Genomic DNA, 288,358 nt, shown 5'->3' with positions numbered 1-288,358 from the left:
GAGAAACAATCTGGCCTCAGATTTGTCTGTCAGGCTGAGAAACCCACAAAAGCAAAGAAAGCAACTTACATGGAAACTGGGACCATATTCCAGCCCCTATAGCTCCTTTGGATGCTTTTCCTTTTATGAGCACAAAGGTCAGGAAATCAGCCTGGATTCCTGCTGCTACTCAAAATGTCCATGCTCCTGTGGCTTCAGCTAAGATAATTAGTGCTCCTTAAATCTCTCTGTCTGAGGATGGAATTGGTTTCTTGTCTGGGTTAGAAATCGGACATGAGCTGTATGACTCAGCTCCATCAAAGCCATTCTTGTCTCCATTGCCCTTATGTGCAGTGCCTATAGAATTATCCATCAGCTTCTAATAGAAAAATAGTCATGCGGTCTGGCCTGCTCCATGCACGGTGCTCCCCTAGCACACCCCGTCACACCCGCCTTTTGTTTAAACATTTGTAGACTGAAACGTCCTGTCGAGCCCTGTTCTGTGGGAGAACATATTTGTGAGACAAAGCAATGCTGTGGTCTACCAGGAGGTCTATGACTTTCTCAGTGAATTATTCACTACTTTGCTGTGGTCTACATGCCAGGTCACCCGTGTTCACAGTAGAGAATGAAGCATTATTCATTATCAAACCTTTGGTTTTCTCTTCTAGGAGGTTCTTCCCCCCACCCTCATTGCCCTTTCAGGTTTTAACAAGACATTGCATTCTTTCAGACTTCCCCTGGGCAGCAGGTTTTTGCGCTTGCAGAGGTACGACAATAATAGGTAGAAAGCCAGAGCAGTTGTAAATTGTAGCAGTTAATGTCAAATTGATGGGGCAGTGATCAAATGAAGTTCATAACCACAGAACGCAACCTGGGGGTGGAATGCTGTTTCAAAGATTCGTAATGACAGGGTTATAAAATCATAAAATAGAAGGCTTTTTCCACTGCAAAAGTCTGAAAAAATTTATTTGGCTGACCGAAGGTATAAGCAGTGTTTGGTTCAGACTTGTGTAAGACTTTTAGCACAATTGCTAATCAATGAGGGGACTGACCAGTCCATTTTGAAAAGGCACTGCAGGAACAACACCTGCATTATGTTTCTATTCTTGGACACCCCGAGTGCACCTCTAATAATCCTTAGGTCTTCTAATGTGGTGCTGCTTAATTACAAACTGCCGATACAGAAGTAGAGCAATGCTTGACTAAAAAGAGCAGTTTTGGGGATTTCAGATCTGCCTTTTAGCCACCAGCATTCAAGAAACCAAAGCAGTGGGCAATATCACAACGTTAGCACAAAAGAAGACATTTATAGTTCATCAAAGCTGGACAGTACACAGCTGTATCCCAGCTGGGCTCTCCAGGCACAGTGCTTGAAATGTCTCAGAGAGGAAAAAAGAGGTTAGATCTGTGAAAATATTGCATGGAAAATTTACTTATGGATGTAAGAAATGAACAGGGCAAATGTGGCTTGTGCTTTTATAAATGGAAACTTCTGTATCCTCAGATTTATTTATTTATATAGTTGTTTGTTTGTTTATTTTTGTGGGTTCTGCTGCAGTTATTGAGAATAATCTGTCATGTGATTTATCATGCTCTCCTTACTCATTGGTGCTTATCTTAGTCAAGGAAGAGCAAAGCCAGAAAAAATGCTTAGCTCAGAACTTTCCCCTCATGGCAGAACATGGAAAAGGGTAGAAATCCACATGTGAAAGCTACATGACCAGGGTTTGGTATGAGAGGGGTTTACATCCTCAGATTGACACAAAGCCTCTAAACTAGACAGACTTTGGCTTCCCTACCACAGATGCCAGCCTTAGTTGTTCAGATATATTTATGCCCCACTCACCAGAGTCCCTATAAGTCCACATCCCACAGAAAAATGGCTGGTCTTTTTGCACAGTCGTTGTGCTTGGAAAAGACGCAGGTTCAAAGCAATTTCTGGCATTGTTCACCACAATCAGCTGTTTGATTTCTGACTATGCCAAACAGTAATTTTCCTTTAACTTCCAGTCTTCCTGGTCCTGCCATATTTTCTACTTGGAGGCTCTTCACAATGAGACTTCTGAAGCTGGAAGACACTTATAAACTGGTTAGATGCTGTTTTACCCTGCAGCCCTCTGATAGCTTCCTTCCCTGCTTCCAAAGATTTGGGAGTACTGGATTTCATCTTTTGCACTTTATGGTCCTTTGAATTTGATGACAATCATCTCACAAAATTCACCCTTCAGTGTTGAGATTCAGGTCTTTGAATGTTTTCAGGTCTTTAAATGTTTTCAAGTCCTTAAAGGTATTTAGGCAACTTCAGAAGCTGCAGACATATCCCTGTGGGCTTTGCATTGCCTATGTGATACCCGTGATAACCTGTCAGCTCCACGAGGCTCTTTTGCAGATTCCACCAGATGCTTCTTGTTTTAAGTTAGGTCTTTATATAAGTGAAAAAAAACCCCACAAAAATCAACCAATCCCACTTTTCTCTATTAGCATATAGTATTAGACATCTGGGTCCTGTGTTGAGAACATAATACAGACGTTCTACTGTGTAGGTCTACTTGACAGATACATTGCTAGCAACCATTTACATATTACATATTAAGTAATAGATCATTGTGAGCCAGCGAATAACCCAGGGCCAGGCAACATTTGCTGGATGGGAATGAACTATGTATCATCACTCTGAACAATGTAATCAGTGCTGCATTAGTTGTTGGTCAGCTGGTCAATCTCATTTCACTTAATTTTGCACTGCAGATGACTTCGGAAATGACCTTGGGAGAACCAGTATGTTGAGAGACAGTGAGGTATGTGACCTAGTCATGATTTTTGGGAACAAAAGGCAGCTGATTCCTCCAGTGCAAAACCTGGAGAACATTCTCCTTCGGATAAGTAATTTATACTTTGGCAAAGAATGCTAAAGATCCACAGCACCAGTGACAACAACAAGCTGCCTGTTGCATCTTTCCATAACATCTGCTACTGCATCCTAGTGATGTTTTCACAGAAGTGACCTGTGAAATAGATTAGAATGTTGACATGAGAAGTAGAATTATGCTTGTAATTAATATTCCATCATTAACATTGCATTGAGATGAATGACTGTGGGTCGCATATCAAAGCTATTGTTTTTGCGCCGTTTGCAACATCAGATAACTTATATTGCCTACCTGACATTTTCCTTTACTGTTAATTATGCTAATGATTTTAATATGCTTAAAATGAAAGCTTAGATTTTTGCAGCAAGAATATGTGGCTGATTTAGAAAGACGAACGGTTATGTTGAAACATATGAAGTGATGGTATGGTATTACAAGCAACCCTGCTAGAAATCCTAAGAAGCAAAACTGCAAATGGAACATGCAGCCCCTGATTTATTGCAAAGTAAGATACTGGATATAGCATCTCCAATTTTTGTACATTTGTTTTTCAAACAAGGTCTTCAAGTTACAGTGTCTGGACCTGACCTGTTGTTTCTTAATTGCTGGGCTTTGTGAGTAACCTGATGAGAATTTTATCAAGTAATCCATCTCATGCTTTGTGAACAGAGAAATCTGGAGTCTTGCAATCAGTGAAAACTATTTCCTAGAGAAGATCTCATTCCTGCTGACAGGACCAGAGGCAAGAGGCACAAAATGAAACTCAGGAAATGCCCTCTGAACATGAGAAAACACTTTTTTTTTTGCTGGCACAGGTTGCTCAGGGAGGCTGTCAAGTCCCTGTCCTTGGAGATATTCAAAAGCCGTCTGGACACAGTCCTGGGCAACTGGCTCTAGGTGGCCCTGCCTGAGCAAGGGGGGTTGGACCAGATGATCTCCAGAGGTGCCTTCCAACTCCAACCATTCCATGATTGCGGGGTTCTGTCTTTTCCTTCAGGTCGGTTTTCAAGATCCCTTACTACTGCAATGTCCATGAGAAACTGCCAGCTGATGGGAGGTTCCCACTGATATTATTAGAATCTCCTGCTTCTTTTCTTAAAAAAGCGTGCCCAAGTCTCACTAAGCCAAGCTGTCCTGCCATTCGACCTCTGTTTTCCCTGCTTCTGCCTTTCAAGCCCTCTTTCTTTGCTTGCACCAACTTGTCAATTTTATTTTGAGATCCTAAAGTATTCTGGGAAGGACCTATTTCTCAGATTGTGTTTGAACAGCAGGTAGAACTGGGCGGCCCTAGTCTGACAAGCTACTGCCAGGAGAGACGGCGCTGTTACTAAACGCCACCCTGCTGGGCGTATACTCAAAACCAAACATCTTCTCTAATTAAGTGTAGAACCTCAACATTTTCTCTTTCCCTTAAAAAAAAAAAAAATTAGCCCCATCTTTTTGTGAAGGCATATGACTAGTGCACTAAATTAGGGTCAGGTTTGTGCCTCCCTGCCTATTAGTTCTGTTACATCAGGTATCACGGGGACAAACGCTGTTTTTTTTTTCGGGGCTTAGAGGCTATAGGAGAAGTCATGGAGTTTAGAATGAGTAATGAAAGTGAAACTGTGTTAAAAAGTTCCGTCATGTTATTACTTGGCAGTTCATTAAGATGTACCTTGTTTACCTGCTGCAGCCTGCACACCAGCTTTAGCTCTCTGCAGGAATCTGGAGGCATTTAATATGCAGAAGCTGTGAAATGCAATGGAAAACAAAACACTTCTGCTTCATGCTTTTATCAAAAGTAAGGTACTTAAACAGTGACCGAGAGCCTGCTCATCCCTTCCAGGTTTTAATCTGTGGCAGATGCAACTGTGGAACAGAGGAGTAGATCTGATGATATTTTCTTACTGACAAGCTGGGAAACACAGTACGTTTCCTATTCAGCTCTTTGAGCTTTTTGTGAGACGACATAATCTCCTTTGGCTTGTTAACTGCTGCTGAAGCAGGCCAGAATTCATTTGCATTCTTGTGCTGCTCAGTGACTCTTGAGTGATGTCAGGTAAGAACACTGATTTTCAATTAAAATCTCAATTTTCAAGTACATTTCAGTTAATACATGGTGAGAAATTCTGATCAGCTACATTATTTGCTAAGTAGTATGGGTTCAGCTGTCTTCTTAATCACCTTTGAAGCAAAAAGTCACAGCCTCAATCCTTCACTCCAGAAAAATGTGACTTCACGAACAATGGATATGTGAACTGCTGATCTGCTGTATGCACCAGGAGTTCCCCATTTGGAGGAAACATGAAGTGTGTGAGAACTGGAAAACCTCCTGTGTCTAAAGATTTTAAAAGCCCATGGTGGCAGCGTGATATATTATACAATAAATTGTTATGTAGTATACAATAAATTGCTGTTTAAGGTGTCTCATGTTATTTGTTTTACTCATTCTGGTTTTTTAGGTCTTTATAAGCCCATCACAATAGGCACCCATTAGTGACTTCATCATTAGTCCAAGGTCCTCAAGATCTAGGGAAGCATTACCCACCCTGTTATACTGAGGGGCATGAGGTGTGAGGGCCCATATCTCCAGCTGGTACAACCAGTCCACAAAAGCAGAGAAACCTCTTACAGAGCTACAACAACTTGCATCTGCATATCCAGGGAGTAAACAACTCACCTCAGATTTCACAGAAAGCCTGTGGCCCAGCTGGGAACTGAATTCACGTCTCTGAACTGCAGGCTCAAGTTCAGCCTCCTTACCTGTCTGCAGTCCTGTAAATAATGTAGAATATTTATTTTGCTCATTCAGAAGCCATCACACTCTTGGTAAGGACAGTTGGCTGCACATGCCAGATCCAGCTGGCCCTTCAGGAGTAGGCACCGTGAACGAGGATGTATCCTGCTCAACCATCATTCTTCCATTTTTTTTGACTGTGTTGTGGTTCACTGCTCCTTCAGCCAAAGCTTTTCAACATTTTCAATGAATCAGAAAAAAAGCATTTCTGGACTGCTTGCAACGTCTAATTCACCTTGAATCATTTGGTTTCACTTTGGAACTTTGTAAAAAGAAAAACCAAACGGCCTAGTTCACAAAAGGAATGAGGTAATCTTAAGAAGTTGGTATTAAAGCTGTTCATCCCTCCTCTGCCCTAGGTCCCAGTGCTGGACATTCACATCATATGTGGGAAACCTTGGGTCCAATTCCCTATTTGATTGGTCCACTGCAGGAATTTTAACCCACTGAGAAAGTATGTGTGCTGAGGCAGGGTTCTCATGGCCTCTTCTATTGTGGCAGAATGACTTAATGATGAAAATGTAAATATTTATTGGATAAAAAATAATATACATCACTCTGTGGTAGTGTTATGTCATTCAACAAGGGGAACTTCAAATTTTCAGTTGCTGCTTCAGTGAATGTTTATTTATGGACATGAGTTGAAGCATGTTAACAAGAGAGAATAAATGAGCTACATTACCCAGTGCCCAGACCCTAGCACCAAGGAGCTCTTGTGGAAAGTGATGCACTTAGTTATGTTTCCAACCTGATGCTTGTCCTACATACCGGGCAATGTAGCACTGGAGTGAGAGTGGGGAAACGGACTATTTATATTCTAAGAATTCAAGCATCCAAAACACAATTTTGGGTTAGACTATTTGACAACAGAAGTTGTCATCCACCTCTAGTAAAACCATTGCTTTTAAAATAGAAGGCTGACAGAAAGCAGTAATGTCCACCAGAATGTAACACCATGAGCTATCTCTGGCCATGTGCTCAGTTAGGAAAAAAAAAAAGAAGAAAAAATAAGAAGAAAAAAAGAGAAAACATCACCCAAATTTGCAAGATAGGGGTGACTGGGAAGGTAATTGTCAAATGTTGAAGGCTACATTTTCCATTTCTTCCCCCTCACCTGCCCTTCCCTGCCAAGGGACTCAGAAAAATGAGGTTTCTAGATCATAATCTGCAGAGAATTCCTTATAAACCCCTTGGATAGGTTTCAGTTTTTAACATTGTACTCAAACAACTGTTATTCTTCTGAACAAAGAAGCAAAAAAAAATCAAAAGCTTTCAACTAGGTCATGCTAGTATTATCATGAGTGAGCATGAGTGGTATCATTTCACACATACTGCATCTCTCAATTAAGGCAAATGCCAGACTTCTGTTAGCAAGACAGCTGGTGGTACTCAGTGACTAAATATAGTACTGTCATCACCTAGGAGCACAGCCAGGACATTTTAATGGTTCGGACAACTGATATTTTGGTTTAGCCAAAACAATTTTTAATCATATGCTATAATTTTAAATAACCAGTGTAAGGAATCAGTGAATGAATGAATTTTAATCGTATTTTACCAATTTTATTTATTAAGTCAATTTTCAACTAATGTGCAACTGATTTTTAAAGAAATTACGCATACTGTGTACATTTGAGACAGAAAAAACAGCTAAGTAAATACAGCTGGCATTCAGCTGATTCTCTGATTGTCTGTGCTTTAGATAGACTGAACTCCTTCAGACAGTCTTTTTATTGTGTGTACAGTCCTTCGATTGGTGAAGCTTGTGTTCTCTGGGGAGTGATTATGAGAGATTACTCCATTGCTCAGGAGAAGTAAAGCCACAAGTAAATATATGTAGCTCATCTTAAGTGAAGGCTGATCCAGTTCACCCTGTACTTGATGAAAATGCTTTAATCTGTAGTTGATTAGGTCCTAAATTCTGGCAGTTCCCAGAGAACTTGCCTTCCTGAAAAAGTCTTTCAGGCAGATGGAAAAAGACTTCCAGGTTCTCACCTCTCCTTTAATGTCCCAAGCATTTTGCATTTTTGATTAATATTCTTTGTATCTACTGTGGACCAGCCAACAACAAAAACAACAACAAAAAAGATATGCAATTAGGTATTTCTAAGGGTGAATGGAAACAGCTTTCTGCACACAGTGCTGTTGCAACTTTAATGTTCATGTGTCTGAGCCTGCCAGGTTTACAAACAAGAGCTGTGCTCATGTGTAGCTGAGGCACAGAAATGAAGTGTCTGTTTCTTCCCTCTTTCCAAAAAAGATTTGGTTTAGGTCTGGTCTAGCAATGACTGAGTAGGTATTTCAAAATGTTTATTAACAGTTTTATTGCTTTATTTCTGCTGCCAGTTCTAAACAATAGGGGCCAGAACACCAGATTTGTTTGCACTTATATTAATCCATGGTTGTCTGCAGACAGAGGTATCCTCTGCAGCCAGTGGGTTGGGGGATGATTCATTAGTCCTGCTACATGTTGAATGTGAGCTGAAAAATGATAATCCTACAGAACTTTTCCAAAATGAACTACCAGTGTGAAAACCTGACTGTACACCCCTGTGCTAACGTTAGCAACAGTTTTCTTCAGCATCTATCCTCTTCCATTACCTTCCCTAAAACAGTGAAGAGAGATTTGACATTAAGAATGAGTGTAAACCTTTTTTTTTTTTTTGTTTGCTTATTTTGTTTTTTGTGATTCGAAAAATGGGATAGAAGTTAGAAGGAGAGGGAGAGAAAGGCTTTAATCCATTGCAGAGTACTTGTAAAGGTAAGCTTTTTATCCATGCAGTCAAGATAATGTGGGCAGCACCCGTGAAAATTTCCTTCTTGGTCCCTTGGCCAATTTCCCCCCCAGCCTCCATGCAGCCTTGGCCCTTGCAGGACTGTTTTGCCTTGGACCTGCACCCAGGTGAAGACTAACTCCAGCAGGGCCACCAGCACACATCCCAAAGCTGATCACTTGTTTCAGTCACTCCTGACTTCAAATGCTAACTCAGAGCTGGTGAACATCGAGCACAGGCCACAATAAACAGAGAGGTGTGCCTGCGCTTTGTTCTGCTGCTGCCGCTCACCATATTGTTTGCATCCAGCTGGGAGGGCTCAGCTGAACAGAGAATAAGCTCATATGTTCCTGAAGGCAACAAGAGTGTTTTGCATTGTGCTTCTACTGGTAGCTATCTGCACAGCTTCCCTTCCTTAGGCCCTGAGGGAAACCAAAACCCTACTGGGCTTTGTAAGGGAAACAGAACCAAAGTTCTTCTCTTTGTTGCTCTCTACCAAGGGTTTTTCTCTGGTCTGACTCATTACTGGAAAAATAATAATCTGGAAGAAATTGTTTGGGTTTTTTTTTTCTGCTACCCCAGTACCGTTGGAAATGCTGAGCTGTATGTCCAGCTCCTGACATCTGGGATGCGCCCCTGCCCGCTCACTGGATTGAGCCAAAGACCTTGGCTGCTTCTGCTGTTTTCCTCTCTTGCCATTGCAGCTGAAGAAGATTCTAGAAGATTTAGTATCGATGGTAGAAAAGTTTTCTTTTGGGTTATTCTCTTGCTTGAATAGTTTTCAGACAAACATCTATAGCAAGGACAAATAACATATCCTTCTACAGAAAAGCATTATTTTTTACTACTCATTTATTCCTTGTTTACTGGACAGCTTTTGATTATGATTGCTTTAATAACTTCATGTTTGTCACAAAAACACAGTACTGTCTGCAAATGTTATAATAATCACAATCATAACCAATAGATCTATCCTTTGAGTGATGCTACTAGGCTTATCACTGTTTTTAACCTTACTGGAACCGATAACTTTAAATCTTTAGTCAGTAAATTCTGATAAACTTTCTCTTTAAATATAGTTTTTTTCATTACTTCCATGCTAAATTTGTTATTTTAAATAACTTTTTTTTTTTGAACACAACAGGAAGATATAACTAGGAAGCATTAATTTGTGCTTGAAAGCTGTATTTAAATTTTTTTTCTTTAAAATGAAGGTACACTGTGACCTAGTTTTTATAAACAGAGAAAGCAATAAATGCCAGATCTGAAAAAGTGGATTTAGCTAGATAGTATTCTGACTTTATAATTATTTCTTAAATGGAAGAGATGATTTCACCTATTTACATATTTCTGGAGGCTAAGGGGAAAAAAGCATTCATCCTGAGTTGAGTTCAGAGAGTCTGTTTTGCCAAAAATAAAGCCACGCTTGTTAATATACAGACCTTCTCAAAGTCTCTGCAGCATCAGGAATACATTTAAAAGAAGAGGAGATGGACTGGTTTGTCAGTCTGGCAAGTACCAGTGGAAAAGTCCATCATCTACCAAGGAAGATGTAACTGCACAGTTGGTCCTACAGCCATGAAGGGTCTGCACAGCACTTCCACTCCTGGGGGCTGAGCCCCTGCTAGTGCCTGAGCCCACGTTGGCTATGCTGGGGAGAAAGGCAGACACAGGAATGCAGAGGTGAACTATACAGCCAAGATGATTTTTCTACATAATATTAAATTTGCCCAGCATAAAATTTTACAAGCATATCCTGGACCACCCACAAGCTGTAGTGATTAATCCAGAGGTCTCCCCTGTCCTTTACATGATTACTTTTAAATGTTCATTCATTGTGATATACTTTGTATTGTTAAACATAGCCACATGGAGCATGTTTGTAAAAGATGTGTGTAGGCTAAAGTATACATGCAATCTAAAGGCTTGATTCTCCAACCATAAATTCATTTTTTCAATACTTCAGTGGTTAGATGAAGAAAACAAAATTAAGCTGAAAACAAAGACTGATTAATTAAAAACCCCGAGACTTAAATGTGGACTTCTTTTTAATTTACTAGACCGAGAAACACTAAACTTAGTGGGTACACACACAAGCATATCTTTAGAGCTGATTTTTTGGCAGATAACTGGTTAACTCTTGTAGCAATGGCCTTTTTGAATACCACGGAAAGCACCCCATCAAATAGATGTAATTTATTTTATGGAAACGGGGAAAGCTTTGGTGCATTTTCCAAGAAAAATTCCAGGGCTTAAGTGAATATGTATGCCTAGCAGTTACACCGACATGAATCGATATATAAACCTGTATGTGCAAGACAGCTATGAGTAGTAAAAGTAACAAGTCTGAGCTATTAAGACATCTAAGTGTGTCTTTACATAAAAGCCTTAAAGAGCTGCACAGGGAGTCATTATAGTGTATTATGTCAGGATCTTGTTTACTCAATATGTAGAAGTCGACACTAACACCATCAGCTGTGATGTAAAATGTTTGGAGCCCAGTTTCACAGGGCAGGCCTTTCCACAGAGTTCAGCACCCACCACTTACCACGTAGGCAACTAAATTAAGGGACGAAATTTTAAATGCTCTCAGCTTTTGTGGGAGCTGGTCGATGCTGGGTAGATTTAAGAACCTGGCCCCACTCGTAGGCACTGGAGTCTTTTGAAAAACCCAGTGTACCCCAGGGTGGCTGTGCTGTCTACTCCGAGCTCCCGGAGGGGTGGTGAGGGGGACCAAGTCAGGCAGTGCTGACCTGTGGCAGTGGTTGCCGAGGAGGGGCTCTTCTCAGTGAGGGTGACAGAGCACTGGAACAGGCTTTCCAGGGAGGTTGTGGAGTCTCCTTCTCTGGAGCCATTCAAAACCCACCTGGACGCTTTCCTGTGTAGCCTCATCTAGGTGTTTCTGCTCCGGCGGGGGGATTGGACTGGATGATCTTTCGAGGTCCCTTCCAATTCCTAACATTCTGTGATTCTGTGATTCTGAGGAACATCTAAAGCAGGCTGAAGGAACATCCCTGATGTATCTATGACATCCACGCTATAGCACAGATTTAAGGAACTTAATTGAAAAAAAAAAGAAGCTAAGGATTACCCGCTCTGGAGATGTCCTTTTTTTAGATCATAGGAGAATGATGTATTTACTGTGTGAACACAATATCTGCCACAGCAGACTCTTGTTCTGAATGACTTCAAACATGCTGTTCCAGTACACATGAAAGCCAGCATAATTCACAGAATGCATTTTATACCCTAGTAATTTCATTTAAAAAAGATGCAAAGAAAACAATGTGTTAGATTACATTCTGGAACTGTTGTTCAGATGTTTTATGCTATTGCTTCAGCAATAAAGGAACATTAAACTCCTGAGGCCAGAGTCAGTCTAGCTATTTTCAGCACCTCTGTCAGGCTGGAGTGGAGCCGAGGCACCTGGCTGCTGGGGAGACGTTCAGAAACCCCCACTGCTGCCGACCGGCCCCTCACTCTGGACCAGCGGTTCCCTGTGGGGGCACAAATATCCCTGTCACTACAGGAGACTGGCTTTGTTCACAGCATTAGAGCGGGAGTTCGCAGAAGGAAAAACCATCAAGGGCTATCGGACACAAAGACACCAGCAATTACGCTGCAAGCTGAGGCAGGTATCAGGGGAGCATCGCTGTATGGTTTGCCCCTTTCCCTCCTCAGGCATCAGCTGACGGCTACTGCCCTACTGCTGGAGCCAGGACAGCAAGTTGGAGAGACCAACTGTCTGGATATGAGTGATCTGTCTGGTTTCTCAAACCACAATCCAGATAGGTGAGTAGAGAGGTCCATAAATGCCACCCAACTTCCAGCCTGCCAGGCCTGCCCAAAGCACTTGAAACCTTCAGCCCTTCTTGCTGCTTGTATTTTTGGCAGCATGGTACTTCCATGCTCAGCATTGCAGGGGGCTTTTCCAAAGACGAGCTTATGGCTTTGCCCCTCCACCCCCAGGTGACCCTCTCAGCATTCAGCAAAGTTGGCTGGTCAGCATTCAGTTCAAATGCTGTTTTGGTTGTTCTCTCATCATGTCATGGTGACAAAACTCCTCCTCTGCCATGCAAAAGTAGGCACCAACTGTCTGGATTAAACTCTGAATTTTAGATCCCAAGTGGGCAAAAGTATCTATGTACAGTCTTGGCTTAATTGCATAAGCTGTAGAGGAAACATTGCTATGCCTGGTATTTCTGTTGGCTACATCTAGGTAGTTCAGTGCACAGCATGGCAACGCTATAATGCTCTTTTGTACTGATATATAATGAAGCCTCAGTGACATTGCACTTAAAACATCCTTAATTTAGGGACTTTCTAACATCTCTATGCTGTACTTTTCAACTTCCATGGTCTTTTTCTACAATTTCAGAGGCATATATAATAGAATGATTCTGTGTCTGACTGATTTGAGTAATAGGTGTGTGATTTCATGACAGTCCATCGCAGAGATTATTCTACATTCTTTGCAAGAAGCCATGGAAAGGTTTGACCCCGTGCAAATTAACTGTAAGTTACATGGAGAGAAGCGGATCTTCTGTAGGTAAAATAAAAAGAAACACAGGAATGATGACTTGAAAGAAAAATAAAGGAGATAAAATATTTTATTCCTTCTCAGGCTCTTTCATCTTAACTGACATTCTAAGAGATGGGCAATCTGAAATCTACGATTTATTACCTTAAAAGTTTTAGGACTTGTCTTTTTTTTTTTTTTTTTTTTTTTTTACCTTAAGCTTTGTCAGATTTTAAACTTCCACAATATACTGTCTTAAGTCCTTTGAGAATTAAAAAGTGAAAGGTTCCAGTTGCAGGCAGAGACATATTTTTCACGCTTCCCTCCCTCCTGGTGACTTGTTTTCAGTGTTCAGCCTCTTCAGAATGAAAGGGGAAAAAATTGCAGCCAGTAATGTCAGTTCACATTATTATTCTAGATACAGAAATGCCTTAGCCAGCATTTATACAAAACTCGGTAGAGTGTAATAAAAAAATACTGAATCTCTTATGACTTCCTTATTTCATTTGGTTGTTTTCCCAAGTTCAGACAAAAGGGTGAGATTAATTTGACTTATATTGAACTACATAAAACTTAAGTTTCTCACTAAGCTATTTGCCTAAGTTGTCCCCACAGTCTCATCTCTCCATGAATGGAGATAAACATCTCCAGATGATGATTTGTCCCCTTCTGGGACTACTGAGGTGACTTGCACCGTGAAGGGCCATCTCTGCACTGGGTGCAAAGAACCCAGCCTACCTGACCACTACTGGTGCCTATATTTTGGATGGCTAAAGTTTGGTCTAATTTGTTCTCCTCTAAGCTCAGCTTCCATTTAGGAAAGTTCAGAGTACCTGAAAAGACTGCAACCTTCACCACAAAATATCCCTTCCCTTATCAGACTTCCAGAGACGGCCATGATGGTGTTTCCTGCCCCCCACATGTTTTTTCCTGACCATGGTGGCCACCATGTTATTTCCTGTATTTATATATATAAATACATATGAATATATATTTTAGATCTTGTCAAATACAGAAAACAAACAAGGAAAAAATCCAGGAACAAATGTTGAATGAAAAAAATCATGAAACAATTGAGCTGGTCACTGGTCTACGATTCACTAAGGCAGTGTCTATACAAATGAGTTGAAATTAATTTCCTGGTATGAATAAATCCCTGAAGTCTCATGAATTTTAGTATGAATGATCCTGAATGCCTTAAAGTTCAGATGGGAAGTGAATTAATCATTCTTCCTTATTTTCTTGTTGACAAAGTCTTCCCTCTTATCCAATCAAGGCAAGCACTACACAGTGGGTTACTAGTTGTGCTCAGTGAATGTTGAGTAGCACCCCTCAGCTGAAAGTTTGTCACAGAAAATATTTGGTGGATCCTTGAGTACGCAGAATGCATTAGAATTAAATCAGAATTTATTTGCAAGTGATTCACTCACTGCAGAAATCTCTGCATTTATAATGAGTAGTTTAACAGTCTCCACACACATTCATGGTTTATATGGGATGCATCTGTTATCTAATTAAAAAAAAAGGAAATACGAATTTGATTCTATGATTCCACATAGGTTTGACCAAGATATATGTATTTCAGCAAGGTATTAGTACAGATTACAGCCCCCTGTACATTGTTTTACTATGTAACTTACCTGAGGAATGTGGACAAACATTGACATTGTTACTGCTTCTAATATGACCAGATTCTGCAGTCCTCACAAACGCACAGTGTATCTGAAAGCTCAAGTAAACTTCACGTATGTTATGGTTGGTGTGAGAAGGGGTAAGAACAGATCCATCTATGTGCATTTGTGTTCATGTATATTAATGAAGACATATGCATATTTATCTTTATTGTATTATGTAGTATATCCCAGTCCAGTGTAACATGATCATTATTCTATTATAAGATATTCTCCCTCACTGCACAGCATTTTTCTTCTCTGCTAGAGACTGCATTGAATGACACACATTTGCTTGAAGAGAAATCTGGAGTTTGCATAGTTTGAATGCATCTTGAGATTTTGTCCTACTTACTTGGTAATCTGAAAATAAATGCGGGCAAACACCTTTATCAAAGAAAGCTGGGTAAGAAAGAGAAGAGGAAACAGCTTCATTCTCTTCCTCTCTTTTATAATACTTACCTTCTGGAAGTTATAAAGTGTTGTGACTATGCATTTTTTCACATGCTATGTTCAGTTCTTTTCCTACAGTTACTATAATGATTTTATTGGTACTGATGTTATTGATACATTTTTATAAATCAAGTCTTGCTCTGATAATGCAGGGTTCTCCTACCTGGTGATCTACTTCCTACTGGCCACCCCTTGTCCGTTGCACCTACATATGTGCAAACGCCTTCCGTACTTGGGCTGGCATTTACAGGCCAGGGCCAACCTTTGGATAGTCTGGGGAGGCACCTGGTATCTGATGGCACGATCAGGACCCAGAGCTGCTGTGAGATGAGCATTAGTTCTGTGGTTAGTCTGTAATTACATGGCTGGTTTGTGACGGAAATTACCGGCTACACTGAAGAGTTCTGCAGCCACTTGGGACCAAGTTCATGGGGTTAACGTTCAGTTCATATTCTTTGTTTCTGTGTATTAAACCAGCCTCCCAAAGTTGCTTTGCTGGGGTGGATTATTCAAAGGACGTTACATGTCCACAGCATGTGCATGTTCCGTATAATCAAACAATGAACATCCTGGAGAGGGGGTTATAAATGGGCCAAAATCCCCATTGGCACAGCTCCATAGAGTCATTAGTGTTACTCCAGCAGGAGAGCTGACCACAGCCCTTGCTCAGCGATTTGGCAGGCCACCCCGCCATGAGGACGTTCCAGCGCTTCCAGGGACATGAATTTGGAACAAAGAGTTATTTCAGCAGGATGAGGTTGACAATTGTTTGGTTTTTAAAAAGTTACCACATAATGTTAAAATAGTATCTTGCCTTAATGCAAAATCTTGTTGCAGTCGTATCTTACGATCTATTCATCTGGGAAAAAATGTAAACCAAAAGATAATAAATGTAAACAATGCTTAAACCGCAAGCAATCCTCGGAGTAAAGGACAATATAATTAAGTTCGAACTCCACAATGTAGATTCTTTCAGTGCATAATTGAAATTGTGTAAAATGCTTTGGCAATATGTTTTAACTTAAACCAAGTAATTTTAGGCACCAGGGTCTGATCTTTCTCTTATTGACATCAGTTGTGCAGCTCCCGCAGGCTGTCTATACCATGGCTTCTTTGTGACATGCCTCATGGATCCACTCCTAGAGAGTCCTCCTCTGTGTCTTGGCTCCATGCTGGAAGGAGATGGGGCTGCACGAAATACCTCTCCAAAGCTGGGGTCCTTCCAAACTAAACATGAATGTGCAAGAGGCACAGTATAAGTTGGGGAATGACCTATTAGAGAGCAGTGTAGGGGAAAGAGACTTGGCAGTCCTGGTGGATAGCAGGATGACCATGAGCCAGCACCGTGCCCTTGTGACCAGGAAGGCCAATGGCATCCTGGGATGTATTAGAAGGGAGGTGGTTAATATGTCGAGGGAGGTTCTCCTTCCCCTTTACTCTGCCCTGGTGAGACCACACCTGGAATATTGTGTTCAGTTCTGGGCATAATAGTATTGCTCTCAGTTCAAGAAGGACAGGGAACTGCTGGAGAGAGTCCAGCACAGAGCCACAAAGATAATTAAGGCCATGGAGCATCTCCCTTATGAGGAAATCCTGAGGGAGCTTGGTCTCTTTAGTTTGGAGAAGAGGAGACTGAGGGGTGACCTTATTAATGTTTACAAATATCCAAAGGGTGTGTGTCACGAGGATGGATCCAGGCTCTTCTCGGTGACAACCAGTGGTAAGGGGCAATGGGTTCAAACTGGACCACAAGAGGTTCCACTTAAATTTCAGAAGAAACTTCTCAGTGAGGGTGACAGAACACTGGAACAGGCTGCCCAGGGGGGTTGTGGAGTCTCCTTCTCCAGAGACATTGAAAACCCACCTGGACACATTCCTGTGTAACCTCATCTAGGTGTTCCTGCTCCAGCAGGGGGATTGGACTAGGTGATCTTTTGAGGTCTCTTCCAATCCCTAACATTCTGTGATTCTGTGAGCTGCAGGGTGACCTGCTGGGAAAGCCAGGGACAAGGAGCACCAGGGGGCCCTCCAGCGCAAGTTCTCTCAGTCAGCATGTCCTCTTGGGGACACATGAGTGGCTGTGCCATGTTGGACCAAAAGTCCATATAGCCATCTCATATGTGTCTCTCTGATATTGGCTGAAAGTGTACGCTTGTAAAGAGTATAAAAAAAGGGTAACCATGTAGCATTGCTCCCCCTAGAATATCCTCCTATATGTCTGCAGCCTTCAGTTTTGGGGCTTTGGATCTTCTACTTTCAACTGATATATCAGCATCCCTTCCTGCTGGTCAGCATGTATGCCTAGGAACCAGGACTCTGGCTATTTTTGCTGGAAAGACCTCAAGCTTTTGCTCGAGATCTTCAGCTAATGAACAGAAACTCCCAAATTTAAGGAGACTGGATGACAGTTTAAAGCTTCCTTCACCTTGCTCCCTGCAGATAGCTTTCTAGACATCTTGGCCAACAGAAGTACTTTTAAAGACCACACTTCATATGGTCATGTTGCCAACGTGATTGCACCCGCATTGCAGGAGCCGCGGTCCCATGCCATTCTTAGGGCAGTGGAGATCAGGCAGGAGGCTCATCCATGGGCACAGCCACCTGAAACCGCTTAGGAAGAGACCTCTGGTCAGTTCTTCTGCCTGGTCCCTGCCCTGAATGATGGCTTGAACCCCTATGAGGTACATGGGGTAGTCACAGGACAAGCGTGGGCACTCCTGGAAAACCTGTACCTGCTGTGACTACACTGCAGGTAGGCACATGCTCGGCTCCATATTTAAGAGTAAAATAAATGCTCATAGCTCCCTGCTGTGCTCTGAAATGAGACTTGTTGGGAAAGTTATGAATTTGGTATTTAGTGGGCGTTACAGAGTTGCCAGACTCTGGTTCCCAGAGTATTTGACAATAGTCTGTGGAGAACTGGCTGGTCATATGCTAATGGGTCGTCTTGATTGTTTCCAGCCACTAAATTACAGCCACAAGAACCATGAGTTATATTGAGTGCATTCTTCTTATAGTGGTTCCTCAGACTCTTCCCATAGTGCAGAGAGATAATTTCTACAAGGACTTTGTAACTGAGAGTAACACCCATGATAGCTCAGCCCATAAGGCAAGCTGTGGACCAAACTCCAGAAAATTCTAGAAACTTGCTTAATGCAAGTTAAGTAATAGTAGTTCTGGTGTCTGACGCTCACTGCCTTAGGCAACAGTGTTTTCCCAGAAGGAGGAACTGCTGCATTTGTGAAGATGGTTCTTTCTGAAACCATCTGAAAAAAACAAACATTCTTCTGAGATAAACACAGGATATACAAACATTTTTATTGAGATTCTCCTCCTTTCTATGCAAACCAAATTTAAGCTACTACTAGACTCATTAGAGCACATGCACAGGAACAGATCATATGTTAAAATAAACAAGGAAGCAAAGATGAAAATATCTACTTTTTCCTACCATCTCTTTCCTCAAGGATGACTTTATGTCTGTTCAAATTCACACAGTTGCCTTTGGGAGGACATTTAAGCAAGAGTTGAAAATCCTGGATTTGTCCACAAATGGTTTAAACCTTTCGATACTCGATACTCAATTTGACCGTTCGGCATGCATAGCAAACAGTTGGCAGTGGTTGCCAGCTAGCTGAATTTGTTTCACTTCCAGACTATAGTCACTGGTTTGAAAAATACCTTATTTTTGGAAGTTATTTTACTTTTTAATAGCAGAACAATTAACAGCCGGGGGACAAGAACAAACCGCCATTTTCCGCTTGTGTTTTCCAAAATTGAAGTGAAAGTCAAATAAAAACTCCAGTTAATCTGTTTCTCTGATTAAATTAAAAAAAATCAAATTATATATCTTCATGGCACAGATTTAAATCAAGTTACCTATGCCATTAATCACAGACGTATGGTTTTGGAGTTCAAACTAAACACAACGTAAAAAACTTGTGAAAATTCCTTGAGCAATTTATGCAGTCCTGATTTTCAGCCCCAGTTAACTAGTGATCCTTACACCTCTGACTCCCCTGTGATGTGGTCCAGCACCCAAATGGTTAAAATTAGGCCAGTAGAATTCAGAGAGATGGGCAGTGAATTGTCAGCAAAACTTTTTATTTTGGAAAATATTCATTTATCAGATACCTTTCCCAATGCAAGCAGAGACTTCTTTCTGGAGTATTCTGTGTGAACCCAGAATCACTGTCAGTGCACTCAGAGCCTGGAAATAGCTGGTTTGGAGGCTTGTCCCAGTGTCCCACACACCACAGAGGGTTGTCTTTTCCTCTCTTCTGGGGACAGACTGAATTCTTGCTTTCTGCTGGCCTGCTTAGCTGTTTTCTATCTGACCTATGTGTACAAAGGACAGGATCCTGTTGAGAAAATGGATCTCGAGGAAACTTTAAAGATTTATTTTCTTGAAGAGATGCACAGCAGTGAGCTCGGACACGGCGGGTGACCAAGGAGCTCCTGCTCATGCAGCTTTGCTGCCCTTAGCACTGCAAAATGGCTGGTTCTATATTTAGCTTAGAAAGGAGATGACAGGGAATGTGGCTGCTGTGTATGAAATACTGACTGTGCCAGGCAAGGTAATTAGGGCACCTTAGGAGGAAGCAGCGAGAAGCTGAGAAGCTGAGAAGAGGCCATGCCTTTTCACATGAGAGGGAAAGAATTCGTGGACAGAGCTGCATCACACTGTTAGCGCTCAGGTGCTAAAAGGATGGAACCGGGACTAGAAGAGTTAAATAGTGGGGAAATTTGTAGAGAGACTTAAAATGCTAGTCTTTCAGAGAAAATAGGTCTTGATGAAACAGAAAATGTTGTTGTACTTTTCTCCCGCAGTTGCTTGCAATCTGCCCCCTTCAGAGACCAGATCCCAGATCAGCAGGGTTGCCCATCAGTGCCAGGGTGGCCTGTCATGGTGATGTCTGCAAAATTCAGAGTAAGTTTATGCTATTTAACCAAAACAAATACATGGGGAAAAGGTAAAAAATGGTGCATCAGTTTGATTGAATACTTACTACAAGACTGAAAACCCACATACCAACCACATCGCTCTAGCTGCAGTTTCAGCCATGAATGGTTTTATCTTTCCATTTATAGCAAAGGTCAAGAAAAGTTTGAGTCACCTTTTCACATGCCTCGGAGACAGCTTTTCTTCTCATACTTCCCAGCCACAACATTTGTCTGGTTGTCCCAGCAGAGGGGCTGCTGAAGGAAATTCTCCCTGTCAGCCCATCACGTCTGGGCTGCGCTTTGCCCTGGAGCCCACATTTGTAACCCAGGCAGGCTGCAAAGCTTTTCCTTAGGCTTTGGCAGCGGGGGCGGAAAGGAGGATGCAGGAGGATGGGATGCTTGTAACCCAGGTTTGGGGACAGACTGGTTTCCCCACATGGGCACAGATGACAGACAGAAACGGGTGGTACATGATGCTTTTTTATTTTTGGCATTTAGTAAAGAACTATCCAGAGCTTGGGATAAACTCCTCTGTTAACTGGTTTCAAAATGCAACTAGGTTAGTAAATATTTCTATCTTGCCATGTCAGTACCAGAACACTGCAACTCCTGCTGGACATTCCTGGGCTTTGTAAGTGCATTTGCTCCCTTTGGAGCAGTGTTTCTTTGTGCTTCTGCTTTATAAAAGAAGCATAAAGATGGGAAACATCCCACCCCGATCAAGTCAATGCAATGGGGGGAATTCTGGCAGTGATTGTTCAAAAGAAAAGGACTAAACAGTTCAGCTGATCTCTTCCATTTGTATTAGTTTTAGGTACCAGTTGCTATGGCAGTAGAAGAAACAATTTCAAATTGTGTCCTTTTTAACTCTGCAGAATTCTTTATTTCAGTAACACAGAACATGTTTATAGTTGGTGCCAGGCATATACCGGACATATTTTGTTTTGTAGCTGAGCAGTGTCCAGCTTAAGCTTTGTCTTAGATTGGCTGGAGATTTCACTGTATATTTAATTTCTAAGTTATTTCTGCCTTTGAAAATGCCAAATTTTAAAATATAAAGATTTTTAAAATATAAAACAGTTTAACCATTTCCATTTTTACTCCTTAAAAATACACATAGAATAAAAACTGTCAAAAACCTGATTTTTTTTCAGTGGCTGTTTTAGCTGCTAAAAGAAATTAAGAAATTAATTCAGCCATCTGCGTTTTTAAACACAGTTTACTTCTTCAGTCCTTGCTAAAATGCTGTTCCCACAAAGTTCATTTTAAGTTGTTGTAAAGATATTCTCACCTTTGGGGATTTGCAGGAATCAGTCCAACATGTATGTTTTTAATGATGTTTTAATTATTAATATCTTATAGTCATTCACCCTTTGCTGCCTCCCACTTTACATAATTGTTATCAGGCTCTCACTGAGAAATGGTCTCTTAGAAACAACACACAGAAAATAAGGAAGGAGGGCCAGCAACAGAACACTTCAAAGATAACAATGATGAGGATGCTGAAAAAGAAGTCGGCAAGATAGGAAACAAGGGGATTTGGAGGTCACTGGAGTGGCAAAGAGCAGGAAATGGTGGGAGGAACTGAGTGTCAGAAGCAGCTGATAGATTCATTGACCTGTATTTTCTTAGGGTAATATTTCCTCCATTGATATCAAGGGCCGAGGCTGTTGCCTCGTGTCTTACACCTTCAGTCAGTGTTCCTGGGAAGCGCTGCTTGGTGAGTCCGCACTTACAGCCCTTCTGCACATCTTAAACAGGTGAAAATCCTGGCTACTATATAATAGCCATGTAAAAATGTCCAGGGACAAGAGAAAAAGAAACATTTGCTTCACCAAGTGTCTTCTAGAAAATTGAAGTATTTGCCGAAATTGGACCTGTTTGCAACAAGCACTGGCCACCTGAGGTTTAATTTTCCTTCTCTTGCATGTCATTATTTCATAAGGATTATGAATCTTTCTGACAAAAGGGAAATGGTGAAGGCATATCCATGGTCTACTTCACTGCAAATCTTAAAGGCTTTTCGTATTTCATAGAAATTAGGTTCATTTTAAAACCAGATTTGAAAGACTGTGTTTTATTAGAGAACTAGAAATGAACAAAGGATTAAATAAATAAAGCGAAAGAATGTTTTAGAACATATTAAGCCATTAATTTGCTGAAAGTGGTCATTTGGCAGTGGGTAGAAAATGAAAAGTAAGTTTTCAATTTTGCAACATAAACACAGTTTATGCACATTTCATGTGCACAGTGCACACAGTGCATGAAATAGGTGCTAATTAACATTTGTTTGGGAGTGTAACTGCCAAATTAATTTTTCAGAAGCTACTTGGACTGGATCTCATTAAACAGTCTCCTCCCTGTTCACTGTGGGGTACACAAACTGTAGCATATTCTCACAGCTGGACGAAAGGAGAATTTATAGGTTTAAGCAGTATTTGTTAACCACATGCAAACATCATCTGTAAAAAACTGTGTTTGACTACATTAAAAAAAGAGTGTAACCTTGATCAAACTACATTATCATATGTTTATCACCCAAAGTGCATATAGAATCCATTAAAAAAGGACTAATGAATAAATCTTAGAGCAACAGATACCATATTTGTAAATGTAATTTTTATATTTGTTTCCCTCAACGCTCTCCACAAATCTGTATTTAATATTTAAGCCCATGGCCAGCCTGGGAGGGGCACATTGGGACCTGATACTGTGAGATGGACTTTTCTTCTGTCTCAAACTCCAATACCCTGATAGCGGCATTTTGCTTAATTAACTGCCTTTAAATGGCCTTTGTAAGTGCAAAACCTCCACATCCATTCATTCTGCCAAAACAGGGTTTGAAGAGCCTCTTGTCCCTCTGCATGCTGTGCTTGGTCCTCACTCCCCCAAAGTCTTCCCCCTGCACCCACTGTCTTCCCTCGGAGTAGACATCCTCATGCTGTCTCTGCCTCCAGCTTTGATATTAAGTACATATACAAATGTATGAAGAATAAGCAAAGCTTATCCTGTGAAAATGATACCAAGTTAGAATGGCAAAATGTGTTTTGCATAAATGCATGTTGATCGTCATTTAAATTTTGTTATTAATAGAAACCAATAGTAGCTGTCCCACTGCCTCTGATGGCAGGCTGCTGGGAGAGCCATTGCTCAAGATGTCTGCTTACTCTTTTAATGTATTGGCACAAAGCTAGCTTTCTTTTAATCTGCAGTTACTAGGTGTTCCAAAACTTGCTAGAAATGATAACAAACATTCAGGAAATCCTTGTCTGGCTCTTTTAAAATTAATACATGGGAATTATCTGATTTTCTTGGTATGAAATCTTTAATTGGAATCTGCCGTTTAGCATCCTCTTTAAAAATGGTTATAATTGGTATGTAAAATATTTAATCATGTATATAAATCTGTCTTTTTCCCAACCACAAGGCCAGAAATCTTTATTAAGTACTTCTGCCCTCTTGTAGTAAAACAGTTGTTAGGATGCCTTTTATTTCAGTTATACTTAAATTTTGTTTTGTCCTTGATCTTTTTTTTTTCCACAGATTTTATCTACTGTCTTGTTTCCTGCCTTATTCGCTTCCCACTCTACCATGATATTTGATGGTGTCAACTTTCTTGCTTTTCCATTTGTTTTAATAATTTCGTGACTTAGTTTATTACATTTTCCTTCTAGGCTATTATTATGTTTTTAAAACAAAGCAGAACATTGTCTCTGTTTCTCTCAACTGTGGATTGTTGGCACCCAAGAGAGTGTTCTTCAATTCCCAATTAGCATGAGTACTTTTTATCTCTGAAAGAAAATGTGGGCTTGATGACAGAAGTACTTTTTTTAAGATTCACAGCCATGTGGCTGGACTAGAGAACCAGCAAGGCACTCTCTGGCCTTGTAAGCAGTAGGAAAATTCAGGAGTACTGCACTTGGATCATTAATATAAAGATGCATATTTGCTTCCCAACTTACATTGATAACATTGATCTGCAGCTGTTCTAATAAAAGAGGCTGAGCCTTGTCCAGAAACTTGCACGCCTGCACTGCTTTGAACAGTAGATTGTTGGTAAAGGCTTTCAGACATAAAATCTCTTCTGCAAGCCTCTGCAAAATGCATGAGTGCTTTTTGTCCTTTGTTTTATTACTTTTTATTTTGCAAATAAGTACTTATAATATTCTGACACTGAAACCAGCATTTGTTACCTTTCAAAAAGGAACACCGTTGATCCTGGGAGACAGGATGACTACAGCAGAGTTTTTCCCAGCTACATCCCAGTAACACACAGCTAAAGAGAAAGTCATGGTGTCAAAGAAAACTGACAGTGGCCAAGTCCAGAACAAAGGGAAGGACTCACCTCTCAGTGTCCTGAAAGGTTAATTCATAGGTCTTCATGTCACAGAATGCTGTGCATGATAACATTATAGACATCTTCAAGAAAGGGTTTGATGGATCCCTGGCATAGATGTCCATTGAGGGATATTAGATAGAAAGACACCATTCTGATTCACTGAGTTGCTGAGCACTGGAACTTGGGGATGTCTCAATAAATGACCATTTTCTGCGTGCCCTGTGCATTTATTGCTCCCAGGGCATCCACTGCTGGGCATTTTTGGAGACTCCTGCTGTGGGAGATGGACTTTTGGCCTGGTCTGTGTGGCTGCCCTCTGCAATTAATCCTATTTGAGTCAATGGAAATAGAAAACCAATTTGGGCTGGCAGCATGGCTTGACCTGCATGGGTTTTTGCTGAAGTATTTATAATTCTGATAAACGAAGACTGAAATTAAAGAATAAAGGAAACATAATAACTCTTCCCCTGGTTCTTCTTATTGTGGTTTCATTCCTTTGTTACTTGATGTGGATTCCAGAAAATTAATTGAGCATTAAGACCTAAAGAGCAGTACTTTTGGGGCTGATTATTGCACGCCTCAGCTGCTGTAATAAGGTATGAGTTAATGACTTTAACCACCTGAAAAGTGCAACAATTTCCCTGTAAATTCAGTGCCTGGAGTTACTCATTGCCTGATCACTTAGTTTGTAGCTCAGGAAAAAAAGCAGGAATTGAAAAAGCAGAAACTTACTGGTATTGCATTTAAGAAGTATTAAATAAAAATAAGTTTAAAAATAAATCCAGATTCTTACACTTCCTGGACATTATTGTCCTGTGCATGACATACCTGGCAGTGAGTCAGCACATTGCGCTCACGTCTGAAGTCTGGGAGTTGTTTCATAACTAAATAGAAAGCTGTGACCACTCTATAAAGGCAGCCAGGACTGAATCTGGCAGCAAGGCACCTTGTAATATTGGTGTTAGATCAGGCTTGGCTGATACAGGGATTGCTATTGAGTTGAATTTTGAGTACGGTCCTGCTGAGCTCTGTGTGTACTTCTTGTAGGTCAGTCAGTGCTATCAGTAACTTTCCCTCTCAGCTCCATTCACAGGAAATGAGCAAAAATCCTGTCTGCTTTGAGTGCTTTTCAGTACAAGACAGAAAAAAGGGTAAGGTGAAATTCAGTGCCCCTCACATTCCTGGCACCCTGCCTCTGTTACATAGGAGGCCTATGCGGTTTTTCTCTTATAGACAGCTGCATTTCTAAAATGTTGAGTTGACGGGCCAGTGAAAATGTCAAGGCTGGACAAGATCATCCCAGTCACATGAAAAATTTATTTTTGGATTTCATCTTCTTCAGGATAAACACCATCCTTTAATCTCTATTTCTACAGTGCTTGGAGCAATGGTCTCTGCTCCTCATTGGGAACTATGCCTGCTGTAATACTGTCTGTGTTTATTAATAGCAATAACAACAAAAGGCGGAAGCTAATGGAGACAAAGGATAGTGAGTTGCAGTAATTTATGTTATTTTCCCAGCTTTGTCACACACTTGCTATGTGACCTCGAAGAACTTATTTAATCTCCTTCTGTTTTAAAATTCCTTCGGAGATGTAGGATAACAGTGCTTAGCAAGGGTGTCGGGAGGCTTAATTTGGAAGCACTTGTGAAGCCCGCCAGTTTCTGCAGAGGGGATGTGTTCTGTATACAGCACGGCTGATTGTCCTGGCACCAAAGATCTGCAGAGAATGCAAGCAAAAACAAGAAATCACCAAAACAAGAAATCTCATGTCGAAAAATGTCAGATCGACCCTTCTGCCACCTCCGTATAGTTTGGAAACAGATAAGGCAAAATGAGGGAATTCCTGTCTGAAGCAACACTGCAACAGGAAACATTCCCCTTAAGTAAGCAAAGGGAAAACAGCCACAAAACTTGCAGCAGAGTGGAAGAAAGAGGCTGCCCTGAGTCCACAAGCTATTGCAACTGCCGAGAAGCAAAATCTCCTGTCCTTTACACCTGAGGGCTCTCTCTGCCATCAGCGCAGCTCTCTGAGCGTTCAGCAAGGGCTGAAACGAGCACTGCAGTTGGCCTTGGCTCAGGCGTTCCCAGCCGTGCCTGGCCCTTCCCCGGCTAATTGCCGCTAAAACAGCCATTGAGCGACCGCAGGGCCGGGGTGGGCGGCTGGCAAGCTCCTGGAAGCCTGCGCGGCTGCCAGGCCCCGTTATCTCCCAAGGCACGCACGCGGGATGCCTGGGGATGTGATTTACAGCGTGAGGCTGAATCCCATCCCTTGTTCTGCGAGCAGCGTGGCGGTGGTGAGAAATACCACCTCCTCCAGGAAGGGGTGGCTGGAGCCGGGGTCCTGACAGTGAGGGATTAGACCACGAACTGACTTGGATGGGATACAATCAAAACCTCCCTCTTCCCGTAACAAATCTGCAGCTCCAAGGATCTTATTTTAAAGTACCTCCGGGAGATACCGCCCTTCCTCTCTCCTGGCTTGTCCTTGCTGCAGAGCCGCGCTGTGCTGTGCCATGCAGACCTGGGCTGTGCTTCCTGGCATGCAGAGCTACACCCTTCCCCACCAACCCCTAAATCATGTCACTGCTGTAAATTTTCTTTTATTGCTTTTTAAAAATTTTATTACAGAAGTCTGATCCTTTTAGTCGGAGGCTTCTGCTCGAAGATATCGCACTACAGACCCTCAGGGAGTCACGGTTCTTCTTCTGAAGTGCACACTCTAAAGTCCATGTTTCATTTGTGGACAGCCCCTTCTGAGCACATGAGGGAAGAGCTGCCAAAAATGCATGAACATGACTCAGATAAGTGAAAAAAGATGTCCCTTGATCAAGGGAGCAGATTTTCTGAGTGCATTTTACACCATTCAGATGGTTCATTCGCTTCCTCAGATTTGTGTTAACAAGGAGCTGTTTAGATGGACACCATTGAAACCCAGTGCCGACTAGCTCGTGTCTAAATGCAAACTCTCATGCTTGGGACCATTTTGTGGTTTTGTGACCTGCCCTGTAAAATTTTAGCTTTTCAGATCAATGTCTGGATAATTACTATTTAGAGATGCAGGGCAGCGCCAATATATTTAACATGTGAAATAAGTCAGGAAAGACACAAAAGAAAGACAAGTGGCAATAGTTAGCCACTTGCATACAGCAAAGAACTTTCTGCATTTCATTTAGCTTTTTCCTAGTGTCCTGTGTCAAAACCACTGCTGAATAGGAATGGCGTGGCTTCATGTGACAAAACAGTTTCAGCATTTTATAACATTTGGCATGGCTTTCAGAGAAGTAAAAAGCATGTCACAGAAGGCGTTTTCAGCTGGGGCATATCACTGCTGGATGCACTGGCATTTCATTTCACTGACATGCATACTATGTGCTGTTGAAATGCTACAAATTTCAGTGGGTTGTGGGTTTTTTTTTTGAACCTAATCCCCTGGTGACAGTAAACACGGCATATGAGAGAATCCAGCTCAGAAGTTATTTGTGCATCGCTTTACATCACTCCAAACTTGCTGGATATACTTTGCAAAATGCAGGAAAAGTCACTATTTTTAAAGTCTACTTCTAATTGCTGCGTTTTTCAGTAATGACAAACAAGGATGCAATTTCAGTTTCGTGATTCTGGGCAATGAATGTATTTAATCACTATAGTTGCAGGAACAAGTAATAGACTAAGAATGTGATCAACCAGACAAGAGAATCAAGAGAAATGCACTGATTTATTTTCTGCTGGAGTAAGTAACATTTTGACTATTTGAGGAAAAGATGGTCCAAATGAAATGAACAAAAAAAGCCTGCAACTTTTATATGAACAAAATGGATATTTCAAGAAACCGATGTGCTACCCTGGATCAGTTCTGCTATATTTTCTTGCTTTTACATTTTTCACATTTCTCTCAGAATTTGTTTAATAAAGTTGCATTAATGAGTTCTGGTTATCATCATTAAAAAACAAATAAAATAAAATACAAATTTAAGAGAGAATGCAAGCTGTGTATGCATTGAAAGATGCCTAAGTGACTGGATCATACAGCTAGGAGGTTTTCCTGCAGAAGACTACCTGACCTGAAACTGAATAACGCAGAAAAGTTTGAGCATTATTGAACTTTCTCAAGGAAGATTACTTAAACCCTAAAAACTTTCTACTTGCGGTATGCAAACATCCTTACTGCCTGAAGAATGAGGAGAGCATGAAAATGAGAACTGAGTAAAAATTCATAGAAGTAGTTTTTTAAAAATGAAAGGAAATAATTCCTCATTCAGTCTTATGCAAAACAGAATTTCAAAATTACTGTGTGAACTTTGAAATGACTGCCCATTCCTTTTCCAAAAGCCTTGTTTGTACTCCTCTAGTGATGGTGTTAAACAGATGTTTTCCCTGATCAGTGAGTAGTTTTCTTGTATCTTCGGAAAAGAATGAAACTCCTTTGCTTGGGGACCAGGGGTTTCCAGCCTATTTCAAGGTTTGAAATGTCTTCAAATTCTTGTCCGTTTTGTCAAATTTAAGTACATTCTCCTGGATCTTCTTTTGGCAGGTTTAATCGTTACCTGGCTGAGTTCCAGGATTAGATGTGTGGGGTTATAGAAATCATTTGATACCTTGAACCTGGGGAGTTTCATTACCCGACTATCACTACGGTAGAAAACACTGCACAAGTTCTAAAATTTAATTTCATGCTCCATTTGTTTTTGTGTCACTGCCTGTTCTGTGACACCCAGACCTGCAAGCCTGTCCTTCACCTAAAAATGTGGAAAGACAGCAATGTTTGGATAGGCGTTTTAATCCCAACTTTCTGGCATCTGCTGAGAAACTCAGTGTTAATTGCAGAGTGCGAGTGCTTGCCCATCTCAATTACTGAGCACTTAGTAGGTAGCAGAGGATGGCAGAGCACTCTCCCAGGGAGTGAAATATGTCCAAATAAACAATAAGAAAGCTTTCCCACTCCCATACAAATGTAGCCATGGTTATACTAATCAATACACATTTAATTATTGAACCTTCCCGCCTGATGTTGGCCAATCAGATTAGAGACTTACAAAAAAGTTCGTTGTCAAAAGCTAGATGGATAAGTTACCCTCTGGATAGAGAGATTGTCCCTAAAAAAGCAGTAATTCAGAGAAAGGGAGATACATCATTTTTAATTGACAAACGCTGGTCCCTGAACACAAGTAATCAAAGCTTAGTGCCAACTAATGAATCTGCAGTGCAACACCATTGTAGCACTTGGGTTTGAAGTTAGTGCTTCTAAACTGCCACTTAATTGTTTCAGTTAATATAATTTGGATTTATGAATACATGTGTATTTTCCTTGGGGTTTTTATAACCTTTTCATGCTGTGCCAAACAAAGTAAAATTTCTTTTAAATTTTGGCACTTCCACAGTGGTTTGATTGACGCAGAACTGGTTTTCTAAATTCTAATAAGAATTTCACAGGGTAACATCACTGTAACCACAAGGGTTCTGTCTGCTGAAATCTGTGATTAGAAGTGCAAATGGAAAATATGATTAAATGTGTTGTTTCTTTTTAAACTTCCTGCTGCTTCTGCAGGTTCATAATTTAAATCCTGTTAGCTTTATTTGAAAACATTTCTGTCCAGAAATATAGTATACAACAGCATATAACATTCTTTGGGAGTGAAATGTCTTTATCACAATATTAAATGAACTTTAATTAATTAACATTAATATTTTGAAGGGAAATACAAATTACTTAGTAGTTGTCTGTTTATACTTCTGCCACTTTTCTATGACTTTTTTCTAGCCCTGTTTGCAAATTCAGCATCTGAAAAATAAATTATAAATTCAAAATGGTAAGATTAATTTTAAAGATAAAAGCTGTCATGGACTGAGTGTGCAAATGTCCTCGTTTTGCCCTAAAGTGCATGTTGATAGGAGAAGGTATGCACTAAGCACCTAAGCTTGCAAGTCTCAACTTGAGCATTTTAGTTTTTTTCTTGATTCCGTAGATTTTGCAAAAAAAAAAAAAAAAGAAGCATTGATTTAAAAAATCTTATTGTGCAGGCTGGTGATGATTTGGGTCGTGATACTTCCAATAACATCCAAATTATGCACTGGTGTTTTATAAACATCAATAGAGCCATCTGCAGCCTTTGGTCCAGCCTGAGAACTCAAAAGTCAAAGCGAGTCTCCTCATAAGCAGCAGGTGAGAAACTGAGCTTCCATAAACCAGGCTTTTAAGTCAATCACTTAACATTATGAATAGAGTCTGGAAAAAAAAAATAAAAGAGGTGTGTAAATTTTTTGTACATATACTGCTGAACAAACTTAAATAATGTTTGGCACATATCTCCTTAGTTTGAATGCTGAAACTTGGCTTGTGTATTAGAAAAGCACAAAAAATATGGGTGAGTTAATCAACCCTTTTTTCATATGAGAGATGTTGGAGATAACCTGTATCTATTAATCATATTCCTTTATTGAAATGGTATGGATTTGGAATAAAAATATTTGGCAATAAGTAGAGGCACATGAATCAAAAACCTATGAGTTGTTTAAGGTATTTTTGAGCAAGACTGTGGATTTGAAACCAGTGATTTTGCTGGGAAGATACAATAAAAAGCGAAGTACAAGCACAGGAAAAGGTGGTTTTACGTAGACCATTTTGGAGGTCATTAAAGCAGATGTTCAGTCCTGACAGGGTAGGATATCCTAAAAGTAAAATGACTGGTTTCAATTACAAATGCATACTGTGATTCAGTTAAAATTAGACCACGAGAAATTGCAGCTGCTTGAAGCAAGACAGCCAACTACACTCTAGCCCATCTGCCAACCTCTACTGTTTTCTTTTGGGGCTAAAGCAAAATACATGTGAGATAAGAGAAGTTATTCAAGATAAGGAATGATACAGTTCCTTTCCTAATCAGTCACGGCCAACACCGCTTCACCATGGCTGTCACGGTGTGTAATACATTCCTCTTTCCATCACGTCCCCAAGTCATAGGTGTGGGGCCTCTCTTGCCAGGTGGTCCCATGGGGGACTGCAGTGTATTTATTCAGTGTTCTGAATCCAGCTGGTGAGATGACTGCAGCTGTTATATAATTGTGTTAACTAATATCCGTAAAAAGGAGCATCCTTTGGACACTTAGCCATCCCAAGGAGTCTTTTCTTTTGAGTTTATCTTTTGTTTGGGGCTTTTTTGATTGCTTGTTTTCTTTTTCTTCTTTCTTTTTTCTTTTTTTTTTTTTTTTTGAGTGTGTGGAAGATATCCTAGTCCCTTTATTTATAATAATTATCTTGTCAAATGGTTTGTCCTCCAAAGACTCCTTAGTCTTACTCTGAGGCGTGGATGACTATATATTTCAGGAATTACACTGAAAAAATGTGTTGTATGCCAAAGAAAAACTGTTTTTGTGTTTAATGTTGCAAGGCAGCGTTTGCACAGGAGACATCCATGTGATTTACCAAGGGTGTGCAAACCCTTTGCAATGCATATTCGGTTTTCAAGCTCAGAGTGCAGGGAAAGGCACTTCTTCTACTGCTTGGGACGACCCCACCCCAAAGAGCTTCAGAGATTTTCACAATTGTTACCGAGGAAGCTGAGAGAGTCCTCAGGCTTCTTAATGACCATGTTAAAACCAAACCAAACCCCAAACCTACCCACAACACAAAGTGCTCTGCAAAGGTTTGGTGAGAGGAGGGATTGTGTTACAGCTGGATACCAGAGAAGAGTGCTGAAAGGGAAATAGAAAACAGGAGTGACATCAGCATGGGAAGGGCTCAAATTAAAAAGTAGAGAAACATGTCAGAAACATATATATATATATATATATATAGGCACAACTTAAAAGTGAGAAAGTGGAGGAGTCAGTAACATATGGAAAATTGTATTTTCCATATACTAATGTGTCTTGATGCTACTTATTCCAATAATATTATTAAATACTATGCATTAAAGCACACTTTCATGTGTACACAGGTATAAGCATGGAGTATAAAAAAGAAAGCAGCAGGGTGTTGCTAGAAATGTCATTTGAACATTTGGACAAGCTGTTCTGCATCTGTGTGCCCCAGTTAGGCTTGTGAAAGAGTCCTAGGTGATCCTGCAAGTTTTCTGACATGCCTGTAGCCATGGCTACAGGGGGATGGCAGAGTAGCAGGGAGCTGCGTGCTGCCCATCAGGCAAGTGTGTCGGCAGGAGCGTGCAACTAGCATCCTTCCACACTTCCCAATGAAGACTCACCCCTCATCAGCAAGAAGCACCCGACCCCCAAAACACTGGAGAGCAAACCTCAAGCAGCTGTACAAACAAGGAGCTGACAACCAACTTCTATAATGGGTGCTGAACTTGGTCGACCTGACCACACAAGCAGGACTACTGAGTTCAATGCTGACAGTAAGGATAGAAGGAGCTATTACTGTTACCCTGGTAAATCTGTCTGGAAATGCCAACTAGTTAGATGTATAGATACAATTCAAATGTGCTTTTTAGACTCCTTCTTGGTGAACCCCAAATACAAGGAATCCAAGAAAAATTTTCAACTACCCTTTTGAGGACAATTTAACACAAAGCATCAAAGGCATGCCCAGTCTTTGAGAAAAGTGAAGATGTTTTCAAACACAGCTTTGTGTGGGGTAGATACATTACAGTACATTAGAAACCAATATTTAAACTGCTGGTTGTCAATAGGCTAGTGAAAAGCCACCTGCAAAGTTGGTGCAGGCACAAGGTTCTGTGCTGCTGAGGGACCTCAGGATGCAGCCTTCAGTCTTGATTCAGACGAATACCTGATTACCAGGTGATGCCGTTTACTGTAAACAGTCATGCGGTTTTCTGGGGGAGCCACTGTCTGCAAAACTGTCTACAAGACCTAAGGTATTCTTTATATGTATTGTCTCCAGGTTGTGCAATGCTTTTTGTGAAACTCATAAAAATGTCGGGACCATACCTGGTTTATCATAAAGGTAGCCACCTTGGGATGGGGAATGGCAGATAGACTGTGGGAGCAGGTTTGAGCACTCTGCGTGCCTGCCAAGATTTCAAAGGAAAAACAACCAGCAGGCTTTTCAAACTTCTGCCAGCTCCAGCTCTATCAGGTCATTCTATTTATTTTTCCTTTATAATATCTTCAGCAACTTTAATAAACCTCTTCTTATGACTAACAACTTGAAGGGATCAGGATATTAGAGGAAATACACAGAGAAAGACAACACTAAGTAGACCCCTCCCTTGTCTCAGTGCTGTGTCTCAAATAAATGTATGCAATCTGTGATCTTTTAAATAATTACCTGGTGTTCCATTACCTACTCCCTCTTTGCAAACCTGTTTTTGTGCTCCTGCAAAGCCAGATCCCACCTGAACACTGCCAAGCTCGTTACAGTGTGTAGCAACAGCTGAAATGCTGAAACAGACTGATGATAAACTTCCATTGATTGCTGTAAGGTGATATATTAAGAATTATTGATATTAATACAAATCAGAACTAAGCATAGAAGAAAGTCCTGATGACAGAAGAGGAAGGAGAGGAAGGTGAATTTGTGGCTGTATGCATCCATGTGCACAAAGTGGTGTGGTACATTAATATATTCATTTCAAAGGAACTAAACTGGTATTGGTGCTGTACTTCTCTGCTGTTTTGAACGAAGATGTCATAAACCAGAACTAGAATAGCTTTTTGTGCTGTATCTCCATGGATACTAATGTTACACAGGAGGTATAGATTTTTCTAGTTAAAGAAAACTACATCTTTTTTCTAAGTTTAATCATATATGTGCAAGTACAAGAGATCCAGTTCATCAAAGGTACCTTTGTGGTTATGGCACATATAGCTCCTTGTAGCTCCTCTGCTCAGGGCTCCTGCTGTACTATGAAAGTACAGTTCCCAAAAACAAATACTCCTGTGTTGCAAATGTGTGTGTCCTCAGAATGCAGATGGGAATTTAGGAATAGCTGCAGATAACTACAGAAATTTGAGACAATGAAATCTGTGTGCAGAACCCCATAATTGTTTATTCTGTCTTACCTTTAGCTTGGCATAATGTGCAGGGCAGCACTAACGGGGAATAATTGGCAATAAACGACCTCCTTCTTCTAGCATACGTTCTAACATGCTATTCATCCCAGAGTTGAGTTTCCAGTGGGAACAGGGCACATCTCCTTGGCTGATGACCCAAATGAACCCATTCTCCCACTCCTGACCACACACAGTCCAGCTCCCAGCACTGCGTCACATTGCTCAAGTTAGTTCAGAGACAAAAAATCATCTTCAACCACCTACATATTTGTCCGGAAATGGGGCGTGTGGCTGCCACAGGGCTCCTCATGGCACTGTTTCCAGCCTACTGATGGAGTGACAGAAGCCCTGCATCTCCTGTAGCCTGCTAGCAGTGGTGAAGCCAGGCATGATGTCCCCTCTGGTCTACAGATGCTCAACCCAGGTGACTCCGAGTACAGAAAAGAGAGCTGGGGTTTGGTTTCATGAGGGCCAAAGCTGGTGCTCCGAGGAAACGTGGGTTGGCACGAGGTGAGCTTTGCCCACAAGGAAGTGCCTTGATGTCCCCTAAGGGGTGAGTGCGTGGGGCTTGCTCTGCACGATGTCTTCCGCCCCATTTGGCTGAAGGTCAGCAGGAGACATGGCCCCTCAATAGGGAAGAGTGCCACCAATCAGCCAGTGGGAATTTTAGTCAGCAGCACCCATGTGAGGCTGGTGGTACAGGAGGCAGGAGTGGGACTGGCCTTGGCAGCCCTGGCCTGGCTAGGATGCTGCAAGCGCACCCATGTGCACCTGTACTGGGTGCTTGAGCTCTGTTTCTCCCCTCACTTGCAAACAAGCTGTTACCAACCAGCACAGGGGATGTATTTCTAGTGTGTTGGAGGCAGTCTCCTAGCTACAGCTTGAAGAGCTCAGCTGGGCAGGGGCTGGCAGTCCTCAGCCTGCACAAGAGCAAGTAACATTGAAGAAGCCTGGTGTTCAGGCCAAATCCTGCCCCAGGCTTGCTGCTGTGTCCCCCCTGCACCTGCCCACTAGCTTGGCTTTTAGGGTTTGGTAGAAACGTTGCCCACATATTCCTGAGGGTTCTTGGAGCGTGGCTGGTGATCAGAGCCATTTTACATTCTCTGCTGAGCTAGAAATGGTCTTTTGTTCAAGTACAGAGATGTATGCTTAGCCCTGCTTGGATAAAAGACGAAATATTGTTTATGTTGTATGTAGTAATCTATCTCACATCTGCCAGAGTCTGGCTTTATGTAAAGATGTGAAAGAGCATTCATTAATTCCTCTTTAAGGGCAAGGCCATTAAAAAGTTATTTTAATTTTGGGCACGAATTCAGAATTTCCACCCTTTCTGAAGTTGCTTGTCTTCCTTAAATTGCTATCTGTCTCAGAACTGTTTATGGATAATAAAATGTCTTTAAAGATTCTCTTTTGTTTTGGAAAAACCTTGGGGATAATTTGTCTGGCATCTCCTGGATGTTTCGCAGACACTGCATGGTTGCTGTTGGGCTGTTACTAGGATGACTGGAAGTCAGGCAGGGTTACCCAAGCCTCCAACTTTCTTTGTACTACTAAAACAAGCAATGTAACCACCGCAAAGTGCAGAGCACTCGTGTAACTCAATAAAAGCCAAGCATTAGAGAAGACCAGGCTTTTAGATTGATCAGTTCTTGTTTGTGAGCAAAATGTCTAACTGTGCCCTGTATTAATCAAGTTAATTTCTTTTTTTTTCCCCCCATATTGCCTTCATTTTGCTCTTTGGAAAGTCTGCACTTGCCCTCAGAGAACTAAATGACTCTTTCCTAGACTTTATTCTGATATGGGCAGCATAGGAACAATGAAACCTCTTGTTAAACTTTCAGGAAAATTCCCCTGAGGCCTGGATTTCTTTTGCTGTTGCCATTGTTTCAGTTTGCCATTTACAATTTCATTTGGTGTATGTATAGATCTCATCAATGTTTATTAAAGAGTGGGACAAACTCTGAGTTTGCACTATTGCAAAAACATGGCATGAACAGAACATAATCTCTGTCTGGGGGGTGATGTATATGCACTTGTACCATGCAAGGGTTTTTTATGGAACAGGCACCAATATTGTAGTCTGAGAAGGTTATTTAAAAAATCAGTTCCTTCTATGGTTTCACCAAGCGACCTTTCGTCTACAGTTGCAAGGAGTTCTACATCTCTAAGATGAAAAGTGTACAGGAGTGGTTTAATCAATTCCTATATTATTAAAAAACAAGCAATAGAAGCCTTTCACAACAATAATTGGACACAGTTAAGCACCTTAAATAGGGGCTATTCATAAGCTGATGGACAAATGTGTTTTGAGGCTTCTATTTTATATAGTCTAGAAAGAAACAGAGAGTCTTTTCTTGTCTTTTATAAGTTCAGAAGTTATTATTAACAGGAAAAAAAAAAAAAGAAGAAAGAAAATTCCTTCCGGAAAGCTTATGTACATGATTGCAGTGAAGCTCTCTTACAGGATAAATATGGTTATGTCTTCTTCTCTGAGCTGTTTCTTTCTGTTTTGGTGGAAATTAACTGTTCTAATTCTTACATTAAAAAAAAAAAAAAAGTAGTTTTTCATATGCACTGGAGCAATTCCCAAATTTGCTGGGAACTACTCTGAAGAACACAGTAAGGTCATGGTGCTATGGTCTATCTAATACTGTATCTAATGCTTTAGTCTCATATTCACCCTTTCCTTCAGTAAGCCTCACCCTAAGGTGTCTTTCAAGGAGTCAGCTGATGTAGAAAGTAATTTCCCTTATGACTACAGAGAATTTGAAATCAAGCTTTTTGAGATGAACAGAAGTTTTCTGCGACATTCAAATGTCTCTATCTTTCCCTAGGCAGAAATTATGGATGAATGTGCTGTAGCTGCCACAAACTAATTTTCAGCCAGGCTGGGTCTTCCCAAATTGCAGTATGTGCAGTAGAGTGAAGCAGCACATTGCTGGAGTCTCCTGTCCAGTTGGGAGCTGTTGTCATTGTCAGCGGCGGCATATAACCATGATACATTTGGGAACTCTTGAAGCAAGCAATAAATCACAAGCTATTGTGCATAATTATATATCACTGGGTAACATAATGTTGGTGTTGGAGTGCATGTGGACCAGTAAACCCTGGCTGGAATGGATGGCTTGTAACAAGACTATAAAGGCTGAGAGACCAGCTTCGTCCCCTGTTGAAGTTTTCAGACAGGAGGTGCCCCTGGGGAGCACATTGCTCTTGCCAGCACACACATCATTACCAAATGGAAGGAAGAGCATGAGTTTTTATGGCCTGTGCTGTGAAGGAAGTAAAACTAGAAGATCTAGTAGCCCTTGCTGTTTTCAAATCCATGAAAACATATGTGGTGTCAGAAGACCCTCCCTGCTAAGAGCAAAGCCTTTGGTTCAAATGCCGGCAATCAGTTGCTACTTGCTGGCTGTGATGCATTGTTTACCTGTCTCTAGAGATATGCAACTGACGTATTATTGCGCTTTGGTAATTTTCTTTTCTTTTCATACTGTCACATAGTTTCTTCCTGAATTGTTTCTTTTATAACTTTACTAAATGCTACCTCTTTTGGGAAATAACTCTGTGTTTGAGGCTCAGCCATTCAAGGTGTTGAGAGCTCTGGACCTTCTCCAAGAAAGCTCTTAAGACAATGGTCAGTTTTAGGTGTATGAGCAGTCTGGGCTAAGGAGCACCTTGTTTTTAGATGAAGCTTCCAGAGCACAGCGGCCTCTTTGCCAGAAATCAGATTTAAACATATATAATAATATTACTTTAACATTTATCTATTGAAGATTCCCTTAGAGCATACCCTAAGAACTAAGACAGTCATGGAACACTCGTTATTAACACACTGTTGATTAGCTATGACTCTCAAGTTGTCCAGGGGAAAAAAAAAAGTCCTGTTAGATAATTCTGAATTTAGATTTTTTCAGAAGAAAAAATTAAAAGCTCAGACTTCGAGTGTTTATTTCCTTTTAGACATCTACAGAAATCCACGATTCAGCTAAGAGATAAAAAGATACAACAAAAACAAGAAGAAGGGTATAAAGAATGTTTGAAAAGAAACAGCAGAGTCTGGATTGATGTATTTGAGCAAGAGCTGATGTTAGGAATTTCCATGTAGAATAAGCAAAATAAAATGTCATCTCATGGTTTAAATACTGCCAGATGATCCAATATACTTTTCACAGCATTCTTTTACCATGGGATACTCTCCTCTGTTTGTTGAAGTCAGGAAATGAGAAACTGCTTGAAAGGGAAAGGTTAGGCCTCGTGTCATTGTATAATATATGCCCACAAGCCTATTATATTAACAGAGCTGCTTAAGATAATTCAGAATGGAAGATGGAGTTCATTTCTACCGTAGTATATTCTCACTGTGATCTGCTGACAGAAATCAGTGTATCATGCACTTGTTCAATTAAGGTTCATGAGGAATAGAGCTGATGAGGAAATGGTATTTTTTTTTTCCTTGGGAAAGTTGACATTTGAACAAAAGTTTTTGAATCAGGATGAAAAATCAAACTCTTACACATGTTCATTCCAGCAATCTATTGAATGAGACGTAAAATGTTAAAGTAAATGAAAACATGGTATGTCAATATTTGTAGACTTTTCATTTAGATTCTCACTCTCATTTACAGTTTTTTACTAGAATTAATTTGAAGTTCTGAAATATTATTTGTACGAAACATTAATTTTTATGCTAAGAATATTGAAATTGGGCATTCTTAGAATTTTTTAAATAGACTTTGGAGATTATTTGTGAAAAATTACTATTTGCAACAGGCATTTTTCTTTACAAAGCACAGGCATTTCCTAAAGAAAATATATTTTGTGAAAAAACTCTCAGCCACCCATCATGGTGAAATAAGTAATGCATGTTTTAATTACCTTGCTGTTTACTTTCTCTGTATTTTCCCAGACTTTAAGGAAACTATTAGAGCAAGAGTAGAGAGAATTGTCTGTTCTGCTCACACTCATAAAACTCAAATACTGTGATCTGGTCTGATGTCAGCCTAGTTCAGATGTTCTCCTGCCTGTTCATGACCAGAGGCACATACAAGGCATTAACATATCAGTATCACACACAGTCTGCACCGTGTGGGGAAGGGGCTCAGCGGGGTAGAAAGGATCATTCACTAGCTGCATTTCTTCGATTCACATGCTTGACTGTCACTTTAGATGAGAAAAAACAGCGAAATTTGGTCAGTTCTGATTCTGGCTGGTATTAAAAATTGCATCCTTTTTCATAAATCTTGAAATGCTTTCAGTTATCTCTGGATCTAGCAAAAATTCTGACGCCCATCTCTTAATTAAAGGGTTTGAAAAGTACTGCCTCTTTTGTACTCCTTTGGCTTTAACATGTAATTAAATAATCAAATGTTTAACATGAAGTTTACAGGAAGATCTTTAAATGCCCATGAATGGTCTCTACCATGAGTGAACACGAGGTGGAAAATACCAATGAATTATAAGCAAAGGGCTTAAGGGGATTTTAAAATCCGCAGAGAGGCTGGCCTAACACACACAAACATTTTGATGCAATCCATTTTTTAACAAATCCTGCCAGCATGATCGTTCACTCACGTGGCTATCGCTGCCAAGGGTTGTGGCTGCTCGTCTGGCACCTGGCAGCCCAGCAGCCCTTGCTTTCCCATGCACCCCATGCAGGCAGCACCCCTGGCCTCTCCTGTCACCCTGCCTGCGGACAGGCTTGGGTCTTCCCCATGGTGGGATCACAAGTCCTCCTGCTCTCCTGGGAAGCTCTTTGTGCCATCTCCAGATTCTGCAGGGGAGCTGGGCAGGGGGAGCTGCGCTGGTCTCGCCCCTGGGGATTTCATGGCTCTCAGTGTGCCACGGGATGGTCTGTTGAATCCTGCTGATTACGTAAATAACCCTGAGAAAGACCTATACCTTGGTGTGTGCTTTACCTAGCAACGTGTGTCTCCTTTTCCTGAGTATAACCTCTAAGTATTGGTACATGGCAAATAAGGACATCAGAGTTAGAAATGGGGATTTTACCAGTCTGGGTTCATCCATGTTTATTTTTCCACTTCTCCTCTATTGCATTATTCACATCTATGCAAATGTTCTACTCTATATTACTGCATTTATCACATATTTTCTGTGATTTTCTGTGGGATGTGCTTACACTTTCCATACTGATAAGAATAACTCTTTCTGTGTGCTAACAGGACAAACTAGCTCAGCCGCTTTCAATGTGAAAGCCCATGCACAACTAAAGACCAACCAGAGGTGTTTTAGTTCAGTAGACTCCATTTTTTGTCTCAAAGGGACCTGGAAATGTGCAGTTACAGTCCCGCAACTCTTCCTTTACAGGATCATTTCTGCTAGATGGGGTAGGACACACTGCTTTCTTGTCTTTGGCTCTCCTACAGGACTGGGACTTCTTCAGGCTCTACATAGCCTTCATACATTTAAATCTTTCAAAGGGATGAAAGGAGAGGAGAAACCACTGTAGACTCTAGTCACCTTTGTAACCTTCATTCCAAATACCAGAGAAGACAGCAAAGTCCACAGTTTTTTTATGCTGAGGATTGTAAATAATTCACTAAGAATCTTGGAAATAATCATAACCCATTGCATTTTCCATAGATGACAGAAAAAGGAAGGGACTTTCAAAGGCATGAAGTATGAGATCATTTCTATGATCTTTTGACCATAAAAGAAGAATGCATCTGTCAAACTGTTGCATCCAATCTGTCCTCTGTTGGCTGCCCACTGATTTATGCGAGCACATAATAATATACAGAGGACTGTATATTGTATTGCCTCAAGTCTGCAAGACAAACAAGTACATGCTTAATTTTAAGCAGATGAGTTGTTCCAAGAGAAAGGGGTTTCGTGAAAAATTAGAATTAAGCATTTTCTACAAAGAACTGAAACATATACATTGCTTCCAGATGAGCCTCCTTACATAATCCAAACATCCTGACATCTGAATACACTGACATACCATACTCCCTCCCAACCAGACCCAATGCAGTCGGCTTTTCAACAGAAATACGGAATACCCAAAGTATGGCAGAACCAGTGTCAGGATGGAAGACACTGGATTTGCTCACAGGCTTCTGAAGTTTCTATTCTGGAGGGCAGCAAAGCAGCTCTGGGCACAGAATTTATTCAGTTTTCCAAAGTGGTTGGCTTCTTCAGCCTGTGCTTCAAAACAACGCCTTTTGAGTATTCCTGTCAAAGTCTTGTATTAAAATTTTATTTCTCCTGTCAAAGTCAATAATTCATACGGTAACAGGCCACAAACATTGCCTTATACATGGCACTGAGAAAATATGCAGACAACATCCTGCTTTCCTCAAATCAGGCATGCTAAGGACAACAACTGCTCCCTCTCTAGCTTGGAGAGCAGGTGTTTGACCACCTACAAGCAGGATGTTTTCTCGTTGTATGAAAATCATGCAGGTTTACTCAGTGATGACAAAGAATCAAGGCAATGCATCAGTCCAAAAATTAAAATGCTGACAGTCTTCCTCTTCTTGCATAACTTGGTCCAGTGCCATGGAAAAATACATCAAATTAATAAAAATGGAACAAAGAGTTTTGTCCCTGTATGTACTGCTGAGGTGATGAAGCCACCTTTCTTGTTCTGCTGTTTGTTTATTTTATGGCACCGTGGAAAACTCTATGTTGTGAATAAGCAGCTTGGCAAATGTTGGGAGCCTGGCATCTCTGAAGAAATGCAAATGACTCTGAGCTTCCTCACAGTTTAAAGAATTCTAAGGAAATTGTTGGAGTTGGTCTGCTGACTGAATAGCACTGGTCCAAATTCTTAATGTCGAGTAGAATAAAGATACTACTTGACAAAAAAAAAAAAAAAAGTGGTTTTTAATGAAAGTGGTTAAAAACTTACATCAATTAAATGATAAATTAAATCTCCAACCTTGGTAAGATGGTAGGAACTGATAGAAAGAAATGCAGGAGAGCAGCAGGAGTGGAGAGAGGCAGAGTCCAACATCTGGAGCAAGAAAACATGAAGCATTTTGTAGGTTAGGCTCAGGTGGGAACTGGAACTTTTTCCTCTGAAGCACAGGTTGGGGCTTAGGAAGAGCAGTGGTAGAGCTCCTTTCACAAGTTTTCTGGCTAGGGAGGAAAGATATTCATGAAAGACCCTTAGCGTTTTATTTTGGGAACTGAAAGAAGATCAAAATAGACCGTATGCTCAGCGTAGACAGTACCAGTGTTTGATGAAATGGGTGTAAACCTTTCAGAATTTGCTGAGGAAATTAGCAGGAAATGAAGAAAACCTCCTCCAGTTCTATTTTTACCATTCAAGACATTGTATTATATTATCCAGTTTTAGTACAAAGAAATAATGGCTGAAGTATTGAAAAAGGCGGTTCTTGAAATATCAGGGAAAAAGCTTTCTCAAGAACAGAAAACCTGAAAGAACATTTCATACTGGTGCAGGTGCTCAGAGGGACTTTTTTGTTTCACATAATTAAATCTGTAAAGATCTCAGATATTTTGTGTTTAAAATAACTTTTAACATCCAGCACTGAAAGACAATGTTCTGGTTTAATGTAAGGTTGATCCAACGGTTCTTCAAATAAAGGAGTTTCCCTTTATCATTGTTAGAAATATCTATCTGATATATTTTTGTCTGGATTTTTATTAGTCCTTTGAAAGGACACTGCTCTAGCAATCATGCAGCTGATAATAAGAGCAAACCAAGACTTTGCATGTACTAAGCAAAAAAGTTCAGTTGCCTAAAATGCTCTCCTCATCCCAGTCACAAATGGGACCCAGTGAACTGGTCTTACACATGGCATCTGTGACTCAACATTGGCTCCGATTGAAATAAACACCGCTCTTCTAGAAGATGAGTCAGAGGAAAATGGCAGCTGGGATGACTTCTCAAGGATAAGACTTGAAACTGCTCGGTGTGACACTTTTCTTCTGACTGCTATTTTGAATGGCCATCTGGTGCGAGTCTGTTCCAGCCACGTACACATTCTGAACAGTTTCTCATCTACCTCCAGTACTTTGGAGGCAGAGGCTCTACAGGCCAGTGTAGATACAATCTGGGAAGCAAGCCTAACCATATTGCAGCTGAACATCACTGCATCTCCAAAGCAGCCAAGAGAACTGGCTGAAGAAATGGTTTCCAAGACACCAGATGCTGTTTCAAACCAGTCATGCAGAGCTTGTTGTTTTCTTTTCAAGAGCTTGCTTGCGATGGGCAGGGACAGAGAGAGGTATGGCCAAAGTAAATTGCAACTCTGCTGCATGAGAAGTGCACACACTGCGTTCTGCTCCTCAAAAACAAGGTGCCTCTTGTTTGTGACAAACATTAAAGCTCTCTCTGCATTTTGATGTTTGGTGTCCCCTCCTCTTCTGGAGTCACTGCAGGAAAGAGGTGCCAGAAGTTGTTAATTCTTCGTAATGTGACTTCCTAGCAATATGTTTGTAGCCTCAGAGCAGGAGACTCTCAGTTTCAAAGCTGCCCTTGTATCATGCTTCCCTTCTAGTCTCCTGGTCTCTGCTCTCCCTCTTTAGTTCACCATTTCTTTCATCACTCTCCCATCTCTACCCTACAACCTCCCGTTTGTCGTATTTCCTTTACACAGTAACTTGGAGCACTACAACACAATATTTGTTGCGCCACTATTCTTAAGGATCTTTGTGGATGTTTAACAGGTCTGTATATCTTCCCAGCTATTTTTTAAATCCATCCTCATCAAACTAGGGAGTAGCCGCTACTGATGTATAATCTGTTCTTCATCTTCTACCTAATACTGCACCCGAATTCTTTGGCAGCTTGCAAACACTTAGTGCTTGTTTTGGAATGTCTTTGATCACTGAGTTGGGGCCAGGACATGACATTCACAGCTAAGCTGTACCTTCTGCGCTTGCCTTTTCTGCATCTACAGTGATGATTTTTATCAGTCTTTAGGTTTGGTTTGGTTGTGTTGCCCTGAAGCAGTTGATCAGGAAGTCTCAATTCTCTAATACCCAGCAGTGCCCATAGATAGTAATCAATTGTGATGGTGGACAAGAAGAGGAATAGTCTATTTTTTATTAAGTGAAAGTCTCCAGGTGCCTCTTGGTATTGCACAACAGATTGCAAGCCATGATTTCAGAGCTTATAGGTACAAAACCTTCTTGGAGCAATAGCTTCAGCCGTGCATTCCTACTTGGTCAGTTTATGTGGGATCAGAAACACAGCAGCTCAAGCTGAATGGAGAATGGGTAGTTAAATACCTGTTTCGCCACTACTGATTCTCTGTCAGCTTCATTGAACAGGTTTAATTCTGTATTACTCAGAAGAATTACATGTGCATAAAATGAGTTTCTGTGGTTTGGGAATCAAGTCCCTGGTTTTTCAGAAATCTTCTTAATAAGATACACATTTCTCACATCATTCAAAATTTCTTTAACCCCATTAAAATGAGGTTAAAGCTGACTTAAAATTTTATTAACATCTAAGAAAAAAATCTGTCTTACAATTTTTACAATCAAGAACAGCTTAATACCAAACTAGGTGAAACAGTTAATTATGCATAAGCTATTTTTAAGTGTGTTATGCTCCAGCTTTCTTTAAATAGTTTTTTCGCTGTAAAATAAATACGTAAGTTCCCTATGACTTTATGATAATCGTTCTTATTTTCCCACTAAACTAAGGGAAATTATACTTTTGTACTGTACCATGATTTTTTCCTTCTCATGTGTAGCATTTCCAAATAAATACAGCAATCAGTAGATCTCTGGGAAAGACATAAAGGATGAAAACAAACAGATCAATGAACCGTAGGCCTGTTGGTCTATTTCCTGCTCCACACGGTATTTTTAGCACTCATCAACCTTTCAGAAGTTAATTGGAAGTCCTAAGTATTTCCTAATTTTGGATTTCATTCTCCTGATGCAATGAGAAACTAACAACACCGAGAAACAGAAACTCCACTTGGCTTAGCACAGTGGGTTATGTGTGTATTTAAGTAGGTGAACCCTCAGCATCAATGAATTTAAAATCACTTTTCCTTTAGTGTAATTGCAAACTAGAAACCAACACACAGAGTACAAAATGAGGCAGTTCTGTGAGTGGAAGGCTGTTGACACCGTGTTTGGCTGTTGGTGGCATTCAGACCTGGAAATGATTGTATCATATCCTTAAGCTATTAAAGGTAACTGATAGCAGCAGTATGGCCCTCTAAGGGCCGGGCATCAAAAGAGGTGTATTAGATCCCATTAGCCAGGTACACAGCCTGCAGAAGCTCAAGGGTCTTAAGCCTGGTTTGAAGTTCGGGGGTGCTGCTCCTCCACCCCAGTCGGACTCCCATTCTCCAGTTTCTGCCCCCTCCCTTGTTCCTTTTGCCTCTTCCTCCTTTGTTCCAGCACTTCCCACAAGCCTTTCTGATATGAGGCAGCTTCTTCCTTCTCTTTCAGGGAGCTCGAAGCCAACAGGAAAAGTATCAGGATCATACAGGAGAGTTTCTTTGCATATGTTTTTTGTTGCTAGGTCACACATCCACGAGTGCCAGCAAAAGTAATTGCAGGGGAACAAAGCCTTGTGCCTTTCTACCCCATGATGAAACACTCTAAACAGAGGGAGTTCTTGGGGAAATGCAAGTGTCAAAATCTCACATGTGATTTATTTTCAGGGGCAAACTGAGAATTTTCATAGCTCAATATTTTAACAAAATTCAGGGAAATTTCCCAAGTAATGACTAAAGGCAAATTCTTAATGCCAGGATCTTATACACTCATCCCTGACATATTTCAGATTGCAGACCCAAATCAGTAAGACATTAGAACTTCTTAGCTACATAACATTATTTTTACCATGTATAAAACAACATGTCCTTCATGTAATTCTGAAAAGTGGTTGAACCTCTTCAATTGAAACTTTCAAATAAAATTTAGCCTGTGGCAAATCATTTTAAGCTCTCTTCTAAGAATTTAAGCTAAGCAAAATGATAAGCATTTAAAACCCAGAGTCTAAAATTTTAAGAGTTGGACATTTTCAGTTATAGGTGTTTTAACCTGAGTTGCTTGTAGCTACAACTTCTGCCCTTGGTTTTAGAATAATAATCATCCTTCCAAAACTTCTTTGTGTAAGATAGGAAAAAGTTTGCTCATACAATAAAAACAATAGATATTTACTGAATAAGTGGCATAATGACTAATCTTACAGTGTTTTCATCTTTTCTCACAGTCAGTCTTCCCCTGGAAGATTAATTCAGAGTACCTGCTCCAAGTAGCCTTCAACTACTGAGTTACAACTAATTCGCATGCTTTTGCTTGATGCTCTGTAGCTGTGGGTTAACCCATCCCAGCCAGACACAGTACAGCTGTAAACAGGAAATGCTTGAAGAAAATTTTAAATAATAGTTTTTTCAGGTTGCTGGGAATTTAAAACTACATAATATTACAGAAATATATGACTGCATTCTCCACTTTATTCTTGGAAGGCAGCACAGGAAGGAGAGTAGTAGAATTAGCTGTCATCTGAAGATTAAAAATTAAACTGATCTGAAATATTTGCCGTGTAACAAAGGTGACCTTAGCTGTTGGCTAGCAAGACACCAGCAAGGTTGAAAACTAGAAGCAGGAACCAGCTGTAAGCAGCATGTGAATTTACAAGAATGCTACCCAGCATGAATGTCTCCCAGTCAGACAGCTGAGCACCTATTACAGAGCACCAGGGGAGAGAAGAATACTAAAAGCAGCTCAGCTTTACTAGAAAACCTTGTCAGAAATGCTTGACTCATACTGAGTTTGTACTAAGGTACTTGTGAGGTAGATACCTGCAGTTTCTAGTTACAAATGGTGCTTAGTTCCACCTTTTTGCACAATTTTACTTAACAGACTTCAGGAACAGCAAAGTGTGCTTTCTTTTGCTATGAATTCCTGCATTGATTGTATTTTCACACTTTGTCATTTTGAACAAGTAGTGCACAGCAGCTACCATTTGCCTTAAATTTTGTCAGCTGTCAGAGAGGCTTTGACAACATGAACAGAGAGACTATATGACACATACTGGAAATTTATAGATTACTGTGCAAAGCTGTCTGGCTTTGAAGGATTTTTGTTAAGAAGGAAAAATGTGCTCTCTTCTATCTTTCTATTCTCTCTCTTTCTTCCCCACTGTCCTTATCTCTCCATCTCTACTCTTGCTAGTCAGAACAGACCCTCTTATCCTGAGTGTGTCATGGTACAGTGATTTTGCTACAGACAGTCACTGCCTGGGAGCTGCAAAAGGCGCTTGGAGAGAAACAGTGAGAACAATCAGGTCACACAACCTGCAAGCCCAAACCAAGAACTGTAGAGGTCCATACACAAGTTTGTGTGATCTAGATAATGCCAGATAATGCCAGGTAACCTAGTATTCTTCCCAAATCTTGTCATTTTATCTGTGAGACAGTGAACTGATTGAATGATAAAAATACTGGTTTTCAGATGCTCCTGTGCCTTCCAAGTCCAACATCACTCTCATCAGCAAGAAGTTTGATATCTTTCATGGCAATGTGCTAATCAGTGCGTTTTTAGCTACAGGAAAGCAACACATTTATCCAATGTTTGACAGATAAGTTTTTGGCATGAATGTGTGCTCCAGATAATAAGAATGAAATGTCCCAAAAACTTGAAATCCTGAAGATGTATCTGCCATTGCATGGAATGCATGCAGGCAAAGGGGTTTACTCTGTCCAGCTGGTGTTTTGATGACTCTGAAATCTGTAGAAAGAGAAAACAGTTTAGTAACACCTATCATGTCATGGTTTTACTGAAACAGCAACTTCACAAGTCAGTAACTCCAAGGAGCTCACTTAATGCTCTTGATAATGTCTGATGTGGGTTACATTGGCCACCAGCAGGAACGAAGATGGCCATTACAGCTTTACAGATTGAAATTATGAAACCTTCCCAAATTGTGCCAGCTCTTGTATTGCATTTTGTTTAGAGCCCACAAGAACATATATGCTGTCATGTCAGGGTCAAGCTTAGTAATTCTCAGTAATATATCGATCCTGATACTTACTCAACATGGTAACAAGTCTAACCATCAATACACACTCCTTTGGAAAGTAAACCTCAAAAGAGAAAAAATGTGATTATTTGTGAAAATATCCCACCAAATTAAGGAAAGAAAACAAGAAGGGAAACCTACCAGCTCTTGCTAATGAAAATGGAGCATCTAGAAATGATATCATGAAGTTAACAAAGTCTGTGCCCATCAGGTATTCAATAATCTAGGGGTCAAAACAAAATTTCTCCATGCGAAACGAACCATTAAACAGTTTTCTGAACGTGGAGTAGCATTTTCTAAATGTGCATGCATTTTTTCTGACCTCTAGCCTTTGGAGGAAGAGTACAGCAAATTTTTGTTTTACATGATCACATGTTGGAAACTTGATCTTCAGAGGTGAGACTGAGAATAGAGCAACTGCAGTGTGATATACAGCACAAGTAACCAGTTTGTTTTGAAAACACAGTGTTCTTCGCATTTTGAAAATAAAGATTTTCCATGTGGTTGTTTCTCAAAGATAAAAAATACCTGCACTGTTTTTAGAATATCAAGAAACAGTGATAATGATGCATATTCATTCTACTTTGCAAGCTTATCTGTATCTTCTCCAGTGTAATTGCTGAGTCTGTTGTCATGCCAAACTATCAGAGTATACTCAATACCTCATGGCAACAAGTGGAACATGTTATATCTTATTCTTCAATTTTACATGTAAACAAATGTAGTACTTTGATTTGGCATCAAAATCCCTCATCAACAGTTTCCTCTTTTTTAATTTGCTAGTGGGGATGACGATTTCCATAAACTTCCATTGTGTTTGAAGATGAGAATTACACTGTTTGACTTGTATACTATATTTTTTACAGTACACTGTGAGGCTGATGCATTGAAAGAAATACTGTTGCTAGATAATTGTCAATGTATCATTTTATTAGTGAATATTAGCTGCTTTTTACTGTAAATATGTGGTTAGAAAAATGTAAACCTTGTGCCAAGAACAGATATGTGAACCATATTAAGTACTAAGCCAAGGGTTTAAGAACTAGCATGAAAGTTTAAACTGACTTGTAAGCAGTTCTTACACATATAATAAAAATTAAATTCTTCAGTTGTTTAGACAAGAACATATCTCAGTCTTTTATATAAAAAATAGAAAAACTCCCTATGGCATTTAAGCAAACGTATAGCATGCAACAACTGTTAAAGTAAGTAGCCTGAAAGCAAGTAGCAGCAAAAAGCAGAAGCCCCATGTAACACAGCACATAGAGTATTAAACATGAGTGATATGCAAGGGTAAAACATTTTTCTTCTGACCGCAAAGGAGGCAAAATAGTACAATACATTCTTAACAAGAACAAGTGAATGAGATCAAAGTGCCTTTTGTTAACATTTCTGGCAGATTCAGTTTTTGGCAGCCATTGTGTCAGTGTTAAAAGTAATCTGTAAGAACAAGGAGGGATCACATTCGTTTGGAGAGACCTCCCATCCTGAGAGCTGTTCAGGCTCCACCTCGCACCAACAGGACTCTGCTTTGGTGGGCCTGGCGCAGTTCCAGTTTGCTACATGAATCTCAGTCAGTTCAAACTGGGGCTGCCTATAAAGTTAATACAGTTATTTACACTGAATGAGCAAGTATAAGCAGTGCCGCAAAGTAAGGCGCTATCTTCTAAACATACCCTCAGAGAGCGGCGGAGAGCCATGGTGGGAAATATAGCAGCAGAACAGCTCAGGAGAACTCCACCTGTGGTCTTCTCCGAAGGGGAGGCTGAAGCAGATTTTCCTGCACATGGCATCTCTCAGCTTCTTCCGAAAGCATTGCTGAGATCAGAGTTCATCTTTTCTATAGATAACAGGCATACCAGCAGAAGTGCGTCTGCTCCCAGGTCTGTAAAATCAGGGTGAAGATGCCTGTGAACTTTGCTGCTTCCATGTCTGCTTTCTGCTGTTGTCACTGTGCCTGCTCCCCAACAAAAGCATCGTGGGAGGTTTGGTTTTACGGCACTGAGTGATGGATTTAAAAATACCCCCGATGTGTAAACACATTTCCAGCACAGCTATCTGCATGGTTCTTGCACTGTGCCTGCCTTGGCCCTTCCCCAGTTTTTTTCCCACCAGACCCCTTGGACTCTCTTCACCTCCCAGTGCCCCAGGTTCAGGGTCAGCAGATGTTTCCCCCTCTAACCCATGCACTTTCTCTTCCACCTGAAGGGTCACAGGGCTTAGATCTTTTCTTGATGTGCCAGATCACTCTGGCCTCAAATCTTACATCTGAAATACAACAACTGATGGTGAGCCAAGAGCTTTGAGGTGGCCCCACTATATGGCGAATAACACCTGGTGGAGGTGGAGGTCCCACATGTGGGCTTTGCCTTGCTCTTATTCCTGGCCTGCAGTGCCTCACTGGCTCTGGCTTTTCCAGCATCCAAGCCCACTTGGCTGAACTTCCCTTTGCTTAGGTGAAGAAACACCTTTGCTGAGCTGGAACAGGATCATCACATCCAGTACAAGAAAGCCAGAGCAATCAGCCACTGCTCTTGTGCAGCACAGCTCCCAGCCTCAGCTGGCATAATCCCCTGAACAGAAGTCCTTCTTTCAGATTTTCTCCTGTGTCCTCCTTGCCCTCCATATTCAACCCAGGTCCTACAGAAACAGCTTCTACCATCATAAGCACATAATCTTCTCCTTCCCCACTATGTGTCCTTCTCTTGGATGCCAATTAAAGTTGAAATTTCCTTTCCCCTGTTAAGTCAGAGAGATCCTTACACCATGAGCGGGAAGGTCCTAGGAGAGAGAGGCTGAGAAATTCCCTTAAAATTCAGGAAGAGAAGCTCCTGCCACTCTGCAAGTGAAGGGAACAGAGTTTGTTTTCATTTCTCTGTGCTCGGAGTCTCATCACCTGTGGGTGAATCCAAACTGTCTGTGACAAGACTGCACATCAGAGCCAAGAGGATGGTGAATGTGATCCAGTGTAAACAGGGAAGCAGGAAAGGAGGCTGGCAGGTTTCAAAGAGGTGCTGCAAACTGCCAGTGTGCGGGAGCAGGAAGAGCGAGGCAGCCAAATGTGGCAGGCAGCCGAGTTCCGCTGGGTCCCTAAAGCCAGCCAGCTCTGTGGCCAGGCTGGGAGACATGAGAGGTGAGTGCTGGAGAATAGGTATAAGCAGCTCGAAGCAGCCAGAGGCTATTTGCAGCTCTTCAGATCATATGCTACACGGATGTCTCTTTGTCCACTTTCCATGTGCCAGCCAGGTGCCCTCCAGCCAGTCCCCTCATGATCTGATGGCAGGAGACAAAGAGCACTTTATGGCCAAGCACAGATCTGCTGAGCCTAGAGACCTGACAGCAATCCTGGCTACCTCCCCTTATTCCCATGGCTGAAATCTCTGTAAATAGCTGTACATGTTTGCTCCCAGCACCAAGATGAAATCTGAGCTTGCTTTCTCTTTCCCTGCCCCCGCCTTTTTTTTTTTTTCCCCCTTGCAGCTTTCTTTCATTCACCAGGTGAAGTTTCCACCAGTGTTTCTGAGGGAAACACTACATTCACTTCCTTAAGCCTGGGAAGCCAGAGGCTGCAAGAGGAAAGGAGTCCTTGTGCTGCAGTGGGCAAATGAAGGAAATACTGGTCTTCCGGCAGAGCTGTCAAGGACTGTATAACTTGGCTGTCTGCAGTGTGAACAAGTTGCTGAAAGCAGGACTGGAACCAAGACATGATACAGCAGCAGTTTGTTACTTTCATGGAAAGCAGCAACTTCACTGCACATCAAGACACGAGAAAAGACTTTGTGGAGAATATTCTGCCAGTTGTCCCTCTTGGTTTGCTCCTTCCAAGTCTCTCAGGGAAGTGAGAGAGCCATGTAGGGGACGGTGGCTGTTGCAGTTTCACCAAGGCTTCATTTCCTGTTCTTCCTCCATCTGCTCTCCCTTTCTGTTGAAAATGTTGTGTAGTACATGTGCCAGATGAGAAAGTTCTGGTGTGGAAGTCAAACTGTAGCATGTTTCCCTTATTGCTGTCTGCAACTATCTGAAAGGAGGTTGTAGTATGTAGGATGTTGGTCTCTTCTCCCAAGTAGCAAGTGATAGGACAATAGGAGATGGCCTCAAGTTGCACCAGGGGAGGTTTAGATTGGATATTAGGAAAAAATCCTTCATGGAGAGGTTTGTCAGGCATTGGAACAGGCTGCCCAGGAAAGTGGTGGAATTGCCATCCCTGGAGGTGTTTAAAAGCCTTTTAGACAAGGTTTTTAGGGACATGGTTCAGTGCTAGAGTTAGGTTATGGTTGGACTCGATGATCCTGAGCGTCTCTTCCAACAGAAGTGATTCTATGATTCTATGTTGGTCCAGTGTCTCACCAACTGTGGCTGAGTGACCGCTCCTCTGCTATCCAGCAACTGCTCAGGTGACAGTGGGAGACATCCTGGCCATGACTGAGGTAACCATTGAGTGTTCCTCCTCTGCAGGACACCAGGGGGATAAACAGCCCTGAAGAGAAATAGAAGAAGAAGAAGAAATAGAAGAAGAATTCATCTTGTCTACACAATTTTCCTGCTGGACTATTTCCATTACTATTGCCAGGCTAGAGCTGTGGAAAGCAGAGACAGATCAGCCAGAAATGTCAGCAGTAAAGCATTCATGGTGAACCGCAGAGGCCTGCAGAATAATAGAAATAAGAAAATATGCCCTTTCTTGTTGATGAAAAGTAAGCTGAGTTTACAGACATTGATCCATAGATGACTAAAAGAAATAGCAAGGAAAATACTCCGGCATCTTCTGTGTCTGTTGCAAATGAAAATATCACGGGGCAAAGACCTTCCAAGTAGCAAATCTCAACTCTTTCTGCGAGTAATAACACTGTCATATCAGCCTTGGCAACCAAAAAATACACAGCAGGAATATTGCCTTTCGTTTCCTGCTGTTAGCCTTCATGGCTGTCACTCCCAAATCTAGAGCACCTGTTATGTTCTTTTTATAGTTGTAGCAATGAAAAGGAACCAGTCCCTTTGAGGGGATGACTCATACTTATCACCAGTAAAAAACAAAACAAAGCAAAACCAAAAAAACTAAACCAAATCAACAAAACAAACCAAAAAACAAAAATGGGGAAAATGTGTCTCTGTTGCTAAGTATCACATAAACCTTCGGGGAGCACCCCTGTGTGCATGTAGTCTGAAATGGTCAACTGAAATATTTTCACCAGGGTTGGTTAAGTTATGTATGAAGAGGGTGAATAATTTGCTCTGAAAATGTCAGAGTCCCTGGTGATTAACAGATGTGATCTGTTGTAGTGCTTTGGCACCAGAGTAGTTTGAGACTGTTAGAGCTTAAATTTAGTGATGGTTCAGAGGCATGGAAATGTGAAACATCATGGAGATTATTCGATGTTTTCAACGATGTGCTGGTGTCAGTGATGGCGTTCCCTTTTTCTGCTCCGCAGAGAAGATGGCATATGATATGGAGGGATAGCTAAGGGGAAAATCACTAAGTTGGTCCCCTTAACACATCAAAGAACTAAGGACCTGACTCTTGGTTAGTTTGGGACCTCTGCTGAGGTATAGAGAATGGAACACTTGCTTAGGCCACAGCCAGTTAAAGGAGCCTTACCACAGAGTACGAAGATACGGGGTCTTCAGAGATAAGATTTATGTCCTTCAGGTTGATTTCCAGGTGTGTAAACACCTGGTTCAGAAGACACCGAGTCGTCATAAGCTGGTCTCCTACTGGGTTACATAGGATCTGAATTAGCCTACCAGCATAGCTTATTGCCCAGCTGGTGAGCTGTGGCTGTAGGCTGCCTGTGGCTTTGCTGAGACCTCTAGAACATGGTTCATCATCAGGGCTCATCAAAGAGGATAACACTGGGGTTTCACTCATCAGACAAATGCATTCAGCCCTCAAGAAGGGCTCATCCATGACAAAATGAAAGCAAAGAACTTAGGTGCAGGGTGATGCTGGATAAAATCAGACATAGCCCAAACTCATTCCCAGCAGGACTAGGGAAGTGATCGTGTCCCTGTATGTAGCGCTAGTGAAGCCACACCTCGAGTCCTGTGTTCAGTTTTGGGTCCATCACTACAAGAAAGACATTGAGGTGTTGGACCAAGTTCAGAGAAGGGCAACGAAGCTGGTGCACAAGTCTTATGAGGAGCGTCTGAGGGAACTGGGACTGTTTAGCCTGGAAAAAAGGAGGCTGAGGGGAGACTTTATCTGTATACCTGAAAGGAGGCTGTAGCATGGAGGGTGTTGGTCTCTTCTCCCCAGTTGTAAGCGGTAGGATGGGAGGAAATGGCCTCAAGTTGCACCAGGGGAAGTTTAGATTGGATATTAGTAAAAATTTATTCACAGAAAGTGTTGTGAAGCAGTGGAACATGCTGCCCAGGGAAGTGGTGGAGTCACCATCCATGTAAGTGTTTAGAAGACGTATAGATTAAGTTCTTAGGGACATGGTTTAGTGCTAGAGTTAGGTTAATGGTTGGACTCACCGATATTGAGGGTTTCTTTCAACGAAAATTTTTCTATGATTCTATGATTCTGATTATACCCAGAATCAGAGTCTGTGAGTCTGGACCAAAGCGTCTTTGATCCGAAAAACAACAGCCTTGAAAGTTTTTAAGCAACATGCAGAACATTGTTGTGATTCTTTGTGCTTCTTCCTTTTGATGTGCTTTGTGGGCTAAAATATTACGTGGAATTCTGATAGTCTTGACAGTGGCCTTTTGATGTGACTGGAAATGCTGAAATGCACCAGAGGTGGTTATGACTAATATGATACAAGCCTCCACGCTTGTATCTCCTTTGCCAAATCGACTGCTGGAACCTCTGCTCAAATTCACGGTTTCCTACTGAAACTAATCTTTTCACAGATGCTCTGTTCATCTGTCTCTGCTCTTGGACCCCTTTATACCTTTTCTTTTTTTCCACACACAGAAATAATTTCTGGCTGTTTCAGCGAGATGACTTGTTGCTGAAAATTGCCTCAGCTGATATAAGAAACAATTGACCAACTAAGCTATGTAGTAGATGTTCTGTCTCATTCAATACTCTTACAAAAAGCAAGTCCCCATGAACAGGAACATAAATGTTTTTTGCCTGGTTCGCATCAGACTACTCATTTTCGTTGCTAATTGATGGATGGAAAGGTGAGTCACAGGAATCTGCCTCTGATGGGCAACAGGTCATTTCTCAGAGTAAGCTGAGGCAGTGGAATCCACTGGTTTGCTAGGTTATGTAAATGGTCCTGCTGTGAAGTATGAGGTGAAAACTGGGCTGGTTAGCAACTTGAGAGAAGCAGAGAGAAAGTAATTTTGTTTCAGAAAGACTGAAATGTGATGGGGTAAAAGGCTTTAAAATTGACTTTGTACCCTGTAATTCCAAGCATCTCATGAAGTAATCAATGATGCCACAGATGAGTTGAACAAAGCAGACAGAAACTGTTCAGGAGAGAATAACAAAAACAAAATGTTCCAACTTGTGAATTCAAGCACAGATTATTTTATTTATCTGTGGTCAGAACTCAGAATTTTTCTGGAGACATCAGGATATATTTGACAAATCGTAATAGGGACAGAAAGCACTATTTGAAATGAAAAAAGGTTTTGGAACTGATTGAGGTGCTAATAATCAACATCGAGTACAGTGCAAACAAAAAACATAGAAAAGAGAGAGAATTCACATAGCTTGTATTCACCTCATTTGTAGTCCTGCCGTAAAAGAGAGATTACTCCCAGCACTTCTACCTTCCTAACAGGCCTTCCTACGAGGGTGATGGTGCCAAGCTTACCTACATAAAATAGATTTATTTTTAGATGCATTGGATAACTGTTGTCAAGGAGAGCTTTTGATGCTCACTACTTCTAAAAATAAAGAAAAATTCAATTGGTGCATTATGATTTTCAAGCCTGCAGTAACGGTCACAACTCAGAAAGGCAAATAAGCCAACTTCCATGATTTTAAATGTGACTCTCAGAATCTTTTCTCTTGCTTATTAAGCATCACTTTCTGGTACTTCTTTCAATCAGCAGAGTGTCTTAGCTCTGTTTTTATGTGCTTTTAGAGAAAATTCCTGGTGTGGTTGGAAAGAAAAATCTGAAAAATGTGACCCTTAATGTTTCAGAAACCAGACTACACATAAGAAGACTTAAAATGTTTATTTTTCTAACCATTTATTTCAAGGTCAGTATCATGATATGGTGATCATGAAACAAATTTAGGAAGTCTAGGGCTGACACTAATTAAAACATTAACTATAGTTACATCAAAAAATTGTTATTCAAAACATTACAATAAATTGTATTACTAAAATGTAAGTTCATTCTTTCTTTCAAGAATATATAACCTAAATCAGGCTTTATTTACACTAAATAAATAAACAGTCAAGCCACAGAAAATTCCATTACTTGCTCTGGTTTTTTGTGTGTGTAAAGAGAGGAGAGTAACCAAGAATTAGATAAATAGCACTAGATAATACATGAAGAGAGCATTTGTTTAGAATCTCTTGTATTTTCAGACTTCCTTACTTGTTTATGATTTTAAAGTAAATTTGTTGTTGTAAAGTGCCCATATCAATTGATAAAATAGATGCGATCTTCACTGAAATAAAAAAGTAGACCAAAAATAATGGAAATTGATTTGAGTAACTGCAGCTGAAAAGGCAGCGTGTGGAGGAGACTTTTCTTATTTTAAATGCAAATTAATTGTATTCTAGAGATGGAAACTGAAAGATGGAAATCTGCAGCAGAAAAAAGTAGGAAATGGATTTTGTCTTTGAAGTACGGATGAATTAATTCTAGACTTGTATCTTTACAAATGTGGATAGCATAAAAGGTGGAAAGCAGAAAAGATGAGGAGTCCTGTCATTTTAAACATGTTACTCCAAATTAGGCTCAGATATCTGAGAATTAGTGAAGGCAACTCCTCCTGGAAGGAGCAACATTTTTGATGAATAAAGTGAGAATTTATTTAAAAGTCTCTTAAAAAGCAACATGCTCTCTCATTTGATGCTGAAGGAGTTGGAACTCTTGAAGCAATCTTGGATCTTTACCTACACATGGAATTAGCACATTAGATGTCAGAAATTACATCAATGCTGGTAAATTGAACATGCCCAGCAGTGATCTCACACATATAGACCAGCTGGCCAAGGGCGGTCGTGTTTGTGCTACAAGATGCCTCAGCCACCAAACTGGGGCAACCGCACATGAGCTTCCTCCTGGGAATGAGCCTCAAAAATTTTGTTGCCAAAACTGTGCCTGGGAATCGTGAGACAGCCGAAAATGTGACGGGGAGGAGAATTAGCAGTTCAGCAGTGTGACAGTCGTGCTACAGCTCCCAGACACAGCTAAATTTCCTTGTACAGACATATGCAAGTTGCCCAAAGGCTACATTCAGAAGCCCAGTCCAAGCACTAAAAGGGTTTCAGGCATCCAAAAGATAGCAATTCAGACTGCCTTCTTTCCAGGGCAGTATGTCTTCTGGCCCCATGTTCAGCTAAAGGAAGGAAACATGCACTATATGCACTGCCTATTTCAGTGCTCCAGAAAGCAGCCTCTGAGAACAGGCTGCCTAAATCTCTCATCGCCCTCTTAATGGGAGACGTCACACTGGGTGCCTAACTCCATGCACAGCAGGCTGCCTGGTGACAACCCCGAAATAACCGCGGTGCCTCCAGCACTGATGTGACATGGAAACCTCTTTAGTTAGCCCCAATATGCCTCGGGTAGAAGTCTTCCTTCAGTACTTCAGTAACTTTTTGTATTTCCTTCAGAAATAGAGAGATTGCCCCCTTTCTCTTTCAGATTTTTCACATGTTGGCTGTTGAAGTGAAAAAAGGACTGCATGAGGCTATTCTGTAGTTAAATAAGTGCTTAGATATGTATCCCGTTTATTTCCAACATACAAAAATGCAGACTGAAGGATGCTATGCTTAGCAGAAGGTTATTTTCTTCCAATGACTACTGGCTACTTTGGAGGCAAGGGGTCAGGCACTTGATTAGATGAATTACAACTTAAAGTCCCCTAGTATAAACTATGTCATGCCCCAGGCTTCTCAAAACAAGGCACTCTATTTTAACTCATAATGGGTAGCTGGATTCAGTAAATGGCCTAATCACAGCAACATAAATATTTATGGGAGAATTTTTCTAATTAAGGTATGAGCTTATTTAGATGTTATCAGTTAGAAAGGGCTTTCCCAACAAGAAAATGGCTGTTAGGAGACATTAGGAAATGGTTAAACTCCCAGGGATTAAAAGGTCATTGAAGTGGCAACATGCAGAGACTATTAGAGTAGAAATTTAGCTTGCATTCATGTCTTATACGTCTCCTACATCTGGAATTACAAGACCATCTTCCTTGCAGAAAAACAACATGGTAATTTTGTTTATTCTCCAAAAAATAAAGTAACATTACAGAAGATTGTCTGAGCTATGTATTTATGATCATTTTAGAAATTAAATGCTCTCAAAAGAAACATGTTTTTTAATTCTTACTCCATCAAAACTTGTATTTATCTCAGAAGTGATGTTTGCAAAGAAAAGATATAATAATGGCTGAAGATCTCAGAATTTGTCCACAGTATCTCAGTTACACAGTGACTTCAGATTTAGAAAAATTATGTCTAACATAGTTGTCCTTTAATGATATTGTTCTTTGCTGATGTTGTGAGTGCTGGTGGTGTAAACATGGATAATAAATTCTGGGTGACATGTTGGTAACCATGTTTTCAAGTCTCCTAATGCAAGCACCAACTAACAAGATCACAGTCAGAGCCTTGTTACCACAGCATAAATCTTAAGTTACTTCAGTGTCTTCAAGAAAATTGCTCCAGGTTTACTCCAACGTAAGTATCAGTAGAATTCATTCCTTAAAGTAAAATTTGTCAGTCGTCTTACAGGGAAAGAGCTGTATAAAGTTGCAGGTAGAACTGTTCCTTAGAGGAAAAAGTATGTAATCTCTGTGGGATTTTTTTACTGTGGTAAGAAGTGTGTGTGTGTCTCCCATATGGTATTTCACTCCGAAGGTATAACTCAAAAGGAAAATTCAGAAAAATAAAAGAGAATGTTCTACAAAGCTTCTGCCTTTGAGCAAAATCTATTTATCTTAAAATATTTCCATGAGAAAGTATAAAGTATAGAAATTCAAATGGTATCAATAAGGTTATTATGTCTGTCTACCTTTTTGAAGTCAGCATCTGCAAGAAGTTTCAAGACCAGGCACAAAGAGTTAAATGTTACTGCTTTCCTGAAATAATGAAGGCTGCACTGTTTGATAGTTGATGTCAGCTGCAACCAAACTGGACATAAAACTATAGTTTCATGTGAAGGCAGTTTTGTTCATTTAAAATGCCATCCTAGCTCAAAATATGAAAAATACCTCCTAAATATCACAGCTGTAACCTTGCTAAATGCATCTACACAGCTGAGACCACAGGAGCTACTGCTGCAAACCATAAAAAGGCATGTTTGGAGAGTGATGGCATTCAAATGTTGAATAAATCAGATTCCTGGCTTTATCCTTCTCCTTTAATTAACCCGTTACTGATGAACACTCCCCTCCTACACACAGTGCAGTGACTTAGAAGACCAGGGATGGGGGTGGCAGTTCAAATGGCACAAAGCATTGCAGATGCTCCATGGCAAAGAAGAATACTTAGAGGAAAGCAGCGCAGTATGGGATAGTGTTGATCTCCTGTTTGATTGAGATGGGTCTGAACATGGCAGCAAAAAAAAAAGTAAGGAAGCCAAAAGTGGCTGGTTTGAGAACCTGGGAGTTTGGGGAGCTTGTTGGATGCTGTCCAAGCCCTGGTGGCCTCGGTCACAGGAACCCGTGTGATGCTCGTGCTCATGCTGCGGTTCCACAGCCATTAGTTGGAGGCCTATATGCTGACTGATCTCCCAGAAGTGCAAATTTGATCTGGCTCAAGAACGGACACATGATCACATTTCTGTCAAATTAGCCAGAACACACCATACGGAGCTTACATGGAGTTTATCTTGGCTTTATACCAGCTGGGGGAGGATGGATGACATTTAGTACAGCTTAAGCTAGAGTGTTGTGGACTGACAATACCTGGTCTTTCGATGCAGATAATCCATTAACATTTCTGAATGGATTTGAATTGGTGATACTATGTCCGAATAATGCATTTTGTCTTACGGTTGCAGCATTTCTGATGCAGTTGTAGGAGTTTCAAAGAGTAGATTTACTTCTCTCCTGAACTGCAGTTTCAGTTTTACAGCTGCTTTCCTAAATAAAAGAAATTATTTAGTGATAATTTGCTTTCCTCTTCCTGAAGGATAGTCTTTCTCTGGCTACAGTGATACCCAATCATGTATGCTGAAAAATACTACCGAGATACCAAAGGTGGATTGAGCCTGGGGCTCCTGTTGCCCTGACACCTCCAGTGGTCCCTGATCACAAATGGTTCTAATGGGCAACTATTACCCACAGTGCTGGAAGTCTATAGATAGGCTTACTGAGTGTCTCCTGGGTATATGTTTAAGGTGAGCAGTGTTTTTCTCTTCACAGAAAATAAAGGTGTTTGAGTTTTTGAAACGGTTCTGCAGGCAAGAGTCAGTGTGTTAAAATGATAATGCCTTATTGTCCCAGTGCAGCATGAGAAAATGCAAGAGAAATAGTACTTGAGGGACAACTACCACAGCATGGGAGTAAAATGTGGCATGATAGGTGTGCATTTTGTCATATGGCTGTAAGGTCTGTATGGACAGGGTCATGTAACTGCAGCTCTCACCTTTTGACTGGATGTGCAGTCAAGGAGTTACGTCTTTCCTTAGGTCTAACTTCCACCCTGACCAGCAGTTTCTCGGTATAATTCATAGAAGTATTGCTGTGCTTCAGGCATTTTGAAACAAAACCAAACTCTGGCTAGAGAACATCTCATTTTGCAAGCCCACTTCATTTTCTAGACATATGGTTCCCATAATGTTTTAGTGTTATGCAGCGTTCCTGTGAGGGGATGTGACTGGGCACATGGATGGTGGGAGGAGGAGGCGGCTGGATTGGGAGCCAGTCCAACAGGAGTGAGATAGCTTTTACTGCACTGTGCCCACCATGTAAAGAGAGACAGCCCAACAGTAAACAGTTTGCCACAGGAAGATTATTGTTGGTATCGGGCACCCCCAAAGCCTCAGACTTTCCCTCGGTACCATGGGAGTCATCAGTCATATTTAGTTTGCTCTTAAACTTTAAGAAAGTGATTTTCTGGGAGTTAGAAATTATATTCCATTGCAATAATTTATTGCACTTTTAAAAGCACCCAGAGAAGCAGCCTTTCCTCAAGACACAAACACATGGAGCTGTGCCTTCAGGAAAAGGGTGTGTGTGTGTCCACAGGCTCAGTGTCAGGCAGATTCCTGGATGTCTTGCTTGTACAGTGGGTGAAACCTGATTCCATGTTTATTCTGACATCTCCTTGAGACATACCAACTCCTGCCTAAGTCATTCCAGAAGAATATAAAATGCTAGACTTAAGTTTTCAAAGGAACTATATGATTTTGAGTGTTTCAAGTTTTTCCCAACTTTTACTCATTTTGAGACAATTATAAAATGTCTGGCTTTCCAATCTATATTGCTTCCAAACAACTAGAGGAGCCCAACAGATAGAGTTGCCCAGACTTCTCAGTCGCATTCAAATACCTTGGACTCAGTACTTGGACTTTGTCTGAGATATGACTTCAAAAGCTTGAAAGGTTTTATGAAGAGACAGCAGTAGGAACAGCTAGATGATGGGGGTCTAAAGTCCTTCCAGGGCTAATGCATCCTTATAGGGTTGGTTTCAATACCTGTTTCATCTTCAGGAATGGATAACGTCTCTGACAGTGATGTTCCAAGTGGAGATTTAGGTATGCCTTGAGTAAGAAAGTTTTGGAAAGCAGCAGCTTTCTCTGCTAAAATGCATTTTAAATGAAACCTGGACAAGCAAAACAGCAATAGTGCACAAGGCACATCTTCCTACATCACATAGGAGCAGCAAATTAGTAAAACCGGGAAAAGCAGACTCAGCAAAGAGCACAACATATGTCCGAGTATTAAATTAAATACAACATTTCTATTAGGACAACAAAAAGAGAAATTTGGGATAGTGACCTTTTCAAAAGTTGACAGAGTAACAGCCCCTTGAAGACAGTGTGTTTGGGTATGTGGTATGGTTTACCTTCATAGAGGCTGTATCAAGAGCCAAGTCTTCTCCTGCACCAGTGGAGTATGGATGTGGAAGGAAAGGTGGCAACTCCATCTCTGTTAGGGTAGAGGGTGGACTTCTCTGATGCATGGACCTTAGAATGCCTTAGAAAGCCCAGAAATCTACAGTTGTGATAGAAGAGGTTTAAGTGAATTATGCTGCAGACCTACAGTTATCAAAGCAGCCATTTAGAGCAGTAGCTGCTGAAGGGAAGCCCCGATAAAGAGGTAGCCTGTGCTGCTGCATGTTCTTTGTTTTACCACATAGAAACTGGCAGTCATGAATTTTCAATATTTAAAACGAAGCCCATTTCAAAAAAAATATTCTCAAAATGTGACATTTTGATTCTCTTATTTAAACTACAACCAGTTAATTTTAGCAATATGCTTTTTCCCAGGAACCCTTCCCAGGATTTCTATAGGTGCTTAATCCAAGTATAAAATGTAACTGTAACAGCGTGAACTGCTTGCTGTAATTCATTACATCACACTTGGGTGCGAAAGAATTCACACTACTAACCTTTCCCCCCAGAATGCAATGTGTATTATACTGATAAAAGCAGTGAAGAGATTTGCACCGCACTGCAGTTTCCCAATGACTTGCTAAACTCCTGAAGATAACTAGACACCTGGGGGTCCCCCTCCTATGCTGTGAAGGCAAAAACCCTTCACCAGTTTGTACCCACAGAGGCAGTTTCTTCACTCTCAGCAGTTTTTCCATTACATTGTGGAAATGCTGAGAGTTTTCTGGGGAGTATGAAGAAACTGGCTGCCCTAGAAATTATTTACTTTTACATGGCAGATAAACCAGGTTGTCATTTACACTTCCCTAACCTGTGGGGAATAAAGCAGAGGCAGAGGTAGTTGAATTCATCAATGTTTTCAGTGTTTTGAGATCTTCGTTTTGAAGGAAGTGCTACACAAATGGAAAAAAACAAGATCATTTGTGTGATATTACAGGCACATTCAAAATAAGATTTGTTTTGATGGTAACAGCGATGATGACACAATTCTCTGCCTTGTGTGCTAATTGATCCATCAGCAGACTGCACCACACCTCTGCTTTTCCTCCATATGGTGTATTAGTAATTAGGCCATTTGAGTCTATTTTATGGAGGTGGCTTGGTACCTCTAAGCCAATTAAAGTGTTTTAATTATTCAAAGACTTCTAATGGATTCACTTTTATGTGACTCTTTAAAGAAAAATATCAACCATATGGAAAATAATTTTGAGGATGATAATGCAATTGTTTATGCTCGAATTAACCTGTCAGTTGTTAAAAAGCAAAACAGCACAAGAGGATCAGAGGAAGAGTGCAAGTCTTATGCAGATGCTTTTGTTAGAGAAACTCCCAATCTTCTTAATGCATCAGCCAACTCAGAAATTGGAATGAAAAGTCTTAGCTTCTTTTTTCCTTTCTATTTCTCTCCTGACTTCTTAGAACTGACAATTTGAGGATTGAAATATATCTGAGCTCTAGAAAAAAAAAAAAGGGGGGGGGGCAGGAGGGGGTAAAAAGGACTACAAATTGTCCTACAATTAATATGTAAATTGGTTTGATAATGTCTGGCTAAGACAACACCCACAGTGCACAGGCGAGCTATCACAAGCCTGGCTGCTGTGAGCAGTGTGCCACTGCGGTGTCGCTGCCATGCTGGCCTTCAGCAGCTTCCAATCAAAGACGTGAGACTAAAGCCTCAGCAGGGCCCAGGACACATGGCTGGGCTTGTGTCTCTTCTGACAATGACAGCTTTGCCTTTGGATAAAGGCCTTTTTGAGGACCTGGCTGTGGTCCTGGGGTGAGCCCCGCTGCAGGAGTTGCTGTGTGACACTGATAAGCTGCAAGGAGCCCAGGACCCAGCCCCCAAGCCTGGCTGCCAGCATCTTGCAGCCACATCCAGCCACGCTGCAGGTGCTGGCTAATTAGCCTTATTAAAGCAACTTCATTTGCCCCTCCAGCAGTTGATATCTCAATTTCAAACCTTCATTACTAGGGGTTAATAGCTCAGGCAAATAAATGCACTTGAGACTTCAATTTGATATAACATGGAGGCTGTTTTTTCTTCCCAGTTGAAATAAATATTGCTAATATGAAATTCTACCAGACATGGCCTGAAGTCATTCCAATCCACTCCTGGGTACTCAACTCCCTTCTGGGTGCTGTGATGAGAAGATACCTGAATGTCATTTGGGGGCTCAGGCTCTTGTGCAGGGTACATATTTTCCTGTGACTTGAAAGGCCATGTTGTTAGCCCTAGAGAAAGCACATTTAAATGAGGAAGCTCATTTCCCTTAGGGGTCACAGGCAGTTAGCACAACAACATTTGGATCACATTTCTGACATTTAGAATAGCGTATAAAAGTTGCAGAAACTTCATTTCTCTGTACAACTCATTTGGGTTAGGGAAGTATTTCAAAATGGAAAAATGTTCACTGAAGGAGATCCTCCTGCCGTGCCAGCCATGGCAAGCAGGGCCCGGTTGCTCCTTGCTCCTGCCATCCCCACCAGCTGTTTGCAGCAAGGACTAGTTTTCTTGGGAAGGCCCCCTAACATCTGGTCCACATCTCTCAGGGCTGGGTACCCGCGGGGCTTTCACAACAAATAATTTCAATCCCTTCACAACAAGGAGTAAACCACTATTGAAACTCTGCGTTCATTAGCTGTTTTCCTTCCACTGGCTCCATTGCTGGAATCCACTCCAAAACAACAGAAATCAAAGATTTATTATTTTTAATTTCTGGCACAATTCTCACCAGCAGTTTAGGCAGGGAACATGTTGTGGAAATTGTCTGCTCCCTGGATCCCACTTTCCTTTTGTTCACTCCCACTGAGCTGGCACGACTCGCCGGCCGTGGGCTCTGGGGGCTGCAGGGGAACGCTGCGCTGCTGACACTCCCCACACTCCCTCTTGGAGCATCTGAAGACATTTCTGGCCTTTTCAACCCTGGCTTGTTTCTGTCGGTCCAGTCAAGCTGAGGGCAGTGCTCTGATTGCAAATTTTGTTTTCTGAGTGAGTTGGTCTTTGGGAATGCTTAGGGCTTGCAATGTACATCACTTCTGAAAAAAAATGGGGTGTGTGGCAGATTATCCACATAATTACTCTTTGAAATATGTTGGAAAACAGCAGCTAATAAATATCATGAATGTCTGAAGAATGATTACAATTAGACTGTACTTTTGGAAATGAGCTATGAACTTTGGTTTGGTTGTCTCTTCTTTTAATTGCATTTTGAACAAATCTCTTAGCAGTATTGTGGCTTATTGTCCCCATGCACATGAGGAATATTTGTAACATGGAACAGCAAAATATGTCTCCAGCTGAAATGTCAAGAACATCCAGAATTGGAGAGACTGCTCACAGAGCTCTGCTGATTTATTCATCCCATTTTCTCTTGACAACCACAGACAAAACCAGACCACAAATAACACCAAAATCAATACAGTTCCCAAAAGAGGAAGAACCCCCTTTCTTCCCTTACCTTACTTGTGCTCCCACACAAATGACATTTCTAAGCTGGGAAACAATCCTTCCTTCCATCTTTTCCCAATTCCAGAAAGCAAATTAACAACACATCACATTGCTACCAGGTCCCAGGTTCTGGGTGGGTAACTGTCTCCTCTCTGCCACAATATCCCATCACTGCCTGTAATTAGCTCTGACCTTGAACTGCTGCATGCTCTGGTGATCTGGTGCAATGGAGTAACAGACGGGGATCATTTCATCACTCTGTGGTTAATATCTAGCACTGTATGTTGCTTTTCCTGGTGATCAGACCTGACTTCTTTCATGGTGCTTATCTGTGCTGCAGAGGCTCTGCCAGTAGAAGGAAGGCCCACGGTGAAGGTTTGAGCCTCGCCAGCAGCCTGCACTGAGATAGGTGCACCACCACATTTCTAACCATGGAAACCATTTGACAAAACCAGCCTGTTCTTATCAGACATGTCTGGTGCAGGGACTTGCTGATACTATGTTGCTGGATAAGATGTTTGATCTTAAGGTATCTAGTGCAGCTATGCCAATTGACTTTGTACCATGAGAAGAGTAGTTTTCCACCTGTTGCCAGGAGATTCCCCAGGGGTTCTCTGTTTCCCAGGCATCCACAAAAGGAGAGGATACAAAACAGTTCTGCAATGCCTGCATATAGCACTGGTGCAAATTTATAAGGAAGCTTGTGTGTCCCTTGGAGACCTGCAAATGTAGAGATGTTGAAAGCCATGGTTACTGACTAAATCTGATATTCTTTGGATTGAGGGCCCATTCCCCTTGAAGGCAGTGGGAGCTCAGTGATTTCAAGGGAAGAAGATCCCTCACTCAGGAAGTATTTCTCATGCTTCAGGGTTGGTAAAGTCCTGCAAATCCTCAAGCATCAAGGCCCTCTGCCTGGTAAGTAGGCATTGGGAAGGGGGCGAGGTGAGGTGACCCCAGCTCTCCCACACACCACGACAATGAGACTGGAGCCCTTCTCCCCTTTGCGTTTTTGTTTTTCACCAGTCTGTTTTCTTAGTGCAGATTATAGACAGTTTGAAGCCAAGGTCTTACTCTGACAGCTAACATATCTGGTACAGAAAGAGGGGTGGCTTCTAAATCCGCTGCAGTAGACTATAAAGCAGATGAATACATAACCTGGGAGGCAAAAGAGCCACCAGCATATTTACTTTGTCAAGCATTAGAAAGGAACAGTAGAGACAGTTGAATAGTAGAGAGAGTCAAATAGAACAAAGAGTCTTTAAAAAAAGGTGAGCGGAAAAAATGCTTCTAGGCATATGTGCGTGGTTCTTGTGCTCATACCAATCAAAGAAAATCCATATATATATGTATTTTCCGAAGAAGGTCTCTTGTGGTTAATAAAGGTGAGAACATATTGCACTGCCTGGTACACGTATGATAATCCATTCCATTCTGCTGGAAGAGGTAGGTGATTTTTTTTTCTTTTACTGATTTATTTTTAATCAGACTAATTAAAGTATAAATTCTTTTCTGAAAATCTCACCCTCCTCTGTGCATAGCAAAATTATATCATGGTTCATTCTTGCTTTCTATTACTGCCTTCTCCATTTGTTTTTGAAGATGTAAAGGTATTTCTCAAACTCACAGGCTTTTACATGAAGAAGGCATGCTGCTCTCTCCAAGATCAACAGCAAGATATTTAACATTCCTTTGAATTTCCCGCCATACAAAGGAGTTTTCAGATATGACAAAGAGAAGATTGAGGTGGGTCAAAATGCAACACGAAAACCAGATTCTGATTCAGAATCTTTATAGGTTTTACTTGATTTTGGGAAATAAGACAATAGTGTTTTATGTCAATGTTTCTAGATGAATCTTTTAATACCTGATGTAATTTGCAACCTTTCCATCGTGGGATTCAGCTACGGAAATGGTATGTGGGAGTGTGCTCACTGGACAACAAAAAGAACATGATGGATAATCTCCATCAAGCATATCATTGTGTCCAGGTGTTGGCTCATTTTTATTAGTTACTCCTGGGCTTACCTACCTTCTCAGAATGTTTTCCTTCTCAAAATGGCAACTCCCAAAAAATGAGCTGCCATTCAAAGCAGAGCTAGATCTGCTAAGGTTCTTGTCACACTTTGCTTGATTCTGCTTTCCAGGAATAGTCTAGATCTGACTTACAGGAAATTCTTTAGAAAAGACAACACAAAATTAGTTTTTGACCTGTAGGTCTCTTTGCAAAACTGTATTCCTTCTTATCCATATTTTCTTTTAATACATAAATTAGAAGATTGGTATTATTTTGTATTTTGATGATATGCCACTTTTTGTGAAACACTGAAGGCCATTGACTCTGAAAATTTATTTCCTGTCTGGAAAAAAAAAACTAGTGATTTTAGTTAAAAGTTGTATCTGAAATTACCATAATTGAAAATACTGAGGAGACTTTTTTTTTCCTAGTTACTCACCATCTATGGATTGACAAGAGTTTGTGAACAACCTGTGCCTTGATTTTGCAAGTTATTCAGTGATGGATAGATAGCAAAGAAAAATAATCCACTTATGAGCATTTTAAATATTTTCTTTAAAAATATATCTTTCTAAAGAACACCGTGTTACAAGCCAGAGCTCAAACAAAGCTAGTGCCGAACAATTCGAAATGATGAGGGGGAAACTGAGAGTAGAGTTTCTGCTTAAGTGTTTCAAACATTTTGACACTGACAAAGCCATTCCAAGAATCAACTACAAAATGTTCATCAGGTAGAAAGAAAGCTGATGATATCCATGCACCATGTGTCCTCAGACATATTATTCTTTCCATACTCACAGAAAATATATTCTAGATGGTGATCTTTAAGTCCAAAGATGAACATTTGGTTCTGCCTTAAAAAATGGTAGAAAAATGCCTTTAATTAAAAACATCCAAATTAAAGAAGTTGCAGATAAGTGTTTCAGACACCAGAGATGGTTTTATAAACTCCCTGAGAGCTATATTTTGGCTGAAATATTATATTTTATTTACACTTTGTCACGGAGGCACCCCGAGGCTGATTTAAGGGACAACAGGGTCCAAAACAACTTTTATTAAACCAGTGAGAAACAGGGTTTTAAGACTCCAAAAGTGACTTAAATATAGGTTCGGGTATCAGTTGAGGAAAATTATTAAGGGGTAACAACTAGTACAACAGGCGGTCCACAGAGTACATACACGTGGCTTCACCCAAAACTATGCTGGAACCACCCTCGAGTCCCAGAGGAGTACACACTTGCCTGAATCCGGTTTCTGGATTATTCTTAGAGAGATAAAGGTAAAGCGTACACTCGCGATTGTGCGAGTGTAAATTTATAATACACTCGCAATTGTGCGAGTGTTTTACTTACGCACGTGGCGGCAAGGCAAGCGGGGTCTCCATCCCGGGGAGGAGGGGTCTCAGCAGCAGAATCTTGCTCGTAGCTCCGAGAGACCGGCAACAACTGGCTCAGTCTCGACGAGAGTCCCGTTTTTATTGGCTGATCAGACCTGACTGTAGGCATTCTAGAAGCTTCTCTGCACCCCCACACCGTGTGTGGGGCGCCCCTGAAGCCTCCAAACACCCCCCACACTGGTATTGAAGGAGGTGGGGGGGAGAGAGGGGGGTTTGCATTCTGCCACAATCCACCCCGTGACTACAGTCATGGTCTGATACTTTGGAGTGGTGGTGCAGTCACCTCTTGCCTCCAAAGTAAAAAGGGGACACTTCTGCCGGTGAGCCTTAATGTCCACTGTGGATCACCGTATCTCATGGGTTGACTTACCCCTGCAACGCAGTTATTAATGAAAGAGCACGCAGTTCTCCTACTTGAGCACTACCTTCCCCCTCCTCTGTTTCTTTAATAGGAGAAGGTTTATAAGGCAGGCTCAACAGGACCGGATCAGCGTTCACAGGTTGTTGAAGTTTTGAAACTTTTACAGAACCCTCCTTTAGTAGTAACAATTGGCTAACTCCCTCTAAATAGGTTTCGTACTGTTGCTTTCTGTGCCACCCCCTCAGGGGGCGGTAACCCTTTAAGGATTGAATTCAACAGAGGGAAAGGGCCTTGTACAATAACTTCCTGTGACGTACACAGTTTCTCTGCCTCCTTAACTGCTCGGGTAAGTGAGAGAAGCCCCTTCTCCCACTCCGAATATCGTTGTTCAGCTCCCTTAAATGCGGTGGAAGAGAACAACAAAGGTCTAGCTGGCCCTGTTGGACCCCTTTGGAATATGGCACAATAGGAGGCATGTTCTGCAAACCCCCATTCCACTCTCAATGGGTCTTGTGGATGTAGTGGGCCCAATTTCTGATAGGTTTTAAGTTCATCTTTTAGAACATTAAGGGCCTCTGTATGTTGTAGAGTCCAATTCCATTTCTTGTTTTTTCGGAGTAGGTCATATAGGGGACGGGCAATCACTGAGAATCCTGGGATATGTTTTCTCCAGTACCCTAATGTACCCAACAGGCATTGTAGGTCCGCTTTGCTGTTTGGGGTGTGTCCCTTGTCTATAGTAGCCAGAACATCATCAGGCACTGCTATGGCTCCTCCTATCCACCAAGCCCCTAGGAATTTAACTTCCTGGCTGGGACCCTGGCACTTGGACGGTGGAATATCTAATCCGTTCTGTGTTAATAAATTCCTGCTACTTGCCCCACCTGTTCCTTATTGTTTCCACCCACTAAGATGTCATCTATATATTGATATATGCAAATGCCTGAGGGTACCTGTACAGTGTCAATGAGTGCAGCAAGGGCATTGTGGGCAATAGTAGGAGAGTGTTTGTACCCCTGAGGAAGCCGATTAAAAGTGTATTGCTTCCCTTCCCAGGTAAAAGCAAATTGTGGCTTGTCTTCTTCCCTTAGGGGAATCATGAAGAACATATCTTTAACATCTAAAGCAGCCATCCATGGGTGGGCTGCTGCTTGTATTACAGTCACCACTGAGGCTATGTTTGGGACGGCAGCTGTTAGTGGTGCAATCCTTTAATAAGCAGCCGAAGGTGGACCGGATCCACCGGCGCCGCCATAGGGGGGGACTGCCGGCCCTTTTCATACATTGCTTGTATACAAGCCGCCTTTTGAACTCCCTCAGCAAGATCTGATAAGCCTTTTACAACAATTGCAACTGGCTCCCCACGTTCCCTGGGATCTATACCGCCAGCCCAGTAAGCTACACGAGATGTGATGGAGTGATTACCATCCGGACCATCACTTAAAAATACCCCTGGGCCCCAGAAGCCTGTGGCCTCGTCCTTACTCAATAATATCCTATCACCCCCGGTAAGTGAAACGCGCCAAAGATATTCAGTCTCTGTCTCGCCCGGCTTGCGTGAGAATCTAGTTTGTAAATCTCCTAGCTCCAGTCCTGAATATGGCGTGCTATGGGTAGCCGTGCGTGGATTTTTGCCTCGTCCATCCGTATGTGTTTCAGTTCTAATAAGAGGACGCACGTCCTTTGTTTCTACCCCCCCTTCATCAACACTGTTTTCAGAATCAGTATCTTTGTCGAGAACCGGGGGGGCCGAGGGGCACACCTGAACTGGGGAGACGCTAGAGGAAGTTCTCATATTAATTAACAAAAACTCAAGTTTTTGTTCCGAAAAAACAACTTTCTGTTCTAACAAGCCAAATCTCTGTTCTAACAAATCCGACCGTATGCTTTGCCGCGAAAAGTCCTGCATAAACTTTTCACTTTGTCGCGAAAGGTCCTGCCTAAAAAAGTCAGACTGCTCACTTGGCCGCGAAAGGTCCTGCTTTAAAGAGTCAAACTTTTCGCTTTGCCGCGAAAGGTTTTGTTTTAAAGAATCAAGCTGTTCACTTTGCCGCGAAAGGTTTTGTTTTAAAGAATCAAGCTGTTCACTTTGCCGCGAAAGGTCCTGCTCTAAAGAGTCAAATTGTTCACTTTCCCGCGAAAGGTTTTCCTCCATTCGTTGCTTAATTTTACACAAATCCTGTGCTACCTTTAAGCAAACACCCAAACTGAAACACACCGCGATCCACATTACGGCAAGACCCCAGGTTACTGCAGAGACATTAAACAACCCTCTAAATAATTCCTCCATATCTGATACCCTGCTCGCTGCGCCAAAATTGTCACGGAGGCACCCCGAGGCTGATTTAAGGGACAACAGGGTCCAAAACAACTTTTATTAAACCAGTGAGAAACAGGGTTTTAAGACTCCAAAAGTGACTTAAATATAGGTTCGGGTATCAGTTGAGGAAAATTATTAAGGGGTAACAACTAGTACAACAGGCGGTCCACAGAGTACATACACGTGGCTTCACCCAAAACTATGCTGGAACCACCCTCGAGTCCCAGAGGAGTACACACTTGCCTGAATCCGGTTTCTGGATTATTCTTAGAGAGATAAAGGTAAAGCGTACACTCGCGATTGTGCGAGTGTAAATTTATAATACACTCGCAATTGTGCGAGTGTTTTACTTACGCACGTGGCGGCAAGGCAAGCGGGGTCTCCATCCCGGGGAGGAGGGGTCTCAGCAGCAGAATCTTGCTCGTAGCTCCGAGAGACCGGCAACAACTGGCTCAGTCTCGACGAGAGTCCCGTTTTTATTGGCTGATCAGACCTGACTGTAGGCATTCTAGAAGCTTCTCTGCACCCCCACACCGTGTGTGGGGCGCCCCTGAAGCCTCCAAACACCCCCCACACTGGTATTGAAGGAGGTGGGGGGGAGAGAGGGGGGTTTGCATTCTGCCACACACTTCCATGTAGAAATATGCTTTGTGCCCATGTCAGGTTATAAAGGCTGCAGATGGAGACACTGGGAGCTTTTACTGTTATATTCAACACTTGCTTATATTCTGGCAGGTTTTTATTAAGATTCCTGGGCACCCAGAGCATCTTGGCTGAGTACCAGAAGGGAGAGGGACCCTCTGGGTTTGCTCTTGGGTCATCAATGTCATGTTATTTTTCTTCCTTGTCTTTGCAGTTGTGTCTGTTGTGGATGTTGTGAATTCATGCTGTTACTAGTTTTTGTCTCCCTCTGGTCTGAGTCAGAGATAACGGGCCACTGCCTGGTCAACAATCTCGTTTCTCTGGATCCTGACCGCTGCGATCTGGGAGTACTTGTGAACTCCCAGAATCACAGGGATGTTTCTCAAACCAAGTCTCTGTGACTGGGCTGGTAATTCAGCAGCCCATGAAGGACAGCAGTCTTGTGAAGGACATGTCTCCCATGGACTGGCCAGTGAGCCAAGAATCCTTGGGACAAACTAGGACAGAGGATGTCCCAATGCAAAGGGAGCTCCACAGCTTTCATTTCTTCATCTTTCAAACCAGGAGTGACTGGATCCAAGGCCATCAATTTAATGTAGCTGAGAGGAGTTAGATGTCCTTTACTGTCAGGTAATTAAAGCAATTATTTTGTCTTTCTCCTCATCTCCTGGAACCACAGACCCTGCATGTGCGTCATAACATCATATCAATCATTCAGGCAGTACCGTTTCCTGGACAAATGGGAGCAGTAGTTGTACATGCCCCTCTGTGCTGTGCACCGAGGTTAGTTCCTGCAGCAGTCTGTAGCTCACAGTTTTTGTTCCTCCCCTCCTCTTCTTACTGAAACCCTCAATGCCAGTGTGACATGGACGGGATTTGCAGAGACAACAGGATAGAGAGTTGCTGGGAACCAGATCATTTTCATCCCATGCTCAGGGTGAGGTGGGCCGAAGTTGGGCTGGGTTTTTTTCTGAGGGTGAGGAGAGAGGAATGATTTTGAGATGCTAAAGCTCACTGACAGCCCATTAGGCAAAGGTAGCCCTTGCCAGGTACAGTGATTTTCTTTAAAACTATACCAGAGCTCAAAGCAAATTCCCAGACACTTTCTGGCACTGTAAGACGCAAACTTTTCTTTAAGTTTGCTTTGAATCTACTAAAGCTATGCCAGTTGCAAAAGCTGCTGCTAGAGCTGAAGAGAAGGCTTGGCTTTGACATTTTTCACATCCGTAACTGCTTGAGAACAGTGTGACATTCTGTCTTTGGCAAGTGGGAAGAATTTTGGCAGAAGGGGGGAGGTTGACCTCGGCACCCCGGGCAGCCTTTCCCCTTCTGTGTACATCTCAGCAGACCGGGAGGCAGGCAGCTGCAGTTCAGGTGAAATTCAGGTGTGGGACCCAGAAGGGCTGGTGAGAGACCATGTCTTTCACTGTGGCAAGAGATGGGGTTCCCAAAAAGCTACACTTCATCACCCATGGGCTCTGCTTATTTTAGAAACCAGAATTAATTAACAACAGCATCAGCTGATGGTTAATGTCAGAAAAAGAGTTCTTATTCCATTGATTATGGATAAATACATTTATTCTTTTGTCAGAATGACCCTAATGGTACAAACTGGATTAAGAAATTCACCCTGTCATGCATGTCAAGAAGTTTTGCCCAAATAAAAGTCGCAAGACCAGACGAGTTCTTTCAAAAATAAAACATCTGGTTTGTGTATTTCTTGTAGGGATGCCCTGATTTATTCAGAAGCAACTTAAAACACATTTTAATACAAAGATTCACCAGTTAAATATGCAAGCCCTGAACAAGGCTTAACTGCTAGAATTCAAGAGCCTTTCTATCCCAGTGAACTCCCCAAATGAATCATAGCCCTAGGATATATTTTAGTGCATGCATATGTTTAGAATGTAAAAAAAAATTAACCCTTGAGCTGCTATTGCCTTGGCAAGCAAAAGAGGTGTGCTATGTGTGAAGTGAGAGTGAGAACATTTTATAGTTGTTTATTATGGTAGTCACAGTGTTAAAATGAAAACTTCTAACTAAGAGCAGAACAGTTAAAATATTATTTCATTTTCTAAAGAATGCATTACGTGACACAGAAAGTTCATATTATAGTGTATAGGATGTAGAAAGCCAGAGACGAGATCTATACAATTAGGATTAGATGAAAACTTAATGGGGTTCTCAAGCCACAATTAACAGAACTACCTCTATTATAGACTCTTTTCCAAACCCTCAGGTGAACCAGTGCTTTTTCTTTCCGCTTGGTTCTGTATTTTCCTAAAAATGCACCAGTCAGATCTGCTGTGCCTGTGTACTGGTGCTTGTGGCCACCAGCTCAGCACAGTACAGTTACCCCTTCTGCTTACTGTGCCCAAACTCCCTGTCACTGCTGGCCCAGAGGTCACAGGTCTGCAGTTCTTACATCGACCCTAGGCAAGGCACAGGGCATCGTTCCTAATGGAAAATAATAAACAACAACATCAAATATTACATAGCAATTGTTTTCTCTTTATCAAAGTTGGTTTTGATGCAAAGAATGACTATGGGATAGCTGCCAGCATATCAGGAAGGATGAACTGAGACACGTATGTACCCAAACTTCTGACATTGGCTTGAACATTTTCCTTCAAAGTCTGAAATTCCATCTTTATTTTCCATGAATTGCTCCTTTATATTTCCAAGGTGTCTAACAATATGTGAACACCTTCCAGCTCCTGGATACTCTATGTACACTGTCATGAGAGCATGGTTTTGTGCTGTTGTCCTAGTGCCTCTGTATGTGGAAAGATAGTACAGCCAGATCACAGACTCTACAAGCTCCAAGTACCCAGATCACATCAGATATGGACGTGAGGAGTCCCAAGAGGCCACACTACATGCCCAGCCACAGCCGTGTACTATGAAAGCAGGTTTCTGGAAATCAAGGTAGCTGATAGGAGCCCTCTTGCTCACATGAACTGCCAGTTAGCCAGGGTGGGGAGATAAAAGGTGATGCCATGAGATATCAAGGATATGGGGGCCTTGGTCAACCTCTACAAGGACCATGGTCTTATTATTAACAGATTCTCCAGCAGCAATATTGGAAAGGAGCCACAAAGCTGGCTTGAGGCCATCTTCACCAACTGGCAAGTACTTCTGCTTTGGATTACAGGAAGTGAAATTAGCCTGTCTCCAGAGGACAGACAAGAACCTGCTTTTAAGCGTAGCTGCCATGAAATGGGTGTTGGAGGGAAGTTCAAGGGCCTCCATGGAGAGCACCGCTCAGGGTGAAGGCTTTATATCAGACTGCTAGTCCTCAAGATCTGGGTCTCCGTTTTGGTGTCTGAGGTCACCAGTCAGAATCTGCTCCGTTCCTAATCCAAACTTCATTGCAGTGTGCCCTGGAGACCAGCTCTGGGGGATACCTGCAAGCAAGTTTCTGATGAGCTGTGGAAAGCTGCTCTGACTCTGGTTTGAGAGAGAACCAACAGGTGGTGGTGCTACCAGAAGGCAGATGAGGAGCTGGACAGCCCTTATCAGTGCTCACAGCAATGACAGCCTGCTGGGAGCTCTGGCAGTGGTGGGAACAGTGAAATCGTGCAATGTTTCTGACCTCTCTAACCACAGCACCACTGTCCTCAGCCACTGCCGTGGTGTGATCCCAGCAGGTAACCATCTGCTAGTGATGATGGCTTTGAAAAATCTTTCAGTGCTGCCCCACAGTCTGTCTTTCTCCATCTGTATTATACAGTATTATACATCTATTGAGCGCAATGGTAGTGTGGAATATAGGCAACTGTAGCCCATTTTCCCTCCTGAGGAGAAAAATCTGCTTACTGTAGGGTATTGTCTGGAGTTATTTGCATATTCACAGAGCAGTGGGTTTGCAAATATATGTTTGGATATACATACATATGCCCCCTTCTTGTATATATATACGTGTGTGTGTGCTTCATTCTCAAATGCAGACAAAAAAATGTATCATGATATGGATTTGTTAGGCATGAAATACAGGTTTATATATCAAGTACATATATGAGTAGTTTACATTCTCGATCTTTTCTTTAAAAAAGAAATTTAGCTGACTTTTTATGAGTGCTGGGAGCTATAGAGAGCTAGCCCAATTCACTGAGAGCATCAGGAGCATACCTCAGAAATGCTCAAAGCTGCAGAACATTAACAAAATAGTCTGATTTGTGAAGCTGTCAGGTTTCCTGAGTTTTGAGACTGTTGCTCACAGACATCTGCAGCCATGTCTCTCATAGAGCAGGAAACACTCTTGTCTGACAATAGCTCTGTTTTCAATTTGGTACCTCCTTCAGGGTTTATAACTCCAAGAAAAAAAGCCCATTGTACTGGAAACAACAAGATTTTTACAATAGCTTGTGCTTTGTCCCATCTTGTATTTGTAGGTGCCAGATTATAGATGTAGAAAGGATGTTCCTTTTGAGACTCTGCTTTGAAGAACTGAGTTATGTTGAATTTTTCTCCTCAAAGTTTCAGCTCTTTTTTCTGTCACTTAATGGTCTCTGAATGTTACAATGATGTTCAGATCTTTTTGTCCTCAGCCATTAGCCCTTTGAAACACACTGTAAGGTAAGGAGTAGGCAAAATAAAGCCGAAGTTCCTGTATTTTCCTCCAACCTCCATATTTTCATTACTTTCATACTTTTCAGTCAAGGAGATAATCCTTCTCATTTTCACTATCTGGTCTTTCTTTCTCAGACATAGCTCCAGGAGAAAAAAAAAAAAAAAAAAGAAAAGCAGCTTGGTCAAGTTCTGCTTAAACCTATGTAGTTGGATTAGCTAGTGGTCTAAATCTGAGACACATTAAATCCCCAGAAGATAAAAGTTCTATTATATACTGCCATGTTGTTTTTTTTCTAGAAGATCTAAGGTAAAACCCAGCTCACATCAATTTATGTCCCACTTAGAGGAGCTAAATATTTTCAGTATCACCTTTCTTGGTGACCTCTGCCAAATGGGCTCCAGCAGAACCAACAGCACCTTGCAGTGGCTGCTGTCTGTGCCACACTCCCATAGACAGGAGCTCATCTAAGTCAGATCCCGATGTCTAAAAGATTTATATATCACAATTAATGATCAGCAGAGAGAAAAAGACACCTTTGCAGAGAAATACATCTGACTTGCGTGCATATTTTGGAGTGAGATTAGTGGCAGGTTTGCTTTTCAGGTGTTTATGTGTTTCTCCACTGGTGTGCAGCAGGGGCTGGTATAGGTTGGCCTCCCTTCCCTTTGCTTTAAGACTAAATCAGTGCTTAAATAAAGATGCACAAGGACTCTATATAAGATGGAAGCTTGGTGGGGTGAATTTGATTAAGCATGATTATAACACTGTCCAACCTTAAGCAGGCTTTTAAGAAACTTTTAAAATAATTTGTTTGTTCTTTTTTTTTTTTTTATGCCATCGTTGTTAAACATCACCGCTACAAGGGAAAACATGGTATTACATGCAAATTATTGATATGTAACTATCCAGGGAACAGAAAAACTCTTCTTAAATGTACGTTGTTCTTTCCAAAAGTGTTTAAGATAGATCATTAGTATAATAACTTTTTTTTTTTTTTTTTTGGTTGATATTTGTAGTTATCTAAATGTTATGTAAATGTGTTTGCGAAATATTATGGGCAGATATGAGTAGGCAGAGGTCCACTGGCTTCAGCATTGCTTTGAGAAGCCAACATTTATCCATTTTTATTTACCTGACTTAGCAACAAACTCCACAGATTTTTAGAAAGAAAACAGAACTGTAGTATAAGAATAGGTCAAAATGAAATGTTAACAGTCTGTTGCAAAGGCAAATGGGACCACTTTGCTGTTTAACCACATTCCTCATTACAAAACATATCTCTACAGACTTTGTGCTAGTAATTAAAAACGTCTGTTTTAGCATTTGATGTGTATTAGGCAAAGTTTCAAGTCATGCAGTCTTCAGCAGAAGCGAATGTCCCCCACGATTAAAAAACTCTTTGGATTCTGAGAGAGGAAAAGTGGAGAACATTTAATTAGACATGCTTTCATATCATCTTGTGAATAAAATAAATTTTAAAAAATCTCTTATACAGGAAGATGTTGTTTTACAATTTGATATGATTGATGTTGCTCATACATATTTGTGTTAGACAGCTATGTGGAAACTACTAAGCACTGAATGCCAGGAAAAGACCACGGGCACAGATTTGTCATAACAGTGCATGGATATGCTTCTGAGACAAATGTGTTAGTAATTTACAGTTCCTAGCCAGCTGGAGTTCAGATCCTGAGGTCTTTCTCGAGGATTGAATCCCATCTCTAGGAGATGTTTGTGTTATCTCAAGTTGCCTCTTCTCTCCCTATTTATATGTTTTGATTTTTTTTTTCCCTATTCTTTTCTCTTTGATTTCCAAGCAGCTCTATTTTGCATCAACAACCACTGACATTTCCATTTTTCAAGGTCTATTTTAAGAACACGGTTGGACCTGCCACATTTCAGGGTAAGCAGACTGATAAGCTTTTAGCAATAGATGAAAATACTCAGGTTGGAAACAAGGCAGCATTTCCCAAACTATGGTCAATAGACCACAAAAAGAAAAGGATGAAATGCAGGAGACAATGGCAGGTGATCCTATGAGACCGTGTGATTTAAAGATTTTCTGTATGGTTTGAAACGAAGCATGATAAAGATAGAGGTGCCTAATGATTGGGAAGAAATCTCAGGGCTGACAAAGTTCAAAGGAAAGGAAAAGAGAATTAGTAATGAACTGAAGTATTCATTTGCTGTGTACCACTAATATCTTCCTCGAAATGAATTCTGTGTACTCTGTGGTACTTCCTAAGTAAACGTCATTTTAAGCAGTGTATATGCACTAAACCACTGTTTACATGAGCTTATATCTAAGTTGACTTGTATAAAATGAATACAACTGCAAAATCATTTGAAAGAAATACTGTCTACATGCACATTCAACTGTGCAATTAAGGATTTGATAACTTACATATGCATCTTTGAACTTTTATCTTGATTTGTGGGCCTCTTACCACCAGACTCTTTCTTCAGATTAAAGTATTTCAAAGTTAGATGAAACTATGTTCCTCATGTTACCTTGCTTCTAGTATAATGACATCTTTTTGTTTAAGCCACAGACAATTAGACAGTTCTTTGCTCAGATGTGAAGTATGTTTCTCCCTAACTGTGCACTTTAAACACGTTAATATTCCTTGCATGTTTGATCCTGTTTGGAGTTAAATAAAAAGTTTAAACTGCATCGCACATGTTCTCTGGGAAAAGTCAAAGCAAGTTCAGTTTATATCTAAAAGTTTAAATTTAAGATTGTACATTAACATACTTAGCTGAGATCAAAATTATAACTGCCACATTACTGTAGGTCTGGGTTGTGCCAGGTTATTTTCTAATATTTAGTAATTGTGTGTATCTGAGCTTTACAGATCACTATACAAAACATATTTCATCAGATTATCCATTACTGCACTGAAGTATTTTTTTTTCCAGAGCATATTCCTATCCCTAGCCTAATTTGTGCTTCCTAAATCTGATTAGCACCAGTGAATGGACCCATTTTAATTTGAAGCTATTCATAAGCAGGAACATGGTATTTTGGAAGTTCTTCTGAAAACCATATTCTCTCTGAGAAGTCCTTTCCCTTTCAGAAGCTGAGTCAAATGATATTTCAAAAAACATTTTTGAACCTTTTGTACCTCTGGCTGGGACATGCTGCTTAGGTACTCCACATATCTCCAGCATCTGGCTTATGGCCAGCTGCAAACAGTGACATTGCATCTTTTGCTTCACCAGGTGTGAAACAGCAAGTACCAACTCAGAGAAGCAGGATGAGGTTAAACTTTGGACTGAAGGTCCAAGATGTCTTCTCTGAGAGCAAAGGCACAATCCTGAGAGAGAAGCCAATGCCTTTTTGCTCTGGAGGAGCCCCGTTTTGAGGCCAATTTTTACCTAGACAACAAACCATCAATAGCCAAAGAAGCCATCAATAGCCTGCCTCCCTACTTTTTCACTTCTTGTTCCCTGCTTGAGGTACAAAGGACTATTAATCCTTCCAACATCCTTTGAATTAGACTCAAGTTTAGCTTCTGCCTGTGCAGCTTGGTGAGTCGTAGGCAACCCCATGGATGTTGTCTGTGGCTGCAAGCCAGTCTCAAACCCTTTGGCAGTTGCAATGATCCACAGCGAAGTTATTGCTTCACTGATGATTCTGCCCCATTGTCATGGGGAAGCAATGCTGGAATTTCCCTTGTTAGAACTACATCCACTGAAATGTCTCTATTTGCCTCCTGAAGTAACAAGAGTAATACAAAAAATAGCACAACACAAGAGTTTTGTAGTAGATAATGAGTATTTTAATAGCAACAGGAGGGAGAATTAAAGAGCTTAATTATAGTATGTGCAGGAAATGCAGATTTTAAAGTGCTGTAGAAAGATGTGTGAACAGGGAGCTATTTCAGCTGAGCCCTTGCAGTGTGATGTTTCCCCAGTCAGAGGTCTCATGTTTGCTACTGAACACCCAATCTCAAATAAGGAAATACTCATTCCAAGAAATTCTGGATATTTAAAAGCAGAAAACAATATCTTGGCTATAGCTTGGTTTCTGAACTGATTTGATGCATCTGAGACAAACGTGTTTTGAACACAGTCAAGTCTAGCAGTTATATTTGCTAGGATTTCATAGCTGAGACTGAATAAAGAAGAAAGTGACAGCCGTGGACCCTTTAGGCTGAATTTTGCCTTTATGTATCTTCTTCATAATACTCAATATTTTAAAGATATTCGCCATTCCTCTTTAAAAAATAAGTCAACAAGCAAACCATAGCACTGCAGGAACCATACAGAGCCATTTTACATTTTCAGAGAAGTTATGGGAAAGGATAGAGGCAAGAACTAACCAAACACAAGAATTATGTGCATGGGAAACACCTTCTGGATTCCTGAAAAAGCAACTGATGTGTCCAGGCAGACCTCACTGGCATAAACATGGGGAGATCTGTACAGATGTCAGTGCCCTTGGCAGCACCTCAGGAATCTATCTTCCACAGTGAAAGTGCTTTTGGCTGCTTCTTCACAAGAACCTTGTAAAGCCAGTGCCACACACCTTCAGCACAGAGATCAGCAAGAGAGGAAAAATATATGCATGGCCATTAAAAAAATGTTTGCAAATGACTTCCCACCCAGAATCTTGCTTCAGTCATTCTGTGTGAACGCATCTCAAGAAAAGGAGGAGAACTGGATTTGTCATGGTAGCAGGTGACACAGAGCATCCCATCAGATACATAGAGAAATGGCATCTCTCTCATTTTAATATACTCCTGGAGAAAAGATGAAATGTTGATGCTGTGAAACTGTTTCGCAGCTCTTAGCTTTCTGCCTTTACAGTTATAAAACTTCATAATATACCTAAATTCCTGAGGAGGTCATGATGCAGAAATAAAAGCCCCTTAAACTGAAGTAGACAAGAACTAAGGCAAGACAGCCATTGAAACAGAATCTTGCTTCTTAAAGTATTTGGCATTCAAAAAAAAAAAAAAATCTGGAGCTGACTTTGATTTATGCTTTGCTATTTTATGTATGTATGACTCCTTTGTTACATATTCGGCTTTTTTTCCCCTAGAAATATCATCATCAAAGTCATGCCTAGAGGACATGTATAAGATTTAAAACCAAGGCAGACAAGAATAAACAAAATCCATGTGTATCTGTGTCAGTCACTGGCAGGATGCTCAGGAGATACTGTCTGTAAATATTCTCTCAGAAACTGAGAGCGATTTATCCAAAAAGTGGCTAATGAGTATCACCCTTTATAGGTGGGTGTCCTCTGGTCCTTCCTGGTGCGAGGCTGGATGTTCACAGGAACCTCAGCCCTTACCTCTGAGCTGTTCCTCTGAAAATGCTCCTGGAGGAGAGGGAACTTTGAGTCCACTTGTGACTGGAGCCAGTGTGTGGATCCATTCTGGCACTTGTGGAGGCAGGGCAGGCTTTGGAAGCCCTTGCTGCGATGGGGCCCTACCACTGGCAAGGAGGAGCTCAAGCTCTGGCACCCCAACCTGAGTTATTCAGAGTCCATGCTGTTACTTTTCTCCAGGTAGTGTTTTCACATGAGACAGGAGGCAGGGGGACAATTTCATGCATCTGTCTTTGCATCAGAATAATGCCTTGATGTAGATCTGCCTAGAACCATTCCTCACCAAAATCCCGAGAGTGCAGTAGTCCAATAAGGTTATTTGTGCAGATTGAAGTCTCTGCGGTGAACATGGATCAGACCTGTAGAATTTATGGATGACTGTATGAAAAGTTTACTGACAAAAAGTTTTTTGTATCTGTACATAATGATTTTCAGCCTAAATTTAATTTGTTTTTTAGTTTTGAAACATTTAACTGTCTTTGGGGTATGTATTCTTAAGTAAGTAATAAATAATCTGCAACTCATTGACCAAGAAATGAGTGCTGTTTTGTAGGGAAGTTTTTAAAGAACTCCTGCAGTTACAAAGAAGAAGTTGTATTGCCCTACAAGAGGGGTACCATGCAAATGAACAGGTATTGACTGTAAATTTGCCATGTGAAAGCATGCTAAGCCACTCTTCAAATACAGCTCAGAAAACTACTGTTCTGCCATTGTCAGGTTTAACTCTGCAGTTCACTGGTTCAGCTTTATGAGACTGTAAACGCACTGAATTAATAGCAGTACAGTGGTGGTACCTCAACATGACATCAGAGTAAAGGAGGGGAGAGTCGCCAGATTAGACCAAAGACCCGTCCATAACAGTGTACCATCTGTGATAGCTTCCAGCAGCAGATGGTTAGAGAAAATGTAGACAAACCCAGAAGTCTATAGTGATATTTTTTTCCTAGGACATTGCCATTTTCCGGTAGTCAGCAAGGTGGTACTTTCTCAGGAAGATATGGTAGCTTTGTATAAACAGCTCTTGGGAGTTTTGACATGTGTGGATGTATTTCATCACTTTATGCACCGATATAGCTTCAAGCATCCAAAATCCAGACTATGAAGTCTTACGCCGTCCACTTTAAAGCTTCACTGTTAATGGGAGAATGACGATTTCTGTCTTGCGAAAATAACATAAGGACTCAAAGGGTTCTAGTAAATGTCAGGCTGGCAACGTCACTAGCAGGGTTCTGCAGGGATTCATCTTAGGGCCAGTGCTCTTCAATGTCTTCATAAATGACTTGGACTCAGGATTTGAGGGATTACTTAGTAAGTTTGCCAATGACACAAAATTTGGAGGAGCTATTGACAGTTTTGAGAGTAGAGAGGCCCTGCAGAGGGATCTGGACAAACTGGAGAACTGGGTAATCATCAACTGCATGAAATTCAACAAACGCGAGTGCCAGACTTTGCACCTGGGACAGAGCAACCCTGGCTGTACGTACAGATTGGGGGATGAAATGCTGGTAAACAGCTCTGCAGAGAGGGATCTGGGGGTTCTGGTCAACAGCAAGTCGAACATGAGCCAACAGTGTGCCCTGGCAGCCAAGAGACAAAAACTATACATCAGTTGTTTTCTTTTGTTGACGTGAGGTTCTGCACAAGTGGTGGGGGAATGTTTTGTTCCTGGTCACTCTCTAAAGGAGATGGTTATTAAACTCCACGTCCTCTTCCAGCCCCATCAGGAAGATGCTGTGTTGTTTTCCCAAGCACTAACAAGCCCTGCCTCCCACTGCTAACACTGATTTGTCTGGGAGAGGAGAGAGGGCGCTCCCTGTGATAAGCCAGTGTTAGGTCCTCTGTTCAACAGCTGTGCTAAATGAACCTGTACTTGATTATGTATTAAACCCCATCAATCTTGCACAGGGTTTCCAAACCCTCCACAACCTCCTCAGCAGGCATAATGGCAATCACCGTGTTTAAAGGTCATGGTTAGGAGCTTAATTTAAAGCTCTTATAATAATGCAATTTAGTTCTGGAAAATGCTCTCTGAGGACTCATGTCAGACAGAAGACACTTACTGCTTGTGCACAGCTTTGATTTATTTATTGCTTTGAATAACATCTGTGTTGTTATCTTTTTAACTTACTAATGTTTCCACTTACTTCAAGGTAGGCAGACTTTCATAATGGCAGTGACTTTCAAATTAAAAATATCAGTTGCATTTTAATTTCTACTATGGAAAAATGTTGGGGTCTTTTTAAGCAAAAGTGGATAATGCACATGCTGTGGGGCTAAAAAAGCAATTTGACTATCACAAGGTTTTGTCTTGCTTTAAAAAAGACTTCCATGAAAAAATGAATCTTAAACTCTGTGTTCAGTTTACATGGCAAGGTTTTTGTAGTGAGGGTGCTACAGGGGTGGTTTCTGTGAGAACCTGTGAGAAGTTTCCCATGTGTCCAACAGAGCCAATGCCAGCCGGCTCCAAGACGGACCTGCCACTGGCCAAGGCCAAGCCCATCAGTGGCAGTGGTAGTGCCTCTCTAAAAACTAATTTAGGAAGCAGGGGGTGGGGAAGAAACCTGCAAAACAGAAACTGCAACCAGAGAGAGGAGTGAGAATACGTGAGAGAAACAGCTCTGCAGACACCAAGGTCAGTGAAGAAGGAGGGGCAGGAGGTGCTCCAGGTGCTGGAGCAGAGATTCCCCTGCAGCCCATGGTGCATATCATGGTGAGGCTGGTTGTCCTCCTGCAGCCCACAGAGGTCCATGATGGAGCAGAGATCCACCTGCAGCCTGAGGAGGACCCAGCACTAGAGCAGATGAATGACTGAAGGAGGTTGTGACTGTGTGGAAAGCCTGCGCTGGAGCAAGGTCCTGGCAGGACCCGTGAGTCTGTGGAGAGAGAGGAGCCCATGCTGGAGCAGGATTGCTGGCAGGACTTGTGACCCTGTGGGGGACCCAAGCTGGAGCAGTCTGTTCCTGAAGGACTTCAGCCCATGGAAGGGACCCACTCTGGAGCCGTTCCTGAAGAACTGCAGCCCGTGGGAAGGAGTCACATTGGAGAAGTTCATGGAGGACTGTCTCCTGTGGGAAGGACCCCAAGCTGGAGCAGAGGAAAAGCGTGAGGAGTCCTCCCCATGAGAAGGAAGGAGCGGCAGAGACGACATGCCATGAACTGACCACAAGCCCCATTCCCCGCCCCCTGTGCTGCCGAGTGGGAGGAAGCAAAGAAAATCAGGAGTGAATTTGAGCCCTGGAAGAAGGGAGGGGTGAGGGGAAAGTGTTTTAAAATTTAGCTTTTGTTTTCTTATTGTCCTATTCTGATTTGATTGGTAATAAATTAAATTAATTTTCCCCAAGTCACATCTGTTTTGCCTGTGATGGTAACTGGTAAGTGATCTCTCTGCCCATGAGCCCTTTGTTATATTTTCTTTCCCCTGTCCATAGAATCATACAATCATTTCGCCTGGAAAAGACCCTCAGGATCATTGAGTCCAACCATAACCTAATTCTAGCTCTAAACCACGCCCTTAAGAACCTTGTCTAAACACCTTTTAAACACCTTCAGGGATGGTGACTCCAACGCCTCCTTGGACAGCCTGTTCCAACTCCTGACAACCCTTTCCGTGAAGAAGTTTTTCCTAATATCCAATCTAAACCTCTCTTCGTGCAACTTGAGGCAATTTCCTCTTGTCCTATCACTTGCTACTTAGGAGAAGAGACCAACACCCTCCATGCTACAACCTTCTGAGGAGGGGAGTGATAGAGTGGCTTTGGTGCGCACCTGGTATTCAACCAGGGTCAACCCACCACAAACCCATGATAAATACGTTTGGAACATGTGGTTTATTTTGGTAGCAGTAGCAGCAGCTGAATAAAGCTGAAAAGGTAATTTAGTGGTGTAAGCACCATGTTTCAAACACCTAGACCCTCTGGAACTGCTGGCTCAAATCTCAGCAGGGCTGGCCCAGCCCTTCAGCTCCTTTAGACAGACATGGAATTTCATGTGTCTGCCATGCAGAGAGGTGAGACTTTAGGAACAAAGGCCCTGGCTCCTATGCACAAAACTTACATTATTTGTGCTGTTCTTAGTGCCTCTGGTGTTAATCACTTTTCTCCTTATGGGTACAAAGCTTTCTCGGTGCTGATGGGTGATGGGCTCTGCTCTACATCAGTCTGCAGGCTGACAGGGAGGTAAGCAGTCATTTTCAATGGTCCTGAGATACCTGCAAGACAGGAAACTCTGGACAACAAAAAAAGAAACTGATCCTTGACCCAAACCTACCCCTCATGAGACCAATTTGCTAACTAGGACACAGTGCTGTGCATCCTTGATGGGGTGGTGAGGCATTCCCAGGGGCAGGGGAGTGTGGGGCTAACATCACAGAGCCATCTCAATGCTCCTACATGTTCTCCTCCCACAATAGTCAGAGACCTGAGCTGGCTACGTGGATCTGAACAGAGCTGAAAGTAGGGTAAGAAACTACTGGGAAATACTGGATGCAGCAAAGCCCAGTGCAGAGGGTTAATTGGAGCTTAGGCTTGTATGTGAGATGCTAGTGGATATCTCTGGCCCACGTGATCATTTATTTTAAACCAGAACAGCTGTCCATGGGTGATGGAAAGCTCACTGTACAGCACTTAGGCACAAACTTCTTAAAATGTTTAGGGAAAACTAGAAGAGTTTGGCACATGCCAAGGACATATGCCATTTTATCATGTGTAGGGCTTGAATTTTTCCATAAAGAACTTACCTTTCCTACCTCTCTAATGTATAACATGGAAAAGGGAAGAAAAACATCTATAAATACATTCACAGCTAATTAATCACAGTGAGGAACACAGGGTATAAAAATGCTAAATTTCCAAAAGATCATTCTAACTCTGATGTGACATGCCATTAAATCTATTTTTGTTGCATTAGTATACTCTGGAGCAAGAGCCAGGTGGCTTTTCATGGGCCTTCAGAAACCTGCCCAGTGCAACAGAGCAAAGTGGCAAGTTACAGCACAGCATGGGGGAGAAACAAAATAAGCAGCTCTGGTGTAGAACTGCCAGGCCACCCCCACAGATTCAGCAGACAGCTTTATTTCAAAGTAGATCATTGCATAAAATTAAGAGTAACTGAATTGCTCTGGAGGGCCCTGAGGATTCTGATGGGCCTGATTCAGTGCCCTGCCATGGCTCTTTGTTGTCGTATTGGATTAAAACTAGTGTAATTGTGCAAAGAGACAGATCCCATCTTATGCTCATCAAAAAGTAAATACGGTTAAAAATACCCTTATTTTACTGTAATAGGATCTGCAGGGACAATTCAACTATTTCCTTTTCCTTCATACAGTACTTAGAGCCTGACCCAAAGCCCAGTGAAATCTGCATGTCTTGCCCTTGACTCTGTGGACTTTGGATCACACCCGTAAAGTGTAGAGAAGTACATGAATAATAACAGAGAACCAAGCACATCAAAAACTATCTTTCAAGTAAGTATTTGTTCCCATTTAAATCCCCAAACTTAAATTACAGGGTTTTAAAAGAGCAGTGTTCTTAAAAGCCAGGAACAATGTACTTATATTACCTACACTGAAATGAAAAAGGAAACTAACAGAAGAAAGCTACACGATTCATCTGCTATTTAGAATCAAAATGACTGTTATTTTAAAAGCTAATATCTGCCTTAAGCATTTCATCTGATTTAAGTAAAAATACTACATAATTCAGCATTAAAAACCTATCTTTAAATAAAAGATGTAATAACATAACACAAAAAATAAGAAGGAAATAGAGATCTCTAGCTGTACTCTGCTGAGAAGGTGTGGTACAGAGAATAGGAAATCATCTGGCTCTCACTGATTATAGCTCTTTGTATCAAAATACTCGAGGCTGAAATTAGTGTGATCCACAAGAGCAGGTGTTTTGAATTTTAATCTAAGATATAATTAGAGTCTGTAAAAAACACTGTGTGATGCAGTAATTGAAAGGGCTAATCATGGGATGCTTTATTTCTAAAAATATTTTTTAAAAGATCTACAGGCCATAAAAAAAATCATATTCCACAATTCTGTATTTTGACTACATATTAAGCTGCAATCCATTACAACTTTGATTTGAAAGATTTAAACAATTCAGTTGTATCTTTAAAACTGATATGTAATTAACAAGTTCTTTATCTTGCATTTCATGTTGTTTATATAAACATTGTTAAAATCTCTAATGCTTGCACAATCACTCTGTGGGAATAATTGTCAGGGCCAAATATTGGTTTAAATGCTACCTGGATCAAAGGATTACATATAGAGTGAGCTAGAAGGTTTTCTTTTACTCTTGCTTATTGTTTGTAAATGATATTTCTTTGGACTTCAGGTACCTGATCTCTTATTCTAGTGGATGCCAAGTTCAGCAGCCCTTCCTGTTCATAAAGAAGAGCAGCATACAATCCCAAGGCTTTGCCTGTCATTGTTTGATAGTCAAAGTTGACAACCAAAGGAACTGATGCTGGTTAAAAGTCATTTGATGGCTCTCATCTTCTTAGCTGTTGTGGCTGATTTTGAGCTAAAATGGCAACGCAATCAAGCAAGACAGGAATGCATCAATTAGATAGTGATCACAGTGAAATGAGTGAGTGCTTAACTTTTTAGTGCACAAACTGAGACAGCCTTAAAGAATTTGTACAGAATTGATCATCCCAGTTCTCCAAATTTTGGTGAGCTGGTACAGTGTGATTCAAATTAAGTCAGCTGAAATAAGGCATCTGAAAGGACTACTTGCTAAAAAATGCCTGCTGATATGACTGTGATGCACTGTTCTCTCTCTACCCTTGAAGCCAGGGCAATTAATGTGGAGCACAACTCTCTATGGACCCAACACTGTTTTGGACTGTACGCCATAACACTCTTATATTGGTGATACTTTCTCCTACTGAAGGAGTGTAAATAAGAATGAGACCATTGTCAACTAATAAGGAGCAAAATCCATACATGATAATATATCTCTATTATTAAAATAGTATTGTGAATATTTGCAAACCAAAGTACTTTGGAAAGTCTGTCTGTTCTGTAAGCATGTTTGTTAAAGTCAGGTATTAGCAATGAAGTTTCTAATACATTAAACAGTTACCTCCCAGACAGTCTGAATGCCAGAGAAACGTGTATTTCATTAGTGCAGTGAAATGTTTCACTTTACCTGTAGTTCAGGTGACAACTTGCCTTCAGGTCTTCAGGACTGGGATAATGCCAGCGTTCCTCAGATCCATTGCCAGTACGTCTTGTGGTGGAGCGGGGTCGGAGGGCCCATGAGCCTGGTAATTAATGCACCGTCAATTCTGCTGCAGGGTCTCTGCCAGCAACCTTACAATGGAACCAGACAGCTCAATCTCTGCAAGAGTTTCCCTCCGCTGGAGCATGCTGGAAGGGTTTCTTCCCTGTTCAAAGAGAAAAACCTTTCATTCTGAAGGTGTTTTGAACTCATTCAAGTGCAGATGTCGTTTAAATGCTGTGTTACAGGGGAAAATATTTCTTTTTTTCATGTTTTCTAAACATATTATTGAGGAGGAAAAAAAAAAAAAAGCTGGGCAAGGTCCAAGTTTGCTGAGTGCCAAATTCTTCAAACTTTGTAATTTAAATCATCATCCCACGTACATATTGGAAAGCCAGACGCTTTATATCCTTTTTATCTCCTGTTCTATCTGTCAGGCACAAAGATTTCTGTGTGTCGGAGAAAGTAAGTGCTGCTTCTCAGCATGGTATTGCAGAGAGAGAGGCAAAGAGAGATGTTTTCATTAGGTTCCCATTCCCTTGTTCTCACAGCATTTTCTTTTCTGAGCTTCAAGCGAAACTTGTAATAGGAATGCTTTCTATTTTTAGTCTTGAAGGTTTGTTTCTGCTATCACAGTAGTTACCCATGAGAAATGTGTTAAATGAAATCTCTGTTACTTCAAGGGACTTCTTAATCTCATTAATTGATGAGTGAAGTAGATTTCACCCAGATACTCCATAGCATTTTCTTCTGTTTTCATAGCATCCTGTCAATATTAGTCACTGACTCTGACTCAGGCTCAAGGCATCTGCTGTAGCTGTAGGCTTCCAGACCTCCATTTTCATAATCTTAAAGCTTAGCTTTGGCCAAACAGGGCAATATAAAAAAAAATACTGTTTCAATATAGATATGAAATTATATCTAGGTGATTGGAATGGCCTGCTGAACCTTAATTTTCAAAGATAAATGCTAATCAGTGCAAAATAAAAAATTAAAGCTTGCTACAGTTTTTAATTACTCAAAGACATACTACCTTCTCCACAGAAGTCATGAATTAAAGGAGCAACACAGGACAGTGCTTAATGAATGAGTTTTCAGTCTTGTGTTTAAGCATCATGACTCCATGAAGTGCTCTGTTCCTTTTTATTATCCAAGCCCTGGTCTGAGTAGTAAATTGCTGATTTCCTCAGTCTTACCAATACTTATTAAATAATACCTGAGTGATTCACAAGTAATTTTTAACCCCTACCTGTGAATTGTGTTGGCATTATTTGTTCCCTTTTATAGATGCACTGTTTAAATGTAATATTTTCAGAAGTTCCAAATAATTTTGGGTGCCGAGCATAAAATGTCTGATTTTTGGAGCACATATCTGTTCAAGGCAGGGCTCTTACTGACTCCAGTGGCAGCTGCAGTCTGAGAATAATTCTGGTTAGAAGGCACCATCTGACCCACCCCCCTGCTCAAAGCAGGGCCAGTTTTGAAGTTATACTGAAGTTTGAAATCAGAACAAGTCTTTCAGGGTCATATCTACTCATATCAGAGTATCTCTAAGGATGGAGATTTCAAAACCATAGGAGTACTTAATACCTCTTCAAATCAAGACCTGGGAACCCAAAATAACAGCACCCAGAAGAAGGGATTCTGCGAGTTGCTGCCGCAGAGGAAGCGTGGACAACACTAAAAAAAACAATCTTCTGTGCTGAAAATCACATTGGTCTTGTGCTGCTGACACTTAAGGGCTCTTAGCAAGTCCCTGTTGTCTTTGAACACTTGCAGGTTGTACAGCCTTGTATTTATCCCCCTTAATGGAGAGTTTGAGCTGTCTGTGGGTGACCAAGGACAAACGAGCTGCTGCCATCTATCAGCAGGCTGCTGTCCTGAACTCTTTTGCGAGCCCTCCTTCCTGCAAGAGCAATACCATCCACACCTGAGGGACACTGTTGCAGAATATTTTAAGAGCTACCGTAGCCTTGAAATAAGTCATAACCTTGAACAGAAAGGTTCTCTACATTTCTTTTTGTGTTCGTTGGTTCTGGCTGGCACTGGGAAAGGAGAGAGGACAGCTGGGGAAGAAGGGGAAGGGCAGCGCATTTGTAACAAGCTAATTCACATGCGTCCCTGTGTTTTCAAAGTGTGTTTGGTTGCAATGTATGAATGAGCAGGCAATATTTTAAGTAATATGTCCCTTTCTTTTTCTGCAGTCTATACATGGAAAAGATGTGTCAGCCCTGGTTGCATGGAATGGCTGGGGAGACACCTGATGGATGTGAAACATGCCCTTGAACTGGTTTCTCAGGAATCATCTTCTCTGTGAGAGGACCTGGCTGTATCCCTCCATGGAGTGCTTGGGCATGACGCTGGAAGTTGGAGACAAATGCTCCAGTGAGGGGGCTTTGAGTGTACAGCCTCTCCTGGCAACACTTCTCCAGCCACAGTACAGTTCTGTGGCTCCTCTCTCCATCTGTGATGCCCTAGGCTGGGTGATGCAGGGCTCTCCAGGGCAGGCAGGAGACCAGGTGCGGTGCTTGAGGTCCCAGCGGGAGGGAGCTCATCAGGATCACTGCATTCAGGGAGGGAAATCTGGCAGGTTTGATACACCAGTGGAAAGTTGACAGGGCCACCTGTGTACCCTCCCCTGGCAAAAGACTCCAGCTCTGGAGACCTCCTAGAGTGGCTTGCAAAAAGGAGGGTGTAGGAGCGCTGGCTGTGCTGGCCTGTGCTGTGGCAGCTCCTCAGGTGCCAGGTGCCTCCAGGGCCTTATGAGAGTGGGTGCCAGCCAGGGCGAAACTGCACAGGCAGCCATCGCACTTCATGGCAGCCCCATGTCTGTCTCCGTGAGGATAATCCAAGCAAATAATGGCAAAGAGTGTCAAAGAATGGTAAAGAACGGCAAAGAATGAAGAAGTCAGGTGCTGTTGGTTCATAGAAGACAGTCAAGAGTGATATGTATAAAGTGACTGCTTAGCAAAAATTTGGGTTTTGTCTTATTTTTAATGTAGAATTTAAAAAACATCCCAAACCTTGAGCTTTCTGTTGGAGAAAAGCAGACCAAATACAGAAGGGTGTGCTATAGGCATCAGTCCAAGAGCACGCAAGAGATTTGTAAAAGTAATGCTTGAAGAAGCTTGGTCCAAAAACATGTTCCAGCAAATGATTGCACTGAAATTAATCACAAAGGAAAGCTACAGGAGCCAGCCAGTGCTTGAACTCTAGCATAAACTGGCATTGCTTTATTGGAATGATTGAAGCAGTGCTGATTTATACCAGCTGATGATCTGGTCCACAAACGTTTTCTTATTCCAACTTTAATTATTTCCCAGAGTGTAAGGGTGTCTATGTCTATCTCTGCTCATTTAAGATTTCCAGATGCTAGTCTGGAAGGATGCTTACAACAAACATTAAATTGGTCAGTTTGGATGGAGTACAGGCTTCCTGACCTCCTCATTGGATAATTTTATTTTAACATGCGGATGTGCTGCTTGATTACGAGAATCTCTTTCATTTTTTTTTTTCCTTTCTTGATATTGAAATTCTCAGTGAACAGAAATGAAGAAGGCCTGTTCTTACAATCCACAAGGCCAGACTATGTTAATGGCAGTTACATGGGTACATTGAATGTATTTGTACGAGGGTGGCTCCTTATATTTAGATTTGCAGTCCTAGGGAAAAAATAGCTCCCTGTTTATGAGCTACCAAAACCTTTGATTTCAAACAATTTAAAGTGGCATTTCTCAAGTCCTGTCTTTATGAATACGCCCTCTGAGTCTTTTTCATTGCACCTGTACAAACAGCAATAAAGAGAAAACATGTGAGTGTGAAAAGGGCCTTCAGCTTCTCCCACCTACTTAATGAAACTTCCTTGCTTTTTTGCAAGCAAATGAAAGACAATAAATTACGTGAGGTGCTTTTTCAATGGCAGCAGAAGTGATAGGAGTGTCCTCATTTGGTGCTCTAGGGGAAAAGACTTATAAAATGATGCCATAAAAAGTCGTTCTGGGATGTGAAAGCTTGCAGAGAATGAGGCAGTTCAGCAAGCTCTGTAGTTTAAACCGAAGTGTGCTGTGCTTGTCATGTGTCTGATCTGGTTTGTCATGGCAAAGAGTCTGCTTAAATTTGTGTAACTCAACTGGTTTCAGCAGAGCAACACAGATTTATACCAACTCAGATTTCGGATAGATATCTCTGCATTTCCAGTAGAGCCAGAAATATTAACAAGAATTGTGCTACTGTCAGAGTCTTTTAATATCCCAAATAGCTGACAGCTTTTTTACCAAATAAACTTTAAACCAGATACAGATCATTCAATTAGATGCAGTTTGGATTACTACTTTGGACACTAGAGAACTGGTTGTACCAGATCAAGGGATCTTGATTAATTTTAAATTAAATGTAAGGATAAAACCAGGTAGTTCTTGTTGAAAGTGAAGCTACCATTTTCAGTTTCAAAAATGCAATTCATTGAACTGGGAAATTCACGGACTTGAGTGTAAAAGAGAGCTGGGGTTTCTGAATGACTAAGGTACAACATTTCTCTAGGGCCTCTTCTGAAGTCAAGGGAAATGATCTAGACCCAGCTAGATTATTACCCAGCTCAAAAATAACCTATTCAGAATGAGCAGACATCCTATGAAGAATGGCAAAAGAGATCAATGTTCAAGTAACACGATTAAGTCTTAGAGGTCAGGAAGTGTATGGATAAAATGAGAATTGTCAAAAGAGAAACTAAGTTTTATTTTTCAAATACGGTTAAATCAAATAGAAATTATTTAGGCACACAAACAAAAAGATGATTTATAGCCACTGCACAGCAAAGATGGTGAAGTTAAGCATAGTACAGATATGGCCCCAAGATGAATACTTTGGCTCAGTGTTCAACAGGGGTGATGATGTTAGACAAGGCTGTGTTGCTAATGGGAATACAAGAATGGAAATAGAATTAACCACATCTAAGGTGGACGCCAAACTCTAAAGAGATTAATGTGACTGAGTCAGCTTGCAGTGGAGGCACATCCTCAAAGAACTATGAAAGAACTGGTTTAAGAAACTGCAAGTCTGCTAACAAAGATTTTAAACACGTTTATCAAAGATGATAGCTCTTCCTTGAAAAAACAAGCATTGGGTCTAACTTAAGTAAAAAAAGAGGAAAAGCTGGGCAACCATAGGTCTGGCTTCGAAAATAAGTGAAATTTCAGAATACACATTTGAGAAAAAAGTAGACAAGAACATGAAGAAGGAAATGAAATGAAATGAAATGAAATGAAATGAAATGAAATGAAATGAAATGAAATGAAATGTCACTCACTTTAGCAAGAGTAGATCATGTCTGAATAACCTGACAAGTCATTTTTATTAGTAATAGAATTAGATGCAACTGAGTTACCAGGAAAGATTTTGACACTGCTGCATCGGAAATTACTTGTTAAGCTGGAGAAAATTTGGATTAGCAGAAGAATTGTGAGGTGGAAAAAAATGAAAGATCATGTTGAAAGAAGAAATACCAAACTGAAAGGAAGTTACTAGTGGAGTTCTTCCAAGATGTGTCTGGGGACCGATCCTATTTAACATTTTTAATAACTTTGGCAGAAAAAGCAGTACTGTGCTCATGAAATTTTCTGATAATGCAATATGTAGTGTGAATGTGGAGGAGGACAGCATACAGGAAGAACTGGATAATCCTCAGGACTGGAATAATAGAAATTGGATGAATTTGAACAACCCAAAAGGTAAGGTCAGGCACTTCAGGACTCATAATTTTTGCCCAGGAAGGAAGCTTTGAAAAAGGATCTGGGAATGCACTATTTGATCGCCAGATGACACAATATGTGGTGTGTGTGTGGAGAACATAAAAGTCATCCTAGAGTGCACCAAGTGGGGAAGCTCCAGCAAGGATAAGTACCAGTGCCATTTTGTGACAAAGGTTACTTCAACTGGAAATTAAGAGGTTTCTAACCAGAAAAGTCACGCACTTCTGGAGCAACCATCCATCAACTCAAATATGCTGTCAAGACAGAACCTAATGATGAGTTTATGGAAACTGGTACAGCGAGGCAGCTAGGGGAGACTGAAGACAGGAGTCCAGGAGAGCTCTTCTGGATCTGACTTCTTTTAGAGCTCACACAGAGCTCAGAACCTCAGCCTGGTATAATTACCCAAAGCCCAGCTTGAACTTGAATTCCGCTTTTGATGAAAAAGTAAGCCCAAATTTGTAAGAAATATCAGTAGCTGTTATCCACTTGACTAGCTCAAACCCGAAATACGTATTTGTCTCTGCAGAGGTAAACAATCCCCGTTAATAATGTATCCCATAAAATCACCTGTAACAAATCCCATTAGCTTGTGAATCTCGATTTTCAGGCAACTTCAATAGCGCATCCGGTTACAGTTAGTACATTTTATTATTAAATCACATTTTTCCTTTTTTTTTTAGGTAATCTTCCCCACAACATGCTTTATAGGTTCTATGAAATCTTAATCCCTACAATTTTCACGTAATATTATCAAAATATGAGGTATATTTTCAGTAGCTAGGCTTTCAGCTGTTTACCACCACTTTTGCTCTGCATAGGGACCTCTGCAGCTCCAGTCCACAGATGGGTGAAGGCCAACAGGGAAGGTCTGTGCCCTGACTCCTACCCCAGGCACTTGGGAGAGTCTTGTTGGCCAGAATTTTGATTTCTGCTAAGCTGATTTCTCTGCAGTTCATAATGAAGACAAAAGAGCCCTCGTCTGATGGACACTCACTGTTTAGCTGTGATGAAGTGCTCAAATGAAGGTTTCTGCTGTGCTCCGCTTAGTATATGTAGGATGCTCTGTGAGCCTATTAACTTATTATTTAGACACTGGATGGGCACACTTCCAGTAGATGACTGGATGTTCACATTTTTTATTTGCTAAAGATTTCTTTGACCTTGGTGAAAATTGAAAGAGAGGAAATAGCATTCAAGGAGGCAGAACTTAAAATGAAAAACATATGAAACAGGAACTCCCTGAGGAACGGAGGAATGGAGTGTTGGCCGAACTTGGGAGTGTTTGCTGTACAGCAGCCTTGCCAGGACATATGCAGAGCAATATTTGAACTTTAAATTATCCATATGCAAAGGAAAAAAATCTACCCAAACAAATTAAGAAGTTAAACAATGGAGGTTGCATCCCTGAGATGTAAACTTTTTCTTCTTTTAATAACAATTTTAAAAAATGTGGTTTATTTGGTGAATTCCCTAATGGAAACTGGGTCCACATATGTCTTTCATTTTAAGATAGCAAATTAAATTGCAACTGATTTCTATGGTCACCTTATTTTTTATGAGAGTGAGAGGTTGCTTAGTGAAAGGCATGTATTTATGACTAACTTAAAGTATAGAAGATTTGTTACAGTGGCCCGCACCTGTCATAGCCATTGATTTATACATGTACTGACTTGCCATGTTTGCCTATGGGTAGCTTAAAATTACAGACCTGGTACACATAGACTACACAATTACAATACAACAAAATATTATCAGAAAAAATTAGCATTTTCTACATACCACAGTCCAAAGCATTTTGCAGTGCAGGAGCTTTCAGCTTGAGCTCGCATTGCAATTTTGTACAGGCATGCACTTGAGATGCACCTTGTCTGGAATATAAGGCTTATTTAATAAGAGAGAAAAAAGGAAAAAAATTGCTGACTGGAATAGTGAATGAATATGGTTCTGGTTTGCTGTTAACATAGACTCATCCTTTTGATGCTCCAAACAATTTCAAATCAGGAAAGAAAGGTGAAGGAAAACCCATTCTAAACTCTCTGACAGAGCACCTAGGACATGGCTCATCACATTGCAGCAGTATGATGATGACAGGACACTGTGAACCAGTTGTCTGCCACTTACTGATGCCCCACAAAGGACTGTTGGCAGAAGACAGTTTGGGAACTGCTGATCTCAATCATAAATATTGTCTCACTATGGTCTTGAAACAAAGCTTTGCCCTTTTGGTGAGTACTTTTAGAAGTTTTAATTATTTGAATAATTTCCTGTAAATAATTTTAAATTAAACTTTTTTTCCTGCTAAAGTAGTTAAGTTTTTGCCTCCAGTGGTCCTGGCAGTCTCTGAAAGTGTTCATCCTTGGCTGTTTTCTATCCTGTGGGGAGGCAGACCTGTGGATCTCATGCTGAAGATAACATGTGAGGCAGAGGGCAGGGATGGGACAGATCCAGGACTGGAGAGTGGACATGGGGTGTGCAGCCTGACACTGCTGACAACATCCAGTGTAACATCAGGCCCTGCTAACTGGAGAGATGTAGCACCATTAATGCTCACAATAAATCCTTATATGATGCAACAGAAACCAATCTCACCTCGTTTCTTCAGGGTAGTGGAGTAGAATGCAGAAGTCCCATCCCTACCTCCTGCCCAGCCTCCCTGCTCCCTCCAGACGGTGGATCCCATGGGCATCCTGGAGCAAAATGCCCCATTCAGTGGGCAGCTGGTTGCCTGCATGGAGACCCACGGCCACTCAGCAAAGACAGAAAGCCACTGCTAACACCGTTTCCCTGAACTAATAGTATTGGAGGAGTTTACTACTGCACACTGGTCATCCTGGAGAAGAAGGGTATAAAACGAAACATTGTATGCAAGTAATAAACCAAAACAAAATAGAAAAAGCAATCTCTTTCCCCTAAAAATAAAAAAAGATACTTCCTGTTGTAAACGTTGCCATTTTTTCCTTATGGCTATCAAATAAATGGTATTTTTACCAAGTTTTATGAGACTAAACAGACTTACAGAACATCTCTGATTGACTTGGGGTGCAGTTCTGGCACATATAACTCCCATGACCTGTCCTTTCTGCTTTTCCCATTCTCCTCTCCATTGCCTTCACTCCCACTTTATGGACATATAAGGCTCTGGAAAATGGGTTTTTCTTTCCTATTTTCTGCAGTAGCAAACTCTTATTTTCTTATTCTTCCATCATCTTCCTACATGCAGGGTCACAGGGGAAGAATGCTCAAGGTCTGTGGCAGTTTATTTAGCTCACTCTTAATGGGAAAAATATCTGGGAATAATTTTTCTGAGTTTAGACAATTACCTGTATATAATTTGCAGTTCTCTTGTTGATGTGACATGTGTATAACATTTAGTTTTTTTAGACAGTTACATCATGTTATTTGATATATACATAACATCTGTAATGCAATTCATAAAACAAGCTGCAACATCTCACATACCTCTATATTTACTGAATTTCAAAATACAAAGACTTGTCTTTAAAGCCTTGTTTACTTTCGTCTGCATAAAACTTAAGAAAAACCTCACATTAATACAAAACTTATATGTGAGTAAACATAAAGCAACACCTCTAAGTCTATATCCACAGTAAAATCTGACATGTAGCTAAATAAATGAAAAGCAAAACATGTTTTACCATAACTAAAAGTTCCATATTAAGGAATATCGGATATCTTGTTTGACTTAGTGAAGCTGGAAACCAGCTAGAACTTTCATTTGGATTTTTTCTTTTGTGTCTCTTCAAAATGTTCTTATTATTGAATATCATATGTCTTGCTGTGTTTCTAAATTCATGCACATTTCCTGCTAAGAACATATGGAAAAAAGTAGATGGTTCAGAGTAAAATCTGGATGACATAATAAACCGTGAGAGAGAAACTTGAGGGATTAATTCTGATCCAAAGACTGAAACTACGTCTGCTGTTAAGAACATACCACCATTTTTTATAGTACAGGCTTTTATGAGGCAGAAATAGGAAAATGAAACAATCAGACTGTTACAGAATGTTAGGATTTTGTATATGGATATTCTGTATGTGATGGAAATTTAGAAATGACAATTTTTTAAACATGTCCTCATTTTAGTCTGTTTTAAGAATGGGCAGAGACTGTGTAAATTTCCAGTGTAAGCTTGACCCATTTTCTTCTCTTTGTCTAGAGTTTGATTTCTTCTCAGCAACGGATAATTACCAGTGACCCCACTCATTAAGACAGGTGAGAAATGCAAGGTGCACTGTTTCGCTGCTGACAGCAATGCCAGGTAGGCTAGTGAATGCTGCAGCCATAAACATGGAATACTGATAGATTAATAAGAGAAGGGGTACCTAGAAATGCATTTCTGGCCAGACCCTGAACTTGTAGAAAATTTTGTGTTTAGATGTCTGATTTCCATGGAGATGTAGAGATTGACTCTAATGGAAAGGGCCACATCTTGTCTCACTGTGTGTCTGTGCAGAGTTGGGCTCTGCAGAGGGCTGGCACGGGCTCACCACTCAGCCTTCCTCAGCTATCTGCAGTCACTAAGGATGCCACCCTGTCACCTGCGGTCACTGCCAGGCTCGTTTCCAGCAATGCACAGCATGCAAGTCCACCCTGGTACACCTGCACTCACACCTACCCTTAACCTGAGACACTGGTCACTCCCACATCTGTTTTCTGTGAGAAAGTAGGAAAACTGCAAAGAATTCCTCTCAGCAAACTAAGGATACTTCCAAGCTATTCTGCAAGATCTGTACCTGTCACCTTTGGCTCCTTAGATGGTCTACAGAGAGAAGGCGTTTTGTGAGACCAGTTTTAGTCTCCTCTCTTCACATGCAGTGGTTCACCATAAGGAGGTACCTGTTTCTCCCTCTATCAAGGAAGCATCGGGCTAGAAGCCTTGTGCTGATACAAACCATTCATCTAACTTTCAAAATCCTCAAGTAGAAGAGACGAATCTCACCAAAAGTTTTTCTGTAAGTGTAATATGTATTGAACTGAATTAAAATGTGCACTAAAAAAAGCTTTTGAATAGACTACTTCTAAATTTCCTTATGGAGATGGATCTCATGGTTGTAAAGGCATCTTGTGGCTCTGCTGTCCTGGCAGAGGACAATGGTAGCAATGGCACTCACTAAGGAGCCAGCAGCTGGTGGTTCCCAAAAAGCAACTGAGGGAGTGCAAGCCCTGCTAACAAAAGCAATGAGAATTTTCTAAGACTATATCTCCTTCCTCATCTGGAGACAGAGCAGGGTTTGGAGAAGACACAATGTGATTTCTTTCCAAGCAGAACCAAGGAAGCTGTCTGGGAGGGTGCTGTGGGAAAGGCTCAAGGGAGATCTGGTAGAAGTAAGCACTTATCTGGATCATAGTCTGCCAGGAGTTTGAGGATTAAAGAATTAAAGTCTGGATGTGTACAGTAAGCAGGAGAAGGAAAAGGCAATGAGGCAATTTGGCAATCTCAGTCATTCTGTGTAAGGGCTAGGAGAGTATGGCAGCACCCCATCCTTTCCTTAGCCCAGCTGACGAAAAGCATAGGGCTATATGAGCAAAGGTGTACTTAGTTTAGAGAGTTGGAAGAGCTATGGATATGTAAAAGAAGGCTTTTTCTCTTTGTTAGGAAGGCTAGACCATCTTGTGCCACCATTGCAGGTGAAATGGAGATGTAATCTACTGCACGAGGAGAGAAGAGCATGGGTAAGGAGGAAAGCTGAGGTCTTATGTTGAAACTGAGCTTATACCAGACAAAAATAACTGTACATGCAAATTCAAATCTGTTCTCAAATGATGAGTGGATGTCCACTCAATTTTCTCTATGTTATGTGCTTTAATGCATATAGTCATGTCACTAGGTGAAAAAAAGGCTGATGTTGCGATTTCATACTGTTGGTCATGGATAAGTGGTGTTTAATAGCTCCTCACTGTAGGAATAGCAGTTCAACATCTGCTGTAAACCTGAGAGATGGAGACTTTTAAAGTATTTAACTGTTCACTTTTTAAAATGAAAACCAACCAGATATCTTCTTGTAATAAAGGCCTTTTTTCTGTGCACATCCTGGGCTAAGTATAATAAAGCTCCTTACAAGTGAAGGTACTAACAGGCAGAACTTGAAGCTGTTACAAATAATATAGTGGAAAATTTCCCCAGGCTGCTGATTTAATTTTGATTGTCAAAAAAGCTGTGTTCAGCATGAAACCGCCTGTAATTGTAGCCCTAGTGATCTTTTACATGAGTTATTACAATGAATTTTTAGTCACATCACAGTAAAGTTGGCAATAAAGACACTGGAAAGGAGGGAAAAAAATATAATTCTTATTTGTCCATGTTCTTAGAGTGCTTCAGTCAATTTTTAACAAAGCAGCAATAAAAATATTCTATTATTTCCTGCTGGTCAGCAAAGGAAAGCTGTCCTGCAGAATCTGTCTCCTGGCCATCAGAAAACACTGGTATGGAAATACCTCTAAGTTTGGACAAGAAAGGATTGATTAGTACTAATCTTTTTGCAGCTCGCAAGTATTGCCCAAATCCATTACTGAATGTTGGAGGGTAGTTAATGAAATATAGAAATAAAATATTAAAATGTTGGATGTCTTTAATTACCAGTCTATTTTCCTGAATACGATTATCCATTATTTTAGGTGCTACTCCTTGTGCCAAACCTATGTCAGCATGGATATAGTCCTCACTGCATCAAAATGTGTGTTTTCTTAAGTGGTCCTTTTGCCTGAGGAGGGTCTAGAGGATTATAACCTAGAAAATATTTATCTGTGCTGATTACAATAGAGAAACAAAAAATATCCATAAAAACAGAAATAAGCAATAATGAGTCACTAAACATGGAAAGGCAGCTGTTTAACAGAAGCTATTCCAAGTCAATTTCTGTATATACTTCACTGAAGCATAGCCAGGGCATTTAATTTAGGTACAAGTACAAATTAAATATTTAATTGGCTTTTCATTTTCCACTATGTTGTCTTAACTTTGGGTATACATTGCTTTAAGTACTGCTACAGATACTATCAAACTGAATGTGAAGCCCAGACAGTGCTGGTTTCTGTGGGAAAAGAGTATAATTTCAATGTGATTCTTCCTGCTGTAATAACACATAATATTTATTAAAAAAAGAAAAAAAAGTTTCTTACAGTAAATTTCCACATTGAGAACTTACAGGATTTGTTTCTTTTCTACATCCAAGGGTGGCAAGTCATACAATATTTGGTTAAATGTCATTGTGGTAAAAATGGTTTTGGGAACATTATTTTCTATCGGGCAATAGACTTTTAAATCTGTTCTAACATTTTATTCTTGGATGTATAAACAAATTCTGAGAAGCAGGCCTACTAAACCTTTCACTCCTCTGTCATCCTGCTAATGCATCACAGAGAAGTTATTCTCAGCTTTCACTGAAGCCATTGTACTTCTAATCCACTTCAGTCTGGGAAAATAACACCCTGCTTTAATTAAGAGAGAAACGAATTTAAACTGACTTCAGAGAAGAGCTAAACTCTTTCACCCCCCACTAAAAACTCAAATGCTGAGTGATATGCAGCAGAAATCCCTTATATTTGTCCTGGACAACATGTTAGCACTGACTTGCTATGAGAAGATGAGTACGATGTTATGGGTACAATTCCATTGAAGTTTGTTGTGATTTACACCCACAGCCCTGAGAGCTGAATCTGGTCCCTGGTTTCTCCACTGCTTCTCAGCTGTTATCAAAGAGAATACATTTTGCTGATCTGACATCTCAGTAGCACGAAAAAGGAGATTTTTCTGAAAAGTGTGTCCACAGGGTTCACCCTGTTTCTGCAATTTCTGTTTGCTTTCCCTGAAGATCTCACAGTATTACAAATAAAACTCTGTTCTTGCAGTATCTTTGGGGGACAGGAAAGGGTATGCACATTTATTAATTCTCTGACTCTATTTGCATTGAAGTAGCTGCACATTCTGTAAGGCAAGAAGATGAAGAAAAACGATGCCTAGTAAGGAAACTTTAAGCAGACTTTAGACAGGCAGAATGCAAGCAGAACACAGCTAGGCCTCTGAAATTTTTTTCCTTAATCTTAAAAAATAAACATGCAGAAGTAGTCATGATAGCTGTTTCATATTTCTCCTGCAAGATGCTTCCAGGAGAACATGGTTTCTTTTAGCCCTGTCAGTTTGGTCTAGAAGCATTCCAGGCAGCAAGAGCTGTAAACTGAAGCTGGCACAGACCATGGCAGGTCACTTATTAGAGATCAGAGTGCAACAAGAGGCACTCTGTGGAAGGGGAGTGGGTGTTCCTCTGTGTATTTACAGATACCACTCTCAGGTGTGGCCTCTTCCATCAGAGATGGACACTGTCTGAGGAGGTAATTCAGGAAGGAAGCATGGAAGCATGTGGGTGTGATTCTTGCCCCGGGGAAAAGGGGGAATTGTTTATTCCAGCAGCAGGAAAATACCTGGCTCTTGGTTAGGCCATTTATTTCCAACAAATAGATTATTCACTGAAAAATGCAATTTTTTTTTTTGGCCTGAAAATGCCCTTGACTTCAATTCATGTCTGCAGAGATGTTTGTTGTTTTTTCTTTCCTCGGGGGTAGATGTGTATAAATTTATTTCCTCAGGGCTAGGTGTGACTTCGTGGAGAGGATGGCCTCACTAATCACCTAGTGATCTGAATGTTCCTTGAGTCTGTGCAAAACTCAGCTTCAGCTCTATCTTCTGTCTGAGGAGATCTGCACATGTCAGTCTCACCAACCCAGTAATCGGCTCCATCACAATGTTTCTAGGGTAGGGATCTCTGCAGTGACTACCACCTACACAGGCTGCTTCAAAGTGAGGCATTCAAATCTAGTCCAACAACACATGCACAAAGAAAGAGTTTTTGGGATATGTACACAAGTACACAAGAAAAATGGCCAAGAACAGAGAGGAAGGGGCTCCCAGCAAATCTCTGTTCTTGCTACGGGCTTGTGCTCTAGCAAGTGGTCATGAGAGCTGTTTCATATTTCTCTTGCAAGATGCTTCCAGGAGATCACGGTTTCTTTTAGCCCTGTGAGTTTGGTCCACAAGCATTATAAACAGCAAGTACTGGTCACAAGAAAAGGGCTCCAGAGCCTGTGGCTTTTGGGTATTCACTGAACAGGCAAAGCGTTTTTAGCCCAGTCTTGTGCCAGTGGCTTTTAAAGTTGTTTCATGCAAAATGAAATGGTGTCCTCAGGACCAGTATGAGCGTTCCCCTCTGATTTGGGAGTCAGGAGCACTACTTGGATGGTGGTTCCCATCCTCCGCACATGGGGAGGGTGCAGTGAGCTGGATGGCGAGGAGGAGAGAGGCCGCTATCTTGCCTCCTCCATCACAGCTCTGTAGTCTCCCCCATCTCATCCACAGCTTTCTTTTGCATAGAGATTCCTCAAATGAAGCTGAAATGCTTTTTAATTGGCATGAAACAACTTTATACTGAAATGAAGCCTTATAAAATTTTCTAATTTTTGGTTGTTGCATTTCAAACTGAAAACCAAACAGTTTTGTTTTAGTTCCGAAGTCTGAACCGTCCAATCTGAGAGGCTGTGTTTGCTTTTATTTACTTCAGTGGCCAAAGTGGAGAAAACAAAACAAAACATATCCCCCCAGTCACTGTATTAATTTATTTCCACTAAACGATTCTTACCCAAACTCCATCAGTTTTGTGCTCAGTTGCACCAAGCCAGCAATCAACTGACTCAGCTTGTGTAACAGTATTTTTCTGTAAGCACGTAAGATCTGTGTCCTGTGATTTTTGGCTGCTGTTTGGTTTTTTGGCTGAATGTTGAGGTATGGTTCAGTTCTGTGATACTGCTTCTTTCAGTTTTTGCTGACATAACCAATCCTGGTGTCACCAGAGGGATGCAAGCGTGAGTCCCTTCAGTTTAAAAGAGGGGAAAAGTTTCAAACACAATCTTTTGACCTTTAAAGTGTACTACAAAGACTGTCTATTTCCTAAGGCTTTTCTGGAAGAATTGAGGGAATGAATGGGACAGGCTTTATTTTACTGCTTTGAATTACTAGCTGGCTAAGTTAATTTAATTTTGTTTTGCGTGAGCTCTGTTGTGTTGGACTTGTATTTTAAATAATTGGTAATGTGCCGAAAGCTATGGATAGACACTGTCCTTTGTATTTTAATTGTACTAAATAAAATGAGAACAATGGGAGCAAAAAAAACTTAGAGGTGAGTCATAAATAAGCGTTATTTTGTTTCTAACAGGCATGTTTTAGTTTCCCAGTCATAATGGGAGACATAAGCAAGGCATTTAAACACGAGAACAACTGAGAAACAAATAGCCCTGGGTTTGTTACTGTCTGAAATAAAGACTATTTTTTTTTCCGCAGGCACTAATAAAAATTGAACTTTACTATTTGAGTGATGTTTATTTTGTTAACAGAATAAACAAAAGAAATAATGGCAAATTAACAGGGCCTCCAATGGAAACTATTGATATGCGACAGCTGGTCAGTTGAACACAGTTATACTTTGAGCCAGCTCACAGAAGCAAGATCATACTGTATTTGACACTAGTAGAAAAATAGAGAAAAATATCAGTGAATCTTCAAAGGTGAACTTGGTTTTGAAATTTTACATCGAGCCAAAGAGCCTCCTGTGATTGGCACAGTGCAATGATTTCAGTAAAAAAAGCACCATTAATTTCCTTTAAGCTTTGCATCTAATAACAAATAGGTTGTGGGGGTGGGTCTTAAGTGTTTTCTGAAGGAGAAAATACTGACACTTCAATCTGTCGATACTACCACTTTGTGGGCAAATTTCATCAGTTCCCATCTGTCATATTCCTATCTCGAAGCATCCTAGATGCATTACAGGATGCTCTGTCTCACTCTGATGTAGTTAACCACAGCCAGCTTGCCCTGACCTCTGTAAAAACCGTGTCAAGTCTGACAACAGCCTGCAGTACTGGCATCTTCTCCTATGTTTTCTGTACTTCTTTTTCTCAGTATATTTTTTTCCCCCAAATCATCTACTTTGCTGAATCCCACCCAAGCTGGTATGATTTCATAGAGGTCAGTTTTGCTGCATTGGCATGGAGGGTCCGTACACATGGTTATCAGTTGCTTGGTCACCTACACATAAATTTGTGTCTAGCACCTCTGAGAGACTACTTTGCACTTCTCTTGTGATTTATGTAGCAAACTCACATTATTTGTGGTCTCAAATTATTTGTGAATAAAATATGAGGACAAACAACTTATTGTGTGGCAGGAAGTATGCAGTCTGCATAAATGCCCTCAAGTTTTCTGTTGGTTCTTTTCATCCGGAGCACCTGCATATTGCTAAACAGCATATAAATCTTAGGCTATTTGCATTTTACCCCCAAAGTCTTCTAATGAGTCTATGTTTTATTTTTATAAACATTTTATAAGCTGCCTAGAGGCTTATATGTGCTGGCAGACATAATTTTTGGTTGAAATCATCTCACATTTCATTAAAAAATGTAAAAAAAAAAAAGAAAAAGAAGTTCCCCATTGATATTCTAAGAATGGCTTTTCGTATTTGTTACATGGCTCATCAAACAAGTGGTTTCAATTCTTCAGATTTAATCCTAGACAGATGTCGCGTTAGACAGATATTACCACACTTCTTGGAATTCTGCATGTTAGAGGATATATTTTTGCAGGCTGTGCTGCACATCAGACAAAAACCTTGTCCAAAAAGATGTAAAATTACACTTGTGGAAGCTTTAGTCTTCCAAAACCAGAGATGCTATTGCACGCTCTTGGCCAAAGTCAAATGAGAAGGCAAGCACCACACTGGAGCAGTTGGGATTTAAGTTCCTCGGGACTGCAAGTTGATTAGTACTCTGGCCCCAATCCAGAAAAGCACTTAGACTGAGAAAGTCTGGAGGAGTTGGGTGTTGAATTCCTTCAAACCTATTTTGAAAATCTTAGCCTTAAGCACTTACTCCCGTAGGTGTATTCACATGTCTAAATTAAGCAGGTTGCTGGCAGGGAGCTCGAAGGTTCATCATCACATAGATTCAAATCCATTCACCAGGCTCCTCTTGCTGTGGGGAGTGCCCGTGATGCTGGGTGGTACTGACGTTTTCCTCGAAGGCAGAAGGTCTCTCATGCTCAGCAAGGTGGCAGAGCCTGGCGACAAGCACTGAGCACTAAGTGACTTTGTGAGAGAAGCAGAGAAGCTAGAAATCCAGGCAAGTGAAAGAGGGAAAGAGAACTGCCCAGAGCCAGGACTCACCCTCAGAGCTTCACACAATCCCCTGTCTGTCCTGCCGCGGTTTTGAGACCAGAGCTTCAGCTTCTAAAGCTCACTCACATTCTGCAGGACAAGGCTCTCTCCCTAACTCCCATTTGTTTTTTTGTCTTCAGTCATCCCTTACTCTATTTCTGTTTCCTCATACAGACAGAGCTCATGACCTCTGACGCCTTCTAAACTACAACCTTTTTCCCCCACGTGCCACGTGGTGGCCAGCCCTCAGGAAAATAGGACTTTTACAGCTCCCATGTTTCCCCACATTGGTTTGATAGGTAGAGATAAAGTCAGGATTGTTGGTTTATTAATATAAAATTTTGAGGACGTCTGTTCATGGGCTAGAGTTCTGCACATGGAAGTAATTCTTCTCCTACCCGTGAGTGTAGATGCACCCTGAAGGCAAAGGCGAGCACATCTCTTTGGTGTGGTGCATCACACACAGTGCTGTGGGTCCTTTTAATGGTTTCCTACTTCTCAGCTGGAAATATATCCCTAGAGGATATGTCTAGAGAAGGTAGCTCAGGTATCACTACGTTAAATTGCGCTCCACTACAGCTAATATATTCCTCTTCTCCCCAGGACTAATTAACTCAGATATAATTCTGAGCTAGCAGAGATACTTAGCTTCCAACACTTGAGCTAGCTCTTTCACAGGTTACTCGGTTGTCTCTACATGGTACTGAATTACACCAGTGAGACATATTCTGAAATCTTAAGCAATCCTTTTTAAAGAAATTCAAAGTGAGGAAACTACAGAATGTAAATGGCAGAAGGTGCGTATAGCTCCTGAATTTTGTCTAGATTATTTCTCTGTATCCAGTTCAATTTTAATAAACTAACATCTATTTTTGAATTGGTCTCTTCGTGGCTTCAAAATCTGTTCTAAGCAGCAAGATCTGTCTTTGTGAAACTGAAAATTAAATAAGTAATACCCACAGGAAACTTGCAGGTTTTTGCTAACATCTTAATTAAATCCCACAAGTTGAGGAAAATTAATTGAAGATTTTTACCACTTTCCCCACTAACTTTTCCTACTCCAGGGATTCGAATAAATGGAGTTTACAAATTCACCTACTGTTCTGCTTTAAAACTTCATGAAAGTTTGCTTTTTAGTAGGAAATTAATTAGGAATAGTTCTTTTTATACCTTTAATGTGGGTAAGACCCCTGAGGCACTGTAAACATTAATTAAGCCTCATAGCACCCTCTGAAGTAGATAGTACTTACCCCCAGTTATACTGAAAATAAAGCCGCCCCTCCTCACTTGAACTGATGATACACTCTATCTCAATATCAACAAACTTACTTTAAATCCTAAGAAAGAAATATACTGAAATAAAAAGGGAAAACAGCACCACGAAATATTTTTCTGTGCTTTCATTTTGTCTGGAAAACATTTTTGAAGGCCATGGATTTAGTATATTTGGTGCTATGTTATTTGCAACCCACTGTCATTCAACAGTTTGTTACCTGTTACATGACATTCTACGTGTCTATGTGAAATATAGCCATCCTTCTAAAAAGGAGTTTGGTTCTTTTTCAGTTCACCTGCCAAAAATTATTTTGGATGGTCTAGACATTCTCAGTCAACAGTTTACAAGCCAAATGTTTCTGGGAATTAAAGTGTTCAGACCATTCAGGGATTCTTTGAAGACCTGAGCACAACTGTATCCACATGTCTTTTCTGATAATACATTTTAGTAGAAACAGGGATGCAATAGCTTAATACATCTGCATCACATTAATACTGTACTGGAATACTGGTACAGCAATGCTGCCGTAACATGATACAACAGACAAATCACAGTGGCTGTTAGACTTTCATATGGTTCTGGTGAATGAAATCCATTAGCATCAGCCGCAACTTGTAGGGCAGTTGTTTGTGAGCTTTAGGGAACAGCGAATAGTGCAGTTGGTGCCTTTGAGTGTTGGAAACTGCTGCATTATCAGCTCCAGTGCTGCATTCCCCTGATAAGGAAAGCTGATCCAGAAATGAGTAATCACTTTAAACTCCTACTTCTTTTTCATCCCAAAAGAAGATTCCCTTATATTTCATTGATTTTTGGCATCTCTGAGACGGTAGCCCACAAATCATTTGCTAAAATGCCATGTATACCTATATGCTTCAGCTAAGTCACATTTGCTCCTCACAGAACTGATAGACTTTTGTGTTCCTTTAGGATTTCTGTAGCTCCAACCACCAGCCTGACTGGACAGGCGTCATCCAAACCCCATCAAAATAAAAGGAACTGTAGTGTGAGGTGTGAATGTAGACCCAATGAGCACAACATCTGCCAAGTACTAAAATCTATGTGTGAGTGAGGAGGAGCATGGTAAGGTCACCTACTGGACCATTGGCAGAGTTGGGTACCTGGTTCCAGATCTCAGGAGCCTCAGACACTGCCATTGCTGTGAAGCACATAGGTTTATTATTTAGTATTTTATCTGACAGACTGGGGTTTTAGGAACACTTACATACACACTGCAAATAATTTCACCAAAAACAAGTCAGCCAATGAAGGTATTAAAATTCAGATTAGGATGATTGTTTTTTTTTTTTCCTTCCGTAAGGGGTAGGAATCAAACTGCAAATTATTTGGGCCCAAACCTCCCACCCCCTGTCTGTGTTCCACCACTTATTTCACAGATCTGCTTCATACTACAATGCAGCAATAAGAAAGCTAAGCATGTGGGCAGGTTAGTAAAAGAAATTAAATGTACCCAAGTGAAAAATGGGAAACAGCTTGTATAAGATTATTTCAGTTACTTTAAACATATCAATAATCAAAAAATATGTGCCTGTCTTCAATTATGTATTTATTGCAGTAGATCACACTCAGTTTTACAAATTATAAATTTTACTAAAACATCATAGATTTGGTCAAGGTTCTCTGAAAATTATAGGACTACGATAATAACCATAAACTAGATCAGATCAAAGGTCCAGGAGCCTGTATCCAAGAGTGTCAAATAGAAGATACTTAGGAAAAAGCATAAAACCAGGACAAGCATATAATGAAACTACTCTGGCCCAGACTCACAGCTTCAGTGATTTGTGGTGCAGCTGCTCCCTGAGCCAGCAGTAGTTTCTTTCTATTTAAAAGTGCAAGATGGATTTTTCATCCATGAATTCATCCAATTTCTTTGTGAACTTGTGTAAGCTGCTGTCATCTGCAATGGCCTGTGGTCGTATGTGAATGAGGACTATTGCTTTTTGTTAAATTTGAATTTACTGCCTAGCTTCACCCAGTCATTTAGTTTTGTTTGACACCCTGTAGATCTTGCACTGGAAAAGACAGTGATTTTTTTTCTTCCCTGTTAGCCTCCTGCATTTTGCCTCTGCTTTTGGAGAGCTCTTGAGAAGAAGGTATAGACATTGTCCTGCTCTAATTGCCATTCTCTGCTGCTTCATTGGAGAGGGTCAGACCCCAGGGAAGGCAAGAGCTGACATTGCCAGTCACAGGACGCTCTCCCTGACCCACCACCTGGCATGCGGGGACAGAGATGTCCATCCTCCAGTGCTGCACTGTATCTACCAGTGGCTGTGGCCAGTGGGGCCTGCCTCCTGGACCAGGAGCTACCTCTGCTGCTGGTGCTTCAGGTCAGGAACCCAAAGTCCCCATAGATACTCCAGCTGTGCTTTTTCCAAAGGGAGAAGCTCTTCATCATCATTGTTGGACAAAATCTGGCATAACTGTTCAGGCTTAGCAGAAGCTCTAATGAAATGCTTTTTTTTCCAGAAGCTCTGAAGGTGATGAGGCTCCATCAGCAAGGGATAAGTAGTGCTCAGCACAGTGTCCTTGCCATGATCTCTGATGCAGCTGCAGGAGTGGTTTGTACCCTGTGAAAAGGTAACCACTATACTTTTTTTCACCCACATCAGCATTCTCCCCTTTCTGCATGTGTACTGCTTAGCCACAGAAAAAGACAAAAAATCTCTAGTGTGAGAGCATTTAGTGAAAGTAACACTGCTAACGGTCTTTTATCTATGCTGACTGAAAGTTAATCCATATATGCAAGAATCTGATGCTTCAGCTTACTGGGACAGACAGACACATAATAGACTCTCTTCACCGTTATTGCTTCACAATAACAGAGCTTTGTGATCTTTCGTCTGACTCTGGCCTGTACAAGCCTTTTGATGAGATTAAAGTTCCTCGCACAAACTACAGGAATCTACCTCAAAGCTGTCGTACAAAAATGGATTAGATGCAGATAAAAAAAAAAATCTAAAGAGACTTCGAGGTCTCAGGGAATCATGTTCATTTATTATTTGAAAGTGATGTTGTGCACAGGCTGAAAAATCAACAATCTAGGTAAGGGTGGAATTTTGCACTAAAAAGAGTATACTTATGTAGATTTGTTGGCTTTTTCTCTTCTTTCATTGTGATTTTTTTTTAATGATACTTGCTAGCTGTAGTTCGCCCCAAATTTCTGATCCCTGCTTTTTGTTTTGAACCTTGGAGGCTATCAAATCCATATATACAAAGTGAAACCTGGCAAAATTTCAAATAATCCATAGTTTCAGAAGGACACAATGCAGAAGGCCATGACTCACTGAAGATACTCTGTAGGCAAAAGGAAAGCACTTTGCTGAGCTTGGGGGCAGAGAGGCACCCAGTGAAACTTCCTATTCTAGTTATTGCTGCACCTTTACAAGACGTACTGTGAAAAGACATCAACTTTGCTGTGTGGTCTGAAAACCCAGAAAAGACAAATTCCTGTCATTTTCTGAAATTTCTGTAAAGAGAGGGGATCAATTAGCCCCTTTTGGAAGACAAGAGACTGGAGGGGGAACAATGGCCAGAAGCTTTCCCTTTTCTCATCCCCAGTTCAGCAACATCTATAAAATGTGACTTAAACATTCTTTAGAACGGGTCTTCTGATATGCTTAGATACAAGTCTCAGATACACTCCCTTCTTGAGAAAGTTTAAACTGAGCAGATTAGAAGGAGGTTTGTAACTCATCAGTGTTGGAGATTTCTGTCATGAACCACACTCTACCAGTTTCTTTTTGATTATTTCTACCAAGAAAAAAAAAAAATATATTTATATATATGCATATATATATATATGTATATATATATATTTGAAACCTTAACCAGCGGATTTTGTGTCAAAGAAGATGAACCTACAGATTTTTAAAATCTAGATGAGCAACTACGGTTAGTTTGAAAGCAGCTCTGTGCTGGTTCAAAAACGTGATTTCTTCTGTTCATCTGACCTGAGTTTCAAGGTGGCAGTGAGATCATCTGTCGAAGAACAACAGTGGTTCTGGGTGTTGCCTTTAGCCTTGCAGCAGCCGTGCAGACCTTGGATATATACCCAATTGTGGAGCAAATGAAAAGGATCTGAAGACCCGAAGGTGTGGTGCTGATGGTCTGGTATGACTTTTTCCATGACACATGACACTTGCTAGAAAAACATACTCACTAACTTCTGCACTCTGCTCAGAACTCCTCTTTGAAGCTCTGTCATTTAGGAAAATGGATGGTCTTTGTCTGCAGGAATTTACTCATCCCTGTGCACTTTATTCTAGTAGTTAATCACTCTGGCAGCTAAAGTTCAGAGTCTTATTTCTAAGCTGAATTTTGTCAACATTCAGTTTCTAAGCACTGGATCTTATTATAGCTTTCTTTTCTGCTAGGTTGAAGACCCATCACCCACTAGATTTTGCTGGATATATTACTAACATTAAGCCTGCTTCAGTATTTAGCTCATATCTAATTTTGTCTCCAAGCTGGACCATGAAGACTGCAGGACTCTAGCAGTACCAGGTTGCTCCTGTCTCCCCTGCTCTTTGCAGAGCCTCACTGGGAAGGCCTGCCTCCTGTACTGAGAAGTACAACCTTCAAGGACAGGCTTTTCCTTAATACTTTTATGCAAACTTAGTTTTTCTAGAGCTCTTCTGTAATTCATATGTTTGTGTGGTTACCTCTGTGCTGTCCCCCACAAATCTTTTATCACTTAATGGTTCAAGACATTCTGATTGCAGGTTACTGGATATACCATAAAGTACAGGAGCTTCCTAAGTTACCTGAATCAAACAGTCCCCCAGTATGCATTTTATATTAACTCAGACAAAACTAATTGGCTTTTCTGCACATCTGCACTCTCACACTCATATCAGCTGTGCCCACGGCACGCTTCGTGGGAGGCAGATTCTAAAGCAGCATGTATCAAGCTATCTTCAGTGCCACACTGGCTGCAGTGCTGTTTAATGACTATTAAATCATTTATCTCAGTGTCTAAAGAATGGCAATAAAAAATCAGGTACTCAAAGTGGACACCAGGAAATAGCTGGAGAAAATTTGATGTGAAAATTGATAAGAGACACCGCAGAGAAGAATCACTGAGGAGAGAGGTAACAAAGACACTGAGCAGTTATAAAACTTCTTTAGATAGCACTCTTTAAGGCAAATATTCTCTGGGAACCAGACTTGTGTCTGGAATATCTGGCTGATGTCCAGCTCTATGTGTACAGAAGATATGGCCATTGATCCCCAGCCATATATTATGCATCATGCTCTGTCTTTGTAAAGGGGAACAGAATTTATTTAGCATCACAGGTAGGGGAAATTCTAATGATCTGTTATGAAACCCCATAAAGCTTTTTAATAACACTTGTAAGAGAGACACAAAATAAAATAAATATTAATGCTAAAGTTAGCAATATGGAGTGAGATCAGTAGTACAAAACTGGATCACTCAGTTCTTGCTTGCATTCCTTTGATTGCTACCACAGCACATTCTACCTGGGCCAGGTACAGTCCCTGTCCTTACCTACTTCAGATCTCAGCTATACCAGCTTCTTAGCCTCTCACTCACCTTTCAGCACTGATCACTGATCCTATTTTACTCCAGACCTGCAGCACAGTGCATTATAATGCTCCAGCCATCATCTGACATAGGATTAATGGAAAGCAAAGGGTCTTTTGAGTCCCTAATACTTGTTGGAGGCCTGCCCTCTTTTAGGAAAGGTTTTTCCTGCTTTAAAAAAGACATAGATCACCTTTGTCATGTTATTTTTCTTTCTTCCTAAGTGTTAATGATCGAGAAACAGTCTATTCTTACAAAAAAAATAAAGGCACCAAACCTGATCTTAAATGCTTGTGCAACTGTGTCATGAATTTGATCTTGGACAGAGTTTGTAATGTTTCAAAATAAGGTAACTGCCGATACATATTTTGATTTAACATTTTTAAAAGGAACTGAAGCATCCGTCTTGAAAGGATCTTTTGGCAAGTCCAATTAATTTTTCAAATATTAACTATGAGTGCAGCTGGCACTTCTCCAAAGTGAATAAAATGTCTCAAAAACCTTCATTGCCACTCATCTTGAACATTTTTCAAAAAGCCTTGGCCTTACTTTCTAACCCTGCTCTTTAGATATATATCTTTAAGTGCTAAGTGAAGACACAGGACACATTTCTGGGGATATAGAAGGGAAGATTTATTTTCTGATGATTTACTGAATGACATTCATAGGTTTGTTAATTCTTACTTCAGTAGTTCCTATGCACAGTATACAGAACTAAACACAATCCAAGATATTAGAGGCCACCAAGTATTTTCAGTCTTACAGATTTGCTATATTCTCTTTGCCTGTCTCAGCTCTCTTACAGTGCTTCTTGTTGAAGTTATTTCTGTGTCTATAAACCTCAGTGATTCAGTCAATAATGCAGCGGTCAACATTAACAAGGGGGTGGTGGTTGACACCTGACTGAATATGAGCCAGTAGTGTGCCCAGGTGGTCAAGAAGGGCCAACAGCATCCTGGTGATATTTGGCCTGGAGAAAAGGAGGCTGAGGGGAGACCTTATCACTGTCTACAACTACTTGAAAGGAGGTTATAGCAAGAAGGGTGTTGGTCTCTTCTCCCAAGTAGCAAGTGGTAAGAGGAGAGGAAATGGCCTCAAGTTGTGCCAGTGAAGGTTTAGATTGGATATTGGGCAAAAATTATTAAAGAAAGGGTTGTCAGGCATTGGAACAGGCTGCCCAGGGAAGTGGTGGAGTCACCATCCCTGGAGGTGTTTAAAATATGTGTAGATGTAGCACTGAAAGACATTGTTTAGTGATGGAATTGGCAGGGTTAGGTTTACAGGTGGGCTCGACAATCTTAAAGGCCTTTTTCAATCTGAATGATTCTATGATTCTATATAATTACAATTTGCAAGTATTTAAAGTTGCCATGGTACCTTACCATAGATGATACCATAGTAACTCTAATCAGGAAGAAGGTAGATTTTTATCTACCTTAATGGTGACCACCATAATTAGCATTTTTATTACACTTTTTATTTTTGGATGTTTACAGACATGAACTGGTTAATCTCTACAATGGCTTTTTGAGATCAGTATCAGAGTCTCACATGGCTCATTATATATTTGGGGACTAGGGATAGTGGGAAGAAAAATACCATAAAATTGAAGATGCTTCTAAAGGTGATTTACTAGGACATTAATAAGGAATACTGCAAACTGTAAGCTAAAAATCTTCAGTCTGCTTCAAAATTCCTGCAACGGGCATTAGAATCATGACATTAATGAAAGTAATCGTGCATGTTTTATTTTCCTCTAGGCTCATTAGATATTAAGGTACACTTGTGTCTTGTTCCTTGCTTCTAGTTTAAATCTATAAGTAGAAGCTGAAAGTCTCGCTCATGCATGTCTCAAGGAACTGAAGCTAGAAGAAAACCAGCTAATATTAGAGGTCTCACATAAAGCCACAAGAGCTGGCAGGAGTGAGCAAAGTGAGGAAACTGCCCTCTGCATATCAGCTCCATTTCACAGGAGGACAAAGTTGCAGACATGCCCTCGTATTAGCCAAAACCACTCCACTCCTCCTTTCTCATGCCCGCCCCTTCCTGGAGGTGAAAGCTTGAAGATGACAGAAGAAAACACTGCTGTTGACTGGCTTTCCATGTCTTCCTCAGCTCTTAAGGTCTCATACCATTTTGGGTGGGACCACCACCATTGCAGCATACCTGTTTTTAAAGAAAAAATTATTTCAAGCAAGACAGAGGGCAGACAATGTGCTTACAGTTGTCTTCCCCACAGACCATGCTTAAACAGACTGGCATACTCCTAGAAACTTTTGCTGATTCAGCCATAAATTTATTTCTGTGACAACTGAAAATGCGAGGTCTAGATGAAGAGAAACAAAGCATTTAAACTGACAGAAACAATAGCTGTGATACAAATACAAATGCAGTGAAAGCCATATACTTAGGAAGGGCTGAAACTTATTCAGATGAGAGTAATTATAGCATTGATGAAATTAAATATTCAGCAATATTCAAAACAAAGTTTCTGTAGTAAGAGAGAGATGAGAAAATAACCTAACCAGATACTGTTGAAATTCTCTGCTCTTTATGGTGGGAATAAGAAGTAGCATGACTGATTTTTTATAGTTGCGTGCCATGAGAAGTCAAAATGCCTGTTCATTGATTTTAACACTTCTAGGAAAATAAATAGTCTAGAAAAAAAAATCAGACTTTTCCTGAGTATGGACCTTAAAGATGCCTCTTCAAAGAGGAATTTATTAATGCTGTGAATGCTACAGAATGAAACCACCGCCAAGAGGAAATCCTCTGCTCAGATGCTCAGCAGAGTTGTTAACTACAGCCTGTGCTCTCCCTCACTGTGCAGCGCTCCCCTGGTGTCACCAGGGCTGGCCTCCTGCGGAGGAGGAGAAGCAGAATACCAGAGGAGATTGCATTTTAGTTACAAAAGTCAGGATATATGTGAGGGTGTTCAGCACTCCAAACTAAGTTCTGGGATGTTTTTCCATTTTACATGAGACTATCACTGCATAACCCTTACTCTAGTCAGCTTTGACATAGGTCTGCCTCTTCTACCCACTCTAGCTCCTGAGCGAGTGCTTGACCTGCCAACTTTCATCCTCAGGCTCAGACCCTTTCTAGCTATGAGCTGTAACATTTTACCAGGGAGTCAGTCATGATTAATGCAGCATGTTCTTCAGATCTTCCCAGCTCATGTACTACTGCTCAGTGTATCTGTGGTAGAAAGGCATGGCTCAAAATGGCCATCTTTCTGGTGGTGGTGGGCTTCCATGGGCTTTTCACCAGGCACTGTGCCTGCCCACTGGACACCCCTGGACAGTGTGAGTTCTAGGTGGTCCCCTGGGGCACCCTGTGCTCTGATATTTGGAGCATTTGCCAGGAGGGTGGGAATGTGTGGTTACCCTCCCCAAGGAGATCCCAAGGCTTGTTTCCTGGCTCCAGTCCCCAGCCTGCATGAGGGATCATGCTGTAGCATCTCACCATGGCATGCTCATCAAGGTCCTTTGAAGAAGATCATGAAGATTGGCTTTTGGAAGCCAGAAACACTGCACTGGTTTTGACTGAGATAGGATTAATTTTCTTCATAGTAGACAGTATGGGGCTACATTTTGGATTTGTGCTGGAAAAAGTGTTGATAACACAGGGATGTTTTAGTTACTGCTGAGCAGTGCTTACACAGAGTCAAGGCCTTTTCTGGTCCTCACACCACCCCACCAGTGAATAGGGGGGGTGCACAAGAAGTTGGAAGGAGACACAGATGGTACAGCTCACCTCAACTGGTCGAAGAGATATTCCACACCATATGATGTCATGGGGGAAGAAGAAGGAAGGAAGAGACGTTTAGAGCCATGGCATTTTGTCTTCCCAAGTAACTGTTACGCATGATGGGTATCTGCTGTCCTGAAGATGTCTGAACACCTGACTGCCCATGGGAAGCAGAGAATTAATTCCTTGTTTTGCTTTGCTTGTGTGCATGGGGTTTTTTTGTGTTAGTCGTTAAAGTGCCTTTATCTCAACCCATGAGTTTTCTCACTTTCACTCTTCTGGTTCTGTCCCCATGCCACAAGGTGGGGTGGGTGGGGAATGAGCCGATGACTGTATGGGGCTTAGTTGCTGACTGGAGTTAAACCACAACAGATACATGGAAGTTGTCGCTAGTTCCCATACCCTCAGGTGAAGATAAAAGTTTGGAAGAAATGGAATACCCTTGAAGAATTAATGAGCTCTTGATGGGAGAAATGGAAGAAGCTAACACGGTGGAATAAGTTTTCTGAAGTGGTCTCCCTGCATTAATCAAATTTAGATGCAATAAATCAGCCTTTTCCTTGTCTCCAATAACCCTGACACAACATGCCTGAAGTATTGGTGAGGTAGACTGGTTTCCACCCTCTGCTATACTCTGTAAACACTTCAGCTTGGCTGTTCGAGACCTGTTACTCATAGCCACTGCTCACATGAGAAAGAAAACCAAAGTCTACAAGTGTTCTCAGGATGGCATCATTAGAGTGGGAGGGAACACGACTTACATGAATTTACCTTCTTCCTGAGAAAACTACATGGATAGCTTAAGTGTTGCAATTTACTGTAGATCTGCCACGTTAGTTTAGTGTGTATCTTCAGCATGTCTCAAGCTGTCACGTTTTTATTGATCCAGATTATGTTTTCTTCATTAACTTGAGGATTAAAAAGAAAAGGTTTGAATTACATAGTTATTAATCACAGGTGAGATGTTTGCAGTTAGAATGCATAGATAGGATTAAAAATGCTGTGCAGTATTTCAATTTGAATAGTTAGGGTGGAAACCTCAGGAGTTTTTTTAAAGCCGATAATGCTGTTGTAATTACAATATGCCAGCCCTATGTACATTTGGTTATAACATACCTCGGTATATCCTTCTTTAGTTGGAAGATAGAAAGTACATGGAGGGTTTTCTGGACTCAGAAAGAAGGTATCCAAAATCATTTCACTAAATGAAAGAAACTGGAGAAAATAGGTTATTTAACATCTTCCTTTATTGAAATCCTCTTGTTACTGCTGTGTTTTTAATTTCATGGGGAGCCTAGCTGTTACATGACTTCTGATGATCCCTGCTTTGATTTGGTTGAGTTTGTCCTTGGGAAACGTAATTACATATCTGATACAGATCTGTTCAAATGAGGTAGTTCATAGTCTACTTTAGATCCTGCAAGGCTGCCAAATACAGAGATGTCTAAAATTACCCTTTCCTTTTTCTGATCAAGAACATAATAATGTGCAGGTTATTTTGTATACAGACCATTGTCTTCTTCCTTCTGAAGAACCGGATGATGTATTATAAGAAAATCTTACTTGACAATCACAGTGGCTTATGGATCAGGTTTTAGAAAAATGTAAAGCTTTCTTCCTTAACAGTGAAAACACTGGAAAGATTAAGTCTCATGATAGTTTTGTTTTGGATACAAATAAATGTTAAAAGTACTCTAAGATTGCTTTCAAAAAAATCTTTAATCTCATTTGCTGATAAGAACTTCTGATTCTCATTTGATTATTGGCCAAATTGTGTTTTTCTTCTCACACAGTAACAAATGTTTTTTCCACCATTGGGCCAACTAATATCTACAGGATTACTCACAGTATAAAGCTTTATTCAGTGTATAGGTATCTCAGTCCTTCCTTATCTGGTTTTACACCTTGAGGTCTTTCTTCTATCTGCTCATCTTTGTCTTTTCTCTTTTTTTTTTCTCTCTCCCTGTACTGTCGATATACACACATCTAGCTGGGGACGCTTCAGTCGATGGATAGCCTGAAACCCAGATGATTAGTGTGGCATTTGTCAGATTTTTCTTTGATCCCTTTGTTATTTAAAACTCTCAAATGCTCTCATATTCCTTAAGAGGGGAGTTAGAATCATTTGAATTTGGTCTTAATGGGACAAACTCCAGCTCCAATTAGAGTATTAAAAAAAAAGGTTGAATAGTAACTATGAGTCTGTTATGACAGGTGGGTAAAACTGTAAAACAAATATGTGCCCCATGTGTTGGATTTACATGGCTGATTGACATGGTGCAGTGTCTGCTCCGAAGTCAGAGACTGAACTGAGATTTCTGCCCACAGGGACCCCATAGTATCTGCCAGAGATGAGTCCCTGCTGTTGGGCTGCTCTCATCAGTCTCTGCTCACCCTTAATCTACAGCATGGTTTTGCATCAGGTCACTCACAGAAGGACCCTGACATTTTCTTTTGCTGCACTACAAAATCCCATTAGAATAATTTCAGCTGGCCATTTTAGACTTCATGGGCAAAAGGTTTAGATTTTCTTCCTACTCCACTTCCTTTCTCCAGCATGAGCTTCACCTTAGCTCCCTGTTTCGCTATCCAGTGTTCCAGTAACTACATCTCTGGCTGATGGCAGTATTGCAGGATTCATGTATAGCTTCCAAGTTTGCTGTCATGGTTTAGCAGGCTGCTACCAGGGCTATTTTGACATCCAAGTCATGTTTTGATGTCTCATATGTTCTCCATCTCCTGGCTCCAGCAGCTATATAAACCTGACCTTCAGGCATGGCAGGGCCTGTTTCGCAGTGCCACTGAAGTTTGCACAGTGAGCTGTGGTGGTGGTGGTAGTCTTCCTTGTGTGTAGGCATGAGTCCTGGCCTCCAGTTCACAGATGCCTTGGATATTTTCCCTCCTTTTTCTTTCCACCTCTACCCCTTTATTCTCTATTGACTGACAAGCAGGTGAGGGAGGGCAGAGGATGGGTCTTGTGTTCCTAAAGAGTCCAGTGCTTGTGTTGGTTTCTGGTGTATAACGGTATTTCACATTGGCCACAGACAATTTGAAGTTCCATGCAAGATTTAAGAGCTCTGACTTATGTATTTATACGTCTTTAATGTACTGGCTTTTAAAGTCAGCAGAGAGAGAAAGAGGGAACCCTGAAAATAAGAGCCGAGACTGCCAAAGTCAAGTCTTGATGTGAAATTACCAAAAGAAAAGCAAACAAACGAACAAAAACCAAACAAAAAACCAACCTAGGAATACTTAGTGTAAGTTAGCTAAGGTGGGCAATTAGATTTGAGGGGCAGGAATACCATCCTCCTTGCCCTGCTTCAATATGCACAAAGAGGCTTTCCGGTCTGTTTGGGAACAAAAGGGTACACTTTGGGTACCATACACGCTGGGCACAGTCCGTTTTGGGGCAGTTTTGAGTTCTACCCAGGTGTTATACAGGGAAATTCCCAGGTGCCGTATGGGGACTATATCTGCCAGAGAGGTGTGAGCACACCATGCCTACAGCGAGGACCTGGGAATTAGGCATTCCTGGTCTCTGCATAGCTCTTCCATCACCATGGCAGCTGCATCTTCTAAATGTAGATAAATATTGACTTGGTCTCAGAAGAATGGTAGTTTCGCATGATTTTCCAACACTGTATTAATAAGCAACTTGCAACCCAGTTAGACAAACTGTCAGTAGTGCCAGCCAAATAATTTACATGGCAACAGTATGTAACAGATTCTAACACAACAAAATTCTTTACCCAAGATCAACAACATAATTTATACACAGATCTGATGCTTGTATAGAAGCCTATGAGGTGTATCCAGCCATCCAGATTATTTTAAGATTTTCAGGTACTATTGATTCAGGATTTGTTGTTGTTGTTTTTTTATGAAGGAAATATAAAGATTATTCTGTTGACATTTTGCCTCTTCTCTCATTAAAAAAAAAAAAAACCCTGCCAATCGACAAGAAGTGGTAAAGCTCTTTCAAGTCTGAAATGAAGACGCAGAACAAAATAAATTCCAGGATGAAACATATAATTATAAAATTATATGAAAAGAGAATGTATGGTGTTCATTACTTTTTTTACCTTTTTTTTTTCCTCCCCCCGCAGTCCATGGAGGAATTATTTGTTCTAAATACATCTCCTACTGTATTAACTGCCTCTGTTGGTTGAGAACAATGTCTTGAAACCTTTCTCAAGCTAAATTCCAACAGAGTTTGAAAGCATCTGGTTGAAATTTGTCTCATTACCTTTGGTTGTATGCTCATCAGAAGATATGTGCAAACCACTTAAACAAGATAGGCTCCTTATTTTCCTAAGCCCTATTCAATGAGGAGAGACTTAGCTCCTATAGACTGTGGAAGCCTAACTTACCAATTCTGAATTGCCCTTGACCTGATCCTCCCTGTTGGTAAAAGGAGAATTCTAGGAGACAACTAAATTATGTGCTTAAAATTCAGTACACTTAATAGCCTTGCAATGTGTTCACCTCTTGTAAAACACCTTGGACAGCCAAAGGCCAAATTCTGCAGCTTCCACGTTGCTGGAAGCATTTAACAGCCTTTAGTTGAAACGCTTCCAGCAACGTGGAAGCTGCAGAATTTCAGCTTGTACTTCAGTGGCCATGCTCAGTGACTCAGGGTGGACTTCAGAGCCAGCAACAGCTCCTGGCTCTGCAGGGGATGAAAATCCTGCTGAGGAGTATCCGTACTGCATGACCCAGAACGTGTATACTGCACGTAACATGGTAGTAAGTCCACTGAGCCCCTCCAATAAGGCTCTATTTATTTGAATTAACATGTCTTTCAAATATTTTTCCTCCTGAAGTCAACTTTGAGAGAGTTCACAGTTCATGATCACAACGTGCTGGTCTCTGGTCTCTAAGCAAATATCTCTGTGTTGGTCTGTTGTGAGATATGCTGAGAGATGAATATGAAATATTACATCCCAGTAAGACTGACTGAAGAAGCATGATCAAGGTCATAGAAATCACTCCAGGAGGTCTGAGTTGAACATACACCAAAGCATTACAAAAAGTGTTTTCTTTTCCAGGAAACACAACAGAAGAATTTAGGTCAGATTACTGAACTGGAAATCAAAAGTCCCAATGATTCCTCAGACTTGGAGAGTCTTGTTGAGATATGATACAAACAAGAACAAATGCAGTAACCTTCAAACCAGGATACTCTACTGATGAACACAACACCGGTTTAAGAGGGGTTACAGCATGGACATCTGAATGTGCAGCAGGGTGGCTAGCACTTATGGGAGGTAGCTGAAAAAGCCCCACAGTAAATCAGCACTCAGCATTCCCACATCTGCAGGTAGAAGAAAAAATTACTCACACCACTTCTGATGCTATGTGGAGGGACATGGTTTTGGCTTGGACTCACCTGAACTCTGTGGGTTCCAAGTGAACAAATGCAAGCAAACCTAATGAAAGCCTCCATTATTGGTGTGTGGCTTTGACATTTTCTGGAGCCTTGAAACTCCAACTTGGAATGGTTAATTGACGTGTTAGTTGCCAAAAAATTTCAAAGCAACATGCTGACTGGATCAGAAATCACCCACTAAAAGGACATTGGTGTCAAAGAAGGAACAGCAATTATAACTTTGATAGAAAGTGGCAAATTAATAGAAGATACCCTGGTGGCAGAAAAAAAGAAAATGTCCTAAAAGGTGTTAGAAGAAACCTTGTTCATAGGAATAGAGAGGACAGCAAGAAAAACATCAGACAACTTGGAAGAGAAGGGATCCTTAAAGTCACTGAGAAAAAAATATGCCTTTTTCCCCTTTTGCTCAAAATTGTGGGCAGCAGCTGACAAAATCAAATCTGCCTGGGAACTCAAGCCAGGAAACTGGGAGACAGCCAAGAAATACTAAAATGCCATCTCTTAATAAAGTTGAAGATGTTTAAGTCAGGAGAGCTTTAATTTTACTTGTGGAAAATTTATAAACAGCAGAGGCTCAGCTGTCTTATTCAATGAAAATTGTTACTCGGCTCAGCCTGGAATCCTGCAGTGAGCTGCAGCTATGGCAGAAAGAAATAAAATACCTGGTATCCAACTATATTTAGCCCAGCGCATTCTGTGCTGCTTAAAAAATCCTTGTGCACTATGAAGCTCAGGTCGCTGGTGTCAACAGGAGCTTCTCAAGGGACTGTGGGCAGAAGGGGTCTGGACATCCACTGAGGACACTAACTCAAAGAGATTTGCTAAGCAATGACCAACTGAACAAATTTCCACTGCTAGACATCGGTGCAACTCCACCCACTGTTGTTTCACCATCCCTTGGTTGTGGATGCACATCACACAGAGATGTATCAGGTGTCCACAGGGAGATAAAAATGAAATAACACGACACAACACCAGAAAGAGCTTTTACTAGTATGGCAGTGCTTACTAAGGAAGGCTTGAGGGTTTGTGTTTGGTAAATAGGACTTTATTGCTTCTCAAAACTAGTAAAAACCTAAAGGCAGATGCTGTCATGTTGGCAAATACACATCAAACAGTGGTAGGATAGCTTGGTTTGTGAGGCTGATAAATGTAGCACAGACATAAACAATTTAACCCGACAAGCTGCACTTGTACTGAGAGGGATTCTAAAGAAGTGTTTTCTGCTTTGTGCATTGACAGAAAGGTGCCTTCCAGGATGGTGGGCTTGTTAAATGCTAGAAAAAGTGGCTGTATCACTCAGGATTTTTGCCTCTTAGAAGCAGGGATGGTCTCCTATCACAGGTTTGTTCCCTGCCTGGATATACTGTGACCATAGTCGTTTTTATGTGCTTTCTAGATATGTGGTATATTTACCATTTCTAGATATCACCTGTAAAGACACACCACCCCCAGGGTTTTCTGTGCTGTCCCATGGAGGGGCAGCTCTGGCTCCAAAGGCCCAGGCGATGCTGGGAGGAGCGGGAGTCTCGTTGGGATGTGGGGACAGCGGCCTCCCTTGGACCCTGCGGCCCATTCCTGGCAGGACTTCTCCCCATTTGCCCACCTTTGCCTTCAGCACCTGGGTTGTCTATTTTAAACGGTCTTTCCCTCTGGGAAGTTTCTTGATGATACTGCAAAGTGGTAATGAAAATTTTATGAAGAGCATTGGTCAAATCTGGCAATAAGCGAGGTTTGCTTTCGCACAGCATTAGATTTTCCCATTGGTTTTAACAGTTCTATTTTCCGTTTTTGTATTAAAAGAATTTTTCAGAGAATTAGATTATTAATGCAGTTGAATTAAAAGGACTATGATCTGACTTTCAGTTCATCGCTTAGTCTTGAAGACGTTTTACTGTCTGCTGGAAAAATATTCTCTTTCAAACAGTACTGATTTTCAGACTCTCTCACTGAAAGAGTGCCCACGGTTAATCTTCTTATAATTCCTAAGATGTTTTCTCCATATCTTTTGTACTAATAATAAAAATAAAAATTAAAAGCTCACTCTTGTACAAAGCTGAGTCCTGTTACCTTAAGTCGAGTGCATTTTTTTAAGATAGCTTGTAATACCTATTAATAAAATTATCTAAATTAAAACCCTTGAATTCGTCAGGATCTGGAGAGCTGGCTAAGCAATGATTGCTGGCTAGGGAACTAAAAGACTTAAATTTACTTTAGATTTTAGATAGGAGCACATTTATAAGCTTGCATAAAATTGGCTTTGGTAAGGGAAGAAAGGGAAGTAGATTCTTGTGGGTTTTGATCCTGTAGCATGCAATATTTTGTGATCAGGATCAGTCACTTAATGAGACAGAGCATTCCAGGACAAAGCAAGAGTAATTGAAAAAAATGCCTTGGGCAGAGCACATCCATGTTTGTTTTTAGTAGTAAGAAGCTTTGGTGGCCAACATGAATCAGCAGTTATTGAAAATCTACTTTCACTTTGCACTGGAGTCCATCATTTCATCCTTAACAGTTTATATTTCTGATTTAACGGTTCTTTACAACTAATCCCTTGACTCTGCAAATTTTTTTGGACTTTCTTGCCCAGTATAACATAAAATTGTCCTTGAGCTTTGGACACCTGTGAGAGAGAGCTGAACACTGACAATTTGAAGATGTTCAGAGTTGGAATTCCCATTTCTTTTCACATAGAGCTAAACTCCAGCTCTTGGATCATCACGACACAAACCAACTGATAGGTCAGAATGCACATGCCTGTATTTGTGCATCAGTGTGTAAACACCTCCTTGTAAAAAAAAGCAACAACAAACTGGGGGATAGGGAACTTCCAAAACTGACTACAGACATAGAAAAGTAGTCTCGTATAAAAGGCACAGTGAATTCTGACAGTACACCAAACAGCTAGCTAAAAACAAGAAAACAAAATCCCAAACACCCCGCATTTCATCATCCTATATCAACAAAGGTAATCTACAAATCCATACAAAAGTGAATCCAGAAAATATACTGAAAAAAAAAAACAAACACCAATCAGTCCATCTCCGGTTCCTAATATTGCTCATAGAGCAAAGGATCTAGCACAAGACTTGCAGAAGAAATACAAGGTTATTCAATAGCCAAATTCTTATAAGTATTAATAAAATTTCCAAGTTGAGTTTACTTCATGAGATTCAAAACAGACCCTTAGTATTAGATGAAATTCAGGAATGGTAATGTAAAATTACTGAATCTTTTTTTGTTATTAGTTTTCTGATAAAATATTTTTCATAAACATGAATGTTTATTGAGGGATTTGGATGGAAAACATAAAAATACGACATGTTTAGAAAAACAATTATTTTATTTTTTTTTTAAAAGTGAATACTAAGGAATTTCCTTTTTATTTGAAAAATTTCATGCAACACTATGATATATGTTGTGGCAACACAGGGAAGAAAATGAGAATTAATACTTGTCAGGAGCAAATGGTGTGAGAGCTGAAAATAAAACTTACCTTCTGTCTTGTTAAACTGTGGTTCAAGGTTTCATCACTTCTTCCATTATGCGATTGCTATCACCTGGTGCTTTGGAACAGCCTTTACTCATTAGTCAGCAAATAATTATTAGCTACACAGAACTTTAATGGTATCCTGTAAAGCTGCACCATATTCAGAGGGTCAGTTTCAAAAAATCAAAGCTTAAAAAATATCATAATCAGCTTTAAAAGACATTATGTTCTGCTAAAATACTCACTGGGATCCAAATAATTCTTGGTTGTTTGCAGGTAAACACTGAAGTGCCATAGATGTAGTAGAATACTTTTTAGCATAAACTACCATTGCTATAGGCTTTTTTTTTTTTCATGTAGTTATTCATGCTTTCTAAATTTTCAGGTTCAGAAATTGCCACCTGAATGAAGTGAGCTTGAAACTTTGGCATGTAAGGAGCGGAACAAAATTTTGGATAGAATCTTGCTTGATTTGGCAGCTCACTGGCCTCTCATAGATCCAACATTAGATTTCCTGAAATACTATTTCATCTTTGTGAAAGTCACATTTTAGGCATGTACTGGTGCAGTCTGCAATGCATGCACTTATGTTATCTATAACATATTAACTACTATGTATAAAGAAACAGAAACCATTAGCAATTCCCTCTGCAAACATTACAGCAAGAAATATACTGTTTTTTTTTTTCAGAAGTCTGGGTGTGCAGACAGAAGCCAGGGTTTTTTCCAAACTTGGGCTCTGCGATGCTCATACCCTGGCCTGAGCTCTGCAACAGGCCCCTAAAGGATAAGGAGGGAAGAGAATAAAATCCATGTGCTTCATCACATCCTAATTTAAGGAAAATAGACAGAAAGTAACAACAATTAGGAAAAGTAAACTGGACCTACAGTATATGGCAGTGGCCACCATCTTTGGTTTATATCCCCAGGGTGTGCACTGGCCGATCCAATAAATAATCACGCCCAGTTTCTTTCCAGACTGTTTTTTTACTTTCTTTTGTGTGTTTCGGCTGCAAGTTTCTCTGTCACTCTGTATTTGCCTCTGCCAAAGGACGGCACCACGTTACAAAGGCAGATATTGTGCCTCCCTACTTCTCGTTACTACCTGCTGGGTTTTGCAAACTCTGTTTATTTCAAACAACGTTCTTCACGTTCTTGCGCGAGTCATACAGACCTTGCAAAGAGGAAGATGCTTCTATTATTGTTTCCTTGTAGTTATGTTGAAATTAAAGGGTCTCATCTCAGTAGTTTAAAGGATTTGTTATATCTGAGGTTATTCAACCAAATAGAAATTTAAGACCAAACTTCTCTGAATCTTCCCATGATCTACAAAAATTGAATCCTGAAGCTTTTGCATTCTCAGAAGAATTCACTGTGTAAATAAGTCTAAGATCAGAAAGGGAATTGTTTCCTTCAGACCCATGCAACTGTGTTTTGTCATTCAGGTAAATTTCATTCAAAAATAATCCAGTTAACAGATTATCAAGAGCCGGTTTTGGGAACAACTTTACACCCTTATTGACTGACTACTATTTTTGTTGTCACTAGTAAATATTTACATGCATTTTCTCACAATAACACTCCAAGACTGCTTTGAGAGGTGACTGTTTTCTCACCTATGCCCACTGACACAAGATACTAAAATTCCTGGGTACTAAAGCAAAAGTTTAAGTTTAACTCACCTTAAGTTAAGAGTGACTCTACTGAAGCTAGGTATATGCTTCACTACCTTACCAAACTGTAGTCTAGTAAGTACAGTAATTAGTGGTAACATTATACAACTATTTTAGATCAGCAACTTTATGCACAAAAGGTGTAAAGAAGCACCTTGAAACAAGATCTATATTTGTTGCTTATGTGCTGGTGATTTAATTTCCTCAGCCAGTTATCTTGCTCTGTAAGGATAAATATACTTTTAACATACAGTCAGATTTTTAAATCGAGCAGCACGGTAATGCATGCGAGGCCCAATGCTGTCCCTTTTATAGGAAGCAATTTTCGTGTTGTAAGCAGCTAAGATGAAAGCAACGCATAACTCATTTAGGTAGAACCGCAGACAGACTCAGGTTAACTACAAAGGGCAGCTCGGCATGTCACCCGCGGTCTCCCGAATTCCTTCAGCTGCCTGTCTGCAGCTGGAGAGGCTTTGTAAACTACGGATAAAAATAGAGACAGACAGTATTCCCAGAACACTCTGAAAAGCTTGAAAGGCACTTTAATAATGCTGGGGGGTGGGGGGAAAAAAAGAAGGAAAAAAAAAAATATTTTGACCAAAACTGTCTCTAGACAGTCTCTTAAACAGTTTACTGATTGTGTGTCACTTAAGCTATCTCTGCTCGCCCACATTTCAAACGATCTCTTCTGGTACAATAGAAGTAGTAACATTTATTTCACAAAACCAGTATGAAATACAAATCCAAGTAATTACAGTTTCAATCTCATTCAAGATAGTGTTACGTACTAAATTCACTTAACACAAGAAATACGATGCCAGCTTTAGCATAGTTTAGCTATATTCCCATCCAATACAGCATATGCTAACCATACATCAAACTTTCTATGGGGCTTTGTGGTAAATACTTACAAATGTACAATTCTTTAGCTATGCATATTTACTGCTACTATTTCAGCAAGAAATGAATTGAAATTTCCTAAAGAAAAAGTAGTGATTGTCAAGTATCTGATAAAGAAACTTTCCAGTTGCTCCTGCAAGATATGTCTCTCCTGCTGTTGTCACTGTTAATTTAGAGTGAAGTTGAGTGGGTTGAGCTCCAACTGGATGTTCAGTCAGGCGTATTACACCGCAGAGCAGCGAGTCATGACTGGGGCTGATAAAGGCAGATGCTTACTTTCCTTCGGGTACTGAGATTAGTTTACATTTTAATTACGTTTTGACAGCATAGGTGGCCTTTCATTAGCATTACAGGGCTGCAACACCACTCAAAGGTGGAACCAGTGCACCATTTCCATCACACGTGGGTTTCCTTTGACATTGCTCTGGCAGTGCTGGGAAGGAACCACATTCCCAATTCAGGTCATAAAGAAGCAACCCTGTTGGGCTCCACGGGGCTTCGCTTCTGATGCCCAACCGGTGCTTCCTCCTTCCCATTAAGGCACAAAAAGGGATGAAAAATTCAATCTAAGCATCTGTGCAGGTTATTCATATGCAGACCATGCTGTGGTAGTCACCTGCCTTGGATGCTGAGTGGTACTGGATCATTAGGTGCAAGAACTGGTAGAAACTTGCTGATATATCGCCAGTAAAACAAGCAGCACAGCAAAACTGGTGTGGTGGGGAGAACCATTTGCTGTTACAGACAAGTAACTACTTCTTCCTACAGATGCACAGTGAAAGGAGGCGTGGTGCTCAGAAAGCTTTCCCCGCCTTGACGACTTCTACGGCAAGGCGCCTTCATGGTATTTATTTGGGGAGTTTCTTTAACCCTAAATGATTGCAGAAGTCCAGCTCCAGCTGATTATCCTCACAGGCTGCAGCGAACAGCTCTAAAAGCATCTTAGGATTGTTTCCAGAGAGAGGAATGTTTGGCAATATATAGATCCCAGCTTTACAAATACCAACTAGTTTAATTAATAAAACCCACTCAAAAATATTGTTCTGTTTGCCCCATGTTCAAGTCAATATCTGCGCCCTTATACTCATATGGGATTTTCCTGCTGAATGATGCTATTTTTCATCTTCCAATAAACCTGTTATATACATAAAATACAGACATTTTTGTAAGGCTCAGGGATTCAGATGGAGACACAACATGAGGCACAAAATTATTTTCCTTTATGCTGCAGTCTAAACTACATTTGATTAAGTGTATTTAGATCTAAATAATGTAAGTTAAACATCCATTTTGTAAAAATAGCATTCAGAGCATCATTCATTCAGGTAAATTTTGCTATTCTGAAATAATCTGCCACCTGTTGGACGCATTATTAACAACAACAATGGATTTGGAGTTTAATTTTTAACAATTGGTTGCAGTGAATAAAATCACAGCAGAAATTCCCTGAAAAAATGTAAACTACAAGCTAGACAATGGAAATCCGCATCTAACATCTGTCAAGTTGGACACGGGCCTTCTATTGTCTGACTGTCTGCACAAAGTTTGTGCTAGGCATGATTCAAAATCTGCTTGTTACCAACAGCACTATCTGCAAAGCAGATTCTTTTTTAAAGTATGCCTTAAAATTTAAGTAAAAATGTGACTGAATTGCAAACACTATGTCTGCATGAAAGGTTTGTAACAATGCAAATTACAGACCTTTTTAAAATGCAGTAGTTGCCAATTAAAAAATTCTGTATGTTCAAGAACACCAAATGGTTTTCATTCTGAGAATGAGCTGATACATTACATTCCACTAACAACCTCTGCTCTCTGGAATCCTGTAAACTAACTAATGCAGAAGAGCTGAAACAGTCTAACATGAAAAATGCAGCAGGTCAGTGCACTGAAGGCTACACCATGGACCCTTAGCTTCTCCCATCTTGCTCAGTATTTCTTGTAGGACATTAAAAGGCTGAGGGAGAGGGAGCAGTATGTATGAGAAAAATACTTGAAATACCTCTAAGGAGAATAGGAGTTGCATGCTTTTCTTCAGTTGTCAAAAAATTGAACAGTAGCCCCCTAAAAATGGGGAAAGATTAATTACTGCAGAGGGAGTAATAATGCTGAAGGGGGAAAGTGTCTGCAGTAAAAATCTGTACAATCACAGAAATAAAACCCGACATAATTAGCATGTGCCTTTACTCGGACTTCACACTTGACACAACATCAAACTCAAAATTAACATAAGAAATCAAAGGCAATCTGGTTGCCTAGCTAGAAAAAAATGTGCAAATGAATGACCAGTCAGGTATCAGGAAAAATACGGAAGATCTTAATCTGTTATATATGCAAGCGTAATGAACCAATGACAGATGAAAGCTTTTATTCTTTATTATTTCTTTTATTCTCTAAAAAAGCTTGTACACTCTTTTCTATACCCACTGTCCCCACGCAGAAAATGCGACTGACCCTATTGACAAAATGGGAAGAGAGCCTGTTTCAAAATAACCTGTTGACATATGGAGAACGATGGAAACAAATGCTGCCATGGAGCAAGCTGGAGAAACATCTGAAATGAATCATTTGAAAGCTGAGCATACGTAGGTGGATCTGGCCAAATTAGACTTTGCTAAAGGAGAAAAAAACCCTTCGGGAAAATAAAGGAGAAAGTAGAATGAGATAATTGTTAGGAAAGATAGTACTGTAATACTTACAGGGAATCAGAATATCTCAGCTTACAAAGCAAAAGACAGAATTTATGTAGGCAGAGTAAGACCTTTATCTGGGCAAATATCTACTCTTTCTCTAGACTTAATTGCAGTTCTATTAAATACTTTTAAAAGTATATCCTAGTTAAGCTCAAGCAGCCTGTTTACAATATGTGCAGACTTACGAAAGGATTTACAAATACACATCATTTGCCAAAAATGTAAATTCAAAACATATTGAGTTCTACATAGGAATCATTTAGTCACCTGTGCTATTGGCTTGACTAGATGATTTCTCATGCAAAGCAACAGCAGCTCCTGTCTGCGCACCACAAGCAACCACCAGAATGGCTGAGACCCCAATGCCTTAAGCACCAGTACAGCAGTACTGTCTTTGACTACATGTAAAAAATTTTCCCTTCTGCAGTAACAAACAAATTCCAAGAAAACTGATCTAACTTTAGTTTCTAAAAATTATTATTGAGTTATTCTGGGAAGGAACATATTGGCAGAGTATATATAGATATTGATCTGTAGATTTTATTTGTTCGTGCAGAATTTACTTGCAAGGTATCAGCCAATATGAAAATTATTAGAAGGCAAGACACAGGTTTTTGTAATGTTTCTGTTCAGTGTAACTAAACTCTATCACTATTTCATGAAGTTTTACATAGAGATTGGGACAATGTCAAATGAGCTGTGCTCAATAATTTACCAAGTTGAAGCAGCAAATCAATGCAAATGACACAAATACAGAATCTCTTAAGAATCCAGTTTGAATCACTATACCTGGTTTCCAGAATAATATACTCTGAAAAGCAATAAGATTCTCCTTATACTGTCATTTCTTATAGGTTCTCTGAAAAGTGTTTAGTAAATTCCTTTCATATTCAGCCTAAATATTTATGATGTCTGTAATATCTCCAGGAAAGCCATGATCATATTAATCAGTGTAATTTCAAATAAGTTCCTCTTATATCAGGTATATGAAAACTTTCCAAAAAGTTGACTACCAAGTCGAAGATGAATACACATATTATTTTATTTATCTGTTTCAACATTGGTTGGAAAGTGGCTGCCTTCTAACTTGTTAATGAAAGTCCTCTGGAAGACACAAAAAGATGTGCCTTTTAGAAGAGAAATCCAGAAACATAATCATTTTTTACCCTTGCAAATTAAGATATAAATGCAGCACATGACACCAAACAAAGCCCCCTGAAACTAATGGAATTAACTTCATTTTCCAAATGTGAAGAATCTGCTGCAGCCCTGATCTTTTCTGACAGTTTGAAACGTAGATTTTTTATCTAGTGTACTCTTGAACTCTGCTATATGCCAAGACTTGTTCCTTCGGGTTTTCTTTCATTGTAGAATGGAATCTCTAGATGTTATGTAGCTAGAATCATAGCCATACCCACCCTTTAGAAATCTGGATAACAGATTTCAGGGAGGTGTCTGGTGCCAATTTTGTTATTACAATGTGAATTATAACCATCTGAATCATCTGCACCAGTTGTAAATCCTAAATATCAGATATTGGTTTTCTTTGAGATTTTTCTTCCACCTGCATCATCTCACAAGCTTAGAGTGCATAAACTTTGCTGAGCTCTTCTGTGAAATGAGGAAGTTTTTCCACACATGATTTAACTCTCACTTCAAAACACCCAGGACCTGTCACAATTACTACTATTTGGTAATGCATGAATTGCACTTTTGCAGTGCGTGATAGTTGAAAGACTTCCCATTTGGCCAAGATTTTCCAGGTCTGATGTAGTCTTTGACCCAACAAAACGTATTGTTCCTCTTGGCGGTCTGCAGTGAGATTTTCAGAGACCTCCAACTCATAGCAGGAGTAAGCTTCTACAAAGCTGCAATAAGAGCTTGCCCAGCATTCTTCAAAACAATCGATTCAGCACATTTCAGAGCCAGGTTGGCTCCAGTAGGAATGGATATGCACTCTTCACAAAGTGTGTACAAATTCAGGTTGTTTTCCACAGAGGATCATTCAGGATATCATAGCTCATTGTCTTGAATAGGTATTACAGTCATTAACTTGTTTCTAAACATCTGCATCACAGCTTTGGCAGATCACAGGAGGCAGTGACTACCTAAGTTTGCTGGAATGAACATAGTTTCAGATGCACGTGATACCAAGGCTTAGATATTTATTTCCGTCTGAAAAAATCAGTCACATCTGCAAAACTCCATGCAAAATCACCAGCACTGCATAGTCATGTAGAAGCATTTTTTAAATGAAAGGAGTATGTTAGGGAATTAACGAGCAGCAAGCAGCAGTCACACTCAAGTCAGTTCCATGGTGCAATACTTTGTTCAGAAACAGATATGAAAAATAATTTAAAGGTCTATATGGTTAAGTCAGTTCATGATGTAGTTTTCAAAACTCCAAACTTACTTTTTATTTCTTGAACAGACAACTCTGCTCTTCTCTGTCCCAGATGGAGCATTAAGACATGCAACGTGGTGTTGGACTTCTTTGAAAAGTACATTTTAAATTGAACAGTGTGTCTAAAATCTTTAAGCTCCCCTGAAAATGAGTGAAGAATATAAGTCACATCTGTCCAAGGAAATCTTAGCTTGCAAGCAGACTTTGCTTCCAAAATTTTTGTGGGATCTTACCCAATGTGCTCACACTGCAATAGAGTTTAGACCAGTGCTGCTCCAAAATACATCAGGGAGTTGAATTCTACATGACTTGTTTGTCAGTTGTATCTGCTGCATTATTTCTGACAAACACGGTTTTCCGGCAATATTTGCTCTTTTATGAATGTGTTAGCTGAGCATCTCATTTTAAGTCTTCAGAGTAAATTTCTATACCTAAGAAATCCTTTCCTCTTACCTTTCTCCACACCTCACCAACAGGCATTGTGTTTTCCTCATTCAGTATTGTTATTTCTCTTATATATACATTTTCTTTTGCTATTTTATTATGGCAGTACCTCTATATATCGCATGTGGCAGCATCACCCTGTTTTGATGGCTACGGTAAAGATACACTGCCACAATTGCCAATCCAAAGTGGTTTTGATTTTAAAAAGGCAAAGACAGAGAAGATGAAAAGTTATTTAAGCAGTAAACTTCATGCATTGTACAAATTTGCATCTGTGGATTGCTGAAGTTTGGATGGTTCTTGCAGTAAAAATATGAAGGGACAGAGAAGGGAATTAGGAGCTGGAGAATGGGAAGCAGAATGGACAGAGTGAATGAGACTGAGCAGCTGAAAGCTGAGGAGAAGCAACATCCAAGAATCAAGGTTAGTGGTAAAATTCTTGAAAAATTACAGGGGTTATTCATGCCCAGAGGCACTAAACCATGGAGCAGTAATACAATGCTACATTTGCAATGCAAATGGAAGGATCTTTCAGGTAACATGAACTGACAAAATGTGCTATGAGTGACTGGTAAGCAGAAACGTGTCTGTATATTTTCCACGTTGTAGTAATCTCCACATTGATGTCATCCTTTAGCTGTCTCAGTGGAAGTGCAATCATGCAGCTGATGCTGTGTCCTGCATTCTTTTGGTTTGTCTATAGAACGCTCACCTAAACTTCTTGTACGTCTTTCAGTTCTGCTTTTGAGACATTGTGCTGTTAATGTTTCATCCTGGAAATTTTTTTATAAACCTCTCATGTACTTTCAGCAAATGCTTGTGTACATTGGCTGGCTTCCTGGAATAGTTTTAAATATGTTCCTTCTGGAGGACACCCCCTTAAAATGTGTCTTGTAACAATAAAACTGCAATCTCAAGTCTTAACTTTCTAAACTATCAAATGTTTATCTCACTTTATTGATATTTAAATCCCAAAAGGGTAGTTCCAGAAGGCCCAACTAGCTCTAGAATTAAGACATTGTTAATGTAGCATTGGACATTAAGAACCGCCACCTTACTTCCCAGTTAAAATTTATGTTTCAAATTTGTTCTTCCTGGTTAGACGTAACTGAACTACAGTTACTGCATGAAAACAACCTGGAAAACTTCCAGCTTTCACTCATCCATGAGAAGACTAATTACATTGTATTAAAAGACATATTTAATTAATGTAAAATGGGCTCCTATAAAGTCTGTCATGATTATCAGAGTCTGTATTTCATATTAAGTGCTTAACCCCATTCCATTGTTCATCAAGATCAAACACATTAACAAAATGGCCCACTGTCCTGTGATTCATTCCCTCCCAAATGAACCCACTGAAATAGCGGCATGGAGGTTAGTTCAGCAAACATCCCTTTTGGCGACAGTCGGCCTTCCCGATATCTCTGCTTTTACTCATTAAATGCTGTGTTCACTCACAGATTTTTGGACGCAGTTATTTAAATCACACCAAGTCAGTTGCCAGTGGGTTGGCAGCTCATCCACCTTCTCACAGGGGTCTGCCAGGCTCGCTCTGGGGGAGCCTGGAGAGCAGCTCTTGCCAGAGGTTCTGTGGTATGAAACGCTGGAGGCTTCTGGGGCCAAGGCCTGGAGCAAGAGAAATCTCTTGCAGGCAAACAGTGGGTTGTCCATGAGGTATCCTGTAGGTGGAAGGCAGCTGAATCATGGCCTGTACTGTGGCTGTGACCACTTTCACAGCTGCCTGCAATAGGACTGGACATATAACGTAAAAATCCCTAGCAGAGATGATCTCCGATGCAGATGCACACAAGTAGGCAACCAGAATAACATTACACCTCACTGCAGCCAGGACTTTGGAGCCTTCTCAAGATGATCAGACTTACTGCTATGTCCACCTCATGTTCCCATTTCCTGCTTTATTGAGGAGCATCTGGGAAAGTGGCCAGGAACAAGCTGGTTTCTCCAAAAGAGACATTCAGGGAGCTCACTCTGGCTGCCAGCTTCCTCAAGAGCTCTAGAGACATGGGCAGGAAGAGGGCTGAAGGTTACATACCTTGTTACAGCCCTCTCCCACATAACACCTTTTCTGAAGGCTCCTCAACCCCCTCTCAGCGTCTGTCCAAATGTGCACTCATCACGTTCCTGGGTCGGGTGTAGTTCCCCCAGGAAAGATCTGTAGGCATCCTGAAACTAAACCATTCAGCAGAGGCTTTTTAAATCCAAACTACATGAAAATAAAAGGGCTGAACCTCAGAAGTCCCAAGCCCAAGTAGAAAGAACAAAGCTGTTGAGGTTTCAGCCTCTGCTCCAAGTCCATTCCATGGTAGCCCAGTTCATGAGGAGCTGTGTTTCAGAAGACCCCCACATTGCTCTTGCTCCATTTGCTGGGTGGCAGTCAGCATGGGGGCATACGCACAGCCCAGTCATAGTCAGGAGGAGCCTCCCAGACATAGCTCCCCTTGCCAAATCACATGCAGGACATCCCCTTTCAAAGAAACTCAGCTAAAAGTTAAATCTGAACGAAGCTGGCAGCTACTACTCAATGCCCCACTGCAGGTGCTCCATTTGTACTCTGTAGGCAAACATTTCAGGTCTATTGCAGCTACCAGGCTGAAACTTACTGGCAGCAGAACAGGGTAGAAGTCACAGCAGTGGCTGCACCACTGCTCATTGATTCATAGTGGCTTCTTCAGAGACAAGTTAATACATTATGTTAACTCTAGAAATCTAGGGTTACTCACAGCAAGGTCTAGCAATGCAGCCTGGGAAGGATGCACATGTGGATCTCACTAGCAGGAGAGGGTGAGTTTCCTGCAAGCCTAATCAAAGGAAGAGAATCACATGATGTGATACTTATTACACTTGTGTTCTGTGAAACAAGAAAACAAATACACTTTGTACTAGGCTTGGAGAATGATGTGTGAGAGCAGAAACAACTGTGCTGCAGCTCCTCGCTCTCTGCTCACCAGGACTCTGTTCAACACGAGATGATAACAAGCCAATACGTATTTCCTGCTGAACAATTACATGAATAAAAAGCAGAGCAGCACATGGCAGACATCAACAAAACGTGGCCAGCTACTAGCCAGGGAAATACGCCCTAGCAACAGATCATAAGCCAAACACAGGACCAGCAGCACTGAGAAACAGACAGAACCAAAAGCTCGTGTGAGTAGCTGAGACACTTTACATGTGACAGTCAGCCATCAAGATGGCAAGTACCTCCTCTGCAGCTATCAAACCAACTGACTGAAAACTAAACACAAGAAAACACTCAGAATTTGTCTTTTTTTTATTATTTTTTTTTTTTCCCCAGGAAGAGAGATTATTATGAGATACTCCAAGTCCAAATGACTACATATGGGAGAAAACAGCTGTACCAAGAAAAACAAATATATTCCTTTCAGCCCCAAACCAACTGGGCCAGCACATGCTGTAATAACCTCCCAAATCTACCATCATTATTTATTTATTGTATTTTCACTACATCAAAGAAGCGATGTAGGAGGTAACACTTGCTGCAGTGATTGCTGCCAGAGAATGTACTGAGTCCTCTCCCTTGGACTAACAGTAACTGAAGCTGCAACAGAACGTAAACCAATATTTTTGAGAGGTATGAGTCACCTCCCCTACGGCTGTCCAGTGAAAGGGTTTGAGATGTTAAATGTCATTAACTTTTCACTGCTCAAATTCTGCACAATGGCGGGTGGGGAAGGAGCAACAATCACTGCCCCGATGCTGCCATATAGGTAGAAGAGAAATCTGCTTTCCAGGTTTGTGAATAGCTTCAGTTGAAAAAGTTTGACCATTTTATTGCAAGAAACTGAAACTAAGTATTTTGATATTTCATTCTGAAAAGGCATCTTTCCTTTTGAAATAAACATATGTCTTACAGAGAAGAAAAACATGAGGAGCACATCAGTAGGAAAGCCAAGCAGTATTACAAAGTGTTGCACTTTCCATCTGAAAAAACCAATTACTATGCATCTTTGTATTGACATGCCTGAAATGATACTAATATTTTTTCTTGGGAAGAAAAGAAAAATTCCAGAATCTTTTTCAAGTTAAGCTCAATTGGAAAGATTCTTTCAACCATTTCCTTCCAGTTTAACTACAAGTTTGCTTGTTTTTAATGGAGACCTGAATAACTGAGTGTAGTGACATGTAATCCAAGGTGTGCAGGTTTGGAGAAGAAGAAAAGGTGCTTTTCCCCCTTTTTTAATTGTTTTTGCACCTGATCTTTGCCCAGGAATAAAAAAAAAAAAAAAAAGAAAATAAAAACAGTAGACCTCATGGCCTCCCCAATGCAAGGAGGAACATGGGAGCTCCACAGCCAAGCCCAGCAACACAATTGAAGTCTGGGGACCTAAACACAGTCAGCGGGGATCGTGCAAGGACACTGCTGAAGTTACCAAAACAGGACTTTGGAGACCAGAACCCGCCATTGGCTCACTCATAAGCTTAAGAGTGGCTGCAGGTAATTTCCCAGGTCTCATTTCATTAGAGTGATTCCCCAGGAGCTGAACTTAATTACTTCAGTGGGATTCACGTATGTTCTTAAGTATTTTTGTGAATCAGGACCTTAATTGCTCTGTGCCTTTGCTCCCCATCTGCAAGATATGTTTAATGTTTGCTTTCCCTCACTCTCTGAGTATTTAGATTTACGTTATTCCCGTCAAAGCCTGCCTCACCATCCTCATCTGCTCAGCATTTTGTCCGATAAGGCTGAGGTTTAACTTGAGCTATTTTTGGACCTTTCCACATTTCACACTTATGGAAGCCATTCTCCAAAACGTGGTGCCCTTTGTGCAGCTTTTGTGTCTCTAAAAGTAGCAAAATGACTTGCTTGTTGATTTGGGAGCAAAGCAGCAAACAGTATTTTTTATTTAACTCCATCACAAATAGAATAATTACATGGCACTTTGAGACAATTTGCTAAACATGCTCACACATTTCAAGAGGGTAAAATTACTTTATCCAAAGCAATTACAAAATAGCTAATTAGTGGAACTGTGAGCTCGTACAAATGTGTTATGTGGAGATGTTGCTTCTAATGTCAGACAAGAAGCCTCCAGTTTATGAGTTATTTTCAGGTAATGAAGAAACTCGTCCAATGCAATAAACATGTTGTTTTGAACTGAGACTTTCTTAGTCAAGATGTGCATAGATTCCCAAATTAATAAGTTGATGTTCCTGCCACGTGCCTTCCTCATCACACCGTAAGTTTGTCTTTGTCAGGTGAGCAGTAAGATAATTACTGGAGCAGCTGGGCAGCAGCTTCACGTGAGGAAGAGCAGCCAGGACATTAACACACTTGTCATAATTCAGACTTTGGGGACCTCCCAGGTGAATGCACTCACTGCTGCACTGTCCCCAGGGGAACTTCCCTGTTCACTCCAGGACCAGTGACCACAGAAAGCAGCTTTGAAAGAGCTTTCTAATTCTGATGTAAGGATTAATAGCCAATTAATTCTTTGTGTCATCTCCCTGGAAGCTGACAAAAGACCTGTGGGGAGAAATGCAGTTATCTTGGCCGAGGTGGTTGTTAGGTGGTTTGCCGTGTGAGACAACGGGAGCTGTGAAAACAGATGAGACTGCATTTCAGTCATTCATTTTTAGATTCCCCTAGCTGATAAAAAATGAACAGATTATGGACAAAATGTCTTTTACAAAAACACTTCTTTAAAATTCTATGGGGAAAATGAGCATGTGTGAAGAAAAATGCAGTTTCTGGGTTGCTGGAGTTTTCCTTTTATTTTCAGACAAAAGATATAGATTATGTATGAAGTAATTGTTGCAGCCTGTGAAATAAGTCTTAAACATAAGTGATGGACAGAAGTGACATATCTTTACAGAGTTAATAAAATACAATCCGGAGATAAAGTGAGTCCCTGTTTTTTTTTTTTTTTTATTGGAGAGCTGTTAAAGCAATTGCTGGCAGAACATTACACCTCTGCTTAAACCTAAGAATGTTTTGAAACAAATAACATTTATAAAAAAATCCAGACTGTGAATTTAGCATTGAATTTTAAACCATCTGTGCATTGTCACTCTAACACTGAGATCTCACTTATTTGTGTATTTTACCCATATGATCTGATGTAAGTGGGAATAGGAAGGAAACTCTAAAGGCTCCATTAAAATCAGAGATGGCACAGATAAGCATTTCATTCTTTGTAGGTATAAAATTTCTTTCATTTCATTTTAAAACCACATCCACATTTAGGCTCTTTTTCATCTGCGCCATAAAAGTTAGAATTTATGTTTATAAAGACACAATAGCTTAGATATATTGTACATTAAAGTTCACAATGTGGAAAAATGAACAATTCTATTCCTTCTGCCCATATAACTAGGGAAGAAACTATGCAATACACAGGTGTGTTCTTTTAGGTATAACTTATGTTTTACAAGCTGGCTTTCTTTTTTTTTTTTTTTTTGATTGATCTTTCATTTCCAAATGGATGAAACCAGCAAAGCTGTTTTTAAACCAAATCCCTTCATTTGGCCATCTCTGTGAAGCTTCTCAATAGCACTGTGTTAATGCCATAACTGAAATGCAAAAGTATTAAGCAAATCTGATATACAGATACATAACAAACTCATGTTCTTAATAATCGAGCACTCCAAATGTGACCTGTTCGTTTCTGAGTATCCAAATTAAAAGAAGGTGATAGATCAGAGGTGAATTCAGTATATGAAAATAGAACAAGATGAACTAAACCCACAGATTGCTAGGTGTTACATGTTAGCTCTTACCACTGATACCTGTCTTTGCTGGTTCAGCCATCGCTCCAAGCAGGAATATAATAATGTTGCCTCCATTAAAGCACTTGGTTACCTTGGATAGACTCTGCACTTGCTTATGGTTTGCACGTCTTAGACCAGAAGGGAATGATTTTTGTAACCTGCCTCCTGTTTTCATAAAAAAGACCTCACTCCTTATTTTTAAGTGCATCAAAGAGCCTTTTTTTAGTATTTGGCTAATCAATTTACTTAAGATTCCTCAGTCACGATACATAAATAGCTATGTATTTCCAGATACACTACTAAACTCTTTCAAAATCTTTTGCAAGGATCTGACTTGCACACCTGTCACAGTCACAGATGCATTAAGTAGCATAGCTCATCCCTATTGACAGCCATGGCATGATTTCCAAAGAAGACAGGTTGACTGGTGGGCATCAACAGCAAACTGTGGTCTGGAGGATTTTCCTGACTGTTTTCTTACTGTCTTGGCAGGTTTTTTTAACTAGCTGTTGATAAGAAGCAATAAATCTACTGAAGTGCTGACAGGGATAATCCAGACAATTGTTGCTCTCTGACTGAGGTGGAAAAGGTTTTCTTTGGTTTGTTTATTTGTTGAACATAATCTAACACTTATCCTCTTCTGCATGTGAGAAATTTACTGTGTGTTCCCCTCTGGCAGATGTTTGAGACAATGTCATCCTACATAAAAGCTGTATATTTGGAGATGCAGCAGAGTCCAGACTTGGCAATCACCATTAATCTCTGTGTCAGCCTGTGTTTTATGTGCCTGCTCCAGCATAATGGATGCTCTCTCACCCAGATGGGAGGCCCAGGAGGCATTGTGTGAGTCCTCTTAACCCTAGAACATCACTAAATCAACGAGATGCTATACCTGCTAGGTCTGTCCTGTCAGTCCTGGAAAAGATATAGCATATGCTGGTCTCACTAGGCCAGCATTCCTGATGTCCTCTCCACAGCTGAGGCTATCTCTTTCCAAACCCTTCTCAGGTGGCCCCTATCATGAGAAGGGTAGTTGGTATCTGGAGGGCCATGAGCAGCAGATGCACACCTTGCATATTCCCCTCTCAACACCTGTATAAAAGTTTGGATCAACAAAACTCTCAGACTGAATTGTTCATGTTCAACAGATACGTCATTGCAATGGTATATGGTCATGTAAGTACAACAGAGTGTATATAATGAGTAAACATAAAAGTTAGTTCAAGATTCCAGACATTTTGCATACACCACAGTTAAGTAAAGTTGTTCTCTACCATTTGTAAAGGTGTATATCCATTCTATAGTCTCTGATTTGTTGGAACTAAATTTGTTACATTGTGACCCTATAGGAATTCATTGCCAAACTTGACCACCTTTGTGTCCTTCTGCTGCTCCATCCTCTTTCTGTTTCCCACCACTCACCAAAATGTGCTACTATAGGATGCAAATGGCTGAAAATACTTAAGCAATAGTCCCCAAACTACAGATGCCTCTGACAAGATAATTAACTACAACGACAGCTGAACACTGAGGAGAGACACCAAAATAAAGATGGCAGTCTTCAACTTGTACAGGAAACAAGAAACATTTGCTGCTTTCATATCTAAGGATTAGAAAACATTCTCAAATATTTTGGAAAGAAAGCCTGTTATTTCTTGGAGGGTGATATTGCCTCTTCATTCTAGGAGACTGTGCTGGGGGAAATCTCATGGAAAGAGAGACTGTCTGATGGTAAGAAGCCATCCAGCCAGTAACACTTCACTGCCGCTTATTTAGGCACTTGAAAATCTAAAAATGGTATTTCCCCAAGTACTCTGTTGGTTACTAACCTCTTCTTTGATGCTGTCAAAGTGTGTAAGAGTCTTGAGTTTTACCAGCAAAGCCCAGAGAGTGTGAATTTCCTGTTGCTGCAGACAACGAAATTGCCTGGAGGTGCGACAGCAGTGTGAAGCCAGGTGGGTGGCCACCGCAGCCTGATGCCGGTTTGAGGCACATCCTGCACATCCTCACTGAACTAGGCAACTGAGCACCCCCAAACCTGTTTCCCAGGATTACTCCCTTTCTCTGCTACGTAACACCCTGGTTTTGAAGGATTATAGGATGCACCCAAAGCATAAGAGACACAAAGATTTATTACCTTGTAACAAAGGCATAAGTACTAATTGGGGGAATAATTAGTATCCAGGTCTCTCACATCTCTGATAAGAACCATCCTCCCAGCTACATATTGCTGTGGCCTCTGTCTCAAAATAGTTACAGTGAATATACAATCAATCCATGCAAAATGAAAGAGAAACCACAACCTGCACAGCTACAGCCCAGCAGTCAGGAGGTGACAAAGAAGAGTAGTGGAGAAGACTAAAGTGAAGGGAGGTCTGGACTTGAGTTCTGATACGGAAAGGATAGAAATTTCAATTTTTGAAACAGGAGATAGAGAAAAGATCTTTTCTGGTTGTTTTTTTATAAGAAGGACTTGGTAAGATGTCTAACCCTGAGGAGAGGCTGCATGTGTGAAAACCACACTCCGGTGGAAGGATGCGCTTCCTCACAGTCTGTACTCCGGGATATGACTCTCCTGAGCCACCCTGTCCTCCACAGCCCTTCTCACTGGAGTGACCTCCTGCTCAGCCTGCAAGCATTCGTGTATTCTGCCTTTGGTGCTAAATCCTCCAGTACACTGTAAGGAGCCTGTGGGTCTAACTTAATCTGTAGATTCCACCGCAAACAGCACATCTAACATCAATGTGCTGCTATAATTCAAAGTGCAATGCTGAAGTTTTTTTGAGGACCTAGCTCAAAATGTAATTTTGCTCATTTTTCTGCTCATTTTCCAATACCAAAGATTTTTAGTTTAACTTATATTTTGAACTAGTGATGCTGACATTTAATTTTCCCAATTAGCTCAAGGTGATGTCTAAGTATGAATTCTTCCCTTTCTGTAAACATCCAAAGTACCACTGATCCAGTCCTACAAAACCTCACAATCAGCACAAAGGTTTAACCTATACGCAAAGGAGTAGCAAGATGTTCATGCTGCTGTAATATTTGTCACAGACTGAGTATCTCTTCCTAAGCTAACTTCTTTTCTCTGTTTTCTTCTGCTTTTTTTTTTTTTCCACCTCTCTTTGAGATGTGACAAAAAAATGAAGAGTTAGAGGAACTGTTCTTTCTAAGCTTTTTTCCTTTCTAGTATAAAACAAGAACAACTTAATTTCTTTCTAACTCAGAATAGTAGCCTCAGGCTCCACTACTTTTTCAGGTTGTTCTACAGTGGTCTAAATACCTGCTAAAATGCACAATTATTTTTTAATAGTTTTAGAGTTTGAACTTTATTTTAATAACTGGTATGGTTTGGCTCCTGTTTTTCACATAAATCAACTGTCATAAATTCCAAGTTTAGTTTTACTGGGTATTTTTATTTTTGCAAATACCACAGTAAATGCAGCTCAGATATCAGAAACTGCATTCTGTTTCATCACCTTACAAATGCCAACAGTGCATATGGATGTTCTATAAGCTGTTATCGCCAAGGCATTCATCTGTAATAGGTTGCCTTGTAAACACAAGTTGTGTCTATTTTACTTTCTGAAGTCAGGTGAGTTTCTCTCATCTTGATTCAGATGTGTATTACAGTAAATACCTCAGACGTTGCTAAGAGACAAATTTCAAAATAAGTCTCAACCACAACAGTGTTAATATTAAAAATCTTAAATAAATATATTCATAGTGTGCAGAACATACTTTAACATCCTCTGACAAGGCCAAGTAACCTTTTGATTTTTTGAGGAAAGCTGACTTGCCAACACTGTCAGGTCAGAGGACAGGAGGTCTGACATATCCCATAGTGGACCTCTTACACACGCTTGAGTGACCTCTGCACTCCCAGTAGCTGTTTCTCCATATGTCTAGCAATGCAGGTTGCTGAAATCCAGAAAATTGGTGCACTTAAGTGGTCTAGGGAAGGATATATTTTTTTACACATAAAAATTGCTTTGATATTTTCATAGTCTTCAAAGATGAGATTAATCTCACTATTAATGCAGAAGATTGTTCAACATGAAGTATGGAAATCAGACACTGAAAATACAGTGTAAGAGTATATCTGCTGGAAGGAGAAAAATGCCACTAGAACTTCCAACTGGGGCATTAAATGTTGCTTTTTGATAAAGAATCTAAGAACAATACTCCCTCATGTCATCCCTTTCTCCTTTTCCAACACACATAAAAACTTGCCTGACCTTTGAAGGCAACAAACACAAGGTAGGGAATAAGAAACCGCCTCTGTCTGAGTTAGGGTAACAATGTGATGCTATCCAGGAAGATTCAAACAAGTTTTCTAAAGCTGAACTAATGGGAAAGATGCATGATGAGTAAGAGACATAGCCTGATGAGAAAAAGATGAGTCAGCTTTCTAGGTGTCTGTGTGAGAGCTTTCAAGCGATACATACTTTATCTAACACCATTATAATATATATTTGCTCTTTTTTCGTGTATCCATTTAAGTATAATGGAGTAATGCACCTCAGTAGTTATTGAATAGACATTAGTGTGGTTTCAAAAGACACTCATTTTAATTAATCCAAAGGTGCTAATTGGTTCTCAAGAGAATGAGAAATTAACTCATGTCTAGGAGGTTGGGAGGATTTGAGGAAGCAGAGTGCCGAGAACTGAAGGAAGTTTCCTGAAGTCAGGCTATGGGCACTTTGAAATTTAACAGCCCTCAGTTCTTTTTGGAAGCTGTTGTTCGTGCTTGACCTACATTGCGAGGACAACCGTCTTCACCCTGTTAGTTTCTTCAGAGAGCATAGAGTTTGCACTTCTAAAAGAAAACAGGCATTTTAAAATTAACATTAGTGTTCATGATGGGGTGAGACAGCTAGGATGGACACTGGCCAAGTGAGGGTGCAGCCACAGCCAGGAGATCTGGGGCAAGTAGGTTTCCCTGTCGTGAGAACAATCACAAGGAAAGGGTTATTTAGATGAAGACAGCAAAATGATGAGAAGGAAGAAAATTATAAGAAAGATATAAAGAGGGAAAATGGGAGGATCAGACCATATTGTCATTATTTTAATTATACTGACTATGACAATAGTAAAATTAATGGGCAGTACATGCAACTGATGGAGTTTGTCTTATCCTTAGAGACAATGAAGCAGACGAAAAAGGTATGCGTACTTTTAGAGCATTCAAATCATATTGCATACAGTGCCTGAAAATAGTTGAGAGGCCAGAAAATTACACTGGCTTTTGCTGTGGCAACAAACTTCATTTACAGCGTACGAGTCAGCTGTGAAAAGACAGGAAGTATGTGAACCCAAGTTGTATAATATTGGATAGACCTGCTCTGAGAGACCTTTCTGAGCTTTAGCAAGCTTTGGTGAGCAGGCACGTCTTGCAGTCTATTGCCCACAGTCGTAGGATGCTGACTACACCGAAGTCTTGTGTATCCTTCAGCAAGTGCTCCTCCACCATGTGAAATGTTCAGGTTGTTTTTGAATGAACGAAATTTCATGACAGTAGCAATAGGAATAAAACTAATTACATCTGTTTGATGGTAGGACCTACTTTAAGGTAATTTGCAACAAGCTCCCTAGAGAAGATTTCCCTTTTGAAGTGCTTCTTACTCTAGGGTTCCCTTTTGAAGTAACTCCCCTCTGGACTGCTTTTGAAGTGCTACTTTTCCTTTTGCTAGGTCTTCTTTGGGTTCTTCTTCATTGCACCTTTCACATTGGAGGTCCATAGCTGAAGACTGGTAAGTAGAAAGGGAGACTTCTGATTTAGACCAGTTTCTTTCTCACACCACAAGAGAAAGACCTGCCTGCATTTTCCCAGAAGTAGCCATACAGGGAGGATTAAGAAAGCTACTGAAATTCATTCATCTCTTCACTGTGTCTAAACTGGCCACCATCCAGACTGAGATGCAGAAATGTCTCAAGCTGTCTAAAACGCCTGTTTTGCATGAGTGCAGAACAAGCCATTTTTTTCTTTCCTTTCTCCCACCAGCTTAGATATCTGGTCCCCTCCTTCCTTGCATGGTACAAGTCTACACCTGCCAACTGGAAAGTCCTTAATTCTGAGGGAGTTCATAACACCATTAGCCATGATTGACAGTTTGGAAACAACACTTCACACTGGCAGCGAGACACATCCACCACGAGAAAAGTATTGGCTCCCACACCTTCACCCTGACCTGAGCAAATGCTGTGAGCAGAGAGATAGGAAGCAAAGGTTTGAGGCTTCAGGACGTTTTTAATCAGATAAAACTGAGATAAAGATGAGGTCAGGAGACACTCACTAATCATGAATCAGTAGAAACACAAGAGGTCTACCATTAACCTGAGAGAAGCTTGTCTGTTCCTTCAAAGTGCCCTATCGACAGCTCACTATACTCTGTGGCAGTGACCCACAACACTTCTGTCATGCTCCACTTCATATCCCACCAACTGTCCTTCCAGCCTTTTCACAGAATCACAGAATGTCAGGGATTGGAAAGGACCTGGAAAGCTCATCTAGTCCAGTCCCCCTGCTGGAGCAGGAACACCTAGATGAGGTTACACAGGAAGGTGTCCAGGTGGGTTTTGAATGTCTCCAGAGAAGGAGACTCCACAACCCCCCTGGGCAGCCTGTTCCAGTGCTCTGTCACCCTCACTGTGAAGAAGTTTCTTCTCAAATTTAAATGGAATCTCTTGTGTTCCAGTTTGAACCCATTACCCCTTGTCCTATCATTGGTTGTCACCGAGAAGAGCCTGGCTCCATCCTCGTGACACTCACCCTTTACATATTTGTAAATATTAATGAGGTCACCCCTCAGTCTCCTCTTCTCCAAGTTCCCCAGCTCCCTCAGCCTTTCCTCATAAGGGATATGCTCCATGCCCTTAATCATCTTTGTTGCCTGAGCTGGACTCTCTCCAGCAGTTCCCTGTCCTTCTTGAACTGAGGGGCCCAGAACTGGACACAATATTCCAGGTGTGGTCTCACCAGGGTACAGTAGAGGGGAAGGAGAACCTCTCTCAGCCTACTAACCACCTCGCTTCTAATACACCCCAGGATGCCATTGGCCTTCCTGGCCACAAGGGCACAGTGCTGGCTCCAGTGGGTTCCAAAATTTGGAAAACATGCTTTTGTCTCCAGGTGAGATGTCTTCATGTGCATTTAGAAACCTGTATCGACTTGTATCTCCCAGAGTAGCAACCACCTGTACAAACCGCTGCTTCTCTCCATGACCAGGCACTGCTCCTGGCTACCACTGAAGCTGACCTGGGGCTGAAAGCAGTGACACTTCTGCTACCCTGGGACCAGTGATAAGGGGACATTTTTTATATGGCCAGAGATATTCCTGAGGGAGAATTTGGATGCAGTTCCTCATTACTTTGCTCCCTTCCTAGGTCATACCTGTAAAGAAGTGACAGGTAAGAAGGTGTAGATATTACAGTGGAATTAATACTGGGCAGCTCTGTTCTCAAGACATCATTTTCCTTCCTTTTTCCCAACCCTGTACAGCAGCACTCCTGAACCGTGTCTCCTTCTTCCTACTGTGAGCATCAGTGCGTGCTACTGACCATCTAAAAGGGGTATGGGCACTGCACCCAAAACCACACACTGTTGTGAGTGTCCTGTCTCTTTTGATGCTGGTCCAGAAGGGCAAGATTAACTGTGGAAGTGGACAAACATTGCTGCCATTCGGTGCTTTTCAAGCCACCTAGCAAATCAGTCTGAAATAGAAATGCATTTGTTAAAGATGGGGGTATAACTCTTCCTTGAACAAGAAGGTGAACTGACCACCTGGCAAAATGGTAAATGATTGGAAGAGTCACCAACACCACTTTTACCAAGCGATTTAGGAGAGATGAAATCAGATTCAGCAGTCTAGATTGTTGGTGTAATAATATGAAAAGTGCATAGCTGGTGAATGCCAACTGAAGAATGCTGTGCTGTCCAAAGTAGATTTTTAAAACTTTGAAAATGTTTGCTTTTTAACAGGATCATAATTGAAACAGAAACAAATGTGTCCCATGAGCAAATCAGTCCAAAATAAATGAGAGTGGGAAATTTTTTTGGCTCTGCAGAAAATCAGGTTAAATTAAATCAGAATAGCTGAAAATACTGAAACAAATGGCAAAGAGACAGTTTGAGCATTATATGAAATAATATGAGATCAGTGGAAATCCCTCTGAAATTCTGTCACCCTCATTATCATCCTAGAAAAATACTATTTATGGAAATACTGGGGCCTTCCAAATATAGAAGGATGCTGACAACACCATATTGTGCCTTGGTGTAGGCAGTTTTCCCTTTTTTGTGGTGCTGGTATCTTCCATAACTCCGAGTTGAGAGTCTTCCAGTTAATCTTGCTAGTGATTATACTTAGCACCAATGTAAAACTGCAGACCATAATACTTGTTTATTAGGTGTTTCTGCAGTTATATGTCATAGAAAGTTTAGTCATTCAGACTTGTGTCTGCTTTAGTTTCATATTATGTTTTCTCCCAATACTAGTGTGAGGAGAGTATTCCCTCCTGACCTCTGTTCCTGCCTCTGTCCCTGTCTCCTGTGTCCCTGTCCCATCTTCATGAACCCTCACTAGGCTGAATGAAATGTTTGTGCATCCTCAAGGAGGTCAGTGAAGTGACCTGATGGTTTCACCTTGGAGGAGTCTGAAAAACACATCTCTCCAGCACTGTTGCCAAAGAAAACTTCATATGAATCCATAGCCTCAGAGATTATTCAACGCTTTCCATCGGCATTCGTCAAGCAGGGATACATGTGTGTATTAGGGATGAATTATCTATTGACAGTGAAGCAATAACACTTTCTGGGCCACCCAGGGTGAGGTAGAATTTCAAAAGCATTTTTGAATATCAAAAGCTAACATTGTATCAAGCAGCTTTTCACTAGCAAAAAGATCATAAATTGATATCCCGATTAAACTAATTATGAAGCATTTGGGCTGCAGGAAATCCCCAGTATGGCATTTACACTTGGTTGAATTCCCAGGGAGAGGACAGGTTCACAGGTTTTTGCCCTCAGTACAGGAGCTTGGCGTTAGCGGGATTGGGCTGTTTGGGAGTGGGATTGTCTCTGGGCTGGCATACAGCTCACTGCCCATGGGAATGGCATCCTTCCCCACCCTCTGCCCTATGCCCACCATGCTCCTCCTCACTCCCTTCTCCAGCCCTGGAACCTACTGGACCTCCTGCTGTGCCAGACGACCTCACTGAAACTCCAGACAACTGTTTACCTCCTGTTCCTCCTTCTAGAATAAGTTTTCTGCCTTTTCAGTGTTTCAGCTAAGAACCAGATAGAGTTCTAAAGCTAAACAAAAAGATCCTGGATCTTTTCCTGATAACAAAATTATTTGAATTTATGAATTCCAGTTATTTCACAAAATGGTTCAAAATATATTTGTTATTTCTCTCAAGGCATTGTGAATCAGCCAGGACCTGACCTAAGACACGTCAGTCACACTGGCCAGAAAAAGCTGCAGAGCAATCAGCAAAGCTCATAAACCATATCCATTGGGCTCTGGCCAAACAGTGACTGTGATAAGAGAGGTGACTGAGTGGGAAAATTAGTTTGATTAACTTTATCAGCAGGAAGGTGAAGAGCGGAAAATCCCTAAGCAGGAGAACAAAGGGCCAGAGGTGATAGAGCAGTGGTTTGAAAAGTAGGGTGGCTTTGGGCAAAAAGGAAGAACAAAGGCACATGCTTTCATGAAGAGGGATTTTCTCCTCTGCATCATCAGCCAAAGCAGCAGAAAGCTAGCTGGAAGGGAAGACACTCCAGGGGGAGAGCAAGAGGAGGGTGTCTATGTGCTTCAGGGAAAAAATCATGTGAAGGTTGGGGAGAAGGGGTAGGTAATGAAAGATGAGGGTTATTGGACTTACTCTTGGTTTTCAGCCAAAACATGTCTGGATTTTACCAGATATGCACACTCTTCTTCTCTACCCACAAACTTTGTCAGGAGAAAGAATTTTTTTTTTTTTTTTTCCCTATTAAAGATGTCTGTCTGGCCAAAGAGAACCAGAAAGAGAAACAATACTATTGGATTTGTCAGATTTCCAGAAGTCCCAGACACATGATCATGATACATGGCAGATTCACTATGCAGCACATAAAACATGATGTTGGGGTATCCCAGATACACTGAACTTCTTAAACAGGCCCAGTATGGTTACTCTGGAAATGCCCTCACCACCAGCACAACTCATGCTGCAGACTGTGAAGGCATCGTGAGTGTTGTCCTGGCAGGCGTTCGGAGGGTCTTCCAAAGGATGCTCCAGAAAGGTGCAGAGTCCCAGGCGTTGTTTGGTTGAGATCTGTTTCTCCTGTGCAGTGCACAGTGAAGGAATAATTGTGCTTGAGTCTTTCACAGAACCTGACAGCCATGACTTCAAATTGCTTCAGATATCATATTGCTTCAAATATCAGTCATGTATTAGAAGCTAAATGACAACTTAAAGCTCTAATGTTAAATTTTTTGGCGAAAAGCATGTTTGCCTACCAAGCGTGCTATCACAGGACTTAGGATGGACAGAGTATTATGGCCCATTTTTGTGAGAAAGACACATAAAGCTTGTGCCCAAGAAGTATAAGAGAGATGCTAAGAAAAAAGAAAATAAACAGTGCCTCAGTGTATCTGTAAGCATGAGAGCACACAGATCAAGCAGTCTCTCAGCAAACAGCAATCTGACAGATAACTAGGCAGGAAAACTGTCTTACAGCTTAGCTAATTGCTTTTCATCAAGAAATATTAAATATATCTCTCTACATATGAGGACACTGAAACAAAGGATGGGGAACAGACTCCTCCAAGGTGACCCACTAAGTGTAGCAATAGAGATAAGAATAGACTCTGTCTCTCAAATCATCACACAGACTGGCCTGAAAATATCCACCACTTGTGCAACCACCTTAGCCAGGCTAAGGACACCTCAAGGTTACTGCAGGGACTAAAGGTGACATGAAAGATAGCACTGAGACTGTTGAGGCACAAGGCTCAGGGATTTCTCAGGGACTGCCATGTAAAAGGAAATCCCAGGATAAATGTGATTAAAACGAGAGTGGGCTGTAGTGCACTAGCACAAGAAATAAATAGGAAAACATGGAACAAATGCGCTGGAGAGCATGAACCTCTGTCGTGATGACTTAGCCTGCTGCAAAGGAAAGTGAGGCATCATCCAAGGTAAACTGCTGCTCTGACTAAGCTATGTTGTGTCTCAAAATGCACCTTTCCCAGGTAGACTCCCTGTCCGAGGAGGACATTTGTAGGTGGCCAGTGATGCTGTTGATTTTTTCAGCCTGTTGCCAGGAAAAATATTACTGTCTTTCATCCTCCACAAATGACTACAGCATTGCAACTACTTCACTTCAGTACTTTTGAAAAGATATTTCACCCCTGAGTAGTTCTTAGCTGGCTGTGCACATACCTCATGTCTGTCCCAGCTTGCATGTTGTTTTTTACAAAGGGAGCTTTTTTAACATAGTTCTGATTATACAGAGAAAGAAATGTTGTGCTCTGCCACTGCTTAGAATGAATCCTGGCTTTGGGGACAGTGTGTACCAGATAATTGGTACAAAGCATGACAGAGTGAACCATAAAAGCAATAATGCACTCAAGACTAAGACAAAAATTAGCAACAGCCAGCAGCAAGGCACAAAGATGCAGACAGACACAGTGCAGTCTGCAGTTTACATCTCAGTGACTCCTGTGGTTGTCTGAAGACATCTAGAGTACATGAAGTTGCACTCTGTTTTTGACAAAATGAATTTTAAACTTAGATGAATGCAAAACCAGACGAGGAGTTTAAAAGAAAACCCCAAGTATATTGAAGGCTGGACCTTAAGAGACCAAGGACAACAGAATGAACTCCACAGGACAAAGCAGAGAAGTAAACGTCCAGGTGAATCTGAGGCCTCCGTCACCTCATGGAAGGAGATGGGAGTTTGGAGTCTCCATGCTGCTCATCAGATGTGGTGTGTCTGATCTGCAGCCCAGTTCTCTTTCAGTGAAGATTGCACAGAAAGACTGCGACTACTTACTGCAGTAAGGGAGCGAGATCATTTATTCCAGTGATGTCATTTCATGCCACCACAAGGATAGCGTTCCTGCAGCACAGTGCCTTTGCAAGGCCATTCTGTTATCAAGCATCATAAATCTTTTTGAGGCAGGGTGAGCTATTAAATGTGTGTAACTTAGCTAGTAACGCACTAGAAGTGCATGGGCGGTGTTCACTGCTTCTTGAGCGCTTTCCTGGGATGGCTGTGTAACCTTTCCTGGTGTCAGCTTTCCTTCAACCTTGCAGTATCTTAGCAGCAAGTAAAATATTGCAGTGACTTCATGCATTGCCTTTTACCTCTGGGAGTCTACGGTGAATTTGTCTCAAGTCTTTAAAGACTGTGTTCTTGGTGGATGGATGGAGAACAGGTGTACTAAACTCACCCTGCTTTCCTTCATGTACTTTATCCCTCAGCTGAAAGTATTCAGCTTGGAGCTGTATGTCAACATCTCAAACCACGAAAATCTGACAGGCTGGGAATCACACACGCCCCCAGAATAATCAGTTAGCCATAGAGATTATGTATGTGCTGTGGCTGGGAAAGGGACTTACAGGGACAGACTTTGGAAAGCGCAGATAGTCTTCTAGGAATCACTCAAATGCACAGCATTTCATTTCAGCTAGCAGAGTTAGAGCTGAAGAAGGAAGTCATTTTAACGAAGGCTCTGGCTTCCAAGAGTGTGATCAGATAATGCATCCAGAGACTTGGCCCGATGCATCACCTGATTTACTCTGATTTTGTCCAAGTGGAAGTTGGAAGTGGAGTGCTACCAAGAAGGATGGCAAAAAAACCCCAAACTTTAAAATGTTTCTTTCAACATCTTTTAGCTACCCTTCATTTTTGCACAGAAACAAATGTATTAACTTAAAGAACTGGCACTTTCCATTTTAACCTCTTTGACTTTGCACTGGAATGAAATAGATACAATTGAAAATTGGCTTCGGAGGACTTTTCTTCCCCATAGCTATTATTGGCTGGAATTTAGCACAGCTCACTGTCCACACTGCACAGGGGAAGCTCTCCTGGACAGGATGGTCCTCTGGTCATGTTCAGCTCCTGCTTGTTTAGCAGGCATCATGAAAGCAGGTGGCAGAATCGGGGTTCAGAGGCTGAGGAGTTCATTTGGCTCCAAATCAGCAGTTAATATGGGACTTTTTGAAGAGTGTGACCACCCCTTTAGCTTTCAGCGAGCTGTGGACCTGTGTCATTAGCAGGGATTTGTGTGAGAGTGAGTTGGGCTCTTACAGATGGAAGTGGAAATAAACAACTGTAAGTAAATCTTGACCAAATGCAAAATAACACAAGTGCTCAGAAAACTCTGCTTAGAGATTGTTTGTTTATTCCCTTCCCTCAAAAAAAGGAAGGAGATGCAATGGGTCTTTTAGAGATTTTTTCTTTACCCAAATTAAAAGGGGTCCCTGCCTTCACAGTGGGTCAGCTCTTGTCTGGGTGCCAGTCAGCTGGTTGTGTGGCTCTGGAGGGGGGTAAAATGGAAGGAAAATAAGAACAACTCTAAGCCTCCAAGATCAGCTTCAGTCTTCTCCTCTTGATCCTGCTCAGCCAATCACCAGGGCATAGAAGTCACCCACATTTTTCACCTCAAAATTCAATTAGTTGTGAGGATCCATTGTATTTGCAAAGAAGAAGAAAGCCATCATCCTTGTGGTAATTAGAACCCTCTAGATAAATTTAGGTGTCCAGAAAAATAATTTAGCTTTCTAGATTAAAAAAAAAAAAAATTATAGAGATTTATCTAGGTTAAAATCATCTGTTCATTTCTGCTAAGGTCATACACATTTACCTGACGCTTACCTGATGATGAATTTGGAAAGTATATTTGCTTTGAAGAGGAACACCAGCAATTTTGTTTAGAATTAGCCAACTTAATACAAGAATTAATTACTCAAAAATTTTAAATGGGAACAGTTGTAAAATGAAACAAAGAATAGCATTCATTCTACTTCCACATGGTTTCAACGAAGCACTTTCATAAGTCATTAAGCACAGCCATTGCCCACCTTCGTGTTGCAGTCTTGTTCCTGCAGGTCACAGGGCATTATATAAACTTTGGAAGGTACCTGCAGGGAGCTTTGAGTGATGTAAGATGTCTTGTTTCTCCACCTCCAGCAGATTTATAGTCCTTCATTCTACTTCCAGCCTGTGTTGTGTCTTTTACAAAACTGAGAGCAGGGACTGCAAATTTTTAAATGAAGCACATTCCAAAAGTATTTTTGTCTCATTTTTTAAAACATTAACAAACTCTCTCAAGACTTTAACAATCCATACCCTTTCGTTCTTTGCTTCTTGAATCTTAATTTTCAAGTATGCTGAACTAATATGACAGCATTGCAGCTGTGCAAAAGGAAGATGGTTAAAAATAGCTCTAGCGCTATATCTGCAAATAACAGCCATTCGCTCATCACCTCCATGTCCAGCATGACAGCTCCAGACCAACCACAGTATTTCAATGCCAGATTCCTTGTGTGAGCACATGCCTGTGCTGAATGAGGAATAGAGTCCCAAACGGAAGGGAATCCTGCAGATGAGGGTGGGAATTGCATTGCAGGAAGATGAGAGGAGTGACGTGCACAGGAAGGTGCCAGTGGGAAAGCAGAGAGCAACGCCTGGCAGAGAGCAAACACAGACACACAGAGGTGCGGAAGGCGATGTTCACCTACCACAGGCAAGGCCTGACTGGGAGAAAGTTGCCCAGAGCTGAGGTGCTGGGGTTCTAGTGTCTGTTCCTACGTGTCTCAAGCCTTGGACAACTTCAGGATGTAAATCTCCCTCTCAATGTGGCTCAGTGTCTCAAAAGTCTGTGACGAGGATAAGTCCAGCATCAATAACTACCAGACCATCCTCCCCTTCTACAAGAGCTAGCAGTTATTTCTTGCTTCACAGCACTGTTAAGTAATTGGATTTTTTAGCAGATGTTCACATGCTAGCATCAAGAATGTTCATGTACATGTAGAAAAATACACAGATAACAGAAATGTGTTCATTACATTGTTTGGGTATTACACCCTTTCGGTGGGCAAATTGTCTAGTTTGAGTTTTGTTTTCTTGTTTTCTAACCTTATTTCTCACTGTTCAGGGCATGCCAAAGCTAAAATACTGTTTAAAATACTAAAACTTTGAGAGCTGTGTGCCTTATATCTAATGATCTAGCTAATGATCTAACAAATAGATAATTAAAAAATCCTATGTATGCATTTGTATTAAGATAGAAATTGCAAGCATGACAATTTACGTTTTTTTGTTCTGCCTGAATTGAAAGTATTCCCCCTCCTCCCTCCTCCTCTTCAAACACCAAAGAAAAAAATAAATATTATTGTCCAGATATCAGAAAGTAAGGGAAGTTAGCTTCTGGTCAAAACCTGCTTAAAAGATTTATGTCATCAAATACATAAAGATGGAGCTTGAGGCAAGAAAATGATGAGTTGTAGGAAAGGGCTGGTTGTAAGAAAGTGTTAACACTTTTATTATTGCTCTAGGGAAAGGTGTATTTTGCATTCTCATCAGACCAGCTGTTAAACTATAAAGGCACTAAATTTTGGATCTGGTTTTCAAAACCCAGACTGAGTCACATGGCTGACGTGATACTGAGTTGATCAGATCTATTTTTTAACTATAAAGTGCCTTGTTATATTACACATAAAACAAGGAGTCTGGTCATTAGGGCCCCCACACAACAGTGGTATTTCGGCTTGTCTTAATTTTGTTGTCAAAGATACAGCTGTTGTAGGAAATATTTTGAATTTTTAGTACCATCTGGTGTGCTGAAAGAAGAAAAAGTGCTTTAAACGTTGGCATAAATCCATTTTCTAAATGGGTAATATTGGTGCTTTGAGAAAGGGGCTGTCAGAGCAGGAGCTGAGAGTTGTTTTTAATTGGGGCTGTTTTCATCATTCTATCGCACTACGAACCCTACACTACCTCAATTTAAACAAACATGTTTATGACTCTTACCGAGTCCTCAGAATGGCTTGTCATTACTAAATGCATTTGCATTATCAAACATTTTTTCCAGCGTTCGGCATTTAGCTATGCTGGGAAATGACAGGCTTGGGGATTGCCCAAGGCAGGGAGCCATGGGAGCTGAGACCTGACACTGAGGTGGTTATAACAGCTCCCCGTGAGGATCAGTGCTTACTTGATGGCCCCTCTGTGGTGCTTGAACCTCTGTTTAATTCTCAACACTGTCAATGTGAGCAAAAATCTTACTGCCTTAGCCTACTTTTGTTGTGCAGGTAACTGATCACGAGATTGACCTTTGTCATACAATTAGCTCTGAGAGAAATAACAGAGCTTCTGTAGGAATGTTAGATGAGTGTCTACGATTTACATGTAATGTCTCCTTAGCAGGAGCAATTTCCTGTTGTGATGACTTGGGTTAGAGAAGAAGCAACAACTCTGATGCAATAGTGTGTTTCCACATGAGAGTCCTGAAATCTTCATTCACAGAGGCTCCAAGGTAACTATGAACATTAAGACAAGCTTAAAACTGCAGAATCTGTAGATGACAAAAATTAAGCAATTTGTTCCAGGGCAAAATATGGCATTAAAAGTTCCTCACACAGTAACCAAAAGTCCTTTTGGAGGCAAAACACAGATCTCAGTATCTGAGTGCTTAAATCTCTAGCATCAGTGCTACGACAGTCCCTTCAGTAAGGGTGATTTTGCAGTTGCAGGATGTCAGCATTGCTAAAATCCTACAAAGTTTTGGTGGGAAAGCTGCTGTAAACCCATGGAGGCTGTAGGAACAGTCAGTGTGGGGACTGCAGCTTCACTGTAAGCTGCATGTCTGCCCGTCCTGGGGATGCTCAGAAGTGGCATCACAAAGAGCAAGGGGAGTTGCTGAGAGCCAACTGCTTTTCTGTCAAAAATCAACGTGTATTTTTGAGAGAATCACATGAAAAGTAATCTTTTCTTCTTTCCATCTTTCCTTCCATAAACTACTGGTTTTATACAAGATCACCTTGTTGCACCACTAATCTTACCAAACCGTTGTATTTTTTGCTGAAATACTACTGAAAGCTGTTAGTATCATCTCTCATTATTCCACAAACCACTCTTTACGCAGACAACTGGTTTCCTGAGAAACATTTACTTACACCCTGCCTCTCTGGGGCATACTTTCTCCTTCACCAATACTGGGCTCTAAGTTAATTTTAGTGAGTCTGGTGTACTGAAGATCTTCAACACTTAACGGTGAGCATTTCCCTCCTTTACTAAGCCATACTTTACACAAATCTCTATGGTGAGGGCAGAGGAGATGTTCTGAATACCACTTTTAACAGACATTAGAACTGGATGCTCTTACTCTCGGCGGTCAGTAGAATTTAAAGTCTTCCCAAATGTGAGCTACATCAGTACACTGTAGAGTGAAAATCAAGTCCAGGAACTGAAAACAGGGCTGAGACCCATCATAATTATCTTCCCCTGGAAAACTGCTTGGTTTTGTGCTGGCATTTTGTAACAGCAGGAGACCATCCTGTGATGATATGCCCTTCCACCAACATTATCACTTAATTCTCTTCTTTTTGAAGGTTTTTATAGGGATTGAGTGCAGCTGGTTTTCATCAGTTCCTTCTTATTAGAGTTTCTAAGAATCCTGATTAATTTAGAGCCTGCTTCAGCTGCTGCTTAAGGAAATTGAACATTGTGCCCTCACCCTTCTCAGTCTGTTTTCCCAACAGCTTTCAAAGCATTATGTGCAGTATTAAGAATTTCCTTCTGTTGTTTGTGGGCAAATATATGCATAAATTTATCTCTATTGAAGGCATTTGTCTTATTCTCAGGGGCTTAATTGTTTCTTTCTTCTTCCCCATCTTTTAATTTCTTAGAATGTGTATAATTTGTTGGATAGTAAAAAAATGCATGGGATCAAATTTAAGCTCTGACTGTTACATAGCCAAATGCTGGAGGGGGTTGAGTAATGCTAAGCTCTGCCTGAAAGCAGGTCACTCACAGTACCTCACAGGACTTTCCATGGTTTTTCCCCAGTTGGTTGCCTACAAATTTTCAGGGATTTGGCATGAAACAGTTCCTAGGGAAAAAGGTGTCTCCTTTCCCATAAAGTCATTTAGCTATCACAGAAAGGATTTCTGACACCTTTTTGGTTTACTTTCCTGCTGAACAGTTTTGATCTCCCTCTTCTTGGAAGCTGCCATGGTCCTGCTTATTGCTGCAGCTGAACCCCAGTCTGAGGACTCCTGGTTTCAGGGCTGCCACCTCTGGGGCTTGAGCTTGAGTACATTCACCATGTTCTGCAAACCTCCTTCTCTTATCCTTGAAGCAGAAGGGTTGAGTGACAGGAAGAGGGACAAGGCACAAGGAGAGACAGGTTGTCAGAGGCAGAGAGCCACGATGGGGTGAAAGCATGGCTGTATTGGGTCACCGGCTCCCAAGAGAGACTGTGAATGCTGTGCTGCATCTGCATTTCTGGTAACTTTTCAAGCACACACTGATAGACTCAGAGCAAAACAGAGGGCTTGTGACACCAGGAACAAAGCTCCAGTGTTACAGGGTTAGAAGAACAGAGGATGATGCCTCAAAGAGCAGGAGGGTTGTGGTTGAGTAAAAAGGTAAAAGGAAAATCACTGCAAGTGTTGAAGAAAGAATCATGTAAATTTGGTTGTCTGAAAGTAACTGTCATTAAAAAATAAATAAAATATGTAGTTATTTTGTTGATTTCCTGCAGGTAATTATAGGCTTAAAGTAATTTCAGTCTGATAGACTTAAAACTGCTGTTTTGGTCCTGGTTTGATTTCTTAACTTCATCCCTTAGATAAGTTTCAGCAAATTTCATTTCTTTCCTCCAGAAAGAGCCTCCTGATTGCTTAGTATACCATGGCCTTTTTCTCAGCAAAAGCAGATGAGGCAAATGCCTCAGAGTGAGCCATCCCATAAAGCATTCTGTCCAGACCATAAGAAGGTGGCTTGAAAGCTAGTTGGCTCCTGGACTGGGTGAATCCAGGAGCAAGTTCCCTGTTAAAATACCTGAAGAATTCGTGCATCAACAAATTTCAAATGTTTCCTTGCAATAAACTACTTCTGCTACTGTTTACTCTGCTTTTGGGGCAATGGGAGTTTACAACATAGTACAAAACTCTTAGAGAAAAAGGTTGGAGAAATAGCCTCATTCTTAATTATGTGGTATGATGGAGCCTACAGGCCTCAACCCAGTTGCCTTCTGCTGTATAAATGCTGTATATTGTATAACACTTCTACCAGCTCATTGCAGGAAAAATGTGAATTAAGGAGAGAACAGTTTTCTTCTTAGATTGCTGAAAAGGCTATGCAGAAACATCACAAGATTCTTGTTTTAGATACTGTTTGTGGTTTCATTAAGTGATCCACGTAGTTAGCAATATCTTAGTTTTATACGGGTATCTAGTTAGTGAATGTGTTATACAAGGAATACACATTACCTCAAACTAGGGGATAGAATCACAGCACTTGAGGTTCTGTAATGTTTCAGGCCACATTTGGGGTTTGTAACTTTCAGTAATCTTATTTCAGTCTTTCTCCCCAAACAGGAGCTTACCTCTTTTTTTTTTTTTTTAAAGGGAATGCCTTGAAGACCTCAGTGTTACTGCAGTGATTCCATTTTCTCATTGGGTTGCTCCTCCCACTTCCACATTCCTGTGGAGTTTCTGCTAAAAGTCATGGAAACTGAGCAATACTCCATTTAGAGTTACATTTCCAAACCCATCTTGTTAAAATAGGTCAGAAATTTACTAAAGTAAGCCTGATATTTTCCCCTTTCCATGTTGAAAATACGGTCCTTGAGGACATTAACACATTTGAAGCTAGGATGTTCTAGGGAAGTCTGCTGTAGGACTTCATATTCAACAATATAGTAGTTCAATGGAAAATACATTTACATATGGCCCTTAATTAAAAAACAAACAAACAAACAATCTATAATGCTATCACATTTATGCTGTACAATATTTCCTTGTCTAATCTGATTTCATCCTCACGTGGTGATCCGGTGCAAGGTGTCTGAAGTGACTAGTTAAACTAAGTTGCTTAGAAAAATCCCAGTCTTGGTTTTAATGTGCACTTCTACAAAGTTGTAGTGGGGAACTGATGACTTTCAGAAGATACTTAAAATTCAGGTTTCCTCGTGAAGAAGGTACACTTCACAAACTAGCATCCCCACGACATATTGACCTCAGCCAGTTCCCTAGTTTTTGTTTCACTTATTTAGTTGTAGCATCAGAAGTTCTTCATTTGTACAGTAGAGTAAAACCCTTGAAGAGCCTGGGATGATGTTGAGACTAATGGGGGGAGCCTACAAAAGATAAAAAAGATATTAGCATAGCTCATTTTACTGGTACAAAAGTTGAGGAGAGCCTGGTGGCAAGCTAAGGCGAGAGGGGGAAATCTTACTGAGCAAGGTAGAGTTTTTGACAAATGTTTCACTTAACTGAGCAACTGAATGTAGTTTTCAATGAAGGAATTAGTTACGTTTCTGATAATATCACTATCTGACAATTTAGTTAAATTATGTTAGTTAAAAGTTAATTCATATATAACTGACTCTCCTGTTTGCAGCAAGAATATGTTTCAGTTCCAATCGGGTTGCCCACAGGGAAACGTGAGGAACAAAAGGGAGGTGCAGTGGCACAGCAAACACTGTGAGGCTTGTACTCAGTTGCCGCTTACTTCTCCTTCCAGCTTTTTGCAGCTAAGGTAGTTATGTGATATTTATAATGGATGATAAACTTTATTTTTCTGAGTAGTTTTGGATTTTCTTCTGCTAAAAACAAAGACAGACCATAGATGAAGGACTAATTTACTAACTGGATGTTCATTCTCCCTCCATCTTGTTTTACTTTGCTGTCAAAACATATTTTGTTCCTGCTAATCTAGAAAATTAAGCTTTAGTAATCTAAGGCTATTTACCCTGAATGGAACTATTCACACAGAGATTTAATATGCTATAACTTACATAAATTGAATTCACACCTTCAGCGGAGTGATTTATTTAACTTTCCTGAGTGACCCTGTGTAGGCAGCCCAAACCATTTCATTAGTAAAATGAGGACTGCCCTTCAAGCTGTGTCTCTTTCAGCTATTCTCAACCCCTATCTTGCCCTTTTTTATTACTCTGAAAATTTAAAAGCTTGCAAGGGGCCTGAGGCCAGCTTTAGCTCACTGCTGTGGAGTATACTTTAGACCCAGCCTTTCTTTCACCCCCATAGGAGCTTCGCTTCCACCTTCTGCAACACCTCATCCCCTGACCTAAGCAGATTTGCAGAGTCAGGCCTCCCAGCACAAGGCACCAGGATGTCTTCTAACATCACCCACACACCTCCATTTTTCTTCTTCCCCTTTCTGACAAATTTTCTGCTTCTTTATGGCATTACATTAATTGGGTATTTTTCCTGCAACCTTTTTCAACAAGGACTCTCTCAGACACATTTCCTACCAACTAACAGCATAAATCAAAAGCCCTGAAGTAGGAAATGCATGAGTGCCCCCTCTTGTCTGCTCTCAAGTAAAACAACTCCATCACCTCTTCCGTGGAAGGAGAGTAGTTTTGCTTAATCAGTCCATTTGCATTTATTATTTACAGACTGAAATTGAATAAAATAGAGCCATTCACATCCTGATAAAAGTAGATGTGTGCAGATGCTTGAAGACTGAAAGGCTGTGCTGTTCTTTTTTTGGTGGGGAGGGGGTTCAGAAGTACAGGCACACATATTATTGAATGAGCATTAGATTTTCTGCCTGCTCCACATTCTTCATTGTTTTCTCTGCAGACAGAGAAATGCTTTTGGTATTGCTTTGATCAGAGAGATCATAGCTAATAAAATATTCTCTTTTTTCCTCAGCCCTGCTTGAACCTTGGGATTCACTTTTCCTTGAAACAGGATCTTCAAAATGGTTACACTGTGATATGAAGAGGTCTGATTTCCCAGCTAGTCAGACCCATAAATATTAACATTCTCACATCCCCTCCAGAATAATTTAGGAAAAGAAAATATATCTATCCTTTCAAAATGTCTTAGGTGATGGGAATGGAAGTGGCAAATGGAGGTCACACAAAAGAACTACCAGGTTTCTCTTTCGGAGGACAAATCCACCCACAGTTACTGTAGCTGTGCTGTCATCTTCAGGACATCTGCAGACCTGGCAGGGATGCTGTCAGGATGCTATGCTGTGGGGTGGCTCTGGACAGAGAAGGATCCATGGGGAGGTGGAAAAGTGGTTCCACGCAACGATCTGTGTGTTCAGGGCTGTGGCTGGGAAACCATCAGCTTCTCGCAGTTAGATGAACACAGAGGGCTTGAACACGAAAGTCTGAATCTGTGGGTTTACATATTTCCACATAAAGGGCCCTGAAAGGTTTTCATATCTTGAATTGAAGGTCTGCAACACAACCTCTTTTGTTTTCTTTTTTTCTCTGTTTCCCTTGTTTTCGTTCTCCTGCACAGCTTTTGGTTTGCTGGCTGGAAAGTGATCCCTGGAGACAAAGTTAATCTTATTTCAGGAACTGTGCCCACAAAACAGGGAGATGACTGTTGAGTTCTGGGTAATATAAAAAGAAAAACAAAACACAATGCAGCATTAAAGTCCGTGTGAAGGCAGTGCTTGCAAGCAGCACCATGCTGATGGTTACAGAGAATAAAGGCTCTGATTTATCTGGGTAACATGCAAGCCAAGTGCTATGTTACCCTGCTAGTACATCTAGATGTCAGGACTGTGTCTCTAGCATCTAATCACTATGGCACTGTGGCCAGCCTAATTAGCTTCATTCATTTAATTAAACCAGGCAGGATGCTATGCTGATGTGGCCAGGCTGCTTTGGGACCTCAGCGAGTGTCTCTGCAGGGCAGGGCACCGTGCTGCATGGACCTGGGATTAGAGATACCACCCGTGCTGTATGGGATGTAGTTGGTGTGCTCCTGGTGTCTGGTCAGTGTTCAGCCCTTGCTGAACCGCCTGAGTTGCTCAGTGACTGAGGCACTTGTGTGTTTTGGTCATGCTGGAGTCCTCTCCTGGGAAAACAAAGGATCCTGTAGCAACTGGTGGGCTCCCCTTTGTGGAAAGCACGTTTCAGGGCTTTGCCTTATAAATCTCCAAATAACTGACTCCTCGGTCACAGTTTCCCTCTCCTGGGTGGATTCCACTGAGGAGAGAGTTCATGCCTCGCTCCTATTATAATTGAGTTTAAAAGTCAGTCAGCCACAAAACACAAATCCACCAGAAATGGAGCTGGATGGGTCCCAGAAGCTGGAGAAGCAACACCTCTCCGAGCCCTCCCGGCACCTGGGGCCAACTGGCACTGTCCTCGTCCGTGCAGCCAAGGTCACTGGGTGAGGAGATTCGCTTATCCCTGATCTAGTCCAGTTTCTCATTCAAGCCCTTCAATGCTAACTTATTATTTTTATTTTCTTTACAGCTTGGGGATATTTTCACTTTCCTAGGATCCTGTTCCCAGATGAGACTAGGCTGTGTTGCCTCGGATCTCTGCCAGAAAGAACTACAGATGTTTCAAAGGAAACGTGCAGAAACCATGGGGCTGAAACAGAATAAATTATGCTTAAAATCAAGGAAATGTCCTAATAAGTGAGAAATGCACCAGTTTCTCTGAGAGCTATTTTCCCTACCTTTACCACCTGTGTTTATTTTTGGTTTTTTACTTTACTGTGTGGTACAACAGCTGGTCCTTCCACATGAAAAAGTCTGCAGTAAGGCCAAAGTTTTAAAGGATTTTTAGAATTTCTGAAATTTTCTAACTTCAAAGCACTTTAGTAAAATGCACAGGTGTATTCTTTGTCTGTGGACAAGAAAACATGGTTCTGGAGCATCTGTTAGAATTCCAAGCCCTCCCTGACAAACTACAGATCAAACGTTTCACTCAGTCACTAAGCAGAGCCCCAGGTGTTGGCAGAAATGTTCCCACCTTGGACCAGTGGAATGAAATGAGTCCCTGCACTCAGCTAGATGACACATCTCTTTTTCCATCTGCAACATGCTGTATTCAGAGAGGAGCATTTCTAACTTTTTTGTCTCCCCATAGCCATATGCCAGATGAATCTTCAAACAAGCAGTGTGCTTTGGCTCCTTGCTTTCCCATGAGTTTTCCCCTTACTTATGAGTGCATATCACCTGCACATTTAAGTACTTCAGAAAAGTAGAATACTTCTGCTCTGCTAATTTTAGGCTATGCTTGTTTTTACCTGGTTCCCCTTGGAAAGATTCAAACAAAAACTCTAATTGAAAAGCCTAGCCTTAAATTCCAGAAAACCTGGTCCAACAGAAGGTACTGGATTTTTACACCTTCCTTACCAAACCACAGCTATTAATCAAATATCTGTCAGGATCTTCATGTAGTCACCTGTTTCAACACTTGCTCATTCCCTTGAAGTCCTTCTGGAGAAAAGGTGTTTCCACCAATTTCAGACAGGAAAATACATCTGAGGTTAAAGTTTATCTGAAGAATTGGAAGGTATTTTTCTACACAGTTATTCTGTTCTCTGGATTTTCTTCTGAGTCTAGTTTATTTAATTTACCATATGCTCATAATACCTAACCATACCTGAAGCTCACTGTGGCTTCTGAACTTCCCAGGAAAACTGTGGTAGTCACAGTAATAACATTCAAGAGATGAGATCATCTGGCCTGTTATGGAAGAAATATGTAATTCCACAGGAATTTTATTGTATAGTATGCATTTTATGTCTGCTTATTTGAAAGTTTATCAGAATAATGAATTGTATCCCTTAGGCATTCCATAATAGTTCTTATTTTAGTAATAGTATATCTTCAGTGCATTTCTAATACCAAGAAGTCCTTGTCAAGCAAAATGATCAAAAACTGAACATAGTTTCCTCAGTGCAATTTAGCCCAAATCTGAATTCCTTTCTAGCTATGTATTTTAATTATGCAAACTAGGGACTCAAAACAATTTTCCAGTGTTAATGGAAAGCACAACAGATTTTCCCAGTGCTGCAAAATGCAAATCTCCTCAGCCTTTGCTCAGCTCCCAGACTTGCTATATTTTGATGCATCTTTGTCCTTAAAGTTCTGTCGTACCACATGCATAACATCACCCCTCATAAAAACAGGATCTCGTCCTGAGTTTGGTTTGTAAATATGCAGTGTGTTTTTTGTAGTTCATGAGTAAGCTACAGCTACCATGTTGTAACATATGATACCTGGTCATCTGGTCTGTGTTTAGAAAGAGGTTGAGCTTTTTCTCACGGAAGCCTGATGTGATGCCTTTGAAACCACTGAGTCGAAATGAATCATGAGCCTGCTCTCAGTGCTCCCTGTCCATAGCGTAACACCAGCCACTGTGCCCAGTCAGGGCTCTTACGCCATCGAGATCCACACGTGGCTGACGCTATCCCACATCACTTCACACACTGCAACCTATTGTCTCCTCATGTGTCCCCACCAGCAGCTGCAATCACGCCTTCCCTGGCTTTGCTGTCATGACCACAAGGATTGTTTTCCTTCAAACTCCAATTATAAGTCAATTAGAGCAGGATTAGCCTCTGGGAAATGGAACCAGTTACTCCCCCTCTCCCAGGATGAGGACCTTAATGATCTGCCTGAACATTTTTGTTTCCTTCCCTTGTTTTTCCTGCAATCCAGCGAATCCCTTTTCTTCTAATTAGCTTGCCAGTAGGCATGTACCAAATGTTTCTCTTGTTAACTTACTGCCAGAAGGGTGCTTTGTAGCATCTTGTCAGAGTACAGCCAAATTTGGTGACTGGTAGGGCTGGAAAGCAAACAAACATCCCCTCTTACCCCCATAAACCCTCAGCCTGACTCCACACTGAGTTTCCACACAGGAACGAGCTCATTTTCTTCCCTGGATGAAGCTCTCATTTCACTCCACAGGCAATTGGGAAGAACCATGACGGAGCCCTTTTTTTTCCTAAGCACAGGCATGCCAGTGTTTAGACAAGACAACTATACTTCTGGTCACGGTTTTCATTTCCTGGATTAAGACGGGCAAAAAAAATGTGATTGGCCAGTATAAATGAGTTTTGGCCTTGTTCTGTGTTAAAAGGTAAGCAAATCCAAAACATCAGCCAACCTTCTGTGCTAGAATTTAACTAATCAATACCAACTCCTTGCCATTCCATCCAGTCCTCGCTCCAACCCCAGGAAAACCCAATCCTTCTCCCATTGGCTAGGCTGGTCTTGAGAGCCATTGACCCCACAAAGCATCATTTGTGCTGGAAGGCCCTTGGGGTTATGAATTGCCTGAATTCACTTTCCCACGAGCGTCCATACCCCCAGGAGTGGCAGCTGAGACCAGAAACAGCAGCTACAGGAAAGCCTCAGAAAAAGCCAGGGAGGCACTTCAGCTGTGAGCACAGCTGTGCGAGGTCTCCCCGTGTCCCTTGTTGCTGCTTCAAGCTATGTGGTGGCTTCTCCATGTCATTTAAGACTTCTGTACTCATGTTATATCTGATGCAGGTTCTGCTGCAGGGCCATAACCATCAATAAGCAAGATGAGGAGGCAGAGCATGTCAACAAAAGCTGTTGGAAAATAAGTTGGTGAGGAGCTGTAAGAATAAACTCTGGAAAGACCCTGGGGCCTGGCTGTGGACCCTTTTTTGGTAATTCCTCTGAACCCTACAAAATGCTCATCATGTTTCAAAAAAAATCACTCTAACTGTAGTACTTTAAAAAACTGGCTGTAATGTGGCCCTTGAATTACGCAAAGAGCATAGCAGAAGAGTTTTAGATTGAAAGTATCACAGCATGGATTTTTGCAAGCAAGGTTGTTGAAAAATCTATTGGTTCTCAAATCTGGAAACACACCTTCTGCTTCTAGCTTTTCTACCTGCTGTTTGCTCCCTGCAAGGAGCTTGCAGATTAAGCTGAATGCTCTGGGTGCTTTGCTTGATACCACACTCTGAATTGCACACTCATGAATCTTCATCTTCTGAACTGCAAAATGTGTCCTATATTTTAAAGTTAATAAAGCAAATATCTGTTGACAGGGAATGAGAGTTTCATGTCAGGTGGAGCCAGTAAGAGAGACAAATGTAGAGATGTGCAGACAAAAAACACTCAGGTGGTCACCAAGCACCGCTTCATTGACTCCAGTGATGGGTTTGCTCATAGCATTCAACAACACTAGTGCCCAGCCCAGCTCTCCCCGCCAGAGAGCTCCCAGTCGTCCAGGCTGGACTCGCCGTCTAGGCTGGACTTGCCAAACATCAGGCTCTTCTCAGTATCTTCCTCCTGGCAGAGGGGCCGTGATTAATAGCCTGACCAGGCTGGACTGGGGGCCTCTTGATGAATTCAGTGCTTTAGAACAAAGCCATCATTCTCCAGAGCAGCTGAATGTGCCATAATGAACTGAAATAAGGCAGAATGTAAAGGCAGGGAGATAAGGCACTCTGCTGGAAAGCAAAGTCATTAAAAATAATGAGCAGTCTTTCACTTCCTTCTTTTTATTAACTTTCTGTGGAGGTTAACCTGGCACTTTATTTTTAACACAGTCTCTACAAATATCCGCTGGACAGATGGCTAAAATTTTTCCACAACATGTCCCATAATATTTCAAAAAACAGTAAAAAAAACCCAAACTGAGCTCCCCCTGTCCCTAATTCTTCTTCTCTATATTCCTCAGCCAATTATTTTTTAATAACCTCTCTAAAATCAGCAACTCCTGCCACACTCTGTGGTGATCACATGAGAAGTGGCACACAAAGGTGCCATGCCCAGCAGAGTTAGAAACATGTGCATATTAACCATCAGCAACAATTAGTGCAAATTTGAATAAATGAAGTTTCACAAGCTCTTCCTTGGGATGGAAGCATGTCTGAAGCCACTGACAGAGCTCCAGTATCTCAGTTCGGGCTGGGTAAATTAGTCCTGCCCTGTGGAACAGGGCAACAAGGGTGACAGGACCCACCGGGCATCGCACAGCTTGGGCTGTTTTTGAAATGGCTGTTCAGGCAGGTCTCCCCAGCCTGCTCATCAGAAACCAGGCTGTTAATTGCTCTAGCAGCTCTGTCTTCCCCTATAACCACAGAAACCTTCAGCCCATGCTCAGAACCAGAAGACCTGATCCTGCTCCCGTTCCCTGGACCAACGCTGCCTCAGGCTCCTCTGCACACACCAGCTGCCTGCGCTCATAATGCAGAGATTGCTCTCTGTAGACTATGAGGTACTGAGTACAGTGAAGACTAAGCTTAGTTACAAGCAATGTTAAAATATGCCATTACTATAATCAGACATGTGGCTCAAATCATTGCCCCAGATCTTAAGAGCTGTCAAGTAGGATTTAGGTTTCTAATTTACACTCATAACTTGTCTTCATTGCAGATTTAAACAAAATTTTTTATTTATTACTGTGATTCTACCACCTGGGTTGAGACCTCCAGGGCTCCTAAAACCCAAAGCAGCTCCTCAGCCCCTCTTGGGTGAGATGGGTCCCTGCTGCCCCCCAAGCCAGGCTCCCAATTTCTGCCACTGCCTTCCTGTACCCACACACAGCACCTCTGCACTTGAATTCCAAAAATCTGCAACAAAACCAGTAACGAAAATTTGAAAAAAAAAGTATGAGATAAACCAAAAGTAACATCAAAATAAGTAAGAGATGCATTTGCATCAGACTTGAGAAAGAGGTGGATGGGGAGGGGGAGGACACTGTCCGGAGATGGAGAGCAATACTGGACAGCTCTGCACTACCTGCTGGCTGCAGCCTGAAGTGCCAGCAAAACCCAGGGGGTTTGGATATGGTGAGCAAATGGAACTGTGAGTGGCACAGTAGTGCTCTCCTGGTCTGCTTAGTCATGTACAGCCCCAGCTGAATTTAGCATCAGCAGATTGCACCAGACCTGCAGCCATACGGGGTCCAAAGACACCCAAAGAGCATCTTTTAAAAGCAGCTTCTTAGCGGTTGCTGGGTGTTTTGGGGACTATGGTACAGTGGTCTAAAAAGTCTGTATCACTTGCAGTCTCTGTGATTTCTCCAGTGCAAGCGTTCAGAGAAGTTACTGAAATACTGCTCTGCCCTCTGACTTTGACCCAAAAGCTCAAGCACAGTAATTGATGGCAGCACTTACCCAGAGGATTTAGACTACTTTTTGTGTTGTTTCGACGTGTCAGTTCCTCTGTACCTTACAAACCCTGGGCTGTGTCTCACATCAGTTAAGTCATGGCAAATCACCGGTTATGTTTAGTCTCCCTGTTCTGACACATTTGTGAGCAGACTGTGATTTCTGCTCACTCAAAGCTCTTGCCGGAGCTTTGCAGAACTAGTAAGCCATAACACAGGAGGAAACTGTTTTAAAACTGAGGATGCTGAGGATGCATCTGCCGTGAGTCTTTCTCTGAGGTGTGTTTGCAACTGGGGCTGCTTGGATGTCCCTGTCGGTGGCAAGTCTGGTCTAAGCATCTCCCTGCCCAGGTCACATCCATGATCCAGGATCCCTCGCACGCCTCCACTGAAACCACTAAGAGGCGATGCCAGCCGGGACCACATGCTGCTTCCTCCCAGTTGGGCAGCACACAGGGGATGCTGAGACACACATGCCCCCTAATCAGACCTCACAGCACTTCTCAGCCTGCCCCTGTGGACCTGGGGCATCTATTAAGTATTTGTAGTCCTTTTGATCTGTCCTTGCCAGAGGAGGATTTGGAGCCTGCTGGGAGCCTGAGGAATGTGGCTTTTACAGTCATGGCTTAGCTCTTAACAAACCCAAAGCCTGTGCCAGATGAGAACAGCTCTCGAGTCATTGCTTTTCAGCTCAGCTTATTTTCAATCCTTCTCCAACATTAAAAGTGTGTATTCCTGCAGAAAATAAATAAATAAATAAATAAATAAATAAAAATCCAAGAAATCCCACTACTTGTCACAAGTTTTGTATAGCTAAATCAAGTCAACACAGTATTTTCCTACACAACCACAGCACAGTTCCCCGTTGTTCACGTCATCCATGTTAGTCTGGATTTACATGCCTGTCACTATGATCCCCTGATAACAGAACAAATATTTAAGTCTGGCTTGGTTGCAAATATTTGCACTTGAGCAGTGTTTCCCCATTATAACTGATAAAATTGATGTTGTTTCTTTCAAGGAAGGCCTGGTGACTTTTCTAGCTTGCCTTCCAGTGGGATTTCTCTCTGAGTTTGCTATCCATGCTCTGTCTAGTTTTAATGCCACTTCCAACAGTAGCAGAATTGACAAGACCATACACCATCAGTAGGGTTGCATTTCGTATTGGAGATTCCATTTTCCAAGTTAAATAATTTCAGAATTTCGTATTTGCATCTGCATTTATGCATACAACTATGGTTAAAGATTAGGTCTGTCCTGGTTGGGAATGAGTCAAATTCCAAAAATTCATGAACAGCATGAAACAGCAGAGCCTTTGTTTCAGTCAGTTCACTACAGAAAGCCAGAGGAAATTCAATTAAGAGGAAAATATTCATTGTGCTTACGTATCATCACATATAAGTCTTCTTCCTCCTGTTTTACAAATTGCTCTGGGCTATATTGGTATACAAGGTACACAGCAGCTGAGGATTTGGTTTTGTAAATCCCTATTGGGTTTGCACTCCAGCAGGGCCCATGCCAGTGACTATCTCTGACAGCCCAGAAGAGATATGAACTGTAATTGATTGTGCCCCTGAGAGCATTTCTTCCTGTTTGTCTATGTGTGCGTGTATGAGAGAGAGAGAGAGACTGTCTTTTATCTTTTGCCAAAAGTGGCTTTAGTCCAGCAACTGAGCTTTTCTTCTTCACGCATGTTTCCAAATGCTGCAACATTTTGTGTTTTCAGGGCGGAATCAGCAAAAGGCAGCTTTCAGACAACAACTTGCTCCAGAAATTCCAGGAAGCAGCCTTTTTTCTTTGGAAGAGAGGTGAGGGAGGCAGCATAAGTGATGACAGAGCTTGATTTTGAAGACAAGGAGGGAATGGCCTTGCTGCATCTCACCGGGCCCTCTGCCCTACTGAAGGGCTCCGGGAGCAGAGCTCTGCCAGATCCTGCTGAGGCATTTAGAGGGATCACAGCTTCCCCCCTCTCTGTCCCCGAACTTCCCAGCAGTTCCCATCCCAGCAGTTCCCATCTCTGTATACGGGCTACTGCAAAGTGCAGCGGGCTGCATTTCACACCCTGCCTACCAGCCAGTGAGGAGGAGTCTGGTCTTTTCACCAGTTGCGAAGCACAGCAGAGGGATGTGAACCACTTTCCCCACTGCTGCATCTCCCCCAGAGGCCATGGTGTCCAGAGAGATGTGCTGTTCCTCAGCCCGTGCCTGCTCCCCTTACCGTTGCTCCCCAGGGCTTGGGGACTGTTGGCTTGCAAAAGTGGCTCATGGCCACCTCAGACTCTAGTTGTCCTCTGCTTCTGCTATAACGAGCTATTTCCAGCCAAGCAGACCTGCCCTGACAGAAACTCTTACCAGGAATAACATCCACTGGAAGTGAGCAGGCTATGTGTCACGCTGTCCAAAGGGAAACAGAGTAAGTCCCAAAAAATATTTGGCCACATTTTTAGATGAAGTGGTGACACAGAACTCAAGACATTCGTGTCTTTTCCACATTCTGGTCTAGTTTTACTCTACAGTTATATTAAAAATCTTATAAATTGAATAATCACAAATCACATGCTCTCTTAGTGCCTGTAGACGAGAACCACAGAATCTAGGACAGTCCAGGTTGGAAGGGACCCTGAAAGATCATCTATTCTGGCCTTTCATGGGAAAGGGAGATTAAATGCGATTATCTGGCACCCTGTCCAATTGCATCTTGAAAATCTCCAGTGATCAGTACTCTACCACATCCCTGAGGAAGCTCTTCTAGTGAATTATTGTTCTTACTGTAAAAAATTTCTTCCTTATATCAAGATGAAACCTCTCCTGGTGCAACTTGTACTTGTGGCCACTTGTCTTCTCTGTCTGGCTCCTTGTGAAGACAGAGCCTCCCTCCTCTTTGTAGATGCCCTTTAAGTACTGGAATGCTGTGATGAGGTCCCCTGGAGCCTCCTCTTCTCCAGGGAGAAGAGACCTAACTCCTTCAGTCTTTCCTGATAGGACAGGTTCTCCAGCGCTTTGGTCATCTTCATGGTCCTCCTTTGGTTCCTCTTCAGTCTATCTGCATGTTTTTTTTAATTGTGGGCATCAGAACTGAACATAGTACTCCATGTGTGACCTGCCAAATATTGAGTAGAGTGGGATGATCATGTTTTTCTCTCTGCTATAATAGTAATGTCCCTGTGGATGTAATCCAAGATCCAACATTGCTTGTTGCTCACCAGGACCCCCACATCCTTTCCAGTGTGGCTGCTCCCCAGCCGCACAGATCCTTGGTTATTTTGTCCCAGGTGCAGGACCTTATACTTGTCTTTGTTGAACTTCACACTGCTTTTGCCAGTCCATTCTTCCAGGCTATGCAGGTCTCTCTGTAAAGCGGCTCTCCCTTCTGAGGTGCACCTCACCACCCAGTTCAGCATCATCAGCAAACCTGACAGTACTTTCAATGCCATCATCCACATCTTTTGTGAAGAAATTGAACAAGATTATTAGGAGTAGTTGTTTCCAATGTAGAGAAATATTGAGACTTTCATTTCATTCTGAGACCAAAGAGACCATTTTGCCTCAGTCTCAGGAAGCTTATGGAGCAGATCCTCCTGGAAGCAATTTCCAAGGACATGAAAGATGGGAAAGTGCTTGGGAACAGTCAGGGTGGGTTTGCCAGAGGTAATGACCAACTTGGTAGCCCTCTGTTATGGCTGGGAGTCCGGACAAGGGGAGGGCAGGACATATTATTTACTTTGACTTTAGCAAGGCTTTCCATAATATACTTATAGCCAATCTGTTGAGACATGAGCAAGAGACTTGGACTACAGGATAGGTGGAAACTGGCTAGATGGATGGTGACCAGTAAGACTCAGGTTGGTGAGCAGTAGGGCAAAGGCCATCTGGTGTCTGGTTAATAGTGGCATCCTCAGGGATGAACACTCAAGCCAATACTTTTCAACAACTTTATTAAAAAGCTGGACAACAGGATGAGGTACACTCTCAGTGGTTTTACAGATATGAAGTTTGAGTAAACAGTTGCTTTGCTAGAGGTCAGAGCTGGTATTCAGAGGGATCAGGTAGGCTGGAGGAACAGGTTGCCAGGAGATGTCCTAGCTCAGCAAAGGCAAGTGTGAAGTCCTGCATTGGGGATAGCCCTGTGTACCAGCACAGGCTGGGAGGGGTCAACTGACTGAAGAGCAACTTTGCAGAAAGAGCCTGGAGTCCCAGTGGACCACAGACAGGAGATGGGTCAGTGGTGTGTCCTCAGTGGCCAGTCTCATACTGAGTTGTATCAGCAACAGTGCAGGCAGAAAGTCAAGGGAAGTGATTTGATCCTTCATATTTAGCACTTGTGAAACAGTGTTTGGAGTTCTTTGGACAGTTTTGATCCTCTGCAGCACAAGAAAGACACAGACAAAGTGGACCAAGTGCAGCAGTGGGCCACCAAGCTCGTCAGGGGCTAAAGCACAATGCGTATGAGGAGAGGCTGGGAAACCTGAGCTTTCTCAGTGCAGAGAAGAGATGACTTTAGAGGGACGTTATTACTGTCTACAAAAATTTAATGAGTGTACAGAGAAGAAGAAACCATACTTTTTTGGGAAGTACTGGGCAGCAGACACAAATTGCAACACAGTAAGTTTCAATTGAATAGTAGGATATAATTTTTTCCCACTATGAGGGTAATCAAACACTGAAAGAGCATGCCCAGAGACTGTGGGATCTCCATTGCTGGAAATGTTCAAAAGCCAACTCTACAAGGAGATCCTGAGAAACCTGATCTAGTTGGCCTTCTAGCTGGAAAACCAAGAAAGAAGGGAGAGACTGGGCTCTGCTTTTGCTGTGGCATATTTCATTCTCAGCTTAATGTTTTTTGTCCCGCACTGCTGTACAGAGCCAAGAACTGCTCCTTGTGGAGGCTGAATAGAAAAAGAGCCATCTGAGGACTTTTTTTTTCCTACAGTTGCATTTTTGTTGTTTCCACTAATGAAAAAAATCACAATGATTGTGTTAAATGCCCTGCAGAAGTCTAAATAAATTTTGTCAGTGTTAAAACCTTAATCAACCAACCTTATTTCATTAAAACATCTGTGTTAAAATAGCTTGAAAAATGAAACTAGGTGAATCTGATGAGCTGTTTTCCATAAAACCATAACAACTGGAATGGCTGATGTAATTCTACTGCTAAGAGAACTCTTTATCAGTAATTCTGATGTTCTGCCCTGGACTGATAGAACTCTTTATCAGTAATTTTGATGTTTTGCCCAGGACTGATGGTAAGCCCAGAAGCCTGCTCCCAGATCACCGTATTTATGCCTTTAAAATAATGGCACAGAAATGAGCTTTCTTGGAGGCTTCTGGAAACATAAGACAAAACTTTCCCAGTTGGGTGCCAAAGATTGCACATTTAACTAATGTCTGCAAAGGCCATGGGAATGACAGGTGCTTAAAATTAGCTCATGTTTATTCATATGTTGAACATGGGTTTAGGCATTGAGCTTCTTATTTGAAAATTATAACAGTGTGAATAATCTGTTTCTGGACAAGCATGGTTATGCTTGTGGTAGCTCACTTTGCATATACGTAAAAACCTGCTGAAAGTGGGTGTAGACAGCAAGAACACCTTCAGCGTGGCTGTGCCAGCAGGGACGGGCAGGGTTTCCTCCACTGCCAGGTGCGAGATGCAGCATCAGACAGTAGCGGAGGTGTGGAACAGTGAACAACATGAAAAACGCACTTGCATGGGAATTTGTCACGGAACAAGTCTGGGAAGAAGATTACATGGCATTTGAGAAGAGAGAGAGAGGGAGGGAGAATAACCCTTAGAATTAAAGTGAGAAAATGATGAGTCCTGCCAAGTCCTCCTGACCTACTGTGCCAAAGACAGGACTGTCCCTGAGTCCAAACCATCTTTCTGCTGTTGCTTATGCTGCCATCAAAGTGTGCTTTTCCAACTGGCTCGATCCTGTCTCCCAGGGTAGGAACTAAATGATACCACAAGAAATCCAACTGAATCTCACACATAGTATTTAAAATTAAAATTGCATCACCATCGGCCTGTGTTGGTCCTGACCAAAATCTATAGGAGAGAAATTCACAGCAAATGTCTTTGCAGTGCTCAGGGTGGGCGGTGAGATTTGCAAGATGATTTAAGTACATGCCTCGGCAGGGCTGATTTTCCTGGGCAGGCTGTCATGCTCACGTGGGTGCAACACGTCTGATAGCCAAACAAGCTTGTTCAGAACAAGCTGGGTGTCTCTGCACAGCCTTGCTTTATCACACAAGCTTTGTGTTTAATGTGGCTCCTGAATGCATAAATCATTTTAAAGTGATACTTCTGGCCAGAAATGGCATATATTTAGACTCCAAATTCATATTTAAATGACTGGGAATTAGACGTTTAAACACCTTTGAAAATCCGGTCCTATGGCTTTCAAGCCACTTGAATGTATCTGTAACTCTTAGCTTGAGGACTAGCCTGATCTTGCCATCTATTGATAGAAACCTACGGCTACAGCTGGGAATGTATTTTCTTTACCATCTTTTTCAGGTACCTGAAGGGTCACAGCCATTCAGTCTGTGAAAATCAGATCCTGCCTTCACCGAAATGAAGAACTAGCATTTACAGAGCTTGACAGGCTAAAAAAAGGGCTTTGCTTCATTTATAATTTCTAAACCAATATGATCCACGGAAGCAACTGTTTCTAATATTGGATAATATACATTTACCCTCAAGAGACAAGCAGTTTGTAATGCAGGATGTCTGCTCCATCTCGAGAGCCCAGTTGGAGGGCATCATTTCCAAGAGTTGTGCAGTTCTGGCCCCTTCCAGGTTTCTCAGCTTTGTTGCCCAATAAAGTGAATAGCCAGAATTGATTATAGTTTAAAAAAATAAAAAAAAGAATATCTAATAAACTATTTGGGGGCTAAGGGTAGGGGAGATTATTTTCAAGCACCCTGTGCTTCTGGAACCTCAGTTCTTCCCCACAGAGTTTGTATCCCCTCCCCTTACCTCTGCTCTGCAGTTGCCACCTTTCTTATGCCTCATTTACCAAGGTGTTTTTTTCATGCTTAATTCATAAAGGAAAGAGTTTATGGACCATAAGACCTCACAGAAAAAATATCACAGGGTGAGGGAGGGAGGGGAAACAGTCTGGCAAAGGGGTGGATCAAAAGCAATAAAAGTGCTTTTCCTTCTCCATCTTCTAGGGAACTTGTGACTCCTAGTGTTAGAAGACTAAAATTTGCTAGGTAGTCCTGAAGTTAATTTAAAATAAAATCAACAAAGTAATTAAAAGAACAAACCTCTGCCAAATGAATAAGCCATTAAAATATGCCCGAAGTATGTTATGTAAGCAGAGTTCAATGTAACTGCATGCTATGTACCACAAACCAAATTCTTGTGTAATTAGAATTATTTTGTCACCATCTTGTGGGGCGTTAGAGTAACATCTGGTGTGCTCCTGATTTCAGCGTGTGGGTTCAATATGTGCTGAAGAAAACTATGAGGAAGTGATAGTTTTAACTATTATACTGGTGTCAGTGCACACGATACCGTAAAATGAGCATTTTAGAGCTCCTGTAGTTTTACTGTGCTGCTGAGCAAACTTTCCTGCTTGCAGGCCAATTATTTCTCCCAAAGGTCGTAGGCAGATTCTTACAAAAATTGGCACAATAAAGGGTGAAGAGAAGTCAGATTGGTAGCATGTTTTCTCAGATAATGTCTCTGCTTCAGCCATCAGATTTCAAATGTCTTCCTTAAGCCCTAATTTATTATACAATTCAAGAACTGTGCCTAGCCTGAAGATGCTTGAGAAATACACCCCCTCTCCCCATCAGCCTGAGCAGTTGGTGTCTGATGCAAACTCTTCTGGGTAAATGTGAACCAGATGTTCCCTAGTCCTGACTTGTGAACTTCTGTCCCAGGTTTCTAGCCTGAGCCAGTGCGAGTCAGTCAGAGCTCTGCAAAGCTGCGAGGGGCTGTCTCGGTCAGTGCGCTGCTCCACAGCCCTGTTTGCAGAACAAACCTCGCTGCCGCTGCCCGTGCCCACCAAATTACAACGCATGCTCTTTCCGGGGCCACTGTACAGCACCCAGCGCAGCAAAATGTTTGTAGCGAATAAACACGCTGCACAGTGCGTTTCTAAGGAGGTGCCAGTCCTGCATGGGCTCATTGCAGCAATCCCTCTGTGCCAGCTCTGCCCGTGGAGGCCTCGCAGCCAGCCCGCCTGCTGCTGCTGCCTTAGGCAAGGATGTCTTATCGGAGTGGCCTGTGACAGAGAAATCTGGAGTCAGATTGTATTTCCAAACTGTTAATAAAATTTCCCCTGGAATAAAAGTAGAGGAGCTGGCGCCACTTCATGTTATTCAAAACCACAAATTTCCTCTCCTTCACAATCTGCCAGAGTTACAGACTCTGTTGCAACTTCTTAAAAATTCAAGATGTTTTCCTCAAGTGAGCATGCTCCTCCTCCGAAACGCACCCAGGGAAAATTAGTGATCCAATTTGGCACTGCTGTTAATCAGGAGAGGGAAGGGTGACAGTAAATCAGCACGACAGCCCCATGCACGAGAATACATTAGCCAGTGTTTCATCCCTGCCTCTCCCCAACCCCGGGGGTGTTAAAGGTTTTTACAGCGAACATTGATAGGAAAGATGCTCTGCAGCTGAGGTCAAATGTGTAAGCTCAGTGCAAAGGTGACGACGAGCATCTCTTCATTCAGCTTCAGGGTTGCTCCAGGATCAGTACATTAAACAGGGCTTGGTCGTGGGATGACCTCTGCCTCGCTGGCTGTGGCATTAAATTGTCACCACGTTTCTTGATGCTGTTTTGGACTGTGTGACTTTTCAGACAGTGTGCGGGCATGTTTTGGAGCAGCACACACCAGAGGATCCCTGCAGCAATCCTCCTTGCCTCGGAGGGGGGTTTTCTACCTATAGACGTACGGAGATGAACTGTTCTGTGTCATTACTTAGTAGGCTAGATGTAGCCATGAAGACAAGATTCAATTTGAGGCCTGGCAATACCTGTTTAATATTTCTTGTCTGGATTGATAGTCACATTTTCTTGTTAAGAAGTACCTTTGACTCTAATGCAGATATGTAGGGAGCTGGATGGGAAATCATCAAACAGATTATTTCCCCAATTTTAACAGCATTTGCCACCTTATGAGTTTCATTGTTCACCATGTTACAATTCTCCCGCCCTGAGGCCTCCGGTTATATAGAACATTATAAAATAAACAACTGATGCCACCTGGAGCCTCTTGTTATTACGATAATGAATTTGTGAAAATTGTTGCAGGTAATAAATGCTAAAAACAGTCAAGAACCCTAAACCAGTCAACTGGAGATTTGAAGAAGTCATCTTTCATATTTTATTTGTCTTACTGTTTCTGATAGGCTGAAAGGCAGGAGGCTCCTGAACTGCAGCAGGGCAGAAGGAGCTCTGTCCTGAGCAGGGCACAGCAGACACCCCAGTGCCGAGCCTCAGAGGTGCCCTGCGATGTCCTGTGAGCCACAGGACACTCAGGCTCCTTAATGGTGCCTGTTGAAAAAATGAAGTTGACAGAAGGCACTTCTGGGAAACCAGCTGCCCACATTGCCTCCAGGAGATGCTAAGGCATAAGCTCTACACTGACCATTGAAATCCATTCTGGAGGGAAGCAGCTCCCTCCTTCCTGGCTCACAAACGAGCCCATTCCTGATGACAATGGATTAGTTTGCTATTACTGTAACAAGGATTGGGTCAGCCAGGTGAATGAGGAAAATTAAACTTCCTAGGCAAACAAGCAGGGGTTTTATATATTCTTTGATATGCTCTATAATTCATCAATTCATCAATCTTTTTAGGAAGACGATCTAGGTTTAAGATTATCATCTGTGAATTGCATCTATGTAAGGATGACAGCCCATCTCCTGTGCCAAGAGATCATTTTAACGTCCTCATATCTAATATTCTGATACTTTTTAGCTCACACTTAGTGTGGCACTGATGAAATCATTTAGCTTTGGCTCATATGGAAAGGCAATGTAAATTAGCAGCACAGTATACAACTACATAGACCTTTAAAGCAAAATATGCTCTCAGAAGTGCATGAAATTTCTGCTTTCAGAGTAAGTGATTCTTGTGTAGCTACAAGGAATTTAACTGGCAACATTTCTGATAAGACAGAAATTTTGAATAGCAACTCCTCATTAAAAAAAAATAAAAAACCCAACAAAACAAAAACCAAAAAACAAACCACAAGATTTACTGTGTTAAACTATTTCTCCTGTATTTCTATTAGTGATACTGTATTTTGAGAAATAACTGCATGCTTTGTCCTGGACAAAATGCCAGAGGAAGACACATGGCTAGGAACAAACATCTCGAAAACCCCACAGCCTCATGTCTCAAGCATGGGGAAATGGACCCCACACTAGATACATGCACCAGCACAGAATTACATGCTTATTACTGGGTTTTGGTGAAGGGCAAGAAATACACCCCGGTGTGGTGACTGGTGGGCTCATACCCAGAAGTCTTTTATTGTACTGAACAGTGATTTTTTTTTTTCATAATGTACATTACAAAAACAAACAGCAAACAACAAAACAACAACAAACCACATCAACAATAAAAGCCCCAAACAAACAAAAGAAACCCCATAACTTTGCCAAGTTGCTTCTTATGCTTGTGCCAGCTTGTGACTTCTGACATTGAAAATGCCACTGGCTTGATAAGGAGTGTGTATGTAAGGGGTGGGTAGACATATTTAAACGCACAGCTGTTTGAGTGTGTATTTCTAGGGCAATAATGTTAGCGAGTAAAGCAGAAAGAAAATAATTTGAAGAACTAATTTCTCCAGAAGAAGGTTCTTTTGGTTAGAAAAGTCAGGCTTATCCCAAGGGTATGAAACAATGTTTGTGGTGCAAGGGACAAAAACATAGAGAGAGAAAATGACACTGCACATCACGGAATTGCCTGTGGATATATTTTTTATTAAAATTGTACTATTCTTACAGCTTATATATAATTTATTATGGCAGTAACAGTATTGCGCTGATAACAATGGTGGGGGTTTTGCTTGATTATGGGCTAGGTAAGCTTTTCAGGTAGCCAGAAGCTTGTTTCCGTTTTAGAGATAAAGCCTTCCCTGTCCCTCTGCTTAGACAGGGGTGTGAGTTACTGTTGGGAACAGTGCTCCACAGTTCACTTCCTCTGCTGCTTTGGAAATATTCTGAATGTTGAATTTCATATGAAGCAATGCTGTCGACAGCTGGCCAGGCAAACACATTGCAAGAGAATGTACTTCCAACCCAAAGAAAATCTCCCTCCCTGCTTGTATGCATTCGCCGTAGGTCTACCTCAAAATAATCCCTCTGAGTAAATATTTGGCAGTGTAATAACAAAAATACACCCAGCCATATAAGAGCGAGCAGCAATGAATCTCTAATCCTAGCACTGAAGAAAGGACTCTAGAAGTAAAATAATCTTTATTTACTGTGCACTTTCTATTATAGTACTGCCTTTATGTTAGCACACGGGTTGTGTGTTTTCTCTTTGAGGTAACAACTACAAATTTACTCCTGTTTTTCCCTCCTCTCTGAGAAGTCACAAGCAGGAATTTAGTTGAGGAACTAGGGGCAGTGTTACTTTTCCAGCAAAAGTAACAATACACTTAAGACAGAAAACAATAATTGAAGAGCAAAGGATTCTTAGCTAAATAACCTTGTAAGGCCTGATGAAAGGGGCCACTGGTGGCAGCTTTCCTTGCTCTGAGTTGCAGACCTAGGTACACAAACCCTAGCAGGGCTGCTGTTTTCTTTACTGTGGTGTTAAATAAATGTTTTTACAACAAGCCCTTTCTGCAAGACATTTTAAATACAACTCACTAGAAAGAAACTTTCTGCTCCCTGATTTTACAGGCACAACTTTCAATTTGTTTTCTGTGCAACCACATTTCTAATTAATCCAGCTTCCAGAGGAACATCAAAAAACTCATGTGGAATGATAAACTGACCCTGAATGTTATTACCATGATCAACGAATGACTGCCAGAGACAACTGAAATGCAAAAAAGGATTTCATCCCACCAGGCATAAATACATGCTGCTGCTATGAATCACTCTAGCCTTTTGCACATAGAAAATTCATGAGCTCTCCTTGAATGTTCCTTGCTTCTGCAAATTGGACTGTAAAATAAGACCATACAGTGTTTTCAAAAAGAGTCTTTCAGTATTCATAAATGCAGAGTTTTGCTTTCCAAAACAAAATAGTAATGGTGTGCAAGACAGAAATAGCTTGTTTTATTTCAGCTGCTTAGAGAGAGAGTAGTTCTCTACCATTTACAGCATGGGTTCTCCCTGTTGCATGCTTTGTTTAATTATACAAATGAGATTTGAGAAACATATGTGGACAAGAAAATTGTGTTGCAGCAACAGAGATAAAACACACACACAGATTAAAGAAGGAAACATTTGTTTATTAAAAGGAAAAGGTTCTGGATGGCAGCACAGAGTCAGACATGAGACAGATGAATGTATGCACAGCTGTTCATGTTTAAAGACAGAATATAGACATAAATACAGTTAGATCTCTGCTGCTACAGTATTTTTGTACAGTCGATTCGAAGGAGTATCTGTCATAACTGAACACAAAGAGAAATTTATCAGAAACAAAGCACAGATTGCTTCTCTAAAGCCAGGATAAACAAAGCCCAGAAAAGCCTCTCAAGCTACGGTATTGCAAAATAAACTTAATTATGTAAAATAAAACCACCTTCTACAGATAAGATTACATGTCAGATTCAACTCCAACTCAGACAGCTTGTTCTTCTCTTTGGATAAAACTGAGGTAATTTTCCCCTTCTATCATCACAGTTACTGTGCTATCTGAAGAAAAGCCAGTATTGTGAAGCAGGAATGCACATTAAAAGCAATACCTCATTTTTTATGTGATCTATTCAGCCTATTTCCAAAGCACACCAGAGAGAGGCTGCTGAGACCCCCCACAAAGGTTTTTTTAATGCATAGATATACTGCGACCATCTTGGAAAATCATAAAGGCTCAGGAAAAGAAGGCCAAGTACTAGAGGAGAGCAAAGCAGGCCTTACAAGAGAGACCATGAACTAGTTCATAGGGTACAAACACTTCTTCAGGGTTGCATCTCTCTGGCCTGGAGGACATGATGTCATATGTGGATATATGTCATATTGTGGACAGGTGATGGTAAAGCAGTGGATGTGGCCTGTCTTGATTTCAGTAAAGCATTTGACACAGTCTCTCACAGCATCCTTACAGCTAAACTGAGGGAGTGTGGTTTGGATGATCGGGTAGTGAGGTGGACTGTGAAATGTCTGCAGGAAAGAAGCCAGAGAGTTGTGGTCAATGGGACGGAGTCTAGTTGGAGGCCTGTATCTAGTGGAGCCCCTCACAGGTCAGTGCTGGCATGAGTACTATTCAATATCTTCATCAGCGACTTGGACGAGGGTATAGAGTGCACTGTCAGCAAGTTTGCCGATGACACCAAGCTGGGAGGAGTGACTAACACGCCAGAAGGCTGTGCTGCCATCCGGCAAGACCTGGACAGGCTGGAGAGTTGGCAAGGAAAAGTTTAACTGCTTGAGAGAGTTCAGTGCAGAGCAATGAAGATGATTAAGGGAGAGGAGCATATCCCTTATGAGGAAAGGCTGAGGGAGCTGGGGCTCTTTAGCTTGGAGAAGAGGAGACTGAGGGGTGACCTAATTAGTATTTATCAATATGTTAAGGGTGAGTGTCACAAGGATGGAGCCAGGCTCTTCTTGGTGACAACCAATGATAGGACAAGGGGCAATGGGTACAAATTGGAACAAAGGAGGTTCCACTTAAATTTGAGAAGAAATTTCTTCTCAGTGAGGGTGACAGAACACTGGAACAGGCTGCCCAGGGAGGTTGCGGAGTCTCCCTCTCTGGGGACATTCAAAACCCACCTGGACACCTTCCTGTGTAACCTCATCTAGGTGTTCCTGCTCTGGCAGGGGAATTGGACTAGATGATCTTTCGAGGTCCTTTCCAATCCCTAACATTCTGTGATATGGGTTCTGCTATGCTGGCTTCCAGTCCTACTTTTCCCTGCATTGAGTGAGATACCATGTAACTGTTCAATATATGAGTAAGTATAAAGACAGTCACGTGTAGCCTTTGGCATTTCATAGTTCAATTTCTACAAAAGTAGAAATATGGAAACCTACTGTATCATGAAAGTTAATTTTCGGAAAAGGTTCTGATGGGCTTCTTTGGAAGGCAGTTGGAAATTTTTTCAATTTACAGATTAAGCCAACATGGATTACTGTGAAATCTCAATTGGAATGTTCATATTTGATGCTCATTTTAATATTCCTTCCCTATTTAAATATTCAGTTACTATGCTTCAAAGCAATTTTTGTATATAGTTTTCCCTGTTATCTGTTTTTTAATTAAGATTAAAACATTATAGCACATTTCTGTTGCACGTCTCATTTAAGTTCAGTTTTGATAGCCACAGAACATCAATTCTAACAAATCTGTTTCTTTATGGAAAAAATAAAAATCAACCCCTCACACTCCTCACTAATCTTATTGAAAGCCCTGCAAGATACAGAAAGCACTTGCAAGATAGTAATATTTTATTCAGATACTGAATATCTCAGGGATCTCATGTGTTACCACAATAAAACTGCAAAGACATAAACCTCCAGTAGATATATGTGATTTTTATTTCAAATAGTGAACAAAACTAAGAATTTATGCCAAACATATTCCAGGTCATAGGACTGGAAGAAAAACCCAACTGCTTTCCTTTCACCTTTTCAAGTATGTCTCAGGCATTAAAGCCTTTCAGTTAGGTAAGAAATATACCTGACTATCCATCAAAAACCTGCATAGACATATACATGTGCTGAAATCACAGTCGCAACTCTTCCCATGAACGGGCCCTTGGCTGATGCAACAACACTTATATGTACATCCTGGATCGAATATTCTGCTCCTCTCTGTGAGCAGAGATGTACAACAGACCAAGCGAGGGTGAATTCAGCTGGGATGGAAACCTGTTCATGGACCCAGAGCCAAGGTTTCCAGTTCCTCTGCTATCTCCCTAGTGTCACCTTGGGAGAAATACAGGTAAAAGACATCTAGACGATGTCTTCATCAAGGTATGCCACAGGTACTGACATATGACAGCACACCATTTCATAGCACATTGAGTGACATTTGGTTGGATAAATGTAAGAAATAAGGCCTTTTACGTCTAGTCAATCTTTGGCATTCAGTGTTCAGATAACTACTATGTGTGTGTGTGGGTGCACATGTAAGCAAGTAAGTGCTGTTGTGTCACCTAATACTTGATGCTATTGTTGATGGCATTGAAAATGTCCTAGAAAACATCTAACAGAAAGTATTGATACAATCACCTGTAACTATTACCATTCCTTAATTCTTTTCTTCTGTAAAGAATAGTGACAGGACAGTTGAGTGCTTCATTTCCTAAGCATCAACCAAAGCTGGAGGGCTATGTGACTGTGACCAATCATGGGCAGTTCGGCACACACAGACCCACAAGTTGGACCTCACAGCACTCTCACGGAACAGCCCGCTACCCTGGTACATGTCTCAGCTGCCTGGTGCAATAGAAATCCATAACAATGTCACTTAAAGGAAGTAGGAACATCATACTGCAAGTACAACCCATGATTTTCACTTCATTGCATGATCTTTCTAATACATCAGCATCATCACATTTCCAAATTCATCAGAGCTTATTATCAGGCTCACGTTTGCCTTAAATTGCCCTCAGGATGAAACGTTAGTAAGTTGAAATAGGATAATCAAGCCCTTTTCTTCAAAAAAATCAAAATCCTAACATAAGGAAATCACAAGATGCCAGAACAAACAAGTACTTTCTCACTACACCAGAGCTGAAACTCCAAAGCAAGGATAAAAGAAAGAAAAGATGTAAAAAACTACAATACAATACAGTAGTTTTATGCAGAAGTTGACTTTGGGCCACAGGGTTTACTCTAATTATAGAAAATGCATTTTTACTCAAAAATCACTACTATTACCCAACAAAAACATACTGTGTTGAATATTGGGTTAAAAATCACATTGGTAGTGGATTTACAGAGTGATTTTGTGGCAGCAGAACTGAGAGCACCGCCTCGCCCTTAAGTGAAGTTTCAGGGCTGAAAAAAAATGGTTCTCCTGGGTATGGAGACGGACTGCAGTTCCCCTTCTGCCAAGGCAGGTGTCAAGGGACCATGGTCCAAATGAATTGATCAGTGTTTAGCACAGAGAAAAGGAAGATTATTTGAAATATCTACATTATTTCAGTGAACAATTTACAGGGTAACCTGCCAAGAAAGGTAGAGGTGAACATGGCAAGATGACTGGAAGGAGGATGCAGACATGGAGTTTGTACAGGATTTGCTTCCATGGGTGATATCTGTATGACTATAACCTCCTTGTGCAGCAGTTATTCCAGTATAAGTCTATGTATATTACTGTGAAGAGCTATTAACAATGTAGTTATACTGTGCATACATTAATTTTTTTTTAATGTTTTGTACTAAGCATTTGATTAAAAAAAAGAAGTACATCGTCTGATACCATTCAAACAAGCATATTTATTATATAAATATTTTATAAATTACAAGATTTTAATCATAAATGTAAACATTTCTAGGAAAATAATGCTTTGTATTCTTATTAATGTTTACAACTAATATAAGGCACATAGTGCAAAAATACATTTCTGATGCAGAGATCACAAAATTATTACCTACACGTGTTACCTAAAAAGTAGCTGCTTACATTTCTGTGGTACAGTATTGTTTTTAATTAATACATATTGCTAATTCATGGATAAGTCTTTGTGGGTAATAGTGTGATATAGCTGCCATTTGATCTACCAATTTCAGTGGCATGCAAAACAGATATTTGGTTTACAGAACACATATTGTCAGAAAAAGTATGTATAGCTATCTGGTATGTAATGTATGCTATTATGCATGTAGAAAAATTTATTTTGAATACCTGAGAGTTGGCCCTGAAATGCATTATCTCTATATGCATATATTTCTACAGTTGTAGACTATAAAGTAATACAAAACAACAAATCAAAGAGCTAGATTGTTTTTTAAACCTTGTAACTCTTTCATACATTTACTTCTCTTGAATAAATAATTTTAACTAGAAGATGTTAGAAATGTATTTACAACCACTGAAAAATTCAATTGAATCAAAGATGGACACCAAACACGCTGTAGGGCTTGATGCTGCCTCTGCCCAGAGTTTTCACTAAGGTTACTGAAAATTAGGCTGAATTGGAATATAAGAGGGACAAACACTACAACCTTTACTAATATGCCATTGGCCAATATAAGGAGCAAGGTGTATATGGAAAGTGTTTAAGTAAATACATATTCATACAATCACATACAAGATGCTACAGTAAACAAAATACACTGCTTTTGCAGTATACTAGGATGAGAATCAGGGATTTAAAAATCAGATTTCCAAGTAAATTGTTTCCTTATTTTCTTTTCCTGTAACCATGACAAAACTAAGCCTAGATGTTTAATGTACTATAGAGACTACAGAGGTTAAACCACACTTCACAGGATTACTGCTAGTATTTGAGCACCACAAAGAATATAATGAAAGGGATGGGGAAAAATACTTTTACTGACAGAGACACACAGCTCTATAGAAACTATCTGAAGTGTGTTGGTTATACACTCTTCTGTAAATTATTGTCATATAATTCCTAAGAGGTTTCAGAAAATTAGAAGCATTTTCATATATTACCTGTCTTCTCTATATAGGAACAACTCCTTTTTATATGTTACTACAGTTGATCAAGAAAATCAGTAGAGTACCATTTTACTGAATTCTGCATAAAGAATTGCACTGATCAGCTGCAAGGTAAAGTGTTACAATTGTGCGACAATTTAGGCTGTTACCCCTAGTAGTAACCTCAGTGCAAGTTACTTGCTAATATATACTGTACATTGAATGAATGCCTCTCCATTAAAACCTGAAGGTTTATGATTGTGATTTAGGCACTTACAAGCCCACAAACAGATAATACATCCCTGAACAAACACTGAAGAAAACAGGAATTCTTAGTAGTGAGCAGTACAGTAATGAGCATTACAGAGATGAAAGAATTAATATATATATATATATATTCACAGCACCTACAATTTGCACCTAAAAGGCAGATGTCCCTGCATTGATGTTCTTACCACATCAGAGTTATCACTGTATTTGAAGTTGGAGACCAATAATTGTGTTAGGAATACATTTTCCACAAAATCCTCCACATCTTCCATATATTTTAGTACCATCCTGGGAATTAGACAAAGGGAACAGTCAGTCAAGAAAAGCAACTGAAATCGCAGTTGTACAGAAATCCCCTTGAGGTTTGCACACAGTAGACCCTTTGACAAATCAGAGCGACAAATATTAAATCAAGAGACAGCATCAAATTAGCAAAATGGGCACAAAGATAATTTATCAGTATCGCCCTGTACCTTCTCTCCTGGCTCACTGTACAATGTTGTCTTAAACTCTGTATGTTCGCAGTTCTTGTTTAACTGGTCTTTTGATTTTCATACAAATCAAGTTGGAGGTAAGCAATCTGTAAATATCCTCTGTAGCAGGGCATCTTTAATAAAACGGAGGTTTTTTGTGTGTTGTTTGGTTTTTTTTAAGTATTATTAAATATTTTAATAAAGCTGATTAATATATGAATAGGCTCTTAAAAATAGTAAGAGTAGGGTAGGCAGGCAGTGTTGATCTGGATTATATTCTATGTGATTAAACATGCTATGAGATATTTAAGAGTAAATTATCAGGCTTAGTTTTCGCATTACATCTGGAAGAAGATTTAGAAGGGTCAGATACCTTGTGCACTATGTTTGATTTCCAACTAGCTTTCAGTAGATAGCCATTACTTGCACCCCTGGAGGTGTAATATTCCAAGTCATAAGAGCAGGCAAAGGAAAAAAACATCAACTTACGTGGGATTTGTGTATGTCAGCAGTTGCGTAGTTGCCCTGAGTAATCCACCTAACTGTACTGGATAATCTCAGACCTGTACCAGCCAAATTAATGCTGAACTGTCCCTAATAACAAAAGGAAAAAAAAAGAAAAGGCAAAATGTAAAATACAGAGCTGATAAACAGAGTTTAAAACACTAAAACACTTTATATCTGCATGTCTGCACATTTCACTTAGGGAATATCTAGGCAATAAGGACTCAAAGGTGTGTACTTAACCTGTACTTAGCTGTACACTGCATTGCACCCTGATTTTTTGGACACTTAGGACATAGAAACATGAACAGGTTATTCTGCAGTAAGCAGCACCTGTGCATCGGCTGATCTGCAGCATCTGTCTGCAGAGCCTGAATACAGAACTAACAGACAATTCACATTATTTTAGCTTCCTTGCTACATACTAAATTTTAATTTATTAAAAGTAGAGACTTGCAACATGCAAGAATGAGGCTGGCTTTCTTGAAAGACTTTGTTTTTTTAAAGTGCCTGAATTGTTTTTAAGTAATGTGGTTAGGACCTACTGCTATCATGGAATTACGGACATATCACTTCCTAGCCATCTAATTCTCAATTTTTTCCAAGCATACTGTTCAAGTGTCATTATCTTATAATATTCCATTTCTTTTTCAATATACCAAATAATACAACTGAATGTGAACATAAGTGGAGGTTAAAATATATAAATTTATTGCTAAATGAAATGTTTTGCAATACAAACCATTCACAACAGTTCATTGATTCTAAAATATTTGCCTACACAAATACATACTCTGAAAACCAGTTTTAAAACAGAGTGAGTCCATAGGAGAATAAGAAATATATTAGAAGATACAAACTGCACTGCCTTGATAAAGAAACTGCGGTAGAGAAACATATTAAATCTCATTCACAGAGTAGTGCAATATGTTGGAAAGAAGTACTAACTCTATAGCCTAATGGTCAGTTCGAGCAGCACTATAATCACAGAACTCCACATCTCCATATAATTCACTGAAGGCCTGAATTTCTGTATGCAAACCTAGTTAAAATTGCCTAAATCCTGAAAACAAAGCTTTAGCAAATATTACGTTTTTATTAGATGTTAGCTTCTGTATTTTATTGCTTAGTATCATCATAGTCAAATATCATGTGATTCTGTGATCATAGTCAGATTTATATTTTCTATATATATAAATATCTGTGTTGGTATATGCATGCATGTATGTATAAAAATACATCAGTCTTTATTCTTGTGATTCACTGAAATTCCTTTATAAAAACTCAGTCTTATACTGTCCAGTAGGGCAGATTTGTTTTGAGAGCACTTCTGTGTCAAGTTGCTGTGCTCATAGCACTGATACACTCAGAATGAGCTAACATAAGCTCATATGGAGAGGGTAGGTTGTTCTTCATGTGCCCAAAAAGTGGAAGATTTCCATTTAATAAATAAAGCATCTGGACGAAATTCACACAAACAGACTGGAAAGCTTTCCACAATTAACAGGTCCAAAGTGACTTCATTCACAGTGATACCATTTTGCAAAAACAAATGAGAAGTGCTATGTATAATTATAATGACAGCTTAACAGCTGTCGGACGCCATGCAGCATCCTCAAGGTCAGGAACAGATTTCAAGGACTCAGAGTGCAGGAATCAAGGCCTTTTTACTGTATCTAAATTGTCTCAGCTGCCCTTGAATGTGTCCACCCACACAGCCTGTCATAAGTTTAAGCTCCTTGGATGGATGGTCAACAGGGATTCACCTTGGAGCAAGTCTGAGCTAGTCTGTCTTAACTCCGTAATCAGTGAAAAGAAACGTGCGCTTCCAGAGGACAGTTGACATCATCCTAAGGTGTCTCACAGATTAAAATTAGCTGAACTGTTTTCTAGGGAATACCACATCTGCCAGCGGACTCCAAATGCAGCCTAGATGGACTAGTTCAGACTAGGGCTCTGTCTGCTTCAGCAAGAAGGACATTGTGATATGAGGAGATCCATAGAGCGAAAGTGTTAGGCCAGAGAGCTCAATGTCTGTATGCAGTACACAGACTGGGGTTTTGTCCTGGACTAACTCTCATCTAGTCCCAGAAACTGAATCATCATCAGCAGTTGGAGTGCATTAAGGCCCATCTGGACCTCATTATTTTCATCCAGAAGGCATCCATTTCATGTCTTTCAAGACTGCTCCATGATGTGAACCATCACACAGCAAAGTGGGACAATTCAGAGATTCACTTAAAAAGCACCATCCAATCCAGTGTAACACACTAATGTAGATACATCAATGATTGTATAAATTTTAAATTATGCTACTAAATGGGATTGATTTCCTCTGGTAGTCTTCAAAGATATGAAGAGTCAGGAGAGAAACAGACAAAATATAAGAAAAAATCTGCAGGATTATAAAAAAGGAAAGTCACTGGAGGAGAACAAAGATTGAGAAGGGAATAGGGGAAAAGAAAGGGTACATACATCCAGGGGGAGGGAGAACGATATATGAAATACATAGAAAGCTGATTATACATACACGGAGCCTAGAGAGAAAGGGTGGAATAAACAGATTAAAAGAAAGAAAAAAAGGCAGAATGGGAGAGAAAGGAGAAAGAAAAACTCTGTATTAATGTAGTCCACAGAGTAGACAGCATAGGATACTGGTTTAAAAACTTACAGTTCTAAAGCAGATTTTTTACTTTTTTTTCTCTTACATGCACATTTGAAGGTCATAAGGAATCGTAAATACCTGTGGGCATCTGGCAGCACTGTAGCAATCTCCAGCTGTAGCAAATGGAACTGGTCTCCCAAGTATAGTCTGAGCAAAAAGAAAATCTGTGGCTAGAAAAGAGAAAATTACTCAACACTGAAACTGCTACATAAGGAGGTCAGGTGAAAACTGACCTGCTAACTTACCTTTTTTCTTTTTTTTTTTTTTTTTGGTTGATTGTGGGCTTGTTTGTTTGTTTTTCCTCCAAACCATTTTAAATAGTCCCTTTCAGTTAATGCAAAATCAATCCAACCTACAAGCCCAGTTTACTTTATGAGAGAAGAGGGTGTTGGGAGATCATAGATGTGCATTTGGGTGCAGCTCCAAGTGAGCTGATTGTGGGCCACCTTGTCATCTTCAGGCAGAGGCCTGAAAGTGCTGCAAGATTCCCTGTCCATTTAGTATATCTGCCAACTAACTACAGTGTAGGAAGGCTTTCCCAAGAAAAATATGCCAGGAGCTAAAAGAAAATGGAATAATGGGAACAAAGCCTTAGAAAGTGAAGCTAGTTCACACTGAAAATATGAATCGGTAAGACACAGGCCACTTGATCATTGGAACGACCTAACAAGGGAAGTAGTGCTGATTTCTCCTTTTCTTTTTTTTAATTTGAAATTCTCACTGAATTCCTAAAGGAATTGCCCCAAAATGGCACAACTGAGTCCATAAGTGGGGTCAGAAATCATAATTTGGTAATCACAACCATGTGCAATTTCAATAGAACACTCACATAGGCTAAAACTGCCAAAATGCTTACTTTTGATTTGCATGGAGGCTACATCAAATCTTATTTTGCTAAAAACCGTGAAGCCAGCTGCGAGGTAATCATTTTGACAGGCGCAGTCTTGCCTTCTGCTTCCATTGAAAGGACATTCATATGGATTCTGCAGCCTAGAGAACAGTGAAGATTTAGATTTCCTTTTGATATTTTCCATAACATAACTTCGTAGTGAAAATTAATTGCATTGTATCATGCCACATAAAAAATATTAAATGACAGCTAGTGAACAAGAAACTCAGCTGTTAATCCTGGTTCAGTGAAACACTATTTTCTACACCATTTCTACTAAGGTCAAGATAAAAAAAATAAATATAATAATTTAGTGTAATTAACACACTTTCAGCCCTGAAGTATCCACATTTCTGTCAGTGTGTTCTTATGTCTGGATCTCCAAAAGAGAAAACCAAGGAGAAAAAAATCTACTCATCTGTTCCCACAAAAGCTAAGTATTATTTTATTATTTTATTTTGGAAGAAATAAACACACTTCATAAAGTTACAAACCCACTTTTGTACCTGAATCCATATACTTCAGAAAAGTTGTCTGCTTCACCTTTTACCAAAGTCAGATATTCTTTGGGATTCTCTAAGTGCATGCCTGAACAATAAATCTGCAAGAGGAAACACAACCCTTCAGCAAAATCTTTATTAGAAAAGTATTATTACACAAAAATATGTGCTCATAAAAGCTCAAATATTGAAAGTACCTTTATCATCCTTCCCTTAACGTTTAGTAGGTATTCACCATCATTTCTAATCCCCTTTTTAATCTGGATATCTCTGCAGGTGGCAAGAATTTCACCTTCAAAATGAATTATTAAATTATATTAATATTTCATGAATAGAGCTTAGCTTTAGGACTTACTTTTGCATGATTGTACTCCAAATAGATATATAAATTTTATATAAATAACCTGGAATATTAACTTCAGCTGAAAATTACAGCTGTTACTTACATTCTTCCTCACGGCAGATCTTTCTGGCATCTGGTTTTAAACGTGGCAGGCACAAGTCACTGGATAAGCCGCTTTCAGTCATACATTCTACAGTTCTCTCCTTTACCCCCACTCCACAAGACACCGAGCACTAGACATGGGTAGTCATCCAGAGTTAGTTCAGAAGGTAGCAAATCATTAACAAAGTTACATCAGCAAATTAGTCTTGGCAATCATTTGTGTTTGAGGCAGCTATGAAAAAACATCAGCTTGCACATCTATACTCACCTTGGTCCACTTCCCCACTCTCCAGGTAGCTGCTTGTGAACATCCTTTGACATTGCATTTATAAATGTATGGGGATGGCTCTACGGGGCATTCTTGGTACGCTACAGTTTGAAGGCCATGGGCATGCAGGTCTTGAACAGAATGGATTCCAACACAGTACGTGATCCTCTGCTGGTAACCAAACCCACAGCTGGTTGAGCACTGAAATAAAATCCCCAACACGGGCGTTATTTCTACGAAACAACCTTTGGGCAGCATTGCAATTACAGAAAAGTTAGCTGTGACCCTCACATTGGCAAAGCCTGTAATTCCATGTGTGCCACATTAGTGTGCAAAAGTGAAGGTCTGCAGTAGTTGTGCATGCAAGGAGGGGGGATGTCCCACGCTGTCTTTTTCTCAGATGTGCAAGGGGAGCAAGGCACTGATCTACCACTTCTCTGAAATCAGTCAGACGATTTTCATTTACTTCGGTGAGATCAGCTCACAAGAGAGTTTCCTGGGAAGCAGCAAAGGAATCCTGTTGTGGGGGCAGCTGTCCTCTAGCTGCTGTTCATAAGTCTCAGGGGGCTAACAGAAGACTGATAACACAGTCACTAGAATAAAACATGGCTAATTTGAAGGTATAATGTGCAGAAAGTTTAGGCACCCTTATTCAGATGAAAATACACATTTTTTGCTCTGCAGGCATAATGCACATGTTACGGCAATATAACACTCTTTAGTGCAAAGCTATATAAAAATGCGTGAGCAGTATAATTAGTCTACCTGTGACAGTTCTCCTGTCAGCACGACATATTTAGAGGGAGCTGTCCCACAGTTTTTGGTTGATGCAGGCTTTGTAGCAGGATCACAGAAGCTTTCATCCACTTGGAGCTGGTTTTCACCTACACACTTCACTTTTCGATATATTTCCTTTCCTCTTCTGTATGTTGTCAAGCACTAAGAGTGAGAAAAACAGCTATAGGCTTTGTACTTAAAACTAGCCCTTTACAGAACAAAGTTATTTGCCAACTGCCGCACACACCAGTAAAACCCAGACAGCAACAACTTCTATGACACCTGTTATTAGTGTTGGACTGAATTACGCACCGGATCAAAATGCTTTACTTTGTTTTCAAAGTTCAGGTATCTCCAATCAGCTGAGAATACAATTGTGTATAATGACATGACACTAACTGTGGGGTGAGATGGAGGAGAAAATTAAAATGTCAGGCCAGGATGACAGACTGAGCGAAAAAGCTCTTCTGTGTGAAAACAGCCTAAACAGGATTTCAGTGTAATAAGTAAGGAATAAGTTGGTCAAGAAGAGAAGGGGGGAAAGAAAGAAGGGGGAAAAGAAAGAAGGGGGAAAAGGAAACAAAACTCCCTGTTAATGAAGCCAGCGGCAGCCTTGGGCAGCAGTATCTCTCGAGCCTGTGCCTTTGCTCTCTCTGTGTCCTCAGATCTCTCCCACGGCAAGTCAGTGGGATGGAGAATTGTTGCAGTTCTGTCAGGCCAGATGAGAGCCTTGTTGCCACCAGAATCCAGAAAAGTGGAGGTACAGGCTGAGTAATACATGTCAACAGCACATCTCCAGCTATGCGTGCCTCAGCTTACATGCTTGAACTTGCTGTGATAAAGGAAGGCTCAAATACACAAACTCCAGTCTCCGCAGAGGCAATAATCAATAACACCACCTAATACAGTCAGACCCAAACCTAACTTCATATTATTTTGGACCCAATTAGAAAACTCATCAAGGTCTGACACATAATGAAGCCTATTGTTCAAACTTTATTGACTCAAAGAGGCATTTTGAAGTACTAAACCAAGACACTATAGAGTAAAAACAGCTCTGACAGAGGAAACCTACAACTTTATCAGGTCAGGTTTTGAAAACCTCAAAGGATGGATACTGCACAAATTCCCTGTGCAGCCCATTAAGCTGCCTGAGTTTTCTTCATGAAGAAAATGTTTTTCATAACATCCAGTTTGAACCTCTCTGGCTTCACCTTACTCCTGTTGCCTCTTGCCCTCCCACCATGTGCAGAGCTGGGCTCCTTCCTCTTGGTAACTTGGTTGCTTTGGACTTGTAGAGGGCATGGAGTGTGGAGACAGTTGGCTGGTTTAACTTGCAGAAACCCCTGATCTTTTAATGGCATGGGGCAGCTCAGAATATCAGGCACATAGGGAATAGCTCAGCCATGAGGTATTGGGGACAGTCAGAAGAATCCTTTTCATTATGCTCTATACATTAGTCTTGTAGATATTCTTTTCTTTAGTCTGAAAATGCCTATTTGGTAGGAGAAAGGTGGCTGCTGCTCTCAGCCTCCCAGCTGCAAGCTGGAGAAATGCTACATCTGGAAATTTTCTTGTGACGCTGCGACTGGTGAGGCAAGGAAACGACACAGGAGCACTAAGAGCTGAGACAGCTGGGCAAAACACTGCCAGCTGGGTGGAGGACGTACTGCACCAGGAGCAGAATACAGATGGATAAACACTTGAATTTGTAGCTTAATACTAGATGTACAGGGCTATATATGAAGCTGGTAAGAGAAGGGAATTGAACACAGGAATTTCAAGGAAACAGCAATAGCCATGTGGAAGAAGTTACGAACCAGCCAGAAGATGTAGTGAAACACAATGCATTTGTGGTGGAGAGCTCGAACACCCAGCTGGAATATTGCAGATGTTTGACGGGAAAGGAAACCTCACATTCATTGTCCGAAAGTGTATATGCTAAGTACATATGCTAAAAGCACATTCTGAGACACTTCCATTAAGTCCTCATTTTAACAGTTTTACATGAAAAGAGAAAACATGGAAGAAACATACAGTGCCAGCTTTCCCTCAGTGTAGCTTAACAGAGGAATATATATGTCCAAACTGAGGGAGTATAACCCAGGTTTTACAGAGCACCAATAAATGATATGTACATTAGCAGTATTCACAGCATTGTGTTCCTTAGAGTTTTGAGCCTTCATATTCAAAGTTTCAGGGGGTTTCCCCTACGAAACTTATTAGTGCACATTATTAAGACGCCACAACTGCATAAACTGTGTTTTTGTTTAATATTACGGTAAAAGACAGACCCTTCTGTACACTATTTCAGGCATTATACATAATTTCTGGTTTTCCCTCTCTTTGTGTATGTTTGTATACATGGATACAAAAGTTATTATATTTTTAGCATGTAGAAAATAATTATCACACCTGTAAAAAGGACAGTTCTCTCCTGAGGGTATCTTTATATTTTCTTAAATATGAAAATGCATATTTGGTAGGAAAATCATAGAAACATAGAATAATTGCAGTTGGAAGACACCCTTAGGATCATTGAGTCCAACCATAACCTAACTCTAGCACTAAACCATGCTCCTAAGAACCTTGTCTAAATGCCTTTTAAACACCTCCAGGGATGGCGAATCCACCACTTCCCTGGGCAGCCTGTTCTAACACTTTCTGTGAAGAATTTTTTCCTAATATCTAATCTGAACCTTCTCTGGCACAACTTGAGGCTAATTCCTAATGCTGATCTTTATTTTGCCTATGTGTCCTGGTAAAAAAATAAATGGAAAAAAAATCTCATTACATCACTCAGTTAGTTACTTCATACAAGTTGGAAGCTTTACTTACGTGTTCCCACTCATCTGCCAGCCAGTGGTACTGCAGGCAGGCAGGCAGCCAGCAATGCCTTTTGCCAGCGGGCCGGGTACCATGGGGACACATCGCTTCACTCACTTGACCCAGGCCCTTCAGCTGACAGTAGATGTCCCTTTGCTGAATCCCCACTCCACAGGTTACAGAACACTAAAAAGAGATCAAAACCAGCCATTGCCAGCGTGAAATGACACTGTCCCCTGAAGGTGGTACAGTTGCCATTATTACATGCTCTTAGTATATTATTTAAAATATACCTCACAGCTCCTACCATACTGATATTTCATTGTATCAGAAAAAAAATATTATGACAAAAACATAAAACTGCAATTAAAATCAAAATTTTTAAGAAATACAGAAAATAAATGCATCTGAGGTATGTAGACCAATCTTTCTGCTTATCTTAATTCACAGTAGGAACAACCACTACAGGAATATGCAAAGCAAAAGTCTACATTTTTGCAAGATTAAACAGTTTACTTTCTGAGTTTAAATAATTCATTTATTCAATACTGACACTCTTGACTTGTTTTAAAATGGAAATAGTAAAATTAAAGAAAAAAAAATCGGTATTTCAGGTTAGAGAAATCTTGAATACGGTGCAGTATGTTGAGGATACTTCTTTCTTCTTCTTTCTGCCATGTGCCTCCTTTCCTCCTTCTTGGCCAAATGTATTTCACTACAACACCAGGGCTTGCTGTGACAGACAGTCCCCTTTCATCCCGGTCGGAAGCCCGATTATAGGTCTCAAAGTCTACCAAAAGATTCAAGCCCAACCATAGAGCAGATATTACTCTAACAAGTGTGGCCAAATTATGGAGAGTGGTAACGTGTCTTTGTCAGTGTGGGGAATTAGCTTTTGAAAGAGTGAGTGAAATGCAAAATATTGCCACGTGCTCAGTTATGCATAATTTCACAACAAGAAGACAGATCTTTCATAAAATCAAACCAGGGAAAAGGCCCAGAATTCATTTTCATTGTTCTTCCTCAACAAACCTGGCTTTGCTTCAATATTCAGACTGAGGGTAAGCAAGCTATAAAAATTTAAAATTACCTTGAATTTACAAGGTACCCATCCAGTACAAGATTACTAAATAGTTTCAGTTTTCACAGATATTTGCTCTTAATTACTTTTAAAACAAAGAAAAAGAAAACATAATGAACTACTTACTATTTTGTAGATTTACTTGTGATGTGCATACAAAAAAATCTTCCCGAGAATTGCCGCCATTGAAGCGGTGTGTCACCAATATGATCTTGTCTTGTAGTCTCACAGAGAACATAATTATAGCAGATTTTACATACCTCTTTCCATCTGCTGGCCTTCCAAGCAGGACATCTTCCAGCTCTACATATTTTGTATGTCCGTGGTTTTTTCAAATGTCTGCAGTTTCCTTCCTCTATTTTAGTTTGGAAGTTATTAAAACAATGTACATCACGAAACTTCAAACCTTTTCCACAGGAAACAGAACACTGAAAAGAGAAATGTATTTCATTACTTTATTAAAAATCTCAAACTATAAGAAAACCAAAAGAAGTTGTGGCCTCTGTGATTATAGGAATAAGTTTCATAACATTTACACATCTAAAATTTCTGTGTAAGCTCTTTCATATTGAGCATTACTGGTCAGATGTGAAACATCTTGTGTCTTGTCCATTCATTCGTGTTGTCATTGACAACCACTTGAGCTCAGCCATCCACATCATGCAGGAGACAGCCTGATATACCGATGTCATAAGAAGATGCTCTATCAGCCTTCTGTTTCCAGTACATTCATTGCTATTTTCATGTAAACATTATGTTTATCATCAGCATTAAAGGAAGAAAAATGGAAAATCGTGGGTATGCATGTTTCCAGCTATTGGGCCACGAAGGCACGTTTGTCCTGGCACCTCCCTTCCGTCAGCTTTGTAAATCTTGCTGTATGTGACACAGGGGCAAGAGAAGAGGTATAGACGCTATAGGTCATGGTGCAGTCCCTGGAGGCATGGCCTTGCCTTGCCACCCTGGGATTTGTTACTTATACACATGACTGGCTCCAGGACCTCTCTCCCTCCGGTGTAAAGCCAATGGACCTGCAGATACACTTTGAGAAACTCACCCTGGCAGGAGTACTGGCCATGACTGTAGTACACCTGACAGATGAGTCTCTTCTGGAGAAAGGGCCATTCCTCTGCTATATTCCTGCCCTGCCACAAGACTTTAGTGAGGTTTGAATTCAATTCTTCAAACCAGGGCTGTCCTATTCCCCCACAGAGCAGAGCTGCAGGTCCCGGGGACCTTTTGGTCAGACAAGGAACATCTGAAGCACTTCCACATTAGGTGGCTGCTCAGCTGACTTCTCTTGGATTGTGAGCACTCTGAATGTCAGCAATAAAGTATCATTATTATTTCAATGTTTTCATTAATCTTCCCTTTTTATGCCATCCTATGAAAAAGTTTTGATCAACTGAATTAATTCCTTTTCTGTCTGGAAAAAGAACATGCTTAATTTGTTCTAGGATTTCCAGTGTGCTTTATTTTACACTTAGACAAAGATTTCCTACACAATCAAGTATGGAATTAATACTCAAAGAAAAAATTAATTTCTAAGTGGGTGTGAAAAGGAGTTAAATAGATACTTTAGAAAAAAGTTTATAAGATATCTCCCTTATATCTTACATTGTCATCTCTGTTACTAGAATTACATATAAACTTAATCAAACACTTTTTTAAAGTATATTTTATGTCTTCAGGAAAGGAAGTTCAGATCATTCAGCCTTTAATACCAAGCCTGGCAAACATTTGCCTGAGAACAACACCTGGAGAAAAGTTTTTAAAATATATAACAAGCAACTATATCGAATTAACCTGCTAGGAAAAAACCATTTTTCACAATAACTGTACTTTGTTGAGCAGAATCTCAGCTGACTCACTTGTCTTCACATACTACCGGGATTCCTGTGTGTCCTTAAACATTAATATGTGTCATCTTAAAGGTTTAATTGAAACTGTCAATATATTTAAAATTAAATATTTGCAGAATAAAGGAATAAATTTATCACAATACAACGAATAGCATGTTTCTCTTAAGCAACTATATATGCAAAAAGATAAGAGTACTCAGTTAGTCACAACTTGCTTTTTATATGTCTGCTGTACTATTCCAGAAAAAAAGAGTATTTGTTTCTAAATTAAATCTTGCCCTCAGAAAAATCTTTCAATTTATCATTTTTAAATACTGTTAATGTAGTTTTGCAATTTATGTTCAATTAATTTAGAGACTACTTTAAGACAGGAAAATACTTCCTAGAACATAAATTACCTGAAACTAAATTCTTTCCTTCATTTTATCTATGACTAATGTAGGTTAGAAAACTTAAGACTTTGCAAACCATATAATTATAAAGGGCTTTCAGAAAACTCAGCTCTGAATTCAGAGGATTTAATTATCAGAGCAGGCAAAATAACATGTATGCATGATAACCAAAACACTGATGTGATCTTGAGAACTGATTTTACTCTCCCCTGAAGCTTTTTTTTCCCCAGGAATTTCAGTCATAAAATGTAGACCTGAAAGACCCTTAAGTTCTGAAGATTCTTCCTTTTCATTCTTCAATCGCATGTAAGTGAAATGCAGCACAGAGTTACTTAACCTTCTCCTACGATGTGTTAGGAAAATAGGGCATGTCCCTCCTTCCTCAATGGCTTTCACCAGCGAAGCACAAATTCAGCTCCATGGGCTGTCAGGGAGCCCTTCCGAGGTGTCACTTTAGATGGAGGACAGCGACCACACAAGTTCTCCCAAGAAGCCACCACGTCAGGAGATGAGGCTGCCACAGCACAAAATTACCTCGCTCTTTAATTTCTCATTGCTCTCAACATGAATATTAAGGCAACACTTTCCAATATATATACATATTTGTCTATACAGCCTGTGCAGGTATCTTTTATTCAACAAAAATGAAATTTATCGTACAGGACTAATGGCTGATACTAGCAATAGAATATGCAAAGAAGTCTTGTAGCTGTATCTCAGTCTTCTTCATACCTTCAATGATATCTCTATCCACTAGTTATGACATCACATATTTCCTTCTACATGGGTTAGAATTGGGTCTGTTTTGGTGGTTTGGGGTTTTTTTGCTTCTGTTTTGGGTTTTTTTGCTTGTTTGTTTGTTTTTTTAATTCATGAGTCCAAACTCGACTGTTACATCTCTTGTATATTTAAATACTCTAATTTAATATTTATAATTTGTGCTATTCTTTCTTCTGAAGAAAAAGAAATCAAAGATTTGTGTGTTAAATTAGCCTATTATAAGATATTTTTAGTAGTTACAGAACAATGCCTGTATGAAGAAATTATTTTCAGTCCTCTTTCATAAGGATGTTCTACTGAATTTTGTAACTACAGTACAATTATACAAGAATTAAGATAATCCACATTTGTTTTCTGTCATATTAGATGGGAAGCTGAGTTCAGAAAGGAAAATACCAGTAACTGGAGACTCCTGACAAGCAGATAAGGGTTGACTGTCCTTCGGCACAGAGAATGAATACCAAGAAAGGAAAACTGGTCTCTCAAATGAGTAATCAAAGGCTTTAATCAATATAAAGTGGGGATGCCTCTTAACTTTTCTGTAGGGGCAGAACCCAGCGTCTGCTTGGTTCTTGGGATGAAAAATAGAGATTCCAAAGAAGATCCCTGAGTGGGACTCCCAAGTGACTAAAGGCATCTAAATACAGCTTACAGGGAGGTGTCTTGCGTTGAGCTACATCCCTACCAATGTTTTCCTTAGAGAGCTGCATATTGCACACATGGACCTAAGACACCCGTCTAACACATTTCCTTTCATTAAGAAGCATCAAATTCTCACTTGCACAGGAGTGAGCCCTTGTTCTGTACTCTGGTAGCCACTCGTGTTCTTTTGGAGCCTCTAGCCTGTAGTCAATTTCTTACAAGACTGAATTTTGCCCTTCATAAGCCTGTGTTCCTTCTTGGAGCTCCTCATGCATTATCACACACTATCTCTGAAATATGGTCCTCTCACTGCTTGGTGCCCACTCTGTTCTGTGAGATGCTCTGGTGTTGATCTTCCCAAGGCTTAATTCTCCTGAGCAAGGGAAGTACAGCTGCACTTAACTCTCTTGCTGCTTGACCTCCTTCCATTTAAACTTGAACATGGTCAAGAACAATGCAGTCCTTATGGCACAACACTTCCCTAATGTGGCTTCACTTGTACGACATTCCATGCAATTGGAGGCTTATGTAGAGTACATTTTCCACACATTTTCTGCAGATTGAATGTGTAGAAAAAAAAAAATCCACAAGAACTTTAAAGTTCAAAAGAAACATGAACATTTCTTTTTTAAAAAAGGTAAGTTGAAAAAAAATCCTGTAACCACTTTACACAGAAATTCTAGCACTTGTCTCAACATTGGCTAAAGTAATATTTCCCATATGTCAGCTTCTTTCAAAAACATAAACCTACAGTAAGAAGCTGGACTTGATTACTATTGTTCAAAGTCATTCCATAATGCCAGCAACTAGGACTCATTTGTTTGGGTTTTTTCATAATACTGAAGTTCTGTGAAGATCAGTCTGATAGAACTCCTGGTGCTTTCTGTGGCACAGACAGACCCTCAGACAGGCATGACAGCATTTCCTACCAAATCAAGGCTCTTTCTGCAGCTGACATGCAGAGTTTCACTAAAAGCTTTTTGGTTCTTTGGCTGTTGTTATTATTTTATCGAAAAGTTGAAGACCTTGGATTACTTAGTGGATTTTGTTCTAAATTTTCTTAGCCTTTTCTATTAAGGGAGTGTTTTGTATAGCTTAGCTGGTAGGTCAGTGGGCTTCTAGATACTGAAAAACAGACCAGTAAATGCAAAGCCCAGAGCAGTTTCTTTTTGCATTCGTATTAGCTATAAAGGGACCTAAAGTGACTGTGACTAGAAGTAGTACTGTAACTGTACTAGTTTTAGCTGGAATAAAGTTAATTAATATGGTGCAAGGTTTTGGATTTGTGACTAAACTGGTGTTGATAACACATGGATGTTTTATTTATATTTGAAAAGTGATTATACAGCATCAAGGCCTTTTCTGCCCCCCATGCTGCCCCACCAGCCAGTAGGCTGGGGATGCACAAGAGGTTTGGAGGTAACACAGCCAGGACAGCTGACCCCAAATGACCGAAGGGATATTCCACACCCTATGACATCATGCTCAGCAATAAAAGCTGCAGGGAAGGAGGAGGAAGGAGGTGGTTGTTTGTCTTCCCAGGCAACTGTTACACGTGACAGAGCTCTGCTTTCCTGGAGATGGATAAACAGCTGCCTGTTGATGGGAAATAATGAATTAATTCCTTAGTTTGCTTTCCTTATTGGCACAGCTTTTGCTTCACCTGTTAAAATGACTTTATCTTAACTCACAATTCTTCTCACTTGTATCCTTCCAATTCTTTGCCCCATCCCACACCAGGATAGGCAGGGGAGTGAGAGAGCAGCTGTGTGGGGCTTAACTGCCTACCAGGGTTAAGCCACAACAGTAGTACTGAAAAAGGATAAAACATATTACAAAAGGTATTTTCTTCCTCTTTTTGTCAGACACTTCTCTGACTGGACAGAAAAATTTAAAAGATATGACATTTATATAATGGATCAGAATAATTACAAATCTACAGGGTTAAACACAGTAGTTGCTTGAGTTGTCTGACAAACCGCATTTTGATGATCTCTGGTTGGCCCAAAAGTCTCCTTGGGCTTTTTCACAACTTAGCTAGAAGTAGACTGGGACCACTACTGCACAAAAGATACTAGTAAAACGTTACTTTGAGCATTACTTAGTTGAGAGTTACTTCAAATTTTCATTTGCCATATTAGAACGAGCTTTTCTTGTGCCTCCTTCCTCCCTGTTAGCTGTATCTCCCCAGGGCTCCTTGCAAGGCTTGAACATAAAATAGGCATTTTCAGCTAAAAGTATTCAAAAAGTTGGTTATTTCCTTTAAGTACATAGACTGCTGCCCAGAAGCAACACAGACTCTGTAATTAGGTTCTACTGAATTCTTTGATGCAGAATCAGTAACTCTTCACTAAAACAAGTATAAACACTTGTGTCATTAGCTCTAGCACTCAGAAAGAACCATGGTTATAGAAGACCAACCATTCCACCACTCCTGAGAAAGAGCAAATTGAACTCTGGGAGGTATGTACGTGATTTACTGTTACATCTAAGTTACACCTATTTTAACTACAGAAGGTAAACTGAAGATATTTTTAAGTCACTTCATTGAGTATGACTTCATTTCAAAAGTTCAGTGGTATATCACGTTGCTCTGGTGGTCAGAAAATGTCTTGATTTGATCCTCCTTGCAGCTACAATCTGCAAATCTTTGTCATATTTCTGAACGTGCTCTTGCAACTTTAGCAATGGAAGGGAGGAAGACCAGGCTAAGAAGGACCCAAAGACTTCATCCAATCTATCATGCTTCTCAAAGCTACACCTGGACCACTCCTAAGAGTAGTTTGTCACTCTTGTCTCCAATGACAGGGATGCTACAGCCTCCTTTGCATGCATTTTTCCGCTGTCTTGCCATCGTTACAGTTAAAAAAAAAGTCTTAGGATTTAACAACAGTCTCTCTTACTGTTAGATTAGATGGTTACTTCTCATTCTACGCTTAGCAGACTGAGAAACATTCACCGCTTTGTAACCACTGATTACAGGTTGGAAGAATATCTCATTCAGTCTACTCTTATGTAGACTTGGTCTTGAAAAATGCAGCTACCTCAGCCTTTCCTCATTCATCACTTAGTCCAAGTCTCTTACCATTCATGCTGCTGTCCTCTGAACACTCCCAGCTGTCTGCATGTTTTTTACAAGGATGTATCCGAAACTGCATGTTGTGTATCAGCTGAAGCTTCAGAGTTAAAAATGTACAATGACAAGAAGCCCATACCCAACAAGCATATACCAAATATTACTTCTTTTTGTTCAAGTTCTTTGTGGCCTTTCCATTTTACAGAGTTCTATATGACATTTGAAAGATAAGATCTAGAGTGAAAACTACTTCCTGCGTTAATATTTGCAATCATACTGCAAACCTCATGGGATCTTTGATGTAAATTAGTAATAAATTCACCTCCTTCCTATAAGTGCTGCCCTCTGATCCAAACACTACCTAGACGGCATTCCTACCACAAAAATTGACTGGGTCTCTAAGTGCAGTAACGTCTGTTTTTTTTTTTAAATTCAAACAAGACAGTATTTCTAATGACCAAATGCACAGCCAGCTGAGCTCAGTGAATTCCAACAGGTCTCTTTCTTTCAAGCTGGTCAATTATTGCTGAGTGATGTCTATTTGTAGAATACTCCAAATAGCCTCCACAGCTACTGCAAATTCCTCCCTGTCTGTTCCCTCTGCATGTGGAAACAGAGCACCCCTATAATATGTTTGACTCTTGTGTATCAAAACGTGAAAGATGAGAATCTAGCACTGCCCATGTTTCAGTGAGCTGCAACACAAGCATCATCCCAAAAACACTTTCCAAAGTTCAGTTCCCAGCATAGCTTCGGTTTGCATGACACTGACAGATGATCCCCTGAGGTCAGCGACACAGGGCAAATCTCCACGTTCCTCCTGTTGGACTTGTCAAAACCATTTGCAAAGTGTATCATGAGGTACTGTAGCCTATCTGGAAACAAAAACAAGCATAGACAATCCAGCAATGCATGTTGCAATCACACCTCTCTGAGCCAAACAGGTAATCATGATGTTTAGTTGTTGTTCTTTTCCAGGTTTTTGGCGGAGAGAGGTCAATAATATGGATATTCTTCTGTTCAGACTCTACAGTGAGATTTCACTGTACAGGTTTTCAGCTCTATGCCCTGAAAAAACCCGCAATTTTTAGTAGTTGCAACTACTACCACCTACAAAAATACAAATTTGGATTAGCTATCCAAGACTGAATCGTTCATAACAATGTTAGAGCTCCCTGAAGTCCTTCCTGATTCCTTACTAAGCCAGGATGGCCCACAGTTCCACAACCACCTTCCCTCACCTAAATTAAAGAGAAAGTTTATCACAGCCTCTGAACTGAAGTTTTATCTCAAAATCCTTCTCCATCCAATGTAAGCAACAGTACTGCTGTGACTTGTGGGGTATTTTTATGAGTAGACATGTATGTAGGCTCACAAATCTCAGAGTCTCTTCATTCTAACTCAGGAAGAAAGCCATTCTCCTTCCTCTGTGACAGGATCCTCCAAAAATACCTGAGTATTGCAATTGTTACACTTAGCACCTGAGTTATTTATAGCTAGATTCTGCAGATAACAATCATGTTTTTTTCTAGTTAACATTGAGCTAAACTTCATCCAGAAAGTACTTATCAGAACATCTCTTTTATGTTCAGACAGCTTTGAAGTGAAAGTACTGTTCTGACTGAAACTTTAGTGTTATTTCAAAATCTTAGATTTGAAGACCAGTTTTCCTCCCCAACAATTTCACCTCCATTACTTGTAGTTAATAAAAAAATGGTAAATTTGGAGTAGAATACATCTTAGATTTTTATAAACAAATGTAGTGTTAAAGATAAGTTCTCTTATTATTCTCATGAGGGAAATTTACAAATTTCCCTCTCAGAAGCCATTCTCTTCAGCATGGAAGCTAAGGAAGGATGGCCCTCACACAAAGTGACTGCCATTACCTGTTGCTCTCATGGCATGAAAACCAGAGAACAATTTGCTCCGAGTATCATCACCTGCAGCCATTATCACAATCTAATATGGAAGTTTCATAACTTCACCCCTCTCAAGAACAAAAGAGAGCAATGATAATTTTCTCTAAGGTCTGCCCAAGAAGCACTTCCACATTTTTGGTCTGGTTACGTACTCTGGCTGCATAACAGGGTGAGAAATCAGACACACACCAAGTTTCCACCATCCATATGCTGGTTTCCAGGGCTTTCAGGTACATATCGTGGATGTGAAGACCAGTGCACTCCAAACCAAATGCAGTGTGGTTGTGCCGGAGTGTGCTGTGGTACAAGCTCACAGCCAGTGTGCCTGTGGTAGCTGAGACCAGCGAGAGACAGCAGCGACTCTTTTGAGGTCATCTAACCTGTCCACTGCCCAAAGCCAGTCCTCTTCTGACAGGATTGAGCACTGTGTGCTCCATAAAAAGGCAGCATTTGTCGGATTCTTTTTGAGAGAATAATTTTGTTTCAACTTCCGTCTGAAGGATAACAGAAAACTCCTAAGCATGCTGAAGCATATCTACTGAATAGGTGGACAGAAATGAGAAACTACCTACATATACATACATACATAGAAAATGTAGGAATAAAAAAAGAACAAAGAGGATTAAAGACAGATTTTAGGATTGCTGTGGGTAACAGGAAGGTAAAACTGCTAGGAGAGGATATATATGGCATCTAATAGGAAAGTGTTAATATATTCCTCTTAAAGATAAAGACATCCTGATTCAAACAAGCACAACCCAAACAAACCCTTCCATTGCATGTAAGTCAGAACCACCAGTACAGATCTTGAAGGTAAGATGATTTCATGTCTGCAGAAGCCCATCTCTACTGATGATACTACAGAGGAAATTTAGACAATATTTGAAGTTGTCACCACATGGTCTGATTTTGTTTGTCCTGCCAGCTGGCGGTAGCCTTAATGAGAGAGATCCCTCAGGAAAACAGCAGTCTGCCTGGATGGCAGACCAACAACCAACCATACTCTTTGCAGCTGTTGGAAAAGTCAAAATCAGAACTCTTGAACTTCCACTTAACGATCATTCACAGAATTTGTTCATTCTACTCAGAATTGTGAATAAGTCTCTTAATTTGGCCTGTCTTTCCGATATCTCAAAGCGCTATCCATTAACTCAAGTTTAGCACAACTAAAGCAGATGACCACGTCCTCCTTCGAAAGCCCTTTCAAGTCTTTCCCTCTCATGATGAACACCACCATTCTGCTCATCACTGCCTCAAGCCCAGCATCCTTTTTGATGCCAACTACGGACCATTTGAAAAACAGGTTTTTACCATGCACAGCTGCCCACCTACCATGATAGTCAGCCAGGCTTCTCTGTGCCATGTATTGCCATTGCATCTACATACATCTCATAATAATACATAATCTGCAAGCTTTTCCAGTCAGGAAACCTCTCTTTGTTTTACCTACATAGCATAATTAGATCTTCAAACAAACTTTCAGCTATTGCAATAACACAAGAACAACAGAACTGCCAAAAAAGCTGCAACATTATTTTAGCAATTGTAGGATTTGGCTTTTACTCTACCTATACCTTTAAATACTGGTGGATACTCAGTGATATCCAAGTCCTTTCCAAGGGCATGGTCAGATAATAATCCACTGCCCAAAGAACTGTATTTCACAGGTGCTAATTCAGGTGTTGTCATTAAAGAAATTTTCAGAAACATTTTTTCTGTAAATGGCTGACCCTGTTTTCCGTATTATATAACTACTCTTCCTGCATTTTCTGTTTTTTCCTAAAAACTTAACAATCTAATTTCTCTTCATTTTAAGAAATAAATTAATTTACAACTTCCAAGAGATAAGATTTTATTTTTAGACAAATTCCTATCACTTTTCTTTCAAAAGAGAAGAAGTGTTCTCTTACTTTTTTGGAGGTGATTCCACTACTCTGCTGCTACAAAGAGTGAAAATTCCTGATGCCAGGTAAAAATCTCAAGCTTTAGGGGGACTGAGAACTGATAAATAAAACAAAAGCCTTTTATGAGGGTTCACTGTAAAGCCTAAAAAATACCATCACATAATTCAGAAAGGAAAATTTGGGCTCAAGCAATATTCAAGTCTAAGTTTCACAACAAGGAACCAAATTTGACTCAAATTTTTGACAAGTTAATAAGTCAACATGGTATACAGGAAGGAGATTACCATCTTCCCATTCTCTGTAAGAGAGTAATCTAAGGCATCAGGGAACACAAATTATGGAGATATTAGTGCAAGTGTAGATGGAACTTTGTATGGCACAGTGGAAGAGGAGAAAAATAAAGCAAGATGAACAGATCGGCGGCAAAAATACAGGAAAGGCTAGAAAGAGAGGGAAATTCTTCATAAAAATTGAGTATCATACTTTATTGGACTGAACATGAATAGTTGAGTCAAAGTCCAAAATCAGACTCAGTTGTCATGATCCATTCTCATGATATTATTTTCCTTCAGGTTTCAGCTTCCCTGGCAGAAGAGCTCACTATTAGACACAACAGTAACCTAACAGAGAAACATCTGCCAGTGGCAGGGATGCTAACACTGCTAATGTGATGGCATCAGTGAGATGCAAAAACAAGCCTTGTGCTAATTAAAGGTATTTTATGTTTCTGTTAATGTTTACTTGATAATTTTCAAAATTTAAAAATAATCACAGTTTCATGAGTTGATGATCAATATGTTCTCCTTCAACAGTAATGATATATCACATGTGCTACCTCATTTAATACTTCCTTTATAGGTTCCCTTTAATCTCTCAATTGAATTGCATAGTTTTCCTGCTTTACTTGCTCTTGATTTGAATCTGCTGCATCAGGTTACCACCTGAGAATCAGAAAAACAATAGGTATTTCTGCCTCCTTTCAGCAGCCATTTGGCAGGCTCTGCTACCTCATGTGCAGGTCTTAAGTGTCACTAAGGAGTCTGCATGTACCACTGCTAAGAACTGCACCATCAGCCCTCAAGCAACATCATCACTGTAATTAATGACAGTATATATTACAATGATGAGAAGTATGATCAGCTTATTAATTGCTGGGAGGGAACAGATAAACTACATTGCTCAGCTGGTATGTGTACCAAACTTGTATCATCTTTTAGTTGAATGATTTAAACAACAAATGGCTGAGACAAATCAAAATTAAAAATACAGCAACAATGGTAAGTTGTTAAAAACAAAACATAAAAACTCATACCACCACCACGAAAAAAAACCCACAAAAAAACAAAAACCCCCACAAAACCAAAACCAATGCAAACAGCACCATCACCACAAAAACCCAGATAATTCTGCATTACTTCTCCTTCTAAAATCAGTGGCAAAGACAAACAGAGCTAGACCCTCACTAAGTTTTTCTGAAAATCTTAATCCACAGGTATAAATTTGTGTCAAATTTACAAGAGTGAATAGCAATCCTGCTCTTTCCCTTTCGTACCTCCTAGAAAGTACTTGGTACAGACACCTTTACCATTACACCATTGGAGATGTGAAATTGCTGACTTGTCCAGACTTCAGCAAGTCTCATCTTTCTTTATTCCACAGTCATGCAACACTAATAATACCTTTAAGCAATTACATGAAGGCAGCAGCATTGGAGACAAACAGTGAAGTGCAAGCATCAATAAAAAAGGGTGGCAAAAAAGGAGACAGGAGACCTTAGAATAACGTAGTGTGAGCAAAAGAAATGGCAGAGATTTTTTTTTTTTTTTTTTTTCTGTTTCTAATAAATGGATAAATTCCCAGACACATTTTCCAAATGGAGAACAATGGATGTATCCACATCCATCCAGCAGGTGCGTTCACAGACCTCCATGAAAAACAAACAGCAACCCAAAGTGAATCCATTTTTGCTTTCACTGACCTGACAATTTCACAGACTGCACCACAGAGAGGATCTTGTGATGCTCAGGAGAACTGAACAAATGCATGGGAATGACATAATCTGCATTCTCACTGGAAAGTAACATTCACCTCTTGAGAGCGACATTTTAGTCATAGGTGTTCACAATAAAAGTTGGACCATGATGGAGCATCTCTGGTGTAGAAGCTACATTTGCATGATCAAAAGGGTTGCACAGAAAAAAACCCATTTGTTTATATACTTTTCACAATTTAAAGCTTCATTTTATGGATTTTTCTTTTTTATCTTCAGAGATACGGTACTTTCAATTAACCAATTACAAAAGCAATTAAAGATGATACAGTCTTACAATGCTAGACCTATTAGTTTTAGCTAAGTTTGCAAAAACCTAAAGATGAGCAGAATAAACACTGGATGCCAGCAACTGCAATCTCTGATTTATCATTTTTAATCATCTTAGCAGCAGCAAAACAGTAGCTCAGAAATAAAAGGAATGTCTGTCTGCTCTACAAAAAGTATCGCTTCATTTTTTCATTTGATTAAAAACTAATGTTTTGTATTTGAACTTTAAAGACAACTGAAAATAAAAAGCAATATATACTGGAACAGTATTGTCAGAAATTTTTCGAACGTTTTAGAACCATGCAAAAGTCTAACTCTATGGTACTTAACTGAATATCAGCTAAAGAATTAAGAAAAATAATTCAAATAACTTTAAACATAAATTGGACATGAACATATGCTTATATTTCAGCCAATAAGAAATACTACATTTCACTTACCTTCACATGTTGAATTCCAGTTTGTTTTCAACCTAAGCCACTCTCTTGTGTATTTGCAATTTCCTTACAGATCAATCTTTCCAGCATTGCAGTTATGTGCATAAATGTGAGCACACATGCGAGCTTCTGAAAGACTGATTCTGCAGGAAATCTGAGTGCCTGAGCTTGTTCTCAAAGGGAAAGGGCCATAGATAGATGTATGTTAATACATGTACTGACCAACAGAACTGTCTCTCTTAGTGAAGTCACCAGTCTCCTAGTTACCAGTTTTCCAAGAAAGAACTGGGAACTCCCGTAACAGAGAACTATGGAACATTTTGTTCATTTCCTAACACATGCCAGGTAACCAAAATATTTATGTATTAACCCTCATAAACGTCAGAAAATGCTAATACTTTCATATAAGTTTAATAACTTTTAGACTTGGGTCTCCAAAACGCTTTGAACCAACATTTGTGACTGGGGTTTTGGTTTTCAAAACTGCCACATATATACAGGCAGCTCAGAGAACTGATCACCGAGAACCCTTAAGCTTTTCTTAAAGTTGTAACTCTGCAAAAAAAGACATAGTAGCTTCACATTCCTTTCGTTTCTATTAAATGCCTATATATATTTATCAATGGTACTAAGGACCACCTGCTTTTTTCCCCCTTCCATGACATTGTTTTGTTTGTTTTTCTTTGACTATGTTCCCTGCTTACTTGTCCTCTTTCTAAATGGAGGGTCTGAAAGTTCTGCAAACCTTCTCATGCAAAAGTGTTCTAGGAATGTAAAAAATTACGTTATGCCTTCAAGATTAAGACTTGAGCATTATGTTATGACCCTCACTATTCTATACCTTTTGTCACTGAGTGGGAGCAGGACTCGGTCATTAAATCATAGCTCCAGAAAAAGGTTCAACAGCTGGCATCTTTAAGCTTTATCTTCAGAGATCATGTGCCAACTACCTATTCCAGTCCAGCTGTTCAATGGCATCAATTGCTGCTTTTATCAGTAACACTGTTTTGTTTTTTTTTTCCTGTTCAAGTATATATGAGCTTCCCCCATGAAAACAATGTCACTACAATATCATATTGAAGTTCATTGCAACACAAAGATTACTCATTTGTAAAGAAGCCTCACTTTTAGTAAAAGTGATTAGTTCACATCTCCCACCCTCCACCCCTTTTTTTAATAGATATATATTTCTTTTTAGGACCTTAAACATTAGCGTTTCTTAATAAAGGACACGTTAAATATAGACACAAAGCCACACAACATGCATAAAAAAGAAGGGTTAAAATGCAATTGTATTTCACAGACACAAGTCACAATCATTAAATTAAATTATCACACATACATTATAACTTATTTATTATTTCAAGCTATACAGGCAACATAGCACCAAAATGGAGAAATTTCCTCTAAACTTGATGAACAATACACAAATAATTGCTTTTGAATTTTGGAAACAAGTATTTTCTTCCATTTTTATATGAATTACCCTAAATGAAATCCACTATCTCAAGTCTCTTTTATTACATGATTTGGGTAGTGACATATGTTATCAGTTATCTCTGAAAAGGCACCCCCCCATTTCCAAAGTTTAAAAAAATGAATAGCATATGTTAACATTAAGACTTCAGCCAGTGGGATATTAAATAAACGTGCCGTATTGGTAATGAGGTATTCTGAAGTTCGACATTAGGCAGCAGCAGTAGAGGTAAAAGCCTGAAGCTGGTATTGAAAACCAGGTTCACTGATTCTGAATTCCCTTTTAATATAAAAGAGTATCTTTGAAAATATAAATACTTTTTACAAATTAGAGTGAATGAAGGTATTTATCATACATAGCAAGATTTTTTTTTTTTTGCATTAAAATGGAAAGAAATATTTCACTTATGAGATTCTGGGCTGCTTCTGCTCCTGCAGAAGTCAATGGGATGCCTGGGAGTAACAACACTGGAAGAAGACTGGAATGTCAACGTTGAAAGCAATAATAGATTTCTTCCACTAGTGCAAAGACAGAATTACACTGAAATTGCTCTGGAGCAACTAAAAAGAAAACTGAAGAACTAGAAAAACAGCCACATTAAAGAACACCACATTATGTGTCTGAAGGGCAGTAAGTAATAACAGCAATACATTTCTGACACTTAAATGTAACTTAGAAGATGAGCTGATCCACTCTTTTTATGCTTATTTTCTAGGAAATCACAAGTAATACTTAAGGAATTACATGAAAATCCTAAGAGTGAGAAAAGAAAAACACTTTATCAACATTTACAGAATCACAGACTGGCTGGGGTTGGAAGGGACCTCTGGAGATCATCTAGTTCAACCCACCTGCTAAAGCAGGTTCACCCAGAGCAGATCACACAGGTGGCGGGTTTTGAATGTCTCCAGAGAAGGAGACTCCACAGCCTCTTAAACAAAATATTATTACCTTCTGTAAGAGTAAAATCTTGCTTGTATCACTGACCATAAAGACACCTCAGCACAATTGGATTTAGACTGTTCCCAGAGAACTCTGAAAAACTAACATTCTTAAACTGCAGCTTTGTGAGATTTTTTTTTTTTAATATAATTTGAACTGGTAGTGGAACACTCATTTGTGATGCTCAATTCATTGACTAACAAAGTACAACTGACATGACTAGTTTGTTGCCAGTGTTTGATTCTTTTAATAGTCTCAGAACAATGTAAAAACACTTTGCACATGTACTTATTCTTGAGAAAGGTCTGCTTGTCAACTTTTAATCTTAGGTTGCTTTAATTACAGAAAGCATCTTTTAAAACTTCAAAGTAATTAAGAAAAGAATTCCACAGTTATCATCTGACTTCACAATAGGTATATGGTTAAATTTTATGACAAACTTTTAATAAGTCTTTAATTTGAAAATAATCGGATGTATCATAACTCACAATATAAATGTGAAGTAAAAGAACATGCATCCCAACATGTTAAGAAAACAAATATAAGAAACAGTGCTAATGACTGCATTACAATTAACTCACACTAGAGAGTATAAATCCTCTTCCATTAGTATTCAACTAAAATTCCAAATGTATATGTTTTTATGAGAATCAAACAGAAAACAATAACCTCAAGATGGACCTTAACTTCGCTGTACTCTGAACCGTAACTGGTAGTGCTTGGCAACCAAGCTGCACAAAGACTCTACGTGAAACTGTTCAGATGAGGAAACTGGAACACCTCAAAAAAGACTGATTGAGGTATAACTGAGGGTGGTGCAGAGCAAAGGCATAACTGTCTGCTTTTGAGGCAAGACTTGTTACCTGCAAGTTACAGCAGCTTCCCATGACACATCTGCTAAGAAAAACACACAGTAAGATATCCGCTTTCAAATGTGCTGTGAAGATTTACTGATAATGGAGTACCAAAACGGCCTTTAGGTAACACACAGTTACAATCTGGATTCAGTAATCCAGCTGTATTCTTTCTAAATGAATGAGAAAGGATGAGAAGCAAACATATATTTCAAGTTGTGACATACCTGGTAAAAATGTCTCTGATAAAATTTAGGTTGCTATCCACGCTCATCCAAGAACGAAAGCCCAAATGAAATATAAGGTGCCTAAACTAACACCAACTGCTGCCACCTAAGCAGGAACCTTGCTGTTTGGCTACCTAGCTCTACAAGGGTTTCGGTAAGCACTGAAAAACTATGCGGGAACCAAACCCATATTTTAACTCCCAAATATGTCAAAATTCCTGTGATCCAAAAATGTGAACACACTTTCCTCACTATGTGAAGCTGGAAGGTATTGTCTTCCCGTACAAATACCCTATTTTATTCCTTCAGGGTAATGCCTCCTCACACTTCATAAAACTTTAAAGAAAATATATGAAACAAAAGGTAGAGAGCACAGTCAAACATATATGTATCAGGAATTTTGAGAAGCCTACAATTGTTTTCTATTGTGCAGCAACAACCTAGGAGGCAGAGAAAAAGACTAGAATGGAAGATACGACCATTTAACCAAAGGAAGCTTCACTTTGTAGTCAGATAAAATCCTTGAAGTGAAGGAAACCTCCGTTAAGAAAAGCAGACTAGATGATTTGAAGAGTTACCACCTGTTGAACAGCAGAAGGAAGAGTAACACAAGAACTGTGTTCACATTACATGTTTTGCCCAGGTAACAGGCCAGGGCTTTGGCACTGGAAATCTAACTTGCTACTGTGTGTCAAATTACTTCTCAGGCAAGTACTGCCAAAAATAATATTTTTTTCTCTAGTTCAGGTACTTTACTTTGGTGCTACACATGAAAGCTTTGCCAGATTGTATATGTATCTGCATGATATATCTGAAGATTTGTTGTACCTAAACATAACCATTGATCCAACTACAAGTTGATTTGATTATATGTCCATGTAACTTTTTGGCAGGTAACAGACAATTGTTTGGCTATGAATACTAAAGCATGTGGATATGGGAAATGCTGTTCAAAGGAAAAAAACCCACAGTATTGAGAGTACTGAAACAGCATTCTTGAACTGAATTAAGATGGATTATTCTACAACTCTTCTAGGACAAAATTGTTAATTCTAGTCATTATGGTTCAGTTTTAAAATCTTATGGTATCTTTGCAAATTTGTAATATTCTCTCTTTTCATGCTTTAAATAAAAGCAACTTCTTGTCATGAGGGTCAGAAAACCTGAATCACTCTGATGAAAATTAATACAATACACTAGAAGTCTTACTGTATGAACTAAACACAAAAACACAATAATGCACTATACTATACTAGAACAAAGTACTCTCAGCCAGCTGTCAGAATGCTGTGGAATTTTTCTAGACGTTATATAACGTGACATATGGTTTCCATACTTTTTAGCTTGTAATTTATTCATTCTTTCACGAAATTTTGGATCATTGCCTAATCCCTTCACCAATGAAACTAGAGTAGTCTAAAAGAAAAAATCTCCAAGATATATGGGCCAAATTTACTGGTGGTGCAACTTCAAGTATTAACTTATAAATACATGATAAATATGTATATATCAAAATATATACATCTGCATTGTAATTTTTGTATATCAAAGAAGAGGTAGTGTACCTAGACACATGCCAATTAGGCAATTAAATCTTGAAATCAAATGTTTCAAATTTTGAAACACTTTATTTTAGGAATGTTTGTATAATATTTATGAACCTCAGTTACATTAAAATTGACACCAATATTATTTGAAAACAAGGCAGAGTCGCTCAAGATGCATGGACTGGGTGTAAAACCACTCTATTTCCTTTGGCTTTTGTTAAAAAGGCAGAAGAAAAAATAATATATCAGCCTCATTCAGTTCTTACTAAAGAAAATTCCTTTAGAAATTTGTACAAAACTAAGAGGGCAGAAGATCATTGTCAGAGTCTCTCAATGACCTTCAGATCAAATGAATTCACATTACAGGCAAAAGGATGTGTTTCCAGTCATCCCCCCTGTAAAACTTCAGAGTGTCCTTCTGGAGTGGATATCATGATATGAATATTTTGGACTGAATTAAAGTTTCAAAGAATCAAAGTTTCTGAATATGCATGTTATTTCTGAGAAAGTGTCCTAAAGTGGTACAAGCCTTTCAAATTTGAGATTTACTTGCCTCACAACCCTTTGGACAACTGCAGAACATGGTAGGAGAGGAACACACAGTGTTGGTGCTTTGTATTGGTTAGCTCTGGCAGCCACGGACAGACACTACAAAATCTAACAGCCCATAGCTGCTGAACTGCAGAAACATCAACAGAATTCTGGCTTCAAATCACAAGCAGAGCCTTCTGTGCAACCACCCTACTGTCCTTTTCCAAAATATGTTTTATTTTTATTACATTATGCAAAATGAATCCAAAACTGAAAGAAATGTACTTACAAGACATATTGCCAAGTGTCTTCTATCCTCAAATACATAGTGATAGCTAGTGGAAGAAGTCAGAATACCCCAATATAGAAGAGAACATAAAAGACGGTGACAACTGATAAACTAGAATAATCCTTCTACATGGTGGATCAGGTTCTTGACTCAGGATTCTGAATTAACCTTAAATAATTCTGCTTTTTTTGAACCTATTTCTGCTGGGATCTAAAATCCAAGAGGAAATTATCTAGCTATGTAAAAGCTGCAATATTCTGCAAGCGAACCTTTTAGTTCAGACATGGTTTAGACAGCTACATCAGAATAAGGAAAAGGTTTTTTAACCAATTTTGATACCTGTCTGTGGCTGGGCCAGAGACAGGGTCACTATTCAGGGAGGTCAAGTAGTTGTTCCAGGTAAAGCAATTGCTTAGAAATTCCCTTCCTTTTACTTATCCCCCCCACATATCACATTAATCCCATGCATGGCAGAAGTAAAAGATGGCAGAATCTATTATGGTAAATAACACTACCTGCGGGAAATCTTGCATTTCAGTTGCTACTTAATTTTTTACATTGGAATCTCACTAATAGAAAAGTGTAATCCATTGCTGCCCAGACACAAATATTACTGCATACTTTTATCAAAAATACAAATAGTATTTTATCTCTCTTGCTGTCTTTATAGAAAAGGGAATGTGTCAATGTGACATACTTGATGACTCCAGCCTCCAGAGAGTGTCCAGTCCTTAACAGTCCCCTATATTAGAGGATATTGTATGCCAGAAAGGCGTAAGATTGGCAGAGCCGTGACCTGTTGCCAAATTACCACATCACTCGCCAACCACCTATAGCTGAAGGCTAAACAAAGCAATTTCTTTTAGGTTACAGTGTTTCTGTCACTAACAGCTTTTACTGCTCATTCATAATAGACATCCTTAATTAATGATTTTTGCTCTGTTTAAACAGCAACAAAAATTAAATGAAGTTTGTGTGTTGGCAGCATTCAAACTAGCTAAATTACTAAAAAGTTACAGCGTATTTTATATGTAAGCCTGCTTTTATTTCTTGAGTACGTTTGTTTCTGCACAACACCATGTGACAGTGTGATGAAATTAAAACTGAATAACCATAGAGCTTGCAATCCAATAATGCATTAAACAGAGGCCGCAAACTCTCTCTCTGATAACTAGATTCCATTCCATTTTTAAGGATTAAAATGGCTTTTTATGTCAATTGAAACATAAACCAACATGAAAATCTTTGCAAAACTAAGCCACGTGTAACATCTCCATTAGCCTGGTGAAGACAAGCCTGAGAGGGGATCATCTTATTTACATTTATAAGTATCTCAAGGGTGGGTGCCAAGAGGATGGGACCAGACTCTTTTCAGTGGTGCCCAACGATAGGATGAGAGGCAATGGGCACAAACTGAAGCATGGGAGGTTCCATCTGAATATGAGGAGAAACTTCTTTACAGGAACACACTGCCCAGGGAGGCTATGGAGTCTCCTTCTCTGGCGACATTCAAGACCCGCCTGGACACATTCCTGTGTGACCTGTTACAGGCGAACCTGCTTTAGCAGGTGGGTTGGACTAGATGATCTCCAGAGGTCACTTCCAACCCCAGCCATTCTCTGATTCTGTGATTTATAAGATATTACAATAGCTTACAGGTAACTTATTTAGGCAGAACAAACAACATCACTCAGGGAAGGAACAGGCCATGAATAACTTTCAATCTAAAAAGAAAACAAACATTGAATGCAAAGGCAACGGTGTGCTGAATGCCCTGCTCTTCTTATCAGCATCCAAAGTACACACATTAATTAAGCAATAGCAAGTCACCACTGATTATTTGGCTAACAGCTAAATAAGATACTCTGGTGCCTGTTAAGCACAAACCTAAAGTCTGTTTTGCACAGTGGAAGAAAGAGATAACTGTGGTAAATTATTAATTCAAACTTCCATTTTGAAGTCTATTTGCAATAAATTAGAATAGATTATATAAACAGTAATAAACTATTTACAGTTGAAACTGGATAAGATTTTTTTAAAAGGTTTCAATTTTTAAAATGTATCCATGTTAATTAGAAAAAAAAAAAAAACTACAAAATTTTATTAATTAAAAAAAGAAAGAAAAATAGAACTGTTGTCCTGGCTCATCTTCCAGGGATGTCAATGAGAGGTTTTTAGCAGATTTGTGTGGAACCAGAACTGGATCCAACCTCCTTCGATTGCCATTATTCTCCTTAGAATTGAGCATAATAATAAATATTGTTGTTGAATTCACAGCTTGGGAAATATGACGTACTCTATATTGTAGAGCTTGCTACAATTGCTTCAGTATGTTAATAATCTGCTAGTGGCAATTTTAGAGATTAATAGTGATTACTGTAGGCAGTTTTACACATTAATAGACAGTGACATGTAGACAATAACATGTTATAGTTACATACATAATTATACATAGACAGCTTTAATTAGTCACTGTTTTAAAACCACAAATATAAACTTTTATACACAAATGTACACATAATATGGAGTAAAATGCTTGATGACAGAGCATAATATAAACATGTCAGTTGTACTTAAATATAGTATTAGAAAAAAAATATGCACTAAAAAGCTTTTTTTTTTTACAAATATAAATATGTAGATAATACTACAGTATAAATTACAGCATACACTTTTAAATACTTTAAACACAGATCAAATCATAACCCTTCAAAATAGAACAACCTATTACGTATTACTATTGGCTATGATGATTTCTGGTAATTTTCAAAATATTGTCTATGATGTTTTACAGAGCATGATACTGTTCCCACTGAACTAAATGGCTGTTTCCCATTTAATTCAATGACTTCAGGAATGATTGCTTAATAAAACTACATAGACCATATTCCACATGCATTATTATTTCACTGTTACCAAATAAAGTAATATAATTTCTAAAAGACAAGGGGAAATAGAGTGATAGAAAGAATAAGAAAGCAAAAGATATTAGTGAATGCTATCGTACCGATTTCCATGGTCCCCGATGCCATGAAACATCACCAGGGCAAGAATGCACATTACATTGTGCCATATTAGGCGGTTTGTCTAGAATTTCACAGTTTTGATCACCCAACATTTGGCCAGTAGGAAGTTGACAAATCACCAGTCTTGTCTTTATTCCATCTCCACAGGTTTGAGTACACTGAAATACAGAATTTTATATGCAATATTTTTGTTGAGACAGTCATTACATGCCATTCAAATAAAGAGATACAGCAATAATCAGTACATGTTATTATTTACTATGTCTGTTTTCCTGTTCCCTGGACACTTAATTCAAGAATAAGGACTTACAGTCTAACTTCATATAATGAAAAAACAATTCTGTCACCAGAATGTTTACCAAATTAGACTTCTATAGTTTATCAAGTGATTTTCTACAATAAGTTATAGAGAATCTACTTTGTCAAGGAGAAGTAACCATTTGTGAGAATAAATGTGCATATATACATACTTCTTTAATAGGCAGAAAAGATGGAAATTGGTCCTACAAATATTCTTCTGATGCCCAGAAAAACATCAAACAATGGGCACACCTTCTCATAGTCTAATTTATACAGACTAAGTGTAAAATACTTAGAGGATGTGTTTTCTGGGTTTCAGTTTTCCTGTAATTCTTTGATTCCAGGCAAAAATACTAATTTTCATTTCTAATGATCTATTAAAAACAGTCTGATCAAAAGTGAGCACATTCCAATAGCTTGTAGCTTTTTACTGTTTTTCAGAGGGTTTTAAACGAGACAAAAACTGCAGCATCTGCATTAACTGGATGCCAAGTCTGCAGCTATGGACAGAAAGAACAAGACACTCAGATGGGCCTTGAGAACTAAATGGCTAAAATGAGGGGAAATAAAAGATTAAAAAGTCACTAAATTTTTCTTCTTTTCCCAACTCTAGAGATTGATTTATCAAGAACAAGAGGACAGGAATCACAAGGGGCTGGATTAGAATGAATGCCAAACCAGGTTTAACTCTTTCTGTTGTGTTTGAGCAAGAATGTGTGGTCAGGATAAGACATCACACTGCATGGAGAAACTGTTCTTTGTGCAATAATGTATAATGTTTCATCAAAATATTGTAACCCAGGAACATCTATTAGATGCATGATCCTATCTTTATACTTCTAATTTGTAACTTCAGCCTAGTAGATACTCTTACTACTTGCAGTTATGCTAGGTAGTACCTACGAAATTTGATGTAAAAAAGTGTCTTTATAGTTTCTTGTACTCGCTTTTTTTCTTAGACTAGCTACTACACTGAGGTTTTTCTGCATGCAATTCATCCTTTTGTAACAGAAAGTAATCTTGTATGTCTCATAATTGAGTGTTGCAGAGGTATCTTATGTTGTACATCCTTAGCCTCACACAGTACTTACTTCTTTTGGATGTATATTTACTCATAATTACAGTACAATTCTGGATTTGATCAAAGAACAAGGTTTAGGTAAACAGGATGAAACTCATTGTTTTTAAATAAGTAAAAAAAAAAAAAAAAGGTGTGAAATGATCTTACTTCTCCCCAGTTCCCATAGTTCCAGCGTGGGCAGGGTCCAGAATCACAGTGTCTTGACTCTGGGGGTTTTGTTGCCTCATCACAATAACTGGCACTTCTTCCTTCTTCATCTTGACATACTACAACTCGACGGTGAAATCCACCTGCACAAGTACTAGAGCACTACCAAAAAATGTAAACATATGTATCACCATTGCATAATCAGAAAAATATAAAATATGTTGGGTAAAACAACATAAAACTAGTGGTTTTAATATTAACTTTTAAAACTGAAATTTGCAAATAAAAATTACTACTATGCAGAAGTATTTTAAAGTTGAAATAACAGAAAAGTTACATGTTGAATTTAATATAATAACAACAATAACAATAATTTTTTAAATATATGTGCTTCTCTTGTGACCAAATCAGTACTGCAATAATATGTCTAAAAATGTTAACAGCCCCAAAAGTACAAATTAATATATTAAAAAAAAATTCTTACTGCTCCCCAGGGTCCAGTTCTCCATTGATATCCTCCCACAGAGGGACGGTTCCACTGGTTTCTGTTGTCTTGTGGATGGTGTATTGGAAGGTAACCTATTTCTGGAAAATGGCTTGGATGGTCATGTATTTTCGGAATATGATGATAAACTGGTGGACATGGTGGCATGTTACATTCTTGTTCTTTGGAAGGTCGGCCTTCAGGATCACAGTAATTCTCGTTGATTTCTTGATGACGGTTGACACAGATAACTTGTCTTGTTACTATTCCACTATCACACGTAACTGTGCACTGACCAAAAATTAACGCAACGTTTGTGACAGAACATTGATAATAATCAAAGATATTTATATTTACTTTTGACAGTAAGAAATATATACTTTGTGATTGAAATTGCACTCCTTGAAAAAACACTTGTGCAGATTATGAAATCTCAATTTCTAACCAGAGACTTTGGTCAATAATCTAAATAGACATATTTAAAAAATAAATTACAATCAATACTTACAGGGGACCAATTTCCAACTTGCCACTCTCCACATGGGCTGAAGCAGCTTGAAATTTCAGCTGGTCGTGGTAAATGAGCACAGAGAGATTCATCTGCTATTCCTCCATGAGCATCTCTACAACTCACATAGCGAGCACGATCACCTTTCCCACAGGATGCAGAACACTGTCAGAGAACAATCCAAGCTCATCGCAGTTTGGGAGACCAAAACAAGATCATGCAAGCATCTCAAATACTAAAATAGCTTAGTATCAGCTTGACTTCAGAATTAAACACTAAGAGCCAGATTTCCATTTCACACTAATTGAGCCATGAATTCAGGAAGGAAAGTGAAATATTGCTGAATGGTTTAGGCCTTCAGAATTCCCTTTGGCTTGGAACTGAATTGCATGACCTTGATACTTAGGAAGCAATTCAGCATATCTGGACAGGCAGTACTCCAACTATAACATGGAATCATTATACAATTGCAAAACCAACTTCTTTATTTATTCAAAATAAAAATATTAGAGAGTAACTTCCTGAACATTTTAGTTATTACACAGTGATGCAACATTTACATCAACTGATTTAATAAAAACTGATATTTACAATCTATTTGCCATCGCAGTTCACATTAGAATACTGCATTGAGCCCCTTCTGATGCCTTTACAGATGAGAAGTTCAAGGTGTATTTAGTTAATGTAGCTGTGCAAAGATATAATTGTGTTATATGCTCTGTTAAGAACCTCAAGGGATTAACAGACACACCTACATTTTCATAGATAATTTTAAATTCTCACATGGCTGTCAAATAAAACACTATCAACATCAAAAACTCTTCCACTTAAAGTTTGTGTAGAAACCATATTTATAATGTTTATTTTACAAATTATGTAAAATTAGATCTTTAAATCCCAAAACTCTTTAATATTGCTATTCACATGAAAGATTTAAATCATATCTTAGAATGAAAGATGTTCTCCATACTCAGAAACCGATTATTAAAAAACAAAACACCCAAACCAAACAACAAAACAAAAAAACCCCAAAACAATAAAACAAACAAACAAAATAACCCCACAACACTTCTTTGCATACTCTGAGTCATAGGAAAGCTATTTTGCTCAGAATCCAGCCCCTAGCATCCTTTCCCTCCCCCCCCCCCCAAAAAAAAAAGATTTGAAGCATACAGAATTTGCTGGGAACATCTATCTCCCCCTTAAGAAACGAGGTCTTAAAAAAAATTTTTAAAAATGGAATTCTTTTAGAATTCATCATCAGCAGATTTAAGTCTGAAAAATATATGAGAGCTTTACAGAAAAATGGGTGAAGGAATGGAGGACTGCTCTGTAAGATGTGACCAATATTACTTTACATACTGGAGTCCATGATCCGTATCTCCATTGGGTCATCTTCCCTACAGGAACCAGAGGAAGCGCTGTAGTCCATAATTTTGTATTTTCAGGACAAGAGGGCAATTCACATTCCTGTGGGGGCAAGCAAAAAAAGCTTTCAAAATATGCATTTTGAAAAAGCCAAAGGTAAAGCAAATGGCTCCCACAGAGTCAGATCCTACCATTACGATAAGCCAGCATTAACAAGTAAATACTATCTTCTAAATTTCCCTGGCCTTATTCAAAGTCTTTTCATTGAATTGTTTTGTTTCAAACTGCAAGTCAAAGAAAATCTATTTGATGTTAAAACTGTATTTGTAACAACTAATGATGTTTGCACTGTGAACAAGAACTCTATTGGGCAACTTTCTGGAGAGAAGGGGCACAGACATTACAATGTCCTGGGTAACAGCCACATGCAGCACAGAAGAACCGAGTGAGGGCAGTGGCTGTGCTGTCCTGTCCTTTATACGTCCAGCTACTGAGAACACAAAATTGCCCAGTTTCAGCCAACAGCTGAACAGATACCACAATCCAAAATACAAAGCATACTCAAACCCAACATTTTCACACGGAAAAGGAAATTGGTATCAGTTACTTGGCTTTTATATTTTGAACTCTTATTCAAGAAGCCATCAGAGTGCTGGTAACTTGTGTCTGGTTTACTCTGGACCATAGAATCCTTTTTTTTCCCCCCCTTTTCTCCTTGAGACAAGAAGCACAGTATATCCTCAAGGAGGTATATGGTTACAAGCTTAGCTGGATATAAACGAGATGTATCAATCTCTTGGCCAGATCAATGTATTAATACATAGCACCTAAGACACCAATTGCTGTTTACCTGACTCTATTAAAAACATTTCTTCTGAGAAATAATAGATTTAAATTAAGGGAAGTGATGAAGGAAGTAAACTGAGACAAGAAGAAAGCGTAGAGAACCATATGAATACCATATTGAATCATAATTTGTGTCTACACAGTTTTGAAAAAATATTACTCCAACAACTAAAGCTTTCTTCAAGTAACCATAGCGTTCCTTTAAGAAGTATATACAAGCAGAATTTTAGAGAATACCAAGCCAGTTAGGTGCTGTTATTAAACATCATGGCAAGCAGTCTCCTTGTAATATTCTACATGTTGGAGCTTTGCCCCTTGCCCCCCCTTCAAATAATCAAAGGTCTTTGGACTGCTTCAATCATGTACCAAATTTTCAAGTCTCTGATCTCCAAATTACTCTTACCTAATTCCCTAGTCCAAATTTAATGTTCAGGAAAGAAGTAGATAGTTTCAGTCTTTTTTTCTCATTTTAGAACTTGTTTCTGCAAGCTCCTTCAAAGAGTCAGTAGACAACAATCATATTTAGATGTTTTTAACTAAAACGTGCAATCAGCTGAAAGGTATATTTTTTAACTTACTTGGTTATCTCTAGGACGAGTAGCAGCATTACATTCCCTGTCATCATCCAAAATAACTCTGTAAGTCCCAGTAACACATTTGACTGCACGCATCTGGTATCCGCGTCCACACGTTACACTACACTGTCAAAGTCAATAATTTCACACACTTGAAATGGCACTATTTATAATCAAATTTAATTTTAAATTACAGATTCTATTTTAAATCTCTGAAATGACTATGGTGTTAACTTCCTTCATGGCAGATCATACAGTGCTTAACTAGTGACCACAACACACCAATATTTTGGCTATTGCTAAATAGTGTCCATGCAGGAAAACAGCTGTCTCTTTTCTCCCATCTACCCCCTACAGTCATTCGGCTGGAGACTGGGAGGGAACACAGCCAGGACAGCTGACCCAAACCGATCCAAGGGACAATCCATGCCACAGAATGTCATACTTAGCAACAAAAACTGGGGTAGAGGAAGTGGGGAGGGGAGGGAGCAAGAGGTGGCTACCAAATGAGTCACTGGCTGTTGTTAAACATCTTTCCCTTCACTATAGAGTTTGACAAGAGCATACTCAAAGGTGGCACCTAAAATGTTAGATGTCTGAAAACAGTGTGACATAAATCCCATCCTACAAATATTGTGTTTCAAGCACAAGTACTAGTAAAAACCCAGGTCCTGAATAGCTATTACCAGACAGTAGGATGGAAAAACCACAATCAAAAAGTGACAAGGACTGGTAAATTGCTTGTACAAGCTATTCCAGCAAGGCCACACACACAGTGATTTTCCATTCAGAATAATTATATGATGGGACTGAAGTAGTTCATTATTTCTTTTTTGCATTTACTTTGTAGAAATAGAAAGCCATCAACTTCAGAACAAAAATTACTCAAAAGGCATTCAGTATTATGTTAGACAACAGTGTGGTTATCTCTAACATGAAAAAGTATTGCATGAGAAAAGTTCTACACAAAATAAAGGTATAAGTTAAATATATACTTAATTTCCAAAGGCATATTTATTCTGTATTTTACTAACAGGTTATATGTAAAAAAAAATAAATAAAAAAAATCAGCTGCATCTTTGATATCAAGGCTCCGGGTCAATGACTAATTTAGGTATTTAACTTATATGTGGCTGTTCCTAAATTACATGTTGGATAGTTGCTAGTAGAAAAAACCAACCAACCAACCAACCAAAAACATGTAAATCAATTCAACCAAAGTAACTGCTTAAGATCCAATTAAAATGTTTAAAAGGTATTGTTTTGTGATCCGTCATAATCTGAACAAGAAACCAAGAAGCCAGGAATCGTTATGTACTTACTGATCCCCAAGGCCCTACTTGCCAAGATGCACATTCATGAAGTTCACATGCTGTTACTGATTCTGGTCTCTCATTGGGATTACAGAAATCATCTCTCAGTGGTTCATCATTAAGTTGGCACCATACTTGACGATGCTTCATTCCTTTTCCACATGTCACAGGACACTGTAAAGTTATTAGAGTCATCGGTTTGTAAAGACATGAATCTGCATTAGTGTCTTCACTTTATTTTACAGTAATCTGTTGGATTTTAAGGATAACATAAATAACAAAAGTATTCCATGAATGTTAGTCCAACAAAAGTAGTTCTTTTATGAACTCTCCGTTTCCTGTAAACATCAAGCCAAATAATAATACAAAGGAATCAATATTAAGTTTCTAAAGCTACAAAAATATGAGAATAATGTACACACCATTTATTTCCATTAGAATAAAGAATACTTGTTTAAAATATGAGTGCACATATCACAGCTTTTACAAGAAAAATGTTTAAGCCACCCACAATTTTTTTATACTCATTTCCTCTATAATAAAATGGATATAATTCTGTGCTTCATTTGGCTGGATGGTTCCTTTTGCTACACAAGAAAGGAAGGTACATATATTACTCTACATAGGCTTAAGTAGCTTCACTATCTCATTTTAATGTAACAAAATCTCAGAGAAAAATAAATTCTAGGTGTGTTTTTTAGAAATTCTCATGCCATCTGTACATCTGGGACGTATATCAGCCAAGTCCTAGGACTTCAGAATTTTTACTTTCATGTGTCCCAAAATAGCCAGAACAAGAAAAACAAACACTTAAAGCAGCTTATTTTAATATAGATGACCAGGATCAAAGGTGTGTTAAGTTTTACGTCATTCATTACCTCACTCCACTCACTAGCAGACCAGCTTGGACATAAGAATTCATTGCAACTCTGTGTTACAACTCTGGGAAGTTCCCGGCATTCTCTGTCAGGAAGATGACGACCCAAATTGTTCATACAAAAAGCCTCTCTAGTTCTGACACCTCTTTCACAGCTCCTGGAACACTGCAGTGTACAGAAAACATTATGAAACATGAAACACAACAGGGTAAAACCATATCAAAATACATTATGAGTCCTATAGGTGAAAGACATTAATGATTGCATTAGACAAATGTATAATACATTTAATCCAAGACTGCTAATATGTTTGTGTAAGTTAAATTGGGCACCTTGTTCAGTAGTTTCAACATGAAAGTTTTCAATTAAGATTAAAACCAAAATAGTTCTTATTCCTTTTCTTCAAAATACTTCCAGAATTATTAAGGCTGTAAACAAAATATACACCTTTAACCACCATTCTCTGCTTCCTTCCAAAACCAAGCTGCAAACAATTTGACTACAGTGTCTTACAAAAATATAAGGAAGCTGCTGAAATATAAAGGTTGGTATTAGCTACTCCTGCAACTCTGCATTTGTCAAACATTATTTTCCTTCACTTACTTAAACTAAAAAATAAATTACATAGAAATAAAAATTTGATATGAATGCTAACCGGAACTACAATGGCACAATTATAAGGTTTTGAATTTGTACCTCTGACCATTCTGTGTAGTGCCAACTTGTTAACATACAGTCACCATGGCAGGGCTCTCTGGTTGGTGGTTTCTGCTGATCAGCACAGTACTTATCATCCACTGGAGCAATGAGTCCTTTTGAAACGGAGTACTTCATGCAGTGGATCTCTACAGACCGATACCCTGGGCCACACTTTGATGTGCAGTCACTTTTACCAACATTGTGCCACCTACAAGGATAGACTGTTATGGAAAGCTAACTTCGTTTTAAAAAATAAGACCATGGTGAATAAAGAACTCCAAGAACGTACCAGGAATTATCATGTAAATATAGACATGCATTTTAGGGAACAGATGAAACTGTAAAATGTATCTCATGACTAGAATTTTCAAAGCAATATAAGAGAATTTGACTCATAGGCTTAAAAACATCTTTTTAAATTTAAAGGATCTTTTGTTTTAATCTCCTAGGTGACTTTGAAAAAAAAAATAAGCTATAATTCTAGCTGTTCATCCTTTGAACACTTCAGCGTGGGCTTTCTTGGAGTGCAAAAACACAAGTCTGTTTCAAATTAGTTCCAGTTGTGGGTACAGTTCCGGTGAAAAATGTATGCTACCCAGCAATTCAAGTTTTTGCACCACGATAGATAGAGCAGATTCACAGTCCTAATAAAAGACTTTGTTTTTTACTAATACAAGTTAGAAAAGTACACTAGTTCCACTCATATTCAGAGGTGCAAACATAATGTATAAACCCATTATAACAATAGATTTGAGGAACGGAAGGAGGGATGGGAGCGATGAGGCAGGTAGAGAGGGGTGAAGAGGATAAAGCAATCTGAATTATTTTGTTTCAATCTCTATCAACAAAAATATGTAAGACCACAATAGTTCCTCTTTTTACCTTAATTCACACTCCGTATTACACTCCTCAAAGACATCTGGTACAGTGGGTATAAGTTCACATCTTTGATCAGACACTACCACATGATCAGTTTTACGTATGCATATCATTCTTCTTCTTCGAATACCTTGCAAAGGAAACAAAAGAAGTGAGTACAGGGCTGAAAATAGGGGTGCCTTTTTACACTAATGGATTCCATTCATCTTTTAGGAATTTAACTGTGATACCCCATTAATACTAATCATTGTATAGAGCAGGCTCTGCACAAACATTCTGCTTGGAGAACAACCTTGTTGCAGGCATCTCTGCCACCTCCCAGCCATAGTACAAGGATTTCATGAGGATATCAGCTTCCAGAAAACCATGAAACTGCAACAGTCAATTCACCCATAAGGCTAGGTATTCCAAATGCATCACATCCGTCCTTTGCTAAATTGCTAAATTTTCAGTCCACCATGGTAACTTAGAGTTTGTGATCTTCCTCTTTAAGGAAGCAGAAAATTTGATCACAGAATACCTCAAGATCTGGAGTGCCAGAAAAACTACCACAGCTGACAGACAGTCTGCTTCTCTCACACGAGTGTATACAGCCTGATTCAAAACCAGAAGAAACTCACCATCACATAACTACAGGCACTTCTAGCACCTGTCAATAGGAGTATCTATCAAAAATCTGTGTAGGTACACTTTATGTATACCCTTCATACATATCGCAGTTTTATTTTTACACTGGAATGTCCTATAGAATAATAGTTAGAAATTGTAAAATATAGCTTTACTCCACCTAGCAGATAACCAAAAAATACAAATAAATATCTATGACAAAGTGGCCTATCTGGAAAAAGGATAACAGAAGCCTGGTACACATTAGTAAATATACAATACCACTTTCTAAGGATACATTAGATTTGATTTGATGATTTTTTTTTTTTAATAAACCGCCCCTATGGTTACAAAAGAAAAGAACACAAATGTACTTCTGAATATAGAATTGTATTCCATAAGTACTGAAAACAGCAAAACAAAATCAGAAGCCATTCTGCCCTTAAAGGCTCTGTGCACCTAAAGTTTACTGAGAGTGCCCAGTTTCTTCCTTATGAGCACAGACAAAAAATTTGAGTACTTAAGACCAGTCCCTTCCTAAATGGCATCAGGTCTTTGGTTCTGGTGACAAAAGGACTCACAGTACCTTGGCACATCCTGCTGCAGTCTTGCCAGGGTCCATAAGGATCCCATGCAAACACATCACTTCTGTCTTCTATTGGGATATTGAATGAGTAGTGCACATCAGGGTTGTATAAATTCCCTACACACAAAACCTTAATTGAGATAAAATGATATCTGGTTTTCAGTGAATTTGAAAATAAAATTATGAAAATAATGATTATGTAGCAAATTTTCAAACTTAAGAAAAAAGAAAACATGCACCTGTAAGGTTAGCTCTTCTTCGACTCTATCAGTGCTGTTAATTCGTTCTATCGTATTGTTTGAACCACTGTACTCAAAAATGGCTCCTTGTATATTGATTTCTCTTTTTGACATGCTTACAACAAAATTTCCATTCAAGATAAAATTTCCATGAATATCAGATAAAGCTATAAATAAAATAAAATATTGGAAATAAAGCATCTATTTAATTAAAAGGTTGTATCAATAAAAACTCCTAATAATCTATCTTCCCACCAACACAGCTTTATTTTAGTCCATCTGTAATACTTTAAAATTGTATCAAACAGTTTCTCAGGCATTAATTCAGTCCTAAACATCAGCAGCTTTCATCAGGCAGTTGTTACGGATTTTCTCTGTGTTAGTAAGGCAACATTAATAATATTTGTTCAGCTGAAGGGTTGACTGCAGTCATCTCTTTTAAACTCAGCTAAGTTCTGCTACTATAGAAAGAAACAATTATCTGTATTTCTGGCTTATTCTACAGCCCACATTCTTGTATTTGCTAGAGTGCTTTTAAAAGTAAAGTTTAAAGTAAAAATACATTATTAAGCACTTACAAAAACAATTAAATATTACAACCAATTTATAATAATAAAGATGAAAACCAAGTTAAAAATTAAATTTTAAAAGAAAGTAATTTTTTTAGTAGAGGTATGCCATTCAGGCATTACTATATTTGAAATGGTAGCTAGTGTCAAGGAGGTGAAGGTTGTTTCTGTGTCCTGTGAGATGCAACAACAGGGTAACAGGTGACAAGGAAAACATTTTGAAGATTCTGAAGTTTGTTGAGTAGGATGGTAATGGAAGAAGAGACAGAAGGAAATTTTGCACCAATATTTTCTCAGGCACTTCAGATATAACTGTAAGTACTGTGAAACAGAACCAAGATTTTTGCTAAAATGTGCTTATGAATTCTTTGTTCCTCTCTCACACTTTCACAAACTATCAACACATGATCTTTAGATAGACATGATAGCAAAAGAGAAGTGTGAGACAACGAGCATTTGCTGAAGGTCAGAATGCTTACTTCATAAACAAAGTGTATGTTTCCAAGATTTAAAACCACACATACCTGCATTATTCCTGAGTTTACTTGTGAAGTTTTAATTAACATTGCCACAAAAGAGTAAAAAAAAACGACTAACTGATGCAATGTGCTATAATTCTTGTTCTCTGACAAACAAACACACGCATTTAAGAAGTAGAAATCTAACATCTCACTCATTTTTCTGAAAACTAGTATCTACTGAGAGAGTCAGGCAAATGATGATACAATGTAATTAGATATTTGGTCTAAAGACTTTTTCAGACTCCGGATAATGTGCATCTAGAGCAGACCTCTGGTAAGAGCACAAAAACTAGCTTTTACCAAGGTAGTTGTCATCTTCTGGTTTCCCTGAGTAGCTGTACTGCCGAATATCAATGTTTGTTGCTCCTTTGGGAATATTTACCACAATATTGTAACCTGCAATGTAATAATTCACAAATTAATTGTATATTAAAGCAGTCAAATGCTGGTAAACATGTATATACATTTAACTAATTTTATTCACAAAACCCTACAGTGTACTAGAGACAACCACTGCTGAATGCCTTCATGTTTTAGGAAGGAAATGTGAATATCTTGATAGATATTAAATTTCTTGGTTGGTGGTTAGGTTTTTTGTTGTTGTTGTTTGATTGGTTGGGGTTTTTTTCTAGAAGTTGAATTGAACTTTCATCTTCATAACTCATTAAAATTCATTCCTGTATTCAGAAAAGTGAATTCAATTCTTTACCAGCAACATGAATTCAACCTGCTCTAAAAATCTCTAGGGAGCAGCACTACTCTAGAAAGCAGTCAAGTGTATCAAGTGGGACTCAGAAAACACTGTGGCTCCTCATAATTTAACCACAAAACTTTTTTATACAAGTCTGAATAAGTTATTTAACATGAAATAACTCCACTCCCTGTTTATATAATAGGGTTAACTTCTGTCTCACCAGAGCAGTGCATGACAGCACTAAAGAATGAGTCCTAAGTAGTCAAATATTGCACTATTTCAGGCCATGCACTTAGGTAGATCTATCAGATAAACTAACCATGCTTGCTCCACATTCTGCTACTTAAAATGTGATCATAGTGTGCTCCCTTCATAAACAAATGCTTCACAAATGAGTCCTCATTTCCTGTAATACCTACAAATACTATTACAGCAGCCTTGTCATAAGGTAACAAGATAAGGTGCAGCGAGACCCACTTGAACTGTTACTCTGCACATTAAGCATAAGTTATATATATTAAGAAAAAAAACAAAAACAAAAACAAAACAACAGCTGTTTCTCATAGAGGTTAATCACAAATTGAAAAGGATTACAATGTCTAAGAAAAACTGAGTATGGCAAACATTGGAAAAAAATAATACATACAAACATTCAATCGGAAGCATTGATATTATCTTTGCTAAATTTTGCATTTATTTTGCTATATTTAAGTCTTGCCATAATTTAATTTTACTTAGTTGACTCACCTCTGTGGGTAAAAACTTAGATGACAATATCATTTTCAATTTAACAGTTCATTAACTTCCAGTGCTTTTAATCAATTAAAACTGTGCCATGCATTTAAATAAACATTTAATTTAATCACAGGTCCATCACATTTACCAGCTGGGGGCAGCACTGCAATTGCAAAGTGAGAGACTATATGCTGTGGATAAACACACAGCCTTTGGTCATCCTACCAACATTCAGGAAAGAAAACCAAACACACTGAAAACATCCCTCATATCACATGCTGAAGACCTTGTGGTAATAGAACAACAGAAGACAAAATATGGGAGGATACTACAAATAAAACTGCATAGCATGTTGTCAAGAATACACAGGAAAAGAGATCACATACTAAGGTAACAAGAATAACAACTTTCCAGGAAACCTGCAGATACTACAGTGTGATGCTACAATAATAGCCAACATAATAATTATGTGTACATAATTAGATTACAATTTCCTAAATTGGGAACTAACTAAATTAGTACTTCACTGTAATGAATTTCAGATGATTGTTTCACTACTGTTCAAACACTTAATGACACCATTGTAACTGCATGAACACAAGCACGCACCACAGGCTGCTATTGTCTAATTCCAAATTCCACCTCAGTAAAAATGACTCACGTGAGTATGGAAGTGGACCAGGTGAAGTTAAAAGAAGAAGTTTAAGTGCACAGACTCTGTCATACTTATCTTGTGATCCTAACTCTGAATGTTTTGGAAAAGAACGTTTCCTCAGACTATGCTTTCAGTCACTATCCTGGGTATGTCACAGCCCTCCATGGACACTGAAGTGTTCGTGATCTGCTAGCTCTTGTTTGCACTGTGGCACTCCTACTTGTGATAATCCCCAATGTTTAGCATACTGGTCAGGAGTATGATTCAGCATCATCATCTATATGCTCTAATTCTAAGAACTCAAACATAATTGAAAACATTCAACTAAAATAATAAACCAAGATTTTCCTCATCCTGAAATTTCTTTTTTTTTTTCTTCCTCCAACTTTAGTTAGAAGCAAATAAATCTGTGACAATATAAAGCTGATAAACAGCAGAGCATGACAGTCTCAACCATAGTTGTATCGATAGCAGTTTCAGTGTAATGGTCACTTGCATCAAACATATTTGTGATAGAATTCATGTGCTACCTATAAGCAAAATGATCATTTATAGTGGTGGAAAACACAAACCACTGTCAGACCTTCACTCAAAATTACCAAACTAATATGGTTTTTACTTCAGCATTTTGACCACATGTTCAGAAATTCAGTCTAATAGTTGACTGTGCCTTCTTCCAACTTCTCAGGACAGTCACAAGAAAACACTTACAGCTGCCCTTCCCATACAAATACATGTATCCCATCTTTCTGTTTTTTGGTACTTTTTGCTTGGCACAAGCCCTCTGTAGAAGGAAAAAATATATATATACCGGGCATACTTTCCTCTTCAACCAGCAATTCCTCTGTTCTATGAAGATTCTATTTGGTAGCTCTTCAGACATCATTTTCACTTCACCTGTGGTCTCTTTCAGCCAGCGAAATAGTATGAAACAGCCTTTGGGAATTTGATATTAACCTGGAGACTTCTGTCCTTACAGTCCATGCTCTAACTACCTAACTGTAGTGCTACACACACGCAAATCTCTCCAGGCTTCCCAGAAAGGACTACACATAGAAGAACTATCAGTAGCTCTATTAGAGAAACTAAATCAAAGAAACAGGAATTACCAGGGTTATTCAGAAGAGTTTCTCATTCACTACATGCCAATGAAGAGGAAAGAACATAAATGGTGCTGCTCATGTTCTCTGAAAAGAAAAGGCTCACATTTCACTGGCTTTTTCCCTACAGGACAAAAGGAACCTCATCAGCTGCTCACATCACAGCTTCTCGCTATCTCTACACAACCAAAAGGAGACATTGGAATAAGTCCTTCAGCTGCATAGTTTCAGATGAGAGAATGCAAAGTAGGAAGCATTCTTCCTTTTAAAGTACTTTTACCCTCATCCATCTTTTATTTGTGTCTTTTGGTTTGACCTTACAGGTGATTTTTTTTTTTTTCACACCTTGAATATGTAAGTGTGTCACAGTGTTTGCTTCTGCATCCTAGAGAGGGAATCTGACTGAAAATTAGAGATTTTTTTTGTTGGCAAAGGTCCTAAAGGACATACACTGAAATCTCAATTTCTCAAATGTAAAACAATTTCTAAGCCATACTGAAATGTGGATTAAGACGTAAAATAAATAAACAACATACCATAATGAGCACTGTTGAAAGTACCTGCAAGAGTCTTACATGAAGAATTATCACCACCACAGATTCCACATTTGTCTCTCCTTGCCTTGGAATTCAAAACGTGATCACAGCCTGCTTGCTACAAAAAAAAGTGCAATAACCCTGTGTCACCCAGCCCAGCAGACAACAATGAAAACAAACAATGTCAGCTTCCCACTCCCCAAAAATATTCTTATTCACTATATATATATATGGTCTTCCTTGGCAATTCATGAAAAGCCTTTCATGCTTTTAAGGACTGTGATGCAAGGGCAAAACACAATAGTGCTGTGGAACTAAGAATGTACAATCCAAATAATAGGCCAAAAACTGTATAAGAATACATAACAGTATGTAGAGATTTTTTAATTAAAAGGCCAACATAGTGTATAAATTTTAACTTATATTTACATTAACAAGTCTTGGAATCCTAAAAGCAGTTTGTATGTGTCAAGAATTCTTTTAAAGTCTGTCTTTACTGCAAAATAAGCAAAGGAATACATGCTGGTTGAATTAGCATAAGCACAATTTTTGTTTATGTATCTTTACCTAAGCTTTCTTTTTTTAAAAAAATATGATAAGACAATTCTCTGGCATTTCCACTTTCCTCTTGATTCAACACTACATTTTCTAATCAACCTGAATATACTCAGTTTCACTACAATCAGCAAAAAAGTCCAGGCTTGACAAAATGTCTTGAGATGTTATAATATATCAGCTTGCTTCTCCCAGCAAAATCTTGTGGCACTTCCATAACTGCTATTAAGCAAAGAACGCTGAAATGATCCCCCTCCTGATTTTGCAATGAAATAATAAATATGTAATCTATCTAGCCTTGGATTTTCTACTTTTTTTATTCCTTTGACAGCAAAAATATGATGGCAAGAAACAGCATGCTTCTTTCCTCTCTTTATGCCAATTTTGGATCAGCTTCTCTCTGTTCACTTGGACAATATTAACTCTCTCACATACGAGGCTTAATGAGGAAAGATTGTGGGTCTTCAGATTCAACTCTCTGTTCTTCACTTAATTGCCTCCATTTCCAGATCTTTAATTTGGTAAGGATTAAAATTAAATGAAGTAAATTCGATACATCTTGCTTTACATATTTTCAAAAATGGTTATTTGGATGAATATTTAATATCCATTTTACCATCTAATAAAATTCATTTTAATAATTAATAAGTTTAAATACCCTGCATAAGCCTTGAACACAAAGGTCATTGGTTTCTGCTCCACAGGGAGTACCATCAGCAACTCTGTCCTTCAGCTGATAGTAGGAAGTTGTTCCAGAAACTCGGCAAAAAAGTTTACAGCGATCTTTCATAGAAACTGGAAAGAAAATCCAACAGGTTTCTTGTCTGTTTTAAAACTTTAATTAAAGTAACATTTTTATTTCATTAATTGAAAAAAAAATAATTACTTACTACCACTGTATTTTGGAAGCCAGCGAACAGCAGATGTAAGACCGTTGATATTAAAGTGTTTGCCATCAAATTCAGAGCACTGTTGCTCCCGGAAATCTTTTTTGCCTTTTGGACAATTATCAGTATTACATGATCGAAACTTCATCCTACGGCCAACACAGTACTTTCCTCCATTTCTTGGTCTAACAAAAATAAGTAAATGTAAAATACGGTCAGTTTCTAAAATTGCTGTTTTCCACAAAATGTGGCTTGAGCCATGGATCTAAAGGGGAAAGTCTCACATAACATTCTGCCATATTTTATTGACTCTCCTCCACACACTCATCTTCTGTTGCACTGTGTATACATTTATAATCATGTGAAGAAAAGTTCATGTAAAATACTACTGCTGAGGAAGGTGGTAATCAATTTACTGATGTTTATTAATGTCTATTACATTTTTATTTCTCTTAAAATTATAATTATTTTCCCTGGGAAAAAGCATTATTTACCTTAATGCTTTCATCAGCTTAGCTGGGTTACAACCCTATTTTTACAGAAGCAACATTTTCCTCCATAATTGGAAATTATTATTGTACAGAGTGACAAAGACAGAAGACAGGAGCTAACGCACTTTTCTGTAGCCCTAATATAGGTTTCATTTTGGAGATAAAAGGAACTAAGAAGGGAAAATTGCAGAAAACACTTCATTTACTGTAAAGACTAAAATACATTTCCTAACTATTATAAACCCTGCTACACAATAATTCAGTATTTGTAGGTTCTTGGGGAGAAAAAAATAATAAATCTTTATCAATAGCAATCATGTCAATACTATCAGTTACTACGGACTGACAGAGGCATATCTAATGGGAATCTAGTTTAGTGCCTCTTACTCACAGAAAATAAAGTAGCCTGGAGTTATTTGACTGAGGTTCATTTATCCCACTGATAATATCAAGACACGTGATTTCCTAAACATACCCTGGAATCACCCAGGCTGCAGATATGGTTCTGCTTCTGGAGAAGTTAAGGCTAAAGTTCTCATTGAATTTTATTATAGGGGATGAAACTCACACTTAATTATGCAGTCAAGAGAAGTTTCTTATCATAAAGGTAAGCTGTAAATAACTCTGCTGTAACGAGTGCTTCTGGTGGCCATTACTTGTGATGATGTTGTGAAAAAGCCTTAAATCAAAGGAAATCAAGTGTTTCACTAAAAAGATTACCAGGGAATGCATTCACTTCTTTTTGCAGCTTTTACTCCAAATAAAGCATCTAAATGTTTTAAGAAATCCTCAGCATTTAGAGTATAATAATAATAATAATAATAATAATAATAATAATAATAATAATAATAATAAAAGACCCTCCTAAACTAAGTCTTTGGAAATTTCTGTAATTATGAATGATATTGAGACAGGAGTAATGTAACAGTTCTCTGCATATTACAGTCTGTAGACCTTTCTCCCTTTTGAAATATAGCTGAAACAAGCTGCTTTTTTTGGCACATCAAACTGATTTGCAGAACCCACAATACCTTCATTTTGTTTTGAACCAATCCATTATGTCATAATATCTTCATTATGCACTAACATAAAACACAAAAAACATACTCTGGTCTATTACACAGCCTGGTGGTGCTCTTGATTCCACCTCCACAAGTTCTTGAACATGAGCTATAAGGTCCCCATGATCCCCATTCTCCATCTACAGGATGCGTCTCCATTTCTCTGCTCACACAAACTCCATGGCGGCAGTGCTGCACAGTTGACAAACAAGATAAAATTTCTAAGTCAAGCAAAAGGTTATTTTAGGTAGAGAAAGAACAAAATCTAAGATTTCTCTGCTCTTAATCTGGGTCTGGACATTTTCTAAATTTTTCAAATTCCTATGAGATATCTTATCCACTAGTCATATTTTCAAAAATGCTGTCTAGAGTTCTTTGCTCTCTATGAAACCTACTGGATGATGAATGTATCTTTAGGTCTTGTCACTTTATTGAAATGCCTATGCAAGAATCTCAAAATCCTAATCTTGAATTCTTGGCATGTTTTCATGCACAAACTTCAAAAATAGATTTACAGACGTCTTGTATCTATGAGATTCCCCCAGTTTAATTCGAAAATTCTTGCTAATACAAAAACAGTGAAAAGGTGTGATAACAAATCATCAAGAAATTCAGGGTGTTTTTAGCATTCCAAAAGCTAAAACATCTAGTGGGATATTTTTGGAAAAGCACACAAATTTTCAAGCATTTATGACCTTGTTTATGCTAAAGCAAGATGATGCTAGAGATTTATGCTTAAACTTAAGACTTTCTCACCTATAACAATAGGTGTAAAATATGTTCTATTTTTACTCATTCATATTTTACAGTATGTTTATATTTAATAATAATTTAACAAATATCACAGTAGCACCGTATGTTTGGGATTGGAAGGGACCTTGAAAGATCATCTAGTCCAATCCCCCTGCTGGAGGAGGAACGCCTAGGAGAGGTCGCACAGGAACATGTCCAGGTGAGTTTTGAATGTCTCCAGGGAAGGAGACAAATATTGCCATTAAAAATTAATATTTAAAGAAGTAATAATTCTTTGAGTAAGTAATGTCTATTGTGCTACTACAAATTTTATTTCTGCTAAAGAACTACCTATTTTCAACTGAAAACTTACATAAAGGTGCAATTTCCCTTTAATCTGCTGGGGTTTACATTATTCAGATGACAAAGTTTGTTGTGGTCTTGTCAGTTATGAGTCTTCACCGCCCTATATTTGTAAGTTATTATTATTTATAGAAAGTTGTAATTACTAGCTATTTTTTTCTGGAAGAATCAAGTGATCAGTCTCTTGCTTTTAAGTTTTTACTATCTAAGGCCCCGATTCTGAAAATATTTATCCACTTCAGTGGTTACTCAAAAAATACATAACTAAAAAGTCTAAAGAATCTTATGATTGGTGTGTGCAGTGACTTTTTCCAAAGAACCTGCAGGAATTACCAGCACTAATCTTATTGATGATTTATGGCAGTTGGAATTCTAATTTACTTCTATGGTTTAGAAAATCCCAAGTGGTATATTTGGTCATAACACAGCAGAACAGTTTACACACTAAACCAGAATATTTACAAGACACAATAATATCAGCACTGTGTCCCCCGCTGACTTCTATGTGGATAACATTTCCTCAGCTTTGCCCTTGACTCCAAACACCCTCTGAAGCATCAAAGACTCCCCACAACTGGAGACAAGACACTGGGCAAGATGGACTACATGGGGTCAGTGCTCATACACAATAGAGAGAATTCTTTATTTTAGTTGACTGTTTGCAGACTCTGGATTATTCTGATCATTAGATTTGTTATCAGGAGAGATTCTCCTAGCCATACTGACTGGCAGTGGCTTATTCCATCTTTCCCTGCAGCACAGACATGGATCGGTCACTAGAATCATCAGAACAAGATTACATCGACTCAACTGCTTGTTATTTCTGAAGCATAGGCTTTGTGTCTCCACTGCCTGTGACACAGAACAGCTTCAAATTACCTTAGAGTCTAGAAGGGTTTTGGTAACTAAAGCCTCTGCCACCCAAAACAATTTAAGAACCTCTAATACAGAGCAGATAAAATAATTCCATAATTCCACTCCCTTTTAAAACTAATTTAAATGTTGCATAGAATTTCTCAAGAGTTATTATGATGTTACAAATTTATTGTAGGAACTATCAATTCACATAAATTTTGCTGACCACATAGCAATGATATGTGCAGTCCTTCTGAACGTACCTGAATGACACAAAACTCAAATGTTGTTCAGTGGCTTTATCACTGCGTAAAATAATTCCTAGAAGCATTTTTTTCCTAATTAGTATATGCATTTGTTATATTGGTACTTATGCTCATATGCTAACAATCATTTTGCTTTCAAAACAGGAGTTTGTCACAGAATAAGATTCTCCTTTTTGAGTTCTGCCTGAGCTCTTAATCCAACTTGGCAATAAAATTGTCTGCCTGTATAATTCGTCATGCCGACTCTTGCATATGGGACATATCTTTGAAGCTCTGAGTGCCTTCCTCTAAGAATATGGCCATTCAAGTGGATTTTCAAGCCTAGAGCAAACACAGAACTCAAGTGACATCTATCTTGTCATACAGTCACTTAAATAATGCAGCAAATTGGCCAGATCATCACTCGATTGATGCTAACACTAATGCTTTACCTTAAGACCAAGAAAACACCACTATTTCACTGTATATCTGCATATGATTTTCTCTACTGCAGTGCTTACTGTTTGTTTTTATTACATTTTCCAATATGCCCTTAGGGCACCTTTGTACCCAAACCTTCTAGTACCTAAAAATAAGAGATATGGCTGTACAATATAAAAGTCTAAGGTAAATTTGAGGAAACGTTAAGAAATTGTCTTTTCAAAAAATTACAATTAGCGTTTTAAGAAATAATATTTACTACTATAGGCTGAAGATTCTAAATCCCACTTCGCAAAATGAATACTGCATCTAAATACGAGACAGCGACCTAGAGGTTAGGTTATTCCTCCATCCACAAAAACATTTACAATGACTTGAATGTAGATTTCTGGAAAAGACAAAGTTGTAAAAAGACATTTTATACCACAACAGCATGATTTTGATCCATAAAAATGCAAAGCACTTGTTCGCATCTGGGATTTTAGTAGCTTTTTCAAAAAACCTGTCTCAGCCATTATTCTACTGCATTTCTACAGAAGCAGCATGATGAAGTCACAGTAGAAAACGCCAGCACCAGACACATTCCAGACGTTTCTCTGTGCTTGCTTGAATCATTGCTTCAGTGAGAATACTATGATACATAGAACTTTCATAAACTCAAATATAATTGCTACATTTGTTAAGGCAACTATAATGCATGCATCATGTAAGGTGGGTATCACTTGTAAATCCAAACATACTGATTACAGCAAGTAGAAACTGTGCCACTTGGTCAACAGTTGGTTATCTGTCAAAAAGGCAGAAATTCTGACCCAAATTCACGTGCACTTATTATATCCAAAGAGATAAGAAGGAGGATTAATGGTCCAAATATGGGATCAATGAACCTACAGGTACACAGATTTGAATTTATTAATCAACTGTTTATAATAAGCAGTTTGAATATTGCCTATGGATTAAATTGTTATTTGATAAACTGATTTCAGGTACTTTCAACTTCTCATAGTTTATTGAACTTGCTAAATTTCCAGGAAAGTGATTTTGAAAGAAATTATTAAAGTATTAATTGTCAGGCTATGCTTGATTTCAGCTGAATCAAGGAGAGTGATAGGACTAGAGCTCTTCTGAAATCAAGTATTTAATACACAGCCTACTATGACTCACAGCAGCAAAAGGACTCCAAGCTCACTCTTACAGCCTGTATTTTCCAGACTAGTCCTAGAGATACACATGGGTTTTGAAGGTCTGGGGACAAAGACTGAAACAATGATGCTCAGTGTTTGAGGACATAAATTTCACATGTTTAGAGCCCCATGCAGCCTTGTGGAAAATGAGGCTCAGGAAAAGCTATTAACTGAGTTCCAGACACCAGAATGTTTCCACAGATGTTGCTGGTAGCTGCTGGTCCTTCTAAAAGGAAAGAAGATTATTGAACACTGAAGGCAGTATGAGGAGATAATTAAAAGGGCAAAGCATTGCAGAAGTGGATATGACGGTCTGTATTTTGCCTTCCAAATATCCAGTTTTATTGTTCTGATTTCTTTTGCCTTATAAACACGATTTCTTCACTCCTGATATCCAGACATGGCCCTGAAAACTACTGTGAGCCAGTGAATAGCACAGGAAGAAAAAGTTGTAATGGACTAAATGCAGGAAAGAAAAATAGGCATAGCCGGTACCACAAAACAGATAAACTCTAAAACCAGTGCTGTAGTACAGGACCAGTTTACCACGAAGTATCTGGCCTGTAGCTGAGGTCTGAGCATAAAGTGTCTCAAAGTAGATTCCAATCACCCGGAGCTGGAAAAGCAGCATGAATCTTGGAAGTTACTTACATTCAGCACACAACTCCATGAGCAGGAAGGGAAGATAAGAACACACTCGCAGATGAATGCTAAAGTCCACAAACCTCAGAGCTTTTGTTTCTGGCTGTATTTATCTCTATGGGATGTTCGCATTCATTCCTTTGAATGAATGTGCTGCTACAGACCTCTCTGCCTTGTCTGCTGCAAGGGGATGAAAGGAAACATTTTGCTGCACATTAGACCTATGTCTGTTCTCTGGTTTCTTCCTATAATACACGTACTTAAAGAAAGCCCATTGCTCAAAGAAACAAAACCAATATGAAAAGTGGGGCCTAGAGCATATAAAAACAGTGAAAATAGAGCAGTTAGTAATCATTAGAGCTTGAAAAAGCGTCTAACCAAAGTTGTAATTATGGCATCTCAGGCCACTCTGTAGCATGGATTCTCAGATGAGCCTACATTTATTACTCAGATGACATCAATTACCAAAAAATCCACAATATTTTAATAATTTTTTCAACCTTTTCATTTTTTTCTTGCAAAAATCTACACACTTAATTCTTCCCTTGATATATTACCAGAGAAAACTTATTTTTTCTGAAATCGCATCGCATCAGAAAAGTATTTTACAAAAATCCCAGTTTATAACAAAAGCTCTTGGTTTGAGCCCTTAAATACACGTTAGTCTGTACTTACAGTTCAAAAGATCTGCTGCTGCTTCCCAGATGGTTAACATATTCCCCTATACCCAACTCTGTTAAAATCCATCCAATCTTTTTATACTTACTTGACATATACATAAAAACGCATAATGAATGATTCTTTCAGATTAACTACCTTCATATATTACATTCATGAGGTACTCAAGCAATGCAATGATTTTAAAAGAAATCAATACATGGGTAGTAACCTACACCTGAAGAACAGCAAACATACCTCAGAATCAGATACTGCTACTTCTTTTACTGATCAAGGCAATCCTTTCTTGGTCTGCATCCACATTCTCAATTGTCCCTGCATCCCTCTCCTTATGTGGCTATAAAGGCACTAGGATGAAATCTTAATTCACTTGATAGCTATTCTAGCTATTTTTAGAGACACTAGCTCAATCTATAAAATATGCCTACAGTGAATAGAAGCAATGAACATTTCTCTCATACATACGCAAGGCATATGCTTTCCAATCAAACTGGTTTTTGTATCACGTGGAGTCCTTCTTGCTGTTAAACAGCTTTTTCCAGATTTCTCTGACACTTGGTTTTTTCAGTGTTTATGTAGCAAACCACCATTACGGAAAAAAATGGTTTGGGTCAGAATCACATTGCTACCCCTTCCAATGTACAAAGAATCAGTGGAATACAGGCATATTTGTATACAGCTCCAGCATCTATTAAGGATCAGATTGCAACCCGTTCAGGTGTCTCAAAAAATAATTATAAAAAGAGACACTTTATTGGGTATTTTTGCTGTTATTTTCCTAGCAAAAAAGACTTGTTCTGAGAATGCAACTCCTAGAAGACAGATGGTTTCACCAAGTATTCTTCGTCAGAGGTGGGTTTTTTGGCTTGGATGTGTATCACAAACTCCATCAGATGAGTTACAATTATTGGAGTATCATGTAACCTACACTGCTAAAAACTGCATCACTTTGTTATACAGAAAGCATGATTCTGAGTCAGGTGTAAGCTGGAGATGTGTATGTGTAAAGAGTTTCTATATCAGTTGGTTTGTAAGCAGTTTGGTTACACATAATAGTGCAGATATTTCTTTTCCATGATACTACTAGCTTACTACTCCTTTTAATCACACTCCTCCATAAAATCACATGAAGTATTTTCTGTGAATGACATTTACTGCACTCTGAAAACTGTTGCCCTGTAGATTTAAAATTATGAACAAATCCAGTGAGTCTAGGGATTCTACCTGCTAGCACTATGCTGTGTCTTCTTTTGGTGGTGTTTTTTTTTGTTTGTTTGTTTCACAGAATCACAGAACATTAGGGATTGGAAGGGACCTCAAAAGATCATCCAGTCCAATCCCCCTGCCAGAGCAGGAACACCTAGATGAGGTTACACAGGAAGGTGTCCAGGTGAGTTTTGAATCTCCTTCCACAGAAGGAGACTCCACAACCCCCCTGGGCAGCCTGTTCCAGTGTTCTGTCACCCTCACTGAGAAGAAGTTTCTTCTCACATTCAAGTGGAACCTCCTGTGTTTCAGTTTGTACCCACTGCCCTTTGTCCTATCACTGGTTGTCACCGAGAAGAGCCTGGCTCCATTCTTGTGACACTCACCCTTTACGTATTTGTAAACATTAATGAGGTCACCCCTCTTCTCCTCCCTCAGTCTCCTCTTCTCCAAGCTAAAGAGACCTGGCTCCCTCAGCCTTTCTTCATAAGGGAGGTGCTCCACTCCCTTGATCATCTTTGTTGCCCTGTGCTGGACTCTCTCCAGCAGTTCCTTCTCCTTCTTGAACTGAGGGGCCCAGAACTGGACACATCATTCCAGGTGTGGTCTCACCAGGGCAGAGTAGAGGGGAAGGAGAACCTCTCTCAGCCTACTAACCACCCCCCTTCTAATACACCCCAGGATGCCATTGGCCTTCCTGGCCACAAGGACACAGTGCTGGCTCATGGTAATCCTGTTGTCCACCAGGACCCCCACGTCCCTTTCCCCTACACTGCTCTCTAACAGGTCATTCCCCAACTTATACTGAAACCTGGGGTTGTTCCTGCCCAGATGCAAGACTCTACACTTTCCCTTGTTGTATTTCATTAAATTTTTCCCTGCTCAACTCTCCAGCCTGTCCAGGTCTCGCTGGATGGCAGCACAGCCTTCTGGTCTGTCAGCCACTCCTCCCAGCTTGGTGTCATCAGCAAACTTGCTGACAATGCACTCTATTCCCTTATCCAAGTCACTGATGAATATATTGAATAGTACTGGTCCCAGGCACTCCACTAGATACAGGCCTCCAACTAGAATCCGGTCCATTGACCATGAATCTCTGGCTTATTTCCTTCAGCCAGTTCACAGTCCACCTCACTACCTGATCATCCAGATTGCACTCCCTCAGTTTAGCTGTAAGGGTGCTGTGGGAGACTGTGTCAAATGCTTTACTGAAATCAAGGTAGATCACATTCACTGCTTTGCTTTTATCTATCCACCTCTTTATGTCCTCATAAAAGGCTATGAGGTTAGTTAAGCATGACTTCCTCTTGGTGAACCCATGTTGACTGCCCCTAATGACCCTCTTATCCTTGATATGCCTTGAGATGGCACCAAGGATAAGTTGTTCCATCGCTTTCCCAGGGATGGAGGTGAGGCTGACTGGTCTGTAGTTACCCAGGTCCTCCTTCTTGCCCTTTTTGAAGACTGGAGTGACATTTGCTTTCCACCAGTCCTCAGGCACCTCTCCCGTCTCCCACAACTTAGCAAAGATGATGCAGAGTGGTCCAGCAATGATCTCAGCCAGCTCCCTCAGCACCTGTGGGTGCATCCCATCCAGACCCATGGATTTATGGATGTTCAGATTACTTAATTGCTCCCTAACCCAGTCCTCATCCACTAAGGCAGACTCCTCCATTGTCCTGACTTCCTCCAGGGCCTCAGGGGTACAGGGCTCCTCAGGACAGCCTCTGGCAGAGTGCACAAAGAAAGCATTCAGTTATTCTGCCTTCTCTGTATCTTCTGTCACCAGGGCACCCACCTCATTCATCAGTGGGCCTACATTGCCTCTCATGATAGTTTTATCTGCCATAGTTTGCTTGTTTGCTTGTTTATTTAAATCTGAACAGACATGCAATGTGCCAAAACCCAAATCACTCTCCAAACTCACATCTTTTTTGGAATTTCAGAAAGAAAGGGGAAAAAACCCCACAAAGAATAGAACACCAAACTTCCTTTGCTCAAGGTGAGGAGAAATCTTTTGTGCTATCCCACAGAATAAATACAAGTAAATTCCTTACTACAGAGACACTTGAGTAGTCTCCCCCCAAAATATAAAATAAACAGGTAGTAAAAGAAAGTAAGCAATTGAAAGCATAATCCAAATCAATAATACCTAGAGCCTGCTGGTCTGCAGAAATTTCAAAGCATAAAGAAATTTCTGACTAGAATGAAATAAGTAAGCCTTAGAGGAAGCAGAGTGAAAAGATCTACTTTAAGTCATTCACATTTCCTAAATCTCCAGCAAATTAGCTCCTATCTGGAACATGATGGCAACAAAAATTATGACAGTTGAGAGAAGGAAACCAGGCCAATTAGAGCATTCCAGTTTCTGTCTTAATGGAAAGTCAGTTTGATATGTCTTGTAATACAGAGGGCTCTCCTCTGGTATCTTAGTCCCCAATGCAACATCTAAATCCTTACTGTGATTTATTATGTTTTTAATTTGTACATATAGTTTATACCAACACAACAAAAATTACAACAGTATATACAAAATTAATTGTGGCATCCAGTGAGCAGGCTACCTCCAACTAATCATACAGCATATTTCTTAACACTGTGATGGTAACTTTGATTACACACACAAGAGATGAAAAAGCTCTAACCATTTGCTATTTTTCATGCCATTGTGCCTCATTACACAATTAAAAAAAAAACTTTCTAATAAAAACTTCATATTCTGTTTATATGATATAGTTGTATTTAGGAAGACAATCCAGGAATATATACCTTTGTCTTTAATAGTACCTCTCACAAAAAAACACCAGAAACACTTTCAAGCAATGACTAATATAGACCTATGGTGTGTAGAAATTCACCCCTGTAGAACTAGCAAATATTTACATATGGCATGTCTACATATGTTCACTCTCATTTTGTCTCTGAAAATCAGTTAGGCAAAAGAATTTAAAGGCTGCATCCTCTGCTTCAGTGAAAGTCTATGTGATGTTATTAACAGAAGAGCTGATAGAAACTTAGACTTCCTATGGATCTTTTTGAAGCCAAACAAGCAAACAAAAAGCATCTGAAGTGGTGAGACACAATGTGAATATCAATGGAGGAGCAGAATTGCTACCTATGGACTACTGTCAGACCTAAGCATTCAGAATGTATAAAAAGAGGATGCAGAGAGAAATTTTCAGATACTTCAGCAGAAGTCCAACAAGCAAATGTAATTCATTTTTGCAGGTTACTCTAGGATGAACAAAGTACAGTTTGTGATCAGACCAAATAAATTTGACTAGAGAATAAAGTACCATAAAAGTGAAAGTTTTCCATTTTAGTAATATTAATTCTAGATAGTAATATTAACTGTACAGAATTAATACAGGGAATGGTCAAAGTCCCAATAAAACATTTTCTTTATTCTCTAAGACATTGAAATGTTGGCTATTATATATTCTCTTTAATGTTATAAGAAAATGTTACTCACACTTACCAGTAATATTACATATATTAAAAAGTCACTGGGCTCTCCAGGTGTGTGCACTATTAGACATACAAAATACAATTCTCTTTCAAAATGCATGCATGCTGTTGGATTGCATGTGGCAAGATACTCCATTAGGAAGCGTAGGTACTCAGAAAAAAAGCTGTTTGCTCATTTGCTTGCGAGTCTACAATATTATTAGATTTGTATCTTCTCATATTTTGAGGAAGAACAGACACAAGGGCTGCTAGAGCAACCCATAGAGCAAGACCCACTAATTGGACACACAGCTTGAAGAAAAACTAAAGATTACCATGAAAATAAACTCGTGTCAAATCTAAGTTTAAAATGTTGATACTAAAATTCCAAGTGTATTCATCACAGCAAAAATGCTTAAAATTCCAAATGTAAATGTATTTAGCATGCTGGTAAATATTAATTACAATAACTAGTCGCCATGTCTTAATTCCATTAACATCATCACAAACTCTCTCACTGAGCTTGAAAGGAGCTGTCCTTTAGACAGAAACAGCTGACAATTTGTCTGCTTAATTGCTGTTCTTTCTTACATCTTTCAAAGGTAATGACTGTAATTAGCTTTTCACTTCTTAGAGAAAACTGGTATCACTGCAGTAATTTCAGAAAATAAGTTCTTATATTCTTATATAAAAGAAATGCTCTGATGTTGGCAAATAAGAGTCAAGTCAATTGACTTAAAGTTTAGACACAGTTTATATAAAAGATGAATTTCCTTTCTGATCAGTGACTGACTGAAAAAACAGGTTAAACCTTATAACTCCAGCTGCATGCATAGCATTTAATCGAGTAAAGCTTCCACTGCAACCTTTGAATAACTTTTCCTGATCTTGCAAGACAGAAAGAAAACAATTGAGATAGTTTACCCACTAAATTGTTGTCCATTAAGAGAGTCTTTTCAAATTCCTCACTACTACTGTCTTACCAAATACAGAAAATGAAAAAAGCCATATATAAAGATTAAAAGCTACCAGAGGAAATCTAGCAGCCTGTTTAACATAGAAACTAGACCTGATATTTTTAAATCATCTTTGAACCTATAAAACTATCAAAAGATAACAAATTAATATTGCATCCACAGCTCCTAAAGCTCCCAAAGTACACTACTATTAAAAGTGGCTCAACAAAATAAACCTGCCATACTTGAGACAATAATTGTCATATCAGAGCATGTAAAAAAAAGTCTCTGAAATATTTATTCTCACAATGCCCTGACAGGTAAAAAAATACTTGCATCTGCTGATGGTGAACTGAGATATGAGAAGCCAAAGACGAGATCAGCAAAGAACTCAAGCACCTAATTTCTGTTCATTTCCCAAACTGCATACAAATCCAGAACTAAACCCCTCAAATCCTCACTAATAATTCTGGATTCAACTAGCTTTTACCACTTCTGTTTCTATCAAGGTTCTGTATGTGCCTTGACTATACCTACTAATTAGATACTAATGACTTTTATGAACAGCCAAAGACAGGTTGTATCCTCAGAGGATACAGATCTAAATCTGCATTCAAAAACAACCTGCCAGATGAGGAAGTTCAGCTTCCATTTCTTCTTTTTTATGTGTCAAAGCATTCAATCCATACTTCAAACACCCAAGTAGAATCCTACATATTAGGGTATAAGCGAGAAAAGAGCTCCTGGCTTTTAGCACTGAACAGATCCGAGTATCCTGAATTATGTTAAAACAGGCAAGACAGAACATCAGTGCTAGTTATGTGTGGTTAAGACACTTACTGGAGTAAATTAAGAGATACCAATAGATGCTTTCATACTTCATCTAGAACAGATACAATGCACAAATATCTACTGGATCCAGGATTCTAATCCAAAGAGTCCCTCTTCCCAAAGAAGTATATTCCTGTATCCAAATCAGTCATACTTAAAATACATACAATTCATTTTGGTTCAGTGAAGGAGTCTCAGTAAGACAAACTGGGGGAAAGACACTTCTGGGATGTCTTGTTTCCAGGAAATTAATCTTTGGAACCCTACTAATGAGGCAAAAAACAACTTGTTATGATTTTGCTGTGTGCAAGTACTGAGAAACATATGAAGGCTTACCATTCCCACACCACAAACTGTTCCATCTGCCAAAGGCATGTGCTGAGTACGGCAACCCTTGTGAACACCTTCTGTGCTTGTGCACCATAAGCGTTTGCACTGTTTCTAGAAAGAAAATAAGATTACTTTTGTTGCACCTGTAACACCATTTTTTACATTAGTTGATAGATTTGTATTGTTTTCTCATACTATGCACTATGCAAGTGCAGTGTTTGCTATCAGTACTACAATTTTTCACAGATAAAACCCAACAAAAAAAAATCTGCATAAGGCCAGGTAGGAATATGGAATATTTGCAGCTGATCTCATTAGAAGCAACAGATAACTTCATTTTCTAATTCAGTAGACAGTCTAATAAAAAAGCATGTAAGAGATTATGGGTGATACTATGTAGCACAGTTTGAGTACAATCCCCAAACAAAGACACTAACTGGAATTATTTTTAAAAATACACTGACTAGAAAATTAAGAAGAAAGACTCCTTTTCAAATTGTTACAAGACTCTTAATGGACAAATAACCTTTGTGGATTACAAAATTTACAAAACAGTCTTCAGTAACACCATCTTCAGGTCTTTGAATCCCTCTTTACTTTTCTATAATATTCCCATAAATTCTGACTCTTCCTAAACTACACTTTACCTCACCAACAGCTCCACCTAATTCAGTCTGAATATGATCTTAAATTCTCTCCGTTAAACAGCTCCAACAAGTAGTGCAATGCTAGCAGAGGTATTTGAGAAGTTGGTCCAAAATTTAACTGTGTGACATCTCAACAGTAAGGAATGAAGGCATAATGTTATATTTCTATTTATTTTACATTGCACTGTCCACATTAAGTTTTCAACATACAAGTTTATTAATCTACTCAAGTTGTCTTTCCAGATCATAATTTTGCTTTAAAGAAGTTTTGGGGTTAGTATACAAAATGTACTCTCTAACAGGTATGAAAATATTTTCTGACTCTGACAAAGTAGAGAGAATTTACGCTTTGGACTTCATTATATTAGAGTTACAGATTTTTAAAAAGCACTAAAACAAGCAGGTAAGAAAGACCTGTTAATGTCAGATAGGGGCTATAGTGTTAAAACCTTTGTAAAAGGTGTTGAAATAATTCCTTTCCAGTAGTTGCAGGAAGCCTTAATTTATGCAGCTTTAGATCTTTTAAAGAAATTATAATCACATTTAGTGATGTGCAAATCAAAACAAATTAATCTTACTTTCTAGTTCTATTTTTCTAGCATATGGACCTGCAATGCTCTCCACTGAACTCTTTCCCCTTGAACAAAACAGAACCTGAATTTTGACATGTTTCAGGATAAAATTCTTCAGAAACCAGGAGTCCTATTTCTAACCTATGTTTTAGTAATTTTTTAGCACAGATTGAGCATGACTCCGTGCGATGTTCACTCACCAGGTACGGGCACACTTGTGACCCAAGACCAAACATAAGTTCACACTGCTTGTTCACATCATACATCGACCCAGGCAGCTGAGAGGAGAGATCATATATTCTTCCACTAGGTTTGTCTAGGAGACATTCACCATAACCAGTACTGTTGTAAGAACAGGAACAAAATGTGAATAAATTGCTCCTAATGAATTCATTGGGAGCCTACTCACACGACACTTACACATGTATATCTCAGCAGAGTTCAAGGTTTGCATGCCTACCTGCCTATATAATGACTCTAATTGAAAAGAAAATAAACCAGGTCACTTGATTTTTCTTTATTGGATGTTGCATTTTATATAACAGAGAAAGCTTAAGGGGTTCTTTTGCTTTCACATTCTTACAGGAAAAAAAATATGTTATTTTCTAAAATATACCTACCGCTTATGTTTTATATAAAAACTTCCTAAAATAGTGTGCCTATTCTGACTTACTAAAATCATACTACAGAATTTTTCAATAAACTCCACCACTATATTAAAAAAGAAAAAAAAAAATCTTAGCTTTATATATTGAGTGCAACTTTAACAAAGCCATGAATCATTCTAAGAATTAAATATGTGTGTTTTCCTGGAGGACTGAGGTCCTACAAGTCAGCGGTTAAACCTAACAACAACACAAAACTGGTATTTAAGCAACACTTCTTCTCAGAAAGACATGAAATAGAAAAAAAAAACAAAACATAGCATTTTATTGATACTTACTCAAGAAATTCAGTGATATATTTTTGGCTGCATTTTGACCAGGTCCATGGACTTGTGTGATAATTTAAAGTTGGTGCCATCACGTGATACTGATGTTTAATTCCAGCTTCTTTACATTTAAAACTGTCATCATGAGGTACATTAAATCTAAAAAGTAAAACAGACAAACTCCAAAACAAATTCAGCAATAATTCATTGACACTCTCTTTTTTGTAGCAGCAAATACTTGAGTTTGGAGTTTTAAAATGTCTTTAAATTTAACAGGACTCACGTAATATGACTACCTGACATTATGGCAACAGATATCTCAAAAAATGCCTTATGAAATTCTCTCCTTTTCCAAAATGCTCCTAATTATATAAGGTTGGGCACAGTAAGAATTTTACGGTTATGTAGTTCTTTAGCTTACCAGAAAAAAATTCCAGTTTTGCAGACTATGATGCTTTAAATGAACAACCCATCTCCTCAACTGAATATACTGGCTACCCCAAGACTGTCCATAACATATCACCCCGATATTCACATCACAACTCCTTCTATTCAGTAACAAAAAAAACTACAGAGCACACCAACATCATATTCACACAACTAGTATATTGTCTTATTTTATATCTAGGTATAAGTACCATGAAAAATGGTATATATCTAAATGAACTTCCAGCCACATCAAAATCAACAAGCTAACTACTGAGCTCTGTAACGTCATCGTTACCTACGCTGTGACATGCCTCATGGAGCTAGAGTATAGCACCTTTCTGCCATCACTGATGAGGTATGCTTCATAAAATAAAATGCTGTCATCTCCTCTTATTTTTCTGTGTAAAGTATTTCTCTTTGTGTTACTCTATTGTGTTCTGAAATGATCAAACAAAAGGAAGAATATTTCTGTGTTATATTAACAGTTGTATTTTCTTAAAGGTACATCTCTATCAGGACTAGAATGCAGTTGGAGTTAACGGGACTATGTTGCACATCTACGATATCTGTCCCAGTGTCCCAACCAGTTTATATGACAAAAGGACAGAATACAACTGTATGGCCAGTATTTCCCATCATTAAGGATATCAACCAGGTTGCAAAATTCACAATTTCTCTAACTCTAGGTGGTGGGCAGAGCTTGCTCACTGCAAGGGTCAAAAATCATGACTCTTCTATAAGGACATAGCCAACCTCTTAGAAACGTGGAGCCAATCACTCGAAATCAGTCATATTCGAAGAAAAATAAAAAATATTTACCTTCTGGGAAATAGGTACTTACACATGTCCAAGCTCATGGGCTATAGTAAATGCAGCACTCAATCCATTTTCTTCGCTTATAGAACAGCTGCGTAGTGGGTCACACATTGTACCTAGCTCTGCTAAACCTGCAAAATTAAATCCTTATATAAAAGCATAACAGAATAAATCTTCCTGTAGAAGGAGTGACTCTATAAACTTATACTATGGCACCTGAGTTGAAAGTCATGCCTCAATTTCCACAAAACGAACAACCTCCTGGCACTGCAATACATGCCATGGCAGAACAGCATTGAGAAGCTGATTTTTTTTGTCTATGTGACTTAAATTTTGCACCTGTTTCTCATTTATTCCTAATCAATTTTTCTCCCTACAGTGAAATTCTCTTACACATCTTCTATCATAAAAATCATGTTCATTAAAAAAGTATAACTCACCAAGAGTATCACACTTCTCTCTAGCTCTGCAGATATCTTCCCTTGAAGGAAAAGATTTATTCAAAATTATTACAATAAATAAAAAGAACTATTTTAAAGTATTTCATTGTTGCTATATTAATTACAGCAATTGAAAATCTGATTCTCAATTTTTAATCTTACAGCCCATTCAAACAATTTGCATTCCAGTGAAAGAAGTAGTTTAAATTCAACAGATTAAGTTCACAGCATTGCTTTCTATATAGCTTGCAAAGAATGAAATTCAAATGCTATGTTATTTCTCTACAATATAGAAGGTAGATCAAGCATGAAATGCTGCTGAAAAATTTGCAGATCACAATATATCATAAGGTACTTGAAACTACCTTAGGTAGTAGATGGTCTGCCAAAACAACATAAAATTCAGGAATTTACATCAAACAGTTTGAATTGCTGGAGTGTGTCCAACTTGAGCACAAGGAGAAAAAAAAATAATGAAAGGGAACCTCAAAAGAGACAATATATTTCGGTGAATTAACATTAGAACCTTCAGTGAGGCAACAGGTGTACAGGAAGAATATATACTAATATTTAAACATTTTCTATGTGCAAGCTTTTGGAAGTTCTAATCACATCTGCACTATCAGGAGCTGACCTTCACTGCATACTTCAGCTTATTCCCTTATGTACAACACGCCATCCCTGTCACGTATATGTACAACAGTTAAAAAGACTTTGCTTCCTTGTAACAGTTTCAGGTCTAAGTAATTTCCATCATCTCTAGTGAAAGGTTTATCAGATGGTTAGCTACCAACATAAAATTATATTAAAAAAAAAAAAAAAAAAGAAATTGAAGCATTTGTCTCACCTAGCTGAGTAATTATAGCTATTTCAGATACTCTACCTAGTGATAAGAACAGCAGTATCATGATGAGAAGGATGAGCATCATCCAAAGTGTTTTGTGCTTGCTGCCATAAGCAAAAATTACGAAGAGTGGTAGCTGCATTAAAAGTGATAGCTGGTCCTTCCTAAGCAAGAAATGGGGGGGGTGAAAAAAAAAAAAGAAAAGTTTAATATTCATACATTTGCACTTATTACTTTGTCATTTGTGCCCCCAATCTGCAAAACAATGACTGTGTATAGAAAGGAAGTCAGCAGGACTCCTCACTCATAAGAGTTCACTCACACAGATTTGTTTGTAGGATCAAATCTTATTCAGCTACAAGTCAGCAGTCATGAGAATCCGTTATTTTAATCATTGTATATGAACACGAACCACATATTAAATTTATAAAAAAATAGAGTGACAAGACATTTATGATAAACACATGTATTTGAAAAGTGTATATTCTTACAATCTTAAAATATTGCAGCTGTTAGGGCTGAAAACCCTCCATGAAAACCCTCTATACAAGCTGTCATTTGCCTGTCATGTTTCCATGACTATAACCATGCTTTAGGTGCCATAAGCTTTCATATAGTCCACTTAGGTCAACAGGAAGGGCTGACAGAGCCCAGAGAAATACAAGCATTTAATAAAGGCTCTGCAGTTAACCTGACATTTGTCATTTAGTGTCCTATTAAAAAAAAAAAAAAAATATATATATATATAGTTCAAGAAAATACTTTTTATTTAAAACTAAAATATTTTAAACTTTGGGATTACAAGGCATATTCATGTATTTTGTTTCTTCTATTAGAAATAAATTTTTAATATTTATTTTTCCTACCTGTTCATTGTGAATTACAATTAATTTTACAATAACTATATTTATAAGATTTCCAATACTTGAATCTTTATAGATTGCTGCAACCTAAAGAGAAAAAAGGCAGAAGATCAGAATATTAAATTCATCTGATAAACTGTATCTCTTTGTCATGCAAGCAAGTTAAAGAAAAACAAGTTGCTACACAACAGATGTGTCATGCATCCATCTGTATGTCTCCACCCAAGGATATGGCGACAAACCCAAAATAGTTGCCCAGTTTTAAAACTAAATTGCTACCTCAAAGTAGCTCATGTTTACTATACACAAAAGGATCAGAACATGTACACACTCTGTTTTTCAATACTAATCTCCACATAAAAAGGTAACTATCCTAAAATAGACTTCTTAAATGCAAAAAAATGCATTTTTAATATCCAAATAGCTATAATTTTATATTCATTTCCAAATGCTTAGACACGATGATTAAGTGCTAGTGTAAAAAGTATACTTAAACCTGTAGTTTATTGATAAAATATTGAAGAAAGAACAATAGTAATATTACCGTGACTGTCATAGACATAAGTTGATTTATGCAGAAAACTTGTAGAATCAATACCTAAAATATTAAAGGGTTTTCAATTTTGAACCAATAAGTTTTTGCCTTTGGAAGCTGGACTGAGTTGTAAACCTTGTATGGAGCCTGGCACATAAAAAGGTCTATTTCCTCATTCATAAAATTTGTATTTATATACCCAACAGGCATTTTTATATATTAATAGAGTCTTGCAGCCAGATCATAAAAACCATGAGTCAATTCCATATACCAAAGTGAACCATTTTGGAAATTTATTCTTCATAAAAGCATTTAAAAAGTTTATTCCTTCTCAATATTGGCTTCAGATGTCCTATCCATATAGATTCTACATTTGGCTTAAAGCAAGTGTTGAATGACAGCTTTATCTATAATATACAAGAGTTTCCACCAAACACAGTACTGGTTTTCCTTCCTCCTGGCTTGTGCTTAGGGTTCAAGGCTACAAAAGTAACAGGATCAAGGAACTGATCCAGCTGCAAAACAATGTAATTTTTTTTTTCTTTTTTTAAAAATCATGTTATCTTGATCAATGTGATCTCATTCCTGGTGCAACCTCTCTGACACAGGTGTTGACAGAGGAAAAGGTGCAGAAGAACAGACTTCTTTCATAAGTAGCCTACACATGAACTGGCTGAAGTTGCTTGTGGAAAGCAGAGCCTTGTTGTGTGTGAACCCTGTGTACCTGAGGTTGAGTAATTCTACCAAAAGCTGGAACTGACTGAGCACTGGCTCCCACTGATTCATACCCTGCCCTTCCCTCAGCTGGAGAGAGCACAATGCACAGCATTGTCCTTCATTCTTTTGATGATACAGAAGCTGGAAATAGAGGATTCGATAAGGGCAGAGAAGGAGCCTGAGTTTTGAAATCCATGTGGAGAACACATTTGAGAGCAACACAGCTATTATCTGCTTTCTTCCATGTGGAATCCCTTCTTTGTTACTAATCAGCAAGTGTCCAATTACTCCAAGGTGGCAAAAAGCAGCATCTCTCAAGCACTCACTGAAGAGTTCTATTAGGCATAGACACTTTCAGAATACCTTCATCCATGATCAGGTGCCTGTAAAGGCTAAAGTGCTATATAGGCAGAAGGGGTTATCCAAATTTGAATGGAATAAACTACCATTTTACTACTACCAAAACTCTTTTTAGACTACCAAAAATTATCAAGCTCAAAATGTGTTCTTATAGTTTGAGATCCACTTTGATAATCCTAGAGAGGATATTTGTAGATATTTATCTTCCCCATGAAATAGCAAATAATCAAGGTTCGCTCCTGAATGAACTGTCTTCTTAAAGTAACATGACACAATTACCACATTCATCTCAGCTCATGTAACTAACAGTAAGCAAGCTGTCTAAAATCCTTCAGCAGTCAACGGAGAAGAAGAAAAGATGGAACTGTTGTGTAGACATGCCTATCTGAAGATACATATTTAGTTATATGTATTTTCATATAAGACATTAAGAAGTTATTTCTTCATTCCTTTACTATGGAAGGAGACAAGATGTCTAATTTTCAGATGTAGGAGGCTAGGGGACACCAATTCCAACCCAATTATTTCAAGTTTTATTTCTCTTTAGCAAAGAAGAAATAAAAGACAGTTTCATACATCATTTCAAAATCATGTCAGAGAGGAATCCAAAATTATATCTGTGAGGATCTTCAGCTTACGAAGTAGTCTAGCTAATGTCTTGTTTTGGAACAGAAAGCTACATTTCACTGGTTGGTCAAGTAAAGTGCATGTAGGTCATCAGAGATGGTGACACTTGGCACAGTGGACAAAAACCATACAGGATTTGTCTGGTTCTGCAAGGGTAGAACAGGCAAAGGCATTGAGAACTGGATGGGGGGTTTAACTAGATTCAGCTAACACCAAATAACACCACCAGTGCCTAAACTCCACGTATCAGCCTCCAGTGCAACATTACCCCCAATTTCTTAAAGACCTCCTGTACCATAATATGCGACAGGAAGATTCATTTCTGATCCTGGGCGATTAGAATGATCTGGGCAAGGAGTCCAAGCTGAAGCCTTCCTGGGAATAAACTTGGCTTTTCTTGTTCTTGTATTACTGTAGTTGATGGATGTTCCCTCATGTACATTAACAGTCCCTTGGAAAAAAAATCTGTTACTCTGTAGTGCAAGTGCTGTCTACTGAGGTTATCATCTGCTAACAAAATCTGAAAACATATAGGAGGCAAAAAAAAAAAAAAAAAAAATCACAAAACCCAGAGTCAGATATCCTCCTTCCTGCCTGTCGACACAATGACCATTTAAAATATTTGAGTAAAGGTATTTTTTCAAAACCTGATACAAGTTACTCATACCTCAGAAGAGGTGCATTAGACTGAATAAGTATAAAAATGAGAAGAATCATCACACACTGGAAAAGAACCTGCTACAGGTCCTCCAGCACCATATCTATGCACCATCTGAATCATCTACTGGCTATCTCTGTCTGGAGAACAGCTGAGACCTGAAATCATGCCCCTTAGATGCCCAAGGCCAGCAGTTCTTGCCAGAATCTGAAGCATACTTCCTCTCATGCTGGAGACAGGTAAGCTCCTGCTAAACTCAAAAGTAACACTGCTCTCATTAATCCTACATTTGAATTGAAGTATGGATCCTTTGACTCAGGGGCACTTTCATGACTTCCAAACAATCAGTTATTTCCATTGCTTTCAAAAGATTAAAGAGCAATACTCTGTGCTAATAATGAGACGCCCTTATCAGTAAAATGAGGTGTATTCTGCAGTCCGGCTGAACACATGTGAAAAGATAAATCCTGAAAGTTGAAAACTACACACCATACTTGAAGATTTACCTAGGGAATTGTACAGGCTAAAATCATCAACTGAGACTTGAAATGATAGATCAGTGCACGGAAGTACGAAAGTGAAAAAAGGGTAAGTACTTCCTCCTCCTGTATTCCAAGGATACCTCTTTCAGTGCTCTCCTATTAGAAGCATTCATGAAAAAGGATGATGAAATGGGATAGGAATTTGATAGAATACACCATTTCATTACAATTTCCAGATCTACTTGCTTTACAGTGATCTACATCCAGGCTTCACAAAAGTAGGAGGTAATAGCCAAGACAAAGGGAAATTCATTTCAAGAGATTTCTCAGACTCTTGAAACCAGTAACCACACAGAAGAACAGTTCAGATCACACAACAACAAAGAAAGGAGAAAAAAAGGTATATAGAAATGAAGCTAGTTACCCTTCAGTGAAAGGATCATAGCTTTCATTTTCAAGAAATTCTCAAAGATTAAGTCAGATCTTGTCATCACCACAGCTGTGGCTGCCAGGTGACTGGAAACAACTTCGTTAGAACAAAGTTTAGTTTCTCTTGATATCCCTGTTGCAACTATTAAACCGGGACTGTGAATTCTGGTAAAATGCCCTATTTAGAAAAGGGGCTAGTAAACAAGCAAGTGTATCTAGAGGCTGGAAGATAAGTAAACAATATATTCAAATTGAGTTGGACTTCTTCAGCTCTTTTTTTTCTTAAATTTTTTAACACAAGACCTCTTTTCTTTTCCTCTTGTCTGTTACATACAACCATGATACCAAGACAATACAAACATTCATATCCCTTGAAAGAAACATGATATCACTTCTGAGCTCATACATCTTTTGCAGGCTCAAATAATCTCTTATTTATTACCGTACTGTTGAAAGAATGTAAGATATCCAGGATCTGGGATATTTCTCCTTCACCTCTTCCATTGTCATATCCTGATTCTGGCACGTATTTCCTAAGACTCCAGAATTTTCTGAAGTCATGAGATAAAGCAGTCATCACAGCAGTTGTTATGTCACTGAGAGAATGAGAAAGAGCTGTGCTATTTCTTCTGGTGTTACTCTTGTTCTGCTCCGTCATATTTCTGCACAAACTGTGCTTGCACCAGTGGAACATAATGCCAGCAGAGACTTCTCGTGCAAGCTTCCCCAAATACACCTACACACCTCAGAGTTACCTTTTTTTTCTTATGAGTTTTAGGTCATTTCCTGTCCCCTCACCCAAGTCCTCTTCAATCTACCTACCATCCCTCAAGTCAATGAAGCAGAGGTTTCAAATGACCCACTATTGTGCTCTAGAAGATGCAAAAAGAAAGAATACATTTCACTTAAAGGCTGAGCCATTCTGCCAGAAATGCCTGGGCTTTTTGTTATCTATAACCTGGGACTGAGATGGATGCAATGATATTACTTTAATATTGCAATAACTCAGTAAACAGTGACTTAGTCATCATCATCTACACCCTTTTGATGAAAATATGCACCAAGGCTATAATTGGATCATCAAATGCCATCATGTACAGCTCAGATATCAAATCATCCTGCCTTTCAGTATCTGAAAGAAACTACCTGAAAAGGTCATTTCACAAGGCACAGCCACAGCCAGGCTTCTCCAGCCATTAGAAGCTACTCAAGAAAGATATGGGCATTGCTTGGCAAAATGTTTCCTTCTTATACATGAGATAAGTCCCAGGTAGCTTAGAGCAAGGCCTTCGTCATAATTAAACAGTGCTAAGACTTCATTGTAGGGACAGACCTTGAACCCTCTACTACTAAGGATAAAGTCATAAGGTCATGTACTAGCCTAATCATTAAATATCTAATTAACAACAACCAACACCTAAGTGACAATAGTAGTAAATAGCACTAAAATCAGTGAAGTGTAAAGATAGGCAAGCATGTGCCTGCCTACACACTGCAAAATTTCATAGAATTACAGAATCACTTAGGCTGGAAAAAAACCTTGAAATCAGAGTCCAACCATCACCCTAACACTGCCAAGTCCACCACTAAGCCAGGTCCCAAAGTGTCACACCTACACATCTTTTAAACACCTCCAGAGATAGTGACTCAACCACTTCCCTGGGCAGCCTGTTGCAATGCCTGGCCACCCACTTCTACGAGGGAATTTTTCTTAATATCCAATCTAAACCTCCTCCTGCACAACTTGAGGCCATTTCCTCTTGTCCTATCACTTGTTACTTGCGAGAAGAGACCAACACCCCACCTTGTTACAGCCTCCTTTCAGGTAGCTGTAGGGAGCAATAAGGTCTCACCCTGAGAGACCTTTTCCTCTCTCCTTTTCTCCAGGCTAAACCCCAGTTCCCTCAGCTGCTCTTCACAAGACTTTTTCTCTAGACCCTTCACTTTTTTTGTCACCTTTTTTTGGATGTGCTCCAGCACTTCAATGTCTTTCTTGTATTGAGAGGCCCAAAACTGAACACAGCGTTCAAGGCCCGGCCTCACCAGCACTGAGTACAGGGGGACAATCACTGCCCTGGTTCTGCTGGCCACGCTATTCCTGACACAAGCCAGGATGCTGTTGGCCTTCTTTGCCACTTGAGCACACTGTTAGCTTTAGTATCTCTGTATTAGCTTGTGGACTTCAAGATGTAGCAAGGTATGAGGCACCAATATTACAAGCGCCCTGGAACTAAAATACAAGGACAGTCACAATTTAAAAACAGTAGGGTTTGTTTTTTTTTTTTTATACCCATATAGATATCCTTACGTCAAGATAAGCAACAAGTCTAGCTCAGAGAATTTTGTATGAATGATACTTTGAAAATAATTGTTTCCAGCTATGTATATTCATCAGTGTATAATCAAATACCCATTTTCATTTTAACGATGTCAAAGTGCACAAGATCATGTGGTTTTATATATAAAGAAGAAACACGATAAAGTATAGTACTTAAGTAAGAAACAAATGCCTTTATGCTGGATCTCCAACACTGAGCATTACTGCAGCTTTAGGAGTTATAAGGGGTAAAATACAAGCTTAGTAGTCTAAGTAGCTGATGCAAGGAGCAACATACTCATCACTGAATTTTGAATTTAAAAATATTTATTGCCTTTCATACAAATGAAATTAACCTAGAAATTAAAGTCTACTGCCTATTTTTAGATGACTACATAGCAGAATCACTAATGTTGAATATTCTTAAATGTTAATGTGCATCTATGTTTTCCCAGAGTGTTACAGAAAGATGAATTCTTAACAGTTGTTATTATGAACTGCAAAGAAAGTAGGAAAACTTCCTTTAAATTCATTCCATATACATTAGGACAAAATCATTTGGCTGCTTTTTAATGGTGGAGGCAGTACACTGGTATGTGAGATTGTGTAATATATTCTATGTGAAAAGATAAGTGCTGATGATTAGCTGTCCAACCGGAAAAAAGCGTAGACAAGACTACAACTAAAAAAATTTTTGCTGTTAAGACCTGTTAATCACAGCCTTACATTTTACATTGGTAAATTATGGTAGCCACCAAACATTTCTAAAAGAAAAGTAAGTATTTCAAGGTACTTTGATGGCAGCTTGATTTGCACATATTGGAAAAACTACACAAAGAACAAAACAATAGAGACTCAAAGCCATTTATGTGCAGTCCAAGTTAGGAACTCGTTTTGACGAACATTAAAATAACAGCTTTGAATACTATTTTATAATAGTACTATTTTAACATTATAAAATGACATTTTATGATTCCACAGTCTCACTGCAAGCTGAGTGATGTAAATTGATGCTGTCTCAATCCTCTTCTTGAATGCACAGCTACTCCCCTCCTGTGATCCAACTCCAGTACACACATGACCAGGCAGTCAGCCAAGTTCATGAGCTGAGCTGGACAACATAGTCCTACAACAGGTGGTTTTACATGTCAAGTTTTCTTTTCAGAAAGGTAAGATTAAAAAGTTCTTACTGCAATCAAACTAAGGACAGACCAAGAAGTTTCTTACTGCCAACGTATATACGCAGTACATTTCTTGAAAAGATGCCAGTAATCAGATATCCGCTTCAGAGAATGAGCACAGTACCTCAAGATGTATCATGGAACCAGATTTGGTGAGGTTTTGGTGCTTTTATAGCAAACTCCAGTAGCAAACTCCAGTGTCTTAATGAATTATTTCAGTTGCTAAGATCAAGGCTTCATGTTAGGGACTTTGAATTGCCACAACATAATGTGCTCAAGACAGGGTCCTCCGACTACTGGATCTATTAAGGCACTACCTATTGCCTGCTCTGCTGATACAATAATTGGAGGAGCAAGAAAGAACACTGCAAGTCAAACAATCACAGATTTCTTTATTATTTCATTTATCATTTCACATTAAATAATGCCACTCTATTGTATTTTAATATAAAAGTTTCGATGAAGTCCTATGGCAAAGGTATTCCTTGCACTTTAAAATACATATTATAATCAGAACAAGCAAGTATTTCCAAGACATGGTATAAATACTGTGAATACTCATCTTGCCAATATTTTTGCAATTTTAAAGAAATGAGAAAATGCATTCCAGTTCCAGTTCAATAGGATTACTTGCATGCTGAGAGTTAAGCCATTTCAGGATGAATTGGATGACTGACAAGACAGTTAAAACCCTTAAAATATTTAGCAGTATATTTCAGTTCTTTTTTTCCACTCATAAAACAGTACCCTAAACGAGCAAGTTTACTTTGGTGGCTTTGTTAATGCTAAAAAACAAAAAAAAAAAAAAAAAAAAAAAAAAAAAAGAGAAATAAGCCAGGATTTCAAAGCTTATTCTGGCAGCTAGATGTCTAAGTTTCATTAAAATTTAATGGGATTTATATACTAAGACTTTTTAGGTTTCTTTAAAATCCAAGCCAAAACTGAATATCCTTAAAAGTTTCAGAATTATTATAAGAGTACACTATAATGCTTGCTTCATCTAAAATGCCAGCAACTTGACAATTTCCTGTAACAGAAGAAGTTGCTTGACCAGACACAAGTGCCAGTTAAATTTAACAATCAAAGCTATCTCTATAATAGCAGAAAAGATAAAATTTAATAGTTTCATTTCTCCCCTTTATCGGTAATGAAATAAGATTAATAACGATTCTATTTCAAACACTACCAGGCTATGGGTCAAAAAATGACCCACCTTCATACTGATGAATTCTAATACAGATTATATAGCAAAGAGTGGTAGTCATTTGTTTTCTTCTTCACATTTGTGACTAGCTTACTGAAAAATAACTTTCATGGTAAAGGAGAAGGAAGAGAATGAAGGCTATACCTTCATATGCATTATTTTATTTGTTTGACAAAGCAATATATATGTGTGTAGAGAGTTGTCCAGATGACAAAGGTCCCTTACAACTTTAATCTGTGACTCTATGATATTGCTGAAATGCTTCAAGGAGGAGGGATACAAGCTGGGATATATATTCTTGAGGAGTGGGGAGGAAATTAACTGAACTGTGAAGAAAATGTTCAAGAATTAAGATCTGATTTTTTTTTTTAAATCTGCATTTATATAAGCTAAACTTTTCTAGAAACACTGTTGAACTTTTGTTTCACTACTACCTTCAGAAGCAGCAGATGTACATGTGGAATAAGAGCTGCCAGATGATGCCAGCTATACATCTTACTGAACACCACAGCAGAGACATATATTAAACTCACATTAAAGATGTAGCAGTTTATTGTATGCCATTACCTCGCAACCAGCCATAACTGCCTTAAGCCCTAGTTTTACAGTGTAGCTAGGTAAGAGCAATAATGAAATCACAAGTTTTTTGCAAAGAACTGGTATTCTTTCACTTTTTCACAATGCCTTTTAACCTCTGTCTGCTGTAATTAATCCATGTGCTTAACTTACTGAAGCTTAAGAATTCTTCTAATGTAACAGCAAATCTGTAAGTAAGTCACAGTATTTCACCTACACACCTTACTGCATTACACTGAGAAAATCCATAGTCTGAAGTTTTAGCCCTACTTTTTAAAAAATGTTTATAGAATATCTTTATTTTAATACAGCATTCAATCAAACCAGAAGACAGTAAAGCTGGAGAAGAGAAAGCAACAGAACGGAAATAACTGAAAATTCTCATACTTATGAACTTAAGTTTACTTACTATTGACATCAGTGTTAGTACGTAGTGCTGTAAGTTCTGTCCATGGTGACGAACCATTTTGGTGTCAGCTGTAACCATCACTTCTACATATCTTGGATAGGAAAGAAAGCGTTTTTTCCTGGAATGTGGATTGCCACCATCTTCTACAGATAAGTTATTTAAAGCATACTTTAGACTGAGAGACTTCCGTAAAACATTGCTCTCTTTATTTAAACTGCTCAAGGTTGGATGTAGTAAAGTGCTCTTCTTCAATTCTTTTTCTGTAAAGTAAAAGAAGGTTTACTGTTGAATGCAGTTTCTAAATCTAAAAAGAGAAATGGGAAAAAGGCTGCCCAAAATGAACAAAGCAAACTTATATTTATGATCTTATTTCCAAGAGAACTAGTGCAAGAATTAAAAAAAAAAACTAAACATCAAAGGCTGTAATAGGAACAACAGTTAGATGTCTTGCACAGTATCATATAGTTTTATAATATTTGGATTCATTGTTAAAAATTACTTGAGAGATAGCAGTATTCTAGAGTTTCTAGAGTGTAGTATAATTCAAATACACAGGCTGGATGGAGATAAACACTGCAGTTTAAGCAGTGCAACAAAGGAAGCAAGTTAATTATTTTTTTTAACCACACAAACCTTTGACACCGCCAGAACCAATCAAAACCAACCACAAAGACTAAACTTCAGTCCTGAATTCAAGTCCCTATTGATTTTTTTCATTTATATAACATTATATTTATATGAAGTTTACTTCACAAGCAAGTACACATCAAAAACCTCCAGCGACTTCCTTGATAGCTTTGTTAATATTCATTATGTAGGATTAGATTCTAAAGGAAATATAGAACCTCCTCAGATAACTCCAAACTAAGTACTGTAATACTTCCAATTATGCTGTATAGTCCAGCCACCAGAGGCTTTCGATGCCTGATATCTAAAATTCATGCATTGACCAGGAGTTCACCTTAGCAATAAGCCACACAAAAATACTACACTGAGAAGCATATCAGAATTCTCACTGGTCTCCAGAAGTAAAACACCAAACTTGACACTTCAGCCCCCACAAAACAAACATCCCCTGTCCTTCAGGAAGCGGTAATAGATTTTTTACTCTCAAAAAGTAGCTACCAAAGGATGCATCCTAATCCTTTCATTCTAATGGCTTAGTGACTACAGCACTGACTGAAGAATTCAGAGATCCCAAGTCTGTCTTCCTCAGTTTGAGAGAATTCAAACCTATGAATTCCCTATTTCCATGGAAGAGGTCTCATCAATAAACTTCACACTACTTTTGTCAGGTCAATATTCTGCCCTCTTTAAAATCAAGGAGCAATACAGATAGAAAACAATAGTAGAGGGACAACAGCAAGCACCTTAAATTTTGCTGAGTAAAAGTCAGTCACAAAATGTAGCTATAATAATTGCAAAAACTATTAGCACTAACAATAACAAGGGGAGAATTTGTTGACTGGCTTTGAAAACAAACTTGTTTGTGAGTACCTATGTATATTAGAAGAGTTCAAACTGAGTTTGAAGCACTGACGTGGCTGAAGCAATCTCATATGCACATTATCTTTACTGGGTCACGAAGGTGTCTGAGATTTCAGGGTACTGGCAAAATGGAAAACAGCATCTATATTTAAAGTGTGAGTTTAAAGACTACATAAATTTATGAACCAGACAAGACAAATTCAATACCTTAACAAATCAAATTAATTTTGTTGATGAACATCAGAAATCAACAAGTGGATAAGTAATAGCTCTCATATTTATCAAAAGCATATTATGACAAACTCAGATGAGCTGCCATGTATTAAGGAAACAGGATTTATGGATAGAGGAAATGCAGCAGATGTCCCATCCTGACTTGAGGAAGGCTTGTACAAGGGTTTCCAATTAATTTATCATCAGCAAGTTAGTTTAAATGAAATCAATGCAAAGTGAGGAAGAGATTAGTTAGACAATTTTAGAAGCAATTATCGTGGTCCAATTTCAAATGAAGAAGTTGTACCAAATGCTTTGCTTCTCCATATCTTCTGTCAAGATTCATTTACTAGAGTTCACATGTATTGCTGTCATAGATATACTCTTGTCCCTTCTTGAAGCAAGGACACGAATAACCAGGTAAGACTAACATTAAAGAAGACAAATCTCTTCTTCAGAAGGACAGAAATATACAACATGAGGATTTTCTCCATGAACATTTCTGAAACCTTACTCCTCCAAAAACCTCAGTCTTCTGTTGTTGCTTCAATAAACAAAAAGGAGGAAAATTACAATGTTCTTAATGCTTGGAAACTTTCTCACACTAGGTTGCTTATATTAATAGAATTCTTACATACAATATAGAAAAAAACCCCTACACAACAGCCTGAAAGACCACTACTTTAGTTCAGTAGCTATTATTTATAATTTAAAAAAAAAAAAAAAAACAGGAATAACAATACTTGCTTGATTTTCAAAATACTAACTCCTTGTCCTGCAATGACAATCAATGAACAGATTGTATCAGCTTCCTAAGAAAGAGCTAAAGAAATAACTTTCACTAGAATTTGTTTAATGCAAGATGATCATAATGGTTGTTTTCTAGTCTTAGTATATATGGAAAAGCAGAATTCTCAATATATTGTTTGAGAATAAAATATGCTTTAAGATTTTTTTCAAAATTAAAGACACTAGCCACCCAAGCTGCACCATTATTTTGCAATTCATGTTTTCAAACATCTGGACAGATATTCCATAAAGTTGAAATATTATTGTTTTCCTTTTCTTCAGATAGTTATATTTATGCACTCAGCCTTCCTTGAACATTCCTGAAGTGCAAATCTATTCAAAATGTATAAATGCAGATTTCAATGCCATGAGAGGTGTAGACAGGATGTTTTTAAAATGCCAAGCTGAACCAAATACAAGCCACTTTCTCCTACTGTGAACCTCCACTCATTTGTGCTTTCTTTGAAGCCAAATAAATGACACCTATATGCTTCTATCAAAAGCAGGAGAAAAGCATTTATTGTGGCACTAGGCTTAAGAGAAAAATTAGAATGAAAAATTTTTAATGGCACTAACATAATAGTAAAGATTAAGAACTGCATTGCTCAGGCAAGATCTTCAAAAGCTTCCACATCATTATATTCCAAAAGCAAATGGTATATCAGTGTCTAGAATGAGTCTATGGACACCTACAATTTCAAATAAATCCTTTCTAATCCCACTCTTTTGTCTAGCTTCTGTACTTTGATAGTAGCAGCAGGTGCCTTTCTCCCATCATACTATTTTCTGACTATGATGATGCATGCATAACTACAAAAAACTACTGAAAGATTTCTCCCCCACTAAAAACATATTAAAGTTCAGTATTTTCTACTCGGTGCTTCATGGTATTAATAACGCCTGTTCTGTCTTTCATATAGTCACTTTCATCATGTACCTTTTCACTCTTAAGTTACTTTGCTTAATGATTAACCTATATATTGTGAAGCTATGAAAGTACAGATATCCACTTGTCACATATCTTAATAGTAGGTTTATAAATTGCTTCATTTTATTTTAAATAAAACTAAATATTATGAATATGTAGTATTAATGTATTATTGAAATACTCATAAGGAGAATTATCTATATTTAAGGGTTAGATTAGATACTCCAATTATTAAGGAAGACATATGTCCTGTATTATCTGTTAGACTTGCAATAAGTTCATTATCTTTAGTGAATACAAGCTGCAACAGCTCCTGTGGATCTACTCTTTAAATGTTTACATATGGAACAATGTAGGTGTAAAAGTAAACCCACAGAGAAGTTCTTGCAATACCATGATTATTTTTTTTTCCATGCACATTTTGTCCTACATTTGAATTAGCCACTGGCAAGGAAAAAAATTAAAAAAATCAATGCCTGCCAAGGCTATGTGAAAGAAATGTGTAAGTTGTAAGGAAACAATCTGGAGATAAATATTATTTACAAAAAATTAAATATTGCCTTTCTTTTTCAAATGTCAGATGATTAAAAAAAGTCACATTTAAATTTAAAGTATGACTATACCTGAAACTTCACAAGGTTTATGGGATTTCTGATACTTTTTAAGTTCTTCATGCCTGTATATAAGATGTGGTTTGTTATGCTCATCTTCATATTCACCTCCATCCGCTTTCATCAGAGGTTCTAAAAAATATTCACCATCATGTGCTTTAAAGGTGCCCATCTGAAAGTAAAAGTAGTAATTGATTTATTTTCCACTAAAAATACTGGTATAATTTCCATTGAAATAAGCTATTTATGATAGTATTTTGAAATTAATAGAAGTAAATTTACACATGAGACAGGAAACTTGAGTGGCAGCTGGAGATGGAAGCTTGAAGGTACGACAAAGAAGTTTGCTTTCAGAGACATGCCCCACCAAAATAACTCATAACAGACTACCTTGTGTATTAACAACGTATCCTAGGTAATCACTACTCAGAATTAATGAAACAAAGGAGATCACAAAAATTAAGAGAATCTATGTATAACTAAGCAGGATACTAAGCAGGATCACCCAGGAACTGTGCAAAGGGGAACAGCGGCCATCAAGAATTCAGGATTTGAGTCCAAATTCTAGACTGATTTCTTACCTTCTGTCCTTTACATAATTAATACAATTTTTTTTCTTCTAAAATGGCATTTTGCCCATAGATTAGAAACAGTGTTAACCTGATATCCTTTTTAAAGACTTTGAAATGAGTTCCAGGAATTCAAAGTTGACCATTGCATTAACGTGTTTGTCTCCTTGATTTCTCTTCCCCCCTATATAGCAAACACACATGAGTAACTATATGATGGGAACCAAAGGAATTTTGTTACTAATGAAAGCACTGGCACATAGTACACATACAAAGAAAAAGAAAAAAAGAAGATACTTTCCCCCACCTACCCCACCCCATAATCCATTCAGTTATGAAATCCTAAAACGGAATCTCTTCTTCTGCATTTCTAACCAAAATCATAGCTTCCTATGTCTTAAGTACTTTATTTCAGGAGACTATAAGGAAGAAAAACCACACAAGAATTTCATCAAATTATTTTCAGGCTTTTTGGTAGCTTCCTCACTTCAGCCAATTGAGCATCTCGAGTGAGCAGGTGCACTGCATCCTGTTAGCTGTTTTGCCCTATTAGTGAGGCATGTTGACCAGTAAGAGAATAGTGATAATACACACAATGTGGTTTAAGAGATTAAGTGTCCATGTCAACCTTGAAACTCAGGGTTATAGAGTAGCAGAGCAAGACACATGAGAAAAGTAGTAAGAATAGGTTTATTTTCAAGCAATCTACAGTTTTTTGAAATCTGCTGTAGACTACCTTACTGTTGAAAGTATTATACTGGAATTATAATATCCCTTTGAATTTGGGTTCTTTTCAGCAGTTCTCAGTTTTCTACATTTAAAAGTCTGTTAGGCTTCAGGCATATGTCAGACTATCTGTAACATTGCCTGATACATAGCATACATACCATCCAAAATTACAATTATTGTAAACCCACTGTTGTTGGGTCCTCCACATCACCCTTGTCACAGAATGAAAAAAGACCCAGCTAAATAGTATTTTCCTTTTAGGACTGTTTAAATCTAAATCACAGAAACACTTTTTCCCCCCTCAGTTTCACTTAAATTGTTTGCAAGTAGTCTTCATGCTGGATCCTTCACACATTCAGTTCAGCCTTCTCACAGCCAGTGTTTCCAGGGGATGTGGTTTCTAGAGGACAACAGATTATGAGTCCTGAGAACGTTATCTGCCTCCCTGGGAAGGGCCTCATGGAAACAGATATGCCACAGCTTGTCCGTAAGTCCTAAGTAGGTGCAGCCTTCTGGGCAAAATAACAGGGACAGACAAGAAGAGCCTGTCACTCAGGACAAAGCAGCAAGAACTGATGCTAGGATTCATGTTGATTTTTATATAAACTATTAGGTCCCAGAAACAAAAACATGATAAATTAGACCCTGTGCTATTTGTGAACACTAACATGCTATTTTCTCCTAACATACCATAAACCCTATTTCTAGATAAGAGGCATGTAAAATATCTTATTTCAGATTTGAGCAAAATCTTTACTGCTATTGCTTTTTTCCACACATTTTACTTCTCTCCTATTCCTTCTGATAGATAGAGCAGATAATCTCTATTCATTTCTTCAATGACTTTTGCAACTAACAGGCTTCAAATTTTGCAAATAAGTGGTTTCAGCTACAACAAACATAACAATTATGAGAATAATAGCATAAAACTAGTAGGGAAAGACTTTGTGCTGCATTTTAAACCAAACTCATCTTCTGGAATATCAGACTTCCACTGGAAGAGATGAACTGCAACAACAAGGCTATACTTTTCTAGTATTTCACACCTGGAGGAAAAAAATACTAAGGCATACATTTTTGAGTAATTTTGATCACTTGGAAAATTCCACTCAGAGTCCTGACCCCATACTTACACAACCATGTGCAACCAGAAGAAAAATCCTGTCTAGGATTTCAAAACCATATTCATGCACCATTATCCTATGCAGTGGATTGGGAAGAGTCAGTAACTGATCTAAATCAATCTAGGATTGCTGATACTCCAAAACAGGTATTCTTGCCTTGCTCCTATTCCAGATGTGCACTCACACACTTCTTTGTTCATGCACTAGCAATGAAAATCATGTACACTGTATAGCAACTCCTCTGGGCAGTTAAACATCTGTGCCTCCTACCAAAGAAAGATATTCCAAAGATATTTTTCAACTGAAATAGCAAGGGTCACCTGGAACAGAGAATCATTTTCCTGGCAAAGAATCAACTTCAGATCAGCAAGAGTTATTGTAAAACCAGACCATCAAGCAACTCAGAATGGTGCTTCAAAGCCTGCACATCCAGCTGAGCCTAACAATGAATACACAGTATAAAATGCCTGGCAACATCTGTGGCTCAACTTACTCTGTAGTCTAAGTATCTCAGTCAGAACTGACACGTCTCTTAACTGAAATCCAGAATCCTATGCTGAAAAAGACACTCAAGTAATCTGGAACAGGGGAGAAGCAAGCAATTATCTCTCTTTTAAAAGACACACAGAAGTAACATTAACTGTGCTCATCTTCACAGTAAATTATTAGAGAAATTGCCTAGAAAGCAAAAAACTAAAATCTCCTTCATTATACCCAATAAAATATGAAACACACCACGAACTTACAGCCCAAAATATTAGGACAGACAGATGGAAGGGAAGAATCCTATGTTTCATGACATCAGAATTATTTGAATCAAAAGATTCATACAAGAAGGCACAATAGTGTCCTTAAGACTGGAGATTCCACCTTTCCAGATACTTGAGCTAACTATTTTAAAGAAACAGAGCTAGGCTCCCTCTCACTTGGTGACTCTTTGGCCCATTGATTCTTGTATCCCAGGATCAACTGTCTGTTTAGATATGGATATAATGCAGAAAACTTACTTACCTCAATGAATTCTCTCCTCTTCAACAACTTATAGATAAACAAGTCATTACTACCACTGACTAGTTAGGAATAGCTCCCACCAGTAGTCTACAATAAATTTTTTACACCTCCCCATCCAAGTTGAGAAGAACTCCTCGTCTTGTATGCAAGAAAAAACAAAGGAGATCAAAACGGTGCTCTGTCTTAGGAAGACTATATGGTATTTGTCATTTAAAACACAAGCAGACATTGAAGCCACCAGCTCTAATCCTTCAAATTCTCTATGAAGACTAAAGCTGGATTTCCATTAGCTACACATGGTTATCTCCTCATTTTCCTAACACACAGGTCTACAAAAATTCAGTCTCCAGTTACCCTATGTGTTTTGTAGTCCTTCATTCGTGAAAGCAATACTTAACCTGGTGAGAGACTTTGCCGATAAAAATTAAGCTATTACTGCAAGTCAGGCACACAAGGAAGACGGCTGTAAGATACAAATGAAAAATACTTTTGGTAAAACCAAAAAAACCAAAGTCACTTAGATGTACAGAGGCAGGCTGCCGAAACAGGAGCCCAAGCATATGCAGGAAATGAAATCAGAAATGAACTGGATTTATTTATCATCTACGGATGCCTCTCAAATCATATAACAAGAAATCTGCCTGAAACATTCTATTTCTGTTCTCATATAAAGAGGTAAAAGTACATTAAAAATATCTCTTCAGTAGAAGTGGAGTAAAAAAATTGAAAACAGTCTATTGCACATCATAAATAAGTGGGCCAAAGAGGGATTGTTATCCAGGACTATGGATATGCATAGATTTGAGGAAATTTATGAGAAAACCCACATGAGAAAGATAATTTATTTCTTGGATTTAAAATACTCTGGATGAGTTAGATACTTTATATTAAAGCAAGGCTCAATGGATCAACATAGCTACTCACTATATATGGTACAACTTAGTGGTTTAAAGTGGCTTAAAACTGTATAGTCTTAATCAATGTATTTGCTCTACTCCAAAAGTAGTAGAAATAAACACTGCAAAATTTATGGTTAAAGTATGTACCATGCCCATATACAAATCACATCCTTGTGTATAATGGCAACTTCATAAAACACATGGAAAACATAAGGGATATATAGCAGGTTTCAGAAATGTGGAATTAATCTTGATATATCCAACAGCAAAACTGGAAAAGTTTCATAAAAATGCTAAAAGAACAACTAAAGTACTGGAAAACATGAGTCTAAACTGGCAGACTCCTTCCTAGATAAGCTCCACTTCTGTACTTGAGTATTTTTCATGCCCTCATGGTATGGTTTCTTCACTCAAATGCAAAAACCTGCAAGTAGTTTACAGCAAGAGCACTTTAATAGTCGAAGTAAATTACAAAATCCCTTCCTTTTATATCATTCACTTCCTTCCCTTCTTCCCCCTTGTATTAATTCAAAGCTTTTCTGAATCATGTGAGAAGCCCTTCACCCTTTTCTTCCTGCTCCACTGTTACAATGTTTTCTAGTGAAAGATTTGGCACAGCTTAATTAGTTCATTGAAGAAAAAACTATGAGAGGTTATCTGATAATGGCATACTTCCAATATCTAGGATATTCCTACTAGTAGCTAATTCAGCTAGAAACACAACAAGAGGTAGTTGTTGCAAACTAATGTATTAATTATATTATGTTAGCTTAGTTTTAAGAAAACTAATAAAATAATACATCAGCTAAGCAACAGGGAAGAAATATCTAGCAATGAAAAAGTGTTTTCTGGTGGAATACCTTTTTAGAAGTGACTGAATGCAACACCACATTTGAAGTTCTTAGAGAAATAGAATAAAATGCTAAAAGCTTATTGTAGGAGAAAAATCTTGCATTGTAAGTTTAACTATGATCCAACTACATCTCCTTACAAATTCTATGATGTTATGATTTCATGAGCAGATAGTAACCACACCCTGAGCACACTTAATCACATCTTGAACAGAACTGAGGAGTCAACCACCTACACTCAAAAGTACCCTGGTCTGGAAAGGCAGCTAATCACTGTTTAAATACAATTACATACTTCTGGATTGGAATTTAAATTCCATGTAAACTCCTAAAAGGTATTTTAGTGACTTTCACCCAGAAACACACACACACACACAAAAGTATGTCCATTTTGCATGACGTGTAGAGAAAAGAATATCCTTGCAGGAAGAGTAAATCCTGGCTTTAAGTACCCTGTATGCTTATTCTAGGCAAGAAAGTGTGGCAGAAGCCTGGTAAAAATGGTATTCCAGGAGTTTCTAAATACTATTTGTAACAACAGACTAGCTAAATAGCATAGAACTTGAGAGAATGTTACAACAACAATCTCAAAGACAGTTGGAAAGAGCAGAGATCATGGTAATTAACAAAATTCATTGAAGTAGAAGAGTGGGGTGATCTATTAATTTTTACCTTCATATACAATTCACATTGAACATGCTAGACAAGTCAAACGTTAGGCATAACATCTGTTGTCATAGATATATACATAGAGATTTCATTATGGAAAAGCAGCTACTCTTTAACACCTGTTGAAGCCAGTTAAATGAAATGTATATGTACATGAAGGGGTTTTTTTGTTTGTTTGGGTTTTTCTTTGGGGGGGGGGGTTTAGCTTTGATATTTGTTTTTTAGGGGTTTTGTTTAACAAATAATTATGAAGCCAAGTGCTCCCACAGAAAACAGAGTTAGGGGATCCATACTCTTAATATTGGAGGAAACTCCATCATATAATCTTGTCTGTCTCAGTAAATGTCAAGCAAATGTACATTTGCAACTTAATTCTGTTTAAAGAGAAGTTCCTAGCTTTGATATTTTTAAGTACATGCAGAAACAGCTTTTTTTCTCTCACTAGGAGATTAATAGCTCCAAAAAGTCCTTTCAACCTCATACGTACTATCAGTCAGTTATTACTTAAGTACATACAACGTATGGCTAGATTTTCACCTGTTTTAGTCAACCACAGAGTAAGTTACTTTGAGTACTTTTGTCAGCACGTATATACCCAGAATGTATGCCCCATGCCCAGTCTCTGACTTCACTATGATAATCTTGCCATTTTCTACATGGAAGTACATCTGAAACAGAATGACAACTGAGATTATTTCAGATACAATATCTCATGTGGGAAGCCAATCTACTCCCCAGGAGTACAATGTTTCCTGAGATCCATGACAGCTGTTGACTGCCACCTGGAGCTGGAAGCATTAATTTAAGATCCATGCCCTCCCCCTGCCCTGCCCCCATCCCCCCGAAAAAACAAACAAACAAACAAAACACACCAACCACCACACACACATACAAAAAAAAAAAAAAAAAACCACACAAACAACCAACCACACACCACCACAACCACAAAAAAACAACAACTGTAGTGAGACAGCAAAGAGTTGCATTTTGAGCCCTCTCCCCTCCCTTGGCATTCCTGTCACTTATGTTTATGCACAGTATCTTCTCAGTACTTCCTGGCAGTTTCATGAACACATGCATATTTTTATATGCAAGTAAGTAAATTCAACCTCCTGTGGCTGCCCACAGCTCTCCAACAAATTCACCTAGATTCACCTGTGTTACATAAACACAAAATGCTGAGAGATTGTGGATCTCCTATAAAGGCAGCAGTTAAGAACAGGTTGCAACCATCAGAACAATTTATCTGACAAACAGAGTGTGCTCAGGCAAGTGCTAAGGAAGAAGGCTACAGACAGAGTGTGGGCAAAAGGCAGGCAAAGGCTGGCTGAGCACCCTTGGCATAAAACATTGAACAGACTGGGACACACCTACATAGAAGACAACTCATGCAGAATTGCTGGTGAAAAGGTAGAGACATACTCAGATCCTACTGCTTCCAACAGACCCTGGAGAGGGTCCAGCATAGGGCAACAAAGATGATAAAGGGAGTGGAGCACCTCCCTTATGAAGAAAGGCTGAGGGAGCTGGGTCTCTTTAGTTTGGAGGAGACTGAGGGGTGACCTTATTAATATTTATAAATATATAAAGGGTGAGTGCCACGAGGATGGAGCCAGGCTCTTCTCGGTGGCAAACAATGATAGGACAAGGGGTAATGCGATCAAGCTGGAACAAAGGAGGTTTCGCTTACATTTGAGAAGAAACTTCTTCTCAGTGAGGGTGACAGAACACTGGAACAGGTTGCCCAGGGGGGTTGTGGAGTCTCCTTCCCTGGAGACATTCAAAACCCACCTGGACATGTTCCTGTGCCACCTCACCTAGGTGTTCCTGCTCCAGCAGGGGGATTGGACTAGATGATCTTTCGAGGTCCCTTCCAATCCCAAACATACTGTGATACTGTGATTTTCTGTGACAGACAATCAGGTGCACAATTCACAACCTCATGAGTTTTCTCAGTTTACAACTGCAGTTACTACCTGTATTTGCTGATCTGTGCTGGTCCATGTGTAGAAGTATAGCATCTGTGGAAATATTTTCAGGAAAAGCAGAGACGTAAAGAGCTCAGGGAAAATGTCACATAGATGTTTCAGTTTTTCTTGTAACAGCTGCAGTGGGAATGTAAGCTATAATATCTTACTATTTTATAACAAATACTGTAATGAATAGAGATTTTGCCAAGGCAGGCAGGCAGAAATTGATTCTGGGATACAGGATCATCAAGTAAATTCAAGTGTTATGATCCACTCTCAGATGTATGTGAAAAAGATATCTAGTGTCTACAATGCTAAAAAGAGATGACATAGCAATAGTAAAAGATCTGTACCATTCACCCTGTGACCAGCAGAGCAAGACCAGGAAGACTTCAGGCAACTGCAGTCATTAAAATAGACTGTCAATGAAAAATGCTAGATCAAGTGTCACAGAAGTGAAAATACATTAAAATTGGTCCTGCTTCTGAGAATACATAAGGGAAAAGCTAACAGAAAAACAAACCAAAGTAAATGAAATAAAAAATTTAAATGAAGTGAAGTCAAGAGCAAAAGAATAATCAGAGAAGAAAGCAGGAAAAATCAGATGAAAAATTCAAAAAGAAGAAATGTTTAGTTATAAAAGCAACCAAAAAAAGAACATTTTCCTCTTATATTTTCTAGGTCAATCCTTGTATTTGAAACTATTTTGTGCTAGTGAGCGACAGAAGAAATGTACAGGGTGACAACGGAAGCACTGTCATTTTTGATTGTTGTCTTGCAGAGATTCAGGGATGGAGATTCGCCTTGTATACCTAAATGACAACTGATAGTGGAAGCCACCACATCAGCCAGGCAGCAGCAATAAGACTTAGTTTATCCGAACAAGAATTGGTTGTCTTGTGTTGACATTTTAATGTGACTTTTTCCCAGCTTATGATAGAATCTCTACATTAAGACAAAAATCTATAAAAACGAGTATGTCACTTAAGGATGCTCATGGGTTTATAAATGCGACCTGAATGTTGAAAACTACTCTGCCTTCCAGATTTAGGAGGTAATTTTTTTGAAGTGACAGCCCATATGTCAAAGCATTAAGTTATGTTAAGGTAAGCATTTCTTCCAGTTACAAGTGTTATACTACATTGCTTTCCAAAGAAAGCTTTAACTCATTAAAATTATTAGTACTAAGCAGCATAAAACTGGGGAGGAAATATCCAGCATCGATTATCTGCACTAGATCTCCACAAGAAACTGGATGCTGGCTATGCTAACACTAGCTTCTAGCAAGTTTGGGGTTTTGATTTGGGTTTTGTTTCGTGTTTTTTTTTTTTTTTTTTCTTTTGTTATAGTTGTGTTTGGTTTTAGTTGTTGTTTTGTTGGTTTGGGTTTTTGTCTGTGTGCGTGGTTTTGTTTCGTTTGTATGTTTGGGGTTTTTTTTGTCAAAAAATTAAATATTACATTTCATTAAAATAAATTCTAAGGCTGCCTACTTCTGAAAAGGAACCACTGCACTCATCCATAGTAGCAGACAGAATTGTTTTCAAGATCTCAGAAAGGTGATCTGCTGACCCGTATTAGTAAAAAATAAACACAACCTCTTCTATTGAAGAAATTCTGAAGATCCACATTTACGTTCATATTCCTGCCATGCTCCAGACAAAAGTTCATATGCAGTAAATGACTGTTGCCAAGGGGTTTCCTTGAGCTCCCAGGGAAGGAATTTGTCACACAGACTTTGTTACATTCTGGAAGCTACATTAGAACAAAGCAGTCCTGCCTTCCTAGACTGAGGAAAGCTGATAGCAAATGCATGCAAGAAGAGATTCACATATACTTTCCTACTCTAACTTTTGCCAGTTAGTAAGCATGTGAAAACTGCTCTATACACCACAGACTGTACCTCCAAAGAGATGTATGTTTCCTCCTTTCTTACCTTTCCCTCTCTCACAGTAGAGTCACATAAAACACCTTTGGCACTTAAACATTCTCCCAGCTCAAAAAACCTGATTTTAACTATCCTCAGCATCAGTCAACACATTCCTGAGCTCTACAGAAAAATACCAAGCTTCTCAAAGGACTAAAACTGGTTTTATAGCATTCATTCAGGATTAAAACAAATAAAAAATAAAGTTCCTTTCTTCAGACAGGGGTCTGCTAGGAACTGAAGGATTGTTCTAGTTATAAATGGTGATAGCTCCCTCATTTTAAAATACTTCATTCACTGGTATTTTCTTGTATTTGTCAATAAACTTGTAAACCATCTGCTCTTGAAAGTTAAATTATTTTTTTTATTTTTTTACCTCTTTGATTTTCATGTCTGGATAATATTTGAGAGGTGTCTTTAGTCTACATGCATCCAGGGACACCCGCAGCGAAACTTGTTTACCATGTTTGTGGGAAGCTGTAACTGACCAATGAAAAAAAAAAATATATATATGTATAACTCAGGAAAATAAAGTGAAATAAAGTGTGAAATTTCAAAAATTACTCTAAAGAGGCAATAAATATGCCTGTATGCGATCAGATGTTCAACTAAGCACTCAGGCCATCACTCCAAATGACCTTCTGCCTTTGACAGCATCCCAAACTTCCCTAATTACATACTCCCTCCTTGCAATTACAACATACTCCCCACTGACCTTCTAACCTCCCTTTGCCATTTGCATCCCTGAACCCAGGGCACACTCTGAAATGTAAGACAACAAAACCGCATACAGCATGTCAGGAGCCATTAAGCAATGCTCCATGGGTACTCTGGGTTGTACATGTTCTTGGCACACTCAGAAAAAGGCTTAACTGAGGGCAAAAAGGAAAAGCAGAGCTCAGAGAATGAAAAAAAAAAAAAAAAAAAAAAGAACGAACTTGGAAACCAGGAGGGAAGCTGTGAACGCAAACAGTGCAGAGTTTGAGGATAGATGCCTACAGGATAAAGTGAACTTAAGTACCTGGTTTAACTTTAGATCACACAGGCACACCTTCAGAGCAAGTCTCAAATTCCATTGCTAAATTTCCTGTACTTTTTAATCTAAGTTCACAGCCTTTTTTCCTCCCTAACTTTAACAGCACTGGTCTACAGCAATTGCCTTACATATGCAAAGCTGGAAGATAAAGTTATACCTAACGGTTCAAAGCAATCTCTTATTTTAATTTCCATATACTGAGGTGAAGTTCAGCACTGAAGAAAATGGATCCTACTAGGAGAAGGGATTTTACTTAAATATAATAACAGGACTACCAAGCCACTGGTCTAGTTTCTACTGTCTCACAATAAATAGTATCTTCCCTCAGCAGCATCCCCACTTAAATCTCCGCATATATTCATGAAGTATGGTACTGTTCAATGAAAAGCAATAACTGATTAACTTACTTTTGCAGGTACATTTGTTGAATGCACAAATCTATGAAATTTTTAAAACCTTGAGGGGAAAAAAAAAAAAAAAAAAAATCTCTTTACTAACTTTTGAGGGTAGTCCCGCCTGGGACTGGGGAATCCATTCAGGGAGGACGAGATTTCACAGCAAAATTCCACCTGGCCTCTATCTCCCTCCTTTCACATAAATTCTTCTCTCCACTCCAAAAAAGTTCTCTCCCCTGGCAGTCACATGAAAAGTGTAATATCTACTTTGAATCCATTAGGATGAGGAAGAATATTAGGCTGAAGGCTCCAAGTCAGACTGGAGCATACTCTGTGCAGATACAGGCTACCAGCTGGTTATGACTGTCTGTTCATCCCCACACAATCCCTCCCTGAGGAACTATAGGCACGTTCCACAAGAAGTGCACCAGCACCCAAGCCAGGCTCTGCTTCCTCTTCTGGAAACCTCAATAGGCCCATTAGTGAGGGGAAAATAGCCACAGTGCTCGTTATGCTGTGTACCTTCTTCCTAGGCAGAGGGTGGAATGAGTAGATAAAGATGATCCTGAGAGCACCAGGACAGCAAGGCCTTTGCTGGTGCGTCACCCTAGGCACTCTGTCAGCCAGGAAATGACTGAGGACACGAAATCCAGCTGGAAACTGCAGTGAAATTTCACAAGGCTCATCTAGAAGAGGCAAAGGCTCAGTTTAAAGGCACTCAAGGATTTCTGAGTGGAAGATGCAGACTGTAGTGTACCAGCCAAATAGGAAAAAAGACAAAATAATTGAGACATTCAAACTATTACAGAGAAGAAGAGGGTCTTGTGCTGAAGAGTTCAAGAACTGCTAAATAATAGGTAGTTGAGACAACTCTTAAATGCAGTAGGTAGATGTTTTTGAGAAAAGTTATTTGCAGTGCATGTGGTCCCTTCAAGTAATGAAAAGTGATGGTTTGATGGGACAGAATTAATGCAGGCAACAAAAGTTACAAGAAGATAAAGTTTTAAAGTTTCTTATATTTATTCCATATCAAGTATGACACTATTCTCAGTGCCATGGTATAGGAGCATCTACTAGAACACGAAACATCATCCAAAAACCCAGATATTTCTAACTCCTCCTTCCTCTGTGAGTTAGGAGTGGAACATATCAGGGGGGTTGGTGTAGGTTTCAACTGGGTTTTATACAACGCAGATAAGAACCAATGACAGTTGTTTGTAAAGCAAGATATATAGGCACAGCTTTGATGAAAACAGAATTACTTCTGCAATAATTTCCAAGGACTAGCCCAAGCCAACAGGCCTCAACCCGAAGACAAGGTGGCATATATCCACATATCAAAGAATAAGCACTAGACAGAGATGTCTCTCTCAAGTAAGTTACCTCTGATCCCCTTTTCCATCATGTGTATCCCCTTCCTTTAAAACGCATTACACCCTTCTGCATGCATCCAGCCAACTCTATTCTATTTTCTACAGGCTACTATCAAGAGACTACAACATGAAGCTGGATTTTTTCAGTTCCCAAAAATAAAAGCCTTGCACCTTTACTTTCCTGGGTGACTGCAAAAAACATGGAACAAGCCCAACTTAAATTCACAGTATTATTTAAAACATCATATTTTTGTAGTGTGCATGTCACACATACTTGTCCTCAGCAATTCAATAAACAGTGACATGGTACATCAGTAGGCATCAGTCTTCTTGTTTCTAGGCACAAAACTATAAAATTTAGCAACACAGTACAACTATTTTGATAGACAGTTGTGCAATAGTGTTTCGTCATTATCAGTTCAGAAAACATAAGGAATGTTATCAAGGGATAACTGAAGAGTGTGTATCAATGGAGTTTTGATTTGTTTGCTCAATTCTGTTCTTAAGAAGCATTTTACAGACACACTTGCCATTGAAGTTAGTAGGAAGCTTCCCATTCACTTTTAACAGAAATGTGACTAGAGAGCACTGCTGTACATCTATTAGAACATGACACACCCCTACAGCATTGGAGGAAGCAGAGGAACAAAAACATGAACACCAGTTCTTCTTTCATCATCTCAAGTATCATTGTTCCTCACTCATAACCACACAATATCTATAAAGTTACAAACACATAACTGATGCCAACTAACAGCATCATTTTACCAAAACAATAGCTTACTGTGTTTCTGAGGCATGTTTTTTTCCTCTGTTGTAACGCTCTTGGTGACAGTAGTTACATCAACCAATTCTATTACAGCCCAGCAATAGATCCTTTGAAAGCAGCATTTGTATACCCCGCCAAAAAAGTATCATAATGACTGCAAACTGCCAGATGCCAAGACATTTCATGGCCAGCTACTTGGAATGATGCCTGAGAAATCTCAGCTCAGCTCTGCAGCAAAGGCATCCAACTACATTTCTTTCAGGGAGGAGAAGAACATGAATGGAGACAGAAGGCAGTAACCAATATGCTTACCAAGCCACCACAGATGCTGAAGACAGCCATGTGAGTCTCCTGGGCATTGACATGCCCACGGTAGAAACAGTGGCGCAGATCAGGGGAGGGCTGCTTCTGCAGGGCCCCTGCGTGCACCACGGTGTATTGGGCAGCAATGAAGCCTGCATCGGCACTCAGGTTGAGCTGGAAGACCTGTCCGTATGCACTGAGCTGGTAATGCGTTCGGAAAGCAGTGGGTTCCAATGGTGACTCCAAGCTCCTTTTCCTCCTGCTGAAGTGATGTGTGGGGGGGAAAACTTCTCCGAATTCATTCAGTCGGACAGGTGTGATAATTTCATAGGAGGAGAGCTGCTTCACAAAGGTCTCTGCAACAGAAAGCAAGAGACCCAGCCTGACGCAGCAGCACAGAAGCTGCTTCACCCGCACCCACACGGCTCCGGACACGACACCCGCTGAACTCGCCGGGGCTGCGAGGACGGGCGGGGCAGCGGACCCGCCGAGCGCCCCGCGACCCCGTCCCGCGCGGCAGCCGTTGGGCTCCAGAACGGCCGCGCCCCCCAACGGACGCCCCGCTGCTCCCCCCGCGGCCAGGGGAGCGGCAGTGCCACCCAGGGCAGGGCGCCCACCGCACGGGCGGGACCCGCTGGGCAGCCGCCGCCTTTGTTGCCGCTTGTTTACCTTGTCCCGGGTGGAAGCGGACTCCGCACGACTCGGTGACAAGCAGGGAGATGGGGCACAGCAAACCCGCCAGCCACCGCGCCACCCGCATGGCTCGCTCCGCGGCGGGCGTGCCCTCAGCGCCCCCGGGCCGCTGCCTCAGCGGCCGCCGGCCGCCCGGGCCGAGCCCGCACCGTGCGGCTCCTCCATGCTCCCCGCGCCCCTCCGCGCTGCCCCCGCGCTCCCCTCACACCCGCTGCCGCAGGAAGCCGCCCCGCGATCGCACTCTCCCTCCTCCCAGCCCTTCGCCTCCGCTCCCCCAGCCCGCTCGCCGCCGCCGGGGTGGGCGAGGGCGGCCCTTCCCGTCCCTTCCTCCGCCTCCCTTGCCCCTGCCCCCGCCGCCGGCGGAGAGGCGAGGCGATGCCCGGCTGCCTTCAGGCGGGGGCCATCCCCGGCCCCGCACTTCAAAGCGGCCCCGGCCCTGGCCCCGGCCCGCCCCCGGGGCAGGAGCTGACCAATGGCGGGGGCAGCCCCCGCGCGCGGCCGCCCCGTGGCACCTCCCCTTCACGCGCCACCCGCGCGGGCCGGGCCCTCAGCGCCCCCGGGGCGGGCAGGGGTGGCCCGAGGGAGCTCGGCGCCCTGTCGCGCCGCCTGTCACCCCGCTCCCCGCGTCGCCTGATGCAGCTGGCATTGCACCCCAAGAGATGTGTCATTTAAAGAAAAAAAAAAGGAAGCCTGGCAGTGCCGCATTTAGCCTGAGAAGGGCAAAGGCAGCGCTGTGAAGTTCGGGGGTGTCCCCGCAGCGTCGCCCACAGACCCTGCTGATCGCCTTCCTCTGCACATCAGCTCCGCGTGGAGACGTTTCCACACGCAGCTTCGAAGGATATAAACTAGAATACAGGAGGTTCCATTTAAATTTGAGAAGAAACTTCTCAGTGAGGGTGACAGAGCACTGGAACTGGCTGCCCAGGGGGGTTGTGGAGTCTCCTTCTCTGGAGACATTCAAACCCGCCTGGACACATTCCTGTGTAACCTCATCTAGGTGTTCCTCCTCTGGCAGAGGGATTGGACTAGATGATCTTTCGAGGTCACTTCCAATCCCTAACATTCTGTGATGCTGTGGTTCTGTGAAGGAGATCTTAAAGGAGAGTCTCACACCATGGTGTTGACAGACCGGACTTGTTTTCTTTAAACACTGGATCCCCAGCTCAGGTTGTTCTGTCTGGGCAAAGTCTTCATAAAACTGCTTGTACAAGCATTCAGGAAGTCCTGCATCCCTTACAGGGAGCCTGTGGATTATCAGCCTTGCTGAAAAGAGGTTGTTAGGAGGCTTTACTCTGGCAATCACTGCATGAGTACAATGGTTCTTGCTCAGGAAAAGCAGGCAGTCCTGGGATTCATGTTAATGAAATGTAATTTGTAATTGTTTGGTCCTCAAATCTACTTTTCATGGCAGTGATTGAACCCTCGTCTGGGAGGCAGGGGTAGGAATCTATGCTTGAACTAAAAAATCCCCAAGCCGGAGAATACATTTAGCTGATGACTAATCACTGTTAAAGATGAGAGAATCATTTTCAGTTTCATCCGGCTATGTGGAAATATCTACAATGCAAATGCCTATGGTGAGCCAGGTTTCTAAGCTGGGTGGGGGTCTATTCAACACAGACAGTGAGATCTGTCTGTTCAGCCATCAACGCTCTACAGAAAACATGCAATGTGCATACAACTTTTCTTCAAATATGCCTTTTCTTTCCTCTTTATTAAGTGCTTTGTCTTGATGTTTGCTTGTTTGCTTCAACAAAAAGTCAGATACAGGGTTTTAACAGAGCCGTGTGTAAGCTTGGCAAATACTGTGTTCAGTGCATTTGTTCATCAGTGCGCTGGTGGCCAAGATACCGTGAACAACTTCAGAAGTGATAACCTCCTTATTGTGTCGCCAGAGGTTCAGTGCACAGGTGGAACTGAGCTCATCTAGCCTGTTCCCCTGTTTTTACTGGGGTACAAGAGGAGTCAACAATTACTCTGCCAAAGGCAAAATGGCATAAAAAATGTTTGTTGAGCTTCAAGTGCCTTATATGTCCTAAGGTTTTTTTGTGGTCTGACTCACCTTTCTTTTAGGAATCTTGTAAGGTAGAAATGGAGCTGGAGGACATGCTTTCTTGTCCTGAAATGAGGGAATGACCTGATCAGGCTTTGAATGAAGGTGAGTAGTACTGGAAGAACCTTCAGCAGTGAAGTCAGATTTCTTCTCTCAGAGTCCAGGACTGTAGAAGGGATGTCTGGATTGTTCCAAAGTGTATTGGTATATTTTTCCAGCATAATCTTGAGAATATTGAGTCTTGTTGGGAAGACTGAGTTGTCTTTTTGAATACTCTGAAGATAGCAGCTCTCAGATGCATATTAAACTGCTCTAGCTGTTTTGGTCACTGATAAACACTGCCATGTGACAAGAAACGAATATGTGAAATCTGAAGACTTCTGCAAAGTAAGAACAAACAGAAATCTATGTCTCCAAATACCATGCATATCAAAGTAGTCCAGCAACAAAGCAAGACTTCCAAAATATTTCTTTTAAACCGCTAACACTTGAGAAGACTGATTATGAGCATTGGGTGGTGAGAAAGAGTAGGAGATGGATGGAAAGAGCTCCATCCTCACCATCACATGAAGATACAAGGCTTATTTTAGTACACTGAGATGTTTTGTTGCAGAAAGCTAACACATAGGGTGCTCACATAGTAGTAGAACAAAGTTTAAAACTGAGTGCTTTGATTTTACTGTATTGTAAAAAGCAAGAATAATAGGAAAAAGTTAAATTCAGAGGAGTAATTGTTGCACATGCTTTTGCACATCTCCAGCAAATGAGAATTTGCCA

General features: G+C 39.7%; 1 protein-coding gene and 1 long non-coding RNA gene across 9 annotated transcripts; both read right to left on the bottom strand.

Moving 5' to 3' along the window:
• Positions 1–44,748: 44,748 nt before the first annotated feature.
• LOC139826648 (uncharacterized) lies at positions 44,749–90,376 on the bottom strand. 4 transcript variants are annotated; one of them, XR_011736793.1, is made up of 4 exons: positions 89,754–90,376; positions 86,647–86,800; positions 49,967–52,767; positions 44,749–47,998 (listed from the first exon to the last, which is right to left on the bottom strand). It is a non-coding gene; the product is annotated as an uncharacterized lncRNA (long non-coding RNA). The 4 variants fall into 4 exon arrangements; XR_011736788.1 differs by having other exon boundaries at positions 44,749–52,767; XR_011736787.1 differs by lacking the exons at positions 44,749–47,998; positions 49,967–52,767 and adding an exon at positions 81,055–85,677.
• A 93,277-nt stretch (positions 90,377–183,653) lies between these two features.
• On the bottom strand, positions 183,654–285,689 carry ADAMTS20 (ADAM metallopeptidase with thrombospondin type 1 motif 20). Of its 5 annotated transcripts, none has more exons than XM_065843681.2 (39): positions 285,505–285,689; positions 284,845–285,191; positions 271,226–271,385; positions 267,185–267,444; positions 257,693–257,776; positions 256,866–256,990; positions 255,983–256,023; positions 255,568–255,673; positions 254,310–254,456; positions 253,567–253,708; positions 252,154–252,258; positions 240,284–240,429; positions 238,689–238,870; positions 238,457–238,593; positions 237,244–237,361; positions 233,824–233,919; positions 232,434–232,600; positions 232,195–232,324; positions 231,006–231,132; positions 230,121–230,331; positions 229,425–229,589; positions 228,556–228,720; positions 227,237–227,359; positions 225,807–225,914; positions 224,445–224,609; positions 223,937–224,227; positions 223,453–223,614; positions 221,906–222,082; positions 199,960–200,127; positions 198,631–198,804; positions 195,781–195,954; positions 195,016–195,216; positions 194,749–194,878; positions 194,500–194,594; positions 194,309–194,403; positions 193,770–193,903; positions 192,992–193,083; positions 190,234–190,338; positions 183,654–189,559 (listed from the first exon to the last, which is right to left on the bottom strand). In XM_065843681.2, the coding sequence occupies exons 1-39, from the start codon at positions 285,593–285,595 to the stop codon at positions 189,470–189,472; spliced, it is 5,736 nt and encodes a 1,911-aa protein (XP_065699753.2). In that variant the 5' UTR covers positions 285,596–285,689; the 3' UTR covers positions 183,654–189,469. The 5 variants fall into 5 exon arrangements, with proteins under 5 accessions (XP_065699753.2, XP_071659077.1, XP_065699773.2 ...); XM_071802976.1 differs by having other exon boundaries at positions 237,268–237,361; XM_071802982.1 differs by lacking the exon at positions 183,654–189,559 and having other exon boundaries at positions 192,992–193,060.
• Positions 285,690–288,358: the final 2,669 nt, after the last annotated feature.

This window comes from Patagioenas fasciata, chromosome 1, assembly GCF_037038585.1.
Source record: "Patagioenas fasciata isolate bPatFas1 chromosome 1, bPatFas1.hap1, whole genome shotgun sequence".
In the NCBI taxonomy this organism is placed as follows: Eukaryota; Metazoa; Chordata; class Aves; order Columbiformes; family Columbidae; genus Patagioenas; species Patagioenas fasciata.
The sequence above is the reverse complement of the archived record's forward strand: the minus strand, read 5'-3'. Positions and strand labels throughout refer to the sequence as shown.

What these genes read in the sequence shown, in the direction of transcription:
- ADAMTS20 (XM_065843681.2), bottom strand. Translation starts at nt 285,595, where the DNA reads ATGCGGGTGGCGCGGTGGCTGGCGGGTTTGCTGTGCCCCATCTCCCTG. An exon ending in AAGTTGGAAATTGGTCCCCT is followed by an intron (nt 224,228 to 224,444) that starts GTAAGTATTGAT and finishes ATTTTTGGTCAG; the next exon opens with TGCACAGTTACGTGTGATAG. An exon ending in GAACTGGACCCTGGGGAGCA is followed by an intron (nt 223,615 to 223,936) that starts GTAAGAATTTTT and finishes ATTTTTTGGTAG; the next exon opens with TGCTCTAGTACTTGTGCAGG.